The sequence below is a fragment of the Pelecanus crispus genome, chromosome 5 (assembly GCF_030463565.1).
Source record: "Pelecanus crispus isolate bPelCri1 chromosome 5, bPelCri1.pri, whole genome shotgun sequence".
In the NCBI taxonomy this organism is placed as follows: Eukaryota; Metazoa; Chordata; class Aves; order Pelecaniformes; family Pelecanidae; genus Pelecanus; species Pelecanus crispus.
This window is the reverse complement of record NC_134647.1, coordinates 75,615,287-75,903,644: the sequence shown is the minus strand read 5'-3', so window position 1 is coordinate 75,903,644 and position 288,358 is coordinate 75,615,287. Positions and strand designations below refer to the sequence as shown.

The following is a 288,358-nucleotide window of genomic DNA, read 5'->3' as shown; positions in this document are numbered from 1 at the left end:
CAAGAATTAACAGCTGATTTTTTTTGGTATCAAACAAATGAAAAAGGTTTTGTTAATAGATAGTCTGTATGTATTGTGCATCTTTCTTTGCTCCCCGCCCCCCAAATTCTTCATCTTAGTTAAGGGCATGGTGTCTGTTGCTAGCTATGTAGCTCCATACCACAGCAGAATGTTAGATAGCAGGACCCCAGCTGAGCATGCCAGTGTAGTATGCCCAGTAAGCTGAGACACAGGAAATATTAACTCTATTAGCTCAAAAGGAATGTTGTGCCTTTGTAGGTATACACTTTTAGTATTCACTAGCATGAATACTAGTAAAGAGAGATGCTACAGCATGAAGTTACAAAATTGAACACTGCAGATGAGACAAATGTGTTTGGCCCTTTTGACTGATGGTCTGTGCATCAGGTTCTTCCTGGGTTTTGCAGGTAGAAACCCAGCATGTAATCAATGGGCTTGATGCAACAGGGCAAGTGTTACCAGGAGTTTTGAAACAACCCTCTTCTTCCCAATGGCCCATGAAGGAAGGAAGTGAATACAAAGAATAAATGACATCCCAAATGCTGTTCTCTGTGTTGTTCCTGTAGAGGCAACAGAAATTTATAAAAAGCAGTAAAACCTTATTTTTCTACCTCCAAGTAAGTAAATATTTCTCTGAAATATGCAGGAGATTGATTTTCTGACCAAGAAAGCTCCATTATGCACAGGGATTTTGTAATGATTAAGTTAGCAGTTTGGTCTTAAAGACTGTTATAATAATTACATGGCTGCAGGTGACTCCTTACATTTAATTTTCTATGAATGCCCAAACCCAATGTTGGATGGGATCCCTTTCAGAGATATTTCAGTCCTTTGCTTGTCAATTTTAATTTGTAATGTTGTGTATTGACTAACATGCTCTTGTTAACGGCTTTTGTAGGACTGCAATCCAGACTCTAAAGAGGCAGCTTTCCAGACTTTGTCAATCTTTTTGCTCTTCCTTGCTCTATTTTAGTCTGTGTTAGAAAAAACTGTCTTTTATTTACCAGTGCAGTTGAGCATAGGCACAGGTAAATGTAATTTCCACTATGTGTAATATAGCATATCCACTCACTGTCCTCTCTAGAACGTCAGAACTCTCTGCAAATTCTACCTACACCACTAAACTGGGCAGGGGTCTTCTATTACGTAGAATACTTTATTAGAAACTAAGATAGTTAGGCAGCAAATACTTTTTAGTAGCTTTTCTGGATAGATCTCCATGGTTATGGGTGCAGGTCCTGTTTTTTCCTAATCGTCTTTCAACTATGGCTGAAAAAAAGACAAGCAAAGAAATGAATAGCTGTTTCACCTACTATAAACTGCTCCTACTCTCTGCTACTTTTAGACTGGCACACACAGTCCCTCCAACTTCTGAGCTGCGTACTGCCCAGGGTAAGGGACTGTATTTCTTTTTTCCTTCCACTTCCCAGTACTGCCCTGCAGCTTTCCCTTCTTCCTCCCAGTGATCCAGCCAAATTAAATTCCTAATGCCAGTGAGCCCTCTTGAGCTGTGAAGAATTAGATTTCCCCCATTCTTTTCATTCATCTCTGAAATATTATGTACCAGGATACAATAAGTTCCAGTATGCAGCATATAGTGATAGGATTCCACAATAAATCCATGCTAAGTGAGACCTGTTATACAACTCACTAATCTCATATATTCACCTGTGCTACATCTTGCATCTCATCTCTCTATTGATAGATCTGAGAAGATCCCTTTTTAATAATGTATTATAGAATTTACTTCTCTGTGTTGGTCCAGAAGGTGTGCAAAATACAGACTGCTTATATATATACACTCTGCAATTTAAACTGTCGTAGAAGTTCCAGACAAAAGTTACAGAAATGCAAAAGAGAAGGTAGTATTAATAAATTTGTTGTCCGGTGTGTAAGTGCAACAAGAACATAGGGCTGAGGAGTCTATCAAGACCACTGGATTCTATCCCTTGCCTTCTGCACCACAGATTTAATTTAAAATATATAGTCAAAAGATTTACTCAGTTACTGTTAACTGCTTTTATGTTACCCTTATATTTCTTTATACTGTGCTGTATTAGACATTACGGTGTTCTCAGTTACATTCTTCCAAAACCAAAAACGTGCAAAGTATCTGCAGTCACTGATGTGACTGGTGGTGATTTGTGAAAGTTTATGTCTGCAAGAAATACCAAGAAAATGAAAGAAACTGGTGAAGAGGCAGAAGAAAAGCAACAGCCCCCCCCCGCCCCAAACCCAAACCAAACACAAATCCAACGCCACCACCACCCCTAAACCCAGTATGTTTTTTGTTTGACCCTAAACAAAGAAATGAATGAACAAAAGAGCTTGAGAGGATTGCTGCTCTGAGAACTGAGGGAGAAATGGTTTAAGAAACCTGTCCCCTGCCCTGAGAGGAGCCAGACATTGCACATGCCTTTGAAGAAAGAAGCGTTGTATCAATTTCTTCAGAGAAGGGGAATAGAGAAGAAATTTCTTCTCCTGACAGAGCCTGAACTTCAACTGAATGTTTAGGTCAAGAAGGGGCAGTAATTTGAAGAGCTTATCTTTAGTCAATATCATCCTGAATGATTAAAGCAATTTACCTCATATATTTAAGCAACATCAGCCACCGCTGAAATATAGACTTATTGGATAGCGTGTCTTGTAATCTTGCATTTTCTGGACCAAGTGCGTTAAGTTTCTATGTTTCTGTACTGTTCCTCCCAATTTTCTTCTGACCACTTTGTTGAAAGGAGTCTGAGCTGCAAGTTTTGAGTGCCAGATCCAGATTTCAAACCTTCCTGCATTCAGAAATATTCAGAATTGTGGGTTTTGTTTTGGTCCATTTCTTATCATAATTAAATATATTAAACAATATTGGCCTTGCTGCTGATCCCTAGGGCATCCCACTATTAATCTTTCCTATACCCAGAATGGGCTATTTATTCCTACTCCTTGCTTCCTGCCTATTAACCAGCTTTTAATCACTGACAAGAGTTTACCTGTGGTTACTAAATTTCCTTAATAGTCTCTTGTGAGGAACTTTATCAAAAGCCTTTCAAAAGTCATAAGGATATCATATTCATTGCTGCTTCTTTATCCACTGTTTTGTTTACCATTTCAAATAATCATAGTGGGTTTGAGAAGCATAATTAATCCTAGTCAAAACCAGGTTTTCTTTCTTTATCATATTATTCTATATAATACAGTCTTCTTTCTTTCAAATTATTGTTGTAATGTTTTTATGGTGCTGCAGTGTGTTCTTAAAGTAATAGGAAATGTGCTGTACCATCTTCAATGATATGACTTTATTTTTCTAGTACTCCAGAAAGCTCTTCTGCCCACATTTCTTTTCAAGTGCCCACTCTCCCATACTTCATCCTAAACCAAAATCTGTTTCTCTTTCTGTTTATGCTCTGGCTTCAGCAAGGAGATCTAGCACACAGTTTGTATATTGAGTTGGTTGGGAATATGTCCTATTATGATTCTGCAAAATATAAATATTTTTCTGAAGAATATAACATAAACCAGTCATATATGATTCAGTATAGCATCGTCTTAGCTTGGAACAGAAGCTCTGTAAAATAGAAACAACTATTCATCTCAGCTATTATTTCTCAAAATTATTTAAGATCAGGTTTTTCAAGTAATTTAGGCAGATACCTGATTTCACACACATAAATTTGGGACACACAGCTATCTGCCCATGCCAATGGGTAAATAACCAAAGGGAAAGAAGATGGATGCAGCCTAAAAAGGGGGGTCATAAATTATCTTTTCAGTCCTGAAAAGCCCAGCATAACACAGGCAATTTAGCTATCAGTCTCAGAAATCTTCATTCTCCTCGTTGAGTAAAACTCGTTTGTCTCATGCTCAGCATGTGAAAGGATATCCAAGTCCGGCATGGGCACCAGAGTCCTTGAGTAAACTGATCTTTGTCTGTAGAAAACAGTACTCAGTGTGTATTTGGGATACAGTGCAGCCCTCATTCTGAACAGTGGCTGTAATTAAAAATATAGTTTGTACCTCCTCTCATAATGTTTTTATGGCATTGGGCAATAATTACAAAATTAATTAAACAAACCCATAACTATTATTACATATTTTCCTAAAATACCAAAGAGCAAAAATACTGTATAACACTTCCCTTGTATTCTCTGGTAGATGATTTGTACGTTGAAGAGTAATTAGCATGGCATTGAAAATACACCAAATAAAATTAGGTGGTGGTACCGCCTTTAACAAAAATGTTTCCAGAGAGTCTGTCACAAAAGGCATTGATCCCTGGTTATGGTACTTAGGTACTACCATGGTATGAATAAATTATGATAGAATAAAACTTTCCACTGCTGACTGCAGTACTTCACATGCTCTTTCAGGTGTCTCGGCAGCCCTTCTCTCCCCACCCTCCCCTTACCACTTCCTTGGTGCTTTTCTCTTCCTTCAGTCAATACCAATGGTTCAAGTGACAAATAAAATTTCTGTCGCTCAGTACTTTTCTAGACTACAGGTTGGAACAAGTGAACCATTAGTCACTTGATGAAATCCTCCTTTGTGCGACCAGGCTGAGAGCAGTTGCACCTTTATGCATATTTTATGCACGTTTATGGGCTGCATTTCACAGTGCTGTATTTAGTTCCATTACAGTTTTCCATCATATTGCTTTTTTATTATGGCATTAATTATGTATTGTTTTTACTTTATCTTACATTATTTTTTCACATTATTTTCTTAGTTGTGTTTTATAATGCGTGTAAAGTTAATTTGTAACAGTAAGGCTAATGTTATCCTAGCACTTTACATTAGCCAAGTTGTTATTTTCTGAATGCTTTTGTTTGGGTGCCTCTTAAATTCCCTTTTAAAAAAAAATCAACATTAAAAAGTCTGAGACATTAAATAATTCATAAGCAAAGGGAATTTTTATAAAAATACAAGAGCTTTTTTAGGAGGATGAGCTTCCACTGTCACCATTCCAGGTCATATGAAGCAGCCATATTGAAAGTGGTCCGCAGTCAGCCTGAGAGATGTGGTGAAACAGTGGCTAATGTAAAAGCCTTAATGAAAATAGCATATAGACTTAGACCCATAGCAATATAAAGGCTTTTCTCACCACAGTTACTTTTGATTCCCAACAATTGATGATGATGTGCAGGGAGCCTCTGAGTTGGCAACAACTACATAAATGAGTCAGTTATCACTTGTGGGTTTTTCCAGAGGTAATTCAGGGCACTGAGAGGAGAATCCTATTGCCTTTGGATACAAGTCTATAACAGGAAACACCGTTTTCTTTCAAAAGTGCTAATAGAAGGGTTACATATGCCAAATAATAGTAACGCAGGTAAAAGTGAAACGTTATCATCATGAGTTGTTGGGATAAGCTGTGATTTCTTGTGAAAATAAAATTGTTGAGCTTCTATAGGAGATGAACTTATACCAAATATTTTTATTATACTACTCTAAGAAAAAAAGAAAAACTGATTTTTTGTGTCATATTTAGAGGCTCTGATGAGGCTTATTTGAGTAACATCAGCCCAGACTTTGGAATTGTAATTGTGGGTATCAATCTGCAGGTATCACCAAGTAATGGCTGTACTGGCATGGAGGTAATTTTAGTGATGCTGTCTGTGTTCTACTTAAGCTATTGAGTCCCAGCAGAAGCCAGTAGAAAGCTGGAAGTGTAGCACCCTTTGCAGCCAGAATTATTCATACCAGGAGATTATTACAGTAAATAATTTCTAGGCCATGTTAGAAACATGGGCTACAAAGTGAGAGTACTGCAATGGTCTGGGTGATTTTACCCAGAAATATGAAGTGATTTGACTGTGAGTCCAATGATGCTTCTGAAGGACACAGTGGGTCATGGGTGGCAAATTTGGTCTTGAGACCTGAGCTCAGATCTGCCATGCTCAGTAGTGCTGATGCAGCTGGTGAAGATGAAGACCAACCCTGCAACAGCATTCATCTACAACTGTAAGGTTGCTTCTACTCAAGGAGTACAGCTCAGTCCTGATCGTGGGAAGTCACCACAGAGGCAGCAGTGGTACCTAGTTTGGTGCCACACAGTTTGAAAAACAGCGAGGACAGCCCAAGTTTTACAAACCCAGTAATTACTCCCTGTAATTGAGGTTCAATGAAATAACATTATGAAGTCCCACCTTCTCTTTCACATGGAGATTTGGTTTATTGTTTTTTTAATTTCCTGTCTGGTCACATACCAGCTGTTCTTAATTTTTGGTGGGAAGACTTATTCAAATCAGTCTTGATTTATAAAACACTAAAAAATTGGCCAAGTCTGTATTAAGGATGGGTAAGAAGTTCTGCAATATTAATAGAACCAGAAGAAAAAAAAAAGTTAATTGACAAAAGCTTTGATTATGTCTTCCCACCTTATTTCTAGAACTTCTAGCTCTTTGAATTTATAACTTTATAAATTCTTTCAAAAAATGTAACAACCAGGTTAACAAAGCTGAGTGAGATTTTATACTTAATTGCTAAACACCTGCAGATCTCAGAAATTGTGGCTGCTGACAGCTTTTGAAAATCAGACCATGTTATATTTCATAATTAGCTTTTCCATATATTTTCTGCTATTTTCAGAGGACAGAATAAATCTTGTGAGTGTGGTGATTGTTTGAGAATAGTCATTTTGAAGTGATTTGTCCATTTCAAACAAAGGGAGGCAATGGGAAAAGGTTGTTTTGTCCTTTGTTGCTGTTTTGCTGTTTTTAAGAGCACAAGAATTCTCTTTTGCCTCTTCTATACTGCTTTTCTAGCTGCAGGCACAGCTGGAGTTCTAGCTTCCTTTCCCACCTGAACACTGGCTCCTCTTTACTATCTAATTTGGGGTGGGCAGGAAAGGAAAAATATCTAAATGTAAACAGAGAAAACAAATATTTAAAGATAGCAGGTAAAGTGACCATGAATGTACTTTCTCCATCATTAGATTTGCCATTTGCATCCTCTACTTAATTATGAGGGTCATGTTGCACATCTATTCTGTTGTTCCTGCTTCAGTGATATTATTCATTGCTGGCATTTCTGTGGCAAAAAAAAAAAAAGTCATAAATCTTTCTGACAGAAAAATTCCAGCAAGCTGTTCTGTTACACTTCCCTCTTTTACACATAGGTGTTGAGCTACTTAAACCCAAATTATGGCCCATGCAGAGGCTGCATGAGTTCTTTGTCCTTCCACTCTCTTGTCCCCCTTCCTCATTTGTGTTTTTCCCTTTCAGGACCACAGTGTGGGTGCAGGCATGATGAAGGCAAAGGGAAGGGTGAGTAGTCATGGCTGGGAGCCCAGCTGTGCTTGGTACAGCATCAGCACATGAACGCTGCGATCATCACTGCACCCCTTTGCTCACTGCCCTGCGTGGTGGTACGAAGTTGTGCCTCTCCTCTGGGGAGAAGGTGGCTGAGAGGAGGCAGGAGCAAAGCCCAGTCAGTGCCCTGGTGGGAACGGGTCTCTGCTGGCTTGGAGGAAGCCCAGGAGCAGGCAAGGTCCGGAGCGTGCAAGTGCCGTAGTAAAGCGTGGGCGCCCACCTCCAGCTGCCTCGCCACGGTGACTTGGTGATAACTGCTGTCTGTGAAAGACTGAGGTTTCTTCCTCTCCATGTCCTGCTCTTTCCTTTTGTTTTGTGCTTTTGTGCGCAGTGCTTGACAGCCCTGGTGTACAAACCAGGCACATTAGCAGCTTTCAATGAACAGCACAACAGGTATGATTCGAGTACAAGAAACACCCCGTATGCCATTACAGAGCCTCCAGCTCAGAAGAGTGACAACAGCTCCTATCGCTACTCATATCCACGCTGGAGGCAGAGCAGAAATTATGAGTTGTTCCATGAATTTACTAAAAGTAATGGATGTAGGTACTAGAACAATAACATATGAAGCTGAAAGCAGTACATTAAGCAGAAATCACTTTCTAAAGAAGGATCATATAAAACAGCATTACGTTCATTTATAATTAGATGATTATTTAGAATTCATGTACCTTTTAAAATAATTAGTTACATTCAAAATAGTAGTTTGTAATGCATCACTTTAAATTACACTTATGAATTTAGAGATATCATTAGAATGAAAATAAATATAGAACTTAATTTAATAGTTGTGAAATAAAGCTAGGTTACATGTTTGTGCCTTGTGAATATAATAGAAAACAAGGAAAAATAATTTCATATTAAAATCTGGGTAACTGCAGGGCATTTACTAAAACTAATATTATCTTAGTTAACTTTCAAATATAAAAAAGGGCTGGGTAAATAACTCTGTATGAAATCTGAAGTATAATTTATAATGAATTTGTACTAATGATATCTAATGTGCCTAGTTAAAATGAAAGCTTTATTGAGAATAAATGTTACTCATTTACTTCAAAGGGAGTTACCAGATATATGTAATTTGATGGTAATTTAAAAAAATAGAAAAATATTGGCTAATAAATGCATGATTTACAAATTTCCCTTACGAAATGAGATGCGTAGTGTATAAAATTTTATTTAATTGTGTAATATTAAAAAAAAAAATCTCCACTTGAGAATATTTTAGTTGCAAAACAACTAAAAAAGAAATTCCTGAATAGCTCGCTTTATGATGGATTCTTAAATAATAACTGCTACTTAAATCAAGAGATGAATAATTTTAGTGAAATGTTAAGTTAGCTATTATACTGGTACTATGAGGTATAGCTTTCTGGAAATGTTCAAGAATTAGTATTTTAAGTTCAGTTAATTTGTATGGCCAAAGCATGCATGGGTCCTGATTCTGTAGAGTGCTGTTAAATAATTTAAGCAAAAGCAGGCTTGTGACCCACACATATTTTATTCCTAATTTTTATGTATAAAAAATTGATATTAGCATTAGATCTGTTTGGGTTCATTAAGAGAAAAATGCAGCAGAAAGAACCACGTTTTATAAAACAGTCATTGTTTTTAATGAATGTATAATTAGTTCTACTGTAATAAAGTGAAAATCTATCCTGTAGATAGATTTTCCTCAGATTTTCTTCACAGGCGTGAAACTCCTAATTTAGTATGGCATCTTCTAAAATATTTTCCCCTGTATATCTTTTCATGTTTTACAGAGGAACCATTCAGTCATCCTTATGGCTTGCAATATAAAGATTTGTTCCATCGTTTAGGGACTTGTAGATACCTTTGCTCATATTACTTGTTCCATGGGGAATGTTGGCTTTTTTGGATTCATTTGAAGTGAAGTAACGCTTAGTGCATCGTTCCTGTTTAGAATTCACAAAATGGGAGGTCTTGCAGTCTCACACAGCCACACATTGTCATGTCTTGCTTAATTTATGTTAAATAATCTTTAGCCAAACAAAAAGAAAATTCTTATCTCATACTTACTTAAACCCGTATATTTTATATGTTTAATAGCAAATCCTCCAGTACATTTACTTTTAAAGATATGAGTGTTATAGTCTGGGATACTCAAGGAATTGCAGTCACGTCTGTAAAGTGTACTGAAGTTTTCGGCTTTTGCAGATGGTGAAAGGACTTTGTGGGGTTTGTCTGATTTGTGGGCTTTTTTTGTAGGAAGTTGTCAAGATTGGTAGGAATCATATTACATCAACTGTTTTCTGCAGGGGCACCTAGAGAACTCTTACAAAAAACTTCACTGCACTGAAATTAAAATTTGAAACCTTTTTTATAATCTGTTCTGTAGCTGCTATCCTAGGGCAGTACCTTGATTTGATTGCATTTTGCATCACTGCAAACTGATTCCAGTGGATCTGTTCTCCAGTGAGCTGAAGCCATTAGTGATGCACAAAGAATGAGAACGAGCTCTTCCAAAGGAGGAACTTTGCTGCTAAAAGGACAGTTGTATAACTATAAATGCTAGCAAAGGCAAGGCAGCTCTAACATCTCACCCAGTTCACTAACACATATTAGGTGTAACATGATCAAAATTCTTTGATGAGGAAGTCTTTTTATTTATCAAAGATACAGACTTTTGAGGAGAAGAGAGGTCCCTTAGTTTCTGCCCCATGCAACAAGACCAGCGATATGGTCTAGCTGGCCTGGATCATACCAGAAGAGGGATAATGTTTCCTGTTTACCTGACTGCCACATTTCTACCTACTTTTACATATTTTTGTACCTTGGCACATGGTCCCTTGAGCCGCTGGTCCCAGTGTAGTTGTACTTGCTCCTTCATAAAGGCTTTGGCAAAGGCTGAAGAAGGTTCTTATTATTATGGTAGTATTTCTGTGTCTCAGCCTAATTAACAAAAGCATTTCCTTTCTCTCAATGACAACCCTTCTCCCACACCTGCTGTTACCAATGATTTTGGTTGCAGCAGTTTGGTGGCATCTCGATGTAGCCAAATGCTCAAGTACCAGGTTGGTCTGTGACAGAGATGTCATCTGCCTCATTCATATAGTATTTGTGTGACACACTGATGAGCTCAGAGAAAGGGAAAGTAAGGGAACACATGAGCACTTTGTTAGATGAGTTCCACTTGTGGGGTCAGTACCATTTGCATGGACAAAACTATCCAATTCCTTCCTATACATATGCTCGTTCTAAAGGAGATCACTGTTCAAAGGAAAAGCCTCAGATTTATCTGCATATCAGCAAAACTGACTTTTCAGCAATGGTACTCCAATGTTGTGGCTTTAACAGGAGTCCACTCCTAACCAAATTAAAAGGGGTGTTTTCTTACCTTCCACATCTTATGAAAAGTAAAAACTTACCTGCTGTTGTCTGTGAGTCTGTTTTCCTCTCCTCTGGAAGAAAAAGCTATGAGACAGTGGGACAAGGGTTCATAAAAATCTCAGGATTTGCCAAAATCTTCTGAACAGGCCTAGAAGGTAAACTTTAGAATCCTGTAGGGAGGTTTCACTGGGAAGTCCAGAATACTGGATCACAGTATGTGTGTTCCATTCCTGTTACCTCTGAAAAATAAAACCCCAAAATGTCAGGAAAGTACTGAGAATATGGGTACCGATTCTGTGGGCTATGGGGCTGTCAGAGATTTTCCTTCTTTTTTTTTTTTTTTTTTTTTTTCTTCTTCTTCAGACTTTGGATAGTTTGTTCCTCATTTTATTATTCTTCACTTATTTCTATGCTCCATGCTGAAGGGGAAGCATGATTAGTACCTGTGCTGTGTTGTATACTGTCAGCTTAGGACAGCTGCAGACCTTTTCATCTAATCAGCACTCATGTGTCAACTAATGCAAGTGTAACACTAAACATGTTCTGATCATCCCCCAGAGAAATGACATTTCATCTCTAGATGTACATTGTGAGAAATCCAAAATGTTTTTCTCGTTGGACTGAACACTGGGTGAATATCAAGAAACCAGCTAAATTCAAAAGGTCAAATTAGACAATTCTGAGGTGAACAGATGTGACTGTATAAGGTCACAGCTAGGTACTTCATGTGCATTTTTTAGACTTGTGTTGGGAATTGCATTTCTGAAACAGTCTCGTAGGTGCTTTTATGCAAATTCAAGTGTAAATCACCAGGAGACCAAAAATCAAGCAAGTCTAAACCCTCAGTAATACATTTATCACACATTAGATGAGTCAAAGCGAAGCCCAAAGACATACTCTTTTGTGGAGCAAAACCTTAATTAGATGATAAATCTAATGCTATGACCTGATAAGTAATCTTGAGATTTTTTTGAATGACATTTTTTTCTGTTAATAGCAAATTATCTGAGGAAAACCACTCTTAGATGGCATGTTCTACTGCTGAAATGTAAGACTGTTTCTTTAATGAATACACACAGTTCTCATAGCCATTGACCACAGGTGTCAGTGCACTGTCAAGCCATTGGGCAGACCTCTGTATATGTTGGGATAAAAAGAACTGTATTGCAGTAAACAAAGTGCAAGGCAAAGTAATGTATTTCTATTGTGGGATTAGAAAAGGATTAGCATAATTTGATACAGATATTGTATGATGAGGTGAGAATGTTGTCTAAGTGAAAAAACCGAAAGCAGGATTATGTTCTCATCCTAACAGTTCAGAATGTCTCAGATACCCTATATTTTCACTAATACTGAAGATATAACAAGTTCTGTTGACTGTACTGATAACAAATGACAGACTTTGCAAGTGTCCTTTAGATTAATGGATGCCAATGCTTCAGTGTATAAATTCCTAACCTGTTGGATTCTGCTGCAATTCACAAGTCAAAAAGTTGTGGCATGTCTCACTGTTGCGCTCTGCAGTTAACAAGTTCCTTGACTATACAGAATTGATCAGAGATCCCAAAAAGAAAAGAAGTTTTTAGATTCTATTAGTTTAATTTCATAGTTCCTGCATTGGAAATAAACTCAGTATGATAGTTTGTAAAGATAAAATGCAGAGAACAAAAATCCATGTAAGTAGAAAACAAAATATAGCAAATGGTCCCATATTTATATCTCAGTATTCAGAATACAAATAAACATCCTTGGTGAAAACACATCAGTGCTTCCAATTAAGGTAATATAATTGCATGCTTTGAAGTGGAACAATGGAAAATTCTGACAATCCATTGTATTAATATGAGGCACAGACTTCAGAGACATATAAAAATAACATTTAATCTGTATAAGGCATCTGCCACTACATACTTTTTGTATAACAGTTGTGTATTTTGTGTAAACACGCACATTAGATCAATAAATAGATACCTAACTAGATAAATATATATGATATGAAATCTGGTCCAATCTTTCAATGTTTTCCACAGCTCATAGCTTTAAAAAAGTCTGAAGTCTTTACACATTAAATTTAAGTGCATTTTTAGTAGGTACTGGTGCTATAATGAAAACATGTGAGGCTAAGGCCCTTTACCAAAGAAGGAGTCATCACCTTCATGGCCATAACTGGCAGAATTTTTACAAACTGAAAAGTCAGTCTTTATGAACATTTAGTCTTTGTAAATTCTTCCTGGATTACCAGCAAGGGTGAAAATTGTCCTAGTGGGTGTTCTGACATTGACATTTTTTCATTAGGAGTATAATGTGACCGGCAGCTTGTTGTAGACATGTACAGATATATGACCTCTTTGCTTATGTATAGGCTTTTCTGCTTGGTGTACACTGCGAACGTCTTTTAAGATACTAGTGCAATATTGCAACTCTCTTTTTAGGTTGCAAAGTGTTGCTATCCCTAGTTTACAAATCAAGTTTCTCAAAAAGAGAGGCAGAAAGCATACTATATTTATATATAATATCAAAACACTTGGGGTTTAGCGATGGATCAGGACCTTGCCTGTGCTAGATTTTGTAAATCTGTAGATCGTGAGAATACCCTAAAGTCATCCATGGATCCTGTGGCAGAGAAGGAAAAAAACCCCATCTTTTCAGTGCTAACCTTTTGCTAAGATCCCTCTTAGCAACACCAGCTGGGTACTCCTTGGTAGTAAATGCAACAGTGACCAGCTTGAGTCACATTTGAGCAGGGGGCTTGCTTATGAAAGTATATGTACCGGTTGATTCCATATGCAGGCAGAGGTGGGAAATCTCATGTTCCCAGTTTGGTCAGTCTGACCGTAACCTAGAATGGTGGTGAGGGTGATACACCTCACCGTATCACAGTGGCTCTGTGATACGGCAGAGCCTAGAAAGCCTGGAATAAGTTACTGATGGAAGTATTCAGTCATGCATAAATAAGATGCATGCATCTTTGGTGAACTGAAATTTCTCGTTAGCAGTTGTAGTTACTGGTAAATAAAGATTATCGATGTTTCATCTATTATACCAATGGTTGAGCAATGTAAATTACTGGTGCTTTTTCTTATCATATTGCATACTCTTTTTTTTTTTTTCTTATTTGGAAATTTGTGGTAGAGCATTCTTCAGTCAGAATCACCAAAATAAGTGTTTACATTTCAGTCTGTGCTTGTGGGACTTGTTTGCCTTGATTATAAGATTGAGATCTTATAAGTTAAGCATCTCCAACTAAAACCAGCTGTTTTGTCACAAATATTTATTTATGGACAGAGGTTTACATTAGTCATTTTTAAAGGACATGAGCTATAGTTATCTTCTTCAGGTGGACGCCCGGTATAAAGTGTTCTGTACAGCTAGTATTGATTTGCTCGCATTGTCTTTCCGTGGGAAGGGAAGACAGCTTCCTAACAAAAAATGAGTAATCGTTGCTTACCTTGTCTCTTTAACAGTGTGACCATTGAAGCAGTTTGTCTAAAATACGGTTCGGTCACCAGTGGGGAAATGGCCAGGATGCAACTCCAGGCATGCAGATTTCACATTAGGAAGGCAGAGGGAGATGAAGTGGGTTCATCCCCAACAGGGGTCATTTAAATCATTGATACTGCTTCTAGAGGGCGTAACACAGGTTCTTTATACCAGTGCAGAGCAAAGGGGAAAGGGTATGTAAAATACTACCTCTCCAATTTGGAAATGTTTTAGACCCTTTTAGCACTTAATGGCAGGTTACAAAAAGGGCAGGGCAGAGAATCAGAGCAATGGGCTGACAATGACACCAGGTGCCTGCAACTGGCTCTGTTTGCTGCTGCCTGTAGCTGGGATTTGAGAGCATGGCCGTCCAGCAAAGCTCACTGCATAGCTACCCTTCTCCTGCGGCTGCAGGGAAAAAGGACGCAGTGCTCGTCTGGCCATGCCAACCCCATGTTTTTCCAGTGCTTTTGGTTTTTTTGGTTTTGGGGTTGTTTTTTTTTTTTTTCCCCCCACAGAGCATTGGCTCTGTTGGCTTTGGCTTCCTGGACAAAAGCCTGGAGCAAGTTTCAAAGCCGAGTCTAGAAAGTCTTTGGGTGGTTTCCACGTTCCTTCCTTGAAAAGATGCTCAGAGGCAAAGTATTTGAGTAAACCAAGGGTTCTGTGAATGGGGATAAATGAAATGAGAATATGTTAAGCTGGGATGTAAACAGTGAGGGATAACAACATCAGTGACTGCTGTCACTGGTCGGAGGACTGCAGAACCTGTTATTGCACTTGCTGCTCTCTGTGCTCTGCTTTCGTGTATCACAGTTGCAATGTACTGCCACAATTACGTTGCCCTTGCTTTTCATTCTGGCTTCATGAGTGTAAGGGGATTTTTACTGAAGCTAGGGTGAATTTTGTTGCTGGTGTGTATGCCAGCTGTATTTTAAAGCATAAAATCTCTTACAGCACCTGAACTGTCCTGGCCTGAAGCTACAAAGCAAAAGCATTGTAATGATACACTTTTAGGAGGAACTGCTCTACATCTTGCTCTCTTTTGTATAAATTTCTGTTGCCAGCTAGTTGCCCTTGATGGCTGGTGTAAATTTACTCCATTTTTTTGCACATGATCTAATGCCATTGTAGCTGAGGGAAGATGCAATCACACAGTTTGCCTGTAATTTGAGCAATATGTTCTCCCGGCCTGATGGAATCACAGAATAATTCAGGTTGGAAGGGACCTCATGAAGTCTCTAGTCCATCTGCCAGCTCAAAAGAGGGCCAGCTGGACATCAGCCAAGACTGCTTAGGGCTTTGTTCATCTGGTCCTTGGAAACCTCCAGGGAAGGAGACTGCACAACATCTCAGGTCCCTGTTCCACTGCTTGGATGGCCTTGTGGTGTCCCCAGTAAGCACCAAACCCACCCGCACAGCTAGTCTGGTGGCAGGTAGGTGCCACTTTCCCTGCACGAGGAGTTCTCCCACTACTGTCGCCTGCTGCATCCTCCTGGTGATGCTGCCACTAACAGAGGTTTCTTCCCTTAGTCTGCTACCAGGGAACTGAACCTATTTTGCAACTGCAGATCTGCAGGTGGAGAAGGAGCCTTCTGCCTGTTGCCAGAAGTTGCAAGTCTTCCCTATCTTGGGAGTGAAAACTACTGGCTTTTTGTTCTTGTGGCTTGTATTTATTTTTAAGGAATTTTTAGTGTTTGTGAAAAGGACACAATTGAATAGCCCAGTAATGAATTCCTAGGGTAACAGTATCTTTACTTTTCCCCATTGGTACTGTATTTCAATCCTGATCTTCAAAAGTTGTACTTTGTGGGTTAAGGCAGTGGTTCAGAGCCTTTGGCCCTAGGATAACACCATCATGACAGATACTTATTGTATAGCATGTGTGTGTCAGACTTTCAGAATGTGCTTAAACACGGGCTCCTACTACATTACATAGAGACTGCCTGGGGGTGATAGTGATTGTTCGCTACTCAGTATTACAATATGGGGTTGGTTTTTTCAGTAGCTGCTGTCTGAAGAAAAAGAGAATACAGAGTTTTAAATAGAAAGTGCTTATAAAGAATTTATTCCGTACAATATTTTGTCAGTGCAACACTGCCATACAAAAACACAGTGAATTTAAGAAAATGAGAAACAGGGATCTTTTTTCTTTCTTCTTCTTTTCCTCTCTGTGCACTTCTCAGATGCTTAGTAACAACCTTGAGAATTACAAACTAAGTACTGGAGCCGAAGTGTAGTTATGTTTTAAGTTTAGAGTGTCACCCCTTAAAGTTAATAGAATTACTTCACATACACTTCATTTTAAGAGAAATGATAATCTTATTTTTATCAGAAGTAATTACATGGTAATAAGCCTGCAGTTCAGAAATGAGAATGGGCTTGTGAATATGTAGCAAGATATTGGAAATATGGTAAAGTAGATCATTAGTGACAAAGTAATAATTTTCAGTGCAAAAAGTCTACTAAGAACATTTCTTATGATCAGGGAACAGGAATAAATGTGAGTATGAAGGTGTCTTCTTCAGTAGCTGTTTCCTATGAACACAAGGCAATGATGTGAAAACAGGAAAGAAATTATTTTAAAGTACCTTTGCAATATCACTTGACAAAAGCTTGCAAGTACCAGTATTACTTTGCAGTTTATGGAGACTATTTAAAATGTATGTAAAGAAAGAAGTGTAGGAATAATAGCCAGAGCTGGCCATGTTACTGTATAAAAGACTATATGCTGCATTGCTGTTGAATTTGGGTCATCAGGCATCTTAATCTTGTTACAGAAAGAAAAATAGTCTGTGTTCAAAGGTCTACGTTTACACATTTCTCTTACCTTTTGAACCATGTTTGTATTTATACATTTCTCTCAGCTTTTGAGCCAAGAAACTTAATAGATTTTTATATTCTTTGTTAAATAACAGACTAAACAACTAACTTTAGTTGAATTCACCTGAAAACTTCATTGAATTCTGCTAACTAAGCTGCTGCCCTTCAGATGAAAGGACACCTCTATTTTTGACTGTCAGTTGATCCATTAGTGAGAGTGAACAAAGTCCTGTTTCTCAGTTCAGCTGCACAGCAAGCTTTTTTGTTTTCTTTTTTTTTCACAAATCAGTCATCTTACTAGGGAGGCTATCTGTTAAAAATACTTAGGGAAATGAATGCATAATGGAAATGGATTGTGTTTGAAGAGGAGTATGGAAGAAAGCATTGTTTGTTAGAGAGGAGTTACTAGATATTAATTAAAAACAAAATGGTGAAGCTTCCAAAAATAAATATTGAAATACTTGACATTTTGTTTCTTGTCTCCTCCTGAGGTATTTTTGTACCACTTCCTTTCCTTCTTGAATAATATAATCTTTGTTTCCTTTACAAAATACTTTCATTGTTTTCCACTGTACTTAATTTTCAGAATGGAAACATGACCTAAGAAGAGTATTGTTGTCTGTCAAGATAAAACACAATGCATTCCTGTGCTATCTTTCCCTTGTTCTGTACTAATTTCTAGGCAGTTATTTGTGGTCCTTTTCAGCCCTATAAGTAGTGAGGCATTGGAAGAAGAACAACAAAAAAAAAAATTAGCTGCAGGGAATAAGTACCTTGAATGTGGTCTTAAGCGGGATCAAAGGTGGCAACGGTTTCACCATCCATAATTAAAAAGAAAGAAAAGAAAACAGAAATACACCAAATAAACAGTCTGGACCAGAAAATGGGTAGGGAAAATTTCAGCTACTTCCCTCTCTGGTATTAAGGTCAAGCAGATAGCTTGTGTTTTAATACTCCTTTTTCTCTTAGTCAGAACTTGCTCTACCTACTACAATTAGGCACTGGTTTCATTCTCCATTTTGTTAATTTGTCCTTATCATAAACGGCTAAGCCTGGCTCCCAGCGAACTTTCTTGTGAACCCTGCCAAAGTTCAGGGCCTGAAGTCAGAGATACCTCTTATTCCTTTCCACAGACTATTCCTACACACTTCAGGGTGTACGTAGGGGAAGTCTGTCAGCAGTAATCTCATATTACCTCCTCTAGATTTTTTTCATTTCCTCACTGTCTTTACTTTTCTTTGTGGTCAGTCCACATGTGTCTGTCGCAGTGTTTGTCAGGACCTGCTAAGTGGGTGGCTGGGCCAGTTGCATCCTGATAAATGTGCAGGGAGTACGCAGAGGTCAGCCACAGGCGTGTTTTGCATTGCAAGCAGCACAGGGCCAGATTGCTGTACAGACAGAGGATTAACTATGTGAAAATACAATTCAGACAAGACCCTTGACAAATTTTATTAAAATGATCTGCAATGAGGAATTTGAGGAGGCACTCGGTGCTGCAGTCAGCACTAAATCCCTTGTATTTTACAAGCCAATAATCAACCTGCTGCTGTGATTATCAGAGTGGAAGAGGATGAGTGGTGAGAGTAAGTGGCTGCTGGTATGGCGCCCAGACCTACCAGGGCCCTGAAGCAGCTCCAGAAGGAAGATATCCCCATTTGACATCCTTGCAGTCTAAGCAGACAATGAAGATTTGGGGAAGGAGAGATTCATGTAGAAGGCCTTCATTCAGTTGCTTTTGTCCTATATTTGTTCTAATCAGAATCCTTTCTTCATTCTTTTCTCCACTGTCCTAAAGCCAATGAAAAGTTAATAACGCCAGGAGATGTAGTAGAACATTGTCACCTGAGAAAAATGTCATCTAACTGTCTGCAGCTTTACCAGCATTGATTTACTCTCCCAGACACAATTGTCACCAACTGCTAGGGCTGCCAACAGTTTCAGTAAAATATCTTCAAGAAAATGTCTTAGTTTTTCTTTCCTTTTCCCTCCCTTTCTTTTCTTTAGAAAAAGTCCCATTTCTCCCTGGCAGGAGACAAAGTTTTCTGGCAGATTAAAAGGTCTGCATCTGTAAAATGAGCAAACTTGGGTGAAAATATCACTGAACTGGCTTTTTCAATTTTAGTTATTGATTTTTTTTTTCCAGTTCCTTTTCAGTTTGTGGGAGCTCTTTGGCATTTTTAATAAACCAGATACTCCTGGGGAGGTGTGAAATCCTATGGGTAGGAATTCATCCGTTAAGAAGTGCCTACATAATTACTGCACCAAGACCATGCATGAAATCTGAGACCGGCCCAGACTTCCTTGTGATTTTGGCTGTATCCTGCCTGAATTGCTGTGGTCTCAGGAGCCCTTATCCACTCCAAACCTGCAGAGAACAGAGCAAGCAGTGCCCTGGAGAGCTGGCCATTACAGAGCAATGGCATGAACAGTTTCCAAGCCAAACAGGATATTAAATAATACAGATAATAGGTAAGTCCAATCAGTTCACCTTGACTGCAAAAAGAGAGACGAGGACTGGAAATGTTCCTTGTCCTATAACTGTTGTGCCACCCTCCAAAAGTGGCAGTGTGTGATAAAGAGATACAGCTGAGGCTAACCTGCTTTTAAGCTCTTAAGTGACTGTCACCCTAGAATGAGACTGAAGTTAACAACCCAAGTCTGTCCTCTACTCTATCCTCAACCCTGTCTTCATCTCCCGTTTGCAGTCTTTAGTGAGCCCAGCTCAGCTGGACTGGAGGATCCAGTTTGGAGGGGTCACTCTTGTTGACACATGTTGTTTTCATCATTATCTGTTGAGCTTTTTGCTCCAAGATATCACCAATCACAAATTATTGAATAAGAGTGCCCAGAAAATCACATTTCATATGGATAAAAGTAAAGATGATTACTGTAGGCAACTTTCAATGTTATAAAGGCTAAGTGTGCTCTTTCATTTGCAAAGAAGTAGGGGAGTGAAGTGGAGGGAAGAAATAAATATGTTCAAAGGACAGGCTACTCTGCACACAACATGGAATTCCAGCGTTTCCTTTTGAGTTATCTAATGCAGTCTTTCAGCGGCAGGAGAGTGGTTTGCTTGTGATGAAATTCAGCTTCTCCAATTCTAGGAAAAGTTGAATTCTTGCTGTTCAGTGACTTCGAAAAGATTTAAGATCACTGATCAATTGCCATGCTTTCTTGTACGTGAGGGGAAGGATATCTGATTAATGACCTATGACACAAGCTTCACCTGTCCAAAGGAAACTGCATACCAGCTGAATACTAAGATGATAAATTAGCAAAGCATTTTGTATGGCCTTTATTGAAAAAGCATATGTGGTATGGAGGTCAGTTTAGCAAGCAAAAAAACATGGTTATTTTTAATTACACGTAAGCTTTTCTTATCCTCTGGAATAGCATGGAGGATTGGGAGGGAGTTTTGCCATCAAGTTTGGAGTGTGGACACACTTGCTCTTGTTTCTTTTATTGGTCTGGAAATTTTCCCAATGTTAATCCTTTTAGAACTCAACTCTACAGCTTTTTTTTTATATTTTTTCTTCTTCTTCTTTTTTTTTTTTTTTGAAATGAATGTGCTACAACTGACTCCTTGTTTATAAGCATGAATCTAGTCTTTTGTTTAGCGAGGATAGACAGATTAGACACACATCTGAATGACCTATTATGCATTGTAAGGGCTGTGTTTAATTGGAAAAAAAAATAACAGCTGCTTAATTTATGGGTATGCACAACAGGACAAACAATTTCAACACGGCAAGCAGAACACTCATCATTCATAGAGTTGGCATCATTTCCTCATGCATCGCAGTTGCAATAGGAATCTCTTTCTCTCAGAGTTAATTTAGTGCTTTTGAAAGGTGCCGCATGGTAACCCTGGAGACTGCAGCCCTGTGCTCGGCGCGGGAACCGATGCAGGCGGCACAGGGCAGCCTCTGCTCCAGTGCCAACACTAACTTGCTCACTGCACTAGGAGGGAAAATCATCAAAGGAGAGAAAATGAGGGTGCCAGTGTCCCATGGCCTCTGTTCTGAGATTTTCAGCAGTAGTGTCAATTTGGAGAGAGACATCTGACTACCAGGAACCAGGCTTTTCTCAGAAAGATGATAGTGAACACTCAGTGGATAGTAATGAAGCTTTTGTCACTACGCTGGCACCTTCTCTTTTATGAGGAATTTGCTCATTAAAGGCATAATGTCCCTTTTAACCCACAGATTTGATATGTGCAGCAAGAAAAACAACAAAATGACTACACGGTCAGGTAGTCCATGTTCTCAGTTCTATACACGCATTGTGCTACACTCATTAATCTTTTGTGAGTGCCTTTCAGTAGGTTATTAGGAAACATCTGTTTAATTTTTATTATTTTATTTCCGTATTGCATTTTCTTTTTTATTCTCAAAATATTCTCCCTAGGGGCAAGAAAGCATGTGTAGTAGAGGCTATGAGTTTGACAGTATTATTATTGGTGTTGATTGTTTTCTTCTTTCTTTCTTTTCTTTTCTGTCCTTTTTCTTTTTTTAATAACAATATATATTTGGTAAAGATTGTAAGGTCACAGACATGCGCATTTAATTAATTTCTGTCTTCCATTGTTGTTGGGTATGTTCTGTCTTCTAGGTAGACAAGTTGTAACTCTTTCTGAACATTATGTTACTGAAAGGGTGAAGCAGTATTCTAAGGTTGTGGATCCCAGAATTTTATTTAGTCTTCTAAAAATCTTGGCCCCAGGCTATTGTTTATCTTAAAAGTAGTAGCTGAGAATTTCCTTTGATTTAAGAGTCAATAAGAAGTCACTGTAAGAGAGGATAGATTTGCTCAGGACAGCTCATGTATTACAGCATTTTGTACTAATTGGAGTTTCCTAAGGTGTGATGGCTTCATGCCCAGGAACTACATGGCTGTAATCCAGCTGCGAGGTGACACATGTAAATAACCAAAGGCTGGGCTTCATCTGCCAAGATGGGATGGAGCCTTGTAGCAATCAGTGATATTAGAAACTGCTACTTATGGATAGTGCTATGTAACTTAGCTGCATCAAGGAATCCAAATACCCTCAAGCTATGTATTGAACTCCCTAATTTGGGGCCAACAATTTAAATCAAAGAAGAATGCACCTTCTTGCAAATTTTTCCTAATGCCTTCCTCTGCCCTGCAGCACTCAGTCTTTTTTAGACTCATATGCAGCCCAGTGTTTTTGTCTGAACACTTTGTATATTGGAGATGTGGTAAAACATAGGAAGAGATGAATATCATCATTTTATTGACACATAAGTCTAGATAATCTGACAAATTCACCTCGGTGATTGCGAGTAATATAGAAAAGGACGGGAGAGAATTGATTCTTGTGGGATGCACCACATGAATGAAGCAAAACTTCTTGTTATTGCTGTTTGAGAAGGACTAAAATCCATGTACATTTGTCTCCTCTTTCAAAAGATACCAAGACATCTTCTGACAAACTGTTGAATGCATTTGTACGATGAGGGTGGATATCTTCCACCTATTTATAATTAAAGATCCATCACTGTTTCTTAGGAATTTCAGTTTCATGGTCCAGTCTTACTCTAGGTTGTTTCAGGTCTAGAATATTAGCAATCTTTTCATTCATTTATAGTTAAATTTTGTCTATCTCATTTTTGAGCCTTTTAAAGTATATATAGATTACCGCTAGACTCTAGTTGAATAGAATTGGATATGCATGGTGGTCTTCTCAGTGAGGCCTGGGAAATTGCAGCATATTTGAAGAAGGAAGAGAACAGTCCCAGTATATATTGCTGACTGGCATGAACCCTCATACCAGGAATCAAAGGGGTTTCTGTCCGCTTTAACCATCCACCCACAGCTCTGCCACTCCCCAGCGTGCAGTATGGTTCCTTAGTCTCTTTGGCCCATCAGCCCCGCTACCGTTGCACTGCTTGAATTCTTCATAGCTAGACTATGATGACAGTCCTTCTTATAATGATGCATTGATTACTTCAGTCAGGAATGTCCTACGGTTGAGATTTTTTCTGTTTTTCTTAAACTACGAAAGATACAGGTTGAATTCAGAAGTGTTAACAATGCAGGATGTGATGAATGTGATGAAATGCCAGGGCTGAAGGTATACTATTGTTCAGCAGCTCTGGGCAGAGCAGCCCATGGGATTTGGGAAGGCTTTCCAGTGGATGTCATCTTTAAGTATAACAAGGTGATAAGTGTGACTCAAGTCCTTGCCATTACTGAGCTGTCTGCTTCAAAACAAATCTTTGCTGTAATCAATAATGACTGAATAACAGCATCTGGTATTGAAGAATTTCAAGGGTATCTTGTAAGTTTAGAAAATGAGAATCAACCATGGATCTAATTATATAAGCTGCTCTCTTGGTACATCACATCTGGATAGAAGTAGACAGTACTGGGTTTTTTTTAAAAGCCTGGTCTCACAAGATTTCTAGTTTCATTGGGGAGGTCCATTAAGTATTTAAAAGGAAGTTACTGAACCTCCCAGCTCGCTGAGACTAACTCTTCACCAGCTGCAGAGACCATTAAATATCTGTATTATATGCTGCATTTTATGAGAAAATAGCTCAAGCTTTTTTTGCAGTCTGAGGACACTTAACCTCTGGGCAGAGCAACGTAGCCTGTGAATTAGGCTGCCAAGTCACTATATTCTTTCTTTTCCAGCCTTTAATTTTCAGGCAAAGCCTATGTATCCACTACTCCAGATTGGTGTGTGTATTATTGTTACAAAATCTGATGTGCAAGTCTTAGGTTTCATTGAGGTGAACTGCAAAAATTCCTTTGATTGCAGTGGCAGATCCTCCTTGTATTTAGATGGAAACAGTAGGCTAAAACTGATAAAAAAATTTAATCAAATACCCTGTATTGTTAATTATACCCTAAATTATTAAATTGATGGAATTTTCTAAATGCAATTTATTTTTCACCACCTACTACTGCTAGTCAACTTCCTGTTTAATTTGGACAAAGAGGAAGGACTGATTCTTTTATTTTCTGAACTAGATAGTATGGTACCATTTGGGTTCACATGTAAAGGAATGTTAAAAACCTAAAAATATTGTTTTTACTGGTATCATTACCTGCGATCCTATATTTTTTTGTGCATTGATTAGCATGAAAATCATAAAAAGCTAGATCAACCTCAGCACATTTCTTTCTGTGGGAAATTCCCTACTACGTAGTGGACAGCACTACCTGTTAACATGCAAGTATTCTGCTTGCCCTGCTCTTAGAAGTGAATTTCTTATTGTTAAGATGGAATGGTACCGTGAAACATGGTCTCTAACTTCAATAGAAGGGACAAATGATTAAAAAAATCTCACCCAGATACAGACCTGATTATGATCTTTGGACATAATCCATTGGGAGTTTTTCATTATTATTTTTTAAAGTTTAAAAAATGAAGTTTAAAACATGGCCTGAAAAAATTGAATATAGAGTACATGCTTATGCAGTACTGCATTGTAGAAAAAAATGAAGACAATGGAAGTCTTCAGCATAATAATATCTGATAAACTAGAAAAACTGCATATATCAAGCAAACTGCAGTTTACAAGAGGCAGACTTCTTTTATGCATGTGCACAAGGAACTAAGAACAGACTCATGCTTGAAAATAAATGGGAATTTAATTGACAACTCCCACAGTTATCTGTGTAACAATGCAGTCACGTAATTAGTATTAAAATAAATGTGCAAGCCAAAGATTATTATAGAAATGCAGTTTTACTGCAACAAAGACTAGTGACAGGAAGATACTAAACTACAGAAATGTGCTTAGAGTCTGTTCTTTAATCATTCTCAGAAGATATTCGTTTTACTCACAGTGAAATCCGAGTGGTTTGTTTCAGCAGCGTTAGCGTGGGAAACACAGTAGCTGAAGAGCACTTCTTGAAAATGGTCACTAATATGATAATAATTGTGTAAGCAACCAAATGTCTTACCCTAATACGAAGAGTAGATGAACACAGTATGTGCTACAAAGACACCGCTTTTCTCAACTTTGGCTGTAGTTGCATCTCAGATAGCAGTCTGCCAATGCAACCAAAGGAATTGGCAGCCAAACTTGCCTGTTCGTATAAGGCTCTCCTGTTTCCCAGTTCTTAATTCATTTCTACCCCTGTGACATACACTAATGCTATTGGAAATAACTATATATCCACCTGCCAGTCTCATTGAGAAGCAACTTCTGCCAGTCTCATTGAGAAGGAACTTCTTGGCTTAATTATAGGAAGGAAAGAACCTGGTTATTTTAAGAGCAGTCTAGAAATTGTCATCTTGCTGCTAATTTCTACTCTCCACATAATTGCTGTTATAATGCTTCCATTTGGTGAGGCCTTGCAATGGTCCTGAAGCTATCATCCATCATTAAGGTAAAAGTTAGGATACAGTTTTAGAGGAGATAAAAATGAATCCCTTATCTATAAAGATGTGTGCTACATAGTTCTAACACAAGTATTTTGAAATGTTCACTGTCTAAACTCATACCTCATATCACTTTATCACTGATGCCCCTTATATCTAGATCACTTATACCCACAACATGTAAAGTCACCACCTATGTGACTGCTGCTGTCCTCAAGCTAAGTGAAACATTCCAGGAAATGTCTGTCGCTATAAAGTCTGGGTGCAAAAAAGTTTGGCATTTCATAAAGATACCACTATTTATTGCTCTTAGGTTTTGTGCTTTTGCTTATTGTATTCCCACTTATTTATTCCCTGACCTTTCCTTTTATTTTTGTTGCATATCAGTATGTTGTTAAGTTATTGAAGTTTGAATCAAGAAATTTTAGCTCATCATCATGGGAGATGTGAGATGCTGGGGGAGAGGAGTAGGGTAAGACAAGGCTTCTGAACAATGGAGTTCTAATTCCATACTAAATGTTCAGATTTTACCCACAAAATTTTATTTTCTAAACACTGAGCCAAAAATACTATATTTTTCAAAGGACAGAGATATTCTTCCTAGTCCCAGCAAAGCTGATTCCACCCCACCCTCCTCCTTCTTCTTTAAATGAATTGGAGCGCCTGCAATAGAATTGGAATTAATTGAAGCTAACAGAAATTGTGTGGGAAAAACACATTTTAAATTTTGAAGGATATCTTGAAGACAAACAATCTCAGAGTTAAAACATTAGAATGGTTTCACTGTTCCACTGGAAACATTCCTCTGTTTCATCTAAATTCTTTTGTAAACCAAAAGACTTTTTGCTGATGTTCTGCCAAATGCATATTTTGCTTTTTCTGAGGGATCTGGAGCAGACAACTGATCTGGTTGCTGTCTTGAAGTCCCATGCACACTGGGGATATGTTGTTGGCTCTAGTCAGCTGCTTGAAGGATATTCTGGGTTGCCCCTTATCTTCAGTAACTCTGGCAATGCATGGAGGAGGGTAATCAGCCACTGAGTCTGCTAGACTTAGAGACACTTGGAAAACCATCACAGAGTTGGTAACTGGGGGAAGGGCTTTTACTCATCAAAGGGAAATGGAGGTTCCTTATTGCAGCCAGGAGATCTGGCAAAGGTATTCGTCCTGTATGATGCAGGATTTTTCACCTGATTGTGTGTCTCTAACAATTTTTGTTCAAACAAAAAGTTTTCCTTTAGTAAGGCCCTAGTATAATACTTACTTTCCAAGTAAAGCAGTTATTTTTAACCTCTAAAGCCAGAAGAAAGTCTTCCTGCTAAAACAACACACTGTACAAAGCCTTTGCTAATTGTAAAGCTATTTAATTTGTTTTAATATTTCCTTTTTTCTTTCATTTTGCTTTTGCAATTTGTCTTCATGCTAAAGAAGAAGAAGAAACCTTGAGAAAATAGAAGGCAATGGCTGTTTTCTGTTAGTGGTTATAATTCATTAGATTTCTTTATCCCTCTCTCACCCCCTCCTTCCCCTATTACAACAGCTTCTATCTTATGCCACAAGCAAATATAATTTCTGTTGTTGCTTCTTTGCAAAATCCAATTTGTTATGATGTATTATGCATGCCAGTATAATTGCAGAGGAGGAGTTAAACTGAATGACAGTTTAAAGAGGTGCATTCCTTTGGCTGTGTCACTCACAAAGAGCAGCAAAAAGAAAAGTGGGACAAATTGATGCCCTGATGAAAGTATTAATCTGCTAAGATTTCACATGAAACAATGGGATTGCCCTAATCAAGCCATATCCTCTCGAGAACAAAATGATGGCAGGGACTTCTGATACAGAGAAGATTACTATAGCCTCAGCAGCAATATCAGTTATAATATCTACCGTGTTCCTTGTGTATACATTACTAGCAATTAGAAAAGTGCTTGTCAGTACCAATCTTAGCATAAACCATTTTTTCCAAGAAATGTGAGAGCTTTATGAGATACTGCATAATGAGTTAGTCTTTTGCCATTTATTTTCTTAGAAAGAATAGAATAAAATATGTAATAATAATAAATAAGAGCAAAATAGCAAGGTAGATAAGTATTCCAAGTGAAATCTCTTTAAAGAGAATGTGTAAGATTTTCACTGCAAATGAGGATAGAGGTTATAAATACAACAAATTACACCTTTGTAATTCTGATGCTGGGGAACATGATGTATCCATTAAAATAATGGTAAAGTGGTTTATACTTTTTATTTTCTTCAACAAATTGTGGTGGTAAAAAAAAAACTTTTAAAGTCAAGCTTTTTTTTCCCTCTCTTTTATACCACTGAACTACAATTCCTTTTTAACATTTTAGAGATAAATGTTCTGAATATGTTTGTGTCATTTGTTTCTGCACTGTTTCCTGAGTCTGTCCCAGACACCCAGATCAGATGGTAGCAGATGTGTGGGGCAGAAAGATTTAAGCAGTAACCGTTGAGGCACTGGAGACTTCTTCATGCTTGAAACTTTCAAAGCTACTCACAGCTGCTTACTGTGGGAAAGGACCCTGCAATCCAGGATGATTCTTCTCCCCCACTGCCTTGCATTATCCTGCCCCAGGTCTTCAAAAACATTTAGAGAGCTCCTCATGGTCCTTGAGCAGAGGAATGAATTTACTGTTGGTCTAAACTAGTTACACTGGTCTCTACAATACAGGCAAAGTTCTACATGCAACAGGACAGTAAGACAGACCTTTCATAGTCTTTAATCTTGTAGGAATCAGATTAGACAAATTAGCTCTTCAAATGAACAAACAAAAGTTTGATGGTTGAGTTGAGTGGGAAGGGGCAGCAGAGTCAAACCGGTCAGTTGTAGTATCATATCAGCTCTCTTCTTCAAGGGCATTGCATTTCAGAATAAAAAGTTCTGTCCATTTCTACTAAACATCATGAACTAGGCACTGGAAACTTGCCTGTTACTCCTGGACCCTCTGCTCATTATATGTATTTGTATGTGCAGATCACCAATTTGCTCATTCAATCATGTTAAGCTATTACTTGCGGAAGCTTGGGCTTCCTGTAACTGTGAAAACCACCTCCCTGAACTTTTCACCATGGCTCAGTGTATGAATTCTACAATCCTTATTAAGGACAATGTACAATCTGAGAAAAGTAAGTATGCCAGGTCCTCCTTCCTTGATAAACTGGTCATGCGTGAATACTATCAGATGAGAAACCAGTCTGACATTGTAGGTGTAATGTTAAGAGATCTTCCCAAGAATCCTGAAATGGAGGAAACAGTAACTTGTGTTTTTAAAAATTTTTGGTTTTAAATGGAAATGTCAGTGTACTGCCATTACTTACTGCTTCAAGAAACATTGAATTTTTCTCCTTACATCTGGGTTCAGACAGAATCAAGTCCCTGCATACTTATGGACTGAACAGGATCTTATGATAATAGTTTTATCCCAGTGAAGATCAATTCAAAGAAAAAGGCCTCATGCATAAAAGCCTTTCCTGAGTGCTAGTTAGCAAGTCCATTATAAATAGAATCTGTTTATTATTTTCTCAGAGTTGTCTTATCAAATCCTCATAGAAATGAGATCTATCTAAAAGCTTCTTTAGAAATCGCAAACAGACATACAAATTGAAGCGAAGTGTTGCTATTCATGAAAATAATCTTTTTACAGGATATTTTTGTAGAAAGAGAAATATTATGTTTGGTAATTTCTTTTCAAAGAGACACTTTAGGCTTCTGTAATAAATAGTACTGTTATCAACACAAACGCACAAAAGTCAAGTGACTACAAATTCTTATAGAAGTGTCATGTACTGCAGTAACAAATATTTCTGAGAGTCACAGAGTTGTACGGTCCTGAATAGGATGGAAGTACTCAGAAAACAAAACAAAACCCTTCCAAGTTTTAAGCCTTTTTTTGTGCCAGCTACCCCAGCTGGTGAAAAAGTAATATACCAGTATAAGTATTTCATATGTTTTCAAAGCTGATGACCTAAATTTTCAGGACACTTGTCTTTCGCACTGTCCTCAGCGCGTATGTGGGTGCTTAGTGCTTGAAACAGTCAAACCACCAGCTCAGGTGAGAGCAGTCTAGCCCAGGCAGCATCACAAAAAGCAAAGAATCAATATACTGATGCATTTCAGAAATATTCAGCTGCTGAAAGGACTGCATGAGCCTGCTCAAGGTAGTCCTGGCATCTGTGTGGTCACCAGCCTCAGGATCATGGATCCACAGAATGGAGATTGCCAAGGCACACTATTTCACAGCCGAGAGAAGCATAGTTCTCTCTCTAAAGTTCTGGTACTAAAAGTAAAGCTGAAAAAAACCCCAGGGTTGGCTTAACCGTTCGTTTCCATTTCATAGCAGATAAGACACTCTGCTCACAAAAATCAGCACTGACTTCTGACATGGAAATCCTGGTACATACATTCATTGAGTAAAGAATCTAGCATACTTAGGATACATCAAGTAATTGATTTTAGAAATCAGTAGTGAAATTAATAGAAATCAGTCAGTGGTCATTTAGTCCCCATTTAACCACAGTATTATCTCTGGGTTTTTTAACTTTTCTATTCTTTTGTTAGAATGTTTGTTTGGACAGCACATTTATTACAGATTTCTCATAAAGGTCACGCATTTGCCCTCACTGGGTGAAACACTTTTGGTCAAATAGTTCATTATACATAGAAGCAGGCAGATGTGAAAGAAATTTGGGAAAGAATTAAGCAAGACTTATAATGTTTGACTCAGGCAAGCTTTTTTACAGTGAAGAATAACCTCGTTCTTAAAGTCCAGTTCCGAAGACAAAGCACTGCAATGTCATGATGACTTCTGTAACTGGAGTCAACATACCTTCAGTGCAACAGGGGTAGAAGGTAGAAGGTCTAATCACCCCAGCCCACATTGTTTTCGACTTCATGCTGCTCTGAATGATTCCTGGTAACCCATTGTCCAAAGAAACCATACAGGCCAGATGGGATCACGAGTTTATCAATATAATGAACTTCAGTGCTCTTTACGAAGATTCCCTTTGTGGAAGATGGAAGGAAAGAATAAAAAATACAGTGGCCTTGCAGTAGGTTATCCATAGAATAATCCCTATGATTCAGTTAAGTCACTTCAAAGGTGATTGCTGCTACCTTGTAAGTATGGCATAACGAGAAGAGACTCCACACATTATTATAGGAAAGTGAATCATTCACTGTCAGGTGCCTTCCCCTTATATGTTATAGCTCGAAGAAGAGCTTCTTTTAAAGCTATTGTATTCCAATTGGTATTTAGAGTAGGTCATCTGAAAATAGCTGCTGGCATTGTTTTTTCATCTGCTACTTGGACTGATAGGTCAGTTTGAAAAAGCTTCCTTCCCTGACTTTTAAAAATAAGCTGGAAGTGTAGTATCAACACTCTTTTTGTAATCCTTTTATCCACATTGTATTGTGACATATCTATAAGTGAGCATGCTTATAAATAGGGTCTTGAGTCATATTAATCACAGGTTAAAAAAAAAAAAAATCATTATCCAGAATTACATTTAGTACATGTAATTAAAATTACAATTTAGTCTGGAGTATTTAATACAGAAAACACTTGTTTTGTTTTAGAAGCAGCTGGTAGAATTCTTTACATTTTTAAGTACCAGAACTTCCCAAACAAGTTCTGTTTTTATCATCTTGTACTATAGACTATAAATATCTATGGAAATAGCAGGATCACAGTTATTAGAGATTAAAAAAAGATCTCTTCAATCATTGAGTCAATCCCCTTTCGACCAAAACTCTGTTGTTTTCTGTGGAACATTTACTAATGCCTTCTCATGGAAGACTTCTACACTAGGGCACTGCCTGTTTCAGAAAAAAAAGAGATAAAATCTGGGAATAAATTAAATATACTTGGCCTCTGCACTTTCTTGCTAAGACTGTGTACTATTCAGTTGCATAAGGGAATGACCCCATGTATATGTCAACTTCTTCAGAAATGTCTGTCTTTCCTGTACAGTGTATATTTCACTGGCAAAGTTTAAATCTGCACCTGCTATGACATTAATGTGGTTTCACAGAACAGCCCTGGCAACAATATGTTAAAGACTTTCAGAAATCAAATGTGGGTTTCAGTGAATCACAGCTTCTTACCTAGACTTTGACCTGGAATCACCCCACACAAAGTCAAGAACAAACAAGGAAAGAGTAGTGCCATTGCTTTCACTTGTAGGTATTCTGTGCAACTGGTGCAACCTGGAGTAGTTTTGAATGTGCTGTGAATTTTATGCAGGCCTTTAGGTCACCTTTTGGCTTGTGTAATACCAAGCAAAGAGGGAGAGCCAAGGCTGGGCAGCCCTGGACGGCAGGCAGCCTCAGTGATTCACGCAGAGTTTGCTCATGTTCGTGCTCTTGGCCCAGTGTTAGCACTCTGAGCAGTAAGTGGCGTAACTACAGAAGAACTTCTCTGAGGCAATGGTTCAGTAAGAAGATTAAACATGAATCCAAGTCGAAGCTCTGCCATACGTCATGCAGAATCGGGGCCTGATTCAAGACTAAAGACTTTTTCTTCTATTTTCTGTGCCTTTATGATTCATCTGAGTTTATTTCTTTGTTCTGAAATTTATTAAAAGAAAAAGTGCATATCAAAAGGGAAACAGGTTTTACAATGTTAGCTTTGAAGCTTGTAATCTCCCACAGAAACCAGACTGAAACTTCCAACATGGCTTGCCCCACAGAGAGCAGGTGAAAACATGATTTGGAACAGCGTGACAATGGCTCTCAGCTCCAAATGCATCAATTAAAAAGAAAATCCTTCTGCCCACAAATTCTGTCCGTGTTCAATTAGAATGAAAATGTAACAGAGAACTAGATGGATTAAAGAGTACTTGTTTTTCTTTCTCTCCAGTAGCCTAAATTCAATAGAATGCAACTTTGTTGTTTTGTTTGTACAGATCTAGTTGCTTGCTTCGTCAGGCATTTCTGTCCCGGCCTTCTTCAGCTACTAAAGCTGCTAGTGCTGCTTACATTCTTTTCATATTGTGTATACAATGAATTTGTATTATCTATTGTTTGTTCTAAACTTCTGACTTTATTTTGCCAAGGCTATCTGTTTTTAAATTAGTAATTTTCACTCCCTCATGCAATTCTTCTAAATTACTTTTTGGAGTACTGGCTATTAATATTTTAGGTAGCTTTGATGTTTTACTTTATAGTCTTCAATTTTATTTTACATTTCACAGGTTCCTAGTTGCAAATAATCCTACAGGCAATTTTCTCACATTGCAACTATTCCTTGAAAGATATGCTAATGTAGCAAGGCACTTGCAATACTGGGGGTTAAGTTAATCACCCAAAATGAGCCGTATTACTGTCAGTGGTATATAAAGACATCCCATAGTGAATTACTAGGCAGACTAGCATTAAAGCTCCTTTATAAAATACCAGAACCTGAAGGTGTGCAGAAATAAGCATTCATTTCAGAATCTATTGAGCTAAGGAATCTGGTTTTTGTTATTTCTGGACTTGAAGGTACCAAACAAATACAATGTTTGTGTTTCCTTTAAAAAAATCTGCAATATTGTTTGAAAAGCCTTTGTGAATCAAAAAAGAAAAAAAAATAGTAATTACTGCCTTTATGTTAATATATTTGCACAGAAAAGGGAGTTGCCTGCTCTCTGTTCAAGCTAAGCAGCATGAAATTCAGGGCAACCAAATAATAAATTGATAGATTAGATTACATCATTTAAAATGAAAAATGGAACAATCCTCATAGCCTTAGATTTATTTGCAAGTAGCCAGAAGATACGTGCAATAGACATATATCATAGAATCACAGAATCATAGAATGCTTTGGGTTGGAAGGGACCTTTAGAGGCCATCCAGCCCAGCCCCTGCAGCGAGCAGGGACAGCTCTAACCAGCCCAGGGTGCTCAGAGCCCCGTCCAGCCTGGCCTGGGATGTTGCCAGGGATGGGGCCTCCACCGCCTCTCTGGGCAACCTGGGCCACTGCCTCACCACCCTCACTGTAACAAATTTCTTTCTAATGTCTAGTCTAAATCTATTCTTCTTTAGTTTAAATCCATTATTCCTTGTCCTGTCACAACAGGCCTTGCTAAAAAGATTGTCCCCATCCTTCCTATAGGCCCCCTTTAAGTACTGCAAGGCCGCACTCAGGTCTCTGCGCAGCCCCCTCCTCTCCAGGCTGAACACCCCCAGCTCCCTGAGCCTGGCCTCGTAGGAGAGGGGCTCCAGCCCTCAGATCATTTTGGTGGCCCTCCTCTGGACCCGCTCCAACAGGTCCACGTCCCTCTTGTGCTGAGGGCCCCAGAGCTGGACGCAGGGCTCCAGGTGAGCTCTCACCAGAGCAGAGCAGAGGGGCAGAATCACCTCCCTCAACCCGCTGGCCACGCTGCTTTTGATGCAGCCCAGGATACGGTTGGCTTTCTGGGCTGCAAGCGCACATTGCCAGCTCAATGAAAATATGTTCATTTATTCTTTATATAATATAATTCACAATATGAGTTTAAACAGTTCTTCGAACAGAGACAACATTTTAGGCTCCTACATAGTAAATGTCTGCCAGCTATTTCTACGTGTCCCCTAGAATTCCAAATGAAGTAAACTTCAGTGAGGATCTACTGGGATGTGAATGATGAACCTTTTACCCAGGGAAATTGAACGTTGTGCTGGAAATGGTGTTGGTCTCTTCTCCCATGTAGTTAGCGATAGGACGAGAGGAAATGGCCTCAAGCTGCGCCAGGGGCGGTTTAGGTTGGAAATTAGGAAAAATTTCTTTACGAAAAGGGTGGTCAAGAATTGGAACAGGCTGCCCAGAGAGGTGGTGGAGTCCCCATCCCTGGAGGTGTTCAAAAAACAGGTAGATGTGGCACTTCGGGACATGGTTTAGTCTAGCCTACCCTTGATTGGTTTAGTGTGGACTTGGTAGTGTAGGTTAATGGTTGGACTGGATGATCTTAAAGGTCTTTTCCAACCTAAACGATTCTATGATTCTATAAATATACCCCCCTGTACCTAGAACTAGCCAGGTGCTATCAAACGAGGTGGTCCTCTGGTCTAGCTGAGCACAAAGAAACATTTAGCTATGCAGGCTGAAAAAAGTAGTTAGGATCTTCTGCCAGGTCTGATTTTTGTTGGTTGCATCATGTGCAATGCCACAGTGCTGTTCTGTATGGACAGTAGATTAAGGAGTTTTGGATAGTCTTAATCTGTTCTGTCAGAAAGGTACTTTCTCAGCAGACTGACTGCTTAGAGGGAGACAGAGGTACAGTTCAGGGCTGCATTTTAAAACAGCAGTTCAGCAGTACTTATAATGATCTAGATTTCTGTCTCTTGTCTGCAAAAAAATTGAAATAAGATTTAGTTACATTGTAGTGATATGCGTTTTTATGAGAACAAATACATTTCAAAGCAGAAAAGATAGGGGGTGTGCAGGAAAGGTTTACGTGGAACACAGTATTTATTTGCCATGCATATTTGATATGTGTTCATTAAATACGCAATAGAAATGTCAACATAAAGTGCTGTTTAGATCCTCCTATAAAAACAAACTGCATTGGTATTAAAATTGGAATGCACTAATCTTTGGTTAAATACAAGCCTTATTTGCTATCCAGCAAGGAAATGTTTGGTTGAGTGTTGTTAAATAACCATATATTTAACCTAATTTAATTTGCCCTTCATTTATAAAGTCTGATGGAGTGATACTGTCAGCGTAACCAGCACTTTCACATCCCATCTTCTGCCATTATATGGGTTCTTTTTCCCACTCTCACCCATTGACATTCAATCACTAACAATCATCACCAGCCCATGCCTAATTCCAAAGTATTTTTGCAGTCTCACTGAACCATGGCCAATCCTTCTTAGAAAGATGAAAAAGCATCCATCTCTTCAAGGAATATTTTTGTATAACATGCAGTCATCTGACATAACCACAACAGATAAATCTATTCACTAGTAAAGTAACATTTGAGATAGATTGATGCATTTGTGCGTTGGAATTTAGAACTAAACGCTAAATATTCCTAAGTTACAGTATTTTGGTTTGGGTTGGGGTTTTTTTGCTGGTATATCCAGCTGACTTAAAAAGTTATTCCTTCCACCAGATTGGACTCAGGCTTTTAAATAGTGTTCATAATTATGGTTTACATATACTGAAAAGATTCTTCTACAGCAATCACTGGAAAGGTACTTTTAATCAGGACATCCAATTAGGAATACAAAATGCACCATACAGGATTGTCATGCAAACCTTACCTGGACCAGCAATTTATAGGGAGCTTTAAATTGGGGTTTATGCCCTGCAGCATAATGATATCTCTTCCTTATAGCCTTTGCAATTATTTCGTTCTCTGTAAAGCAACCATGAATGTTCCCACTGCCTATGTATCTAGTATTTTGGGAGGAGTCTTACTGCACTATACTATTAACTTAATAATATTTTTAGAAGGAATTCCATAGGCATACAATTTATCTAAAAACCGTCTTTCTACGAGTCTTTCGGTAGGTTTACCCAGTAATCATTCAAGTGCCTGCAGTGTAATGCAGAGAAACCTGAGCTAGATTTAAATTCAAACACCGGTAACAATCTAACCAAGGTAGCACTGAGCTCAGCACAGCCAATTTACTTTGCTGAGAAGCTGGGTAAATTAGCTCATGCTGAGCTCTGCGCTGCCGTGGCTGACTGCTGGCAGTACCCAGGCTCACTAGTTTAAAGCTAGTGTGGGTATCTCTCTCGTGTACTGCAGTCATTGCTGATGTACTCTTGCAGTACAGTGTACGCATACGCTTAAATCGCTGCTTTTCTGTTTCAATGGGTGGCTTTTTGTTGGGTATGTTCTGTGTAGGAATTTCCTAATTTTCTTGCTCTGCCCTTATTGTTATAATTTTTTATCATATCACCTTTTCTAACTCCTCTTCAAAAAACAACAGCAGTTCAATTTTTAATTGCTTCTGACTTTGGCCTCTTTCCAGTCCTGCCCCGTGTTTGGAGTTAGAGTGACCAGAGTAAGAAGCATGTTGCCTCCTTCCATGTGCTTCATATGGTTCTCCATATCTGCCACATGTGAATGTCTTCTGTCTAAAATAAATATCAGTATGCTGCCCCAGAGACTTCAGGGAGATTTAGTTAACATAATGCCATTATGATTGCTTCCTCTCCCCAGTGTGTCTGGGCCCAGTCTCCCAAGGAACGTACAGAGTAGGTTTATTGCAGCCCGTACCCTGAAGGATGTATGTACCACATATGTTCCAGAACTACAAAGAAGTTATAGTGTGCATTAGATATGCTGGCAAAAATTAAATTGATGAGGGTAATCAGAAGTAAATTTTGAAAAAATGAAAAATATCAAGAATACCCGATGTTCAATCATTTTTATATTCCCTCTCCAAATGTTGGCACACCTTCTTCTCTTCTCTTCTCTTCTCTTCTCTTCTCTTCTCTTCTCTTCTCTTCTCTTCTCTTCTCTTCTCTTCTCTTCTCTTCTCTTCTCTTCTCTTCTCTTCTCTTCTCTTCTCTTCTCTTCTCTTCTCTTCTTTTCTCTTCTCTTCTCTTCTCTTCTCTTCTCTCCTGTTCCTGTTCCTGTTCCTGTTCCTGTTCCTGTTCCTGTTCCTGTTCCTGTTCCTGTTCCCATTTCTTTGTCCTTTTCTACTCCTTCCATTGTGAGTCTGACTCTTCAAAATTATGCTTTGGTTGATAGAGCATCCTCTCAGCTCATTAAAAACACAGAAGGGTTATGCATTGCTTGTGATAGAATAATTCAACATATCCTGGTACATGAGAAATACAAAGGAAAAGTAACACAAAATTTGTCTCATTCAACAGGTTTATTACAGTTATGTGTTTTTTTAAATAACTGGTGAAATACACACTACCATGAAGGGAGCCAGACATGCAAGTAGGTCTCTGTACTTCATTGTTTTGAAGGTTTGAACAAAACTCGTCATCTTTGGCAAAAATTCTAAACTTTATGGGAGGAGAAGGCCTCAGAGAAAAAGCTGTACTGTATTTAGAGATTTCATTACATCCTTCATTAAAGATGAGAAGGAAAAAAGAGGATTTTAATAATGAGGTATAATTCAAAATAATTAGACAATTAGAATAAATGCCTCATTAAAATAATGAGATTTGTGTGCTATATAATGACGCTTGTTTTTTCCTCATTCCAAAATATGGAAGTTTTGGTCAATGTGTTGAACTCCCAGAATGCTGTTCTGACAAGGGTGGCTTTTATCATAGCCCTGAGCAAGGACCAGCCTGGACTGCACGGCGCTGGCAAGCACTGCGAGCTCTCACCGCTCAGGGGGACACAGCACGTCCTCCAGAGCAGATCAGCAGGGACCATACCCCTTAGCTGTCCTGAATGGTTTCTGGAAATAATGATTTGAATTTTGTCACTTTAAAAATGATCTTTTTGGGGAAATAGCTAACAGTATAATGGGTGTTAGAATGACAGGAACATCCTGCCCTCCAGGCTTTTTCATGAAAGAAAAGTATTTCATTGCCATTTGAAACCACCAGAGACATATATTTGTTTGCATTCTCATATCGCAAACACCTAATCAAAATGGTATGAAGAGACAGGGAAAGCCATTACCAAGCTGAGCCCAAGTATGCCAGGTTTCAGCCTGAGAGAAATTTGTAGCCTGAAGTTATAAGCCACTGAAAATAGGTGTTTATAATGGAAGTGCCATCCTAACCTTATCTGTAGTGGCACTACTGCTTTGCTATAATATCTCCTCTCCTAGCATCTGTGAAATAGTAATCTGTCCTATGACTGGTAACTGGGGAAATGATGAAACCCAGGGATATGCTCTGAACTACCTTAATTTATCTGTACTAGACTTTTGCTGACACATAAGTGAGCAGGGGGCGAGGGGCTGATGTCAAACAGCTGAGTGCCTCAGATGTGCTTGGGAGAAAGGGAAGCAGGGCACCAGATGACGGTCTGCATCAGTCACCAGATTATGTGTTTATGCCTTAATATTTTTTTGTTCTCTGCAGCAAACCTGGAACAAAATTGGTCATGGTGTTTGAAGGTTTCATCTATAATATTTGGTTTTCAGCCTAGTGGACCTAAAAGCAAGCCAGTGTAAGACATCATAGTCCTGCTAATGAAGATGTTATCTCTGGAAATTTTCTGCATTACTCAGCATTAATGCTATCCAGCTGCCAAATAGTGGTATGTGCTACACTGATTCTTTGTAATTAAAATAGCTCTTCTGTTACTGCCTCTATCATGCAGGCATGATGAGAGAGACCTGTAATGCTATCTTTAAAAAAAGTCATGGTAAATATCTTTGTTGTATAACTCCTTAGTTAGTTCTTAGTTATTTTTGTCTCCTACATCATTTGTTGCCTTACCTGACTTCTTTGTAAATTGGCCAATTATATCTTTACTCACACAAATTATCTTTAATGGTCCAACAAATGAACTTATTTTTGAGACTGTTACGTTTCTACCCGTTGGCTCACAGTAATGTTCAAGGATATAGGATTAGAGTAATTAGAAGTTTTCTTACAAAATTAACCATTTTCCCGTTTGAACAAGAATACTTAAATATTGGGGGTACAAGTGATGTGAGCCTTGGAAGAAGTCAGGATTTTAACCTCTGGCAGAGAAAACTTTGCTTATAACTCAAGTATTATCTCATTTCTTTACCTGCAGTGAGGACCAAACAAGGTAGAACTTCAGTCCTGCTATCAGTCTGCAGGGCTGTACAGACAAATCTGGTGAAACTTTGGATTTGATTCTCTACAGGATAAAGGAATTGGCAGAAATTTCTGTTCTCCAAAATCACTAAGTTTGAACTCCTCCACTTAGCATATCTTTCGGTAGCCAGTTTTCATTTATTTCATATGCATAACACAGAACTGCTAGAATGAAGGGCCAGAGGGGGTCTCTTTTGGGCACTATGCAATGCAGCATGTACCTAGCCCTCTGGCCTCATTCTCTCAGAAATTACCCTCGTTAATACTCTGCTTTATCCTTGTATTACCTTCTGATTCTCTTACAGCTGTGTGAGTGCTCTTATTCTGGCTCACAGAGATACACAACAGTCATCAATGATTTCTCAGCACTTCACATTATTCAAACTTCTGCTAATTCTGGGAACTATTTGACTATAAGGGACTAAATGTGCCTGAGGGTGCATAGTTTGTTAGTGACCCCGGGGACAGCCAGTGTAGGCAGAGCTGGAGAGGCAATTCATGTGTGTGCACACGCACGTGTGTTCAAGACTTGGAACGTGGAGCTCTCAGCCTATGTGAAAAGAGCAGCTGTATTTTGCATACATAGATGACATTTATAATATTATTTTCAAATACACTATTCCCATATATTTTTCTGAAATAAGAGTATAGAAGGTTATGAAGAGCAATATAAAATACTAGGTATTTTGGAAAACAGGGGAAATACTAAAACAGAGAGGGCCATAGATATAAAATGTTTTCACCTTTAGGCCAAATCTAATTGTCAGGAACATTCAACACCAAGGTTGCAATTCATTACTTTCACAAGGATGTGTACAGACTCTTTCCCATATTGTATCTTGTATCTGTGTTTGCCTGTTTATCAGAAGACTGTTTCAAACTGGTTTGATTTTCTTCTTAGCAGTGAAATATATTTTTTTTAAAATTGGCATTACAGTTTCAGATGTCTTCCTGCAAAAAATGTGATTGCCATATAAATAATGTTTAGATAAACAGGTTGCTTATCTGAAATGTCATTTTTTCTAATACTTGTTAGGACACTTTAGAGTAGTTCCAATCCAAAATTGCCATAACTCTTTTCCCATCCTATTTTCTAAATATCCTGACACTCTTGTTCTGTCTGTTATCCAGATGTCCTTCATTACCAAGATCATTCTCTGAACAGCTGCAACAGTGCTGGGAAATGCCACCTGAAATTGGAAGACAAGATCAAGTTTTGAGAAGAGATAATTTTTTTATTTTATTAGTTTACAATAAGCTGTACCCTCTTTGGCAACAAACAAATGAACTCAGAGACTTTTATGAGCTGTTTGGCTGGCATGTGTTTGCATGCCTGGTTTTGAAATTAGGGTCATGCTTCCTAATAGGTAAGTACAGAACCGCAAGCGAACAGAAACATGCTTCCTGGGATCACTTTTAAACACACTTGCTGCCTTTAGGTACATTGGACCTTTAAAATATAATAAAATAAAGAATTTTACTAGAACCTGTACCATCTATAAGATAGAAATGGAGACTTTAATAGTGCTAATTATGTGCAGACAAACTGACAAAATATCCTGCTAAATGAACAAGTAGGTATCCACCTCAGTGACTCAGCAGTTAATTGCCTTCATCACAGATGGGGCAATTGCACACATGTATTTGTGTTGTATTGTAGGAGCATGTTTCACGCTTAATAACTGGGCCTAAATATCTTCCCTGTTTGCTTTCAGAGATCTTGATACAGACTGCAGCAACATCCAGCAGCACTGGGTAAGTCCTCTGATTGTAGCCCCTCTCCCTCATGCACATTATAGTGTCTTCACAGAAATTTTTGTTTGAAAGAATCCAGATGGCTATTGCTTGTCAGTCTGTCTCATGTATCATAGTCTCCAGCTATTAGTTAAGAAGATGCCAGCACTAGAGGGGTCTTCTACAGCAAAAATGTAACCAAGTTCACCTCAGTTGATTTCCATCTGAAACAAAGAAATAAACCCACCAGAGATTCAAGCAAGACAATCCTAAGAGCCTTCAAAGTAAGAATTTTTGCTCTATCTGGATAGACACAATAATGCCTAAGATGTTGAGTCTTGGTTTCTGATTAAATTCTGTAGCATTTGGTAAAATAAATCTATCTTTTTAAAGTTAGACTATATATGTATACAAAATTATATGTAAATCAAAGTTTTGCCTTAGTGAAGCTAGGTTAAAAGCATTCTGTAGAAGCATAAACCACAGGAACAGAAGCTGAAAAAAGCATTCATTGAAATTCATGCCTCTGGAATTTATACATTTATATAACAAGTGTGTTGTGCTCTTTCAAACTGATGAGCTAAAATCTTTACTTTGCAAAGATGATCCACTGCCTCCCCCCCCCACTACTTACAACCCTGAATTTCAAGTAAAAACCATCTGCTTCTCTCTAGTGGTTACTTTTTAATTACCTTGAGTACCCTAATTCTGTTGTTTAAAAAGTTTGAGGTTTCCAAGTCCAGCTGTATACTGAAAAATTGCTCATTTGTGAGCTAGAGCTGAAGTCAGAGCTCAGGTATTGATCTCAGAAAAAAATTACTGAGGATTGTGGGGAATTTTGCTCTGACAAGAATGAATGACTTTTTAAGGCCTCAAAAGATGCAAAATTCTTTCAGTGACATACATTAGTGATAATCAGTGTGTGTTGCTATGGTTCGGTAGAAGTCACTACTGAACTTCACAAAACTCTTTCAACCTTTCCTCTCTAACTGTATAAATGTGAAAGTAACAATAAATCTTGTTGACAATTACTTCCACATCTATTGGCAGTCAGTCAGCTGCAATGTGAACAACATTGTGCACAATATGTGCAGCACAGCCAACACCCATTAACTATCTCCCTAGTTTCTCCTGTGACTTAGAGAACATGTTATTTTTCCCCAGTGAGCGGCCCTTTCAAATGTTGAATTAGTAATATTAGCACCAAATACTACTAATTTGTCAGCCAGGCTGTGTTTTTCCAAAGTGTTCACAATGGGGTCTGATAACTGCTTTGTAGTGCAGCACAGCAAAGATGAAAAGACAAAAACTTTTGTAAATCATTTGTATAAGACATAAAGAAGTGGTGTAAAATTCATTTTTTTCACCATTAGAATAGCCAGTATGTATCTAAAAAAAAAAAAAGTGGAATTTCAGCCCTATTCAGCAACAAACTTGCTAATATGGAAGCATATACATAAGTTCTTTTAAGAAACAGAGCTAGAAACATTTTTAACAATATGAAATACTCATTCAAAGAGGGCATTGTCAGGACCTCTATTTTCAGATTTTAGTGGCTAGCTTAAATAATATTTATGAAGAAGGAAAGAAACCTCTGCTACAAATAACAAATTTCTATTGTATATCATGCATTCATTGCTTGCATACAGTTTTCATTGACATTGGTATGAAATCTGAGCAAATAATTGTGTAGCATATGAAACTGAAAAGCACAAATGGATCAGGGCTTATAGTCTTATTTTTCCAATCAGTTTTCCTATGCAATTCTTACAGGCAAATGCGCATACGCACTTATATGTGAAAACATACACATATGGATAGATAGACCTGTATCTAATTTTCATAAATACATAGCCATCTATCATCAGTAAAAACATGACATTCAGTAGACAACAGAGATTTGCTGTGGACATATGAAAAATTAATTCAGCTTTTTTTTCATGAAATTGTTTATTTTCAATTCATGCTTAGTCACATACAGCATATGAATGATATATAAGTAGGGGTTATTACAGCTAAAGCTATCCATAGTTCTCCCCCATTGCAAGATTCACAACAGGTCATCATTAAGCTGACTGATTTAGTACAAGGAGGGAAAGGGATCCACCTTGGTGGCTAGGGAAGATGTATAGGAAGCCTTTGCCAGAATAGTCTAAAAGTTGGAAGGAAGCTTATGAATTATGTGTGATTATCCAAGGAGTTTTGTCCACATCTGTATAGAACTATTTTTTAAAGAGAGAGGATGTAATCTAACTGAGGACTGAGAAATACTGACTGCAGAGAGAGCATATGTTACTGAGTAGCTCTGTTATCTTGCACTCCCTGAAAGGTTCCTCGCTTCCAGGACTGGAGAGCTGGCTGCCGCACACTGGGAAGGGCCGCAGCATGGGAGACTGGCTGCTGGCTGCTGTGACTGCCAGTCATTTCTCAACTGGACTAATGAATCAGTTCCAATTTCTAAAGGAGTCAGAGAAGTCCACAGAGTCTCTCTCAGCTGCAACTCGAACGTCCTTCCTAGGTTTTCAGCTGAATCATTTGTGGATTTTGATACAGTTTTAGGATGACTTTGTGTGTTGCTCTTCTGTGCTCTGAAAGTTGTATTATAGGAAAACTTATAACATAGAAAAAACTGTATTTCATTCCTGGTGTATCAACATTGAATTAAAAAAACCCCCCAAACCTAAAAATGAAAAAACACTGGGAGCAAGGACTGTGGGGTAGGTTCTGTTCTGGGAGTTATCACCAACTTACTTGACTCCAGGCCAGTCACTGGCAAACAGTTTCAGTGCTATATAAACTGGATATATAAATCCATTTTAGACAACTGGCCTGATTAACACCCACAGTTCTCCCCAAAATAGTGACTCAGGCAGTTCCTTACAGATTTGATAATTTGGAGAGAAGAACATTGCCCAGGGACTCTGGAAATAAAATAAATTTCATTACTCTAAAATGTGCTCTGAGGTGCTTAACATCTAGTTCCCAGTTTTGTCATTAACCTTCCTGGACCCATTGTGTACTTTGCGGAACTAACACAACTTTGACGTATATTTTTTTGGCATGGTTAGCCAATATTTTTGAAACATCATAAGATCCTTCCATGAAAATTTCTACATAACAGAAATGTACTGCCCCTTGCAGAATATATTAGATGCTACCTCTCTCTTTTATTTTACTTGAATTTGGATAAAAAGAGTTAATGGAATTATCCAGCATGAGCAGAGCTGAAACAATTATATTGGTTGTAAAAACTGCCCCTGTGCAAGAATGTTATTTTTTTATTGAAGTGAGTCTTCTGTTTTATGCTCAGCAATTGCCCTGTGTTTTAATTCCCTCATAAGCATCACAAAAAGAAGGAGGAAAAAAAAGAAAATATAAGAGTATATACTGTAAATGTTATGTTCACATATTTTTTCCCCACAAAGAAAAGGAAACTGCTAGAAATGTTGATTTGTTTTAAACCTTTCAACAATTGGAGATTATTGAAATACTAAATTACTGGCACACAAGAGAACTAGATGATTGTTGTTCCCCATTTACAACACAAACCAAATGATGGCTTGGAAAAAAAACAACAGCAGCAAATATTTTGAGTCTTAATTATCAGGCTGAAAAGGCTGATGAACAAAAGATGGGGGGGTGGGAATGTGTGGAATAGTGAACGGAAGGACAAACATGTTAAAAAAATATTTTAAAGCCTTTGTCAGGCTCAAAAAGAGAAACAGACTTAATTATTATTTTCTCTTCATTCCATTTTGGGAGCTTTATCTGAAACTATAACTTACAAAGAGCAATTATAAACAAATGGCACCCAGCATGAATACTTCTCTGAGGTTTGATCGTCTCATCCTTGGCTCTTACATCAGCACAATGATGTGTTGCCCATTGGAAACCAGCATGACTAGGAGTGTAGAAGAGAAGCCATGCAGTGATTTAAACCTATAGCTTCATTTATCTGCTCCATATGGAATTGCAACCTGGACAATAGTATCAATCCATTAAAATGAAGAGCTTATTCCAATGGAACCTGGCTAGATTAGTTAAAGTATTCTGCAATTCATGGAGAACAGCAGAGAATATGGAAATAATTTCCTAGAATAATCCAGAGAATTACTTTATGCTTCTGATATAGATCGCTGGGGAAATAATTTAAAAACGTTTTTAAATATCTTCCATTTTCTATTATGAGCCTTTGGATTTCCACAGTTTGAGAGAAGTGAGACATTGTGGCTTAGAAAACTAATTACAAAACATAAAAATGCTCAAGTCTAATGGAACAAATCAGACAGAAAAAAGATTTCCATACAGAAAGATCAATGTTGGAATGGAAGCTACAGCTTTTACGTAAGTGTCTTCCTCTCAACATCTTTGTTATACATTCTCTTTGTTCCTGTTAGCTTACTAATTAGCTGTGATTTTTTTTAATGCCCCTTACACTGGGTTAATTTTGTCTAACTCAACAGCAGGGGTTTGTGTAATAATAATTCACATAGCAATGTCAATGATTAAAATCCTTTCATTAACATGGTACCTTAAAGATAATGAATATGAAGCTTTTAGCTAACCCAATCTCTAGGCTCAGAAAGGCAGTTTTTGCAGAAAATAATAAAAAAAAAAAATCCTTGTATAGATTAGCTTTTGCCAGCAGAACAAATGAGATCTTTGTTTGGGTGTATTACAAACACAAAGTAATACAAATCAAAGAGCATTTGTTATGAATACAATGATGTAGCATGCTTCTTTTGACAAAAGATTTCTAATAATGTACTTGAAGAATGCAAAACAGGCATTCAGAAGTGCTAATTTTCCGGCATTTTTTGTAGACAGCACTGTCAAGGCACAGATAATCAACTGAAGGGTCAGAGTGCCTTGAGCTGAATGTTGTCAGAGATGTGGCGGAAGGTGCTTTGGGCTGGATACGTCATTTCTCTTCAGCCTCTTCAAGAATTTTAAACAGGTTTATCTGTCAGGATACAAGAAGTGTGGTTCAGTAATTAGGGACACAAGATGAAATACCATTTTGGAAAGTTTTAATAAGTGCTAGAACAACTGTTCCACTGAACTTGCTGTCTTTTCTAAAAAATACCTTTCCACCTACATTCTAATGGTTCTTACATTTCATTTTTGCTAAGTGCAAAAGATGTTTGGTGGATGAAGTCATCCACATACAAACAGTATAACTAATAAAGAAAGATGCCGTAGCAACAGCAGCAGGGTAACAACATCGAGAAGACCAGTAACTCTCATTCAAATCAGTCACAGCATTCTCCCCTTAATATACTGTGCTTTCACTTCTGTAAGTCAAATGTTGGTTTTGAAAACTCATATATAGTGTATCTGTATTTTTTACCATCCCATTGTACTATATATCTGGATTTTTTTAATGTCAAATAACATTTGTACAATAGCCAATTAATTTACATGAACAAATTCTGCCTTTAACAGCTTTATTTAAAAACTAGGAAAAAACCATTCTTGACACCATGTTTCTTAGTTAAGATTATAGGATTTTTGTACATTTTTAAACTACTTTTTCCCAGTGCAATGGAAATTCTAAATCTCAAGTTGAGGGATCATGCTGCAAAGACTCAAGTAAATCTGTGCCTTTATTTATGTAGGTACTGTGTGCTTGCTAAGCCTTTACTGTATTGTTTTTAGCAATTGATCAACATGAACAGAATTCCTCAACAAATGAGCTCAGCTGACATTTTCAGTCGGGCGATAGCCAAATGGGTCTTTCAGATTGTCTCTCTGCTGTGTCATTCACTCAAGTAAGTAATTCAAGAAGGTCAGTGAATGGGTAGTTAGTGGGAACGCTTACTGCAACTGTAGCTTCTCTGTAATCTTCCTGTGGATAATTTCATATATTTTTGTCTTTAGTGCATTGCTGTTCCCCTTGCTCTCATAAGCACAAATAATTGCTTCCATTTTTTAAAGGAAAGAAAGCAGAAGATAGCCCCCTAGAAAGCTGAGTCACTAAGCTGGCTACTAAAATTAATATAAATATGACTAAGTGAAAGTTTCATCTGATTAAGGCATTAATATGAAAGCTGAAATAAATGCTTTTGTGTAAGACTGTCAAGACAAAGCTTCAGGGTTTGATTTGCCCAGCAAGATGCAGAATCTGTGAAAATTCTTTATCTCATATATGTAAACTGAAATGGACTACAGTCTTGTTATTTTGTTATTTTTCCTCATATTTTGGCTTACAGGCAATAATAGTCTGGTAAACTTGGCAGAACTCTGAGCAGAGTTCTACACACTATGTAACTTGCCTTATAGCCTCTCCTCTCTAAAAAACTTGCACTGAACCATATGGATTCTTATTTCCCAGAATGCCTCACAGCCTGACAAAGTGAGAAGAAAAACCTTGTTCTCCAAATAAAATCATGCTGCAAAATATGGATCAGCCACAGTTTCTCTGAGCTCCACCGGTGAGGTCTATTGCTAACTGGACACTTCCAGCACTCTGCTGCTTCCAGGCCTATGACAAAATAGAGCACGACGCTGGGACTTGCATAGTGATACGGCTTCATATTGGGACCAGAGAAAAGTTTTAGAAGGTACAAGAAAAATGTATAGGCACTTGGAGACTGGAGAGGGAATGTGGTGCATAGAGCAGTCACAGTTTTAATGTAGTTACACCCAGGTAGTTCTGATATATAGGAACGTACCCCTTTCTACCCACTTAGAATATAGACAGCTCAAAGGTGACACAAGACCAGCTTTCCCTCCTGCCACACTTTCGTGTTCACCCTTGTACATCTCTTGTGTTCCACACCAGAACATAGTTTATCTCCTGTTACACAATCCAATCAAAAATTTTGTATGATTCTTTGGCTTTTATTGGCAAAACTCCATGAGTCCTTCCTGAAGAAGTAGCATATTGAGTTCATGATTATAATTGTTTATTCTCTTATATCAAATGCTTCCTAGATTCCTAATAACATCATTAAATACCACAAAAGGAATGCATTGGCCCTGATAGACTCAAATCAGTATTTCTGCTTTGGCAGAGACAATGAAAAGGCTAACCCAAGACCCTCAGAAATTCTCCTGGGAGTGTACTTTTAAAATGCCAATTTGTATTTGTTTAGTATTGAAGCAATATTTTCTGATTGAATATTAAAGTAATATTTCAGTTTGTTTGTTTTTATGTTTTGTATTTTTGAGTAGTCATGGAAAAAGAAGTGCTTGACAGAATCCTTGCTCCTTTTCCAGGGATGTCCTCTCAGTTCTGTATTTCACTGATTTCCTCTCCCTTTTTTCCATTCTGACATGCAATGCTCCCCTCACTCTTCCAAATAATAATAAACGGTTTCTTATCAATAAACCTATTCCTAAAATAATGGGCTCAAATGGATCAACACCCTGGCCTCCATCTCTCTGTCCTGGATGAGCTGTGCTCAATGGAGACATAGACAGTTACCTATCAGGAGATACCTGCTCCAGTATCCCTTTTATATCATGCTATGCCAATCACATCTTATTGAATTGAAAAATGTATATCTTATAAGAGTTATCATTCTTCTCTCAGCCTGCAGATGTGTGAGAGCATATCTTCAGTAAAAACAACTAATAAAAGAACCAGACCTATTTTTCCTATATATATTTTGCCATATTCTGGTAGACATTTCAACTTCTATGGCAGGTAGCAGGGCATAAATGATAAAAGAGAGAGGAAAACAGGTGAAATTGAATATATACAATTGCATGGTGGAGGAAGGAGATATTTTTCCCCTTGAAAATATTTTGAAGCAGCTTATTCCTGTGTGAATAATGGTTGGACTGGATGATCTGAAAGGTCTTTTCCAACCTAAACGACTCTATGATTCTATGAATGGGGACCATCATCCAGTTACTAGAAAGGCATTGGAACAACTTGATTCTTTTTTTTAATTATTATTTTTTATTGGATATCTCACTAGTCTGATTGCAAAAGGAAGAATAGTGAAATAAGTAAATGAAAATAGCTGAAAAGATTGAAATAATTGCTAGAGTTTTGGGTTGTTTTTTTTTCCTGAAATGTCTAGTTGGGGTGTTAGGACTTCTAAGTGTATTGGGCTTTTGTGGTTATGTCTCATTGTCAGGTTTATAAGAGGCCCTATTGCAAATAGTGTAGCATTGTCAGTGTCCTTATTATCTGGGCTGGGATTTAATTTTGGTACATCACTTGCAACCAAGACAACCTTGGTATTGCAGTTTGCCACACTTTTTTATGACCTCTATCTCACTGAAGTGCATTCTCCCCAGCCTACAGCCACAGCATACTAGTCGGAACAAAACTCTTGCATGTAATGAGAAAAGTAAAATCGTACCAGAGAAAATTAATGGCCAGTCCTTTCTACTGGCTTTGTAAAGACTATGACCTCAGCAAAGCTGAGTCAGTGTTCATGCTGATACTTCTGCCTGGAGCCGTGTACGATTTCATACTTCTATAAATTTGGTCCAGGGGAAACATATTTATGCAGACAAAAGCCAATAGATGTGTAGGTCAGGATTTGGTCTCATAGGTCTAAAGAATAACAGTATATTCTTAGCCTCTATGTGATATAAGTAGGTGTTCTGCCAACTACAGTTTGTATCTTGTCCTTGTGGTAGACCTTGCCCCAGTGAATCTTTTGGACCTCTTTCACCTATGGTATGGTGGTTGTGGCTCAGCTTGTGATCTTGATGTACCGTAAGTCCAAACAGAGATTATTGCCCCATTCTGATAGGCTTTGGAATAGCTAAAGGCAAATGCTGAGAGGGAAAGGAAGAGAGATTTAGAATATAGAGATTGGCACAGTTAGAGTAAAAGTTTTCTTGATTCACTAACCAAAAGGTTGTGAGGCTTTCTGTTTTATGGAACAGAAACACAGGATGGACTATAATTCCTGAGTAATCATTCTGACATGTAACTCTTTCTAAAGTATAACTCAAACAACTCCTTGCCATCTCCAGTAGGGACAATAGTTGCACATAACAGAAAGGTCAGATTCCAAGATGGAAACCACCACTCTCCAAGTAAGAAAACTCTGAAAATGTGTTGGAAGGATTGTTTAATTTCTGTGGGTTTACCTTTAATAGAAAATATCAAATGTATGGAATTCCTCTCAAAAAAAGTTTCTATTGCAAATGCTGTCACTTCAATGATTACTTGAAAATGGCATTGTCTTACTAGTTGGATTTCATGTTTGCAACCTATCTGTACTGTAGGTTGCATTTTATTGTGAATTGTTCAGAAAATCTCCATGTGGTGAAGGAAGTGGGAGCAGAGATGACTGGCAAAAGTTAATAGTCAATATAGCCTTGTGCTGCAACCTGTGCTCCTTTCCTTACTATTCCTGAAATAGTGAGATACTTAAGGTGTATCTGAGTACTACAGTATGGTTTAAATCATAGAAATGTGCTCCTCTGATCATCAGGTGATCATTCTATGTCTTCATGTTGGACTGGAACCTAACCAGGAATCCATGATTAACTGATCATTGCAGAATTAGATGGCATTAAACTGAATTTATTTTAATAAATTGTACTACTTGCCCAAATGAATGAAAGGCTCAGTGCTCTGAAGGACCTCCTGTAAAGAACAATGAATAAGCTCTGTGCAATCAATATCTTTTCTGTTAATATAAGTTACTGATGTAATTATCTACGGTTAAAGAGTGAGAGAATATAGCTGAGCCAAATATGTCTTTAAAAACATATAATAATGGTAATTGCTGCATATTCTTATATTTGAATAGGAAAGAAAGAAAAGGAAAGAAAGATGAAAATATGCTATAGGAAATAAGTTAAACTATAAAGAAAAAGAGAGTATAAGCACACTTGTTAGAATGTCTCAGGTTCAAAAGCTTACTTCGATGTGAAATTCACTATTGGCCATTACAAACACTAGGAATGAACATGCTAATACTTAACAGTCGTCTTAGCAGAGGATTGGTGAGCAAGGATTTTAGCCTGCAGTGTCTTGATTTCACTGTCACACCCATTCTCCATCCCCCCTCATTCATGTCTGTCTTGATTTCACATAGGTAGAACAATTTTTGGAGTCCATTTATGCTGCTTTTAATTTGGCCAGATGGGTCACCACAGAATGACGTGGACAATGTGTTTCTGCCTTTTTCAGCACTTCCAACTCTTTGTGGTCCCATATCATGATGAAGTCTAAGTTAACCTAAGTCTATCTCACAAAACATTGCAGAAAACTAATCCACCATAACTCAGAAACCACTTTAAGAAAAGGAACAAATTCCAAGGCAGTAAGTTACGCTGCTTGACCTCAGAATTACATAGATTACTCATACTGACACTCATGAGTACAAAATGGGCACATACATTTGTGCAAGTGCGATGGAATAAAGCATAGGAAAGGTATAAGTAGGATATGATCTCCTTTTAGCATACATCCTGCTAGTAACTGCTTTATTGGTTCTACTCCTCTCGGTAATTTTCAACGTCAGTAGGTCAAATTCGGTAGCAATGTTTCAGTTATATGTTGGTAAATGATCCTGTGATAAATCTTAGGAACTCCCCTGGAAGAAAGTTAAAAATTATATCAACTAAGAACTCTTTCTAAATGTATTTAGATACATTTCTGAATTTGATGTTATCTGTGTTTATGTCAATACAGATCACAGTAGATGATTTTATTGCAGAATACGTTACTCTGAAAAAAAATTATCTCATATTCACTGGGTGGTATCAGAGTGGTCTTTACTCTACTTTGCTGCAATTAGATGGTGGTGATGGTGTGATGATGGACATCAACACAGTGACAGAAAAAAGGGACACATAAGTCATCCTGAGTGTAATAAATGCTTGAGAATTTGACAATAACAATTTGAGAGTCAACAGGGAAGCTTGGCACGATGAAGTGCGGTGAATCAGGATGATCAAATGATTTTATTAGTTTGCTTTTATTAGTCAGATCTATTTCCTTTTTTTTAATATGACCAGGGAAAAAAGAAGTAATTGTAATCAGTTTATCAAAGGCAACCCTGGCAGAGAGTATGCCACCGGTAACTTGATTTTGTTCTAACTGAACACACTGTTTTGACTAATCTTCAGCATCCAAGATCATTCCTCTTAAAATGTCAGGAAGATGAGTCAGAGTAATAGTTTATTTGTTTTGTTTTGGTGTTTTATTTTAAATAATCTCAAAATATGTTTCTGAGCTGGCCTTGTTTTTTCTGGCAGACATGGGACAGATGAAGCTTAAAAAACTGAAAAACATCTCAATTTATCTTCAGATCACAGACTGAGTCTACCATGGGCAGTCACAGTGTAAGCTTTGCCAGTGTCCCTGCCCTCTCCCCTTGTCATTTGAACTTCACCTAAAATAATCACATGCTCAGTGGGAAAGAAAAGATTCTGTAGCTGTGATAGCTAATGCCCAAGGCTCCCCTAAGCAATGATGAACAATTATTATAAACTATTTCAAATTATAGACGGTAGGCACTGTGATGGAGACTTTTGTAGACTGGACTGAGACAATTACCAAATGAAGGAAAATATTATTATTTTAGGAAATGTAACATTTTAATACATTGTGAAAAATGATGAGGGAATAATAAATGGAGGGCATAAAAAGAGCTAATAATAAAAAAGAGCTTGGTGAGAAATCCCGCTGTCATATTTGCATTTACCCTGAAACTAATGCCATGCACATTTTTGAATGCAAATAATTCACAAGAGGAAGCAAAATGAGGATGTTAATAATCATTTTTCCCTTAATGAGAAGCTGTACTTTGATTGAAAGGAGCTTTAAGGTAGCCTAAACTAGGCCTAACAAAGGAGCTTTTTTTTTTTTTTAGGCTTTAAAGGAATGAGTTAGAATAATATTCTGTCACTTAAAATCCCCAGCATTAACATTGTTATCACAAATCTTATTTCAAATTAAAAAAGACGTGTTAGGAAAATTATTCATTCCATATGGGATTTTCTTTTTCACTTTGGCTATTAACTTAAAATGCTTTTTCTTTTGGGAACAGCTTAAGTTTTTAGTTTCTTTTTTTTTTTTTTTCCAATCTCATTCACAAAATAGACTGTTGTATCAGCTCCTTATCTAGGACTTCCACACCAAGGTTTTAGGTTGCCTTCCTTATTCTTTTATCTAATGAAGGCTTGGTAGTCCCAGATGGCTTAAAGGGAAGCTGGCCTCCGGAACTGACTGGAGTGTCCATCTTTTTACTACTGCTTAGAAACACATATTTCATATGAAGTACTTTAATGAATTAAAACTAGGTTAATTCAGGTTTGAAAACACCATTTCCAAACATTAAGAATATGGAAATTACATTGGATTAGACTGGAGAAACCTTGGCAGTGTTGGCCAGCACCTTTTTATCCACTCAAGGCAAATCATAAATGGATATAACTCTATTAAATTATACACACTTTGTATTAAAAGGAGGTGAACCAGACTGTTTTTTCCCTGTATGGCCTGAATCCTGTCACTCTCCCCAACAGAGGAGTACAGTATAATTTTCTGTGATTCATCAACACACGGAAGATCTAATCAAACATCCTTCACTGTCATCCCATGTATGCTGGAAGACAGCGGTCATGTTTTCTGCGAGGAATTCCAGCAAACGGGGTTTGATTTCTTTTTGTGTATTTGTTTTCACTAGGTATTTTGAAAACAGCCTGTGGGTTATGTATGCTCTGCACTGTGTGTGGTGTGTGGCTGATCACTGATGTGCCAGGTGATGCACTTTGTCTTTGATTGCACCTGTTTTAAACAGAAAAATGTAAAATAATTATGATGAAGCAAGTAACAAATAATAAAGGACCCTTGATCTTCAAAATGAGAAGTGAGGAGTTCCCTGCCCGCTGCAGGCAGTCACATGAGCTGCCTGCCCCAGAAGCAGTGGCATGAGGACCCAGAATTCCCGCCCCACTACATACATGGGGGCAGCCATTTTCTTTCAGCAACCATTTTGTGGCAGGGAGCCTTATGCGCTCTTATACATACACATTTTCAGGTGTAAAATTCCTCACACAGCTCAGACCTGAAACAATTCATTTGAATTTTTAGGTGGACTCTAAGAGGGCAAATACAATTTAATTGAACCGTGGCTCACAAAATCAGACTAAGTTGCTACTCATAATTTTTTTTCTGCAGTGACCGTTGAGCCGCTGTGTACATTTGCAGGGCATAATTAATATTGCCTGTCATTAAGATGCACTATCTTTCTTATTTTGCCCTTAATTACTTTGATTTGATGCTCCTCATTACTCATCAGCTGGTAATGGCACGGCAGGATAGATGCGTTTTTAAAAGCAAATGGTGACTTAGGGATTGTTGTTAGGATTTTATAGAATTAGTTTCTTTATGAACTGAGCTAGGTAATTGTCTTGGCCCCTGCAAGACTGAAACTAAGCAGGAACAAAGGTCAGTAAATAAGATTAATTTTGTTCTGTATGACAACCTTACACACTTAAGTAATTTGCTGGTCCATGTTTATAGGTTTTTAAGACATTATGACACCTCCAATATTGGCTTAGTTAATTCTCCCAAACAATGCATGAAAATAATTCGATGATAATAATGACTAAAGATTTTAACATATTTTTTAATTAAAGAAACATTTCTTTGATCCTTTCCCCTGAGGTTTTTTCAGGCTTCTCATTAATGTTGCAGCATGATTATACCTTCAGGTTGATCAACCAAAAATTGTGGTGCAATGCTGCCATTTTTCTCATGTTGTGTAGCATTAACTCCACAAGTAATCAAATTCAAATGCACTCAGTTGGATTACTCAATTAAATCTTAGCCAACATTGAGGATGGCTGAGTATCAATCTCAGGAACAGCTTCCCAATCATCTGAGCAAGCAGTTATTTAGGATCTGATCCTGCAACAGCTAATCTGTCCTGAACTACATATGTGAGATTTATCCGTGAGATATTTTGTGTGCATAAATACATGCATAAATCTTTGCTTGATGAAGACCTTACACAGTGTAAATAATGAAATGAAATTATTTGTCCTCTCTTAGAGTCATGGGTATTTATTTCTCTTAACAAGTATGTGTGATTTTTATGGGCTAGTTTCTGATTATGTGTTAGACTTAGAAAAATATTATTTCATGTGGCTATGAAACTGTGCTCAGTAACTCTTTTCAGTTTTATTTTCTTAATGATAGCATAAGGGTTCTTATATTTGTGGAATGGCTTCCCCAGCATTTGACAATTTTTAGCTCAAGTTTAATAGGTTACAGGTTTAATAGTTTAATTAAATTTTCTAATGTGTGTTCACAGTGCTCCTTATATATATACTGAGGTATTCATGCAAAACTATAAAAACAATCATTGTACACAACAAAGGTTATTCTTTAAGTGTATATATAGATCAATTTGGAAATGGTTTTGCCTGAGAAGACTATCATATGCAATTCCTGGATTTCATTTCGAGGAAAAAGTGCATGTAGGCACTATTTGCCTTTTCTGAACAAAATTAATTGTAGCAGATACACTTCAATGATGACAAGAATAGAATTTTATACATATATTTACATATTTTCAAATGTGTATATGTCATATTAATTTAATTGAAGTATTGGTGTTATAAAATGTACAACACTCTATATTGGCTAAAGTTATTTAAAGAAAATTTTTTTAAAAGAGGCTAAAATAATCCTTGGATTGCTACTACACAAAAATTGAAATTAATTTGAACCTCAGCAAATTGTAATCAAAAGAACTACAAAGTCTTTGGCAAGTAGTGTGTGTGTGTGTATGTGTTCAATATTTTATCAGGGACAATTCACTGTCTTGTGGCATTCGTATTCTCACACTGATATATTCGCTTGTCTGTTTCTATGCATGTATGTGTGCACTTATTTTGAAAATTTTTTGACAGTGATATTTTCAATGGAAATATGCCTAGGAATCTATCATACATGGTACTTGTGTTTGGATTCTACTTTATGCCCTTTTCCACAACTTGTGACCTTTTATCCAGGCTATTTTTCTCTCTCTCACCCCCTGAGCTTTGTCCCCATAAGACTTTTGAAGTTTTATACCTTCAGATCTCCAGCAAAGAATAACAGGGGAGACAGAAACAATTGGATAAAATGTCACGGATATAATCTAGTTCCACAGAAGAACTCTGATTTGTGCTTACTTAGTCTTTAGTTTTCAAGTATATATGACTTTACATCTCTTCCTTTACCTTCAGCAAATGCTGAATTGATCTATATCACATTTGCTAATTGCAAATGTTGTTGCAGGTTTTGCCATCTGAAAACTGATGGAAGCTTTATCTTCTGAGCCAAAAGCAAATGCATGCAGCAACCACAGGTGCAGATGGTATTGCTATAAACTAGTATTTACAATCATCCTCTGTTGTTTCTCTGACATTGGCTGAAGAGCAGCTATCCTGTATTCTCTGAGAATACTATGTATTTATTTATGTAACTGTAGAACATGGCAGCATTTTTCCCTGGAAATCAGGATTTGCAAATGCTGAGGGCAATGGAAAAATTAGTGAATCATTCTTTCAACTGTTATCTATCTTTTTTTTATATATATGTATACACACACAAAAAAAAAAAAAACAACCACCCCCAAAAAACTGGTTTCTGTTCAAATAATGTATAGCTATATTTTAACTAATGTTAGACCTAAAACTCTTTCAGGCTAAAAATACCAAGAATATATTAAAAAAAGTAAACTTAATCACCAAGTATTACTAAGGCAGTCTCCTGGCTCACAATAATTGTTTTTATGGCTGTAAAAGCCAACAAAAACTGTCTTGACATCCCTAAGATTAAAGTTTTTGTCAAGGAAGGAAAACTTTTAATGTATTAAAAAGACTAATATATTTCATTGTGTTACATAAAGTTATAATGTTTTAGCATATACTCTACACTGCATTTTCATTCTTGGAACAGGATTTCCCACCTAGACAACCTTTTATTGAATTGCAATAAGATTTTTGTTTTCCCCTTGACAGTTGTCATTAGTAGAGAAGTCACTGGGCTCATCAACAAGGTAACAGAAGAAGACACCATATAACTACACTTTTACTCGAGAACAGGAAATGGAATTACATGCATTAGTGTACTAGGAATGTTTTTCTTCTAGCATCAGAGGTTGGAGACTGAATTTAGATAGGTACTGTTGTAGCTTCTAGATCTTGATTTCTTCCTGTGAGACATCATGCTGAATACTTTGCACTGAATCCCTATTGGGAGTGGTAGAAATCATACCTTTCATGCTACTTATGGTAGCTGCAAGATAATGACTTGGGAAGAGTCATTGATATGGTTTGGGGGCTTTGGTGGTTTTCTTATTGTTCTTTTCACAGCAGGCATTAGGGCAAATGTTTATCAGGAAAAAAACCTGAGGGTTAAACAGAACTAAAGAGAAATTCAAGCATGTTTAAACAGTTTTCTCCCAGGCGTTGTTCCAGTTTTCGATTTGCATACCTCTACCAAAATTAAATGGTGTTTTAAACTAAGCAATCTTTTGTATCCCTTATTTAATCCTTAACTCCTGACTTGAGAATTATTAATAACATTAAATATTAGTCTTACAGTGTTAGCTGACTAGTAAATGGAAAAGATGTCTAAGAAATCTTATTATTACCCTTACTGGAATCATTTCAGATAGTTAAAAGGTACAAAAGACATGCTAATATTAGAATCCTGCTAGTAGAGCTACCCAGTGAAGAATAAGAATATTCAATATAATACCGATTAAAATGAGATGTAAAAAGGGATCTAATACTAATTGGTTTTATCTCTAAATTATGAAATAGTTATAGCCTAGAGCCTATTATTCCTAATTTATTCTGTAACAGATAACTGCAATGGTTTAGAGATAGACAGAGGAATTCAGTTTTAGGATTGGTAAATCCTTGCTGGCATTTTGAATTAGCTAACAGTAAATGCGGAAATGCAAGTGACTTGACCTAACAGAATTAAAGGTATTTAACTTAAATAATAGGATGAATATCAGTGTTCTTTGCTTGTTAGACCTCTCTATAAAGAGTGTTTTGGAACAGATAAATTAATGAGTATTGAAGATATCAAATCAGAAATAAATTCAATTTCTTTGTTCATTAAAGTTTATATTCTTTCCAGACTGCACAATAGACAGTATAATATGCATTTGGAGTGATTTGTTACTACTTTAAGTTCTGGTATCATTCTCAAAATCCTATTTGTTGATTATAAAAACTGATTAAATCTAATCTCCTGGCAGATCTTTTGCCAATAGTGTCTTACCAATGATGCTGAAACTAAATTGCAGAAACAATGGGGTTTTTTTCATGGCACTATAATGCAGCTTGCTTTTTAGATTTAGCAGTTTACTAGTTTAGGAGGAATAGGGTGAAAGTGTATAAATACGGAATTAACATCTCATTTCAGAGACAGGTATATTTAGCACTTGTAGATTTCCTTGATCTCTTTTTCTTTCCTGGCACAGTGAAGGACCTTTTTCCGGGATTCAGGAAGTCATTCCTTCATGAATGTGACATGGTATATTGGTAACATCTCATTTTATGAACAAGCAGTCTGCTAGCATATGTGCAACAGTGCTGTAGTTTTTCAGACCCAGAATGTTTGGGCTTTATTGACAGATTTCTCTGAATCTTATAATTTAATTAAATTTATGAGGTACGGCTTTTCTTCAGTCATGAGTTATACATCTGTTTCAAATTAATCTAAACCACACCTAATGTCTTTGCCCAAGTCTCTATATGTAAATGAACATCAATCACCAAGTTGTCTCATAAGTTTTTCTAAAGCTGATTCTGACTTTCTGAGTTTGTAAAGAAAATTGGAAAAACAGTTCCCTAGTTACTTAAATAATATAAATATTTTACATTCAAAGAGATTCATGTACCATTAACCAGTTATTTTAGGGTCATTAAATCCTCTCCTCATGGGAAGAGTATCAGACTATTTTTATAATAATACATAATGTCAGAGAAGATTTGAGACCATTTTCAAGAGGCAGCTAATCCACTAACACTATGAATTCCCAATCTGCCAGGACAGCTCTGTAGTGTGAGCCGTGAGCTCTCAGTACAGGCATAAACCACAATGTCCACCACATTTTTCCCTAGATACTTAAAAAATGTGCTAGTCAGTTTGTTCTTACAGTGAAATAACAAATAGTTCCATAAGCTCCGGGATAAATGAACTGTAGTTTTCTATGGATTTGTGTCTTCTAGTTGTTTGACACTCATGTTTACAAAGATACAAGATTGAGCTGAAGTGTTGCTCACTGATGAGCTTTTACAAGGCTTTCTTCCATCTGGTGTCATTTGTGACCATGTTGTAACTTTTACAGATTCTCCTTTACTACTTGGCCTGGCTGTTTTCATAAAATTTGAGTGCAATTTATGATCTTTCACAACTCCATCCTTCTGTCAAATTTGGTTAAGAAATTAAAAAACTTTTGGTGGACCCATGCAGAAGCAGACAGCAATTATGTGCAAGTTTATTTGCATAAGAAAGAGATACTTTGGGGGGGGGGGGGGGGGAGCTTTACTGACTTTTCTTGCACAAATAACTGGCATTCCATCCTCATTTTCCCCTTTTTCCTTCATGGAGGAAAGAAGGTCTTTTGTCTTGGTGGGGTGGGGGGCGAAGCCTTCTCTTTAACTGTGCACTAGTTGTGGTTTATTGCTCTGTATCTTTTACAGTTCTGGGTTTCTTCAGAGCAGAGAAAACATGGAGAAACACAGTTTACAAACATGTATCTTCAGCCTTACCATGGGGGGGCTATACATTCCAGCTGGCAACACATTAGCTTCCGATTTGAAAGCCGTGAGCTTTGTTCCGGCTCAGTTCTTAATTAACTGCATGTCCTGAGGTTAGTTGTCTCAAATTTCATTCATATCCTCTAATACAATGGAAAGACATTTCTGTTATTACTAAATTTGGGGCTAGATCCCTTACAGTTCTATTTCTGAACTCTCCCTGAATTTAAAGTAGTGGGGTTTTTTTATGAGAATGATATTTATATAAAGTAGGATTATCATTTTTTGGTCTTCACATGTAGAATCTTCGAAGCGCTATAAGGGTGTATAATAACTAATTAAGAGACTGGAAAGGTGCCATTTGTTTTGTGAATTGGAATTCCAGCTGATCTTGGATTTAGTACAATAGATATGTTTGATGTCTGCATATCTGCACGTGTCCTCACTAAAGAAGCCAAGGTCTGGCTTGTGGAGGTCCATTGACAGGAATTCAGCAGGAGTCTTGGATATGTCATTCTATACCTGGCTGGCCTAAAATAATTCCATTAATCTTTCACACATAGAAGCAATTAATTCACAGCTCTACAAAACGCTGTTAATGTTTTAAAGAAATGTATATTTTTACCTGCTATTTTTAAAAGGGGTTCCAAAAAAACATTCAGAAAATATCCCAGAACTGTGTCAAGACAAAGCAACCTTGCGTTTTATACTGTGTAAGGAGCTGACTGTGTGAATTGAACTTGCCACAGTGCTCTAATTTGCACAGTTCACATTTTCCCAATTTAAAATTAATCTCGAGTTACTTTTTGTACATTTTGAGAATTTTATAGTGTAGTCGTTTTTGCTTAAATTACTCAAAATATATTTCTTTAAAAATTTAGTCTTTGTAATTAATCTTGGAAGTTTTCCAAGAATGTTTTTAACAGCTGTAATTGGTTCAAGATCAAATCAGTTCTTATTTTGCACCTTGGAGGTTGTTATGAACTTTTGCATTTCCATTAAATGATCCTATAATTTCTTCAATAAATGCTATTTAACTATTCCAGTAATTAATAAAACCAAAGAATGGTTCCTACTGTGAGTCTTGCCTACATGCTTTTAAGTCTGTGTATCATAGGTGAGGATATGCTTGTAAAGTCTGACATTTAATTAAGTTGTTTTGATCATTTGTTCTCCTTTTTGCACATATTAATTATTATACCTATGAAGTCTAATTCAATTATTTGATATGTGTTGATGTTTTCATAATATAACAAAGCCTTGTTTCTTGTGTACTAGAGTTATTGTGTAACTGTGATCACAAGATACCCAGAGCTTTGTAACATACAAGAAAAATGTGCTCATGACCCAAGTTTACAATACTGATTGTTTTCCTTGTAGGGTAAAAGTCAGTAATTTGAATATGTGGATTGATTTCCTTTTTAATGGCTACATTTGATATAATGGGACTAAATTCAAAGCTTAGAGAAGGAAACACTTTTAAAACAAGAAAGGGTTGAGCCCTACTTTTTGCTGTATATGATTTTTAACGATGAGTTTGCCCAGTTCATTTCAGCAGGGTTCAGTGGAGCTCATATATGAATACAGTCATTTGAAAGAAATGTCCATATTCTTCTGTAAATAAATCTGCATCTGAAACATCTTGCCTACAAAGAAAGTTCATGCACTGCGTGCAGTTGCAATTTGAATCTCCTGGTAGGTCTTTTTTTTTTTTTTTCCCACTTCCCTAGGCTAGACCTGATCACTCCCTGCCAGCTGTTAGTGAACCTGTTTGGAATGAATGACAGCAAACAGTATAAAGATCTTATTCTGACAGTTGTCTCTGAAAGGGACTACAGAAAGGAAGTCTCTTATGAAATAAGAAATTTTTATCCAAATTACTTGAAGAAAAATGCTGTCACATTAAGCAGCGATTACACTGAATTTAAAATGAATTCTCACTTCATTGAACTAGGCACTGTTAAAAATCACTGGATGTTTTGCTGACTACTTTGTAAAACGGAACCTTCTTTTCATTGACTTTTGTTGGCCTTTAACAGTCTATACTATGGGCTAACTAGGAAAGTACAGCAACAGGTCATAATTCATCCTGTGGGAGATAAATGAATTTGAACTAAGTAAATGGCTTCAGATTTTTCTTATACTTTGATCCATATTAACTCTTTAATACCTTGCAGGTTCACAGTTATGTGTATAATATATTTTCTCATCTGTATGTGCACAGTTCTGACCTTATTTCCTAAACCTGAAGGGAAGGACACTGGAAAGTACACAACTGATCTGAAATGTCCATAAACCTCAAGTCCAAAGTTTGAAGCTCTATCTAGCCTTCATGGAGTTTGTTCTGTTTCTTTCACAATGTCTTGACTATAAAACCAAAGGATTTGCTTTTGTCTTCATCCACTATAGCAGTTAGCTGCTCATGTCACTCAGTATGAAAGATCCTTTTACCTTTGCTTTATGTGTGTTAGTGATGCACTATATCATCATATAATATGTACTGTTATTATTTTAGATAAAATATCTAGTTAAATTCTTCCTTATCCAAATGTATGTGAGGTGTATTTCAAAGTGACTAAGAGAATGTATTTGAATTTTTTCAAAGATTTATTAGGTCTTAGATGGTAGGAGCTTTTCCATTGTTTAGGACATTTATTTACATAATCTGGAGAACGAATTATTTGAGTGAGCTAAAATTTTGGTTCTTCAGTTCATTTGCTTTGATGTTTAAAAAAGTTTTTTTAGTCCATATGAAGCCATCAGTTACACTGCTAGAATACCCTGGTTATTATAGTAAATACCCTGGTTATTCTAGTAAACTACCCTAAGATTTTTCAAATTTTACAAGGAATATGTTTTCCAGAAAATACTTTTTAAAGTGGTCCTTGTGAACTCTTTTCAGACTTCAAGATGTTAAGGATTATAAACTCCATTAGAATTGTTTTGCTTGAAAGTAAAGGAACAGTTCACAATACCCAAAAAATCTCCAGAGCTTCATAGGTATCCCAAAAGATTCTCCAAGGAAAGAATTCTCTGAGTGGAAATCTCCATGTTCTTTGACAATATGTCCTGTATACATGTAGTGCTGCTGCCGATCCCTTGCAGGTATGATGTTCTTCATGCTTCAGCCAAGTGCCATAGAGTAGACAGGGGATATTTTTCCATTATTTAGGTAAAAATTAGTGCTGACAAAGATTATTGTCTTGCTAACTTCATTAGAGTTTTAGATGATAGTTTGCTAATGAGTAGACATATCCTTTTTTGTTGATATTAGTATGCAGGCATGCCTTGAATCAAAACTCTTCTGGAAGGCATTGCACATGCCAGTGCCTTCATACATTATATCTTGCTCCCTTGTATGTATATAGGCAGCAAAACCACTGTAAAAGCTCAATGGAAAACCTTTCTGGGGGGCAGTAATCAGGAATGTAGTCCTACAGAGGCAGATGTCCATTCCTAATACCTTCATCTACTGTGCCTCAAAAATAGAACAGATAAGGATATAAAGTCTTTGATTAGAAATATATTTGCCTTTGTTTTTTTCTATTAATGAGGTTTTAAATTGCTTGTCTGGCAAACAATTATGACCTTGTGAGTATTGAGAAAGTAAGTAATCGTCTAGACAACTGATAATTGTTATTCTTACCTGAAAAAAAGAAGTGAAAGAATAGCAAAAGACTTGTCACCAAAAAAAAACCCACAAGGTAATTTTTCAATATTGAAAATATGATCTAATCCAAGTCACAAAAGCTAAATTCCAATGCAATGAACAATGGTTACATTAACAATTTTTCATAATGAAGAAACAAATTGTTAAAAACAAAGGAAGGAGTGAATGACCTGCAAATTGATCCTGTATGCATGAATCAATCATGTAAATGTTAAAAAGCTTGGGACCTTGATTTTAAGGTAATAAAGATTAGTTATTCAGCTACATAAAACTAATATGGAATTCATCTTTGGATATGCAAAGCTACACAGTGATGTTTCATTAATATTTAAAATCACTGTGGACAATATTCAGATCTTGATATCATCTCTTAGAACCATGTCTCACCTATCTATAGAGTCCTGGTTAACACAGTCCAGTGGATTTTCATGCCACTAAGACTGCTTAATTTTTAGTTCTGTAATTCCACTTACTATGATATACTTACTACACGATGATACTACTTACTACATATCCCTCTTCATACAATAGCCATGGGAGAAAGTTTTTTAATTGAAGAAAATTATTGCAAGTTTAAAGATGAAACCTGAATAAATTTGATAATAATAAATTTTGTAATGTTTTAAGACTACAAAATATAACCTCCTATTTTGTATAAAGGCACGTTTTTTCTGGAAGGTCGCCAGAAGGTCTCTACCTCTCAGCTACCAGCACAAGGGAGTACAGCACACTCTCCCACATCATATGAACTACTGTGATTGCCTGCATAGCTCTTTTTTCCCCATCCATTTCAATCAGAAATCCGCTCCAGACAATGAGCCAACCATCATGTTTCTATGAGATCTGCAGCAGCTACATCTGACACCCATCACCGTGCTTCTGTAGCTGTGCTCTGTGGTGCTTCTGACAAATCTGTTTCCCTCAGATTGGCTTTAGCCGCTTTGTTCGGTGTGCCTGCAGACTCTTTTCATTATAAACAGTAGGGTTGTGGGGAGGAAGAGAATAAAGAAGAAACAAGTAGATTGATATGAGTGATTTGAGGAGGGAGAAAAAAATCTGCACAGCAGAGCATTTTTAAGCTTATGTTATTGCAAATTCTTGTTCCCTCTTTGTCAAGAGGGAAGCATCAAGTTTTAATAACAACACATGACAGGCTTAAGGAAAGAGAAGACAGGATTTGCTTGCCTTCTCAGCAGGTATAAACAGCTATTTGTCCATGCTGGCCAGTCAGTACCTGAGCAAAGGTTGGGTTGGAAGTGGAACAACATACCTGTGGCACATAATAAAAGAAGCAGACCATGGGATTAACTGAAGATTTGAACGCAACTCAGCCTATTAAAATATATGATACCTGTCAAGACCATCATCAAAACTTCCTAATGACAAGAAAAAGCTGCATATGGTGACCTCTTAGAAAAAACTCAACAAACATTGAATATGTTCTTTTTGGACAAAGACATAGAGAAGGTAATTGTGAATTAAATCCAGCTGCACAGAGAAGGTAAATGAGAATCAACTCCAGCTGTGCCTGATTTCCATAAGTATCCACGATTGCAGTTTAGGCTACAGGCCTAGATATAGCACAGTTTACTCAATGCTTCTTATTGCCCTTGACAAAAAAACAAAACAAAAAAAAAGCTTCATTTATACTGATATCACTTCAACAATATGTTATTGGCATGCTTACACAGTGTGACAGAGCTGAGCTAATCACATGCAAAATATTAAAATAGATGCTGAACAAATGTGTTTGCCTCCCAAAATGTAATGACTGTATGATGTTTTAAGTGGGTCTGATTGTGTTGCTATTAAGGTTGCTTTACATTTTCCACTGGAGTACTGTGTTCTGTTGTCATATCCATGCCAAGCTATAATTCTTTCATTGATTAAGACAGCGTCATATGCTACATAGTCCAACCAACTAAGTAATATTATAGCATTTCCTTCATAAGGGTGTGTGTATATACATAGTTCAGCACTGTCATAATCATTCCATCAGTGTCTTTACATATTTGCAATTTTAACTGTTATGATTGTCATCTTAGTATATTGTCATTTACATATCCCCTCCTACTCATTAATGGTATTTATGTATTCAATTAATGCATTTCTTCTAAGTAAAATGCTATTTTATGACTAAAGCTGCAAGGAGGAAAAAAAAAAAAAAACAACCTATGAGTGGAACAAAATGAGACCTTTTGTGAGTAAAGGGCCTTGGAATGCCAGAGGATCCCAAATGCCTATTGTCTGGGGAAGAAAGTGATTTATAATATATGCTGAATAAGTTCAGGGTTTGAAAATGAGCAAGCGGATGAGGTTGATTGTTCCAGGACTGCTTTTATTAAGAAATCTGGCATTGTGCTATACATAACGTCCCTATTTGTCATATAAGTGGCATAGTCCCACAATGCCAGAGTGTTTTGATGAAATAGTGGCAGCTGAGGAGTAACAGACAGATAGTTGTCATCTAGATCAACTGTTCCACCACAGAAGTTTTTTTACATTTAACCAGACATGGAAAAGATATTTTTTTGCTAATGGAATTACATGAATAGTATAATGTAACAATAACGCTTTACATTATTTTTGTTTAAAAAAGAAAAAAAAAAGCTGCTTCTGTCATTTCTTTCTGATAAAAAAAAAAAAAATACAGTCACACCAACCGTTAAGCTGAAACCATTTGCTGCACAAGGAGGGCTAAATCTAGGTTCTAACAGGTAAGTTAAATATAAACCATAACAATCCAAAAGTGGTTTTGCTCAGGAACTAAGTTTGAGGTGTCTCTTCTCTGGGCATCTAATCTCTTCTACATTACCAGACTAGAAGAACATGGTGGAATTATGACCTAAGAAAAGTTACCTAAACACCTGCGTGGTAAGTAGAGGCATGTGAAGCTATGCGGTAAGATACATTTCAAGAAATCTGCTTTAAATTCCTCCTCTGTCGAGAGCTAAGTTGCCTGGTCTAGGGTTTTAAGGTTGAACTCTGCCTACTTGGGATCTGCAGTCCCAAAGCTCCCCAGGTTATACAGCTAGAACTGTTCTTTGAAGACCAGAACAACATTAGCAGTTTTCTTTCCAAAAGCACTTGTGGAGAAGTTACCTCACGGTTAAGTGTGGAGGTTTTTTGCTGTTAGATATACATGTAAACCCTCTCAGGATGAAGAAGGATTTTAACACATTTCCTATTTGTAGTGAGTGCTCTCCCTCCTAGGCTATTACACCATCCTTTTCTTGCATACATTATGAAAGAATATTTAGCTGTATTTTCACTGAGAGTAAATTTGTATATTATGTATATTTTCCACCCCCATCCCCTGGATTGCACTATTCAGGATTTGAGGAATCCTCTGCATAATTCTTTGATTCATATCAGGCTTAAGACAAACTAAATGAACTGCTAAAACTGGAAGAGTTTTGAACAAGCTCTGAAACAGACTGCTAGATCCTAGAGGAATTAGACTAAGTCAAAAAAAGAAATGCCTCTGTGGTTAGATAGTAGTGAGGCTGGGGCTTTCTCAATCAAAATTTTAGACTTTTCCTCAACTGCAGTTGAATTCAGGGGAGAAAGGGTGGGGTTTTTTTTTTAAAAAAAGAATCTCTAACCATTACTGTTTTTCACAGCAACACCCAAAATTTGAGAGACATAATGTGCAACTTGGTAGAGAGACAGAACTCTTGACTTTGAAGACATTGGTGTTAGAAAAGATGAATCAAGAATGTGAAACATATCGTATTTATCCTGAAAGGAAATAAAGAACAGCTTGCATTTTTTTCTCTTGGAGACCATCTCCCCCTCCCCCCAACCCCTGAAAAATAACCAATTTTAGCTGTTTCTGTTCTCCTATATATCTCAAATGTATTAGAGGGAGAAAGGCAGAAAAGATCTTCTTTTGTCAAGGAAATTACAGACAACAGTTTCAGTCTTGGAGTAATCTTTTAAAATTGTCCATGGCCAAATTCAACAATGCAACCCAGCCCAGCCAAGTACTTCAGTATGCACATAATTTTATTCACTTATTTAAATCCCTCTGACTTCAAGAGGATTTAAGCAGTGCTTAAGTGCTTTGCTGCAACAGTGCCTTAAATTGGTAGATGGCAAATTTGAGACAGAGAAAGGAAGGCCACAGTTTTTGCAGTCTCTGCTGGTAGGTGCCTAAAAATTGGTTTGATTTTTTCAGGTGATCCTGTAATTCCTACTGCCTCCAATTTTCTTTTATTCTTTTGGTGCTTTTTTTTAGGTCTATTTTGTCCTTTGTTTTTTAGGATCCTCAGTAATACACCATTCCCAGCCCAATTCCAAACCTAAAAGAAGAGATGCTCTGGTCTGGTTTGGGCAAGCAATGTTTCAGCAATTGCACATGACAGACATAATTGCAAGGCAAATCAGGCATATCCTAAATCAAAACGGATGGATCTTGCAAGAACACACTTCCAACACTTAACAAGGTAAATAGGGACAATTTCAAACGGGTTATTTTCAAAAGCAGTTAGGTGCTAACCCTAGTGAAAGTAAGTTATGACTTTGAAAATGTCACCTTTTACATTTTGTTTTTGTTTGTTTTAGTTTACATAGACAGTATCTTAATGTGATGACTGATCTTTAATATGATCAATTGTCATTCCACTTTACTGGCAAAAAGATTGCAATGTGTTAAGATGATTAATGTAACTGTCAGGTGAAATATTCATAAATTTAGCTGACCTACCTCGCATACAAAGAGATAATATATATCAGGGCTTATGTGCTTCACTCACTTTGCAAAACAGCCTCTGACTTGAGTAAATGCATGTTAAATTATAAATATGAAGAGAAGGGAAAAGAGAAAAAAATCACACTTTTTTGTTTTTTTTTTACTTTTTATTTCAAATCAATCTTTAGAAACAAATCCTTTTATGGTATGTAAGGGAAGAGACCAGCATGGCTGAGTCGAGACCTGCTGGTCAAACTAAAGAGTAAGAGGGAACTGCACAGGCAGTGGAAGCAGGGACAGGTGTCCTGGGGGGAATACAGGGAAACGGCCCGGTTGTGTAGGGAGGAGGTCAGGAAGGGCAAGGCGAGGATGGAGCTGAATTTGGCAAGGGACGTAAAGAATAACAAGAAGGGCTTCTACAGGTATATCAACCAGAAAAGGAAGGTTAAAGAAAGCGTACCCCTCTTGATGAACAAGAAAGGCAAACTTGTATCGACGGACAAGGAGAAGGCTGAGGTACTCAACAACTTCTTTGCCTCAGTCTTCACCGGCAACCTCTCTCCTCACATCTCCCAAATTGATGGACCAAAAGATGGGGACCAGGGGGCTAAAGCCCCTCCCACTGTAAGGGAAGATCAGGTTCGAGACCACCTGAAGAACCTCAATGTACACAAGTCTATGGGACCTGATGAGATGCATCCCAGAGCCCTGAGGGAATTGGCTGATGTAGTTGCCAAGCCACTCGCCATGGTATTTGAAAAGTCATGGCAGTCAGGTGAAGTCCCTGCTGACTGGAAAAAGAGGAATGTTGTGCCCATTTTTAAAAAGGGAAGAAAGGAGGACCCTGGGAACTATCGACCTGTCAGCCTCACCTCTGTGCCTGGGAAGGTCATGGAGCAGATCCTCCTAGAAGCTATGCTCAAGCACATGGAGGACAGGGAGGTGATTTGAGACAGCCAGCACGGATTCACCAAGGGCAAGTCCTGCCTGACCAACCTAGTGGCTTTCTAGGAAGGAGTGACTGCATCAGTGGACAAGGGAAAAGCAATGGATGTCATCTACTTGGATTTCTGTAAAGCGTTCGACACAGTCCCCCACAACATCCTTCTCTCTAAATTGGAGAGGTATGGGTTTGATGGGTGGACTGTTCAATGGATAAGGAATTGGTTGGATGGTCACATCCAGAGGGTCGTGGTCAATGGCTCGATGTCCACATGGAGACTTAGGGGTGCTGGTGGATGAAAAGCTGGACATAAGCTGGCAATGTGCACTTGCAGGCCAGAAAGCCAACCGAATCCTGGGCTGCATCAAAAGCAGCGTGGCCAGCAGGTCAAGGGAGGTGATTCTGCCCCTCTACTCTGCTCTGGTGAGAGCTCACCTGGAGCCCTGCGTCCAGCTCTGGGGCCCAAGAAGGACATGGACCTGCTGGAGCAGATCCGGAAGAGGGCCACCAAAATGATCCGAGGGCTGAACACCTCTCCTATGAGGCCAGGCTGAGAGAGTTGTGGTTGTTCAGCCTGGAGAAGAGCAGGCTGCGAGGAGACCTTATTGTGACCTTCCAGTACTGAAAGGGGGCCTACAGGAAAGATGGAGAGAATCTTTTTAACAAGGCCTGTTGTGACAGGACAAGGAATAATGGATTTAAACTAAAGGAGGGTAGATTTAGACTAGACATTAGAAAGAAATTTTTTACACTGAGGGTGGTGAAGAACTGGCACAGGTTGCCCAGAGAGGTGGTAGAGGCCCCATCCCTGGCAACATTCAAGGTCAGGTTGGATGGGGCTCTGAGCACCCTGGTCTGGTTAAAGCTGTCCCTGCTCACTGCAGGGGGGCTGGGCTGGATGGCCTCTAAAGGTCCCTTCCAACCCAAAGCATTCTGTGATTCTATGATTCTATGTTTACACAAAACATAGTCCTCACCCTGATTTGAAATTTTGGACTGCACAGAAGTTATTAATGAAAAAGTTAATAATTAAAAACTGTTTCCATGAAAAGAAAATCCGTGGATCAAAAGAGAGGGAGAGGTGATATTGCAGAGTCCTGTGAGCAAACTTAAGCTTTGTGCTGTTGCTCTTTTCCCCATTGAACAGAATGAACTTTCAGCACAAAACCTGGATCTGTTGCTCAGACAAGAAATGGAGCATGTGTAGCAGGCAGTTGATTTGGCTTCCCTGCTGGCCAAACTCTACCTGTTGGAATCTATCCTCAGCAGTATCTTCTGGGAGAACAATGTTTTTCTCCAAAAGAAGCACTCTTGTATGCATTAAGCAAATAGAGGACTCGCTATCTATGTCAAGAAAATAAACACTGCATTTCATGTGGGCTTTTTTTTCCAAAATATTTTTTCAAGTAAGTTAGGAGCATAAACAGAAAAAAACCTCTTTAGGTACAGTGTCACACAGCATACCTACAGTCAGTCTTGCCTTAAACACTATGACTTGGGCCTGTGCTACACACCAGCCTGCATATTCTCAAACCTCTTTCAGAAGATCTAACATGTAAATATGGTAGATAAGGTGATAAGTGTTATTCTGACTGGCACCATTTTTGTTTTTCCTCTTTTCCCCCAAATACTGCTGACTTACTCACCCAGTCATTGCAGCTAGTTAGTGAGCAGCAGAATTGAGTTACTCTGAATTTCAGATATTTTAAATTGTTTTAGGTAGCCTGCTATGTGGATGTGTAAACTCTTTAAAGAATTTATCTAGAGAACACTTTGGAAACCCTTTTTTTTTTTCTTTTTGGTGCTTCTTTGAATGTTATTAATAGTGTGGAACTGTTCTAAGCCCTTGTTTGAGTGCTGTGCTAGAGCTTTTTGTTTCCAGTATAAACTGATGGAGATCAACACTTTTTTGACACTCCTAGTACCAAGTACTTATGAAGTGTTTATATCTATAATTGTGTCGAATTATGTTAATTAAGCACTGAAAGACACTAGTAAGTTGAAGTGCTCAAAAAGTGCATTACTCTGAGTGTCACCCAGGGGCTCTTCACATGAGATAGTTGGGGGACAATTTTTTTTCCTTCCAAGCACCTTTAGAGTATTATGTCTTAAAGTGTCTTTCTAGCATTAATTAAATTAAAAAAACAAGTGCCAGTTAAGTGCACATGATTTACTCTAATCTTTTGAAATGCAAATGTATTTTAGCCTAAAATGCCCTTCTCTTTTTACAATTCACCCTTTTCCTCCTCGATTGTCCGCCACCCCTTTTCTTATTGAGTATCCAGCTGCTGAAAACAACCATGGGAAAGGCTGGGAATTAACTGCATTATGAATGATTAGGCAGAAAATACAACTATTCAAAGGATCAAATACCCATATTAGGGTATCTAATAACCTTATGAAGAAAAAATCATACTAGCTTAAGAGAAATGCTGTGTAGACCTGGGCCACTCTGAGTTTGTTCTACTTATGCCTGCCCCTACCCCTCTGGGTTACTCATAAAATTTATGCTGCAGGTTTCTAGAGTAGCTGCAGCAGACAAGAGTTACGGTTTTCTTCCAGTGAACTTAAATCATTTGTTGGTCATTAGCCATATGTTAGAGTCATGTACATGAGCTCCCAAAGACTAAATGGTTTGGTAAAGATGATCTAGTAAAATTGAAGTTTATGCCCCACATTAGATGATTGATCTCCACTGCTGTTGTAAGATGGAAGACCTTTGTATGGCACTATAGATATTCAGTATGAGGACAGAAATAAAAAATACAATTTCTGAAGGAGAACAATTTGAACATAGAGACAGCAGCACAAGGACACCAAAATTTAATACGTTTCCCTGAAGAGTATAAAAAAACCCCCAACATTCTGAAGTCTGATCAAAAATAAACAGGCACTTTTAGAAATGTTATTACCGAATATCCTACCTCAAGGGCTATTCTGTTTCATGATAGAATATTCTTCTTTTAGGTGTGAGGATAACAATCCTTACATTACCTAATTCTGACTAGACTGTTAAAATTATTTTTTCACTTTTCTCAGAAACTGTATTTAATCCCTATGTCAATGTGCTGAGAAAGATAGTAAAGATATATCTGAACTTTAAACATCTTTAATCTTTTTCTTTAGCTTTCATTCTTGTTGCACAGCCTCAGCAATCAGATTTCAACACTTCATTCCTTAGAAAAACTTACAGATTTAGAAACCATAGTGAGATAAGATTCTCCTTTGACCCAAAGACACATTCTGCTATGTCTTTGGAAGGTCTTTTAAATAGCGATGTCTATTGAAATTTTCTAAATAGATAGAATTTTATTTGGTAATGACTAGAAAGTATCAGACAGGTGGCAGGTGTCCACAGGAGCATAGAGGTGAGCTGTGTACTCCAGGTAAAGAGACATCCCAGTCAGTCCTCACTGGAAACATTATCTGAAAGGTCCTTTTTAGCCTAGAGTTTGTAAACTGAATTGTTCTTAACTTCATTCCCTGGGGAAAGATATCCATTTCACAAATGTCACTCTCAATGTAACAGGAGTGAAGAAGCCAAGACTGGGTAACCATTGAGCTTGTTTTACCAGTTCAAGGTAAAATATATTGTCAGGGCATCTGAAGCCTTTCTCAAGAACTGCTTACACTGTGTATGTATTGGAGAAGCTTTCACTGCTCTGTAAGGCAGAGGGCTTTATGCTCTACAGATCCCAATCCAGCTCTTACCTGCAGGTTGATCCAGTTATTGGTGAAGTCAATTACCAAGGGACTGATTTAGAGTGAGCTGAATAAAGTCTCCAGAGTATCAATTAAATGTAGAAAAGAAAATTTGAATTGTGATTAGTTTGAACTGTTATTGTCTGCTGTTTGGAAGGAAGGGAATCAGTGCTCTGATTGTCTTCTGTAAGGTTACCAATTATACACCGTATCCCTCTTTTCTGTCCTTCTAGCTACTTGATTGCCTATTTATTTGCAATAGTCTTTGGAGGTAATGAACAGATTAAATTTAGATAGAGGGCTCAGATTCACTGTTGGCACAGCTCTGCTGAAATAAGTGGAATTAGCCAGGAGAGTCAAAATACCTTGTGTTCAGCAACCATAAGCTATCTGGCCTGTTGATGACTTCTAAAATCCCCCCAGCGAATGCTAGTGTGTGGTTGCACAGTGCAATTTTAAAGGCCAATGCATACAGGTCTAAAAACTAGAAGGCACTGAAATATAGAATGTATTACATTACCTAGGTGAAATAATTGTCAGAATCAGTAAAACTAAGCATTTGGAGGAGGGACCAGTGAGAGAATTAGTTTTTGCTTTTGGGCAGTGTTTCATTTGGTTAGGTACTTTTTTTTTTTTTAAATCCTGGGTAAAAGAAAGCTGGACTGGTTTAGGTCCAGGTCTTTTTAATATGAGGTACATACCATCCACCGCTTGTTGTGAGTAGTTAGACAAATGGTATTGGTTACTGTTATATAAATGACTTTGTAATCAAAGCATCAGCTAACAGATAGCTTCCAGCATTGTTATTGTTGTACATGCTGCCAGTGTTCACTAATTCCAGGGTATGACAGGTCTTGAAAACCTCAAATCATCTGGCAGACCTTAGGACATCTGCTGCTTGTCTGTTTAGGAAAAGAAAGACTGATGAGCATACAAAATCAGAGAATCATTAAGGTCCAGATTTAAAGCCACAGCCATGTAAAGAGCAGAACAGAAAGGGGCACTAACACAGTGAAGTTAAAAAGAGAAGCTTATAGGACATAGGAAAAAAGAAAATCCTGGGAGCAAAAAGAATGAACACTTAACTGAAAATACATGCCATGATACCCTGGCAGGGCATACCACTTTTTACTGCTGGCCATGAGGGTTTCTGGGGTATGGCTGTACAAAGAGGTGGTGTACCAGAAGCGCCACTAAGCTTTTAGGCCTTCAACTCGTGAAAGCAGAAATGGTGAGTCTCTACTTTTTACTTTCCCATTTCTCATTTGCATGAGGGAATGAAAATGTAGCCTTCAATAAAAATGTCTTATTTGATGAATAGCTTATGCTACAGAAATTTTTTAATAAAATGTTCATACATGACATACTTGGCAACTATTTTCCATTGCTCTAAACTTGTATATATCTTGCTTATGCAGTCACTTAGTACATGAATCCAATGATGTGTTTTTCCCTCTACACCTACAGTAAGTTAGTTTTCATAAGGATGAGAAAGTGCCTCCTGAGACAACACATTGCTGAGAAGAATTAGAAGACCAAAGGTAATAGATCTTTTAATTTAAGATAGAGCCACTTGCCATTTCTGTTCCTTTAAAAAGCAATCAATTCTAATTATAGAGATTTATCTTGGATTAAGGAAGAAAAATACTAAAGTAAGCACTGCTTCTTCTACTATAACTCTAGGGTTAAGGTTTTTCTAAATGGGAATTATGTGTAGTGAGGACAGTAAAGTGACTACCATGAAATTCTGAATTAACTGTTCATATGATGGAAATTTTGTTGTTCTGAAAATATTTTCCTTTTAACTTTACATTAAAAAAGTGGAAAAAAATAGGCATTACTGGCAATTACCAATGTTGGGGAAGGAAAAAAAAAAGTGAGGGAGAGGCTTTTTGAAAGGAGGAAAGCATTCTAATACTTCTTGTAAAGTAATATTCAATTTCATCCACAGAATAGCAGAATTCCAATGGAAGAAAACACTTGTGATCCATCTTAACTTAAATATTTTCAGTCCAATGCAAATAGCGAAGGTTTCAATAAAAGCTGCAGACACGCGGGTTGAAAAAGATTAACATGGAAAGAATCACTTTCAGTGCAGTTTCAAAGACAATTGTTGCATTTCCTCGTCTTCCCCTTTTGCCTCATGTCCCTGAAATGTTTTTGATTTTGTCATATCTTCCTTTTTTCTGATAGCGTTTGTTCTCCACATGGAAATTCTTTAGTACTCATCAAGATATTTGGTATCCTTCCCTGAGATATCATTTATCATGGGGCTGTTTATCACTTTCCTTATCTGGGCCACAGATGTGCTGGCCTATATTTGGAGACTTCATTCTTTTCTGAGCTATCAAAAAATCTATGGAAAGGAATGGGACAGCAAAAATCAAGCCACCTCCAACAAACAAGGATTCACAGTCTTTGGAACTTTAAAAATATTCAGCTCTTCTTTTGTCCTTGTCACCCTCTTGTTGTAGGAAATGTGAGCAGACTTTAGTACAGTAAAATATCAGCTTTGTGCCAAACTTTCTGGTATTTCACTGTTACCCACATGGGGAGAGTGGTAGAAATGCTGTGCTACCTCTCTCAAAAATCTTGGTATTGATATTGCACAGCCTGCAATATTTAGCCCTCAACCTAAGGAACTGGAGTATGTTTTCAGTATATTTTATGATGGATATCTGTGATCTTACCCTGAAAACTACAAGCCTCTCTTAAAGCATATATTCATAAAATATGAAGTCAGAGAAGACTTTTAACATCCTCTGTTATATGTTACAAAACCCTATATATACTTGTAACGTGAGTATTTTCTGTAAGCAACTTTTGTAGAGGATAGACACGTGGCCAAGACAAGAATTTGGAATTAAAATAAATATCAAGAACTGAGCAATATCTATTTTGTTTTTTCACATTTTATTAACTCAGTGTTCTCAAACTAATATACTACTGGATGATTAGAAGTTGTGTTCTTCCAACTGCATTATACTTTTTATTCATCATCCTATTCTTGTATTTCTTAATGCGAATATGCCTTGAGTTACGTTTTCTTAAGAAAATAGCCACACAATGAGAAGTCACCAAGGATGATCTCTCGAAGGGTATCTGCATGCACAAAATTAAGTGATAAATATATTTGATAGATCAGTGTAAAATTTTAAGAAGTATATCCAAAATGATCACAATACAATCTCAATCAACTTTAAAGGAAAATGTAGCTTAGTTTAATTGCAATGGTTATTTGATGTAGTTTGCTGAGTATAGATGACAGCTGAAAATCTGTTCATATATTGATGAACTGCAAGAAGAGACAGAAAAAACAAAACAAATAACAAGCCCTGTGACAGTGCAAACATCCATTTGAATTTTGACTACTGGGCTTGTTACTGGGTATGTTATTTTTCTCAGTAATGAATGAAAACATATGCTCTACTCCAACTTGGCCATGCGTGGCCCAAAGGATGCACTAAGGATGTCAACAAGAGTTCAGAGCTTTTGCCTAATTACAGAAATGTATCTTCAGTAGACTGGACTCTACTATTCTGTTAAGCCTGCTCCAAAGCATAAGGACAGGGATGAAAAGAGAGACTTGGAAGCATGGTGGGAGGTAGTGAGAAGTTTACAGAAGGCTTCAGGATCTAAATGAGCTGTCCCGAGATCTCCCTTTCTCCAGCACCAACAGATTGGGTGAACGCCTGGACTTACTTTGCAGCTGCAGCAAGGACTGCATCTCTGTGGACACCCCAGGAGACACCTACCCAGCACCACAAAAATCCCTTACAGTACCTATGGAAGTGCTGAGGCCAGGCTGGCCCCATGCAGAGATGACATTTCAGCTACAGAGATCACCCAGTAGGAGAGCTCTGAGCAGGCAGTGCAGGTGACGAGAAGTGCAGTAGCGCTTTCTCCTGCAGCCTGGAAAGGAGCCTGTCCAAATGTGTTTGGGGCACTACTAACAATCAGTTGCTCTAAATCCTGTTTGGGGATATATTTTACTTATTTTTTAAATGATTTCTCACTCTGTTGCTGTGCTTTCCCAAACTAATGCCGTGTTCCAGTTCCGTTTAATGAAACTATATTTTTTGTACCAAAACTTTTGGTTGCAAGTGGGAATGTATTGTCCAGTGAGTGATCCCAGGAAAATATTTGCTTCTCGTGTCTTTATGGGGGGTATTGAGCTGTTTTTAATTCCATTTTTTATGAACTTTGAGTTCTGAACTTGGTGCTTGCTGCTGTTGAAAACTCCTGACAGAGCACTCAAAATACTGTATACGCTAGGAAAAAAAAAAAAAATCTCCAGTAAATAAAGCAGTAGTAACCCAATATTGTAGTCATTAGTAATCTAATTAGAAATCATTAGAAATCTGACTGAGTTTTTCAGCAAACCTGAAGAAAGCTTCCAGAGTTAATGAATGATTCAATGCATAACGGGCCTGAAAGAAGAGTATTGAATACATTTGTTTAAGGTATGAGTACCAGGCTTTGGCCAGGAGGAAAATCTAATTGATATGCTGTATTTAACTTTTAAGTGTCACTGAAACAAGTCTGCGTGGAGTATGAAGCTTCTGGTAACACTTGTGTGATCCCTCTTACCATTTACAATTGAATGTTACTTTTACATATGGCTAAACATTTCTGAATTTTGGGTTGGTTTGTTTTTTTTTTTTTCCCAGAATGTTTCCCTCACAGGATAATTAACTGTTTCAAGTTTCAGATTTGAAATGAACACACTTGACCAGAGACAGGTTTATTAGTTGCTTCTTACAGAGTATAAATGAGAAACTTTCGCAGTTCTGGTGTAAAAATGAAAACAAGACCTGGCCAGATCCATGGGTTTATCTAGCTATTAAAATGAAACTTCAGTAGTGCTATATTTTCTGCTGGAACTATGACATGCTTCTTTAAAAGAGTTCAATTTTTTTTTTTTTTTTTTTTTTTTGCAAATGGAGCAGCCCAAGGATCTATAGCAAGCATCCAATATTCTGTTATTCATCTGTAGCAATGCCAAGAGTAAAAGGGGAGGAACTGTTATTTAAAAGTCTGTGGAGACTGTACTTGGTTATTTTCTTTAACTCAGTGATGAATCTGCTTTTAATATATCTGGAGAACAAAGCAGTTCAGACCATTACACTTTAAACAGAATGTATGAAGAGAGGCAATTCCTCGTGCACTTGAATGAGGTGCTTGTAGGCAATACTTGTCTAGCACACCAGCTCTTCAACTTGCAATCCCCGCATTGTAAATGGCTCCAAATATCTACTACACTGAAGAACCATTTCCTCATCAGTGAGGAGATGACAGGTTATTAATTTTTTTTTTTTAATATCATCCTCATGGATTAAGCAAGTACAAGTTAATCACAATGGAAAATATGCGATATTAAGGAAGAGACACAAAAGCTCCTCGGGGTGCATAGTTATCCCTTTTGCCCATTTAAAACCCTTATCCAGCTGTGCTTGAGTGGTGTGGCATGCTGGGGTGAGCATGGATGGTGCATGATTCCTCCTGTTCTGCATTCTCCTGGCTGGCAAAGTTGCATTTTGAAAAATGCTCATCAGAATGTAAGGGAAGATAGTCCTTCCACAGCAAATTCACCTGCAGTGCCTGATAGCTTGTCTTCAACCCTGGCATGTCATGATGGTGCTAATCTGCAGGACCCATGGGTAAGTTATCTCTGTGCTGTGTTGCTGGATTCAGTAGTTCAGATATTACTTTAAATAATATTTGTTGTATGCGTTGGCCTACAATGATAGGCATTTTTTTTTTCCTTGTTTTCCCAAAAGGGTCAAAGACATTAGGCAATCCCAGTCTGCCCTTCAGGCTGGGTTGCACCCATCTAGCAAGTGCCTGATTTTATCTGATTGCACAGTGGTGCTGAGAGCCTACTGGGGACGTGGGAGTCCTGGCTTCAGTTTCTGTCTGTGCTTGACGATTGAATCCATATCCCCTACTGGCTAGGAGGTATTTAGGATGGAGATATTCCAAATATTAATTGGAAGCAGAAACTGGAAGCCAGAATTCCCTTCCCCCAGGTGAATGCTGAATCAAGTTAGGTTCTGAAGTGATATTTGTTCTTACTTTCTGCTTTTTGTCTATGGCTTCATAGTTAGGATGTAACAGCAAATTATACATGTGTTATTTGTCCATTTATTCAAGGAAACAAATAGTTTCACTTCAGTTGAAAAATTTTATGCTGTTTTTCACTGAATTGACCAATGCTGGGGCTTTTATTGAGCTTTTCACTATCTACATGTTACCAAATATCAACGTGTTACCAACTTCCATCACAAGCCAAGAGCATTGCAGTGTTTCTCATCTTCATGGTTTGACAGTGCACTTTAACAGAGAAGGGGTTCTACCTTGTCATTTTTTCCTCTTCCACAAAATGCAGTCTGCAAAATACAGCTATCTTAGGTTAGGAATATATTCGAAAAAGGTGACATCAGTAGCTAAGATGCAAGTTTTAAAATTGAACAAAAGCCATTTAAGATGAATGTTTCTTTTTGTTTGTTTGAGGTGTTCTTTCTGTAACAAGCAAATTCCTACTTTTGGTCATTATTTCATAAATAATAACTAAACGTAAACAGGTCTCTACCTTTTTGGAATGGTCCAGTGTTACTCTTTGCTTTGAATTCTTTTACCAATTTACTGTTCAGTATTAGACAAGCAATATTGATAATTTTATATATGCCATTCAGAGCTGGCAAATATACATATGGTGAATAAATCCTTTTACATATGTAGTGATCTTTATATTTGCAAAAGTAAGGGATACAAGCAAGAAAAAAAGTAAGGCGTACATTATGGAATTGAAATTACAAGAAATTTTTAGGCAGTTATACTGCAGTTATTCAAGTTGTAATTTGATGTTAGCATCTGTGCTTTGTTTTATGTTTATTTTCAACTTCCTAACATTAATTTTGCCTTGACTAAATGCAGTACGCAGTACAAATAAAATCTCTACTACAACTACCAAAGTAAATAGGCATAATCCACAGACTCAGTGTCTCAGGGGTATTATATCATCTTTGTCTGTTAAATAGAGTTAATGTTCACCCTGTGCATGCTCCCTAACATATAATAAGGACCCATTCTCAGCACTTATACAGCTTTATTGGTAGCATTTTAATATCAAAATTCTGTATATTATTTCTAATGCTAGAATAAAATGGATATGCTTCTTATGGCAAATTAGGACAATACTTTCCAAGCACCCCAGCCTTGTCAGTGTGTTGTTCTGTCCCACTTCAGGAAAGCTCCTTTCAGTACATGATCGGCAGTGAAATTGCAGGGACTGGCAGATAGATTTGAATAAACCCATTTCTATGAAGACATAAGGAAGAAAAGATCAGAAGTTCAAAGGTCAGAGCTCCCTGTTTAATTTTTTAATGATTTCCCATTCGTGCCAAGGTTCCCAATATCAACATTCTACTCAGTTATTTGCCCAGCAGTCATCCTATCCATATTTGATATGGGATAATTAGCAACTGGCCTTGAGAAGTGCAGCCCTTTCTACCATCTGCACAATCAATGTTAGAAAGTGTTCTGCTTCCTAGGGATAGCCATGTATTTTCTGAACAGCTCTTGATTTATTAAAAGGGATGTAATGATCATGAAAAGTGTTAAACTTACAGCCTTCTATTGACAGTGGTTCTGTTTAGCTTCATTAGATGTGATGCTAACATCTGTCCGGTGAGATGGAGGCCACCTGCTCATTTTATGTAAGTTCTAATAATCATCAGTTGCTAAAGACCCATGTATTCAGCACGTTAAGCAGTGTCTATGATAAAAATGAAAGTATTTGTTATCTTTTGTTATGATTATCGTATTACAACTTTCTATAATCCTTTGAAAGCAGGCAAGAGCAACAGGTTTTTGTCCTTTCAAGCTGGCAGTTTAAGTCTCACTAAGATACCAGCCTAAGATGGCACTGCTAGTTTCACTGGTTGGCGTGATGACTAGAGAATGCACAAGCTGTGAATGATCAGATTTGTAAATGGTTTGTAAACACTAGAGAAAGAAGGACACCCCCAGCATGGCTTGCCAGTAGTAACATGTGACATTAACATGAATTTACAATAAATACTTACAAAAGTAAACCTATTTTTTGCTGATCAGTGACATATAAAATGATGCCTCATTCCTTCGTTCCCTTAAATATAACTAGTAGAATCTAAACTCCTCTGTACACAGCAACTTACATCATATTTTATTAGCCAGTAGAATGGTATTTTTAAAAACAACAACTGTTTCTTTCTTTCATGTCTGGAAAGACCCTTTTCCTTTCTCCTAAGGGAGTTTATACTATGATGAATAAAAGGAGAGAGATAAATAGTTTTAAAGGTATGTCAACCACAGCTGAACAAGTACCTTTATCAAAAAGACAGACCATTCCTGAAATCTTAAACGGATATTCTTTTTCACAAGGCAACTCTAACAAAGTCCTAGAAAACTCTCCTACTCTTAAATTAGTATGTCCGTTCAGCATGCATGCATACCAAATGGGAATTAATGCTGTGTTAGACAATAATGCACTTATACAATTTTTAGCTTAATAGAAACAATGATCTTAATAAGCATATTAAATTGGAAGACACTATCTGATGATGTACATTTTATTTCACTACTAACAAACTGAATTACATGCTAAAGGTTTGCTGTCAAATTGAAACCTAGTCAGTCCATAAAAATGATTTAATAACAGGTTCCTGTAGTTCAGTATTCCTGCATCTCCCTTTCACTACTGTAGTTTTAAAATCCACTTTTTCTCATCTCATTTATGAAAATGTTTCTCTCTCTTTTGAACATTATGAAAAGTGAAAAGGGGTACAAGCATGTAGGAGAGATGGTGAAACCCGCCACGTATGATGATGTAAAATCTGGCCGTATTAAAGTCAGTAGGAAGACACTAGTGAGCAGGAATTCTCACAAAAAGTACAGCCACATACACAATAAAGACCTTGAAAACAGGCAATAACATTGTTACTACTATATATCTCCCAAACTGAATAAATTAAGCATTTTCAGAGGGAAGTAAATGTTTTTGAAATAGATGGTTAATCTTTGATTATTTTAAAAAAAGTGTTTTATTATCAGTGGGATCATTTACTACAGAGAAGCCTCTGAAAAAAAATGTTGCTTTTTAACTTTTTTCCCTAAGAGGATTCTCTATGGCTGTATCGCATGATTTTTTCCTTGTTTTAATCATTGTATTGTGTGATTCCTGCTCTACCTTTCCTACTCTAGGCAAAATATAATCTTGGAACCCAGCTCCATAATTTCCATATGCATATAATTTTACGTAGTTGATGAATCCAGCATACAATGGTAAACAGCAGGGAGGGGCTCAATGGAAACTCATTTGTTAGTTTTCCCACTTGGAGGCTGTTATTTTTATAAATTACTGATATTGGACACTGTAGGAGTGCCCTTTTTCATATACACTGAAGTACTTCACTGGCCCCAGGAGTCACTAAGACTAGTGGATTTTAATAGTTATAGATCTTAAATGGAGGGTTAGAAATTGTTTCTTTTCATTACAATTACAACAAGGAATTAACCCCAAGGGTATCCACTTAATTTCATAATATATAGACTGGAACGCTAATAATGTGGCTCTTCTAAAATGTAATAAAGAAGCAACTGCCCCTTGGCTCCCTGGGGTAGATTTTTGTAAAATGTATTGCAAAAAATGTAACACAAAGAAGATTTTACGTTAACAAGCTTTGCAATGTCACTAGCTCCAGTGCTCAAAGTGCTCTGAAGCTCATAGACACCAAGTATTGGCACTGGTTTTACAGCAGGAATTTAGTACCAGCACTTTCGTATCGCTTCACTGGTACAAGGGAAAACTAAAACAGTGATAGGAGTGGAGGGTAATTTACAATTAAGCACATAAAGAAGTGAAAGAGCAGAGGGAGGAAGAGGGAGTACTGTAGTACAAAGTAATTACTTCCTTCAAGGTCCACTTGGACCTATCCTCTAGCCAAGTTTCCTGTGTTATTTTAATCTTCCATGCCCTATTGCAAAACAAGCCTTGGCCTTACAATTGGCAGCAAGTGAACTCCAGTACATTTGCTGTTCCATTTGCACTTGTGAGTAGCAAAGTAGCCTCTGACCTCTCAGTCTATTATGGATGGTGGCTGTGGAACAAATTCCTGGCCAAGATCTTAAATACTGGATCAGACTGTGGTTTTAAATCTAGGTTAAAGACAATTCTATTTGCTGATGTTTTTAATGGGGTCTGACTAGATACAGCATCCTGGGAAAGCTTTGCAGGAAAGACAGCAAGAAAAGAAGTACACTTGCTGTGCCTACTCTATACTGAAAGAAAAAAAAAATTGCATTTAGAAGAAAAATCCATTTTGTTTTGGTTTGATTTTTAATGGTAATGCTTCCAGGCATTTCTAACAGAGGTTCAAAGATTGTTGTTTCTTAGGGAAAATTCAGTAGAGAAGAAACCTTTGGCCAATGTTTTTTAATTATGCATGATGCACCCAGAATTCTGTGCGCTTACTTATGTTGCACATATTCTGTTTGTAGCAGCAAATTTAAATGATTTGCCTGTCTAATCATGGGTATGTGTAAATGCTCAGCTGATGTGTTTGTACCCATCCCCTAAAATTGGATTCCCCCAGAGTTACTCGAGTGAGAATTTTACCTATAATTTGTGGCTTGTACACATTTATTGGACTCCTACTCCCAAATGCTGGGAATACAAAATGATGATTTCTGAACTAACTTTTCTAGATAAACTGATAGTTCCCATTTAATTTATGTAAAATTTTCTATAAAGATGCAGAAGCCCCTGTCTTTAACAAAAGTTGCTATAGCTAACTGTCAGAGATATGCCAAGGCAAGAGAGAATACATGTCTAGAAGGCTGCCAAGAAAAATAATGGAAATTGAAAGAGCAAGATAACACTTTGTTCACCAAGACAGTACATGGCAATACATCCAAGCAGTACATTACAAGCAGAGGTGGGAATGCTAAGCACCGCATATGCCTAGGATTGCCACTTTGTGGGTCAGGCAGGAGAAGGAATAGCAGGGAAGGTTGGGAGATCAGATCAGAAAGGTCACAGAATGGCTGAGTTTGGAAGGGACCTCTGGAGATCATCTTGTCCAACCCCCTGCTCAAGCAGGGCTACCTAGGGCCAGTTGCCCAGGACCATGGACAGACAGCTTTTGATTATTTCCAAGAAGGGAGACTCCACGACCTCCCTGGGCAACCTGTGCCAGTGCTCAGTCACCCTCACAGTAAAAAAGTGTTTCCTGACATTCAAATGGCACCTCCTGTGTTTCAGTTTGTGCCCAATGCCTCTTGTCCCATCACTGGGCACTACTGAGAAGAGCCTGACTGCATCTTCTGTGCACCCTCCCTTCAGGTATTTATACATACTGATGAGATCCCCCTGGAGCCTTCTCCAGGCTGAACAATGCCATCTCTCTCAGCCTTTCCTCATAGGAGACATGCTCTAGTTCCTTAATCATCTTCATGGCCCTTCCCTCCAGTATGCCCATATCTTGCTTATACTGGGATGCCCAGAACTGGACACAGTGCTCCAGGTGTGGCTTCACCAGTGCTGAGTAGAGAGGAAGGATCACCCCCCGACCCCGACCTGCTGACAATGCTTTGCTGAATGCAGCCCAGGATACAATTAGCCTTCTTTATTTGTTTAAACAACAACAAACCCCACCAAAAAAATGGCCTCTACAGCTGGCATTTTCAACTCACAGTGAAGTACAGTGGGTTGCTTTCTACTGAGGTGTCTTTGTGCAGTTTCAAGTCTTCCCTCACTTTTTTTTTTCCCTTTCTTTTTCTGTTCCTGTTTTCCATGGATAGTCACCTCAAAATTTTGACTGATAAACTCCATTTTTTAAGAAAAAAAAATCACAAAACAAACTGGGAGAAAATCTAAATTCATAAGTCTTGCCAGCTGGTTTCAGTTAATTTTATCTTACTGGTATTAAATTTGGCATTCCTTGGCCTTTTTTTCCTTTATTGGCATTAAATTAAAATGGGGAAAAAGATTTACAGAAGAGAATTTACATTTTAACAACTTTCATCACCTTCTCCAGGTTGCAGTGTTAATGTTCTTAAATGTATCCTGAAGCCAGTTTACTCAATAAGAACAACAACAAGAGTAAAAAAGTCAGGGAAGAACAGGAGAGACAGAATAGCAGTTCAGCATGTAACCAAGTTAGAAGCCAAAGGCTGAAAGAGTCTCTGAAGAGAAAAGTTTCAGGATTAAAGGAAATGCTTGTAGCCATTTCTCCCACTCATGAGTAACTACTCATATGCAATTGAGTAATAATTGCAACTGAAATCATATGAAAGATTTCAGCACTCGGCATTATGATCATGGATCATAATGTGGATTTTAATCAAGGACAAATTAAAAAAAAAAGCTATGGATCTCTTCAAGAACTATTTTTGTAAATGATAAGTCAGAGTTGTTTCACTAGGTGAGGTCAAGTTGAAATTGTATGTATGTTAGGACCTAAATTGCAGATCTTACTGTAAGGGCATCCATTTCCTTTCTTCATATGAAAGCACCCATGCTAAGTTTCTTCCATCTATTCACAAGTGATACAAGAGCAAGTCATTTCAAGGGAAATCCATGTTATAGCAAGATAACAAATGTGATTTGCTTCACAAACAGTGTTATCTCCTTCAACCAGATACAAACATAGATACTATAGGTTAGGTGCCAATTTGTTTTGCACAAATGACATGCTGTAAATTGCCATGTATCTAGCCATATTGTACTCAGCCTCTGTGACCCTAGAATAGATTAATTTGTAATGTAAGAAATGTGTGGTAAAACATATACTATAAAAAATAGAAGTACCATACTTGAGAGCTGGAAGCGGAAATTTGAAGCACCGACTATTCCTTTTTTCACAGGTATTGTAATTTTTGCCCTTTTTATACTGCCTCCATCTAGTGATAGATAAGTATGTGCTTTGTTTTCCAGTAAGGGTGATTTCTGTGATAGGCACCAAATGTTCTGTAGCCTTTACTCTAACCGCCCCCCCCCCCCTTTTTTTAAAATAAAATGGGGATGCATACCCTTTATTACAGCATGAAAATATGTTACTCGTCCATTTGATAGGTTTTTGAAAAGGCATAAAAAACCAATTCATCGTAAGTACTAAGATCATATTTATGTAAAGAATTGTTTTTGAGAAACTGGCTGTGAAGTGCTTTATTGTTTGAAAGAATAATACCAATTGTGCACAGTCCAAATTGTACTGGATCTGTCTGTGTTGTGGAGAGTATGAGACAGCTATAGACTCCTGCCTGCAGAAAGACCTATAAACAGATCATGAAAAACAAAACTGATTTGGACTCTTAAGAAAGGCAAGGAAGGGAAGAATGTTTAGAATACTAGATCCGTGTGATGCTTTCCAACAGGTTAAGTCTTGAAAATGCCTCATCATAAACTCCCATACGGAGCCCATGTCAAAGTAGTAGAATAAAATGCCACGGTGTTTACAGGCAACACAGGGGTAATACTGAAGACATAGCTAGAGGTGTGATAGGCAGGCTGAATGGATGGGGATATAAAAACATGTTTGAGATGCTGAAATTACCTTTCCCTTTGACTGGGGACCAGAGGCTAGGTGAACTTACTGCAATTAGTAATTTAACAGTGCTTCATTTATTTAAATTCTAGATCTTTCAAGACCCTATTGCCCCACCTTTTTCTTTCCTTTCCTTTTTTTGCAATATGTGAACAGTTCCAGCTGGAAACATGGCATCTTCATCTTCTGTGTATCTAGACAATAATTTTGGGGGCATTAGAAGGGAAACTTTTTTGCATTTTTCAATGTAATAGAGTTGAAAGCAGTTAAGACCCAGCAAATTTAATATCGGAAAACATGAGCATGTTATTTCATAATAACTTGTGGCTGATATTTGCTGTAGGTAAAGGCTGAAAAGGTGAGCTTGAAGGGAGTACATGAAAACAGGGATTCTGCTAATGGACTTCGTGTTCTCAGGAGAAGAAAAACCTTGGAATCATCTCAGCTGAGGCCTTTGAAAATATCTGTTGTCCCTGATCAAAAATATAGTAGATAAAGGAAGCTTAAAAGTGGATGGAGTCTTAGAGGTAGGTTCTGGAAATTCTACCCTAGGTTGCTTTTATTATGAACTAAAGAGCACTCCAGACTTGCATTGGATTCGGTTAAAATCCTGGAGTGTGAACATCAGGTAAATGCGTGGTATGTATATAAATATATATACACATATGTAGCACAGCCTTCCAGTGTTAAGTGAATGAAGTTGTGTGACTTTCTATGCAAACCATTCATCTACCTGCTTGTCCAGATCAAAGCTGAAGCAGAATGCAAAGTCACAGGTAATTAAAGAACTGAGCTCCCTTTTCAGCTCTGTTTAATTACTAAAGGAAGTTTCTACCTAACTTGTTTTCAGTAATATAATCCTTCACACTGTAGTTTAAAATCACTAGTTCTTTGGTTAGGACTGAAAAAATGTAACAGGACATTTGAATATCACTGGAAATGACTGAATCCTTATGCAGTACCTCACCAGTTGAAACTGCTGTTCAGAGGTGATGTTTCAACTATGGTATGTTTATGCCTGAAATCTAAATAAGATGCCACAGAGGGTAGTAAAGATCTAACTATTTAATATCCAGTATCTCAAAGAAATGGACAAAAAAAGAAAAAAGTTGCTTTCGTAGAAATAGTATTCTAGCTGTTACCCTAAAAATGGATGTACTAGCACAACGCTTGTCTGTCCTTACCTTGTGTAGTAAAAGATTTCACAGGATAAGACAAATATCTGAGCATTAAATGAATTTCTGGCTAGGAGCAAATTTGTGGGACCCTTGATTATTTGTCTGAAAACAAGAATGCCACTTAATCAGCTGTTAAAATAGTGAAAGGAGTTCTCAAGCTGTCATCATCAGAAAACATAAAACATCTGTCAGAAACCACCTCAAAAACAGTGGAAATTGGTGAACTAGCCAGACCTCAGAAGCATATCCAGTAAACACCATTGTCAGAACACTTTTTTTAACCTCCAAGTAAACAGCTGTCTGAACTGATGGCTAACTCTGATCTGCTGTACAAGTCTGCCTGTATCCTACCACTCTAGAGGGGGAAAACCATGTGAGGTTTTTGCATGGGGGAAATTCCGCAGTGCATTTCGCCATTTGGTGTTCAGGGAGTCTTGGATAAAAAGCAGAGTGGATTAAATTCCTAAATGTCAAAGTGATTTCTGACTTTTTGAGTCAGTAAGAAGACTATGGTAACTGGTTTAAGGTACTATTGAACTGGATCTGGTCCCTATGACTAGCAAATAACAAAAGTTGTTTAATTCTCTGCCCTTCTGTATTAAGTGTATCTCTGTTGTAACCTGTGGTCTAAATCCCTTTCTGAAGATGTCTCATTCCCACCTACTGCAAAACATTATGTGTGTGAGTCCAGGCTGCTGCTTATCTGGAAGACTAGCCCAACAGTGAGGTATGTGCTTGTACTCAGGAACAGAGGCCTGAAACAGTGGCTGAGGAGGATATTGCAATCAATGGGTCACAAAATGCCCCCTAGCCCTACAAAACAAATGTTTGCACATGTAGTAGAGGAAAGGGAAGCCAGAAAGACTGGTCTAGCCAGGCTTTCTTTGCTGAACAGGTGTGAGGACTGGCAGGAAGGAGGATATTAAACTCCTATTCAGTTAAGGACAACTTTAAGCAAGCAAATAATTTGTTATCCTTGATGTAGAAGGTTTTATGCAGCGTATGGTTGAGTAGGGACTTAAATCAGACTGTTCAGGAAGTTTGCATATCAGATGTGATAACTGGTACTCAGCAGGTCTGCTAAAAAGGACTGCAGAAATACTTGAAATGGTCTTTTTGTAAAGCTTTTTGAAAGTTGATTTGATTTATGAATCTGAAAAAATATTCTGTGTCTCTGGGTTATAAATGTCAAGGAACCAAAAGAATATAGTGCACCTTGTAACTAATCTTTTAGCTGCACCAAGATATTAGTGTGGAGGGGCATGTGTTGAAAATGGGAGCAGCTTTTGGGAAGTGAGGGAAGTATTTCTACTTTTAAAATGGGGCATGCTGTCTTATTCATCTCTGACCATTTCAAATGTGTTATATTCTTTTATTAAATCATACTCCTTTTATTAAGAAAATCCAAGTGGGTGCTTCTTGCTTTCACAATACCTGTAGAATAGACTAAAGTTCACTTGAGGAAAAAAAAATCATGCTGCTTTCATCCCAAAGTACACCTTATTGAGAGTTGTAAATAGACTACATTCTCATATTTGAACTTTCAAAGCAAGGTTTGTGCCACTTTTCTCAGTAAAAGGCAGTGTGCTGTTGTACTAATGTCTTTGGGGAGATATAACTGTCCAGAAGAACGAAGGTACACTGAGATCTAAGATGTAAGTAGGTATAAAATTCATTCTGATTTAAGCAATTTAATTGTGACTTGATTTTGGTGGAGCCAGTAAAGTTTGTGCAAAGCATTCATTTTTATTATCAGGAGACAAATGGTCTGATCACAGCCGAGACATTTTTCATGGTCTTTCTTATTTGCCTTCAGCAAAGACTGATGAGTAGCAGCAGAGACAGCTGTGCTTTGAGCCAGAGATTGTGGTGCTCAGCCTCACTTTGTGGCTGCACAAAAGCACAGCTTACTGCTTTAAATTTCCAGCCAGACTGCTTCTCTACACTATATCAGTTATAAAGCATGCTTTTCTGCAGCAAACCCTTTTACTTGAAGAAATTCACCACAGGAATTGGTAATGCTGTGTCTATTTAAACTTGCATATAATCCATTTCCATATGAGTGTTAAGATACTAGCTAAAAGACTTGCAGAACGCCAGGTGTCCATATTGTTTCCTTTGTTGTTGTTCAAGACCCTAGAGAAACCATAAGTAGGTGTAGCTAAACTAATGTCAGTAATAATCCTACGTCTCTCTAGTTATTTGGGAGCAGATGACGAATCAGGATACTTAAAAGCTGCAGAACTGGTGTGAGTAGTATATGTGAAAGACAATAAAATAGCAGCATGATCCTTCTTATTGGATGGGTTTTCAAAGAACACCTGAATTCAGATGATATAGAAAATTACTGTGCCATTCAGTCATTGAGGCTATCTGAAATGACATGTGTTGTCACGTCTTTGAAATGTTGTGATCCTAAATCTCTTCTCAGGACAGTAGCATGGAGGCTGACACCGTGGTACCCTGCTACACAGTTTTTCTGTAGCCAGAGCAGTCAGCCAGCATGTGGCAAACTGGGTGAAGTCCTCTCCTCATCTTCTGTGGATTTCAGCCCTTCTCTTACCTCTCAAAATAGTGCAAGCCACCATCGGTGGTAGAGATGGGAGTGCAATCAGTTTTTAAGTGGTAAAGCTCAGATGTGCTTGTGCTATTGCTCAGGTAGTTGCCTGTACTCTTCTTTTATTTTTGATTATTAAATATTTATCAAAACAAAACACTTAAATAAGAGTTAAGAATCTCTTTTCCTCCGCCTCATGACTTTGTGGATAGGGAAGTGGGAGGTTGGACATGTGAGCTTAAGTCCCTCCAAGGCAGAGAATTGTACTCAGGTTTTATACGTGATGAATGAGCACTCCTGTTCTGAGAAGCCTAATCTATTTGATTCTATTTACTGGACAGGTCTAGAAGACGAGAAGATTGGACAATTGTCTAATTTATGGATCCAGACTGGACTTTAGTGGGGGCTTGGCACCTATTTCATTCACAGTTATTTGGATGTGTCATACGTGAACAAATAGCTGTGTACAAAGAAGTGAAACTAATGCGTCAGCTGCAGTCTCTTATGTGCTGTACATGCCAGCGATCTTACCCATCTTTCGCTGTTGGAGGAGGTAATGTTGGTTCACGTTCAAAAATGTTCATAATCATAAAAGCATGTTCAAAATCATAAAGTCATGCATGAAGTTTCTTGTTTGTGTGTTCTGGACTTAGAAGCTGTAGAGAAAGAAATTTTCTTGTGGAAAAATTAAATGTGTTTGACATCCAACTCCTTTCAAGGCTGGAGAGCTGTTGAGTTGGGTAGGTGGATTGACGTTTTACATGAAGGTGTCAGTGAGAAATGAGTGGTCCTGACTGTGCTGTCAGGAATTAATAATTGGAGAGTTGTGCTAATGAACCTCTTCTGCTTCCAATAACTAAACTACCAAATACAGTCTACTGCAACACATAGTGTAGATGCACTTGAATATTTTTATATCTGGTTCTGGATATCTGCCTCGTACTGATTTCTCACTAGAAACCTCTCTTTGAAGTTTAGACATTTAAATACCTGAAATTACCTGACTATCAATGAATCAAAACCAGATATAACAGAAGAAGTTACACAGGAGGCATGTTTATGGCAAACAAGCTAATATTTCTGTTGTGTGTGAACAGGGGACCAATATCATAACATGTTGACTGTGACACTAAATGTGCTACCCAACCTCTTTGTGTCTGTGTTCAGTAGTCCACAAAATTATGATGATGATACCTATTATACACAACTGTTGAAAGAATTAATTCATTAATGTTTGCAAAGAACTTTGAGATCCTCTAGCAGAAGGTACCATGCAGTTGCGAGGTGTTAATTTATTACTCTTTATTATCAGATTCAATAGGACATGTGGTATAAATCTTTAAAAAAGCAAACAAAAAGCTAATCAGGAGTCTCTTATTCACTCTGTCAAAGCTGGTAATGACCAAATAGTCTTGTTTGTGGAAGTAAAAAAAAAAAAAAAACAAACCATGCTACTTGGTATGTTGAAGCAGCAATTAGCACACATTGTAGGGAGAAGAAGTGGAGCTAGACCAGAAATGAGCCTTGATGAGCCTAATTGCCTTTAATTATCCCTAAACATTTTCTTGTTGTCTGTCTTATGAAGGCAGAAGAAACCCTGTAGCTCTAAAAGGAAATAAGGCTTGGTTTTGTTTTTGTCTTTTAAAGAGGGACATAATAGCCACCATGGAAACATGTTCTTAATCAACGACATTAAACTCCTGGCTGCTCTGCTTCTCTTGAAATTGCCTAGCTTCATTATTATCAGGGGGAAGGAGGAGGGGAAGGGGTTTAATCACTATTTAGCTTTTCTTAGCAAATTAAAATATTAATTACAATACACATTATTTTATCTTTGCTTAAGCTATTTGTAAGTATTGGTGAATGAGAGCTCAATTCATGTTGGAGTAATTTATTCTCAAACTATTCAGACTTACTTTTTCAATTCCTTTCAAAAAATCATCGGGGCATGAAATGCTGTCTTCCGAGAGCCAAGAAAAACTATTTTTTTTTTTTTTTAGTCTTGAAGATAACTGTATAATTAAAGGTACATTTTCTAAAAACTAAAATGTGATTACTTCAGCACAGTCAAATGCTACGGGAAGCTGAGCAATGGAAGGCCAGACACCTCCAGACTAATGGACAGATGCTTCTCTTTTGTTCGTATTTACATGAGGCAATGCAGTAATCAACCTGATTTTTTTCAGTTCACAGAATAACGAAGAAGAGAGGAGGAGGCTTTTTGATAAAAGGAACTATCATAGGAAACCCATGGCCTCTGTAAATCTACCCTTCTCAAAGCTTAAGTAATATTTGTGATGTTAGTTTGGTTGGTGGAATACAGAAATATGGTGGGATTAGAAAAGTGTTTTATAAAATAAGCAAGATCAGCACTATTATGCATCTTTTGTGAGCATCATATACCTTTGCTTGGTGTGTCCATGCCACTTTTAATTTTTTCACTGTTAACATTTTGCTGTTACATTTCATAGGGAAGAAAATTTGGAGAAAGGGAACAAATTAAACAATGTCTCTGCATCAAATTGTGGCTCTGTATACTGGGGGGGGGGTGTTAATTAAAATGTATGCTGGCATAAATCAGTATAATTCTATTAACTGTAATGTTGATTTATGCCAACTGCAGCTGTAATTAATTCATCTATTGAAGTAGTTTGTGTAGAATTATATGGAAGGCTGTAGGAAACCCATAGCACTATGTCAAACAGTTGTAGTCCTACATGCATTGCTGGAATTGCTGTAGGTCACTGGACAATAGATAGAGAAAACCAAAAGCATATTACTGTTTTTCACTAAACAGTGGTCTGTGACTTCTGCTTTCCCTATGGTTGTCTTGCAAAGTTTGTGGATATTGCTGGAAAAAGCAGGGCATGACTGTTAGTAGCTGTGAGAGCATTTAGCCTCTATTGAGAGAGCCCTATTAGTCATTGGCTGTACATCTGCATTCTGAACATTTGAAGGTGTTTAAGCTTAAGTGATATGTAGGCTGATTTAATTAAATCAAATTACCAAAATTAAATCTATTGATAGACAGAGGGGAAAAGACAATATGAATCTGGCCTTGAAAGTAAATCTTTTTTTCTTTCCTTTTTTTTTTAAACAGTCAAGTTAGCAATTAAAAAAAAAAAAAAAGTGAAGTGAAATTTGCCAGCGGCAACTTCCATTTCAGTTCAGTTCTAGACCCGACCTCTTTTACCATCATGATCTCTTACTTTCACCTTAAAGAACAAATATTTTAAAAGCTCAGGGTATATGTGCAGCAAGGGTCACCCAACCCAAACAATATTTTTAATTGTAGCCATGGGATATTCATCTCAGAAGACATGCCATGGGGTCAAAGGATTTTCTTTTCTTAATTGCAGAAACCTTACACAGGCTTACTCCTAGACATTCTTGCTGACCTACATTATTGATGTGGTCTGACTCACTGGTCCTTATTTATTTTGTATGGCACCTCACTCTCCTGCCCCATTACCATGTTTTCTGAATATTTTCTAGTTGTTCTCTTTATTGTTGCTATTATTCTTATGCTACAAGTAAAGCTGAGAAAAATACATTATGAAGTCTGGCTACAGCACCTCTTGTGACAGCAGAAACAAAGAATAAGACCATTTCTCATTCCTTCTCTCCTACCTAAGCACAGACAAAGACAACATTTGATTAATCCTGCAGGCCTCTATATATACTACGACTCTCCAAATACAATTTTCTTTTTTCACATGTGGGTGCTCTTGGCCTACACTTGACAGGAAGAATTTCTTCCCAGGACCCAGACCATTGCAATGCCATCCTTTGCTTGCAACTTTCTAATAAGTTTGTGACCCAGGAGATGAAGCTGGCTCTGTAGTCCAAGAAAGTGATTTTTTGGAGTGGTGGAATGTTAAATATTGCCTATCTTGGAGGTTTTGAGGGTTATGTCAATCCTGTAGGACCGTTAAGCCACTTTCTGAGTTATTTTCTCTTCCAATGTTCAAATGAATTTTCGTTATTGCATACAAGTAAGAAATTTTCATAAGATCTTTCACCCTGCCAAACTGTTCAGTTTAATTTTCATTTTCCATAGACCATATCTACTAATAACAGTATCGTGGGCTTGGTCTAGGCAATGCTCTTCCCTGCACTTGGGCTGTCACTTTAAAAAGTTCATTGTGTTATAGCTACTCATAGACCAGATGCTTTTTATCATAGTTACTTTCCCCTAGCTTTCAGTATGTGTAGCTTTGTACGGAGATTTGCAGAAATGGTTTAAACACATACAACTTCTATTGTCTTTATAATTCCCTCCCCACTAGGTTTCCTGGAGTAACTCATGTAAATTCCTAGCTGAACTAAGAAATTAAATCCTTAATAGTAAAATAACTATATTATCTGCTTGAGGATGATGAATTGGTGGTTTTGTGTAGGATTATGTACATCTTGTGCACAGATGTTTGACCTTTCCTGTAGACATGTGTTACTTATGTATTTAGTGAGGAATGGGGTTGGCTTTCCAGCAAGAGGTTGGATCAGGCCCTTTGAAGGCTTTGTTTATGCTTCTCTGTGGCAGAATCAATGCAAGAGAGCAAATGATTGCTGCTATTTGCCCCTTTACCTGTGTCAGCACAATTCCCTACAAGCTGAGAGGAATCCAGGAATTAGAATGCTTTTTGAGGGTAGAGGGGAGAGAAGTTAATAGGAACCATATTAGTACAGCTGCTAGATGTGTAATATTTTATTTGCTCTGTGATCTTTGCTTGCTGTATACAAGGCAGCAGTTGAAGGGAGAGTTTAGTCCTGAAATCAGGTTTAGCAGCTGGGCTGCCACAGAGTTCAGTTTGGATTGGAAGCCAGAAGCTGTTGTTACAAAGGCAAAATCCTGCATCAATCTCTCACTGGTCCTGTTGATTTCAGTCTCTGTAGAGCTCTTAGCTGCTCTTATTCTCAAAGGTACAACTTTATCTTCCTGAGAATCTTGACTTTGAAGAGTGGGAGGGTTGTTGTGATCCCCAGGCCAGGGAAGACTTGGTTTCCCAGCTCCTGGTAAGCTTAAAGAGAGCCTGAGCTAGGATCCAGTAGCCTGTTCTAGAAATGCAGAAATGTGAAGAAAGCAGCTGTTTCTGCTGAGTTCCTGATGATCCTCTTGGTGTGGAATTTTTTTTTTTTTTAAATGACAATGAGAGCTATATTCAAAATCTCTAAGTTTGACATAGAAGTGCCTAAAATGATGTGCAAATTACTTTGAGCCTAGGAAACCTAGGAAAAAATGAAGAGATCTTCCAGACCTAAGTAGTCATCTTACACTGCCATCAACACTTTACTGCGTTCTTCTGTGGCAGTTATTTTACTAGGTTGCATCTCTGTTGCTTAAGAAATTGCCCTTTCCCCTGCCACTGTGAGGGGAAGCATGCTGACAATAAAGCCACTTCATAGACTGACTGTGCGAGGTCAACTACAGTGGGGTCTGGTGCCGACCTCTAAATGTGATCAGAGAGAAGCCCTTAACTTTTACTTGAGTGTGCTTTCCTCTTTAGTTTTGCAAAAGCTCATGTCCAGCAGCTACTTGAAAGTAAAATCAGGAAATACCCCTCTCTTGTTCAAAACAAAGAGAAGACAAGGGTCTCATAGCTTCCTACTGACTTTAACTGAATGCAGTGTAACAACATTTAGGTACACCAAAACAATTCTTTAACTTGGCATGGCTGTGATAACACAGTCTTCAGACTTAACCTCACAAAGTTTGGAGCATCTAAAGAAAGGCTGTGTTACAATAGTTTAAGGATTACTTCTGGTAGTCATTTAATTTCCCTTTGCCCTAACAACAAATCTTTCCATGCACAGTAAAGATGAGAAAGACTGAGAATACTTTTTTCAGTGGGTATGTTTGTTAATATTCCTCATTTATAAATTACTTGCAGTGAGTGGACAAAAAAAAACCCCAACGGATGAGATCTATCCTTGTCTACTCTGTGTTAACACATCTCTTTGTCTGTTAGCAAGCTCAGAACTATTCTCATATAAAATCATATTTTTTTTTCTCCTGAGAGTATTTTCATGGTGAATTCGAAGTTCTAGCAGTTTTAAAAATCAATTTACACTTGGTAGCAATAAATTTCAGATAGACATTGTGAAGTTTTGAAAGCAGTTCTACTCTTTGCCGTTCCATAATCACACAAACATAATTGCGTTGCAGTGTGATGCTGTGCAAAGATAACTAAGATAGCGCTGGTATGTTTGTAGAGTGGTCCTTTGCCAGAATAAATATGTTGTGCTCCTCATCAGAGTTGCCAAGCCCATCTAAGTGCCCAGCAGCATGACTATACAGCTCCCAGCAATTAGCTATTTAATTCAGAGGTAACAGTTATTCATGGAAATGCAGTGTGCAAGATACACTTATCCTGGGAACATCCTCCTCATGTGGTACAGCTATGTTAATCACCCTACTTCCTTCAGAGTCTGCAACAGTGGAGAACCTGTGATGGTGCCCCTAAGAATAAGTATGGAGAATGGAAAATCTTCTAGCATGTAAATGGTTAAATTGAGAGCGTTCAAGGAAGCCTGACTCAAAACAAAGCTGTGGTATATGAGAGTGAATGTTTTCCACTAATATAATTTTTCAAAGTTTTAATTTGTGTTTTCAGTGCTACCAACCATGGAAGCTTCTGTTTCAGGCAGAATGAAATTGGAAACTAGCGCTCAGCCAAACAGCAGCTCAGCAGTGAAAGCAGAAACCTTGACTCTGGAGACTAGTGAGTTGAAATCTTAAAGTGTAAAATTGTATTTCTGAAACTGTTAATAAACCACCACCCGTGGTCTCCAAAGGGCAATTTTGTATTGTACGTTATGCTATACTTTTGCTTATATTAATTAGAACTGTCCTCATTTCTGATCTTTGCTGTATTTTATTCCTTTACCTCTTTCATTACTCAGCAGCAAGCTTGTATTTTATGTGCAGAATAAATGTTAGTCCCAGGTAAACAGCCTATATGCGGTTTATGTACCACTGAATTTCAGTTAATTGTATTGAACTGAAGGTGACTTGAAAGCTGCCTACCCTTATATCAGCTGTCAGCATGGGATGAACGTCACCTCTTAGGCAATGCTGTATGGCCTGTTGTGGCTAAGAATTGCAGTGTACCACTGTTATGAAATGGATTCTCAGATCACAGCATTTTCTGCCATAGCAGCTGCTGACAAGCTGATATCACCTAAGTCATTTGGAAACTCATGGACTTTGGAATTGAAAGTTATCTTCTGCTGTTGGAGTAGATTTACTTTTTTCCTGGCAAAAAAGGTAAATCCAAAGGTGATGTGTGTGTGTGTGTGTGTGTGTGTGTATGTGTGTGTATATATATGTATACAAACAAACTTTGGCATAGGTACCTCTGATAATTCAGCAGACCTCAGTAAAAGATAATACTTTGATGCATTTCTTAAAGTGTCACATAAAATGCAGACAACACAGTTCCTATCACAGAACGACTGTAGCATGAATGGACACATTCCTTCGGAAGTGGAGTAGCCCTATTGAAAAATCTTCCTGAAGACTTAAGTCCAGCCTCCTGTCTTCTCATTGGCAATGATTTTTTAGTTCCTACCACCCGTAAAATTGAAGGATCAGCTTTTATCTGGCTGCACAGTTAACTGGGAAAAAGGAATCTTCAATTACCGCTGAAAGTAGATTTATTTCTAGCATTTGACACAGGCTCAAGAAGTCCAGTGGCAATGCAATGTCGAATATAGTTCAACCCATTCTCTTACAGTTGTATTTGACATTGCAGGATTTTATTTTATTTTTAATAACCTTAGCAACAATGCTTTCGAGATAGTTTTTCATCTTCCTCACCTATTTGACACTGTCAGCAATGAATGCCAAGCAATCAATAGTCCTGGCCCAGGATTTATTTTGCAGCCCAAGATTGGCTTTAAAATTTGTCAGGTCACATTTTTCCCAACTTTTTTTTCCCCACTGGAATGGATAAAATTGTAGGATAGAAGAGGAAGATGGAGATGAAAACTGAGACTCACGATATCAGCAGAATACAAGTGTTTCTTCCGTTTCGTTCCTAAATATAGTGAAAGGTGGCAATAGCACACCTGGCTAATATTTCCCAGAGGAACCTCCCCTTTCATGATGAACAACAAAGCTTGAGGCCAAGCCAATACTTCCAGCTTGTTCTTTTAGCAACAGGAGAAGCAGTTGCCATGCCATAGCTTGCGGGCGCTAGAGAGCAGGCATGTAGGTCTTGCTATCATCTTCCATATCCCCTATTTTTAGAGTGGGTGACTGGAATAGAAAACGATACCCTCAAATGCTTGCTTGTGATTGAGGAGGACTCAGCTGACACTTACAAGTAACCTGAGTCTGGTTAGTATGCAAAAGCAGGCAAACTCAGGAAGGCACAGCTTGCAAGAAGAGGAACAATGTCTGTTTTCCTCCCCAGCTGCTCCTGAACTCCAGAAGTACAGGCAAGCACATTCACGATGGATTATTTTTCATCACCAGACTCTATAGATGAAAAAGTTTATTACCAGACTGGAATGATCTGGGTCTTTTTTTTTTGAGCGGGTAAATGATAAGATTTTAAGTCGCTCTAAAACATTCATTTTCTATTTCTACTAGGACTTGAGAAAGTAATCATTCCTTTTGTACCACTTTTTACACCTTTCCATCACCCTTCTTTAAGTTCCCATTTCTGTGTGTGCCAGACCTTTTGCAGATGACAGTGGCTGAGGATATGGTCATTAAAAGATCTACTGATGTTTGGAGAATAAAGGCTGGGGCTTTAAAAGAGATATGAGCTGTGTTGTATTTAGTTTTGATGCTGAACTGTCATAAGTTTTTGACAATTGCACAGAATTTTTTTGGTATGGTATAGCATTTGTATGGTAACTATTTTATGCCTTTAAGAATATGCATGTGGTCAAAACAAAGATGAAGGCTTATAATTCACAATATTTCCAATTTAAACTGCAGAATTAAATACAAACATAAAAGGATTTTTATTATTATCTCCTTGCTTGGTAGAATGATAATGTATTTGAATATAAAACAGCAAAGGTTGTAATATCTCACTTTTTTCTGCTAAACCATAAGGTTGTGTATCTCTAACAGGAAAACGTCTGAGAGGCAAGAAGTTCTAAGATGAGGTTAAATGAGTGAAAGTCTTGTGGATTTTCTGAAAATTGTGCACTTCACAAGCACTGTTACGTATTTTACTAATGCCTTCAAATCAGCAGAAGTGCAAGTCCTTATCTTTGCGTATAATTTTGCTGTGATTAATATTAAATATTGTGTAATGTTTTAAGGATCATGGCCTCAACTAATAAATATGGAAACATTGTAAACTCCTGTTTTCTGTTTAAAGGAATTAGACATGTAACAGCAATTGCTCTGTCTCTTAGAATGGTCCCCTAAAGTCCCATCCGGGATGCTCTCTGGGCAGATGTCTTTGCTCAGTGTCTAAAATGACACTAGATACCGTTGTTTAAGCACAGAATTATTCTCATTGTTTATTGCTTGGCTGCTCCTTGTGTCTTACAGGGGCAGAGAAATCTCAAATGTAATTAGACAGCCCTGGAGATTTGCCCTATGAGTGCAGATCTAAGTTGTGGCTGTTTCCCAGCTGTTCCTGAAGCTGAAGCTTGCAAAAGGCCTGGTGGAAAGCAGCTGTTTAAAATTCTTGTTTTAAAAGGAACCTTAACCAGAGGACTCTTCCCCAGTTTGCTGTCAGTACTTGTGCTGGTCCATCCTCTTTGTGCAAAAGGACTTTGCCCCACAGCCTTTGATCTAGAACATGTTGCAAAAGACTTGCTTGTGCAAGTCTTTCTTCGGACAAATTGGTCCAGGGAAGAGAACATGCACAGTTAAACAAGCATTAGTAAGTGTCTCTCTTATAATTCTGGAAAAGTATTTAAAACAAAAATCTTGTGGGAGATTTTTTTCTGGTGTATGAGCACTGTGTTCTCCCAAATGTCTTAGCTTCAGAGTTATACCACCAAGTGCATATTAAATTTATCTGTATTCTGTGGATCAATACAGCAGAATAACTGTGATTTTGAACCTCCACAGAAGCTTGAAGAAGTATGTAAGAGAATCTGGTTCATATCTCAATAAAGATAGGTAAAACAAAATTCAAAACTGGGTTCCGAAGTGAAAACACAACTGCAGCTCATCTGTACTCATTCTGTTTTGAACAGGAATTCCAGAACTTAGATGTTTTTTAGCAAAGAAAAGCTGGTATAGAAAAAAAAAGAAAAAGTATAATGCATTAAAATAACTTGCTTCAGTTATCATTTATTTATTTTGTATTGAAATAATCATTAAAAAACTCTACAAGGCTGATGTTAGATAGTTGCCCGACTATCTTCCTAAATCTGAGCCAAGTTATTATAATTTCTAATGAATAGTGCCACAATATTGTAGCAGGACTGTAATAATGACTCAGACAGGAATTTGGCCAACAGCTTTTCATTGCTGTAAATATTTGAGAGATATTTAGCTACCTAAAGGTACCTTTTAAAATGCACATCTTTTATTTTGGCATTCTACCAAAAAATCAGTTGGAGAGATGCCTTTTGCAACCTGTCAGAAGACCACCAAATTCAGTGTATTTTAGAATAAAGAACAGTTAGACAAGCTTTATTTTATTGTTTAGGTATAGAATGACAATTTAGGGGAGACTTTCTTTAAAGGTTTTCTAGGGAAGGACATGGTTTGTAGTCAGCATTGTCAGTATAGTTCTAACACACTTTAGAAATGCATACATTAATTTTGCAACTTCGTTTTACAAGTATTAACCTCAGAAGGGTATACGGATATTAGTTTCATGCAGCTGTTGTGAAATCTCTTCTCAACACCACCAACATAACAAATGTTTCTAGGTAGCCCCTTTTCCAAGTTGAACTAGAAATCAGATTCACAAAAGTAAACAGGAGCTTTTGCAATATTGATGCTAATGGACTATTGTTATTAGAAATTTGTCAGGATTGGTTTATTTTAAAATATACCAAATTAGCTACAATGAAGATTTCCACCAGCTCTTTGTTCTTCGCACCACAGAAGGAGGATCTATTTTGGATCCCTCCTTCAGTGCCGTTATGTCTTCATACTTAAATGACTCACTGGACAAATACTTGTCCTTATTTTAGTGCATCATTAGAATTCTCACCCTCCTTAGCCAACACACTCCTGTTCTTTTTTGGGTTTCAGTTTGGGGTTTCTTTTTCAAATTTTTGTTTTTCTTTCTTCTTCTGCTATTTTTGTTTTTCTGCTGTCATCCTGCTTCCTTTTGGTCAATTTTTATTTTCCAGGGGCTCATGTTATGTCCAGTGTGTTCACTTGCCTTTCCTCATGTAATGTTGCAGCCACAGTGAATAACCTTAAAGGACAGGCCTCTGAGATTCCTGTCCTTTCCTCAGCTTAATTTTAAGCTATTCTGGGAAAAGAATGGTGTCTCGTGGTTTTACTTTTTGTTTTCTCCTGAGTGCAGATGACCCATTGTAAGAGAAAGCAATGAGCCATGCCCTGTTACTGAGCGCTGCAGAAGTCAGTGTATGAAAATGAACAAACTGATTCTCTGTCCTTCACTATGATTTGTACTATCCCACTCTTTATTGAATTAAATGTGTTAATAAAGGACTTATGTAGCAGCTAAGAAGGAGTTGGCTGTCATTTATCAATTAATTACCCATGAAAACTGACGTTACATGGTAGTAGTAATCGTACCCATGGTGTTAGGCATATGCTACATAAAAGTGCAGTCACCTTGAAATAATATGGGCAAATCAGCTTGTAACCTACAGAATATTATTAATAATGTAGTCCTAAATACTGCAGGACTGAAATTTGTCTCTGAGCGGTCTATGGATAAATTGTAGAATAGTTTATTTTTAGTTCAAGTTTTGGGTGATCACATTGGTTGAGCTACCTTTAATTCTGAGATCAGGAATTTCTCTATTACCAGATCTCACATGCATGGAGTAAGTTTAATATTTCTTTGGGGAGGGCAGGGGGGCAAGGGTTTGTGGCAGACAGGTGGTGGAAAACCAAGTTGTAGGGGAAGTTGAAGAACTAAGGTAGAACTTGCATTGACTTCAATGTCTAATTTCTACAGCAGTAGAATGAAGACCCTGATACGATAATGTTCTCATTGTTATTCTCTTTTAAAACCAGGCTAAGACAAGGTCAGCTGCAGACATTTTATTGCTAGGGGAGAAAAGGGCCTATGCAGCTGCTAAGTCACAAGTGGCATTATGTGCTTCAAGTCATTTGTGCTGCATTAGACACTGCTACTGCAGGAGCTTAGAGAGAAAACGGTACAAACCAGGAGTACACTTCTGCCCAGGAGGACTTATCTGGCTCCGGAATGAATGAGAAAACTTGGAAAGAAAGCACCTATGGTATACAAGTACGGCAATCTAGCTTAGAGGTTGTATAAAATATGCTGATATGCCTGCTCTCTCCTTTTACAGTCCTGATTACTGAAAATGTTCTTGAGCCCCCGCTACGCTAATGTCATGTAGCCTTCTTGCAGTGCTGTAAAGACACCAGACTGCTGGCTTTTTTTGGCAAAGTCATTGACTTGATGAACTTTTCTTGTAATGAGGACTGGAGCAGATACTGACACTGTTCAGACTTTGTTGCTGGAGTGTCAGACAATGAATGCAAACATAGCAGATCATTATCATAGAATCATAGAATGCTTTGGGTTGGAAGGGACCTTTAGTGGTCATCTAGCCCAACCCCCCTGCAGTGAGCAGGGACAGCTTTAACCAGATCAGGGTGCTCACAGCCCCATCCAACCTGACCTTGAATGTTGCCAGGGATGGGGCCTCTACCACCTCTCTGGGCAACCTCTTCCAGTGCTTCACCACCCTCACTGTAAAAAACTTCTTTCTAATGTCTAGTCTAAATCTATTCTTCTTTAGTTTAAATCCATTATTCCTTGTCCTGTCACAAGAGGCCTTGTTAAAAAGGTTGTCCCCATCCTTCCTGTAGGCCCCCTTTCAGCACTGCAAGGCCGCACTAAGGTCTCCTCGCAGCCTGCTCTTCTCTAGGCTGAACAATCCCAACTCTCTCAGCCTGGCCTCGTAGGAGAGGTGTTCCAGCCCTCGGATCATTTTGGTGGCCCTCCTCTGGACCCGCTCCAACAGGTCCATGTCCTTCTTGTGCTGAGGCCCCAGAGCTGGACGCAGTACTCCAGGTGAGCTCTCACCAGAGCAGAGCAGAGGGGCAGAATCACGTCCCTCGACCTGCTGGCCACACTGCTTTTGATGCAGCCCAGGATACGGTTGGCTTTCTGGCCTGCAAGTGCACATTGCCGGCTCATGTCCAGCTTTTCATCTACCAGCACCCCCAAGCCCTTCTCCGCAGGGCTGCTCTCAATCCCTTCATCCCCCAGCCTGTATTGATATTGGGGGTTGCCCCATCCCAGGTGCAGGACCTTGCACTTGGCCTTGTTGAACCTCATGAGGTTCACACAGGCCCACCTCTCCAGCTTGTCCAGGTCCCTCTGGATGACATCTCGTCCTCCTGGTGTGTCAACCGCACCACTCAGCTTGGTGTCATCTGCAAACTTGCTGAGGGTGCACTCGATCCCACTGTCTATGTCATTGATGAAGATGTTAAATAGCACCGGTCCCAGTACGGACCCCTGAGGGACCCCACTTGTCACCGGTCTCCATGTGGACATCGAGCCATTGACCACGACCCTCTGGATGTGACCATCCAACCAATTCCTTATCCATCGAACAGTCCACCCATCAAACCCATACCTCTCCAATTTAGAGAGAAGGATGTTGTGGGGGACTGTGTCGAACGCTTTACAGAAATCCAAGTAGATGACATCCATTGCTTTTCCCTTGTCCACTGATGCAGTTACTCCTTCCTAGAAAGCCACTAGGTTGGTCAGGCAGGACTTGCCCTTGGTGAATCCGTGCTGGCTGTCTCAAATCACCTCCCTGTCCTCCATGTGCTTGAGCATAGCTTCTAGGAGGATTTGCTCCATGATCTTCCCAGGCACAGAGGTGAGGCTGACAGGTCGATAGTTCCCAGGGTCCTCCTTTCTTCCCTTTTTAAAAATGGGCACAACATTCCTCTTTTTCCAGTCAGCAGGGACTTCACCTGACTGCCATGACTTTTCAAATACCATGGCGAGTGGCTTGGCAACTACATCAGCCAATTCCCTCAGGGCTCTGGGATGCATCTCATCAGGTCCCATAGACTTGTGTACATTGAGGTTCTTCAGGTGGTCTCGAACCTGATCTTCCCTTACAGTGGGAGGGGCTTTAGCCCCCTGGTCCCCATCTTTTGGTCCATCAATTTGGGAGGGGTGAGGAGAGAGGTTGCTGGTGAAGACTGAGGCAAAGAAGTTGTTGAGTACCTCAGCCTTCTCCTTGTCTGTTGATACAAGTTTGCCTTTCTTGTTCATCAAGAGGGGTACGCTTTCTTTAACCTTCCTTTTCTGGTTGATATACCTGTAGAAGCCCTTCTTGTTATTCTTTACGTCCCTTGCCAAATTCAGCTCCATCCTCGCCTTGCCCTTCCTGACCTCCTCCCTACACAACCGGGCCGTTTCCCTGTATTCCCCCCAGGACACCTGTCCCTGCTTCCACTGCCTGTGCAGTTCCCTCTTACTCTTTAGTTTGACCAGCAGGTCTCGACTCAGCCATGCTGGTCTCTTCCCTTCCTTGCCTGATTTTTTACACTTGGGGATTGATAGCTCTTGTGCTCTATGGAAGGTGTCCCTAAAGATCTGCCAACTCTGTTCCGTTCCTCTGTGCCTGAGGACCGTCTCCCAGGGGTTCCTTCTGACTAACTCCTTGAAAAGCTGGAAGTTTGCTTTCCTAAAATTTAGGTTCCTGACTGCACTCCTTGCTTTTCCCATGTCCCTCAGGAGCGTGAACTCCACCAACGCGTGATCACTGCAGCCCAAGCTGCCTCCAGACTTGACATCACCGATGAGCTCAGTTGCATTGGTAACCATCACATCCAGTATCGCGTCTGTCATGGTTTAGCCCCAGCCAGCAACTAAGCACCACGCAGCCGCTCGCTCACTCCCCCTACCCCGATGGGATGGGGGAGAGAATCAGAGGAGTAAGAGTGAGAAACACTCCTAGGTTGACATAAGAACAGTTTAATAATTGAAATAAAGTAAAATAGTAATGATAATAATAACAAGATAATAATGATAATAACAATAACAATATAGAAAGCAAGTGATGCACAATGCAATTGCTCACCACCCGCTGACCGATGCCCAGACAGTTCCCGAGCAGCGATCGCTGCTCCCCAGCCAACCCCCCTCAGTTTCTATACTGAGCATGACATCATATGGTATGGAATAGCCCTTTTGTCAGCTTGGATCAACTATTCTGGCTGTGCCCCCCTCCCAGTTTCTTGTGTACCTGGCAGAGCAGGGGAAGCTGAAAAGACCTTGACTGGCATAAGCAGTACTCAGCAACAACTAAAACATCAGCATGTTATCAACATTCTTCTCCTACTAAATCCAAAACACAGCACTATGCCTGCTGCTAGGAAGAAAATTAACTCTATCCCAGCCGAAACCAGGACAGCGTCCCCTCAGGTAGGTGTGTCTATTACCTGGCTTAGGAAGTTGTCATATATGCATTCCAGGAATCTCCTGGATTGCCTACAGCTCGCTGTGTTGCTTTTCCAGCAAATGTCGGGGTGGTTGAAGTCCCCCAGCAGGACAAGAGTCTGCAAGCACAAAGCCTCACGGAGCTGGAGGAAGAAGGCTTCATCAGCAGGCTCCCCTTGATCAGGCAGCCTGTAGTAGACACCAACCACAAGGTTCCCTTTGTTGCCTCTGTCTCTGACTCTTACCCATAAGCTTTCAACCTGCTCGTGGCTATTCTTCAGGGACAGCTCTTCACACTGTATTGATTTCTTTATGTAGAGGGCAACGCCTCCTCCTGTCCTTCCTCGCCTGTCCCTTCTGAACAGCCTGTAGCCATCAATAGCCACATTCCAGTTGTGGGATTTGTCCCACCAGGTTTCGGTTATGGCAATCAGCTCGTAGCTGTCTAGTAGCACAGCAGCTTCCAGCTCCTCCTGTTTGTTCCTCATGCTGCGTGCGTTTGTGTAGAGGCATTTCATCTGGGCTGCTGGCCGTGTCACCTTCTTAGTGGAACATCCCTTGTTTCCCTTGGGGTGTTTCAAGAAGGTTGCCTTGTGAGCTCTAATTATCTCAGGAGCCCCTGGCTCATCTCTGCCAGACTTCAACTGTGCTGCAGCATCCCCATCATGCCTCTGGGCAACAGGTTGAGGGCTCACAGTAGCACCCCGTCCCTCTAACCATTGTGTACCATCCCACAGCTTGTCACAGGCAAGCCTGATGTGTTGCCCCTCCCGCTTCACATCTAGTTTAAAGCCCTGTCAATGAGCCCTGCAAGCTCCTGTGCAAAGACCCTCTTTCCCCTTTGAGAAAGGTGGCTCCCATTTGTCGCCAGCAAGCCTGGTGCCATGTAGGCCGTCCCATTGTCGAAGAACCCAAAGTTGTGACGGTGGCACCAGCATTGTTTGTGTTTAGGTTGTCAATGTCTATTGTCTTTTCTCTTCCTACAGAGAAAGATGCAGTCACTTCCCAGAAAGCTTACAGTCGATGCTTGCAGATGAGGTATTATATGAGTGAGTAGCAAATAAGAACACAAAGAGGTTGAAGTAGTAACAGCAGTATGATGACCTAAAGCCTGTTTAACTCAAAAGCCATATGCTCGTTAACTGCAATTGTCTTTGGAGTCTAGAAAGATGATGCAAGAAAAAAACCTGATTACACTTCAGTTTATATAAAAATATGATAAATGTATAAATCAACTTATCTAATCTTTCAATAGGCTTTGAGCAGAAAATACAGCAAGTGACTTGGGAAGGCAGTTGACTGTTTTTTTGGTTCAGTTAGATTTCCATGCAGTTATTCATTGTGGTGTCTGACATGCATAGGTAAAAGGTTTCCATTATTCCCCGCTACATCCCCTCCCCACCCCCCCAGTAAAAAAACCCTTAATATGAATGTAATAGTATAAGCCACAATATATTTGTAGTTTAAAATGTTCCTCTCTCCAGCTTTAACCTATGGCTTAATAAATGAAAAATAATATGCACCAAATTGCAAAAATTATGCACAGGCTTTCATTTCAGAGTCAGAGCTATTTGGATGCAGCTATAAATGTACCAGTTGTGCCAATAACTAAACAATACTTTTATTCTAGCTTTATTGTTGAAGCATTTTACACTTCAAGTATATTATATGCTTCTGATCATACGCTGTGCACCATGTACTCTTTGTAATTATGGCATTCTGACTAGTTGCTAAGGTTGAAAAAGGTAGCTGCCACTAGAAAGCTGGAAAAGTGAATTAATTAATACACTTTGTTATGTAAGAGAGCGCTGTCAAAGTTCCCATTTTATGTCGAGTTCAGAGATATGCTAAAATGCTGCCCTTTGAAAAAAAAGGTATTCTTATTATTTCAGCTACATTGGCAAAGCTTCACTTCAGATTTTATTCCAAAGTCATATATGTGTCTCAAAATCTGGGCTGTAAATGGTGCTACCTCTGTGCAGTAGAACAGAGGTTAGTAGCCTCTGGAAGCAAATCAGCATAAGGAGAATAAGGTCAGGGTATAGGCAAAGATTATGTTGTCTGGAATGTGAAATAAGACACTGTCACCCTTTTTTTGACTAAACTGTAGCAGACACGTTCTCACATAGGATGTGTGTTACATAAAACTCCAAATTTGGGGCACTAGCTAAAAGAAACATCTCTGTTGTGAGACTCATGCCCAAACCAGGCATTCTGGTGGTCCTTCTGTGTCGGGGCCCAGGAGTGGGGGCACTGGCAGTGTTGCTGTAATTGGCTTATTCTTCCTCGAGCTGAGGGATCCATTGTTAAATCCTTTCTAGCTGATTCAAAGCAGGGACTTCAACCGCGAGGTGCCAGAAGGGTGACTGCCTTAATTTTCCTGTTGTATCTCCATCTCTGTAAGAAGCTTTCAGTTGGACTGGAGGAAGCGAACAACTGCTTTTTTGCTCTGGATACTGCCTTAAGAATACAGGTTTTAAGTCCCTGCTGACAGTGAACATGGTTTATCTGTTTTTCAGACAGCCGGACGGAAGCACGAGCTCCTCTAAAGACAAATGGTGTGTCAGCGGCCAATTGCAGCAAAGATAAAGGATTCCAAAAGCTGTGAATATTGCAGTCAACTATCCAGGGCTTATTTAATATCCTTTTATTCCAGCTTCTTTCATCACTTTAGTCTTTGCTAGTCAGAATATAAGTAGTTCAGTTGAATACATTCACAGGAGTACGGTCCAATAACTTCTGCCCTATTCCAATATGGAATGGATTACCTATATGTCTTACTTGCCCTTCTACTCGTCTTCTCTTTCTAGAAAACAAGACTCCCAGTCAGTTGTTCCCATTTCCTATTTTGATCATCATCTTCTTGTCTCCTTTAAGCTACTGTGAACAGGAACTGAAGATAAAATGTGTATTTATAGGTAGCATTTTAAAACAGCTGCAATTTCAGTGCCGGACCAACCCTCTGATTAGACAAGTGGAAAAGCTGTGATGTATACTCTATAATAAATGTCAGAGCAAAGAAGAGCAAAGAAGAAAAAACCATCCTATTAGAGGCAAGCAATAGCCAAGAAGTAAAAGAAGAACCTGTGTCAAAAAGCAAAAAAATTTCAAGAGAAGAACAGAAGTTCAAGGGTGACAAAGAAAAGGATCACAGCCCTTTTGGTGAGTAAATACTTTTAGACAGGTATTGATCTACTGGGGGAAAAACAGCGTACGCTCTCCATTGTGAAATAGCACTTATTGGGGGTGATGCACTGTCGTGGTTTAGCCCCAGCCAGCAACTAAGTACCACGCAGCCGCTCGCTCACTCCCCCTATCCCGATGGGATGGGGGAGAGAATCGGAGGAGTAAGAGTGAGAAACACTCCTGGGCTGAGATAAGAACAGTTTAATAATTGAAATAAAGTAAAATAGTAATGCTAATAGTAACAGTATAATAATGATAATAATAATAATGATACACGAAGCAAGTGATGCACAATGCAATTGCTCACCACCCGCCGACCGATACCCAGACAGTTCCCGAGCAGCGATCGCTGCTCCCTGGCCACCCCCCCCCCCCAGTTTATATACTGAGCATGACGTCATATGGTATGGAATAGCCCTTTGGTCAGTTTGGATCAACTATTCTGGCTGTGCCCCCTCCCAGTTTCTTGTGCGTCTGGCAGAGCATGGGAAGCTGAAAAAGTCCTTGACTGGCATAAGCAGTACTCAGCAACAACTAAAAACATCAGCATGTTATCAACATTCTTCTCCTACTAAATCCAAAACACAGCACTATGCCTGCTGCTAGGAAGAAAATTAACTCTATCCCAGCCGAAACCAGGACATGCACACAGGAGCAAGGTTACAAGTAGTGAAGAGAAACAAAGCATTTTTCCATGGCTGGAAAGCAGTTTGAAAAACTGAGGTCATCTTTGTCTTTATTTTTAACGTCCAGTACCCAAGTCTAAGAATGAAAAAACTGAAATATGATAAGATCCTCTTAATGATTCAGAAGAGAAATCATAATCTCACTGAAGTCAGCAAAAAGTTTTGCCATTGATTTAACTGGGGCCTGGCTTCTCTACAGGCTTTGCTGTTACGAACAGTAATCTGGTGCTGATGGCAGAACAAAACATGGCAACAAGAAATATGTTGCAAAAGCTTCTGTCTTCTGTTCTCTTTTCTTCCTGTTGAAGCTGCTACTGTGGCCCAGTGCTGGGCTTGGATTATGCGGTACCTGTTATTTTCTACCAACTGGACTAGTTGACCTGGATTCTTTTACTCATAGGGTCATTTGGCCATCGCAAGAGGTTGAATACGCATAAATATAAATGGGTGAGTTGTCTTTGTTTCCTAAGAGGAAATAATGCACGAAATTTTGTCATTCCCCAGCCCCCAACTGTTCAATTACAGCTTAGCTGCTGAGAGAAAAGTGAGTAAGTAGTGAGCATTAAATGACCTGACAGTACCAGACAGCAAACCTCACTCTGTTCCCATTAACTGGTGCAGGTCTGGAATAATCTCACAGACCTCAATCAAAAGATACTCCTTTCGTACTGGCGTAAACTGAGTCAAAACTTATTTGGGCAGACCCTGCATGCTCTGCCACTCCCTGTTGTAACAGAACGCCTGCTTGTGTACTGCCTCATAACTACAATGAAACGATTGTGATAATCTTTCAGTATTTCAGGAAAAATATTCGCAAGAGATCTGTATCAGGAGGCCAGAATATTTTTCCATAATTCAATGAAGCCAACCAGATATCGTTATGACCTCTCAAATGGAGGAGTTACAGAATTCAATTTCATTCCTTATACTGACTTTTTTCGACTGGATGCTTTCAGTAAGTCTTGCTGCCTCTAGTGCCCAGGACTACACACATTTCAGTACACTGAGCAGCTCTGCAGCTGTTAAGCTATTGTCTGGAGCTACCACTTTTTTCTCACTGGGAGTATAACCTATTGCACTTCATTCTGGAGCACAGAGCAGACAGCAACATGCTGATCCACCATTCACATGGGGACACTTTAGATCATTCCTTTGTCCTGTTTTGGAAGATAACGAAATGCTAAATATTTGACATGCAGGAACCCTTTCCTTTACCTGCTTAAGCATCATCACCATTCATTCAGGAGAAATGCAGCTCTTCTGCAAGCAAGTGGTGCTGGGGGTTTGAAGATATGTAGATTTGCTAGGCTGAATGCAACTTTGTGCCATCCATGGAGTACATAAGTCAATGAACAAAAGGTTCTTTTCATTTCAGCGTTTGCTAATGGATACTTTCTTTACCGTGTTCCCCGCTGGTGTTGCTGATTCTTACACCAAATACACCGGCTACTATGCAGATCATTTCAAGAGCAGCCTGTCTGTATCTTTGTAGTGAACAGAGACCTTGAAAGCTATTCTATTCCCGATATATTTAATCAGAATAATGTGAAACAGATACAATTTTCTATATCACATAGTGCAAAAGGACTCAGTTTTTGTTGGAAGGAAAAGTTTATCTAAATAATAAGTTAGCAAGCTTTTAGAACCTTGCTAATTGCAACAAGTTACTGGAAGACTCCCTTCAAACTACTGAAACTTGTATATCAGTGTGTAAAGAAGCAAACCAAACAAGGCTAGTGTTTTTTGAACAGTTTTCCAGATCCTGATTCTTCTGCTCCAAAGACATATATTTTGTGTTTCCTTTTCCTGACAAATGCAAATCAAATAGTAACTGATTACATTTCAGTGTAATCATCATATTCTACGGAAGTGTTGAGGAGCAGACAGAAAGGAGCTGTTTGTTTTTAGCAGGGCAACCAAGAGCTTTTCTGTGTGTATGTTTAATGAATGAATCAGCCTACTTTAGCACACAATTGCTTAGATCGATAATTATTCAAGAAACAATACTGCCTTGGGAAAATCTATAGTAATAAAAAAGAAATCTGGATGGGCTGAATAACCTTTTCAGGCAGATATTTATCTCCAAATGAAGCTATTTTTTGTAAAGTTTCTATTCTTTAGAAAATGCATTATTGGATGGTTAAAAAATAATCAGATTGTTAGTGTTTAGAGTCTGGAGTTCAGGGTGGCAGTGAAATAAAGCATTAATGGATGGTATTCTCAGATGCATAGCCAGGAAGATTGTTAGGTTTTAAGTATAAAGTCAAAGTGGCAATATGAGCTGAATCTATGCATCTGTACTCTAGTGACAACTGTTACCATTACCAATATGAACAGATAGCAGGTTCTAATTAAAGTTACAAGCCAGAGGGAATAGGCATTAAGAAAGAAAAGAATAATTCCATGAATAAATTGCACTTGATTTACTAGTTCACAAAAAAGGTCTAAAAATTAGTATCTGAAATTACTTTAAATACAGGATCTATCAAACCACAGAACAATAATCAAGTCGACCTAATTAGAACACTTATAACTATAAGCAGCATGTAGCATGTTCTTATCTTGACGTGGGGAGACCAAGTAGTCCCCTAAGTGCCAGTTAATCTACAAGAAACTTTTGCTGAGACCTAGAAGAAACCCCCTGCAGCAGCTACCTGCTTACTTTAGATTTCCGACTATCTGGAATATAGCTTCTTGTACTCTCTGCATCTGCATTAAGAGCAGTTTGTGTGTGCACACCATGAGCTGGCTCATAAAAGGTCCTCAGCAAATTACACAGCACTTTGTAGGAGCAGTTTTGTCCATAAATGTAGGTTAGCCTTTTTTATGTGTAGGTGCCACTTTTACTTACACTTTTGCTTACTTTTAGTATTCATTCAGGCCAGCAATCCTTTAAATAAGAAACAAACATTGTCTCTGCAGATATATGGCTTTTAAGAGTGGACGTAGACCAGATTCCTTAAGTGATGCTGAGGAGTACAATCCCGTGCTTATTACCAGCACCTCTGGACACGTAACACTGCCTTGCTGGTACGGATCCGCCTTGTTCTCAGGGTGTATTCATAGCTTTAGAAAACTGGACCAGATAATTTACAGGAAGTCTATGCTAAGGCAAATACCTAACCAACTTCCTCTCGCTAGGTGTATTGACCGTTTTCTTCATTTTCAGTGGTTTTGTGAGTGGTAGTGTTTTGGCCCACTGAAAGAAGTCGTTTTGGTTAAATTCAGTTTTGAAAGTGTGCTTTGAAAATTTCAAGACATGCTTGGAATGAAAGATTTCTTGACTGCTTTCTGTAAGCGTATTGTGATCTGCCAATGCTATGAGGTAAATATGAATTAACAAGTTTGAAGAGTTAGAAATGCTTCACTAAACTGAAGTATTTTGTCAAACTACCCAGATGAGTGGACACTGGTACGATTTTTCTCTCTTGCCTTGAAGGGGCAGCAGCTACTGGTGCTGGAAAGGAGAGAAATGAGAAAAAGCGAAATTAATTCTGTACCTCATTTGATTCATATTATACTTTTATTTTCTCCTCCACCTGTCTGTATTCTCTTCCCTGCCCCAGCGTTTGAAAAAAAGTCCAGGCTCAGGCTCTTCAGCAGCCTCTAACGTGCTTGGAAACCTTCACTGTTTCATATAAACTTGCATGTGTTTGTGCTTTGTGATGGAGACAACCCTGTCACCAGCCATTTCAGCTATGGTTGACGCTCTCCTCAGGATGGTTTTTAGCAGTAGCTTCACATTAAGCTACTCCCGCCTGAGAGAAATAGGGAGCTGAGTGCCCAGGTCAACATTTGCAGCAGTAGCATGACTGTAACTCGGCGCAGATACCGAAAGTAGGCCGCTGTGAGCAGGTCTTCAGTGGCATGCTAAGGGGCTAACTACTCTGGCCAGCCCAATTTTGACTCTTTGAGTTTCTTAGCTGGAAGCTGTGTGTGGGAAATGGAGGGCCCTGAGTGCACCTCGGTGTTGTGGTGCTTGCCTTTGGCTGGAGAGCATCTACACACCACCCTGCAGGCCACCTGGCACGGCCGGTACCATGAACATGGCGCTACATGGTCTTTCAGCAGCTTCACAGAGCCCCTCGCGTGAGATGTACGTTACGTCAAAACCCATGGAGTTTTTGGATCTGCACAGGCAGGATCTGTGACCCTTCTGCAACACAAACAGTGAACCTGGTGTGGTCAGAGCCTTCAGCTGCCATGTGGTGAAAACAAAGAGCTGGAGGAAATTTTACAGCCTGGTTTCATAGCAAAGGGATACACATGGGCTCGCAGAGATTTGGAAACTTTTGCAAATGCAGCTCTTGCTGCAATGAGCCAGCTGAAGTACGGGCTCTGCGGCTGGTGCAGAGCTTCGACGGTGGCATTCGTACCGCAAAGTTACAGAGAGTTAAAGGGCTTATCTCCAGACAAATTGTAATTCTTGTCAGGACGGTAGCTTCAGCAGGGGAAGGGAAGGAGCCCCTTTGTAACCTAATTTCTGGATTGTGGCACTCACGACGAGGCAGTGACACTGCTTGTAGTGCCTGGCTTGCCTTGGCTCACCTCCGCTGTGACGACGTGGCTGCACATGCGCAGTAGCACAACTCGGCCTGACAAAATGTCTTTAGTGACAAAAATGTATGTGTCTACAAGGTTAGAATTACTTCTGCCTCTGAAGTGATGCCTGTTTTACCTGTGGATAACATACCTTGGGATTTCAGTGCCTAAATTCCACCTAAGTTTCACTTTGAACAGTTAAGTGCTTTTTGGGTCTGACATCGAGCAGCTCCGCATTTAAGCACATAGAGCAGAGGAAGCATCGCCAAAAGAGATGTAAATGCTCAGGGCAAGAAAATTGTGCCTCTCTAACATTAAAATTAAGTCAATCGTGCACCTGCTTGGAGTGGAGGGAACGGTTGATGTAATTTATTTAGGTTTTTTAAAAAAAAAAAAAATCCTTGTAAAAATATCCCTACCAAGAAGCCATTAAAGCAAACCAGTATTGAGGAAATGAGAGCTAAAGCAGTTGTGCATTAGAAACTAAGAGGTAGAGCCAGACTAAATGGTCAATTTTTTTATCATGGCAAAAGGCTAATGGTATAGTGCCCCAACACTCTGTATTCAAACTGGTGCTGTCTGGAAAAGGGGATGAGTATGCTAGCTGAAAGGTGGCACTGTTTGCTGTTAACAGAGAATTATTTCAGTTAATCAGAACTAGGGAAGATTGTGAATGACCGGGGTTAACAAAGTGAATAAATGGGCAGTGTGATGCAGATGAAATGCAATGCTGACAAATACAAGGTTGGGCACATATTCAAGGGAATAATTGGAAGTATTTGTAGCCTTTGCAGGGTTCTAAATTAACCGTAACTATTTAGGTCATTACTTGCTATGATCAGCTTAGTGGAAAAAATTGTGTTGTGAAGGGATACTATGAAAACAAAAGGTGATGTGAGACCATGGGGGGGTGGCGGGAAGCACAGAACAGAAAATACAATTCCATCCATAAATCAACAATAATAATTCATCCATAATTTTGTTCTTGCCCTACCTCCTAAAGCATATTCACAAAAAGTAATTCTGTGGACTCGCAACTAAGCGGTTAGAGAAAAGGAGGAGGCTGAAAACAAGGATTTGTTTATAAAAGAGTCAAGTAATAGGAGACGGAGGGGAAGTATTTAAAACAATGAGTGGTATAAAGAATACAAGCCATGAAGTTTCTATTTATCCTGCTAATGCAAAAAAGAAGCAAAGTGGTATATTTAAAGTGAATGAAAATGAATTATTTTCATGAAAACCTCGTTAACCTTTGGGAGTCATTCTCTTAAGCAATCATGGAGGCCGAAAGTTCGGCAGCATTGTGCTGTTCTAAAGCAATTCCACGCTACAAGAGGACTGGAACAGTTATTCCTGATAGCTAGTCACTGCTGCTTATTCAGAGATCCTGCTTCTCCATTAGCAAAGTCCGTACAGATACTAACCTGCTGCTTCCGATTTGTGAAACAGACCTTTTAATGTGCATAGGGGGTTTTGTGCTCAGCTTTGCTGTCTCTTAACTTTAAACTGGTTGGCAGTTGTGCTGGTTTTGGCTGGGGTAGGGTTAACTTTTTCCATAGAAGCTTGTATGGGGCTATGGTTTGGATTTGTGCTGGAAACAGTGTTGATAACACAGGGATGTTTTGGTTGTTGCTGAGCAGTGCTTACAGAGAGTCAAGGCCTTTTCTGCTCCTCACCCCACCCCAGCAGCGAGCAGGCTGGGGGGCACAAGGAGTTGGGAGGGGACACAGCTGGGACAGCTGACCCAAGGGATATTCCATACCATACGACATCATGCTCAGCATATAGAGCTGGGGGAAGAAGCAGCAATGGGGGGCACGTTCAGAGTGATGGTGTTTGTCCTCCCAAGGAACCGTTACATGTGATGGAGCCTTGTTTTCCTGGAGATGGCTGAACACCTGCCTGCCCGTGGGAAGTAGGGAATGAATTCCTTGGTTTGCTTTGCTTGTGTGCATGGCTTTTCTTTACTTATTAAAATGTCTTTATCTCAACCCACGAGTTTTCTCCCTTTTACTCTTCTGATGCTCTCCCCCATCCCACTGGGGAGGAGCGAGCGGCTGTGTGGGGCTCAGTTGCCAGCTGGGTTAAACCACGACAGCAGTGCCGTCTACATTGTGCCAGTCTGCATCCTAGCCCAGCACACAGAAGGAGGTGTGCGCCCAAGGAAGAAATGCTTAAGAATTACAGCACAAGAAGGACATGGACCTGCTGGAGCGGGTCCAGAGGAGGCCACAGAAATGATCCGAGGGCTGGAGCCCCTCTCCTACGAGGCCAGGCTCAGGGAGCTGGGGGTGCTCAGCCTGGAGAGGAGGGGGCTGCGGGGAGGCCTGAGTGCGGCCTGGCGGTGCTGAGAGGGGCCTGTAGGGAGGGTGGGGGCAAGCTTTTTAGCAAGGCCTGTTGTGACAGGACAAGGAGTAATGGATTTAAACTAAAGGAGGGTAGATTTAGTCTGGATATAAGGAAGAAACTTTACACTGAGGGTGGTGAGGCAGTGGCCCAGGTTGCCCAGAGAGGCGGTGGAGGCCCCATCCCTGGCAACATCCCAGGCCAGGCTGGACGGGGCTCGGAGCACCCTGGGCTGGTTAGAGCTGTCCCTGCTCGCTGCAGGGGCTGGGCTGGATGGCCTCTAAAGGTCCCTTCCAACCCAAAGCATTCTGTGATTCTATACATAAACTTGACTGCAGAAGAATTTTCTTGATAAAACTACTCATTCTGAATGTTATTTCTGCAACTGTGGCTGTATCTGCATCTGGGATCCCGGACTGACGACTTCAGCAGCTGGTGCATTATATGGAATGGTCCTTTAAAAATCTCCTTGCTGCCGAGTTGAGGCTTGTGTGATTTTCAGTAGCATTTATAACCACTCAGGCTGCACCATGGTGTGATCTGTTTCACATGCCAGGAAGTTTGATGGGGAGCGGTTGAGATTAATGATGACATAATACAGTAAGAAGAGATAGTAATGCTCTTAGGCATGAATTAATGAAATACCATTGAGAATTTATCCTGCATGAATAAAAGGATTTGGAAGTTGTCGTTCTAAAAACCACATGAAGGATTTCACTGAAAAAAAACTCCGAACGCTCTGTTGAAATAGCCAGGGTCCTAATGAACCTTTACTCCAGATTTTTGTCAGAGCTGGATGATTGAGCTGGATCAATTAATTGAATTCCTACTAATTTACAAAGTGTTTATATAAACGAGAGGCACAGATCTCATGCTTCCAGGGCTGTGGTGGTGCTTATTTTTACCCCCAACTCAATGCAAAGCTGGATTCCAACCTGTGGTGTAGTTGCGGAGTAGAGACCCAGCATGCCAATGGCACCCATAAATCTGGGGTCCTTATCTCATAGTGCAGCCATACGGCAAGACCCTTGCTTATTGAAATGGTAGCAATGCTCTTCATCAATGTGGAGGGTGACTGTCACCATCTATTTAAAAAAAAAAATCTAAGGTATGCTTTACTGTGACCTCCCTGGCCTAAGTGTCTTTGCAGGGCTACAGGTGAGGTGGAACTGAGGAATTACTGCTGCGTCCCATCACTTTTCATTCTCCATCGTCCCCTCGAATTAGTGCGTTAAAACCCCAGTGAAGATGTTCGTATATATCCAATTGTCTATCTGTAGCTTCTCTTGATTTAAAAAATAATTTTATTCAGGGATAAAACTTTACACTAGCATATGTTGTCACATAACCAAATCTAGAAGACAAGTTTTGTTAGTTTTGAGGCAAAGCGGGGTAACAACAGTACACGGGGACTGTTTCCTTTTTTTTTTTTTGTTAATGTCCGAGTAGTCCAGAAAAAAATTTCCTTAAAAATTAGGACATAAAATATGACACATATCTTATCCGTAACTTATGTCAATTTGAAACACCTTTTATTGCCTACATAAGTGAATATATGTAAACTTTATTAGTAATTTCATTTCCAATTTAAAAGAAGCAAAGGTGTATTGTAGAATTCACAGATAAAGGTTAATTTTAACTATAAAGGTATTACCAGTGTTGCATTTCTTCATGTTATGGTTCACTTATGTAGAATTGAGATGTATTTGATATTAAACAATGCATAGCACCATTATACAACAGTTCACTAAATGCACATCCCATTTAATCTTTTGTAGGAATTAATATAACTGGACTGAAGTTACAAGGAAGAATTGAACTGAGCCAGTAGGGTTAACACTGATACTAACAGGAGATTACTAGCCATAAGAAAATTACAGCTCTTCTGAAAGACAGTGCCTAAAATAGCAGCATATCCTTGGCACCGTCATAGGAACTGGTTAACTGACGACCCTGAAGAAACACTTGTTTCCATTAATTCTGCTGTCATTATTTCGCTATTCTCGAACTCTTCCTCTGAATTCTTCTGTCCTTCTGATCCCAAGACAAGACGGCAGGAATGTGAGAGAGAACATAAAGAAATTACAATAAGCTGTCGGCTATATAATTATATTGTAACCTACTACACTGAGAAGTTACACCAACAGAAATTTGGCAAGGTATCGGCTGCTAGCTGCTAGCTAAACACAGGACACTCACTAGCGTAACATTAAAAAAACCAGGCTCACTAAAAAGCAACATCTACATTACAAAGAAGCTAACAAAAGAATTCCCTTATGATACTTAGGTTCAGCTGGTTCATCTTAGGTTCATCAGCTACATTTTCTTGTTTTATGAATACTTGTTACATTTGCAATTGAATATATATTCAAGATCACAATGCTACAAACCTTTTTCCAGCATGTAGTTTTGCCACCTTTAGTTAGACACAAAGGAGTACTTGCTCGAACTAGGGTTGAAGATTCTGCTGAAAGTTGGTGATGTTACTAGGTCATGTGTACTGTAATTGCTTGAGCACCACAATTTTTAAATCCCTAAGACATGATTTCCTAGGTAGAAGGCAGCAAGTATGCTTTTAAGTTGCCAGACAGACCAAGGGAATCGTTCTTGCTCCAAAGTCTGCTGTATACCCTGAATCAGAACAAATTCTTATTTCATAGAGACTTCAGATTTTTAAAGCATCTCTACTAAACAGAAGTAAACAAGTTTCTGACTGAATTTTAAATGCTTCAGTGATTCTACTGTAAACAGAATAACTTTTAAGTGTTAAGGAACATACTGGCAAGAGTTACCAGTAGGGTCAATGGTGAAGATGCCTTTTTCTTCAAGAACAACTGCTACGGTGTCACAGTCCTGATTACAGATATATTGAGGTTACCTGAACCCCGCGGTTCCATCTCAACCTGGATTTTTTTTTTTTTTTTTAACAGAGTTTGAATTGTCTCAACAGCAGGAAGTCTTGCCCAAAATATTCTTCTGAAATCCAAACTTCTTCAAAATACATTGATTTATTTTCCAAATGGACTTTATATATTCCAATGCATTAGATGGTAACAGAATTGATACGGCTTTCAAATGAACTTTTGCTGTTCTCATACATACAGTCACAGTGGCCACACATGAAACTGCGGCCTCTGTGATGACAGGGCATTAACTTCAGAGTTATTTGGAAGAACATAATCTTGGAAGTCGTGACAAATGAAGTCCTTGGCGTTATCTTTGAGAGGCCCTGGTTGAGAGGAATAAAAGAGGCTTGGGAATCAAGACAACTAAGCCTTCAGACTTCCAATTTTGCCACTGATTTGTAGATAACATCTTGGGCATCAGCTGCCTTCTGCAGATCTCTAGTCTGACAAAAACGGGGACAGTCATGCTTATTTATCTAACTCAAAACAGTGCCGTGATGGATTAATTATTTGGATAGCACTCGGAGTGCTATCCAAATGCTGCTTATTCATGTTTTCCCCACTGCAACAATATATCTTCATCACTAATAATTGACTGCTAATTACTGTTGCCCAGAATATCATAGTGGTGTTTACCACCTTATTTTTAATTTCAGTACAGATGCCTACTTGAAAGTTATGTAAATATATGAAATTACAGTACATTTTCCTAATGACCCTGCCATGTCTGAGTTTGATCCTATTAAATTGTGACTAGAGTAATGAATAGTAAAGATGATCTTTTTTCTGTAGAGCTATAGAGACAGTTTCTATTGTATTCTTGACACTTCAATCATGAAATGTAAAGAAGCCATTCTAAGCAGGATACAGCTGGGTCGAAGGACTGCTGATGCCAATTATGCTTCGTACATAATAATGCACATTTTACCTATTTGGAAAAAAATTCACATTTATTTACTGTCAAACAGGTGTTAAACTTTACACTGGATATTAGTGATGGGCTCATTATTAACAGGTTTACACAAAGGGATGAAAAAAAGCAGAATTTTTTTGAAACAATTTACATTTCATTAGATTTTTATCATAAAATAAATTAATTACTAAATATAGGCAGAAGGAATATGGAAGAGTAATAGTTATGTTTTATTTATTTTTTTTAAAGGACAGGCACCTTTTATTCACGAGAAAGCTTGTGAGAAGTGTCCAGTGTCCCCTTTACCCCTTACCACCCAACCCTGATTAAAGAATGAACAGGGACTTGAGTTACAATCTTTGTTAGCTATACCAAATTTGTGCAAGGCTTGGCATAATTGGCTTCTAAAACAATTTTCTCCCCAAATTATGGTTTTTGGCAATAAAAATTCAAAACATAAGAATAAAAACTAACTTGTCAAAGCAGAACACTGTTTACAGTGAAAAATAAGTGAAAATGGGTAGAACTTGCATTTTAAACATACTACCGTACTATGAACAGAGTGTAAGAAAAACAGCTTATAACGTATGTGCAACCAAGAGCTTTTCACAATATTTTCTTCAAACTCTTTAAAATTATTTTTTAAGGACAATTATATTTCAGTTGGACACAAATGTATTTATTTTACCCTAGCAATAGAACAAAATATAATTTCTTTAGCCATTTTTTCATGAGAACGGTTCATTGTACAGTTGAGGAAATATATGAAATAAGGCCTGTGGCTTGATTGCTAGTGGTTAGACATGTATTCAATCTTTGCCCTAATGGAAAAGATTTGCAGTGAACTGCAAACTGATGCAGAATATCTCTCCTGCTTTTGCAAGTCTTGTCAGGAATAGTAAGGTACAGTAAATTTGTCCCACAGGATTTTAGAGCCTACGCCTTGTATATAATACAATGTAGGCCTAGAAAAAAAAAATGGTGCAGCCATATTTACAAATTTAGTTCACAAACTGCTGCAGTAAAATGGCTGGAAAGTGTTTATTTCTTTTTTTCACAATTTTGTTAAATTCAGCAGCAGAAGATATCTTAAAATACCTTGTTGGTATTTCTTTTCTTTGTAACAAATAATTCATTTTAGTATACTCTGTGTATATACAAAGTTTTTGCTTTATAAAAATTCACAGAACTGCGAGGTCCAGTCATCCCCGTTACTGGAGAACCACAGGGTCAACAGAATCGTCTCTTCAAGCAGATATAAGGGAGCCTGCATGGGACCAATTAAGTCTTTTTAATACTTGTACGTGGCCTTTAATATTTCTTTGCTACACTATTAAAGGCTTGTCACTAGTTGCATTTGTCCTTCTCTAACATCCCCTTCTGGAATACATCCTTCCTTGTTAATGGGAATTATATAGCCGTCGCTATTACCCCTGCTGATTTGATAGTACATCTGAAGCTGATGGCCAGCTCCTAGGTTTGGCATGCTCTTGTAGTAAATGTCCTCGTTTTCGCTCCTCCTGGAGGGAGAGAGATCTTCTTCAACGTCAGGGCTGCTCTCTGGATACGGAGAGTCTCTGAGATTGGGCATGCTCGTGTAAAGAGAGTCTCTGTTGGGGGACTGGAGGTGATCGTCAGCCTCAGCTGTCAGCTGTGAGACGTAGCTGTCGGTTCCCTCGGTCTTCACTTTCTTCTGGGGCTGGTACAGAAGGGAGTGAGTCCGCTGAGGAATGAGGGGGGCCTCAAGCTCTTTGTGGTGGAGCTCCAGCCCGGGGGTGTCACTGTGCATCAAAGATGAGGCATCTGCCACGATGGCGTCATCTTCGCTACTGCTCCCGCCGATCACAGCTTTGGCTGGTAGCGTGCGCTCCAGGTTGTGGTTCTTGCTGCCGCCCCGCAGGTTGTTGTGCACTAATTCTGAAATGATCATTTTCTCAAAAGCAGTATCATTCAGGCTTAGTCCACAGTCTACAACTTGCACACTGTCGTTATAGTCTCCATTGCGCAATGAGTAGCTGTTGTTGAAATTACCATTTAGCGGTAGAGTATCCATGGCACTTGTATCCCTGGCATTGTTCAGTGAATGTCCTGAAATGGAAAAGGACAGCTCTGGTTATTGCCTGATGTGCTTTTTATCACTTAATTATTTTTTTTTTTTAAACGAAATTCTTTAATGTAGTTCAGGACAAAGTTGTACTTGGAAGTAAGACTTGAGAAAAGTTAGGTTATTGAACATTCTCAAATGTAAACAGTTGCCCACCTTATAGGAAAGATGCATTTTTAAAATAGTAACATGTATTTCCTGTGGGGAATAGTGGCATTTTAATTTCTTAATTCAGTGTCAATTCTGTGACTCTTCCACAAGGAACTGTTCACTCCATGCCCTTGCATATGTAATGCAAAGCAATTCATTTGGAAACACCTATGTTTCGAAGTACACCACCATGATTTAGAAAAAGAAAATTAACAGAATTTGTCCTAAACGACACTAAATTAAAAAGGAATTAGATCACAGACATAACTGAAGGTAAATGTACAACATAAACCCACATAACTGGCAAGCAACTACTTTAACAACATTTCTAACATTTTTTCCTTTTTTTTATTTTTGAGATGAAGTAAAGAAAAGAATGAAAAAAATGGATAAATACAAAGAATTTATGTTAAACAAGGACAGCCATCTTTCACACTACAGGGCCCAGGGCCCACAAGCACCATCCAACAACACGATAGACAGCAGGTGGAATGACTCACTTTGGACAACTCACATCATGTCTGTCTGCTCAGGCTATCTGGCCTAAGAGTAGCTGATATATAAAAGAAAGTAAAATGATTTATTGTAACATGATGAAGAATTACTGAGCTTCTCAGCAACTTAGTCAGAGCAAGGGTTCAGCAAATTAGATTACTAAGCAATAACAGCTTTTCTTTTCCCACTTAATGTAATTCTTTTGCACTAATATTCTGTCTGCCAACAACGGCCCCAGGCTTCTAAAGGTCAAAGTTTGCCTGCAGTCTGCATCAGTCACAGTGACAGCGCTGAATGAACCAGAATAGTTAATTAAGAGTTAGGCCCACAGTTACCATGGGCATGGAAGTCAAATGCAGAAATGTTAGGAATTTCTGTAAGTATGGGTCACAGAAATTAAACCAAAGAATAAATATTAGTTGTGGAATGGGAAGAGGAAATCAGCCATGGCTGATATCTCATAGCTGCTGGAGGAATGACAGATTGGGTAAGTCTGCTGGAAACATGAAAAGAAGTTTAAGGGGGAAAAAAATGAAGTCTTATGATGATTAAGGTCTTCATGTTTTTCGTTTTGGCTTTTTTTTTTTTTTTTGGTAAGACGATAAAGAAAAGGTTTTCCTATAGACACAAAGACATGTAAACTATGACAGCACAGTGCTTCCCAAGCAAAGGAAAAAAAAAAAAAAAAAAAAAAAAAAGAAATTAAACAGTCTGAACCATGGAAAGTCAGATGGTTAGAGCATTCCTAGAAAATCACTTTATCTACAGATATGTCTGGAAGTAAAGAAAGAATGGAGTGACTTTACTGAAATGAGACTGACCACTGTGAGGCTGCTGCATTACATGCAAGGCTTGGAGGAGTATAAGAAAAAAGTTGTTTTGGAGAAGATTATACATTTTCCCATTTTGGGTTTTTTTCATAATTAAAGCTGCAGCTTATCCTAGAAAATTCAATCTTCTCTGGAAAATATTGTTTTCAATTAAAAAGTAATTGCATTTTCTCATGAAAAGATTTTTGTCTTCAACTTTAAAGAATAGAGTAATAATTTCCAAATAAATTCTGAGTAATTTTCAAATCATTTTGTACTTGCGTTATTGTTAACTCTTCTCCATGTGTACTGATTTAAACAGTGATGAGGGTTGTTTGAAAGGTCTCTTTAAGCTTTTGATTAAACAACTTTGTAGTTTTGCGATTTCATACATGTTCCAAGATTTTTTCTTGCAATGCATTTAGCTGCACAGAACATACGGCATTTATAAAAGTAGACAACACATGGACCGCATGCTGGCATTCATTTCCCTCATGAAAGTGATTTAATTCTATAATTTTAATTCTCTCTTCTTCTGCTAAACAGATACCAAAATATATCTGATAATCCAAAATGAGTTTTCTATGATATACTGCAGAGTTAAGCATGCTAGAATATATTCAAATTGGTTTGATGAGGCAAATTTTTTTGCCCATGATCAGGTAATTCATTTGAAATCTTTCCATAGCCTGTAGCAAGATTACTGTGGGAATGTAAAAATACAAGTAAATTGTTAAGCATTTCTGCTTGACACTGCTTTGGTTTTAAACAGCAAATTATTTCAGCATTGCATAACTTCTGTTACCAATAGGGTTTGCTACAGACCTCATGTTGTTTCCCAAAAAGCAGTATGCAAGTACTTTTTGAATGTGGAAACATTTCATTTGCAAATTGTGAACCACTTGCCCGCTGAGTCTACTTCATGACCGCTAGTTATGTTTTAATTGTGCCCATTAAAAATCATGCTGAAAAAATTTACATTTGATAGGCAAAGTTAAGTTTTACTCCCATACTTGTCTCTCTGTAGGTTGCTAGAGGAAAGCATAAGGAAAGTAAGAAAACAAGAGAATGAAAATAGAAACTACAGTTCAGTTAAAAAGGAAACTTGAAATAAAAACTGGAAACAAGGTTTTATGAGCTCTTTATCAAAGATTTATTGTTCCAGTTATACTAAAGTGACCTTACGACTCATCAAACAGTAACTGCTAGATATTTACTGATGAATTGCACCGCAGTTAAAAAAAGCAACTAGATAATGCAACAACAAAATGTTAAGTAAGTGATGACACCCTTTATTCCTACAGAACTAAACTGTTCTAACTGTTAGTCTCAAGATTTTCCTACAGGAAAATGCTCTACCATAAAGCTGCACTATACTATAGTTTAGATCTGTTTGACGCTGGATACAATTTTCTACACTGGGGTATCCAAAGGTGTCAAGATGCCTTGCGCTGCTTTTAGTATCTAATCCGTTCCATAAACAGGTTTTTCTCAGCAAGCTTTAGAGTCAACCTTATATTGCATAGACATGATACCTCTAAGTGATATATATCTTGAAGATGGGCTCTCGGACCATGTGGTGTCAGTCCTGTAATAGTATATTAAGATTTATGCCACCTGTGTTAAAAACATGGATAATTATTGGTAAATACTGTTATGGCAAAGGCATTACTATAATATAGTGCAGTTTTACAAGCTGACATTGGCAATACTGTATTTCTCGAACTGACAGAAATTCAGAATGTACGGCTAGGGTATTGCAACTTGAGTTTCTATCTAGGGAAAAGAAGGGATTTGGAGCGAGCCAAGAAAAGCGGTTTTATTCAGGAAGTATAAGCACACCTGGTGAGTTAAACACAGGAGCTGAAGGGGCATTACATACAACTGTTTCAGCGAGCAATGTGTTATAGGGGTTGTTAGTGCCGTGTGGTCGAAGAAGAGGGTTTGTTAGTAGGTAATTGCCAGTCATTCCTAAAGCAAAAGAAACAGAAAAAAAATGTCAGTTCTTTAATTTTAGGCTGACAGTTTCAATAAAGAATATTTTTTATTCATCATGAATCATGTAGGACTTGTCAAATGTAATTCAGCTGAAAATTTCTGAATGTATTTGAGCTATGTATTTGAAATGGGAGTAGGAAAATACAGTTAGATTCCAGTAATTCACAGGTGCTGTCCAAATCCCCAAAGTAAACATCTGGTGAGAGTGACATTTACTAATGTATACAAAATCACTGTTACACAAGAATAGCAATTAAATGTGTAGGGATCAAGGTACTACATAAAGCTATTAGAACTTTAAAAATGATCGTATGGAACACTTCTGTCCAGAATTGAGAGAACTGAATTTCTCAAATTGAAAGGTATTGAAAAATCTCTTATGACAGGATCAGAGCTGTTATTCACTTTATTAAAAACACACGGATAGTGGAAGGGAATTGCTGTTTTCAAACAGACAGTGGGTGACAAACAGCAAGAAGCATCTCTTAGTATATGCAAAAGTATGCATGCTGAGGGGAAAGCAAAATATTTGCTCTAAGAAATCAGAGCATTCACATTTTCTCCTGGGACATTCATGCTGCAAATTTATCTGCCAGGTTTTAAAAGAGAATTACTCGAATGACAACTTTTCTTTAAACAATCAGTTTACAAACAATGTAAGATGAAGCAGAATACCACATGAACAGATTTTTTTTTAAACCCATTTTACATGTTAATGCAACACCATTTCAACAACTCTTGGAATAATTAGAAAAAAAAATCACCATATTTTGAGAAATTATTAAAAAGTCAAACTCTGATTTCTAGCTACTAGAAGAATAATGGATTGGAATAATGACAAAAAACCCCACACAAAATGCTGTGATTTAAAACTTACTTTAAACATTCCATTAAGGTAAAATTCCACTTTCTTTTCTATTGCATTGCACAGCAGTATATCAGGATCAGTGTATTACAGATCCAAGGACAACTAAAGAGCCACTATATTTTTACAGTATGGGTATTTTTATTTGGCAAGGAAAAGATAGCATGTATTCCAAATACCATGGATACTTGGTAGCAGAAATGAGCAGAAAATTCTAAGATTCAGAGAATTTTTGCCTGACTATGCTAATCTTATTTGAAAGTTTGTATCAGTGAACAACTAAAAAGGTTTTATCATGGTTTTTTCAGTTGTAATGTACTTATTACTAGAAATACTAACTGAAATATATTTTGCTTGGAGGGTTTTTTTGGTGTACTATGTTTAATCTTGGTTAGCATTATTACCTGTAATTTATTAAGAGATTAATAAATAAAAAAAGAGATTAAAAATCTCTCTGTTAAGAGATTTTTTTTCCAATCCAAAATTTTTTGCCATCTTTAAAAGCTTGATTTTTATTTTAAAGGAAAAATGACACTTGCCATTAATTACTAAACTACCCTAATATGTATGTATCACTGAGATAGGGACAATATTATAATTGAATAAAGATGGTATCAATTTTTCTAATCATGGCAGAACATCTCCAGTGACTTGAGACTGGAGCTCCGAAACAGGGAGAAGCCTCCAAGACCTCCGTTCAACTCTGAATTAACTGAGGGTGCAGCATGGTTAGAGCAAACCTCGGGAGTCAGAGACATCAAATCAGGGTGAAATCCCAACCTTTTATCTATAGCATATTTATGGGATTTTAATAAGACATTGGAAGGGACTGTACTTCTTCCTTGGGCATGAAAAATACACATTTTCTACTTAGAAGTTACTTAATTTTGCTTTTGCCAGAGGAAAATACAAGATTCAGATGGAGGGACCAGTGAGACACACAGGTCTTATCCACTTTCTATATGCCAAATAGCAAAAATAGAATCATGCTTTCTGAAATCTTTTCTTTTGCAAAGAACTACAGTGTTTACTTCCAAAATAAATGTGAGTTAAGTACATGTCCCTACTACCAAAACTTGAAAAAAAACCAAGGGAGGAAAATTTGCTACTTGTGGTTGATAAGGGCTTTACAACAGCCCTGACAGTGATGAATTTTCTGTTTGAAACTTTCTGAGTTGAGCAGGAACTGGTCGCAACGAGATCAGGGCTACGTGTTCTTCTCCTAGGGACGTGGGTGGAAGAACAGGCTTTGAACTTGGCTTGCACAGAGCAGCCTTCCCTCCACTGCTAGCTCAAACTGCCTTCAAAAAACACAGGGGGAAGGGGAGAAAGGAAGGGATATTCTGTCTCGGTTAACATCTTTCTCTTCTAACTGGACATGAGAATGAGGTTACAGATTTCAAAGTCTATTTGAGCTGAGAAATTTGGAGTTTTGGCTTCTCTGTGCCTGAAAATCTGGATTCTATTCCATGTGACAGATATGATGCTCTTTGAAATAGAAAAGATAAATGCTTTACAGACATCTTTCGCATAGAAATGATATCAATTAGATTTCACTGGGAAAATTTCTGCACCTAAAAATCATAGTCAAATATGCATTAAAATGTTACTGCACTCATATTTCTGTTTCAGATTTAACCTATAAAGGTTAGGAAAGATTTAAAATTATGATCTTGCTTCTAAGTTAAATTATTGATGAAACTTATTTAAATACATTCCCACGAATGGAGGAATTCAACTTCTATAGCAGGGGGCCAGTTGAGGGAACACGGTTTTAAAATGTGCTGGTAGATGACTTTAAAACTCTGCTTTTAGAGAACATTTGTTCCAGAATTTTTTTTCAAAACAGTCTTTTCAATTCTTCTGTGTTAAATGATATAAAATCTGTATAAAATTTAAGGCTTCTAAAACTGAAATGTTCCCAGTGACTGACCTTGATTAAGTGTTGAAGTGCTGTTGATGTCACCTGAGATAAAAGACGATTCAGATTGTTTTCTCACAGTGTCATTCCACATCCTCCTTATACGACTCTGTTAACGTAAAGCAGTGAGACAGAAGCACAGTAAGTTATGAAAAGATTTTTTTCCTACATGTGTGCTATTATGTAGAATATTTGTGCTTATTTTGGCCTAAAGTAAGCCATTCTTCTAGCACGGAGTGAAACTCCTTCTTTTGTTATTAAAACTCTAATTCATTAAATTTCATTTAGATGAAACATGGTGGTATAACCCTTCCTATAAACCAGCCCCTAATTGCAAGAAAAATAAGGTGCTTGCATTAGACCTAAGTAAAAGGAAATGTTTCTAAAGAATCAGTTCTACTCTGTGGAAGTATGTATTTGCCATCTAAATGATAATACTGAGAAGACAATTAGTGCTTCTGATTGGAACACATCTCAGTAGGCTTTTTATAAATAAGGTTAATTAAAAGATGCTGTCAAAACCTTTGTTACCTGAGTGCCAGAGGAATAGCGAGCACTAGTTCTTGTTGTTGATGCCTTCACTGAACTGTGGGGACTCTCAGTTGGTAGTCCACCACAGCAGTAGGAATGTCGGAAGCATTTGCCATATTCCTTACGTACCTACGGGGGGAAAAAAAAAAATTACTTAGCACAAAAAATAGTGTCAAGTATCTGTGCTGGCAAAAAGACATAAACCTTGCATTGAAACTACTCACACATTATTCAAGCAAAGAGAGAATTCTTGCCTATTGAATTGCTGGCCATTAGCAAAAATCAGGTATTTTTCCCTACTTAGCGGCAGCATTATCAGCTATCTGGGATTTTTTAACAATTTCCAAAGCACTTCTTTTAGAAGTGCCTGAATAATCATTACTGAGTTATTTATGGGATTATTTTTATTTTGCCTTCATACTGTCGACTAATATAGCTAAGCTGACTTGAACTGAATGCTGGCTGGAAACAGTCCTTTTTGTATGAGCTTTTGGTGCAGAAACCATAGAAGGCCTATTTTTCCATCTTAGCACGCAAGAGGGGCTGAGGTAACCAGCCTTTGCACTGCTTGGTAGGGCCCATTAAGTTATCCCTTCCAAGAAACCGTGCAAACCCTGCAAGGACTATAAAGGCATTTTCATATAAAGTTACAGAGTAACTCCAACAGCTGCTAGTTGATATGGTCACACCTGCTTCGGGATTGTGCAAAGCTCGCCAATGCCCCTGCCCCGCTCCAGGCAGAGTGCCAGCCGTGCTGGTGGAGGCATCGTCAGCGTTCCAGAGAACCGTAAAGGCTGGGAAATGAAGCATCTTTCAGTTGTTGAACCAAAAAATAAAATCCTCATTACTGTCTTTGCTGAACTCAGAAATCTGAATACACCTATGTACACATGAGATTTTTGTCTGACAGAGCAATGAAACCAATTAAGTATTTGGCCTGCATTTCTTCACCTTCTGTTTCCAGTGACATACTGGGAACTTTGATTTTGTAGTTTATGTGTGTTAACATTTGTCATGAAAGTAATCAGGAGTAATTTACAGAGCAGTTAATTCCCTCATATTTGGTGACTGCTACACCGACTGCTACTTCCAGACAACAGAAGACTGCATACGCATCTCGGCAACATGACAGCATCAGTGAAAGGACACAGTGGATAAAATTTTTAAAGATGCTTAAGTCTAAATTTGTAAATCTTCCACCAGATACTTGGGAATCCAAGTGTCACTTCTACATCAATGAGTCTCCTAAGTTTCTGGGGAAAGTTGGATTTCAGCTAATCTGGAAATTCTGCTTGACCTATGAATATATAGGACAGAAAATCAGTTATGGGTATATAAAAAGGGGAGAGAGGAAAATGCAAAAAGTTAATAATGTGGATTTACATATGCCATGTGCTGTTTTCAATATTACAAGAATTTTACTCATGGAATACATACTGTGATGTTTCTACAAACCACAAGGTTGAAGAAAATTTGAATAGTTAGTGCCTTAACTTCAAGCTAGGGACAATAACTCATCTTTTTATAGAAGTATACAGTACATATTTTAAGTGAGCCCCTATCTATATCAGCACAAAAGACACATAAAAAAATGAACACAGAAATGCACGGACATAGAATTATAATCTTTACCTCCGTAGTCTGAAAAACTAAGTCTCTACATATCATCACTAGATAGTATAACACCTAAGAAAATACATTCCTGAACACTAATGGATATTAAATGCTTCGAACCACTACATAGTAGAGACAATAGCAATCAAAACTGTATTTTTACCCAAATACCACCCTCCGGGGCTGGTTTTGCCTAATGCCTATATTGCAGTGAATGTACATTATCTGTCAGTACTGTGCATTCCACTGTCATTATTTCTAAATTATAGCTTGTTGGAAACTGATGGAAGCAACAGCACTATCATCCTGTCAGAACTGGAAACATAATAGTTTTCACTTTCACAATTCTATTTCTCTGTTCAATTTAGTGACCAACTAGTAATAACAGAATAAAAAGACTACATTAGCTATGCAGACAGAGGATAGGATGATATCCAGTCAAAGGCATCGAAACTTAAAAATCTTAAATGGCAGCTTTAACATTCTTTCAGGTATAAATCTTATTGCTCTAGGTTATGCTTTTTCACACTTGACTGGTATTTTAATATTGCTTTTTGCTGACTCCACTTAATATAAAAACAATGCACAGCTGTAAAAAGAAATAAAAAAGGAATCTGTTTTTGATTTTCAAGTCCAGTACAAGTGGTAGAAAGGGCAGCATTAAATGAAACGCTAATCTAGAAATTATTTGCATTTTGAGAATGTTTGCATTTTCTTCCCTCTCTTCTTTTCTTAGGCTCAATCTCCTCTCTAAGTGTGCTTTTGTTCTCTCAAAATGAGAGAAGTGCGGTGTTCATCTGGATAAAATTCTTTCTGCCTACCAGATCTTTTCCTAAAACGTGGCTGAATGCCATTGTCTACACCGAATTTAGAGACGCTGATACTGTTAGAGCTGGTACAGTTGAGAACACACAAGGACGTGATTTTTGTACTTACACAGCAATGCTTTATCCAATGGTCTCAAACCATTTTATAAATATCAGTTAATTATGTCTCTGGTGAGCTAATTATAATGGGAGTTAATAAGTGCTAGGTCTCCAGCCTAAAACTGGTAAAAATATTTAGAATCTAAATATTGCAAATTGGGTATTTCCAAATGCAGTATCTATTGCATTTTATGTTAAGTTTTTTTGGGTGGGATTTTTTGACCTTTACCCTTCCTCTCAACTCTTGTTACTTTCATTTGCTACGCCTTCTAACACAGGCTATGAGCTTTTTTCTTTTGCTCTTCACTAAAGCACCTCGAAGGCATCCTCAGAAGCAGTCCCCGCCCCCAGTCTGGGGAAGAGGAGGGATGCAGGGAACCCAAAGAGAATCCCACCCGGCTGCGCCCTTCACTTCTTTCTCTCCTGTTTACTCCTCTCTCCCATGCAAGCCTTCCCTCTCCCCAGCAGATCTGCTCCTTCTGGAACCCTCTGCTCCCATCGGGTGAAGGGGAGCAGAACTAATGTAGCACATCCCACTCATGTGGGAAGGCTCTTGCCAGGGGATTCCAGATTTTCCAGTTAAGAGCACGAAGCTGTTGGATTGCTGGGGGAGGCAAACACTTGAAAAAAAGTAGTCATGCTGGCATCTTTGGAAAACTCTCCCCGTTAGCAGTTGGCTAGTGTTAATGACTACTTTTTTCTAAGGTGTGTCAAAGTTCGTAATAAAATTAATTTTTAGATCTCACTTAATTTTGTAATGAACAAGCACTCGTAGTACAATCCCTGCCTGTCACCCGTAGCTTTATGTGGCAGCTTAATGGGATCTCAGGAGAGGTCCTCTACCTTGATCTGAGAAAGAGAGAGAGTTTCCAGGCTGAGATGCGCTGATACCGTAAATGATCCTTTGTTTGCAGTGCTGCAGCAGAGGCAGGATTTTTCATGTGCACATTAAGGACTTTTGGCTGTAAGTCCAGACTAATATGTACCACATTACCAAGGTTAAACGGTACATTTTCTGTAGTAATTTTCTTCCCGAAGCCTCAAAACTTTTCAAGCCCAGGTTGGAAATGCTGCATCCACTTTAAACCTGCCCAGGCCACAGAGCAGTTACTTTCAATTGCTTTTGAATCCTAGTCCCCTCCTCAAACTACTTCAAAATACTCCAGTTCTTGCCATTGCTATTTTTTTTCTCTGCTTTTTAAGAAATGTAAGTCGTATTTTTAAGGAGTTAGGGAACACACATCTGTGTTTTCAGTAACTTACTTTCTTTTGAAGGGCACAATGGAAGATGAAAATAAACATTCCTTGGAAAGCATTAAATACTGTGAAGAGATACGTCATCACAACAGTCCCCTCATTGATAAACAGCAGGCCAAATGACCATGTTAGGCCAAGGAGACACAGGAGAGCAAATGCACCCAGGACCCAGGATCTGTAAAAGAAAATTAATTTTAGTAACATTACTTATGAGAATGCATGTCACCAAATCCAATATTAACATTTCAGTTCCTGCAGTTGACTTTTACTAGGTTCATATTCAAATGTAAAAATTCCTTGGGTTTAACCTTTTATCTATTAAAGAAAGAACAATTCCATTTGGTACTCTTAGTCTCCAGTGAAAACAGCAAGAGTAGATATGACCTTTTTCTTTCTCAAGAACTGCATAGGATGTCAAAACTATTTTGAAATGCAGAAGTATAGCACAAGCCCCAGCTACTCCATTGCTTTATCTGCTTTTACAAAAGAGATTGATAAATCTGGCTTAGCCACTAATCACACCATAGATTTTAAACAGTGGTGCTGCCATATGACACCAAATAATGTAACACAAATGCACGAAGGTTAAACAGCAGATTAAAAGCCTAGAGCCCAAATCTTTAATGCTCCGATAAACTCAGCTAAACTGAAGCTAGATGATCTAACTTCCGCATGAAGAAACCCTGCTGAAATGTGACAAAAATATGGATATTGCTCTACAGAATAGTCTAAAAAAGATTCCATCATGAATAGTTTAAGGAAAAGGAATTGCAGAGAACGGCACAGAATGAAAGGGAAAGGGAATTTAGTCAGTGAATTCCACATCTAACTAATGATCTTACTTGATAAATGGCTTATTATCTTCATAGCTAGAAAGCATTATAAGCAGAAAAGAGAAACAAAATTATTAGACAGAATTGAAACAGAAATTAATAAAAACATTTTTAATTGTCTATAAAAATTAGTCAAAAGTAGGAAATTCAAAATGCAGAGGCAAGCAATTTAAAATTATAAAGGCATATAATAATTAAAAATTCTTTAGCAAATCAGGTATCTCAAAACTAGTTAATTAAAATTAAGGGAAATCCACAATATTGACCGAGTTTGTAAAGTTAAAAATCATGCTAGAAATTTGTTAATGTAGGGTTCTATCTTACCCAGGTAAGTCCGTATTATAGTAGCCATCACAAACACGGTAATTACTGGTGTGGATGAGAAGACAGAAAGAGGAAAAGGAAGAAAAGAGAGAGATGCTAGAGATTAGCTCTCTCTCTCATCATGCAACATGCAATGAAGCTGATACTGACCTATTTAGAACATCTAGTTCACAACGTTAGCCTTACTGAAAATCTCCCTTTGCCATTTTCAACATTCAAAGCAAATGTGTAAGACCCTTTCACGTCCAACCCTCAGTGTTAGAAAGTTGCACCATCCCTTCAGTGTTGATAACAAAAACCTTCAGTACAACGTAAAGCTATACAGAATACAGTAAAAACTAACTAAAGAAGCACGAGCTGCCAAAGCCTTGTTAATTATGTAACACATATTACTCTGCAAAAGGGATACTGCAGTACAGCACCATGATAAAGTAAACATTTGTTAAAGTATCATGAAAACAGCAGATAATCTTCAAGTTAACAATAATAATAGAGTCAATTCTCCTGGGAGAACAGGATTACGAGTAGAAACTGCTCAGAATCCCTAAATCAAAAAGCCATTTAACAAAACAAACTTAATATAATCATATCAGCCATGCAAACAGGAACATCATTTTTGAACTGCATTTTAAATACAAATGAAATTACTACAGCGCTGTGGCATTTCCGTGAAACAGTTTCTTGGCACTAGTTCCAGGCTGAAATTATCTAATTTTGACCGGCGTTTGTGACATTACAGCAACAATGTGACGAAAGCAGGATTGGCTCTGTTTGCTTCTAATTGACATCTGCAGTTGCTGGGAGACAATGGCATGTGCTCCTAATGGAGAGTAGCTTTCAATCAGTTCAGCAATCAGAAAATAATCATAGTTCTCATACTTGAACACAAAGCACTTACTTAATGTTTTCCAACCTGCTAGAGTCTGGTTTCAAAGTGTTTGAGTGCTTCACCATTTTGCACAATGTGATCACCAGGAAGATAAGATTCAGCTGTCAAAACAGATAAGAATGAAATTAAACTACTTCAAGTAATAGGTTGAACAATGATGATGTTATAGACTAAACAAAACCCCCGTAGTTTATTTTCAAATATGTAGCGAAACTGGGTAACTATTATCAGGCAGCCTGTAGAAGGTGACTGCAAATACAGATGAGGGGAAAGAAAGTTAGAAGTCCTTGTTTCACTTAATTTTCCAAATTCACCTCATCATCGTGAACCACCATATTGAGCTCATGTCCAACACTTGTCGTTGTCAGTCCAGCTCTGTCTTCCAGCATGTTGCGCTCAGCCCCTGTTCACCTTTGCCTCTCACCTCTGGCCCTCTTCCCCATCTCACTGACCTCCTCTGAGGTCTATGGTTACCCCTTTACTGTTCTACACTAGTTGTCTTTTTATCACCCCATCCTGCTCTGGAATGTTTTTCGCCTTTGCTGGCTTCTCCCTTTCTTTTTTTTTTTTTATTCCCTTTTGTTCTCACAAATCCCACTGAGGTCTTGAAAACAGCTTAAATGTAACTGAAGAAAGAGAAAAAGAAAAAGATACACAAAGATGTAGCAAATGCATCAAACTTAGCAGTGCCATAGACATGTGCTGGTGGTGCACCCTCCTCCTGCCCTCTTTCCCTTTGTAGTCTGGATTCTGTCGAAGCGAGACCACATGCCACTTGAAGGAAAGGACTATGCTGTCTTATTCTTGTTGTGTCATTCATATAGATAACACCAGGGAAGATACTGAAGGTAATTTTTTATAGTTTTCCTATTGTAAAACAGTATCACAGATATCAAAGATAGTAGGTGCCTTTCTCCTATCGATTTCAAAGCATGTGAAGAACACAGGTAAGCCAAATACAAGGATCCCTGTAGAATATGGGTTGAAAAGTGGTACACAGTTAATCTCAGTAATTAGTATGCGCTGCCCTACATCATGCAGACAATTCAAATAAAATCTATATTTGAAAACAGTAAGAGCTATGTCCTTTCACGGAGAAGACATACATCCTCATCTACTAGCACAATGCTCCACAAGAAATGGCTGAACTGATAGCTAAGAGAAGATGGGAGAATATGCTTGAACATCCTTATAACACAGAGATTGGATAGATTATAACCCCATTCCTCAAATCTTCCGCATGTATCTGCAGCTGGTTACTGATGGAGAATGATCAAGCCCAGGCTCTCATTTTGGGGAGCCTTTGATTTGAGACAAAATCCTCCTCACAATTTTGGTAACATTGGGGGTACCAGTTCATACCAAATGTGTTCCTACAGCTGTGCCACAATGGTCAGAAATGTCACTCAAATCCTACTAAAGAGTGGGTCTTAACAATCTAGAAAAAAGGAGTATTTTGAAGGCTCTGATCAGAGTCTGTTAATAGAGACATGTATTATACAAATAATTCCTATGGCTAAGGCCGTTACCACTGTTGCTGCTATCTCAAAATCAGGATGGCCAGTATGAACTACAATGCAGTCTGCAAGACCAGAACGGTGTTTTGCAGCTTTTGACCTCATCAGTCCTGATACAAAGTAAAACATTTTTACAACTGTATCTTGAGATTAATACAAAAAGTATATGTGAAACAAGTAACAAAAATAAGCTTTTCTAATTTATTTCCGTGTTTCAAGAACTGACAGAAAATACTTGACCTTCAAGTGGAGCTATGTACATGCTGTAGCTTAAGCACGATTTCCATTGCTGCAAAACATAATACAAGTGTCAATATCCCATGACCCTGCTGCTTACCTTTTATGATTCGTATAGGTAATGACTAACCAGTTGAGAAACACTTCATTGTATCACTGTACTGGTTTTGACTGGGATAGAGCTAATGTTTTCCATAGTAGCTTGTATGGGACCATGTTTTGGATTTGTGCTGGAAACAGTGCTGAGCAGCGCTTTACACAGAGTCAAGGCCTTTTCTGCTCCTCACCCCACCCCAGCAGCGAGCAGGCTGGGGGGCACAAGGAGTTGGGAGAGGACACAGCCGGAACAGCTGACCCCAGCTGACCCAAGGGATATTCCACACCGTACGGCGTCATGCTCAGCATATAGAGCTGGGGGAAGAAGCAGCAATGGGGGGGATGTTCACAGTGCTGGCGTTTTGTCTTCCCAAGTAACCGCTACGCATGATGGGGCCCTGCTCTCCTGGAGATGGCTGAACACCTGCCTGACCGTGGGAAGCAGGGAATGAATTCCTTGGTTTGTTTTGCTTGCATGCACGCACGGCTTTTGCTTTACTTATGAAACTGTCTTTATCTCAACCCATGACTTCTCTCCCTTTTACTCTTCTGATTCTTTCCCCCGTCCCACCGGAGGGGAGAGAGCAAGCGGCTGTGTGGGGCTCAGTTGCCAGCTGGGTTAAACCACAGCACATTGTGATCGTTTTGCTCCTCGTATCTAGGTTTCCAGTGTACTGCGTACGTTTCTTGGGGGAAAAAACAAACTGCTTCTCTCCCTGCCCTTTGCACCAGACAGAGGATGGGAGCTCTGCGCGTGACTTGACCCTCAGTTCCATGCCTTTGCAGGCAGACTTTCTTCTTCTGTATTTGAAAAAGTTTCTTGCACATTTTGGTAGCTGGCATACATGAACATCTCCAGCCTGCCTAAAAAAATGTACTTTGATTTAACTTTTTGTGAAAACAAAGAGATTAAGAGCTGAGAGACATGCCTCATGCCAATCCTAACATGTAAATCAACTTTGGCTACAACCTATGCAACCGGGAGTGCACAATCCAGTTCAGAATAGTACTTACAGCACAGCTGGAAGCTAATCCTTGCCTAAGTAGCTACCCTGGAGTATCCTGTATTGTACCAGCAACGTCGTTCTTGGATCAAAAACTCATAGACGTGGCTTAGCCCATAAATGACTGCCTTATGAAATGAGAGGGTTTTATCCTCCGATTCTTTGTGTGACTGAAGTGCTGGTTTGACATATGAAAAATAAAAGCTTGTATTTACATACTGAGGTTCCTTCAGTGACATGCAAGCAGACATGGCCCTACCCCAGAGCCTGAGGCAAGTTCCAGTGTATTAAGCAGGTTTCATGTAGATACTCAGCTCTGCCTGTACACGTGGCCTTGCTGGACTAGGGAATAACTGCACATAGCAGTTTCTTAATAGACACTTTAATTCTAATTTAGGTACACAACCCCAAAAGCAGCCCACAGAAATAATAATGCTGTATCACAGTAGCTGAAAAAGTCCTTCCAAGAAAAAAAGAAAAAAAAAGCAAAATACTGTACTTTGAGGACAAAGTAACTATGACAACAGAGCATATGATACTTGTTTCTCCATCACTGTGAAATATTGCATAGTTTTCAGTTTCAGCAGTCAAAAGACCATAGTTTGCCACTTGTTCAAACATGCTGGCATCTCTGTTATACATTGTATCATTACCAAAAGCCTATTTTGCCCACTTACAAATACTGTAACCAAACCTTTCTATAGATTTGCTTTTGGCTCCCCTACTGCTCTTCATCTAGAAATTGACTGTTTTAGAGGAACTCAGGAGTTACAGACTTTTGGGCATCCTGCCATTTTATTACACAAGACACTAAGCCGTAAGGGAAGGGATCTTGCTGGAGAATAATCGCTTTTAGAAGGAATAGCTGTATTACTTTTCTTGGTGAGAAATACATGGGGGGAGAAGGAAACATGCTTAGTGCTTTTGCATTCATTTGTACCAACTTTGTATAAGGAAAGCTTTCTCAGCCCTGAGCAACCTGGTCTGAGCTCAGAGGTGAGCCTGTTTTGAGCAGGAGGTTGGACCACAGAGCTCTTGCAGTCCCTTCCAACCTGACCTGTTTCATGACTGTGTGAGGACTGAACTGTTACTGATTTAAGCAAATGAATCTGTAGATGTTTTCCAAGCTTGACAGGTGGTCCGAGCAAGACACCTTTCTTTAAGAAGAATGTTCACCACAAACACGCAGTACTCTGGGGTCACCTAAAGGCCCACATGAATGGCAAGATGAGCTTTTGAAAACAAACTTGTAAGGGAAAAAATGACAATGACGTTTCTCATCACTTCATATAACATAAAGGGCTAGCGACTGGCTGGGCTTCATCCCCACAACTGGGCTGCATCCACCCCAGATGAACCAAAATCTGCACCTGAACAGTACCGCTCTCCTTCAATGATAATAAAAAATACAAATACATTGTGTAAACACATACACAGCCACCGTGTATACACCTCAAGCAGTTGTGAAATTATACCCTTGATAAAGTCAGTAAAACATCTTTCATCCTGCACTTCTGAAAATCAGACCAACATTCTTTCGAAAGCTAAAAATAAGAAATTAGAAGTCTGGTCAGGCATCATATTTGGATTTGAAGATTCTGCTGTGATCCCAAGGGTGAGAGTGACAAAACACAGTTACAGTAGGTGGAGCTATAATGTGAGATCTCTTAAACCATTACCCGATAAGAATAAGCGAAAACTTGGATTGATAGTGTTTCATTAATGTTTATAGCAGGTTTTTGCTGTAATTTATAAAATATATTATCCGCTGTAAGAGACAGGATACTGGATTACATAGAGAACTAGCTTAATCTATATTCTGATTTTAGCAAAGTATGTAAAAGTGAAAAAAAAAAAAATTAGAGGACTTTTTCAAATATCAGTTCCTACTTATCTCTTCATATGACAAGTGTAATTGAACGGAGTGAAAGACAGACAATTAGAGATATATTAAAAAATAAAAAGTAACTACTTTAAAATATGAAATTTGAAGAATTTTTATGGTAATAATCAAATGCAGCACCCTGGAAGATCATGCTTCTTTCATAGCCAACACACAGAGGGCAATTTCTGGTTTGGAAATCAGAAGGTAATGGACATGAAAGATGGAGTAAGTACGAATTTTGGCTTTCTGGCACCTGCAACCTATGTAATTTTGAGAGAGGAAGTGTCTTCAAGTCAAATTAACTTTTTAAAAAAGCGGATGTAATAACCTGCACAGAAGACTAATGGATTGGAATTAGTGCAGGTACGATGCATTGGTAGCCAAATAAAGCTATATTTTGCAATAATTATGATAAATTTCCCTCTGTGAGCAATAGATAAATACCATTTATCAAGCGTCTACTATAGAAAGACATACGTGTATTATTTATATACATAAGCTTACAAATACAGTCCATTTTCATATGCGGAGCTAGATTATGTGTACATCTGTAAGTATACATTCACTGACATTGGTGAAGTAATGCCTCAACCTGAGTGAAAAAAGAAACTATCTTTCTTATGTTAATGAGAAAGGACATCCTAGGAACTTTTGCTTAAACAACCTTTGGTAGCCTAATATATTGGCTCCATCTGTGAGAAGCGAACTCCAGTGGTTTTGGCTGAATTGAAGTCAAACCAACATCATCCATTCCCTGGATAAGAATGAATATGGATCTGCACAGAAGTCAAAATACTCAGGTTTTTCTGACCACAGATTACAGGAGCGCACTGTTTGTTTTATAGCCATCAACCTGCTCAATTGAATCACGTCCGCCTGAGCTTAGCAGCTTAAAATTCATTCCACACAGCCTGCAGTGCTGACATGGATATGATAAGACAGAAGAACAGAAACAGCACTCTGAAGTAACCTAGCTGAACTGCACATGTTCTGACCCTTCTTGAACTCCCCGGAGCTTTTGTTACCTGGCAAATGCAGCTCTAAAACTGCTCTTGTATCTCCGGATCTTTCCTCTTAGCCATGCAGAAGCCTATTTCTCTCTGGGACTGGCAGCGACAGAGGTGCTCTCTGAAGAAGGCTTCCAAATGAGTGTGCACGCTGAACTCTTACTGAACTGAATTAATTATTAAAGATGCAGATGGAGCTGTCCAAATGATAAGAACAGCTCCTGACGTATCATGATCCAAGCTTTCATTAAATCATTTCAGGCATACTAATGGTTTCCCACCGCTCATTACTTACATGCTCTTTTCTCATAGATATAATAACCCTGGTGCCCAAAGGCATGACAGGCTATGGAAATAGTTGAATGTTCCTCAGAAGATGTACTAAGGAACTTCCTAGTTCCGCCCTATATTTTCCATCCTCATTTTGTGCAAACCTGCATACAAGTGCAAGTGCTTATAAACTCGGGGAAAAAATTGTAAATTAAAGTAGTAAGCACTATTGTCAAAAAAGAGTTCGTGTGCATTGACAGTACTATTAAACTAAGAATCACAAAAGTGATTTGATTAACATGTTAAAAAACTTACCAAGGGGAAATTCTCACATGCTACTGACACCAAGTAAGCTACACTACAAATATGGCTCTTTGGTTACACTGCACATGACATATTATTTTTCAGCCATTACACTTCTCACACTTCTTCCTCCAGTCTCTCTTGCTTTCTCAGTTGGGACGATTAGAGGGCAAAGCAATTGCTAGAGAAGAATTACTCCCAGGAACTGTGCTGTGATTGCTACCTGCTGTTTCATATTTTTGAAGTTGGGAATACTGCTCCCAAAGGCCTTTTGCGCCTCAGCCTAAATGATTTGCTGGAGGATAATAATGTCATGGCCAGTAAATAATAGTGAACTATGTCTGTACATGGTCAATATGATTAAATGTCCTTCACCTCTATTCTCACTCTGACCTGGTTATGAGGAAGTGAAAAAGCCGTCAGCAATGCCCAAAGCTTCCCATGTGAAATGTTATTTTAAAGCAAGGGAGAGAAATAGAGGTGACTTAGCAAAATACTCCCAGTAACAATAAAATAAAAAGCTAGACACAAAAAGCAAAATTATCACCACACAATCAGACTTGAGGTAACTGAACTATTGTGGCATGAAACTTAGAACAATTTTCTAGTAATGATTACAACAACTGCGAGAAACAACTTTGTGTTGAAAAACATTGCCTACCATATTGAAAACACAAAGTATATCTTTCAATTGTAATTGTAGGTTTAATTAAAAAAGAATCCCTATCATCCTGAGACTTGATCTAATTTAAATATATGTAGAATAAACTCTGTACAATTATTATGGTTTATACTTAAATCTTACAAACAGTGTAATTTTTCTAATTCAACTCATACACACATGAGTTTTGGCATCTATGACTATTTCTTTGAAAACACGCGAATGAACTCAAACAACTTCTACGCTGTACAACTACCTTAAGTGACTGCTCAAGGACTGAAATAGTTTTTGATATAAACAGAGAGTAAAATCAACCCAAATATACATAAGCTTATTTTAATATTGAAGATACCAGGAAGGAATAAAGTACCTACAAAAGATGGCCGGGTACATTTTTTATAGAAAGTTATAATCAAAGTATCAGTTTATTTTTACATGGAGAAGTAATGTAAACTATAAGCTACAAAAAGTGTTGAAATAGTACGTCTGGCATATACATCTATAAAAGTCAGAAATTTCAAAATTATGCCTGATGCATGTGCTTCAGTCTGAAAAAATAATAATGACAAAATACAATTCCTGAATTTGGAAATTCAGGGGAGCTGAACTTCTGTTAACACTTCACAACTCTACTACTGTATGAAGGCAAGGGAACAAGCAACTATTTAAGACTTTCAAAAGCATGAAAACAAATTAATTCATCCTTCCAAACTACCAGCAGTTCTGAGAAAAGCTCTCTAGGTACACAGGCTATGTCCCCAGCACCAGCCTTCTAAAATATTTCCCAGGTATAGCTGGGCTTTAAAGATACTGAACTAGCAGAGAAAAACAAAGTGAGCCAAAATGCACATCTTGCATTCACTTTCCTTCCAAATTTCTATGTTGTGCAGTGTTGGTATTATTAGCATGAAATAACAGGGAGATGTTTTTTCCCTGGGTTTGCAGATCACTGTGTGCTTTTTACCTGAAAGCACTCATGGATAATTGATGTATGAACACAACATTCAATCTTAAATGGACAATGGGGTACACAGCTGTGGGTGTACAGATGGGTGTGCATGCATACAATGACTTTACTCAAATGATTGCAAGAATGCGTATATGCTTTCTACTGATTACATAATATACTATTATTTATGCTAAAACAGATGGACCTGTATGTCTGACATACCTTACATGTAGCATAAATACACATTAACAGTAGTCATGGAAAAACACACATATGCATATGCAAATACACATACAAATACTGTGTAAGTGTAATGAAATATAAGATTTATTTAATTGTCCAATGCGTTAGAACACCCTTTTGAGATAATTATGTTGGATAATTAGCAGTTAAATTCTGGAAGGTGTACAATAGTGACTCAATTGAAAGCAATAATAATGGTTTCTTTAAAAAAACCCCTGCGTTTAGTACTTCACTGATTTTTCATATGACTACACATGTCAATACGTCCTTCAGAGTTCAAGCCATTAGGAAAAAATGGCTATGCTGAAGTGCCACCACAGCTTTGACAATTAATCATTTGGTTAGCACTCTTTAAAGATTTCTAAACATTTATACAACCACTGGTCACATTACAAATTGTTTATAAGCATTTTCATGAAATGTCTTGTGAATAAGGATGGTATTGACTGATGTTATTCAATCTTTTTAACTTTGCTGTGAGGCAACCTAAAAGGAAAGGGAAAAACAAAGTTCTTACCAGAATAATAAAGGTAACAGGTCCAATGAAACTCCAGATAAAATAGTTATCTACATGGAGCCAGCAACTATCATGGAAAAAAGAGAATGAAAAGTGAACAATTGCATCAGCACCTCAGTCCAACAAATGGGAAGTACAAAAATACTTCTTAAGCTAACATTTTGCCAGTAAACAATGATAAACAATGATAAATATTGCACAGTACCACTTCATCCATGGACAATTTTTCCTAACCTGAAACTCTTCAGATGAGTCCTGTTTAATAACACTATTGAACTTGAAAATACATCATCAGGAATAGCTAGCATATAAGAAGAAACAAAACCAAACCCATCTCTCTCCTTTCAGTCAAAAGGTTTGGTCACAGGTGCTATCATGGACTAATAAATCTAAGATCAGTAAATATTTTTCACAGGTTTTCCATGTAATCTTCAAAATCTGCTTTTAACTTTCTATCATACGCAAAGCGCTCACTCCTGAAGAATATGAGACGGAAAACGTTCAGATGCCATGTTTTGCTGAAAAACAATATGGTAGAAATAAAATGCCCCAACTGGGAGTTCAACAGTAGAGAAAGAATACATATGATACCAGACTAAATGACATGTAAACCTATTAGGGCCAACTTCACTTAGGGATTCGTTTTTCATACAGCCCAATTCCCTGCTGAATTGCTCTTATTTGTCTTTCATCAGTAGCAAAATCAAGCAGCTTTCTTGTAGTCAACAATATCTTGCCATTCTGTAACTAATTTCATCAAAGGACAAAGTAAACACTATTGGAAGGCACAATCATGCCTCCAGCAACTCAAATCCTCAGAAATGTTTTCCACCTACCTTCTGTCACTTTCTACATATATCTGTATTTTTGTAAATAAAAGGCAGTGGCTAATTTTAATCCTGCTCTACTCGCCTGATAAAATATTATCGAAGTGAAACATACGGGTTGGAATATCGTACTGTCGTAATGCAGGCCGAGAGTTAGCTAGAGGGGCAGCTGAACAAAGAGATCTAATGAAGCATTAGCTTAAAACTGGGCGGTTAGGCCTGTCAGATAGTTTAAGTTGAGAATTTTTACTTAATATACATTTGAGGCCAGAAAGTTATTTACTCTTTCAATTTGTTTCAGGTCAATCTTTTGTGTTAAAAGAAAGACCATAATTTAGAATTGGTCTCTCTAGAGTACAAATCCTCTGAACCTAGAGAATTACAAAAGACTTGATTGTAATTTGTGCACAGCATTGCCATTCTCTTACCAATAAAGCTTTCAGATGGTATTTTAGTCTGTCAGGGACCCTCTGACAGCTAACAGGCTTTAAAAAATTATTCACTTGAAAAACACTCAGGTCACTTGCAATTACTTACGCTTTCTCTGTTCCGTAGCTCTTATAGTCAATAGCTGCTGAGACACCAACTACTGTAGCAGGGAAGAGGTAGCCAGCAACATAATAGTACTTCTTCCTAGAATATTCACTTTCAAATACTTCTACTAACATTAGATAAAGCTGCACTCCTTCTAGACACATCCAGGCAAAGGCTGCCAGGAAGAAAAAGTGTAAGAGACCTGCGAATATTGGACATGCAATCTGCAAAGAAAAAGAAAGATGGAAACATAAACCACAAAATCTTCACATCGTTACATCTCCAATTAAATAGGGTGCAATAGAACAGCATATAGTTCTATCAGAGAGGTTTCAGAAATTCAGGAGCATTTTCCCTACCTTGAAACACACACTGAACATTTGAAAATACTAATGGGCGCTCAGTAGCTACAGAAAGTAAAACTAGCTAAACAGTGTGAATGAAGATAAGGAAATCATGCCCTCATCCACCAGTTTTCAATTATAGAGTGGATTTTCCAATTTTATAAGCAACAAATTTTGAAACTGGTAGCGTTTTAGGCCTTACAGTTTAGATAATCTGAGACATGAACAGTTGGTTCTAGATGCATAATGGAATACTGCTTATTTAAAATTATGAAGCAGCCATCAAGCCATTTTTATGGCTGTAATTTGGAAGTTTCTACTGTTGTAACAGAAATCAATCTGAATTCTCCCCCTTTGGCTGAGTTCTGGATGAAACTATGCTGAATTATTAGACTTCAACCCAATGAATCATTTCAGAATTAATTTCACCAATACTGCAAAAAAACCTGCATGAATGTACAGTGTAAAAAATATGTAAACATATAGATATGGCTCTGTACTAATATATATATTTATATACAAAAAAGTAGTCAATAGCTGTTGAGACATACGCATACATAGAGAAAACATATATACGTTCCTGGTACGTCAACATTTAATTTAATCTCCTCTTTCAAAAGTTTAACCACCTGTTTCATTAATAGCTGATGTTTCTCAACTGAAAATGAAAAACATTGCAGTGTGGGAAATTAAGGCCACAGTGATATTTTTGATGGATGTAAACAGTATTTATGAACATGTCTATCTTATTTTCACACAGCTTTTATTTCAGGCTTGCTGTGTCAGAATGCTGAAAGCTTGGCAGCGTTGTCATGTTTTAATTCAAATCCATTTCAAACAGTCACTTCAGAGAACAAGATCACTACACACAGAGAAAACTTACCTTGTACTCTGTCTTATCGATGCCTATTAGGAAAATGAACTCAGCAATGAATAGGTTGATACAAAGGTTCTTGTGAATAGTGTTACGATCACTTTGCAGGCCACGGAAAAAACAGAATGTGAAGATGCAGATGGCCAGGCAAACAAGAGAGATGACAATTCCCACCCAGGTGATGACAGTGAGGAGCAATTCGTGCACTCCATCTTTGTACTAGAAATAACGAAGAATGGAGAAAATTAATATGACTCTTTATGAGTATAAACAAAAACCTATTTTCACAGGCAGCATCCACAAAAGTTACTTGTTCATTACATGAGATGGGCAAAATGTACTCAGTAGTTTCTCAGTCTCAGGTCAGCTTCCCAGAAGAGCAAGATTAGGTAAGTAGAAGAGGAGCAGGTCTGAGAGAAAAACGTGACTGTTTTAGCCAGATCAGATAGCATTTCTACTTTTCTTACGGCTTGCAGCAAACTTGTCAGACAAGAACAAGTAGAGAAACAGAACGTTTTGAAAGTGCCACTAGGCTCTGAGGCAAACAAAGAGGAGAGCTTTCCCTGGGACCTCCTGTAAGAGTACATGTTCTTTCCTACAACTCCATGGAGGAGAAGAAAGCAACGATTTACACACCAATTAGGACAAAATGCAGAATACGTTACACATGTAATTCCAGCTCTAATCTCACGTTTAGCTAAAGAAGGTTCCTTGCTTCAGTTGCGACAGAACCACTTTTGCCATCTTGGTTATCTTTTCAGTGACCTTTCCAAATACAACGACTTTATAAGAAGTCTCATACCCTTGCAAATATTGCATGCTCTGGGCCCCCTGACATCCAGTAAGTGCTTTAACTAGACAACAAAATTTCAGAGTATGAAGAGGCATTTGAACAACCAGTGGGGAAGCTCCCTGACCTTCCTGCTCTAAGGAGAGCTGGCACTTGTGCTTCCAGGGAACAGCCTGCTCAGCTGCCCCTACAGATACTCTGGAGCTGTACTGAAGGGAAGGCTGTAAAACGGTTGTAACGTTGGTCAGTAACTTTAAAATATGACTTGAAGTAAACTCAAGTCCTTTCTTGTTTTTCTTTCCTGTTATTTTGCTTGTAACTTTATGGGTGAGGAAGAAAAGTGCTACAGAAAGCAAATTGCTTTGGAAAGAGCGGGTAGAAGCTATAAATACTTAAGAAACTTCAGCAATTTTGGATCTTGCTAAAAATTTCAAGCTAAGTCTTTAAAAGTTTGTTTCCTGCCGCTGGCTAGAAACGTCATTACCTACCACAATTTCCCGATGAGCCATAAGAATTGCAAAGTTGGTTAGGTGACTGCAAGCACACGTTGTATGAGTTTTATTTGTGTCAACCAGTTTGCAGCCTTGAGTTGACCAGTATCCCATCATAGTCCTCTCTGAGTAGTTCCAGAAGGAACAATTTGCATTGAAATAATTGTCAGGCTGGGAGATAAAAGGATAACATAAAATGAGGATTTTACACACTAAGATGGCAATAACAATTGTTTAATATGTGTAAAGGGTAATTTAGATTAAACTTTGCATGTTTCAGACAATAAAGTTTTTCATCAGCAAAATTGTGGACCATGTTATACAAGGAAGACATCTAGTTTAAAAGGGACTTTATAGTCCGAAACACTCTGAAGTGTAGTCTCAATTACTGTAGACCCAATTTTAAACAATTACAATTTCCATCTTACGATTTTATGCACTGATGGTACATTATAGCCATTTTTGCTTTCTGCAAAATTAGGACTGTGAATTTATTCTTAAGAATAAATTTCAGCTGTTTTTCCTGTAATTGAGAATTTGAAAATATGTTCTTTTTCCTTTGATTCTCACCTTTGGTCAGGCCAAAGTCATGTGAACAGACATTAGGAAAAAGTTAATTCCTCAATTGTTAATTCCTATTTTGATGAGAAACAATCAAAACAGATTTATAAAAAGAGGCAAAATGAGAGGAAAATCCGATTGTATTTTCTCTATCATAGCAATGATTATTCACTTTCCACATGTGAGACATGAAAACAGAAAGGACCAAACTAAGGAGCAAAACCACATCAAATAAATTACCATGAAAAAATATACACAAATTTAAAGTATAACAAACCAAGATACAATACCTTTTTCTTCACTGAATAAATGCATTTAAACAATTTGTATGGGCTTCCAGAACTTGGTGCAAAATTAATGTAAAAAGTTAAAGTGTCATTCAAACTTGCTACATCAGACCATCAAGAATCTTAACAGTTATTTTCTACCCTGCGACTAAGGTAAGAGTTAATTTTCAGTTAGAAACAAATTAGTCATTTACACTTGCATGTTCATTACTGAATTAGCTTTCATTAAGAATACACTTAAGTTCTAATAATCACTGAACCAGGCTCATTTAATTTTATGTTCATAGACTTAACTAAGCTTGTGTCTCTGACCTAGTCCAACATTTAAAATTCAAATGGAAAAAAGGTTATTTTCCTGCATTGCTTTTCTCTCTTGCTGATTTTATGACCTTCCCATTAATTCATTAGCATAACTCACATCAATGTGTTCCAGCGTAAAATGCACAGGATCAGTCAGGTACACCCGGCTAGACTCCTTGTTGATAGAGGCTGCAATGACGTGGGAGTTGACTGCGATCGTGCTATTCCGCCCAGCAAAGTCACTGCCTAGCTTTATGGTTGCATTTTCAGTACTGAGAAAACGCCCCAAACTTTTGTAAATGATGAAAACCAGTTTTGCTAATCCTACAAAAGAAAAAAATCCCATCATCATGCCACAGAGGTCTACAGAAAGACAGCAACCTGTACGCTAATGAACTGACAGTAAAGCATCAGTAAACAGAGAGGCATTTTCAGGCTATGGATTTGAAGAAAAACGCCCAGGTACACATAATCTTTGAGAAAAAGCCACAGAGCAGTTTTGTTGTGTTTTGTTTTGGTATTTTAACTAGGGGAGGTAATGTAGGTTTTATAAAAGTTAATGGAGTTTCAGTGCTCCGTGCCCAAGACTCACCGTTCCTGCTGTTCTGTTTCACGGTGCTTGCAGAGAGCTGAATCGAGTTGCCTCCTTTACTGCCCTGAGGAAATTTCAAGTCCTGCACCTGGCCCTCGGTAATGAGCACTGCAACATCCAAAACTAAGCAGACCAGAGGAAAAAAAAAAAAAAAAAGAAAAAAAAGTGGTAAAAAAGGAGAATGCAGAGAAAGTCTTTTGGCCAGACTGCAATATGCCAGATGACAATATTTCCCCCACTCTTTACTTAGTTTTCTGACACTGCTGTCCTCATTCTCCACCATACAACAGAGCTGTGCTGCATGTTTCAAGCACACAGAGTTAGTTTCTTTAACTAAATCTAGTGCACGCTACTAAAATGACAGCACTTTAATAGTGATAACTTGACATCAAACCTTGTTTTAATTTGTGCCCCCAAAACATCCACTTAAAAATACCACACACACACACGTTGCAGAGAAATGTTAATTTTGTAGCTCCTAACATCTATGCAGTATCCTCTGCTAACAAATTTAGAACTTTAAGTCTTGATTTAGATATAGTTTTTAAAACAGTCAGCAACTGAATACTAAAGTATACTTATGCCGTGCATTTAGCTAAATCAGTATTCATATCTAAAAAAAAATTCAATTTTTTTCCCTAAATCTAATTCTGTATGAAGGTTTATAGGAAACCATTTTATTGGTTCTGCTAAAAAAATATCTAAGTCGAAAACTTCGGTGCCACTCACCCTTACCTAAGTTTTAATTTTGTAACACATTGTATCTTGGGAAGCTTCCATGAGATTACCTTCGAAGGCTGGATTGCCTTGGATATGTAAAATCATATAGGTCAGAGCCATCAATTTGTTGACAAATATCTGCATTATATTAAACCGGTCTAACTATAGGTCTAAACTATAGACCGACAAAAGGTATGAAATTAGGGAAGGATTTCTCCTTCTCTGTGCCATACATATGTATGTGCACTGGGAGTTCAGTCTTGCATGGCATCAGTAATGTGTTACTAATTATGACTTGAAGACAGCTTATGACAAGAAGTGATGTTCAGACAGTCTACCGAGCTCCACAGAACTACTCATGTACATCCTGAGAGAGATTTTCTGTGATTCCACCCACATTCCTTCAGAAACAACTGGTGCAGTTACATTGATAACGGACTGTAACACCTTTCCCCATCTTTTCCCAGTATTTTCCTATTCAAATTAAAAACTAGGCAGAATCATCTTTTACAGTTACAAATATGCAGACATTGAAACGTGAAAAGTCTCATTTCTGCAGTCTATTCCAGGTCTCCATCTCAGTACCCCTCAAATTAGCAGACTTTCAGCTTCCTTGTACCTCACTGAGACTACATTAATCTCTGTAATAAAATAAAGGAATTTTAATTTTATGCATAGCAGTGAGTTTTGCTTTAACACATCCATGTACCAATATTTGCACATCTCTAACACCAAACCCCTTCATTTCTCTGTCACCGCTTAAATTCCAAATTATGCTCCAACTCTCTTCAGCTATATTGCAGTCTCTGGAGCATAGCTATTCTGCATTATGGGAGATGTAGTTCACTGAACACATTTTTACCTGAAGGCAGTCATGTTTAATATAAACATTTGGCCTATGTTCTGAGTACCTAAAATATTTAACTGGCAGAGTACATTGCAAAAAAGTAATTTAAATTCATTAGGAACAGTTTATATATAACAGGAAAGCTTTTCTGCAGCTCTAGAGAAAGCAGTTACCTCAAAAAAATCCATACTCTGCCATTTAAGCACTCTTCATATCCATACGTTCTGCTAATGATTTTTCAGTGGTAAATCAACTTTGCAGCAGCAACTACTTTCCATTTTACACTGTATTAATGACACTAAAGAAGAATGCTAATTTTGACGAACTAAACAAGAAAAGCCCGTCTTCCCTGCTTAGGAGCATTTACCTTCCCACCAAATGTTGCACAGCTCAGCTTTCAAAGGGTACGTTTCTACCAGGAATATTTTTTCCTAATTTTGCGTAAAGCAATGCACAGCATTTCAAATCCTGCTTGAAAAGAAATTTACTTACCGATATTTTCTGTGGGCATTGAGACTCTCGTTGGTTCTAGGAGGTTATCAGCCAAGACAAAAGCCCCTTCTTCTAATGTATCAAGTAGCATTGTGGCTGCATGGGCTTGTTCTGAAGAATTCATGTCCTTCCAGGACTCCAGAGCTTCAGGCCTGAGCAGGTTGTCCACTGTATCCACAATTGCCTGCATTCATTAGAAAACTATCATTAGGTCTGATTGCCCTAGGCAGCTGGGGAAAATTTCCAACGTTATCTGGTGACAATTATAATACTTAACTGTCAGAATCATTTACTGTGATTTAATGGCACTAGAAAACTATTTTCAACATAAAAATATTTTCCATCCTCTCGTTGGATTAGCATTAATAGAAGTGCAGTTAGCCACTAGCATCGTGTGGTCTCTAAGTGGTAAACATGCAGATTTGACTCGTGTCAGATATAAAGATGGTCTTATTAATGTGCTGAAAAATGTAAAAATAAATGCCAGAAGTTTTGCCTGAAGCTTTCATCTTAAAGTTAATGTCAAAATGTGTAACTTCTATTTAAAAATACTAAGGCCAAAACTGGCATTCTGCAGTTTAGGCTAAAATGACAACAATACTCTTCTGGAAACTTAGCCCAACTCATGCAGCCATAGCACTGTAAACCACTTGTCTATGACAAACTGCCTTCTTTATTACAGGAGGCATGAAATGAAGCTGACTCAGTGGATATAAATTAGCCTGGGCCATTCTCACTCCCCCTCCTGTTCCTGTACCTGTTCATAGATACTTAAAAAGATTACTAACTCCCATTCCTGCACAAAGGTCAGTTAAAAAAGGAAATCAATAGAGCAAACAAGATGTCCACTGACCGTCCCTGTTATCAGCGAAGGCAAAACTGTAAAACTGAATAAAGCTGCCATTTTAAAAAGTCTTTCTTGTAACAACTCTATCACCATGTTTTAAGGTTCATTAAGCTGCATATAAAGTAACAGTAAATAAGGAAGAAGAAGAATTCAGTGACATGATTACATTATTTTTACAAAATAATCCAATCAATCAGAGTAATCAGTTAATCAATTGAAGGCAGGCTCTTACATTAATGCATAATGTAGCTGTGCATTGAGTATGCTGTGCATTGAGTACGCCATGCATTGCTGAAACACCCTGTTTACTCTGTCCCATTTCCCTAGTCATAATGTGTCATTAAGCATATATATAATTTGTTTGATCAATTTAAAAGCATTGGGAATGGAAACAGAACACACTGTACAAACAGAAAGATGTCGGTCTGGAGTACTATATTGTGCAAATAAACGAATAGGAAAAGTTGGTCAAGGCTATTGTCAGAGCAAGATTAATTAGCCTAATCCATTTTAATATCCTCTTTCTGTCTGCATTGTGAGCCACCACGACCTTCCTGGCAGGTGGAAGATACTTCGAAGTGGCATTAAAGCCTTTTTTCTTTCTCTAATGGGAGACAGAATAGTCAAAATGCTCACACTGATACTGCTGCAGCCATTAACTAGAGTGGAACAGAAATTGGTCTGCAGAGGCCAGATTCATTAGTCACCAAGAAATACAGATTGGAGCCTCTAATCTGAGGTACAAATGAATCCTCTGTCACAAAGTGGGAACTTGCTTCATTTGCATAGTGTAAGTCAGCTTTTGATTTGTAATTTCAAGAGGTTTATTAGTCTTATCTAAACAGAGAAGCCCATTTGAGACCTACAGAAAATGACACCGGTCGGAAATTAAGGTTGTGCTATGGTTTCTTGTGTATCTCCATATAGCGCTGACGGTATGCATTCATTAATATGAGATGCTTTTTATTTATTACGGGATAATCTAACTCTGCATTTTGCCTGTGGAAAATGACCGCCTGCCAAGTAGTATCTCTGAGGAGTTCTCCCCTCTCAGACAGAGGCGGGCGGGCAGTGGGAAGTCCATGCAGCCCCCGTGACAGAGCTGTTGGAGCAGCCCCATTACTGCTCTCCTCGTGTCCATGTTTGCTATTGAAAAGCAAGTATGAAAACTCAGTCTACTCAAACCATATCTGCTGGATTTCTCTCTACTATTAAAAAATAATTTCTAATAAAGGCCTATTACAATTATTATTATTTGAGAAGGGAATATCTCTCCAGATCTTTGTCTCTTTTTGTCAAATTTTCGCGTAACTGGACATCTCCCATCCACTTCCTGGGCTGCAGGATAAAAGACAGAAGCGCCCTGTACAGAGAAATGTCTCTTCAGTAACAGTCTGAATTATTTTATTATGTTGCAAAGTATTTCAAAGTTCTTTTCAAAAATCATTCTTACATTTTATCTCAGAGGGTACGAGTGAAAATTGGTATTTTACAAGAAACTTTGAAAAAATGTGCAATAAAATTTTTCAGAACCAGACACGATCTGTTCTGGGACTTTTTTTTTCTTCTTCACAGGCGCGAGGTGGCATTACTGGCATTGTATTTGTAGAGCAGGAGCTGGCCACTACGGACAACTGTTCTACAGCAGATGAAAGAAACTGAAAATCGGGTAGCAATGTGTTACATGGCTTCCATATAGCCTGGTTAATGGGACACGTGGCACGCATTTTACTAGTAAAGTTAGAGAAATGTTTGTCTTTACATTTTATCCCGAAGTCACTGAATCTGGCCTTTGTAACAACTCTTAAAACTGTAAGAAAGAGTGATTTTACTGGGTATAAGAATACACAAAGAACAAAGCAGGCTATATAATGTACATTTTTCATGCAAGCAAATTAACTCTAAACAGTCTTTGATATAAAATACTACCAAGCTGAAATAATTTCTGTGAAGCTGCCAGCTTTTTCCTCTACGCAAAGTTGTATTATGAGAGATTACTTCCAATTCAGATAATAACCATTTCTGCTTTTTTAGTTTTGAACAAGTTGAGGTTAAAAGAGGTATAAACTTTGATCTTTAATTTTTTTTTTTTTCAGAGTATTATACCTGTGCAAAGCCAACATTTGTACAGCTGATATGGGGCACAATACACATTTATCAAAGACTGAAATACATAGGATCATGCAGCAAGATGATAAAGCGTGGCAGGTTGCTGAAGCAGGGAGAAAGCAGGGTGACAGCACAGGAGAGATACCTTAAGGTAAGCCCTGCATGTCTTCTCTCGTTTTTGGAGCTTTTTAGTAAGAAAAAAGAAAATCAGAAGTTAGACACATTCTGGAAAGCTTCAGAAATACCAAAAAATTAGTCTGGTGTTTCAAATCCCAAATTTGAAGTATAGCCTGGACATTACTCTAGTTTCTGTCCAGCGATGACTATAAAAAAAACCATCACACAGGAAACGTTTTTTCCCCAACCTTTATACAGGTGCCCAGACAGCTCTGCCCAAACGGTGGCATTTGTGTAAAAAGGTCAAAGGAGAAAATCCCTGTGTGGGCACTTCATCTGTCTCTGGGAAAACTCTTTTTAAGGGCAGCTAGGGATTGTAAATAAAACTATTGTGAAAATAAGAGAGGACTGCATGGAGCTCTCTCTCTAAAGGAGGCTGAAAAAATGTTTTGTTTGTAGCTTGTTGACTAAGCTGACGCAAGGAAGAGGATGAGAAATACAGCATTTCCTCTGAGAAAAAGAGGAATGGTAATAACACTTGTGTTTTGTATTTAAACCACAAAGACATATGTTTTCTCTGAAATGTTTCTCTGAACATCATTCCGGAGAAAACACTTATTCGTGTTTTAGATACGCGTATTAAGGCATTTTTATAAAGATCAATTGTAAGTGATGCTGGCGTCTTTAAAAGGCTAAGAAAGTGCTATTATTCTGCAGGAAGTCAGATTAAAATAAAACCCTGCACCTATGCAGAATCCCACCGATTTTATTACATGTTCAGGGTTAAAAGGATCACTGAATAAACATGCTGATTTGTTACAGAATTTCTGAGAGCTAATGCCCATTTCCCTCACACTAGTTATAACGCATTCCAGATTTTAATAGGGAACACAGCTATGTATTTTAGGACCAGTCAGCTATTGTGAATTATATCGTATTCCCTAAAGAAGGTAATTGCAACTTTCCGCTGTGTATTTACTGCTGTTTTCTCTTACATGTTTATTCCAGAACTATAAGCACGCAGGAACAAAGTATAGATTCATATTTCTGAAAGGAAAAAAATAAAAAAAACCAAGGGCAATGGTTATCCCAGCAGGAGGAGATGATGGGAGGTGTGTACCTTGTTATAACTCCTTCCAGCAGAGTCCTTCTCACTGGGCCGCAATTCCTGCAGCTGAGCATCCAAAATGTCCACGAGCTGCTCCATCAGCCTCACTGATGAACTAACATCGCCAGCGAAGACCGGTCCTTTGGTGTGTTTAGCCAGTTCATTGGCCAGACTAGCAGCATTTTCTCCACTTCTGATCTGAAATGACAATTTACATTATCTCAGCAGGGTCCCTTGTTCTGCTTGCGGCTCCTAATTCCAATTCCCTGTGTACCTTTGTTGTGGTGAAATAACCATTTGCACATACATTGAAATCTGCAACTAATTGAGACCAATAACGTTCTCTTTATCTCAGAAGATTAAAGTTTCTTAGATCCGTGACACACAAAAGCAGTTCTTAACAGCCATCAAAACCAGAAATCAGACTGGGACTTTTGGGCTAGATCTTCTATTCATCCTCACTTTTATTTTACTGCCATTATCAGACAGTAAGAAATCTATTTGTTCATACTAGTGCTTGAGGCATTTGAAAGTCAAGTAGCCTAGCACTGACAACAAATTATCCAGTTTTCATAAACTTAGTAAATCTCAGTAGGGAGGGAAAACACAGAAAGTGGCTCTGTGCTCTAATCATACTGTTATTAATGCACTCAGACAAAAATCTATTTATTACAGCGTAATTTCTCCTGAACCAAAAAACCTTGCTGCATACCACAGTTTTTGCTGCATGATTTATAATATTTGATTTATTAAGCAAACATAGATTTTGTTTTTTGAACACCAGCAAAGCTACTTTGCTTTAAATAGCAATGAAAACACATAATCAGAGAATCAATACAAGAACTTAGAGGCAGAGCGTACCAACACACACATACGAACCTAACTGTTGGCCAACGCTTTGCACACGAAGTACACATAACTCCTTCTACTTTAAATGAACACAGAGTAATAAAGATGGCTTCAATAAACTGAATTATTAATGCTCAGAGTTAAAATCCTTAATCACCAGTGTACACCAGATTAAAAGGTTTCAACCAACCTTCTGAGCCAGCTGATTTACCCAGTGTGAGGTGCAGTTGCTAAGATCAGGGCCTTTGGGGTTCCACATTCCCGTTAAGACCACGCAGAGGTACGAGGCAGTTCCTACAACAGATGTAGAAAACTACAGTGAAATGGAAACCATTTTTCTGGATGCATTCAGGAAATCGGCTCCACTGCGTTCCTAAGCAATGTTAAATTCTGAATGCCGCTAATGGCAGCAGTTGACAATAATTGACAAAAGCGTAAGGAAATAATGTAGATTACAAACAGCAATAAAAAAGTCAGTGAAAAGTACCAGACGTTTTCTGCAAACAAACAAAAAGCCCTTGATTTTTCCTGGAGCTCATCCAGAGGGGAGCTCATAATGAGAAAGGCAGCTGTAAGCGTATTTCACAACAGTCCTCAAGCAAAGCCCTAAAACTTGACCTGGATTCTCAAAAGCGCATGCGCAAGGTACTTCTGCAGCTACACTCAGATGTCGTTTGCAGACTAAAACTTGACCATTGCCTGTATTCTCCAAGTAAGAAAACATCATGTGACAGACAGCTTGAGATTAGAAACAAATTCACCATGAGACAGCGGCACGCTGCTTTTGAAATGTCTGCTTGAAATCAAGATACATTTTAAAAGGCAATACCTCGTGTTCCTTTGGGGCAAGGGCGTTCAACCATCATTCCCCTTTGTGTCTGAGGCCAGCTAATCCCCCTGGCCTCAGTCGGTTCACAGAATCTCTCTGGCAAAGGGAAAAAACTTGTCACAGGAGGAATTTTGGTTGTGGAAATGGGTGGCGGTGGCTTGGGTCCTCTGCTTCCTTCCTTTGTTCCTCCGGCTAACGTTGTGCTTACGGGACCTTTCTGTGATGTAGTGCTAGTGGTTGACGCTGTGGTTTTGTATAGCTCTGCTGAGGAAGTTATTGTCACTGCTGTGGTAGGCACTGCACAGAGAAAATTAGAGTAATAATAAAGTAAATGACTTCAGAATTGTAAAATAAAAGAAGTTCTTTAAATGTTATTTATGTCGTTTTAAAGGATTCTCTGATGTCTCCTTTCCTTTATCTTAATATTACTCTTATTGCTATTCTGGGTGCTTAAGATACAACTTTGACAGATTTTTTTTTTTGTTCGCTCCCAGCTCATACCAGTACGATGTTTCAGCGCATTCTCCAAATAATCTCTTCCGTAATAAAAATTGATAGTTACATTTCTAACGGCTGGGAGGCAGTACTAGTGAGTTATCAGTACATAAGAAACACACTCAAAGCAATTAAAGATTACTTCATCACTTCTGCAGAAGGAGTAACTCAACAGACGGAATCATTCCAATCAGCGTGCCATAAACAGTGCGGTCCGGCTTTAACAGAGGCGGTGGGCTGTAACTAACGAGACCATTTTAAAAAAAATACAGACCCCAAAACTTCAAGTCACCCGCTACACACCTTCCAGGAAAATAATGACGGGAACATCTTCCTAGCCGGCACTCATTCTGCTTGAGAGAACCGCAGCGTGCCCGATTAGCTCCAAACACGAGCAGCGCCTAGCACGTACGCGGTGTTCTCGTGCTTGAACACTTCGGGCCTTAACGTCCTTTTTTTGCTAAAGCAGGTATGAAGACGCAACTCGCCCAAGCCAGTGGCAAGTACCTAGTTTAATCTTTTATGAAACACCAGGATGGGCTTCGGCCAAATCACTTCTGCCCAGGGCTCGCAGCTGCTCACCGCAGCGACCCACGCCGTGGTCCTGAGGCTTTGGAGAGACAACGCTAGTGATGCCAGTGGAGACAGCACTCCGGAATTCCTGTTCATCACCTTCAAATGTACACTGAGCAACGGCTGAGACAGTGCGAGCCAGCAATGTAACCGAAAGAGTTCCCATTAATTATTCCCAAATCTTCATTAGCGTTCCCAGTGCTTTATAGGCACATAAAAGCACAGATCCTTGTGCTGAGAATAAATAAGCTCATATCAACTATTTTTTAAATCCTGATACAGAAATAAATGAAGCTAATTTTAGGATTAACTTCAGTGGATAAAGTGGCTTTTTTCTTTCTTTTTTTCTCCTTCTGCTAGGCCCTTGAACTCTGACTTACTGGACAATGCATCTTCTCTAAATTAAATCATAAACAAAACCCAAAAGAAGAGCTGTCTCGCTTTCTTTCAGCAGATGTTTTTTTAAGTTAGTGTTCTGAATAAGATTAACTTTCAGTAGTTTGGCAGATAACAATTATTTCAAAATCCTTTTTCCATTATATTTCAGTTACAATTTATTACGAGTCTCAAATATGAATTTATCTCTTTATTTTCAGATGAATTTAGAGCAGAGTTTTTAAAGATTAAATGCAAAGATGTGCTTTTCATCCCTCTCTCGCTCACAAATGAGAAAATTCTTCAGAGGCTGTTTTCTCTTCAGTCTCATTCTTGGCTGCTTGAATACGGTCTGTGTAATTGTGCTGAACTCGTGGCATAGCCAGCTACTACGAAACCTAGTGAAATCCCCGGATCTGTTCTGCAAGTGCTTGCCTGACATCTTGTGAAACTGCTGTAATTTTCTTTTGATTACAATGCATCCAGCCTTCTAGTGCTTTCCCAATTAACATTTGTCAAAAGCATTTGCAATCGCTTGCCGAAGTGTCAGGCAACGCCTGCTGAATCAGGTCCTGGGGAACGGGGAGCTGGTGGGGACAGAGAATGGTGCAGGGGACAACCAAGTATTACCGCCCATCCCCTAACACATTCTGCTAATTAGTACATATTTAATCACTGAAATGTGTATTAGCATTATTGCAATTACTACTTAAACCCTGTAATGTTTAGGATAGGTTGGTCTCAGGAGCAAAGTATCACTGTAAGAATTCATAACAACTCTTGGAAGTTCAGTAGCGAGGTAACAATTTTCAGAACAGATTTTGTGCTGCACCCTGAGCTAAAACATCCTGCTGTCATTACGCAACTTCAGGTAGAAAAATTTTAAGACTATCAGTTAAAATCAATTTCAAAGCATATCACCTACGATTCAAAAATGACCTGCGTAACTTAGTAGTACTACATACTTTAGAAATATATTTATAATCTCACATTTTAGGAGAAAGACTTTAAACCATCTCTCTCACAGAACTGAAAAAAACTACAGATCATTTCTAAGAGATTTTCTCTTGAATTAAATTTGAAAACAGGAGAAGTCAGTATATTTAAGAATGTACCAGGAAACTTCAGACAGTGCTGGAAGTCTGGGTAAGAAGGTTGAAAAAATAAGAAATGACCGAACACATCACTTTAAGGAATACATCCAGCTTTTAGAAGGCAGATCGTTTTGTTTTTAATGACCTGTCGGGGAACTTAATCTGCAAGGCCATTCTCCTGAGCTGCAAGAAGACACACGATAGCTGCCACCACCTGACGTGTCTCGTTCCGAAAGCTGAGGGCGATGGCACCCGCCGGCTCTCGTGCACTGTCTTGCGGAGCGCGTTACCAATATACGGTAATGGCAGGGATGATTAAAATGCTGCAACTAAGGACAACAACAAACTCCATGTCGAGGTTATTAACCTATTGTTCCAAGCAGCAGGGGTGAGCCTCTACAAGGCTGAAGATACGTAATTTTTGTCCAATGCCAAAAAAGCTGCTTTTATAATGTGAGATCCTATTTTGGACTTTTTGTCTAGGCTTGACATGCTGAGGAGAAACCCCAAACCTCTTCTGCCTTCTGCCTTTTTTTAAGGATAGATGGGTCTCATTATCAGCTGAAGACAGGCTTTGTAAAATTAAAAAAAAAAAAAAAAGAAAGAGCAATAGGAAGTAAATCCAAAGACTCAAGTTGAGGGTAATTAATTTACATTTGTTTCATGCAGTTCCTAACAGCTGATTTAAACAGTTATGCATACTATCTGTTTCTAAAAATGAAGACACCACCGGAGTAAAGCTTAACACCTGTTTAACAGTGTGATATCTATAAAAAACATAACACAATTGCCTAGGACAACAGGGGAATAGTAACTTTGTTTCCCCAACTGACAGTGAATAGTAGATTTAGAGAAGGCACACTAGCTATCTGGTGTTCTTTGCCAACAGGTTTCTATTTTAAGCAGGCATAAAATACATTTAAAAAAAAAACCCCAACAAACCAAGCCAAAACAAAAAAATCCCCACCCTAAATACGGCTCTGACCTTAGATTTAAAATTGTGGTGAAATGCCCAGATGATGCGCCACTTCTGAAAATACTAATGGTTCCATTTTCATCTCCGGCATCGAGGTAATTTTAGAAATCAGTTGCATGGATTTTTCAGTTAAACGTATGCACCTACAGGTCAGGCATTTCAATGTATTCAGACATGTGAAAATCTATGTGCCTGCCTTCATTTTCAAAAGGTGCCATACACTGAGCTGCTATGTAAAGCAACGGAGATCAGAAACCTGTGCAAATCCAGATTTCCCTGCCTTCTGCTTATTACCGCTGTGTGCCTGTTTTCACGCTTCACTGAATAGCAGGGAAGTCACTAAGACTCACCTAATTACCTATAGGTTCCAGCTATTATGCTAGCCAGTACTCTATTGACCCTGCCAAATCCTGTTTAGTTGAAAGCGAAATGTTTACAGAGCCATTTATAAATTTATACCCTGAAAATGATAACAAATAAGCCGCAAAATTAGCAAAATACCTATGATCAAGAAGCATGCTATCCGGTCCCCATTATGTTGTCTTTACTTGTACAACCACTCTTTAATCAATCTGTAGTACATCAGATTCAATATAATGGTAAAGATCTAATTTACTTTAACAATTTGCTGCATGACTTTGTCGTAGATTCTCGGTGTTATAAAGATTTAGTTGCACTAGTTTCCTATTATTTCAAGCCCTTGGTGATAGAACTCTCTGAGTTTCTGTTCTGTCCACACTCACAACATCCATATTTTCCTGCAGCGATCCAATAAAACTTAATGATGGGTATCATGGTACAAAAGGGGAGACAACTTCAGTTTGAACAGTTTGCACGGTTAGCGCAAATTGGGATGAGTGTAGATGAAATCTCTCCCTAACGCACTAACACAGAACAAAAGGATTTATCTTCTTTTTGTTACCAAGGAAACCTCGCAGTGTAATGCTCATATTCACTTTTTAGGGGGAAAATTCCCTTCATTCTTCCTGATCTTTTAAATTAAAATTCCTTTAAAAATTCCTATTTCAGCGAGGATTTATTTGGTCCCTTGGATACCTCCTTTAGAAAGAATGTAACAGGACATATCCACTACATTTACCAAGGATATAAAAACTCTGGTTTGTTTCGAATTTTTCATAGTGGCTTTTTGCAGGGCCTGATATATTTTATTCCTAAATTAAGATTTTGATTTTTAAATGTAATTTTACACTTAACCTTAGAAAATGTGCTCTTCTCCAGTATCTGAGTGGTACTTGTCAGCTGTAGCTCTGAAAACCGCTTCTACATCTATGTACTGTAATTCCCACGAGAAGAGAGAAGAAAAAACGACACGAGAATGAGGTTAAGGGGGGAGTTCTAAGGGCAGCAGAGCCCATTGTCAGGGTAAACCAGGAGCCTGGCTGCAACATCCGCAGTTTTAGAAATCTGAAGAGTTCTCCTGCAGATTAAGAAAATCAAGGATACGGGGCGGATGTAACACGGACAGTTGCAAGAGGAGAAAATGGTGTAGGTTTGCAGCAAGGGCAAGGTCAACATTAGGTTAATTATAGTGGTATTTCAGAGGTTTCAACGGGTGGACTTAAAAACGAAAGAAATAACAGAGAGAAAAAAGGCAGGTTTTGGGGCATGGATGAGTCCAAGATTTTGGCCCTGGGAGCAAATGTAAACCCTCGAGCTCAAAACTGTGACTCAAATGTGACAAATTCATCTTTCATGTAGGAAGAAGGCTGTTGTTTTTGACACACTCGGTAGTTGGAAGTGATGGTGCGGACAAGAACCGATAGCCAAGACAGATAGATGGGAAAAAATAAAGAATCAGCGTGTGTCTATATATATCATTATTGCTCCCACGGAAACAGAGGGAACACAGATTGCTGAGTTTCCCACAATGGCCCCAAGTTAACCATTCGAACAGAAAAGGCCACAACTTCCAATTTTGAGGCACTGACCTTGTGACACCATTACATACTTGATATTAAAGTACCATCGCAAAAGACACTAAAAGGAGGTTCTTGCGTTAGGTGACTTAAAGAATGTTATCCTAACACCTGTGCCTTACAGTAGGTGATTAAGAAACCCGAGCCAACCACAAAAAAACCAAACCAAACCAGAACAAAAGAACACAAAAATGCCCTTCATCAAATGTGCTGAAAATCTCATCTAATTCCGTATGAGATAAAAAAATCCAAATGTGTATTACACATATAGATCCTTTAACTGTGTAACAATAGAAGGATTGATCTTCAATTTATACACACTTTACACTGAAACAGAGAGGAACTGAGAATATAATACAAATGGAGTTAGAAACTGTACAGAATCTCTTGGTTTTATAGCAGCACATCTCAAGGACAATCGTATTAGATAATTTTTCCTTTAATTTAGTAGTCTTTAACTACAGGCAATTGGCTTAGGCAAAAGAGGAAATGAACTGAAAGATATTCTTAGATCTTCTACGTACAGATCCATACAAAATTAAAATATTGGGTATTGGCTTTATATAAGGAAAAATACCGTTCGTGAATATATGCATCACATGTTCAAATAAATCTAGTGCCTTCATATGGTTTCTATATTTTAAAAAGGCCATAATCAAAATATATTTAGTGATGTCATAATGCATTTAAAACCCAAACTCATAAATTGCTCAAAAAGTATTCCTTCTCTGCCTTCATGGGTGACTGGGCACAGAGCTCAGACGAGAGGCAAGCACCCTGCAGTGTGCCCTGGACCCCTTCTCATCTAGCGCTGGTTGGAATAAACCATTTCTCCCCCTGCCTTGCATGCCAGCAAGGAACCCAGGAACATGAAGGGGTGCTGGTGGATGCCCAAATCTCTTTCTGATATTAGATGGGATGTGGCCAGCACATGTACTGTAACTTAGGATTTTGGAGACTCTCTTACAATAAAAACATTATGAAATATCTTACTGGAGACCTTTGGTGGTTTACTAAAGCAAAGGAAGGATTCCACAAAGCCTTTCCTTCTCTCCCTGCTCTTCCTTAACACTTTTCCCTAAATGCAATGATTTAAAGATTAGCTTTTGCCACATTCATGGCAGCTGCCTGAACTGCGAAAGCTGCTTAGAGCCTGCACCTCCATTTTCTCCTCTTACTGTTAAAGCTTTGGAGAATTTAAAATGCATCTTCACCTCAGTTAAACCGAATGAAAAGTGACATGCATGATAAAGTACCAAAATGAAAGCTATAAATTTGTTTCTAATTACATAGGTGGGTATGTCTCTGCTAAGAGCAGCCCCAAAGCCTCCCTGAGGAATGGACTAGCTTGACGTACAGAGAGCAAAGCTTCCCCGGGTGACTGCCCCCGCGGCCGGAGCTCAGTCCCCAAACACCTGGAACCTGCCCGAGCCTGGCCACGTATGGCCAGGGAGCTCGGCAGGAGACAGAGTGGACAGATCTCCACTTGGCTCTGGAGACCACTAATGTATTGGTTCTAAACCGCCTTGTTCTGCTGCGCCTTACGTACTTTTGTACCTCGGAAAAGCCGTATGTATGTTACACTTGTGTGCACGCTACGTGGTTTGCGCTGCTGTGCACGAGTCAGCTTTGCTGAAGCAGGACAGCTATTTTTCACATGGAGAAGCCATTATTACTACTTTTTTTGAAGCAGAAAAAACGGCTGCTAAACATGCATACTAGTTAGATGAGAGAAGTGAAGTGTTACCTTCATTGCTAAAGCAGCTTATCAACATCCTGTTCCTTGCTGCATGCATCTTCTGCCACGGAGCGTTTCTCTTGGTATTTACTCTCCCCTGCAGATGTTAATATGTGGCTGTGCTTGCTCATGTCATTTTTAGGGATTTCTGAGACCTAAAGACCTCCATTTTTCTTTCCTCTTTTAGCAGTTAGTGTCTTTCCTTTTAGGTAGTTGTTCTAACTTCAAGTGAGCTGAATTGCAATTGTAATGGACTTAGCGAGAAACCTGCTAAAAAGAGGTCGGATCATCTTGTCTAACCCAGCATTAGAAACTGTGAAAACAGGGCTGTGGAAAAATATTTATGCTTGGTATTGCACATTAACCCCATACATCTCCTCTGGGACCTCCCCAGCACACATCACTCTGAACTGCTGGCGCCAAGAAGTTAAAAGGTCTGCATGTACGCTGCAATCAATTCCGAAGTCAGGTAACACTGAACGGACGGGAACCGGCTTCTGGCTCAGCGTGAATGAACTCAAACTTACTTTAGCTACAGAAAGTCGAACTGACTGATGGTATGAAGAAAATAAACAACTCCCCATCTCATTCTCAAACACAGAAAAGCTACACACTCGTATAAAAAAAAAAAAGAAGAAAAGTACAAGCCTGCAAACCAAATAAAGTAATTCTCTCTCTTCGCAGGTGCCGCGCATTTGCCTTGCACCAATGTTACACTGCACTGCTCAGCACAGCGCAGACACACCACGCCTCCTTGCCCTTCTGCAAAGAGCTAAGCCTAAGACCAAAGACACCGTGAGATAGTTAGCTGAATGGAAGTACAAAGAGCTTAAAAATGAGAAAAACCAAATTCTTACCTTGGGCGGGATCAGGTGGGCCAAACTCCAAAGAATATCGCAGAATGAAGTTGTTATTCCACACGTACAGCTGGTTGTCTCTGGGGTTGTAATCCACCGCGGCGATGTACTGGTACTGGTTGGGGAAAGGAATGTCCACGTGCTCGCCTCTGCTTAACCTGGTGTTGTAAATGTAATCGATGGTGTTCTTGCCAGTCTCGCTCTCGTTGTCCTGATACACCGACCGCACCACGTACAGGACACCACATATCATGAAAGCGTTGGATGCTGCCCGTTTGTCGTATGTCGTCTCCCACGTGGCTTCGAAACGCAGGGTGTAGGGGTTCAGCTGGCTAATTACTATCATCCCGTTGTTCTGCTCCGTAGCATAAATTACCCATAAGCCGTTCTCATCAACTGCCAAGTCAATGTCAGTCTTTCCTCCCCATCGGTATGGAGAGGTGTCGTGGTAATTAGCGTAATTGATTATGGCCTCTCCACTCTTAATTCTAGTCCTCAAGTCGAACTTTACTATGTTCCTAGTTCTTTCCTTGTTAAAAAAGACAGCGCCATCATACACTACAAATCCAGTACCATCCACTCGATTTGGGAGTTTATATGTCGTCTGCTGGCGTCCGTTTTGGAAATCCTCTAAAGAAGCATATTCTATCAAAGTATCGGTGCGATACGGAGTCCATGGCATGAAGTATATTTTATCTGCAGCCTGGAGAGGATCTTTGCACCAAGCACCTGCTTTTTGTTCAGCTTCATATAAATACGGTGAGTCCACAATTGCTTTCAACGTCCCCGGGCAAACAAAAACTAACAGTCACAGAGAGAAGTAAGACAAGAATTACGTCAAATTAAGACTGTCTCATAATAAAAAGGAAAAAAAAAAAAAGAAAAAAAAAGGTAGGTAAATCATAATGACTGTGTCAGGAAGAAAAAAAATCAATTTAATTGGCACTAGATTATACCTTATGTTATAATTAATGCAATTATCACCCTTTATCATCCACTTTTCTTAAAGTTACCATGTTCTTGCTGTACCAGTATGGAAAGTGGATGGGAACTGTTTTCACTAGTACAGACCAAGGCTCAATGGCATACACGGACAGCTGAAAATGTAGAGCTACTCTTGCATTTTCGTCTTAGACTTTTATTGAGTACGCATTAACGCTCCAGAGCTTTTAACTGGTGTGCAGCAGTGTGCTAGGTCATTTCAGTCCAAAAAAAAATCACATCGACTTGTTTAGAACTTTAAGAAGTGGTGAGGCTGAAAAAGGAGGTGCCTCGATTAAAAATAAAGGAACAAACCAAATCATCAGGTATATAGAGAAAGCAATTAGGAGCAGAGAAAACAAAACACAACCAAAGCAATGAATGAAACAGACCAGGAAACCCTGTAACCATGGCATGCTATGGAGAGGGTTCTGGAAGCCAGGCAAGATGACACTTGATTAACAAGAATTTACCCAAGGGTGAGAGAAAGAGAGGGAAAGAAAGACAAAGAGAAAGGGAGAGAAAAAAGCAAGGGAGTCTTCCCTCCAGCCCAAGTATTTCAGACACTATACCCCGCCACCTACTTTAAGCAGCCAAGTCACTTTATTGCAAACAGTCGACTTCTTTATGAGGTGTACTTATGAGATCCTGCTGATTATCATAATATAAGAGTGTTGTGGGGAGGGGAAGGGAAGAGGTTAACATCCATAAGGCACATAACAAGGAGCTGGGGTTTGGACTGTATACGTTATTTACCTTTTTGCTCCACTTCTATTTTAAGCATCGGAAGAAAAATAAAAAAGTGCAAGGAAAAAAGAAAGAAGATTAACATAAATTGACTATTAATCTAAAGATTAAATTAGTAACAGACGCTAAATATAGGGAGAATAAGAACTGCACTATATTGGATAAAGAGAAACAGACAACAGGAAAACCTAGCAGGAGAGAGATTCTACGGTTACACAAGTGAACATGGATCAATCATTTTAGTAGATTAAGGAGGCAATACAGATATGTTGGCATGTAGTTTCACTTAGTGAGCCTGAATAAATAATGAATGACTTTACTAATGCATGCTATACATACTCTTCTTCTTCTCAAAGCATAATGCTATCAAGTTGGTTTTTAAGTGACACGTTAATTTATCATATATGTGCGAGTGCACATATACATATTATATTAATTATAAATCCAAAATGCAGTATATTAATTATATAGCTTTGTATGTGTGCTTATTAAACCTTCCCCCATCTTTGCCCCAGACATCCCTCTGCTTTTCTTTCTTGTAAAGAAAGCAGCTTGCATCCTTTAGCTCTCCTTAGGCTTTTTTTTTTTTTTCCCCTGAATGTTAATCTTGAGAACTTTTGCCACTTCTTAGTCTATAACTGCAAAATCGGACTAGAAGGAATAAGCAAGAACATCTAGAAAAAAGAAGCAAAAGCACAGTAAGCAAGAAGAAAAGAGAAGGAAAAAATTAACATTTAGCTTATTCAGATATTCTCCAGCATCATCGATTAAGCCCGAAACAGCAAGCTAGTATGTAAGGACAGTCATACTAAGCGTTTAAAACAAACATCCATCCCGCCACCATACATGGAAAATATAAACCCAACCCGATTAACAAAGTTATATTGCTACAGCAATTTTTCCCCAAGGAAGTTTTAAGGAACATATTACAGGAAGACGTATAGCTGAAGTCCAGCTAGTAAATAGCTTTCCAATAATTATTTGCAATAAAATCTATTTCATATACTCAGTAGCCTTTGGAGTATGCTCCTTTAGTTTCATAAAATGACCTGGAAAATGACAGATGTACCAATCTGTGTAACAGTAGCTGCTGACACCAAGGAAGTGTATCAAAACTATTTGCACAGCTATTACATTTTCAGTATTACGGTATTATCCTGAAGAACGTATTTGTATGTTTCATATAAAGTTTTTGGATTTTCAGTTTCATTTAACTAAATTACATGTGATTATTTTGAGAGAATGGTATTGGCTGAGCCAATCTAGTGTTTCTTCAGGGAACAATTCCAAAACTTTATGGGGGAGTGGGAGGGGGGTTAATATTCTCAAAATGAGCAGTAGTTTTCCTAGCCTTTGTTCATTTATATATCTTTAGGTAAAATACTTGTTTTTCTGCAATTTGTAATTCTTGAGTTATCTGAGTAAACAGAAGATGTATTCTGAGGTGAAGTCCTGGGTTTCACTATCAGTATTAATGACTTTCAGATGCTTCTGTTTGTGAACTTTTATGCATGAGTTTATTCCTCGCCAAAGAGCAATATTGATACTGTACCTGCTTAGAATCAGTAATAGGAGAGGGGGGAAACGACAGGGCTAACTAAAATCATTAGTGGCATGTCTGCTCTGCGTGCACTGGTGTACAGCTGTACATTTTTCAGGGACAGATGGGCTTATTGAAATAAACAAATGCTGCAAAGTCCAATCAATACAGACAGAGAGAGAATAAAACACTTTAAAACGTTTTCTATTGAATTCCTGAGTCCAAAAAAGGCTTAAAATAAAAATGCACAGATGTACAAAATGGTACTTTTGATGTTCTTCTTCATAAAAGGGCTGACTTCTGTTATTCAGTCAAAGTGTCAACATACATTGTGCAGCATAATGGAGAGAAATGTCAAGAATGGTACTCTCAATTTCTTTGTAATTTAATCAATAACACTCTTATTTTAGGACAAAGCAATGCCTATCAAATTTGTCTAGAATTTTAGTTTTGTTGGAGATCCAACTGAGTATCTCAATAGATTTTTTTTTTTTAAAAGAGGATTAGAAAAACATCAGCAACAGGTCTACACTTTGAGATGCAAAAAAGGAAGCTTTTCATTAAGTACTTTCTTATGAGGGTGATGAATACAGAACCCAGAGAAAGCTCAATCAATATGTATGATCAGCCAAGCAGCTATTTTTCTGGAGGCCAGCAAGACATAGAGGAGCTCATAAACTGCATTTTGTACAAGGGTGACGCCAACTCCAGAGTGTAAGAACTCCCAACTATTACCACAAAACCTGGTATGATTGCTATTTGTAATCTCTCATGGACTGAAAGGTGCCCAAGTGAGACACAGCAAATTTTGCAGTCTTGCAGTCACTGAAGATGAAGTTCAGAAGAGGTAAGAACCGTAACTCAACTTTGGTTAGAAGTGCTGTGATCACTAAAAACCTCCCTTCCTAGACCCACAAAAGCCTATCCCACCTTCCTAATGAGTCTCTTATGCTGGGACAGCTGCTATTTGCAAACCTAACGATTTCAGTCATTCCGTATGTTTAGATATGGAGCACTGGAACAAGTAAGGGAGAAAAAAAAATTAGACTCGATAACTGGAGGCATCAAAAAGAGACTTGGAAAAACACCAGGATAGGCTTTGTGGGACAGGGAAGAAAGATGGTCAAAAATCAAAACAGCTACTGAGGCACAATGTGGTTTGAAATAAAACTTCAAAACCGATTTTAGTAACTGGCAACCTTTTTGCTGACTGCTGGTAATGACAGGTGATGCCTCTTACAGCTCTGGAATTGAGCACAGTGTCATCACTGTACATGCTGCAGTTGACAAACTCCGAAACTTACAGATTTTGAAAGACAAGAAGTATCCAGAATCCTGAATTATGATAGACACAGTATTACATAATTCAAAGGGTAGGCCAATGCAATTGACAGTAAACAAAAATAAACATTTTAAAAGTAGAATAACTACACGTTAGAGTACAGGGCAGGCCGCGCTGTAGCACTATACTTCTGAAAACTGGAAAAGAAAAGATTCCTGTAGATAGCAATACCCAATCGGTAGAACATATCCACACTTCTCTTCCTAAAACAGCATAAAAAATTATGTTTGAACATTATTCGCATTACAGTTTTTCTCTATGAGCTAGCCTACTGGAACTGGAAACGTGACCTCTTGTCATTTGACTGACCTCATGGTTTGGAATCGGATGCACTGCACTCTTTCTGAGAATTTGGGAATGAAAATAGCGCTAAAGTAAAAGTGATCTTTGTGGAACAAAACTTTGGTTAGATTGGGGTAAGACATCACTCCTCAAAAGTGGCACGAGAAGAATGGTTACAACAAGCCACCGGTACTACACACAGGAGGAATGGTACTAGGGATCACTGTATGCAGTAGGCTTCCAATCCTACAAATGGTACAGAAAAAAAATCAGCAAGCAAGCATTTCACAATGACACAGCAGAAATGAAGGAAAAACAGATGACCTGTGTTTGGCCTTTAACAACAGTGAAGGTTCAATGTGGTGAAGCAGTACAGAGTAGTATTTCAGTTTAAGAAGTCTAAATCTTAAAATTGCACAGTAAACAGTATGGACAGTTTTGACATAGCTTTGTTATGCCAGAACTCATTTCCTTCCCTTTTGGATATATACTGTCACCACAGTGTTTTTGCATCTCAGACTTGGCCTGTTTCCTGTACCAACAGAAAATGTGACTTTGGTTAAGGATTACTGCAGATCAAGAAATTCACGCCTAATAATAACTTAAGGGAACGATCAGTGCACTGCTCAAATTCCATTGCAAACACAGCTATTTCTCTGTTGAGTTACGGGATGAGGGAGAAGTCACTGCAAAGAATGACCTTACAAGAAAGCAAAACCAGTTAAAAGTGTTGAATCTTTAGAACTTTTATAAACATGCATACATGTCAATGAAGAAAAGCATTAATTATTGCAAGGAAATAAGAAGTATGTCTAAAGCTACTGAATTCTGGCATTAGAAAGAATATTGTACAAAACTGCTGAAGTAGCCGTAACTTCCAATTTTTCTATCTCGATCTGATTTCAGTATCCCCTTTGTTTTCAGTGAGAAATTCTGTTTTGGCAGCTGATTCAAGGCACAATTCACATTTTCTCTTTACATTAAAACCAAACATTTCTTTCTCACTCTTTTCCCCATTGTTTTTAAGAACCAAGTTTGAGTAACTTATTGATGAATTATTCACTCTGAATCTGCGTTCACTTATAATGTGCCCCTGAAGCACAAAGTCCTCTTACAATGTCCCCCAACTGGGGCATTTGCCTCAGAGCGTCAGCGTTGGGTTTTGCTGTGCACCCAAAGTCACCACAACAGCAGGTAGCCTTTCAAGTAGATCATGATTAAAATGGAAGTCAATTCCTGCTTTAGAAGTCTGTGAGCCAAGCCAATTTGTCAGCAACTGGTAGCGGGCAAAAGTACAAATTTCTATCTGGCCTATTGAATAGCTAATTTGAGTTTGTTTTCTGGAAAAACAGTAGCCTTAAAAGCCAAACACTTAAGAACACAGACAGACACTTGGCCAGCATCACACCATGGCTTCCTTCCACACTTCGTGAAGCTAATTGGAGGCCCTAGTCTGCAAGTGCTCTGCATGCATAATGGGTCCGTGGGCCATAAACATATGCTTCTTTTCCATGTAACAGCACTCCAGCTTTAATTGTGAGGGCCAGAGGAAGTGAGCAAGAATAAAAAGATTATACTTACTGTAAGGAACACATTCATACTGAACTTCTAGATATTTGTACGTTCCAGGACAAGGATCAGGAAACACATCTGACCCAGTAACTACTATACACTGTGTTCGGTTGTTGCACCTGTAATGGGAAAAGAAAGCAAGCTAATTAATTTAAAATTACATTTAATTTGCAAGTTCATACTAAAGTACTATACGCAGTGCTAACTCTCTTCACACTCGGGCAGTCCAATCCATAAGACAACGAAGTTAATTAACACTAGATCAGTCAAAGTCCATAAATAAGGCTTCAAGACAGTACTTCAGTTCACGCTTTATACTTTTAAATTTGGAGATCGATGTTATCTCAAGTGTCACTCGTTCCCACTGATAGCTATAGCTGTCCCAGATATATACGGCTCTGATACTACTGTTCAATAAAATCAAAGCAAAATGCAAACATGATACAAAATGAAAAAATGTGTAATTATGAATAATATACAATAACACAAGTGAGCAATTCCTTCCATCTTTAGAGATATACATGCTGCTGAATGGTTTTACATCTCAGAGAGATTTTTGTTGTGATTCAAGGAAATTATTTTGGTTGGAAGAGTTTTTGTAGACAAAGGACATTAGCATTTCCATTTTAATTATTTTAGGAGCAATTGGTGGACTCTAAGCTTCCTCTGTTAGGTTACAGGAAGAGGTAAGGAATGACCGTCTGAGGAAATAAGAAAAACAGTTAAAAAGAAGAACTGCAAGAAAATTAATTAAAATGTATTTTAGAGGAGACTAAATACTGAAACATGTATCTGATTTACTTAACAATGGAAGCCAATGCATTTCGATACAAAGAACTTTATTACAATGCCTCTAACCATGAGGGTCTACTGAACTTAATGTTTTTTGAGTTGTTCTTTTAGTAGTAGTAGTAGTAGTAATAATAGTAATAGTAGTAACAATCAAGAGATTTTAGACTATTATTCATTTTTCCAGGGGAAAAAAAAAAAAAGTATTAGCTTGGAAGTTAGAAGTGGAAAAACAATCACCTAACCCTGAAGAGGTGGTCAAAATGTAATACAGAAAAAATATTCAGAAGGAAGTAGAATTAAAAAAAGAGGTCAGCGAGTTTGGTGACTAAAAGAAAAAAGAGCTTGGCTGATCTTCTCTGAGGTTAGTTTTGTTTGTCAGCAAACTGAATAACAGAAGTCTGAACTTAAGTAATAGCCTACCCTTTGACTCCAGCTGTACATCAACTTCTCTATTGCCCTACTACTTCCCACACTCCCTGAATACCACATCCCAAGCTAAAATAATCTATCCTGTATCAACGGCTTTCCACAGCTGTATGTTGCCAACAGGTATAAGAATAATTCATGCTACCTCATAAAAGGTAGAGCAAGCACATTTGAAGAACTCTGATATAAATCACTTTCCTTTTTATATACTAATCAAACTAGCACAGAGCTGGTCAGGACACACTGTGCCTCTTGCTGAGCAAACTTGGCAACAACAGGTCTGACTTTATCAGTTAATTCCTCTTTTCGTTTTCCTTTTTTCTTTTTTTTAAGCTACTTCTTTCTAGCCTCATAAGACTCATACTTGCAGAACTAATTGGAAATAGCCAGGGATTTCTGTATATACGCACAATCCACGGATACAGATAGACGGTGAGGAATTCACCTGTCACCTCTGTGCTGCTTGTGGCCGTGACTTTCCGGATGGCACAGGCAGGTTCCTGTACAGCTGTCGCACAGGTAACGCTGCACCACTCCCAACAGCACTATTAGTCGGTGCAACAGCTTGTGCAGTATATTAGGGAGTCCAGCATGAAGTATGATGCATCCAATGGCTTTCAGACCCATGCTGAAGTGATGAAACGTGCACCCAACTTGCAGAGAAAATCACTGTACTGAATCGGTAATACCGAAAACATACAATACAGCCTCTTTTTTGTACTCACACGAAGGTCAAAGTGCTGCTCTTGCGTGTGTTGTGTAGGAGGAGGCTGTAGAAGCAGGAGAAGGCAATATGGCTCAAACCCTCAAAGGTATCTCTGTTCTAAGCCCCGTACAGGTTTTTTTTATGCCCCACATCTCAGGCCAGACTAACCAGCATGAGAAAACCTCAGATGTAAGATTTTGTAATTAATTTCTTTAAATTTCTTTCCGTTTCTTTAGTGAAAACCTTATGCTGAAGCCAAAATAATTCCTACAAAAAGACTTTGTGTAGTGCATCATTCAGTATAATGGTTTCCACAGCTTTGAGCTGTATGAAAATTTCATTTTACACTTGAATGAGCGGCAATTAAGAGAGAAATATTGATTTGTTACAAAATAAAATGGATACATATTGGGAGAAATTGCTTGAGAATGAAACTGATGAAGGTCATATTTAGCTGGGGGAAAAAAGGTTTTACTAGCAGTATTTGTAAATCTTACGAAAAAGATGGACTCTTGTCTCCCTATGAAAAGTTGTTTTCTTCTCTTTCATTTTCCCCCAGTGAAAGACTCATAATGTTGCCATCAGTCAGGAAACTGAGAAGAACTTCACGCTAGCTTGTATCAAAAAGATGTGTAATAATAATTCAGAAGAAAATGCAGTATTTCTTCTTTGTACAGTAAGTGCCAGTATCAACTTCAGGCATTGAGTGGCATTTACAGGAAGTTGCTGACCACCTAAAAACTTTTGACTACTTCTTTATGCAAGACTTCAGCTGCTGTGCATATGGTCACCTTTTGCTCACCTTTGGCTAAAACGAAGGAGACCCCAGTTCCAAACCAATGAGCTATGCCTACTGCTGCAGTACGCAGCAGTGCTACAAAGCACACCACCGCCACCGCTCCGAGAAGTGCAATTACTTGGATAACGGAATGAAAAGAAGTATTTGTGCTTTAAGTCATAGCTTTTTACATTCACATCACCGATTTTGCCACATTGCTGGTTGCATTTTATAAAACATGAGTAATTTTCGTATAAGGTTCTGATTTTCATGCACCTCTAAGATTTCAAATTAAAGACACTTGATTAAGATATTCACATGTAAAAAAATGGAAATGTCAGGTAACTATTTGTTATGTAGTTTGTGGTCAAATTTCCATTCCAGCGAAACCTTCACAAAAACCCGACAGCAACTACAGCAGCTGTCAATCCCAATTCACGGCTTACGGAGAAGAGATGAAGAGTAAGTGGACTTTGCAGAGGTAGTTCTGAGACAAGCAATTCAGGGAATTTACACTACTGTGATTTGTTCTCTGGAGAAATGAAAGTCTTCTGTCTGCTGCGTTTTTTTCCCCCTGTAAAACCAGGGATACTAACTTCTCTATTAGTTATTGGCCTACAGTGCTGCTGCTGCTGCTGCCTGCAAAGACTCATTTTACAAACTGATAAAGGTTTCAGTTGAGCTTCTTTAAGACATGAAACACTGAATTCCATCTGGTATTTTGGACAAAAGATACTCCACTCTCTATAAAATAGCACTAAACAGCAGATTATCCTACATGGCTACAGACTGTCAAAGCTACCGCATCACAGCCATAGCAGAGCTTCAGCATTTTGAGAAACCTTTACACTTAGAAACACTATGCCCAATGAAGAGCCCATTATTACAGCCTCCAACTCAATCCTGTGGCCCGTTTTCATTCCTTTTTGGAATGGGCAAGCTCTTTCTGAGTACGGCCACTTCATGGGATTCTCCAAAACAACACTATAGAGGAAATAAAGTTCCTGGTGATTTGCAAAATTGGCCTAGACACCATCAGGGGGAGGGGGAAAAAAAAAATCCAAACCCCCAAAACCTTAACTGGCAAATAACTTGAAGTCACTCATTTATTTTAACCAACATTATTTTTTCTACACAATATACCATTAGTTTGATCCATCTGTTCAAACTCGTTTAGAATTATTCCAACTAAAGGCACGACACAAACCAGCTTTAATTTCTTCAAATTTAAGAAGTCAAATCACAAATACTTTAGTGTTTCAGTGTCTGTGATCTAGTGTTTAAGTTTTCTTTAGGTTTTAAGTACCATTTAAGCATTCTGTAATCTAGTTAACTGCACACTTCCCTAGCATATGTTAAAATACGCAAATTCTCAGGTTTTTATGTACAATCTTAAAATTCACATGATCTCACACCGAGAAACATCTTCACGCTTAAGACATTCACAATATTCACACAGATTTATGATACAATGGCTTTGTCATTTACAAGGAAATAAGGCAGATCTGCAAAGAACTCTATACAAACTCAATAACAGTTGATTTAGGAAAGGTAAGATATGAATTACATTTGAAAGCCCAGTTAGGAAGAGACTAACTGTAGCACTGAAGGAATGATACCTCAGGTGCCTGTGCTAGCAGCAGCAAGAGTTTTGCAAGGGGAAATGGAGGAAGTGTCACTATTCTCATGAATGCAAGGAGCAATAGTGTACTCTAACACTCGTTTCTTCAGTATTTCAGTATGAATGAAGAAAGGTTACATTTTCATAATGCGGATGCATCGCTTAGAGTAATCCAAAAATCAAACGGAGTGTTTAATTAACAGTTACAGTACAATGTCTGAACTCCTTTCACCTCAGGAAGAAGACTGAGCAAATGAGGAACGGCCCTTTCACATTTCAGATGAATACAGAAAAAAAGGAAAGTAAAGCAGCTCCGGCAGGGCTGTTAGCAAGTATCTTCTGCTCACGATGTAGCCGTGTCCCTGCTGCATCCACTCCCTTCTGTGCTCAGCTTTAAGGACAGCTGTACTTTCCGTGATAATTTGTTTGCATTTCAACTCTAATCTTGACTTGTACAATTCCCAACAAATTGCTTTTGGTCTTTTTTTATTATCTTGTGCTCATTATTGCACTTTTCCACGTGCAACGTATGGAGATGAGATTCCATGTGCAATCTATTGTGTGAGGTGTTTTAATCAATAATCTTGTTCTGGTGATTAAACAGGGGCTTCTGTTTTGGCAAGATAACATTAGTTTCTCCTGTCATGCTCCAACAGCTATTGGGAATCTTCAGCAGATCATTAGATATGCTACAATAAAGCTTTGGTACGTTCTCTTTTCTTTCTTAAATTACTTCTTCACTGTCCTATCACTCCCCGTCACCGCTGGCACTGCATTATTATTACAGCTCCCCTGAAACTTGCGCTAGAGCTATGTCTCCAGGCCATAGGATGCCATTTTCAATTGAAGCTTCCGCTTGAAAATATAAATTAAGAAAATTTCATTATCTCCTGCCAAGGGCCATTATTCACCACTGTTCTAAGGAAGATTAAAAATGCAAAATCTATGGACTTGAACAAATATTCCAGCATTAAAATGAAAAACACAGTGTGTCATGACTGGACCAGAAAGTGAAGTACTGGAGTCTGAGAAGGAGATTCTGGAAGGATGTTAGCATTACATGGATCAACAGATTGACTGAGGGAAGAGGTCATCTTTATAGGTAAATCTCATCAGTCACATAAAGATACACACAGTTGCTTTTGAAGTGGTTTGCAAAGTGAAGGTACGTAGGAGATGATGTCCACATTACAATTTGTCCTCGAGATGCTTTTGTTTTGCATAAATAACTTTGACAAAGATAGTAACATAAAAGAAACATCAATGTTATTTTGAAAAGGATATGAGTTCACGTCTAGCCAGAATGGACGATCAAAATAATTTTGGGTACTCCTAATGCTGCATTTCTGTGAATGCAGTGTTTCATTAAGTAAGGTAAATCTGGCAAACACAGAAAACAGTCATGTGTGCTTCACTTTAAAAAGAAAAAAAAAAAAGATACCGTATAAAGCCATGTTTAATAAACACAATTAATTTTTAATAAAATTGTCAATACATTAAAAAATCTACCTTGGTATGTTTTGAAACTTTTAAGTCAGATCTGACAATATTTCTCTTTCAGCATATTGATTAAATACTTAAAAGCTAGCATGATGACATGTTCCTGCATATTGCCTGCAGCAACCTGCTTAAACACCACTTGAAGCACGTAAACTCTGAGTTGTAGCACCACATACTCCATATGGTCGTCTTGTTCCTTATTCACCCTGGGTTAGCTGCAGTCTGAGTAAAAAGAGATGGAATGTGGGACGACTACACTTCGTCTATTGACTTTTAACAACAGCATATTTTAAACTGAAAAATTCCTGAACCTCTTTACCCAGAGTAAACGGCTGTCTTTACATATGTATTCCTAATGGTCTACAACTGCCATGTGAGATGTGCTTCTGCTTTTGTATGCATATTCACTAGACCTCCGCTCCCGGTATTAAACTCGAAGTTACATATGTATGAAGATGTCAGATATCACTTAAATGCTATGTTTTATTAATTTGGTCTTAGAAAGTATGTACAAAACTTACATATAAAATAGCCAGAGAACAGAGATTTTCCGGTAGGCGCGTATAGATACATACGTATGCACACGCGCACACCCCCCAGTAGATAAAATTATCTAAAGGAATGTATTGAAAATCTGAGTTTCAGATTCACCTCACAAGACATACATTATTACATGCTGAAACCTAGTGAGTTAGCAAATTTGCCCTAAGCAAAGCCTGAAAAAAAGACCTGCTAAAAACCCCCAGTCTTGCTGTAAAGCGCTGATGTGAAGCAGCGTTGGCCGGTCCTCACGGCAATACCCACAGCGCAGCAGGACAAGCCCACCCGGGCAGGAGGAGCGAGCGCACGCATCCCTGCAGAGCCACGCTCCCTGCACGACAGACATGCAATCCCGCAACTGGCTTTTAAAAAACCCGGGATGCCACACTGGCAATTTTGCTCACTCATGTATACGATTTTCTAAAAGTTATTTTCAAGTTAGAATCCCTAAAGCTACTATGTGGGAACGAGCATGCAAAAAAAAAAAAAAAAAAAAAGCACCTATTTTACCTAGCTCCCAGGGAAAACAGATTTCATGTGCTGTGGTAGTAGTTTTCAAAATGTCACAAAAAAATGGGAGGTACATGAGCACGTAGGAAAGCAGAATTTGGCCATAAGAATTGTGTCTAAATATTGGAGATTGTCCTGTGACCGCTAAAGCAGTAAGGCAGGCTAGAAATTGGTTTGAAAATTCACAAGCCAGCCTTGGGATTTTCTACGCACTTGGCAACGTGACCACTACAGCAGTAAACCTGGTGACTTTGGATGAAAAATATTTGGGAGGAAAAAACCTGAGAAAATTGTTTCTACTTTCTTTTTAAATATAATACTGATGATTTGTTGAATCTTCCTAATTACTGAGTAAACATAAGGAAGCTAAACACTGTATAATTAATATTGTAGAAGAAAGTGCACCGTAGCATTGTTTCCATTTGCCCAATAAATACGCAATAATATTTAACTGTGTTTACTTTATACAATGTAATCTTGTGGGAGTCTAAGGGTACGCATTAAGGATGAAAACTCCAAATAGACAATAAAACACAACAGAAAATACGCAAGTCCCACAGGCCTTTTCTTAGGATTACCCAGTTTGATTCACTATCAGTGAATGTGTATCAGACTTGTACGGCAAAGTAATTTAACAGAGTATTTCTTGCTTTCAACCTCTTCTTACAATCTTAATACCTTTAGTTATGACCCATTTGCCTTTTAGTATTCATGTTCTCTAAATTCAAAGCAGTCACTGTTAAAAAGATGAATCTTCTCGCTCACGTCTAAGCTACCAGAGATATTTTTTTCTTGTTACAATTCATTCTTGTTCCAGTACTTTGTTTATTGGTGTAAACGTTATTGATACGGGGTTATTATTAACCTGAAACTCAAGCAGCACATAAAATAGGGAGGGGGGAAAAAAAGAAAAAGGAAAAGGAAACGTAGATTCCAGTGGAACACATAACTCCTGCCTTCTCTTGGTAACCTTTTAAGTGCTTTTATGATCCCATCTTTCTATCCCCACTACTTTCTACCACATATGTGAGAGGCTCACTAGAACTACCAGAGCCTGTGAGGAGCTGACTGCAAGGACAGGACAGGACAACTAGACAGACAGGTGTCAGAAGATGCAATGAGGTGTGCAAAGTCAACGGAGCAATCTCCTGGTGAGGTCTGCGTAGGTGCACGCCAAACCCGAACCTCGTCACAGTATGAAGCAGAAGAGACCTGCTTCTTAGAGAAAATGTTTCTAATGCAACCCCACCTGAGGAAGAAGAAATGGAAATAAAGTCATATTCATAATCTTGTCATATAATTTAGATGCGTATCTGCAAGCAAAATGCAGCATGGGATTACAGGCAGTGTGTGTCTTAGTACACCAACTAAGCCAAGCAGATCCGCACTGCTGAAAGGTAATCAGTTCAAAAGATCCAATTAAACGTTTCACCATTTAGACAAAATAAATAGCCTGCAGCTATGCTTATTTACTAATGAAAACTTTAGTACTGCAGCATCGTAACATCGGAGCGATTTACACAGATTATTCACACTGAGTGAGCGTGAGTGCAGCATCACGCCTTGTGGGTTGAGCAGGTTTCAGGAGAGAAGCATAGGGTTGGGTAATAATATCGGAGCTTTACAACGGGGCGTTTATTTCTGGGGCACAGTGCTAGCGCAGAGCGTATAGAAAATCCAAGTGAAAATCCTGAAGCGCAGCGTCTGATCCTTGGGCATAATGCTGCAACAGACTTGCAGGAGAAGAGATTCCTAGGTAGAGAGCACAGGGTAAGAGTAAAAACCCTTTAAAACTCCTTTTTGCAGCACTGTCAATCTTTTTTATCCATGGCTTGGCATGCAGCATATTCATAACGTAGTTAAAAGTTATGTAACTTAAGACAGCTTCTGAGTCATTATTAAATGAGTAACTTGAAAAATTACAATATTGAAACCTTGTAGCTTTACCCTTCACATTAATTTGCACAGATCTGAAATACGTTTTAAAAAAATCACCCACTTTGATTACTAAAATAAGGTACTTCAAATGACAGGTGTGATTTGTTACTGCAACTGCTGAAACGTAGAAGCCTTGGTATACTTTTAATGTTCACGCTTCGACTGGACCTCCAGGTCAGTTCAATGCAAATTCAGCTTGCCTCACTATGGGTCTCCTGAGTTTAACACAGCTCTTCCGTTTGCAGAAATGCATATTCAACAGAAATGTATCTCGGCTCTAGCAGGAAAGTAAGACTTAACTAATTTCCAGAGTTGGCCACCGAGGCAACGTGATTTCATAGGGTCCTTTGGTTTCCCTCTACAATGGACAGGGTGAGGGCAATTGCAAACAGGGGGTGTGGTGGGGGCAACCCTAACTGAACTTTGACACATGCATTCCCCTTGAATAATTAAAAATATTATAGCCTGTATCAATTAGGAGCAATTATTTATAAAAATGTTCACCTATTGCAGTTTGCATATAGAAAAACGATCGCGTTTTTAACAAGGGAAATGGGAAATCGCTATGGGATGCCCTACTTAGATTAAATTAGCAAGAAACTTGTTATCAGACCATATAAAAGATACACCATAATAAGACGTGACCTTGCAGAACCTTGGAGCCAATCTGTGATTTTTTTCCCCCTGTAACCCTTCCTAATTATCTGCAAAGTTACAGACCCTTTTGTGGCAGGTTATTTTTCTGTGAATGGTGAGGGGGTTTGGGCTTTTAAATATTTAATTAGTCTTCTGATATGAGAATTGTTGCACATGCCAACTGCTTCGATTTTCAAACTGTGTTCATCCTAATTATGTTCAGATTTAGATTGGTCATCCCAAACCTCTCACTCTTGTAATTATTTACTCCTTAAAGATCATTCAGCGGAGAAATATTTTTCACCCTTATGGCTCTTTCTTTCCACAAATGGCTTTTCTGGTCCGTTAATTACCCACTCAGAGGATTAGAGTTTGTAATAATGCAAGAGATCCTGCATGTAAGATGAGTTTTACAGGGTGAAAAAGAATAAATTGTTTTTTGTAAACTTGCCTCGGGGAATATCCCCTTTTTGGGTTATAATGTTCATCAACAGAGGCCATGTGCCCACTGCTGCGTATCTACCAATTCCACAGGGCTAGGGAGCGACTCATTTCCATGGCTCAACAGAACTTGAAGCAAAATGCTGAGCAAGAGGCCAAAACACAACTTGTTTATTTTATGAGATTTATAAAAGCGCAATCTCCTAGCAAGATGGTACGGTCCTTTTTCTCATCATTTTTAATGTGGATTTCATGGCTTTAAAGTTATATATATTCAACTGGTAACTAACAATAAAATTACAACTTTTCTTATTTCATCTGCTGATTTTTTCCAGAAGTGCTGTCCCTTGGTAGGTCTTTAATCAACTCTGTAACAGTGGTGTCATTTCCTATTAAAATGTGTCTGAGAGTCCTCACTACAAATACTTTCTTTTCTTCTGAGAGGAATGCCGCTCACAAAAGCACTGTTATTCATTACCCACAGTGATGTCTGGATCTAATTATCATCTGGAAAGCTTGCAGGGCTTTCAGGTGTAGGACTTCCCCTGCAAAAGTATCCTTCTGCTCTAGCTTGGAAAGCACAATCCCACTTTCTTCTTTGTGATCTGAAGTTAAGGGATTAAGTTACTGATTTGTGCTGTGCACTTTCTGATTCCTGGAACTTCCAGTTTTAAGCCAAACAAGGTTTAGGGGGCTGCTTTCGCTTGCTTGTTTTCACATCTGCAAAAATCCTGCACATTCTGCGGCTCGTTTTTATGCAAGTCAAGCAGACTCAACCTCTGTAAAAAAACACATCAGAAAATTCACTGGCTTGACTCTGTCAATGCACAGATAATCTTTAATTGTGTCAAAAATATTCATGATCTAATCCTTTTATCAAACTGTCTACTACTGAAGGAGTCTCATGTGCCTGCACAATTAAAAACCCCATGTTAGCCATACATAATACTGTATTACATTTGATGCAAATCCTTTTCTATTGAAATAAGCACTGGGCTGACAGCAGGAAGTGACTGATAAGAAAGCAACAAGGCATTGCTGATGGCATGCACGATAACTGAGCACTAACTCATATGTGTTCTGTCTACAGCACATTACCCAAAGTGCTCCTGTTTTAAATGCGACTCCAGGAGGTGTTTTTTGGCTGTATCTCTGTCACAAAGGCAGCAAAATTATCTAAGAAAGCTAAATATACCGAGTAAATGATGTTTTTCATACCTACCAGTGATGCTGGCACTAGAATAATATATTGAAGGCAGTATCAGTGCTACTACATCCTAGATGAGAAAACACCTACAGCTTCACAAGTGTAACAGTACAGTTGAGTTCAATGCTGTTAAGAAACTCAGTAAACAAGGAAAGGTTATGGGTTCAGAAGTGTCACATTATTGTTACGCTTACAACTCAGCCTAAATTAATGTATTAAATAGACAGAAGGAAAGGTACGCAAATCAGAGTTATGGTGAAACAACAATTTTACAGCGCTGGAAAAATGGCTGTATTAAACACATTTCAAAATTGCTCCTCCATCATATATCACAAGAAGCAAGATCTGAGAAGCAATGAACAGTAAGGTTAAAGATCACAGATTACTACTAAGAAAGGCACATAGATGCCTTTGCAAATACAATGACAAAATACGTGTCTTGCTAGACGAAATGTTATACAGCTTGGTGTCATTAAGAAGTAGTAAGACTTCTTCCTGTAAGGTGTTTGAAATATGTGACTTTGGTCAGGGCAGCTTGCTCAATGAAATGATTCTGCTACATAATGTCTTTTAGAAACATTACACGACCTGTTTTGCATGTGTACCTGTGTGTGTGCGCGCGCGCGCGCAAGCATGCTAGAAGAAATTGAAATTCAAAGGCTCTGATAGCTACCGTATCATCGTGAAAACCTGAAAGAAAATACAGCTTTCAATAGTAAATCTGTAGTAAAGATTCTGCACTGCAAGTGCAGGTTTGACATCGAAAAATTCTATGTGCTAAGAACCTCTCCTCCCCATTGATGTGTCTACAGCAGGCTAAAAATATACTGAATACTGAGTATTTGGTCTATGTAACGCTCTTAAGACTGCATTAACTTCATTGCAGTAACTTGTTTTATAGGCTCAGTTCATCATGACCTATAAAATGCTGGGCTGAAGTGCTTTAAATATCTGCTAACACCATGTGCAAGCCTGGGAGTACAAGGCACTGTGCTGTGAAGCGGCAAAGACAGCACACTTCTGAGAAAGTAGCACGCACTCTTATGTCACTGATATAAACAGGGTAAGCATGCTAAATAATGTATGAAACAGGCAGCCGATCTTTATATAAAACAGGAATTCTAGCTGAATTCTTTGTTTGATTTTATTTTACCGGTACGACACTAGTTTTTAAGATTGCTTCTTAAAAACCATAGAAGTTGACTATCATACTAAATTAAAGAACATGCACACAAAATCCTTTCATTCAGAGTTATTATAGGAAAGGAAAAAAAAAAAAAAACTAAAGACCTCTTTCATTTGTGGCCACAGCATTTTTGCTAATTATTGTTCTGTAATATGTAGAAAATAAAATGCAAAGCGGGGAATTACCTATGTCTGTCAGTAATGATGGCCCATTTATTAAGCAATTAGATTGCAATTTTATTATTAGAGAGAAAAAAAAAAGAAATGCTGTAAAATACTGTTATTGCTTGTATCTTTGATCCTTAAACTTTTCCATTTCAGCAACCTCATTAATGTCAAAATGCCATGAATATGGCCACCCCTTTCTAGACTGTATAGCTTGGGCACAGGCAGAATCTATGGGATTCAATAAAGAAGTTTTTTCTTGTTGAATTCAACTAAAAAGCTTAATTGAGCCACAAAGGTCAGAAGGTTCTTTTTATTATAAGTAGGAGATTATTCTGTGGCAGAAGGCAATTTCCAGAATATGAGATCTGCTCATTTCTATACTGCTCTGTAGCTACTTTTTAATTTTTAAACCCATGTTACTCTTCTATTCCTTTCCTCTGAATTAAACAGCTTCACTGTAATAATCTTCAAATTCTATTTCCTTTGTGTTACTAATGAAAACTTTCCACTTTCATCGCTACTGCTGACTTTATAACACTAAAAAGTACTCGTAATTTACTTACATAGATTTAATTCGTATTAATCTACCCTAATTTACGATCAGTACCCTGCTCTGCCCATCTTCATGTACCTTTTCCATGGCAGTTCTGTTTACTAAGTGATATTCAACGGATTTCCTATAATGCAATGAACCTTAACAGGCAGCTTTTAATTGCCTCGCATAGGAAACCACATCACTATTAATTCCACAGCAACAGTATAAAATAAAACTATTGCTTCTCAGACTCTAGAGCAATTAGACCTCTCGGCTATTTGGCTAACTCTGCTTCATGATACCCAGTGCAGTTAATTATATTTTTTGATGTTAATAGTCTCTGTCAGTTTCAAGCATAACTCCTCTTTGATGAATATTTAAATTATATTTGAATAAAAAAATAATCTTGGTTACATTTCATATTCAGCAGTCATCACAGCTTAATAAAGGTCTCCTCAGCAAGGGTTGAGATAAATGGCTATATGAACACATGTATAAAGTCCTAAATCAACTTATCAGATAATGTGGCTGTTTTGGCTAAGTATTATAGAGGATATATTGGGGTGGGAGGAATTAATAGGCTTCAATTATTACAGTATTATTCTATATGAACTAAATTTGGCACAGTAATATATAAGTAAATCACAATTTTTTAATAATAAAGTTCTGAGTGCAACTAAGCCAGGAACTTCTCTCAGTTACACTAGAAATTCAAAAACTATATAAAATTCATACAAATTTGTCCAAGAGAACACAACATTCAACTGAAAGATGTTGAAGGTTAAGCAATGTTGTCTCAGTTAAGTTCTCAAAAACATCAGTGAATTACCAAGAGAGGCAATTCCATACCCAAAACGTACAGTACCTGATTCACTGTAGGCTAAACAGTATGCACACCTAGCAGAGCCCACTTCAGAAACCAGGAAAAAAACACTAGAAAATCACAGGCTGAAGCTTGTATTTTATATGATGCTCAAATATACAACAAACAGCGTCTAATACTGAAAAATTTATATATACATATGCATAGTTATTTCTATTTATTTTCACCCATGAACAGCAAGGGAAGACTGATGATTATGTATATATCACCCTGCCAGATAAGATATATGCTCAGTTAAGAATTTGATGGAGTTTTTGCCAATAAGAAAGGAAAGAAAACAACTTAAATATAAGATATGAAAACACTAAATAAAATATCAAGCTACACCCTGGTAAAATAATGAATCCAATCTTTTCTGAAGTAAACTAAATCTAAATTTTAGATGTCATTAGTTGGTATCAATGATCCTTTTGTTGTTTCCTTTGTAGCTTGTCCAATGCCGTGATTACAGCAACGTGCGTGTGTGTGTTATGTGCTTGCTAACGTGTAATATAATTTCTTCTGCAGAAAATAATAATAGAACACACCGCAAAAAGATGATCAAGTACCACTGACAGCTATTTCACCTTACCTGACTGCTCAGAACCTCATAATATGAGGATTTGTATTTAATTTACTAAGTAATGCCATGATGGAACAACCTCATTAATAAAACCTCCTATTTTTAAAGAGTAAACTAGACCTACTACTTTCATATTAAGAATTAATGGTAGTGAAAATGCACAATGCCAGATAAGGTTCTTCTCAGTCATGGGTGTTACTGTTTTCTTCTGAAATGAAGCCAAGGACTACGGTATGCTTCATGAATATTCTAGGCTCTGTGATTACGCCTAGTTCATGAAAACAGGCTACGTGTATTGCTGCTTTTTTCTTTACATTCGAGTCATAACTAAGTCTTGTGACTAACACACGGAAAACAAAACAAAACAAAACAAAAATCAATCGGGCCACGGCCTGCTATTGTGAAAAGCTTAGTTTAAAAATAAAGAGCATTTTAAGGTTCTGCTACGTCAAAATACTCACGGGAATGACCTGCTGTACTAAGACCTACATCTGTTTCAGATGAGGACAAGCCTTCATTTTTGAAGGATGCTTAAAAAAGGCTATCCAGTGTTGATAATCTTGTACGGTAAATGTTTTGTGAAGCGACTGTCAGCAAGCTGAAGCAGAAACAGCTGGCAGGCCAAAGCCAAAGGAGGACCTCGGCCATGAGGTAAGCATCAGTACCACAGCAGCTCCGGCATGCGTGCACCCGAGACCGCAGCTCGTCCCCATCAGCCCGTGCTAGCCTATCAACGCCGACGCCTCCCTGCCACGAAAAGGACAGATGGGCAAGCTTTTAATGGCCAGAAAGCAGCAAAAGGCAAGGGCTAGCTCTTGCTCTGAGACATTTTTCACTCCACGGTATCTTTGGCAAAGGGAGGCAATCTTCGTCTGCAGAAGGAAAAGCAAGGAAAAAAGCGAGGATAGCAGCAGGGGTCAGCAGAGCCCTTGTCTATGCCCGGCAGACCCCGAAGTAAAGCGCGCCATTCCCACAATCGCAGTCGTTTGTGAATGGCAGAGGATAAAATCCTGCCCGTGGAAACTGTTTTAAGTCACATTAAGAAACGCAAATCTGAAGCGTGCTACAGTTTAGACACGGAATCAACCGTGGGCCCTGCCTGAGGAAGCTGGTTTTGAGGCACCGAAACGCTTCTCTGTGGAAGTCGTGCAAAGGCTCGAATTCAGCTCGGCAGGGATCCCACAGCAGGTTCTGTTCCACCAGCACAGACACCCTGCACAGGCTTGGCGTTGGGCTAGACCTTTTCACTCCGATGACTGAGATTAAGCACTTACAGGAGATTTACCCACTACCCATCCGAGCCTGGAGTCCACTGGAAGATTTTCTTTATTCACTCACATTATGGAACAGACCAAACTTGTTTTCACTTGAAAAGACACTAATACGGTGCGACAACGTTTCCTCTGCAGACCTGACAGGCAGGAACAAGACAGAGGGCTTGAGAGATGCGTCTTCTTCAGAGGAGAACTCATTTTGTTTCCTTTCAAAACTGCCTCACTCATTTATATATAGGATTTTTTAAAATGACAGAATTTGTTGGACATGTGGATAGGTGGAAAAGAATGAATATCTCCATTCTCCCACCCTCCTGTTGTGAAGGATTAAGAAAAAAATAAAGCCTCAGGAGAAGGAATGGATACGCTGCTTCCCTCAGCTTTCCCGTGATCACTCTGTGGGGCAGGAGGCACTTCGCTCACATTCTGAAGACCCTCCATTTAAGCGCAGCTGTCTTGCAGAGAGATGATGGACGTAACAGGTTAAGAGTATTACCGTGTGAGAAAAGTTCACGGTAACAAAAACCCAAGCATGAACTCTTCACTGGTGTCATGATGGACATGGTAATTGAAGGTACATGTGTTGCATGTGCTATAGATAGGACAGGATACGTGCAACAGAAAAAACCACTCACTGCTGAACAGGATTTATTCCTCTCTTAATCCTTTAACTTTCCTGCAGCAATGTTTTAAAAGGGAAAGGTATGTCAGAAAATTACAGTTCCCTATGTTCATCTATTATACCTAACATTTTTATATTTATGCTTACATATTATAATGAGGTTTGCTTTGTTTGTGCATATTTAAAAAGCACAATGATACTGATTAAACATGTTTTGTAAAGATGTAAAGATCACATAAAGCTACAATTATAGTACAAATTGTAGATGAAAATAGAATTTCAAGGCCATTTCAGTACAGGATTGATGTAACCTCCTTTCTGTTGCAGATCAAAAATAAACAATATACCAAGTGTGAGATTACATTTTTTTTACCGTGGATGTTTGCATGGTCTGCAAAGTCTGTAGTTTTAAACATTTTGAATTTTTTCTCTTTTTAATGATCACAACTGTGCTCTCAGTATCTGAACACATACCAGAAGTTCCTATTTAAAAATTCAATGTATTTTAGCCTTTATTAGGAGGGAAACAATGTTTTCTTTCTGAAGTTAACATTAATTTGGCTGTCAACATTAAATGCTTGAAGTAAATGATTCCATACATTCAGAGTTAATAGGCTGTATTTTCCTTAAGGTTCATTTTCTACAAGCCCCACCAACAGCTACAACTGCAAATTAATAATAATAATAAAAAAAAGTGTACAGATTGGAACGGACCTGACTTCTTTTTAATACTGGATTTCTCGAGATTCAAAATTGTATTATTCAAAATTATTATCTGCCACACTACCCAAGTATTTATTTAAATATACAGGCAAAAAATATCATCTAATTGAACTGTACTGGGATCACAAAGATAGTTATGATGTCTGATCTTTAAAATAATCAGGAACTTTTCCTCAACAAAAAGTTTAGGACTAGGAAAAAGGACTCCTACTAAAAGAAGCCTGTTTTTAATTCAGAAGAGGTCCCAGCATGCAAAAACGCATCTTAGCAGCTTATTGTTCCACTATAAAATTACATGCACAATATGCCTTTGCCTTTGAAATGTATTTTAAGTATGTATTTACAAGTACTTTTAAATACCTGTTATCATTTCAAGCTGATAAAACAGAAATCCAGACACTGTGTGGTATCTATGCAACCCTTAGCGCCTGTCCCGAGGAAAACCGACGGCCCATCCACCTGCAGTTGCAGAGCGGGGCTTTGAAGGTGACACTGGAGGCAGAAAGTCCCCATAAACGCACAGGCGGTTTGAATATATCTCATGCAATCCACCTGCAATCCGCTTACAATGGAAGTGGACTTAAGACTAGGTCATAATTGTATCGTGTTAATTTTTAAATCTGCGCTGTGCCTACAAAGAGCGGTACTAGTTAGCCTTATCAACTTCAAAGTCTCGTGACAGTTGCTGGCTACAGCCACACAAACGCACTTTATGAGTGAGCAACTAGAGCAATTTCCTCAGGCTGCTTTGCATCTTCTGCTTCCCTGTTCATTTAATTTCTTTTTAAACGAAGAGGAAACGGAAGAGATTTGTCCCTGCTAAAGGACAGCGGAGCACCAAGGAGTTCCACTATTTTAAGATCTAACTGGCTAAAACGCGGGTCCTCTGCCACTCACACTACTCCCTCACCAAATATTCTAGAAATAAACTCATTTCTATACTCAACTTTAGCCCGTGGTAGGATCTCTCAAACTTGACTGTATGCAAACGCTGGGGTTAATTATCAGAGAAGTGTGACAGGGGAACGGGATTTTCTAAAGGTCTAGTCTCTTTCTTCAAAGCTTTAATTTTAACCGTGCCAGTCTGAAGTTTACATGGAATCTAAATACATCTGAAAGACTTTATTCTAGAATAATTGGGATGTAATTTCAATCAAGGACTAAAAATTTAATAACTACTTTACAAAGGTAAAAGCAAAGCAATGAAGTCATTAGTGTTCTAGTCAGGCTTCCTAGGAAAGCATTAAGTTAAGAATCTTTTGAGAACTGCAGAAAAGAAAGAAAAGGGAGGGAGAAAAGATTAAGTAGCAGCTTGTTCTGAGAAAGAGGAGCTGATGCATCAGTGGACACTGGCAAAGTTTGTGGGCTGGTATCTCAAAATCTCTGGAAGGGGAGCAGGGCATGTGATTACATGGCTTTGTGTTAAACTGGAAGCCTCATCTTATTTTTCAATCTTCAGATTTCACAGTATCGATCTCATTAAGCTAGTGTTTTCATGTTGTAACTGCAGCAAATGTAGTTGCTGTGCAAAAGCTGTGGAGTAATGTTGCAAATGAATGACGAGTATTTAATAATTGCCGTGGAACCACATTTAACTGCAGGTCTAAACTGAATTGAGTGGTCAAACGCAGTGGTAAAAACACTGCTGGCTGAAGTGATAAAAACATGTCATTAGTCCTCAGAAGTAAACGCTGTAAGATTTCAAGTAGCAATGTAGAAACTACTGCTGCTTATTTCTAAAGGTACGGAAGAAACGTCTTCCCTGTGATCAAATGTTGTAACAGGATTGTTTTTTCCTAGTCAGTTAAAAAAAAAAAAAAAAAAAGAAAAGCAATGAATCTGATAGTCCTTCAGGTGAGATTTTGCTATGCAATTGCTGCCATCCAAATACAGCTGATGTGATACTTTCAGATATCAAGGACATGTGCTGAGTACCAAACAACAGTGCCTTAGACAACAAAAAATGATAATCACCAATGCAGTTATAAATAAATGAGATACAAGAACTTTTAATATTTCATATGAAATTTGCAACGTTCTTCTCTGCTTGCAATATAGCACAAATTGAGCAATTTTGAGATGAGATTAAATAAGGCAAGAGACAGCTTTTCTATTTAATGACAGGATCTGGGAAAAAAAACTACGAAAGCAAACTTCCAAATTACTACAAATGCCAGGCAAAAATAGAAAGCAAAGTGTCAAATGATCTTTGCCATTTGTTCAGACAAAAAAAAAAAAAAAAGAACAAAACCCCAAAACTCTGAGTATAGATATTCTGAACCAATGTCATACGTGTGATCACAACTTCATTTTGATCCGTTGAAAAAAGGGTAAGAGTGGAAGATTGGGGAAGTTCAAAAATACTCTCTGCTATCGTAAACTTACAGTTGATTAATTGAAAGGGGAGCACTGAAATTTCAGCTTTCCAGTAACAGTCTGATGTCACTTTAAGCAAGATTGTGCCTCTGTATTTGTCTCTGACTAGCTTAATCTGTATATTTGCAGTGAACATAAGGAGGACTTTGATCAAAACACAACATGCATTTTACACAACAAGGAAGTCTACAGAGAGGCACTACATTTACAAAAGCAATTGAAGGTGGTTTCAAAGGGAGTTGACAGATTAGAGGATGATGACACTGCTGCTGCGGTCTCAATGGAAATCTGGCTTGATCTAATTAACAACAACGAACTAGAACCACAAAAAGATAATTCAAACATGATTTAAAGAAGTTATATTACCTTTTTACTAGCGTACCGATGGAGCCTTTCCCTTACTGATCACAGAACAAGTCACAGGTTGAACACAAAACAAGAATAAAAGGCCCGATATCCTTAATTTACCTCCAGCATTTGAAATTGAAGCCTGAGATCTAGCCCAAATATTTGACTATGGAAGTAGAGAATATCCGTGTATTCACATGAAAATGATAAAAAATTGTTAAGTCACACTCATGACAACTTGAGTGAATTGGGAAATCAAAATGGAAGATGATTTTTAAGACATGACTATATGTTACTGAGTGCTACCACGTTCAAATGGAACACAGCAAATGGAGCACAGCATGTAGGACAACTTGCCTGTTTCATTTGACATCTGTGTACATGCACCAGAAAGCTCCCAGGTTATTCCCATCCCCTTTTTGTTCAGATTCCTCACCCTAGGAAAAATGCACTGGGAGGAACACTTCCCAGCAATCCTGAAGGCAATCGGGCTTGTAGTTGAAGCCAGTAAGAATGCCAGTGACTGATCTGCGCTGACATTTCCACAGCTGTCAGTACTAGGTGACTGCTGCCCGTATGCGGCCTGTAGCACAGGCATTTCTGTGAATCTTAGTTCTGATGCACCTTTTGTACTAAACCCACTTTCACTGGCTCTTCTGGCCGACTGTCTTCTCTGAATGACAATCACTAAGACATCACGTAACGTGCTTACGTGCATATATGCTTCTGTACACACATGTCTAACGACATATAATCATCCTAGCATTCAATCATTATGGCATTTTCCACTGGATGCATTTTACAGGTGGGAACTGCGGCAATGATTTACTGCATTCATAGGAAATGAGCAACTTTGCCAGGGAATGTAGAAGTTACTGAAAAATGCAGCAGCCACTTGGACACATTTTGGGTGCTGTTTGACCACTTAAAAGACAAGGAGACAGGGAATCTCCGAATAAGTGAATTGTTCCATTCTCCTTGCAGTTATCTTCCTGCTTTTTAACTTTTGCTCACGGAATTTAAAAAAAAAACCTCTCTAATTGCAACTGGTAGTTTTTATTTCCTTCTAATATTACTAGATAGAAATACTACTACCTCAATAGCCAACTGGCAACTACAACTCAGCATTTTCTGTAGTATATACCTCTTACCGTATTAATTCAGGCATTTTTCCTCTTTAGCCCTCAAAATTATACGTATTTTTTTACCTTTGTGTCATAATTTTGTAGGCATCTGGAAGGAAGCATTCTGTGTTCTCCATCTGGAAAGGGTCAGCATCACAAATCTTGTCATCTGTCCGTCCATAGTTAGCACTTTCTATCATAATAACATCGCTTCCCGGACACCGGAGGTCAATGGAGTAGCCTTCGCAGGAGAGTTCCCTCCTAACCAAACCAAACGGTAGTGCTGCTCGGCTGAAACCTAAAAAAAAAAAAAAAAAAAGGGGGGGGATTGAGCCTAAAGGATATACTGCATTCGACTGTTCTTCTTCTGTCACATAGGCACTAACTTTCATCAGTGTGCTGAAGGAAGTGCACCTTTAAACAGTTTGACCTGGCACCATGTTAAGTGAAGCATCTTTCATGAAACTGTCACATCCCTACACCACTGCTGCTGTGTCCATAGTCTGGGAAAGGAGGAAATTCCTCTTCACATTTTCTAACCCTTGCCAGGGCTCCTGTCTGCACGGTTACATTGCACGTTCCCGTTCCCAACTCTTTTCTCTCTGCTTCTTTTTCTCCTCTTTGGGCACAGTCAGACAGGCCATGTCTGAAAGTGGAAAGCAGCAGAGCAGACAGGATTTGCAAATGCAGAAGTGATTAAAAAAAAAAAAACCCAATAAAACAAAACCAAAGCCATAGTTCCAACTTCACTAGCCTTTCTTAATTTGTATCTTCCTTTCTCTGGGAAGAATTGGTTTCTTTTGCTTCGCTGTTTTATATCCCCAGCATGGACATGTGCCACCAGATCCCATATACATTCTGATGCTTTATCTAGTTGAACTTCAGTACTCCTTACCTTTTACATAAATTAAACCACAGACAGGTAAGATATTGAACAAATATATAAATGATCAGTACAGCAAACTGCAGATGTGTACTATATAAAATCTCCCTGTTCTTCCCAAAAATTACATATGTGTTTTCAGGGAATTCTCATTTTTAACATGTTTTTCTGCATGAGAGAATTCCTAAAAATAGGTAACTTCTCTAAGAGTAATGAAGCAGTATCAGCTGCTTTAAAAACAAAACAGTGGTCCAGATATTCATCCAGATGTTGTGTCTTTTACAGACATTTCCTTATGCAAAAAATATATTGCATCAAAAACCAACTGTAGCTGTATACTACACTTTCTTGTACACAGACGCTAGTGTATGAAACAGAGTACTTCTGTTTCTTACAAAACGTGTGCATTACTGTCTTTTGGAAGACAAGTTGGGTAACATGACAGTGTTAAATACCTACTTCTTTAAAATAGTAAATCCTTTCAAATTTTCAACAGAATCACAAGTATTTCATATTTTTAAAAAAAGTCATCCTAATACAGTAGCACAAGGCCATTAATATTTCAGCACAGGCTGCTGGATACAAGTTGTGACAGCAAAGAGAAACAGCTAGTAGGTATGGCAAGTTGGAGCTCTGCGGTGTTTTCAAGGCAAAGAAAATAAACTTTTCTTAAGTATGATGCGTTAGAAGAGGCAAGGAAGCGAGGATCTAAAAAGATCACGAACAACTTGAGATAACCCCTTGATAGTAAATTTTCACACGAACCCGAGGATGTCACTTTTTCTACTGAATTAACGATCTGTGGATGAAAACTCCTAGTGTATGACGATGATTATCTGCTAGGGCTGCAAAACAGAGCTGTTGATCCTGATCACGCCCGTGTCAGGATGGGGCTGCCTGGCAGCCAGGGCCCATCTCCCCGTCCGCCCCTCCTCTACCTGCACGCCCCTGCCTTCCCCTTCGCATCAGCGCCAGCTTTGTCCGCCTCGCGGCGTGAAGTGATGCGAGGGGCCGGGCTGACTCCGACCCCTCTCCACTGCAGAAGAGCCCACGGGCTCAGAGGACCAGCTCTCCGGCTGGGTGGGAATTCACCCAGCACAAGGCGAAGGGGAAGGCCAGCACGCAGCAACCAGGTCTGCCTCTGTATTACATATCCTACATGAAATGGGTACCATTACTCTGCCAGCGTGTTTCAGTATTTGTTAATAAAGGAAGAAGCCGTATTGCTGGAGAAAGCACCACAGTTCCATCTCAAACTCACTGCTGGCCGTCGCTTTGGCTGCACATACCATGTGCAATAGCAAACACTATTATTAGAGGCTTGCTGAAGTATCACGAGCTGAAAGCTGGGAAGAGCTAAAACACAAATCCATCACGTTAACACCCTATATGTTCCTCCCATGCAGCAAATTAATACAACGAAGACAGAAGCTGCTCACGGCTCAGTGAGGGCGTGAAACGGGCACAGAGAGGGGTACGCGCAAAGGCCCACCACACATGCATACAGCAGCTCCTTTGATTAATTACCATCGCGACAGCCGTGGTGGGACCAAATATAATCCTGCTAGTGACTGCCATTCCTACATCCTCCCGCTCCTGTCAAATTTAATGCCATCCACATAAAGCTCATCCCTCCAGCAATGGTGCCTGTATCTCCTGCGCTCAGCAGGGCTTCCCCCGGCATCCAGCCCTGCCACGGCCTGGCCGGGGGCGTCTGGCCGCCCCTTCCCTCCCTCCCTGCTTCCCACCGGAGCCCCACACGTGCCATCACACGGATGCACGGCCCCACTTTCGGGTTTTGATCGGCAAGGAGGGGAACCGCGGCTTTGGCTGTCCAAAGGGGATTTCTGCAGAAGGGCCGGGGGTGCGTAGGGCACAGCCACTGAGGTGTCGGTGCCTACGCACGCAGCGTCCGTGCAGCAGTGGGTCGGACGTACGGATTGCTACGGGGCAGGGCTGACAAACCCACCCCGAGCTACCTGTGGCAAGTCCTGAACCCTTACTGCAGATCCTGCAGCACAGCCTCAACTTCTGCATGGAAATACCTTGAATCCAAACAGAAGACCTCCGCAGTTTGTTACAGCTATCAGCTGCCTGCAAATCTTATTTCATCATCTATAGCAACTGCTATAAGTACTACGAATGTGTTTTATCCTGCAATTTTTCCCCCTGCAGGCATCCATGAGAAGTTCTGTATCAGGACAAGCATTAAAAATACTAGAGCTACGTTAGATCACTTCACAGGCAACAGAGGACCCACCTGAGACTGTAATGTAGGCGTTATATTGTAAAAGCAGCAAGCAATAAAGCAAAACAATGCAGCATGGGTTAGGTGGGGAGACTGCTCGAAGGAATGTCCATGGCTCAGAAAGAATTTTCACTGAATAAAATAAATAAATTTAAAGTCCACTAACAAAGTTGCTGTGATCTTTATTCTGAAGCTTTATTTGTAATCTTTTCCTATCAACAAAGAAAAAATAAGCATACCAACAAGCAAAGTGTAATTCAATTCATCTTGCAATCCTGACAATTGAACGAAGAACTAGTGGGAGGCCCTGTGAGTGAAAAATCAATATTGCAGCTTTGTGCCGTGCAAATGTGAATACTGCCAAATAGCAGTGCTTAGGGTAAAATGAACTGTTTTGCTCCATTTTCTCCTCTCTGAACAAATGATTTTGAAACGACAGCTTTTTTTGGAGCTATAAAATGTCAAGCAATAACTCCCTGCGCTTTAGGCAAGTGATTGGAATAAATACCTCTTGGCAACAGGTGCAATGACTTAGGACTGAAATTCATTTACATTCAGGAGATAATTCCCGATAAACAGATGCACTGCCACAGGATGGAAGTTTGAACGACCGGCATCTGAATGCTACTGCCTGCTCTTCTGCATCATTCCAGAGCTTTTTAGACGTAAGTATGTGGCTCTGTCAATAATTACTGTTGTCACTGGTAACTTTGTATCTCCAATGCAATTCCTCATGAATATTTTCAACGCTGTATTTTCTAACCAGCCTGCGTTCAACCTGCTGCTTGCCTTACTGTACCTTGCAGAAACCTCTTGTTTGGCTCTCCTCCTGCAGTTGAAATCAACATTCCTCATCTTCCTGCTAACAGCTTCAAGGCAAACTGTGCCACGGCTGACACTGCTCCTGCTGTCTGCCGCCCAAGAACGCAAAGTGCTTCCCCATTGCAAAGACCTTCCCGGTGCCAGGGCTGGAACTTCCAGCACAACCTAAACATTAACTCAAGCAAGCGTCTATTACCAAATGCAGCATATGCTGGCTCTGATTCATTGGCGTTTGTATATATTAATCAGTGGTGTGTGTGTGTTTTTTTTAAAATTGAAGAAGATTAATACCTTATGAGAAAAAGAGCATGGTTTCTGTCCTGCTGACCATTTTGATTATAGAAAAGCTTCCTGGCAAACGTATGTTTCCTGCACGTTTTATCTGCTCACAAATTAGTTGAGTGCAGGCTCTTTATTGAAAGAACAAAATAAACTGCTTTTGCGAATTCACATTTCTAAGAAAAAAAGGTAGAGGGGATTTTCAGTGGTAATACACATTCTTTAATGCTTTGTTGATCAATCCATGTAGAAAAACACACTGAGAAAGAAATCTAAATGAAACATCACAAAGAAAAATCTTTCCTCTTACACTTTAGTCTATGAAATGGAAAAATACAAGTCCTACAAAAGAAATGTAACTCAGAACCACGTTTCAGAAATACTTTCAATTAACACTGGCTAAAAATTGGTTTAATAAGTTTGCAATGCCTTATTTATGGTCTTGGTTCCTTTGTAAGAAATGATTTGTCTTTAGAAAGATAACCTAAATTTGTCAAAGTGCAAAGAAAAGTTAATAATTCACAGCAGCCTGCCCACTAGCATACCATCTTTTTGAGCTGTCAATAATAAGAGAGTGTGCTAAGTTTGGCAGATGAAAGCAAAAAGGCACCACCACATTTGAATGTTCACCCCATACAGAGGGAAAATAGTGGAATGTAAACAGGCTAACATCAGTACTCCTCAACATCAGAAGCAAGGAACCTTTGATTAAAACTTAAAGCACAGAGAAAGTCAACATGGAAATATAAAATTATTTCAAAGAATGCAGATACTGGAAGAACTGAGAATCCAAAACAAATCTTTGCAGAAATAAATATATATGTGTCTGTGAGCAAGGAAATATTGCTTCTTGTGTTATTTGGCTCTAACAGAAAGGTCTTTTGAAAAGAGCACATCTTTTCAAACAGAATGTTTACAGTTGTCTCTTTCACAATCTCTTTTATTTTACCAAATCATGCAACATGATGATTCAAGTTCTACACAAGACGAAGTGATGCATCTTGGGCAGCATTTCAATAATATATGTTCAACAAATGCAAAGCCCGACAAAAACTGTGCTGAGGATCCTCTCCCTCTCCCAGTGAAGTGCGTACGTGTACGCACGGCGGGTGCACAGAGACAGCTGAACATACTTTGCCATCTGAAAATCATGCAAATGCTCAACATGGGCTCTGCAAAGCTTTTCTAATTCCACAGAAAAGCCTCAGCATCCTGCAGTTTCTAAAGAATCCCACGAACTCTGTCAAGGGAGATTTTTCTCCCCGTTTCTCAGCACCATATATATTTCACACAGACAAGCATGTTATTTTGTTAAACAGCTTTTAAATTATCCAATCCTGGTCAACAGATCACTACCAACTACTACAAAGATAGAGGCAATTTAAATGACAACTGTGCTTTCTAATTCTATCTTTGAAGGAAAAAAGTCATTCTGGCAAGCATGTCTATTAAAAGATTACACTGGCACAGTCAGAGCTTCTGATACTGCACAGAGGTCTGGAGTTCACAGCACTCAGCTCTTCTTTCAGGGAAGCCCAGCAGCCAGCGCGCAGCCAGCCCGCGCCGCAGCCCAGCAGACAAAAGCCCACTGTTCGGTCGGGGTAAAATTAGGCAGGAAGCTATCATTTCAAAAATATTCTCCTCCAGCTGTATTCTTTGCCATTTTAAGTATATACTCATTATTTTCATTTAAGATGCTGGAGGGAGGGCACATCTAGAGCAAAGGGATTGTTCAGTGAAGGAAATCTATTTTCTAGTAAGAGACATCTTTCTCGTTTTTAACTCATTAATAAAAATTGGATTAACTCAAAACAAGGTACATGAAAGTATATTCATTATTTGAACTTTAACAAAAAGGCCCAAAGTCCTTAAGAACATACTTGACCGTTTAAACGTGCACATAAATTACACCAAAGCAAGGCAACTATTTAATTGAATAAATTAGCTGTGAGGGGTGATTTTTAACACTGGTTTCTACACTTCAGTTTCTCAGATATACCGTTTTGTATTTCCATTACTTGGCTGAAATCTGGAAAACTGTCTCTTACAAACTAGAAATATGAACTGCTATCAAAAAAAGCTCTTAAAAATATTAAGTAACTAATGATGGCTTTCTATCAGTATTTTTTACATTTTATTAGATTGCAACTTAGTCTTAAAAAATTTTAGAATTTTAAAAATCTTTGTCAAATTTGAGTGTTTTTCAAGATTCAGTGTGAGCAGCAGAATTACAACAGTAAGTCATTTTCTGTAATTATATACAATATTCAGTGTACATACACATAAAGCACGGTATGTCTGATTAATGAAATTCAGGACAGAAGCCTGAGTTACGCCCTCTGACTCACACCAGGATGGGTCCTGCCTTCCAGGTTCACTGAAACTTATTACAATTTTCCTTTTACGTTTTCTAGTCTCCATGCAATTCTCAAAAATATCCCTGTGAGGCTCCCTTCAGCAAAAAAAGAGTCAGGGCTTACCTGCTTTCTGCACCTTCTTGAATGATTCAGCAAAACCTAAAGCGAGCAGCAGCATCTCTGCCTTTTAATGTAACGGCGTCGACGCTTCTTGTGTACAGCTGGCAAGGTTCTCATTTAAATTCTCCTAAACAGCTTTCACCCCTCGTTCAGAAGGGTGAGAATATGTCTCTCCAAGGTAGCAGAATTAAGGGGGGTTTTGGATTGTGTTTTTATTGGGGTTTGCTGTGGGGTTTTTTTTAAATAGCAGGAGAGAAAAGAGTGCCACATTGACAGACCTGCAGACCGAAGTCCCTCAATCATCCGGAACAAGAAGAGCCCAGGCAGCAGCCGTGCACGCATCCCCACATTAGTCCGTCATGTCTCAAGCCTATTTTGAAGGAATCACCACTATGGGAAAAGAGATAGTTTGGTCTTCATGCCCATTTAATCCTTCACCTCCCTGCTGAGGCTGCCACAAGAGTGCTAATTAATGCTAAACTGTGAAAATGGGCTCCTGCACTTTGAATCCAGCCACGCTGAAACTGGAGAGAAACCACTAATTCCTTTAATGAAAGTCACCAAACCAGAGCCTGGTTCCTGGCAGCGTTTTAGCAATGCCTACATATGGCAGATGGAAACCATGTGATCTAAACATGAAAGTCTAAATATCTAGTGCAAAAATATGCGTGTTGTTCGGTTCTCACTTAGAACCAAATTTTATTCTCATATGCATGCACCTTTCCCATCCCTTTCAGTGGAAGCTGTATGCATGAGAGCAAAACTTTGCCCTCTTGATCTAAAATTATCCCAGTTTGAAACAGTATTCATCTGTCAATGATATTTCTTTTCTTTTGCCAGCCAGATGTCTGTTCTCAGCCTGCAAGAATCTCCTTCCTTTTTTCCTTCACATCATAACACACTTGATCCTCTGCCAGCTCACAGAAAGCACTCTACCCTCTTCCTTCTTGCCGTTAAATACATTGCATCTTCAAAATTTCTCAATGCAAGTAAGTCCCGCGGACTCTGTAAATCCCCCTCCTGGAGGTTATCTCCAGTTTACCAAGTGTGAACTCTCCGAGCACACCACCTGTCAGGAAGGAGAAGCTTCTGAATCAGAAACAAGCTCCGAAACAAGGAGGTAAGACACACAAAGGCTGAGGTGTCAGAAATGTGGTGTCAACAGGATTTCCCGTTGAATTATTTCCTCTGCACAGGATGCCGGTAGCAGAATAAAAATAAGTATTCTTTTATTTTCTACAAAAATGTATTTTGTCAACAATTTATATTTCCAGTTATCTCAATCATTTTTGATTGGAAAACATGCACTGAGGAGGGGCGGGGGAAGAGGAAGAAAGGGGGTATGATTTCCATCAGCAGTATTCAGAGCGAACAGCTGACAAAAGAAATGCTTTTGTTCCCATCTTTAAGAAACCCAAAGCCTTGTCACCTCAGAGGTTGATAGAAACCACGCAGAGATGTACCATTTCCTTGGGAATATGTGCATTGGTGAAAGTTAAATCACTCCAGCAGGTGACATGTTGGTTGCCAGTAATAACCCTTGGTGTGCTGTGTACATCGCCTTCTTAAACGGGCTATACCCTAACCTGTTTAAGAAAGCAAAACATTTAATCTCACTCAAATGTAGAAACTGGACCCCGGTAATTCTGGCTCATTTTAAAGACAATGTTATTCTACAAGTGCCAGAACTTAAATTCCAAATATTGGCCTAGTGCTAAAAAATTATCACAGATTTACTAAAAAATATTGTATGATTGCTACCACATGGTAATATTTGAGATCACAGTTGTAAAATTACAAAGGAGGCGTTTTCTCGTTTAAAAACAGAATATACGTACATTAGAAATGGAATCAAGCAACAACGTAAGAGTTCATATACTCTCTTTTGTTTCCATAAAATGATGGGGTGGAGTCAATTGTCACAGTATAATATACAGTGGAAAAATTATGTGGTTAATTTTAATGATGGCAAGCCACTTAAAGAGTGCTTACGAGTATGCAAATAGCACAGCAATCCCCCCTTTCATTCAGTATAGCTTTCGAAACATTTCTGAGGACGCGGGAGTAGAAAGAAGAACCCTTGGAAACATAAAGGCTCAAGATCCCGCAGATGAAATTGCTAAACCAAAACACACAGTCATACCTTTTGAAAACAAGGAGAAGAGCAATGTGATGAATGTACTTTAAGGTAAATGTGCCGTCACTTCAAATATCCCCACAAATAGATATGAGACAAGAGTAGCAAGCAATCTTGGAAAATGCCTGTCAGAGTGAAAGGCTTTCTTCCTGACCTTACCTTCTACATTTGTGGATTTCAAAAAGACTATTATAGAGAGGAGAGGGATATACCATACACAGTTTTTACAACATTCTTAAAGTTCTGGCACATTCCGGGAATCATGGAATAATCCTATGTAGATACTTGAGAATATCCTCTGAATAATAAATTGCATGAAGAAAGGAAAACTATTGAATTGTTTATAAATAAATAGGTCATTTTAAAAGTCCTAAGGAATATTTGCAGTTCTACCATGCTCCCTGGGCAGCAGGGAGTAAGAATGGCAACAGAGTTACCACTTCCAGACTAAATAAAGGAAATACACACCTCTGGTACCCTGTCAAACTCAAAAATTCAGGGCTTTTGAATTTGCATTCTGGTTTTTAATCCTGGAATGTGTGTGTGTCCCCCCAGTTGTCACAATGCGGATGCAGGAACGCTCTCAGCTTTTAGAGAACCAGCTAATGAGTGCTCAAATGAAATAAATGAAAACTCAGGCTCCCTGAAATCTCTGAGTACTAAGACAGAAAGTAAACTATTTTCCATAATTATGTGATAGGAGTTCCATAATTAATGCTATTTACATTAGAAAGTAACAAAAGGGATGAATACACACTGTAGCACAACACAGAAGGGAAAACTTTGTATTCGCTCATTACTCCTAATTAGAAGCACACATCTAATAGCTGAAAGACTCCGCTTCCAAAGTTGTTCATAGATCTTAATACAGCCAATAATAAAGGAAAGGACTAGGAAAGGTCCGCACCGGACCAGGGAAAAAATCATCATTAGGTGCTGAAGTAGAAGCTCAATATCCAGCAAGACGGAAGTACTGCACCGGTACTACAGATGTGGAAGGTAAAGTAATTTCCTCACTAATTAATGCATTTTGCATAGCGCTTCACCGCACCAGGTCACAGTTTGCTTTTAAAAAAAATCGCTCCCTACATATCTAAAGCAAGTATTTCAGGAGGAGGCAGCTGTGAAGTATAAAAGATCCGATTGCTCCGCTTTTTTCCACGCCACCTGAAATGACACTTTCCCACCGAAAGCACCGCGTTCTCTTGACGTGTTATTTAGCTGTACCAACAGGCGGACTTCGGCAAGGCAGAAGGGAGGGCTCCCGCTGCATCCGCCGGCTCGGGAGGGAGCGCTGGGGCTGCCCAGGAGCCGCAGGGCTGCCGCCACCTCGCCGTCCCGGCGCAGCAACGCCAGCCTTGCCCGGCCGCCTGCCAGCCTCTGCTCGCACCCACGGGGTCCCTCCGCTCGCCGATCCGTTTACATTGTTGTTTCTTCTACGGTGGTGAGTTTTATTAATCAAGATAATTTCCAGAGCGAGCTCAGAGCGTGATCAAAGCAGCCGTTATGGCAGCGTAATTGAGGAGGGAGTTGTTAATCTGCCGGGGATGGGAAGGAGAAGGTTAGGGGTGTCCAAAGGAGGCAGGAACGAGCAGGTGTTAGGGTAACTATTTAAATTAGGCATCCTGACATAATCATTTATAACGGAGGCTTTAGACTCCCTGGAAGGCTCTAAAGCTGGATGTCCTATCTATTCTACTCAGTAAGCAAGCTGCATTTCTTTTGGTACAAACAGTGATTTTAGTAAGTCTGCCCTACCGCAAAGCAAGCTGCATTTAATGAAACTATTCTCTGCAACTTAACACAATCCCACAGCAGAACTGCAGTGCCTTTTCTGTCTCTGCCACTGCCGAATTTGAAGTCCAGGTCCCTACTGGGTTTCAGCAATGTAAGGCCCATGCTATCTTTAAATACACAATAAAGACAATGTTTGAATTCCAAAACCAAAAAGAACCCCGTTTTTCACGACAATCGTTTTCACGTACACAAGCCTCTAGAAGATTGCAAGGGTACTTTATGAATCAAATGCAAAATACAGAAATAGTATTGCCTCCCACTGAAATGCTGTCATCTCTGAAGGATGTGTTGAGATCCAACATTATACAACTCTTCACAGTAGTAATTTTGTAATATTTTATCTACTTGAAAATAATAGGGAATTTTAGGTAAGCAGAATCTTAATTACCCCAATTAAGTTCTCATCCTGCATGACTAATGTCATTGGGAGCTTTGTCATTAACCTCAATGAGTGCAGGATAGATTCCTTAGAATTTAACCTGGACACTCAATATTCTTGTTCTAATGAAAAATGCATTAATGAGCTTCATTAGACTACTCCATTTTAAAGAAGCATCTTCAGCAGTCACTTTCCCTCAACAGCCTAATGGGGCACTGGTGCATTAGTGAGCTGGGACTTGACACAAGAGTGTTTAGGTCACTGTAAGTCTTTTTATTGACTCAATGAGCTTCACGTTCAGCCCACCAAGGGAAGAGCAACACCTATTGACTCACTTCAGGAACTCCCCGAGGTAAAGATGACAAAACATGTATAAACTTTTGAAATTAAAAGTAGGGTGGTACATCTGAAAGGCTATACGTAGTGAAATAAACACAATTAAAATTAAAATTCTTCCCTATAATTAAAGAATGACACAAATTTTTTATATAGTCTGCATGATCCTCAACCCATTTCAATCACTACCTTTTTTCCAGTCGTCTACTGGGACACGTTATGGGAAAACTACTGATCTTCTGTGACCTTCATTTTATTTTATTAAACGCAGCAGACACCTCATGCTGAATACAAAATAAAAAATATGCAACTCAGGAAAGTACTTTAAGAAAAAATGCCCTTTGGAGGAACCACTTTCAGCCTTCATATATAATGACACAGATTTGCCAATGACATTTGAATAAAAATCTCTATTATATATATATTATTGTGTTCAAAATTCTGTTCTGAACTACTAAATTTAGAACGGGCCCTGTAGATCACGATTCAGTCACTGTTTTACACATGCGGGAAATACATATTTGAAATACACGTGAAGTTAGAGCAGACTAGCTGTACTTTCCATCCTTAGCCACATTTTAGGAGAGGATTTCTGTTTCAAATACCTATCCAACTGGTAGTAGTAAAAAACCTCCCAAGTATCAAAATACACTCTTTGTTTACACAACATTGGCTGATGTATTGCTAATAAAGCCTTCAAGGAGAAAATAATGTGAATTGCCCAAGCAAGGGAAACTGGCACTTGCAGATGCTATTTTCTCTTTCCCATAGCTCTAAGGACAATTGAAAAGTATCACTTGTTGCAGTCCCTTGCCTTTGAAAAACTGGGGGCGGGGGGGGGGCGAGGTTGGGGAGGGTGGAAGGGGAGGTGGTGAGTGCAGATGTCTATTACCCCCGCTAGTAAGCGCGGATTAACAAGTCATCACCCAACATAACATCCGCTGAATTTCAGTTAACTGCTCTCTGAGCACCTGCCTAAAATTCCGAAGGCTAGCTGCCGAGCCTTATTTGTAGCTGGTTTAGAGTGACAGCGATTTGGGATAGGTGTAGCTGCTCGTAACAGTGCGGGGGTATTCAAATTTGGAAGGGAGGGGACTTATGGAAATCCCTCTCCCTAATTAAATCAGAGAATGAGAGTTTGAAGTGGTAAATAATAAATCACAAAGAATCCTCAATCTGGTTGTCAAGGAAACCAGTATGCCTCTGCCATAATTGCTGTGAGCCCAATCTTGCCCTTTTTGACATCAAGCCTTATCATGCATTCTGGTCAGAGACTGAGAAAGTAGCTTTTCTATTCCTCTCAGGCAACCCCGTAACTCGCAGCGAGCTCGCAGCGAGCTCGCCTGCGCGGGGCCGCACCACGGCGGCATTCAGCGCCATCCGCCTCCCGTCTGCAGGTGGGCATTAACTGCTGAGCTCCAGAGTACTGCCACCAACGCCGAGATCAGCAACGGGACCGACCGGCTTGCTCCTGGCATTGCAAGGTCCCAGCAGCTGTGTTTACTAGAAAGGCATTCCTAATTTACTGCTGCTAACATCGTGAGCCCGGTTCTCTCGGCCTGTCACAGGTCCCAGGAATTTCTAGTTCCCCTGTGCTCCTACTCCCCTGAGCACATCCTCCTGGCAGCACGAGTCGGCCGTTCATTTTACCCATGGACATGTTAAGACGCTTATGAAAGAGATGAACAGGGAAAGGGAAGTACAAGACAAAATAAATGCTTTCAAAAGCACAACAAAATAGAATAAAAATTGACTCCATGCCAAGTCATTCAGATAGCTTACTGCCTCACCGTCTTCTTCCTCTGCGATGATAATTACCTTTTATAAACATATCCAAACTTGTTTTTTCCTTCTGTTTTTGGTGTAATCGGACATCACCACTGGACACACACCAAACTTTGAGCATAAGCAATTCCCAGTACTTCAACACCAGGAAGGCCAAAAAGGGGAAAAAGCTATATTAGTGTCTCTATCTCATCCTTCAAGAAATCCTGAAGCAGGTTTTAGAGGAAGTATCTTCAAAGTAAGGAAATAGGAGGAACAACGGGCACGTACATTATGTTCCCAGCTGACTTGAAGCAAAAGAAAATCCAGAGAGACAGGGAAGGATTTAAATCTCCCTTTAGGAACTATAAAGAGAAAAAGACTACCAGAAAGGTTTCTAAAGGAAGAGTTACAACTGATTCTTGTTTGAGATGCTGCAACTAGTTGATTGTCTCCTTGCTATTTTAACCAATGGATAAATCTTTTAATTCCTGCTCCTATTCCAAGCAACAACCACCAAAACCAGTTTCTTTCCTATATTTTTATAAAATTAATGTCAGCAAAGTATGTTAAAACTAACAAGACTGATAAACGCTGGTGATTTTAACCCTTTGCTGCATGCCGTTCCAAGAAACTTTGCTTCTTTCAGCACCTAAAGAAAGAACAGCTGACCCCAGCTGACCCAAGGGATATTCCACACCATACGACACCATGCTCAGCATCTATAAAGCTGGGGGAAGAAGAAGGAAGGGGGGGACATTTGGAGTGCTGGCGTTTTGTCTTCCCAAGTAACCGTTACGCGTGATGGAGCCCTGCTTTCCTGGAGATGGCTGAACGATGGGAAGTAGTGAATGAATTCCTTGTTTTGCTTTGCTCGTGTGCGCAGCTTTTGCTTTACTTATTAAACTGTCTTTATCTCAACCCACGAGTTTTCTCACTTTTACTCTTCTGATTCTCTCCCCCATGCCACCGGGGGGGAGTGAGTGAGAAGCTGTGTGGGGCTTAGTTGCCGGCTGGGGTTAAACCACGACAAACTCTTGGGGTTTTTTTGGTCGGTAGATAAACCAAGCATCTCAAGAAAACATATGGTGCAACACAGTTTTTCTGCTGTAATACTCAACTAGTCTAACATAAATTAAAGATATTGGTAAAAATCTTTGTTCAACAGATCTGTAGGTATGCAATGCATAAAAAGTAATAAATGCTTGTTCCAGAGCAGGCTCAGTCAAAACAAAATAAACTCTCCTCCAAACCCAACCCAAATCCTATCCATATTCCTCTTCCCAGGAAGCACAATGTAGGTGTTTGGTAGCTAAGAGAGCTTGGGCAAGTTCATCTTTGACCTTTGTTCCGAAGGAGTTCATAGGATCAGAGCATCATGAGATAATTCAGGCTGAAATGGACTCCCTGCCTCTTCCTATTCGCTCAAAATACGCTTTAATCCAAATCCCTCTTCCAGCTATATAACGTAAATCTCATATAGGAAGAATTATTCCTACATAATTTAAAAACTGAAACCTGTGTAGTTGTCATCCCAGTTAAAAAGGTACAATTATGGACTAATTACAGCCAATTACTATAATGCATATTAATATCTGTATCACTGTATATGCCTCTCAAACTCAATCACCTTAAGAAAAAAAAGACAAATAAAGGTTTCCATTAGAAAAGACAACGCAAAAGCAAATGAATGTGCCATTTGGGTATAAACATGTTCATTTGCAAAAAATGTGTGTAGCATCCATCAGAAGAAAAAAGGCCTGTAGCCGATTTACAGATAATTTACTATGGCACACTCTTACCACTATGTTATTCTTATTTGAAAAATTAGTCTGGATTCCTGAGCACAATGACAGCAACCAGCTTATTTTTATGCCTTTTGCTAAATTTCAGTGATTCTGAACCTTTAGGGCTAAACGTCTCTGTGACAATGTATTTCTGTCATCCAAAAGTTTCACATTCTTTGAGATTCAAAGAATGGTGTCACTGGCTTTCCCAGTGACACAACAGGCTGGAGAAGGAGTTCAATATTACCCAGACCCTGCTCCGTCATAATCCACTGTGAAAAAAATACCTCCGTCTCCCCTGTTGGTAGGAAGCCATAACAACCTGATATTACTCCTCTGAACAGTTTTCCAGGTGGTCAATTTGATTTGTCAGTTCTTTAGAATTTTTATGTCCTCTGTTTGAGCAGTGTCTATCCATCATCTTTTGTCCTCCCCTTTTTGCTTAGACGGCAATTTTGAGCAAAAGCCTTCAAACTTCTTATTCTCTACAATACTAATCCCTGGCCTTCAATAAACTCTACTATTATGCAGGGAGTTTTTGCAAGGCATTATTGGTTCTTCACCTGAAACCAACTTGTTACTCGTATGGTATGAACCAAAGTGGAGGCAGTTTGTCCCGTAGCGGTGGAAGCCAAGGGCAACCCATCTCTTTAATCCCATCTCCATTACATGCAGCATGTAGATGATGCATCTCTCACGCAGCATCTACGCTGCATGGCATAGCAGCGGGCACGCTGCCTCCCTTGCTGCTGCAAACTTTAACTCACTGTCTGTGCTTCAAACTGGCCAAAAGCTGTGCTGCAAGGTAGTGCCGAGCTGACCATCGACTGTTGCCAGACCTTGGGTTATTAGGTTGGGCGTGGTAGCACTAAACTGTAGATAAGTAGTTTCCGAACAGTTCTGAGCTCAAATGCAATTTTAATATGTCCCTGTATAGTATCATACAGAAATACCCACAACTCTCTCCTGCAGTGGTTATGAGAAATGGTTATTAATTTTAATTGGCCTACGCTAGCTTTTAGGGAAATTATATCTTCAGGCTTCATCACCTATCTGAATAGCCTCTTTTAGCAGTTACCATTGCTGTTCATCTACTAAGAAATACAGGCAATGCGTTCTGTATTTCCTCACAGTTTACCAACTATATTAAGCAAAGATGGCTGGAAGCAAAACAGAAATAAAAAATTAAAGGCACTTTGAAACAAACTGTCTGTGATGCTCATTTATAGGCAACTTATCCATAGGCCTCTTTCTGGGAGAGTAGGATGAGACTGAAAACAAACTCCAAACCAGCAAACCACAGCATTCCCCTTTGTGAAAATTACACAGGCTTTATGTTGAGGAAACTTTACTATTATGCAGGGAGTTTTTGCAAGGCATTATTGGTTCTTCATCTGAAACCAACTTGTTACTCGTATGGTATGAACCGAAGCGGAGGCAGTTTGTCCCGCAGCGGTGGAAGCCAAGGGCACCCCATCTCTGTAAGTCTGTGCCACCTCTGGGTGCAGGACAATGTTCCAGTGGCTCTTTTCTTTCCCAACTCTCCTTCCAGGTCCCTGATGGAATTAGATGTAGTTCACAGTCCCCCATTCAAAAGAAGAATGAAAATCATCTTGGTATCAGATTCAACATGAAAACACCCTAGCTGCACAGGACTGATAATTTTAAAGGTCACCACTGCTAATGCTTTGGAAAGACAAAACATTTCCTATTGTCATGACAATTTTACAGACTTACAAATCAGAAACCCTTTGATTTTTGCAGTTCAATTTTAAGCACCTCCTCTTAGTCTTTGGACACTAACCCTGTAACAGCCACAGGTGGCAGTGCATCAGAAGAAGAAACGAGGGTTGTCTCACCTGGGTAGCTTGTGAGAAGCTTTACAAGGGCTTTCCCTTCCCTTTTCTTCCCCTGCATAGCAATAAACCAGCCAGTGGGACAACACAGGAGCTAAAATTGTTCCAGTCTTGCTCGGTAGGGTTGCTGGAACTAGGACATCGCAGAACATCATAGTAGAGGCAGTTTTGCCACAAAAAACCACATTTGGTGCTAATATGAAATACCTAATAGTTTGGAGTCTAAAACTTAATCAGTTCTGAAGGTCTGTGCTTTGTGAAAAGTAACCACTAAGACACCAGCAGAATAATTCAATGAACTGGAATCCGTGGCTTCAATTTTTTTCTGAAAATATCGCATTTTCTCTTAGGCTTGCAGTTTGAACAAGCTGCCTTTGCAAGGAGTAATTTAGTAAACAAAAAATATTACCTTGTGAATTAAAACTACTTTAAATAGAATCTATGGTGACCACAATTCATATTAACATGGCAAGCTCTCACAGAACGCCTTTTCAAGGAAAGAAATATATTCCTTGTGTGTTCAAGTATAGAGCCATAAACCATATGAGACCCTATTTATTTCAAATTTCCCATGATGCCATTTACTCCAGCTTTTAACCTTTTATGTGACATTGAGCTATTTTACAATCATAAAATAGTAGAAAAAACGACCTGTTAATTTGAAAGGGACACATTACAACATCTCTCCCCGGCACTATAATATTTTAATTTCTTTTTTCAAGGCAAACCAGTTGGAAAGTGACCATCTGCTAGTCTGTTAGCACTATTCAAGCAAAGTAATGCACAAAATGTCCTCCTTTCCCAGCAAGAGTAGGACCATTAACTGAAAGGAATTTAGGATATTGTCATGTGAGTTTAACAGATTGATTCACAACAAAATAAAATCTCCATTTCTTTAATTACTGTTAAAGGTACAGACTATAAGGTGTTGATACAAAACTGCTGCACATCGCGTGTCACCTAGAGCAGTACAAGGAATCTGAACCTTTCAAAGAAATAAATGAGTATTATCAAATTTCCTATGCAAATTGTGTTCTTCTATTTTGAGTGTTAAGCTAAATGCAAGCACACTTTTACAAGTACAGTTCTATTTCTCACTTCAAAATACACAATGTGCTTTGGACACTGGGTAAGTTTTCAGTATCACTTAAGGTTTTGAATATTTCAAAACAGTTGATAACGGCAGTGAAAGAGGAAACTCGACAAGCTCTCCATGCTGATAAATATAGAACTTTCTGGATGAGTAGAGCTCAATGGAGCTGTAATCTTGGCTGGCACCTGTACATGATACTGTAACACATACAGCTAGAACTGCAAGTTTGTGAGAATAAATTAAATTAAATTCACATTCATGTTAGCACTTTAAAAGATGTTGTCAGTACAACTTTGTATGCATGCAAGCCACTGCACTTTTGAAAGTTTTACCCTAAATGTTTAGAATTCAAGCACGCTGTCTCTAAAGGTTAGGAGATACACTGGCCGTATCTTAATCGGCCTTTATCCACATTATTCATATCTGTACCTTCTCCACATACCTAACTAAACTGCAAATTAGGCTGAAAATGAAGTAACTGCACTTCAAATTGTTAAATTCTAGAAGAGTTTATCGTATCTTGAACTGTGAAATACAGCAGATGTCAAATGCCACTACCAAAATGTATTCCACGGTTGCCTTAAATCTACAGTATATTTTACTTTAAAAGCATTTTTCCCTTCTTCCTCTTCCTAGTCTCCCTCTCCCTATCAAAAAATAATCAAGCCATTCAGGAATTTACACTAGTAGTAAAATACTTGCTAAATATAAAAGACTGTTTCTCAGCTGTTTTTTGGAACAAATAGATCTTTTTGACCAGTTATTAATGATGTAGTAGTCATATCCATTTGCCCAATAAATGCGTAAGTCTTACCGCTTTCCTTATTTTCATTTATAAATTTCCTAATGGCAGTAAGGCACTTTAAACTGTGTATTTCTCAGGGGACTGTTAAAGTCACTCTGCCTTCAGCCTTTATCACCCTACGTGAGGTACAATAAACACTGAGAAATGTGCTGCCTATTGTGTGCCTTGTTATAAAGTTCATGTCCAGCAATTCTCCTGTCCTTTCTGTTTGAATTTCTTTTCTTCCCAAGCCTTTCTCAGACATGTTCTCAGCAAGTCTAACTGATTCATAATGATTTTGAACGACAGACTGGTGTTGAGTGGTACAGGCTCAAGTCATGCAACAGCCTCATTCATATGGCTAAAAACTCACCCACTGCGTACTCCATTAAGTCATGGTTAGGGAGTATTGCTCACTGATAGGCTGGATTCTGGCCCTTTTTGCCTAAAAACTTCCACTACTCCGTAAGAAATTTCCTGTGCTCTTTATTGGTATTGAGTTTTCCCAATAACTACACATTACCAGGCTTCAACTAAGTTGAGCAGATGTTGCTCATGACGTTTCTTGAGATTCCGGGTACACTTTCAACAGAAATTCAAGGAAGGTTGTATGTCATTTATGTAACTTCTTTACCAAAGGGTTAGATAATTTGGTGCTATTTTGCAAGGTGCAGAGAAAAATTCTAGTCAAGCAGTAAACTACAAAAGCTATGCAGAAGACGGAACGATCCTCCAAATGTGCTTAGATGCCATGTAGGAATTCAAAAGCGACATTACCTACAATTGCCTTAGTTCTTGGGACTGGCTGAATCAGACAAGAGGGGAAGGCCAGATGACACCACAAACTTATATTGCTGTGAACACACAGTTGTTAATTCTCTGTGCGGCTCTAATTCTCATACAAAAAGCCAGGCGCACACACACATAAATATGTATTTACTTGCCATTATGCTAATTTAGTCAAAAAATATCAATAGTTGATCAGCTGAAATATGTGTGCAATTTTGAAAGGCTTTTGAAAACATACATGTCTGACTTGACCTTATGACCATTTTCTCCTTCAGGCAAACCAATATTATAACCAGAACAACACCAGAGGATGAACATTGTTGGGGAGTTGCTCACTGTGCCTGTCATACCCCGTTAATGCAACTTTGATTTGCCTTTGTTCTGACAGTAGCAAACAGCTGCTTGTAAATGAGCCACAGTCCCTGGGCTGCCTCCCATTATTCCACACTTTTGTTTGACAAGGTCACTTGCTGTGGGGATTTTGGGGAGAAAGAGTGTGCAGCCTATAGAATTAGAGTTAAACCACAGGCAACCCAGCTTGAATGCTCTTATTATATTTTTTTTCATAGCACCAGCAAAGCAAGAATAACAAAGAGAAAATCTTTTGCTCTGTGAGCGAGTCAAACTTTTCTTTTTCCCAGTGTTGATTTCATAATCCTAAAACTATCTTATAAAAAGCAAGTCATGTTTCCATAAATCCCCTTTCATTCAAATCTTAACAGAATTTATATGAAAGATGTATTTAATTACAAAACAGGATTAACAAAAACAGATTAATATTGCTTTGTTCTTCCGCTGCTACAATTCATCAGGAAACAATACCCAGCTATAGCTAACAGCAACTCCAACAAATGCTGTAAAAACATGAAGAAACAATCTGAAAGATTTATTCCAGTTTCCACAGGAAATCGATTTAGTTTTGATAGGAACCGAGGCACACTAGTCTTCCAGAAAGAAAAGCATCTCATAAGCAAATTACTGCTATGACAGCTGTCCATTTAAGGACAAGCAGACACTTCTTTGACTTGGAAGTTTTATAGTGTTGAATTAAACTGTGAAATCAGTTTATGAAGACATTAGGATAGTATCTGGTGCTATCAAATCATCCCTGGACCTTCATTTTCTATTTTGACCTATGATCTTAAAGACAGTGAAAGCTGTCATTTAGGATAGCCTGTTTCTCTGTGACAACTGTTGCTTTTGAAGCCATGCATAAACAAGGAATAGGTGGCAAATACTCAAAGGGATGGCTGACACTATGGGAGGAGACAGCCAGTGGCAGTCTGCAACCACAGATGAATCACAGCTGAGTGCTTTCAAAATTTACAAGAGAAGAAAGAAGAGGTGCAAACTTTAAAAATATCTTTCAATATCTTTCCTCTTCAAGGAGGGTCACTGAAAACAATGAATGGAAATCAGTCCAAAAACCTCCCCCAGCAGCCAACGGCCCTATTCCGAAGGGACAGTCCCGATTGTTCAGATTTTTATCTCATCGGCCCAAAAAGTGACTGAGCTCTTCCTGCTCTTAATCGTTTGCTTCCTAGTTTTTTGTTAGGCCACTGGAAGAAATAATGTCTTCATCACAAAGGCCTCTGCATCCGCATTAAAAGAAAAACTTACAGACATTTCTGTCATCTTTGATTTAATTTCCGAGTCTCCCGGTGTTCTCAACAGAAAAGCACGGACGACCATTAGACAAGTTTACACATCTTCCCTGGACAGATTGTAAAGTCTGACTGAGCTTGGAAGATTACATTTACGACCACAGGATAGGGATAGGCAGCCTTCTCCTCTCTTCCCTCTTTCAGCTAATGCAGCTTAAATCTCACTCTCCACCACAAATCCTTCAACAACCACCTACGTGCAGGTAAGAGAAGTCTTCCCAAGTGTCAGCTGGAAGTAGTTTTCCTTGTCAAATGCGGGTTACAAAATACATAGTTAGTGACATACCTGAAATATTCTAACTGAATTACACTTGAATTATCCACTGCTAACAAGTAGTCATCAACAACAACAAAGTCTAATGATAATTCATGATGACAACACTCACTTTCCAATAAAGCACACTGAAAACATTCTCGTAGTTGACTGACAGAGTGCAGGATGGGAGGTTGTTAGCCTCATTTGTATTCAAAGGCAGGCAAATCACTAAAACTCATTTACATCCTTCCATCTTTCTTAGTGCATGTCAACAGCAGGTGGTCTATCAATACTACCTTTGAAATAAGTAGGTGGTTTAAATTGCCTTCAAATTTCAGTAAAAACCCTGAATTATAGAATAGACCTTGAGTCTTAACTTTCTCGTTTTCTTTGTGTGGGCTGTAATAGAACATGAATAAGTACGGCACTTACTTTGTTCATATTTTAATCTACATTAAAAAATAAGTGTTACACATAAACCTCGGCACCTTAATCTTGAATGTTAGCAAAGACAGTCGGAGGCACAACCATCTCGGCAAAGTAAGTTACAGAAGTTTATTTGCAAAGGTTTGAGTAAAATCTGCAGTAGCTTATTTAAGACTTCTATAGATGATTTTTTTTAAAAAGCACACATTTTTAGGATAAGCAGATGAAGACTGACTCTTGAATCCTTCGATGCATGTGTTTAAGTTTCCCTGCTGCTAGCCCGCTGGAAACTACTACTCTGAATAGCTTACGTTCACTACACACTTCTAGGGACATATGTCTCCTATTTTTCTTTGTGGCACTGTAACTATTCCCAACAGCCAGTTTAAAAACACAAATGTCTGTTGTCAATCAGGACCAATTTCTGATGAAGTGAGAAGAAACACTGCCTGAGACAGGAATCAAGGACATCTTCATGCCCAAAAGAGTACACAGCCAGCAGTAAGCAACATCACAAATGTGTTTATACAAACCCAGAATAGATTAAAGTAACTAAAACCAGCATTTGGTTGCTTTTCGTCTGTGATGTTTGCTTTCACATTTTGACAACTCCCTCAGAATTTCTGTGAAATTCAGTGTCCGTCAAAATTAATACTTTGATGTCTGGCTTCAAACTTCTATAAAGAATGGTGCCTTTTGAAAGCAAACACAGAGGTCAGTAATAACTCCCCAGACTCTGCAGATTATGCTAAATTAGCTCCCACATTTTGGAAAGCGGGTGGAGAAAGCATAACACGCTGTCTCGGTATCCCTGAAAGACGAAGCTGGGGTCAGTCCCCACAAATCCATTACATCCTGAGAGGGTTTGTTTACTACCGTGACTGGCCTCCGTTGAGCATTAGTAAAAACTGACATGCACGAGTCACATTTAAAGACTTGAGTAAGATTTGGTTGCTAATAAACAGGCATACTTATTTATACAAAGGCGATTTTTCTATGTGAAAAGAGGTCAGGATGCTGAAGGTGCCCCCTGTGCTAAGGGGGAGCATGTACTTCAGGAGTTAAAGATTGTTTAAAGACCAGGACAGTCATTAAGCTGTATTTACTGTCTAGACAGGAATAGCTCCACCTAACCATTCCCAAAGGTTGTTAGCATTTCTAAAAATTAAGCAGCAGCAGGAAAAGGTTAAGATCAACTTACTAATTAAGTTACACTCACAGAAATCTGGAGAGGGGAAGGGAATCTAAATTTGAATGGCATCCCGCAGTCTGAATACCAGTCCTCAAATACGGGTCTTCCTCCATGAAGGGAAACCTTAGGACTGAGCGTCTGTGCGAGGTTGATGCCCAGTCACCGGGCTGCACAAAAAAACCATCAGCTCCAAACAGATAAAAGAAGCCCCTTGGAGTTTACTTAACTTACTGGTAGACACAAGCAGTGTTTTCATTTTATTTCCATATTGTAAATCTGTGATCTGCTGGTAAGTGCACTCTCTGGTCTGTCTTAGCTTTTGCTGTTGAAAGGTGGTAACTGCCAAACAATGAGGCATGTTCCACACCTAAGTTATGATGTTAATTGTATGATAAAAGCAGAGATTTAGGTCACTTCCATGGTGCTTAGCAAACTCCCAAGGGCACTTGACAGGAAAACAGAACTCCTCCACCGAACTCCACTGGCAGCAATGGAGATAAAAGAGATCCCTTCTGGTGACAAGCATTACTCAGGAATTCCTTAGCAAGCGGTGAGACAGGATTAAGATTGTCTGAGAGATCCCTCAGACTCCCAGGACGGACAGAAGCTCTCCTGCTCTACAGGTTCGTGTAGGTGGAAACCTTGAGTAAAGCTCAGAGAGGTCTTTGGCTTCCATTGCCACACTGTGCTCGTATGTATGATACGCAATATCATTTGTGCTTGTTTACATACTGGAGATGAGAAGAGTCTGTTGATGCAATAATAATTAAATGCTAAGCCAAGGAATAACTGCATGAGCAAAGAACGGGTGGCATGCAGAGCCACTGCCATCCACACCTCTGTAAACAGAATGGATTAACGTTAATCAAACTGTTTAGAATCACTGAAATTGCTGTTTAAATCAAAGTTCAATTATTTAAATTGGCAGAAAGAAACCTACATTTAGAGAATCAATTTATCCTTACTTACATCTGTATTTTTATTATTAAAGGGTAACTCAGTGATTGATAATCAAACATATTGATAAACATTATTTCAAACTGAATTTGCACTTCCCTTTGCCAAGTTGTAGATACATCTACCTCAATGATATTTCAATTGAGATTTTTACATTCTTCCTCTTTTGTTATACTGGAAAGGGTAAATAAGTCTTTTTTTTTAATTAAATTAGTATCAAATCTTACTCTTACTTATGTTTGACCTTTTGGGGGAAAAAAACAGACTGGAATTCAACTAAACATGCACCTCTTCAAATCTTGTGGATTATTGCCATTGAAGTTAAGATATACAACTTGTTTACATTATAAATAAGCATATTTAAAAAGCACAGCATTTTCTGGAATGAAAAACTGAATTGTTTGGGTTTGGTGACCAGGTCATGCAAAATTTTAAAACCAGTTTAATCTCATCCTCTTACATCCAAAATTTTAGTTAGAGGTCAGAAGGAAAGAAAAAAAGATTTTTCAGCTTTCACTGTTTCTAGGTAACTTTAACAAACCTGTCACAGAAGTGGAATAAACAGAATAAATGGAAATTAAAAATAAATCCCAAACTATTTCTACGCCTGCAGAGGACAGCATCACGCCTAAAGCTAGTTTAGCACCTCCCAGGCTTTTGTTGCAGATCAAATCGATGCTTTCACCATTCCTCTTTCTTAGAGAGGGAAGAAGCAAACGGGCGGTGCTCAAATATTGCTTATGAAATGCAAACGGCGACGTGCCTGCGAGGGAGCCGCAGTGCCCGCAAGGGGCACAGCGGTGTGCCTGCCCGCCCCTGCCCTCCTCCTTCCCAGGCACTGGGGGATTAATAAACCCAGCTCCGACTCCTGACATCACTACTGCTAAGCAGACACTGATGACTTTTTTTTTTCCTTTCTTTTTTCTTTCTCCTACTTCCCTGTGGGCAGAAGTTGATAATAAACTCTGTATATGGCACTGGCACTCTTACTGGGGAGAAATAATAAACCCTGCAATTTCACCTCCTCTCTGCCCATCTCTCTAGGAGGGTAGATTAATGGTGAGGCCTGCATTTTCCCTCCACCTCCCTCAGACAAAAGGTTAATAAACCCCTCAACATTTGCTTTTCGTGGAAATGATATGTGTGGATTAATTAGCATTTCCTAGGTAACACATTAATACAATTGTGAGTTCTCAACAGCACGTTGTTCCAGAGACCTATTATAAAATTATAACCCAAAGGCAGTTGAGGGTTCATTCATTTTAGGACCGAACAAATAATTCTGGCTACGACTACAGCTGTAACTTGGCCTAAAACTGAGCACAGACAGACTACTGCATCAGATCAGGAGCATGACCGGGAGCTGAGTGACCTAGTTAGAAGCTTTTACTCTCCTCTGAGATCACTGGCAGCAGGCCTTCATGCTTTAAGACAATTTATACTTGATCAAGGTTAGAACATACATATCTAACATCAGCATCAGGCTATTCTAGAACAGCATCTTGCAGGGTTTCTTGCACCTTCCCCAAGAAGGCCAACAGCATCCTGGCCTGTATCAGGAATACTGTGGCCAGCAGGAGCAGGGAGGTGATTGTGCCCCTGTACTCGGCGCTGGTGAGGCTGCACCTCCATTTTGGGCCCCTCAGTACAAGAAGGACATTGAGGTGCTGGAGCGTCTCCAGAGAAGGGCAACGAAGCTGGTGAAGGGTCTGGAGCACAGGGCTGATGAGGAGCGGCTGAGGGAACTGGGGTTGTTTAGCCTAGAGAAGAGGAGGCTGAGGGGAGACATGATGGCTCTCTACAACTACCTGAAAGGAGGTTGTAGTGAGGTGGGTGTTGGTCTCTTCTCCCAAGTAGTTAGCGATAGGACGAGAAGAAATGGGCTTAAGCTGTGCCAGGGGAGGTTTAGGTTGGAAATTAGGAAAAATTTCTTTACGGAAAGGGTGGTCAAGAATTGGAACAGGCTGCCCAGAGAGGTGGTGGAGTCACCATCCCTGGAAGTGTTCAAAAAACAGGTAGATGTGGCACTTCGGGCCATGGTTTAGTCTAGTTACCCTTGATTGGTTTAGTGTGGGCTTGGTAGTGTGGGTTAATGGTTGGACTGGATGATCTTAAAGGTCTTTTCCAACCTAAACGATTCTATGATTCTATGAAACTACTGACAGGTGGGGCAGAGCGGACCCCTTCAGCCTGGAGCTTAGGGCGGCCTCAGAGGAGATGAACGTTCATCCCCCATCAAGCACAGCAAAGACTCTCCAAGTTTCCAGCCCCTTGTGCAAGTATGCCTGCACGGGAGTATTTTTGTGTAAAAGGTGGGAGATGGCACCAGCAGCAAAACCAGAACCACTCCCAGCAGGTTCACCTCTGAAAGATGCTAAATACAGGAACCAGTGTTGACTTCCAGATCTGAGGTGGAAGGAGATGCCTGCAAGTAGTCCTGAGTGCTCACTCAGAACTAAGTCCCAGAAAAATACATTTTCTACTGGCTAGCAGTGGTCAGCTCCGCGTCAGACAACCAGCGACTTCAGATGCCACTTGGGAATACCACCCAAGGCACCGGGACCTCAAGAGTGTGGGACCACATACCTAACGTTAAGCAAGACCAAGACTGAATGTCTAATCTCCAAAGCTCCCATGCCAATATTGCAAATGTCTAAAGATTACTGCTTCCCGAATTAGGAATTACTTACTGATAAAAACCGATACTGAAAAAAAAATGCAAAGATCAACTATATACATATACATGCCAAAGAAAAGAAGCCAAAACTAAAATTACACTGAATACAGTATCTCAAATGATCTGTACAGTCATTTTTATATGACTCGATTATATTTCCAGAAAGGCATCACACGGTTTCAAAGCAAGGCATCTGCCAAACTAATGAGAGCCCAAGAGTCAAAAAAAAGTACAAATAAGTACTTTAAAAAAAAAAAAAAAAAATCCCCAAACTGTAAGTAGACTCTACTGTCTAAAACTGCAGGTGCTTAGGAAGAAATTATTTCTTAACTGTAACACAAACATTTACAAAAGATGACTTTTTCTTCATCTGGTGTTCATCAGAAACTTTTGCTCAAGTCTCAAAGCAGCAGCCCACAATTTTTGCATCTTCCAGCACAAAAACACAAAGGCAGCGTCACTGGGGATGGGAGAAAGAAAACCTTGGAAGAGCTGGCTCAGAGTAACTAAATACTTCAAAACTAAATTTTAGTCACTTCAACATGTTTGGAAGCGATGCAGGTTGGCCGAGAGCCATCCTCAACCCAACAAGTGTACCTCACCAGCTGGCATGACACAGACAAGAGCCCCCGACACCTCGGGAGGGAACAGTCGGGAACAGATCGGGTGAATTAATGTGGCACTCCAGGTTGCATGCCTGGGCAAAACTGTTTGTTCTTCGGCTCCGGTTTCAAAATCAGTCGGTATTTAAACCGCTTGCTCTTCAGCTCAGATTTCAAAATTGGTGTTTATGTTTTATTGTTTTACAGTTCGGCAAGATCAAGCACAAGTAGCTTATAAAATGCTACACAGCCTTTCTTCAAGGTGGAGGGAGGGTGAGGAAGCCCAACGTAACACTGAGTAGTTACACACTCGGGCAGCTCTGGGCACACTCCAGTTTTATGCCATAGTATACTCCAGCAGCTGTTGAAGTTACTGTGCAAGCCAAGACAAATAAAACTGTGCAGTCAACATCAAAGTGAACCTCGTCTGCATTTGCAAACCCAGGCCAGGCCCGCTGAAATGCCTCAGTGCTGCTGCACTGGGAAGAGCGGGACTGGGGGGACGCAGGGACGCAGGCGTGCCGCAGGGGCTGGGGCAACTTGCTTACTGTAAATTTTACTGGTTTGGTTTTTTTTAAATAAATTTTTTCGATATGTTTTCTTGGATCCATGCTGAAGCTTCTGATCAGAGGAGGCTGAAGAGACCAAGCCAGGAGTTAGGATTTAATTTAATGGTTGGACTGGATGATCTTAAAGGTCTTTTCCAACCTAAACGATTCTGTGATTCTATGATTTTGAACGAGGGCGAACAGCGTGTCGGAACCGTCCTCCGCTGGAAGGCCGGCAGGTTTCGAGGCCCCTGTGTTTTGCGTGAGAGCTCGCAGGCGGTTCCCCGGGCTGCCGCGGCGAGTCTGGGGGCAGAAGGGCTCAGCACGTGAAGCCTGCAGCTCCTCTGAGGTGAAACGTCTATTACAGCGTTACAGAAACGGCTCCGAACCTATGAGCTTCCATTACATGGGGTACAAAATCAATGCAACAGAGGGTTAAGAGGTGATTTGATGTGTAAGTACCTCCAGGAGGGAGAGGCTAGCTAGTAACTGCGCTCTGAAACACAGCGAGGGAAGGCAGAGGCAGAGGCAAGCAGAGCACAGGGCAAAGCCGCAAGGAGCTCTGCTAGAAATGAGTGGCACGATTTTAAGCAGCGAGGAACGCTGCCTGTGCTTTGAACACAGAAACCCGTTCCTTCTGACCCGTTCTGAAATTCAAAGTCCGCCCAAGCTACGTGCTGCGACGTACGCGTGCGTAACGTCGTCGTGGTTTAACCCCAGCCCGCAGCTAGGCCCCACACAGCCGCTCCCTCACTGCCCCCTCCGTGCGAGGGGAGAGAGTCGGAAGAGTAGGAGTGAGAAAACCGGTGGGTTTAGACAAAGACAGTTTAATAACTGAAGGAAAATATAATAAGAATAATAAGAAGAAAAAGCAGTTGCAATGAAAAGGAAAACAACAAAAGAGAGAGAGGGGGACAAAACTCAGGAAGAACAAGGGATGCAATAGCTCACCACCCGCCGACCGATGCCCAGCCCGTCCCCGAGCAGCGATCGCTGCCCCTCGGCCCAGTCCCCCCAGTTTCTATACTGAGCATGACGCCGTATGGTATGGAATAGCCCTTTGGCCACTTTGGATCAACTGTTCTGGCTGTGCCTCCTCCCACCTTCTTGCGCACCTCCTCGCTGGCAGAGTACGGGAAGCTGAGAAGCCCTTGACTTACTATAAACACTGCTTAGCAACAACTCAAACACCCCTGCGTTATCACATTATTCTCCTGCTAAATCCAAAACACAGCACTATGCCAGCTACTAGCAAGAAAATTAACTCTATCCCAGCTGAAACCAGGACAAATATGAATCCCTGAACTTCTGTACAGGACAAACAATCCAAATAAGTCAGGTTTATCCAGGATTTGAGAAGGTTACTTCTTGGGGAGCAAGTGTTGAGACAGCCTCAGAGCTTTTTTGTTAAATTATCAGATTAAGGATCTTTCAGTGGAATGGCAGAACCCGCCACTCCTAATGATAAAGTTTAAAAAAAAAAAAAGGAAAGAAAAGAAAATAACAAAGAACATCAGAATTACCCCTCCCTAGTTATTTAACATAAGAAATATTTTGGTATAGTTTGTAGCTACAGCTAAATAATTCAAACACTATTAGTATTTTAAGAGGTACCAATCAGTGGTTCATAAACACTTTTTGATACACTGTAGTGTTACTTGTTTCAAAAAAATGCGTGCATGGGCATTCCAATTATTCCTAAAATAGGGAAAAATATGAATGAGAAAATCATTGTTATTCTACATTATCTTCCACAAGAAACACAAATTTAGACAGACGCTATCAATCTTAAGAGAGAACACTACTTTTAGAAAGCTTAGTCACAAGCTTTATTTTATACTTTATTCTATTTTCTCAGTAGAAACAGATTTCTGCAAACAGGATTGCCTCAACTCCTGGCTCCAGACGTACAGTGAAAATCCACAAATGCACGCATGCAGTTGTTTTGTAAGATCTCAGTTTATTTTCCAGCAATCACTACTCACTACTTACAATGATGAGTTACCAGATTACCCATTCCAATTGCCTATTAAAGCACGAATAGGGTATCTCAAGTCTGTCATAGACGTAATCCTGGGGGTGCCTCTTCTGGTCTCTGGACAACACCACACACATCCCAAAACATCAGAGCTGCATTACTCTTTCAGTTGCATGAGGTACCTTCTAGCTAATAGCCCAATTAATCATGAGGATGTACTTGAAAAGGAAGTTGAAATCTTGTTTGGATAATGAAGCAGAGATTATAGGATGCCTAAGAACAAATTGTGCCATACAAGCACAAATTGAAGATGTTCATTATAGTGGTACAATACACTTATTAGAACTTTAAAAAAAATTAATTGACAAAATCTTAATTATCATTTTACAAATTAACAACTTCAGGTAAAAATGGATGTGGATAGCTGAAAGGGTCTGAGGAATCTAATAGGGTCAAATTGTATGCTGTTGAGAATCCACACAAATTACTTTTTTATTTATAGTTATTAGCTCCACAAAAAATGTTCAAAAAATGGCATCTTCCTTACATACAGATTGGATTGAAGAGGTTGAAAATTAAGAGGAAAACGTCTTTCTAACTGAAGATAGAACACGTTTTAATATTATTGACCTACAATTGCTGAACCTAAAGATCCATTTTATAGTCTGTCTTCAGAGTTTCGTTGTACATCAAAGAATATTTAAGTCCAGCCATGGGAGGTGCTGGACTCTGGTGAAGTCGGCAAGGGGACATGTCCACAAGCTCACCCTGATGTTGTTCTCCCACAGAAAATGTTACATCTGCATTACTTCTTCCGTAAAGCTAAGGACTTTGCAAATACAGAGTAAAAAATAACCTTACACGATTTTGCAATCTGCATGTACTTGGCTGCATAGCCAAGTGGTAATTCATTGCTTATTCTTACTGCTACCTTTTTTAAGTAATTTCTTAAACTATTCATTGGATTCAAATTAGTCAAACCTAATTATCAAGGTTCTCTGAATTTACTTTCAAATACAAAAGTATCTGTATTGCAGTTACTTCAGTTACTGTAGTTATAATTGTCTGTATTCCAGTTATTCCACGGAACTAGTAGTACAATCATTAATATGAGAGAACATGGAGGACCTGAATTGTTTTCCTCCTTAGGCAGTGAGCAGTCCTAATCATACAGAAGTCTTGGTTTATTATAATCTTAAACAACACCCACCCCTCATTACTTCCACACAAATAACAGGGTTTACACACCTGAATCAAACTTGCAAAACCGCTATGAGACCGATGAACACTGAATACCTTTTTCGTATGACCAGATGCAAACCTACTGTAACTCTGGCCGAAGACACTGTGCTACGGAGTAATCAAAAGACAACAGCTCGACCTTTTCCGTGCTGTGATCCGATTCACAAAGAAAGAGCATTAAAAGGGATTACAGGAAAGCCTCAGAGTACCCAGCATTACACCTGTTTATGCCTCTGTTAGCTCCGAACATATAAACAGAGGTAGGAATTAGTGGAGGGACTAAATGATTGTCAATTCTAGGGTTTGTATGTATATTTTCAGACTCTCAGGAAAACAAGAGTTGTTTACACAAAGTCCTAACAACAATCTCTCTTAATAACAGACAGCTAGCACTGAATTCATGGCTAGTGAAGTCATTGCAATTAAACATGTTCTCATTTAATGAGGATCTGCTCTGAAATCTCTCACCTGCAGGAATAAAACAACTACCATGATTTTTTGTTATTTTACCTTAATTTAATTTCAGGGTTTTTTTCAGGAAGCGAAACGTTACAACATCAGATCTGTTAAACTACCTAACAAAAAGGGCACTGGACTACTTAAATGGGCACTAAATTCTGCGCTCACATCTAGTCTCAGAGGCTGGTAGGCTCTACTTTCATGGATAAGCACATCCTAAAGAGATTACAACATCTTAGGCAAAAGGCTATTGAGTTACACTGCGGATTAAATTACAGAATTTTGGTAAGTGTGTAGTATCATATATCAGCACACCCACCAGTTTAGTTCAGGAGATAAATTACTAAAACTATGCAAGAAACTGAATAGCCTCTTATGACAGTTTGATGCATTATTGATTTTTTTTCCATTTTTATTTCCAAAACAAATTTCATTTAATTTTCATTATTTAATTCTCATCAATTCAGGCAATTCACAGACTTTTTTTGGCTGTTGAATGTCTTTGTGCAGAACACATTTAAGTAACTGAGTGGAAAATTCTGTCATAATCACCATTTTTCCTTCTAACTATTGGCAATTATTCTTCCAACCCACTGACAGAGTTACAACCAACTTAATTTTTATATACGAAGACTGAAGAAAAAACTTTTCATGGGAACACAGACAGTTATCAGTACTCCAGCATTCTGCGTTACTACTCATCCAAAGCAGTAATTATCCCTTGATTCAGCTTACCAGGAAGTCACCTATTTAATTTTTTCCCCTCCTGTTTTAAGAAAGGTTTCATAATACAATTTTTGCCTTTTCATTCCAGTTGCTTATACAGGATACCTTAATGCTAAAATAAAATGATCTCTATTAGATCAACCGAAAAGCTCATTATTCATACTTTAGGCAAGCAAAGCAAAGAAGGTAACTCTTTTAAGCACTCGGCCCTGTTAAATCTTAATAACAAAAATAATATTTCTAGGATATTTGTACACTACAGGGTAATATGAAGCAAGCCAAACTATAATAATGAAGAATAACCAATTTAAGTATTTACAAAAATATGTCTCTTTATGGGAACTGTTCAAACATAACCCAAGAAAGAAACAACTATATTCAGCCTCTGGGAACTTTTGCTAGACACGTTGTTTTACATTTATATTAGATCATAAAACATAATTGATATTTTCAGAAAAACTGTTTAAATTAGATGAGGAAAAGCTGCTTCAACAGTAACTTCATGCTGGTCAACCAGAATGCAATATTGTGACCTAGATACGCGTTTCGTATTTGGAAAATCAGAGTATTTCACAGAACCAAAACTGAACTACTAGAAACAGGGAAACTAGCGCAACTAGCACAGTCAAAGTTAGTCCTCACCTGTAAGAATGTAAAGTTCTAAGTGTATTTTAAGACAGACAAACAAAATCTGGCAAACCCACGATAATATTTTTTGCCTGCTAAGAGAATATATTGCAAAATATATTTTACCGGTCCACGTGGCCTGAGGGGCTACAGATTGTATAATGATCAAGCCTAATTGTATAATAGCACAGAAGAATTTGGGATCCCAAGATTTCAATTTACCTGTAATAAACTATTGTTCAGTTCATTCAATAATGGAATATTCTACTTGGGTCAATGATGGCAGCTCAGGCAAACAAAAGAAGCCTTTATGCTCCATCTAGACATTGCAAGGTGCTTATTCAATTTCTTCTGCAGCAGGGGTACTGTTCCTTACCTAATATGTATACATTTGCTGAGTGTTATTCAGCCTTTGTTGCTTCTGACCCTCGCTTGGCATTTAATTCCCAGTCCACCAGGGTATTCATGCTTGATGGCACTGATGCACACACTGAATGCTTTATTTATTTAATGGTACAGGGAATGAAGCTATAAACTGTATTAGACAATATCCTGTTTAAGATGCCAATGGTCGGTGTCACAGCATTACTGACCCACGTCTACAGCGGTGAATATGTCACTGGAATTTAGAGGATAGTATATAATGATTACAGATCAACACTGCAATAGGGAAAGAATAAGGTTTCAATTCAAAATCCTATTTAAATTTTTTCAGGGATATCGTTATAGCATTGAAAATGTTATGCATGTTTTTATGCTCTCTGTTTTTCAGAGATGCACATTAATCTTCACTGGTGTTAGAGGCAAAGAAATTTTCCTCCAAATACTGCAGTCCCTAGTAAAAACTGCTGATACTACAATGAAATTTAAGATACATCCCTGTGTAGCTATGCAGAATTGCTTTAAAGCATGGTCTCTGTGCCTAAAGCAGTAGAGCTGATTGGAAACAATTCACGTACAGTTTGGTAACTAGTGAAGAAAAATACTGACCTTCAGTCAGTTGAACAACCTTGTCATTTATAACAATAGAAGTAACTTCACCTACATGGGTACAGTATGGTCTTTCTCCTAGTTACGGTAAGGTTTTCAAAACAGCAAAACTCATGAATGTTATTCAAATATTCTCCCAAAAGGACTATTACCTAAAACCAAACAAACAGTATTTGACCAAAATATTATGGAAGTGACCAACACGGTTGCAACTTACTGAAATCTCCCCGTTCGAGTATACTGACTACAGGGAAATACTGCACAAATGCTAGTAAGCAACAACAGCAAGGGGTATTTTAGAGGAACTTAAATTATTCTGGAAGCCTGGGACCTAAGATCCGTAACAGCCTATATCATGCGTTGTTTTTAATTATGTCTTTTAAAAAAGCTCCCCTGCTGTGTTTCTGAAATACTAAATGGCCTCCACAGCCACTTGGCATAACTCATTCTAATTCATGATTACAAGATGGTATTTTCAGACTATTCCCTCTTTCCCAGCAACTACTTAAATGGGGGGGGGGGGGGGGGGGGGGGGGGGGATCATTTTGTCTTGATTCGTATTTAAGCCATCCATTTGAGGCATAAAATTTGAAATGCAATAAATGCCAAGTCACAGTACATAACATTTACATTATGTTTCTGCAGAATTCCTATGTAAAAGAAATTTTTAAAAGTTAAGCATGTTGATTTTAATATATTTTTTTTAGGAAAAAAATCAGATTGTAAAAGTTTTATTTTTAAGCAGGATAGTGTGAACTGAGTAAGATTTGGTTCCAATTTTTATTCGTCTGTGCAGGACACAGAATTTTAACATTATAACCACATACATTAAAAGTAAAATGTTCTGCTCAATACAGTAGATATTGCATTTCCTAACTACACCTCTACTTTCAAATGCTAAAAGTTAATACGCGTATTTATCCTATAAGCTGTGACTTTAACTATTATTTCTAAGAAGGTTATGCCCCTAAGGTTCAAACAAAACACACTGGAAGACACACTTAAAGGAAAAGATTCAACCACTTTGTATGACCTGTCCTCTGCAGGATTACTCCCATAAACACTGAGAGCCTTTTTCTTTCTTTTCTCTCTTCTTATTCCTAAAATACTACCGGTTCTTTTTTAAAGAATACTGCCATTAAGAATTGTATCATTTGCATAGGAGAATTACCATTGTTATCTCCCTGAGAAAAGAAGAGCAAGGTAATGGAAAGGGAAGGGAGTAACTGAACGCTTGGGGTCATAAGGACTAAGCCTTAAACAAAGACAGAATACAGAGTATTCATGAATTTGCAACTAGTCAAAATGTGCCAAGGACTGTGTTTCCTCTCTGTAAGCTCTTTTGTGCCGCATGTAAGCAAAAGTCAGACTAACCCTGAAAGAAGCAGTATCTGATTTTCTGGACAGTTTCTCCGAAAGGATGTAGCTTGGGCTCTGTTTATCTGGAATAATGCTTGACAGCTGCATCCCCCAAGCACATGCTCCCATACAACGTCCCAAGATGGGTGAAGCATGTATAACAAAATGAAACTTAAAGCAAGACAGCCGAGTCAGACTAAATCCCTGTTTCATCAAATCCTTTCTTGACCGAAAGACGTGGGGACTGTCTCTTGGTAACTTGCAGAGAAACCACCAGGTCTAGGGGGGGAATACAGTGTCATTCTTTTTCTTTTTTTTTTTTTTTTTAAACATTGATTTTGAACAGCAGATTAGAAAGAAGGATGACAGAATCAATAGAATTTAAGATGCTCTTGTAATCTGGGTTTAACATCATAGTAACACCTCTAATCAAAGACAGGGAACCCTTGGTGGCATTTTGACATCTACATCTATCATGTGGATATGGCTTTTATTGAGCTGAATTAACAACTTAGGTCAAATAATTAAAATCTAGCTGCCCAAAATGTCAGAGTAAAAGTAGTTTAACACTTCATCATTCTTGTAAAAGTGTAATTTTAATCTGTGCGTTATGCCAGCTGTTTTGTGGATTTACAATGAAAGTAATCAAGCAGTAGAACAGAAAAAGAAATTGTAAAACGGCAAAACATTACAGTAGCCTGCCACATGTTGAAATTAGCACCGATTTTACTCCATGGAAATTAAATCCACCTATAAAAACTGATAATACCTCAAAAACTATAAGCAAGGGAATACTTGTAACATCAAATCCAACCTGGGTTCTATTTTTCTCCTTAAATAAAAAGGGTCATAAAAATCCCTCATTTCGTCCTAAAAGTGGGAGTAAAAAATACCACGGGTTCTATCCTTCAGTTTGTCTTCTCATATCCTGTTGCATCGGGAAAATCCGATTCTGCAACTACAAACTGAGTTTAAAAAGACCAAGGCTGTTTTTTCAAATGGCATAAACAAGCATCACCACAAAAAAAAGAAAGGGGGAAAAAATAGTTTGCCTTTCATCTTTGCTGCTCCTCCCTTGTTTTGGCTAGGTGTTTTGTGGTGTGGGTTTGGGTTTGTTTTTTTTTTTTTTACAGTGCAAGTGGATCACCCATGCTGCATAACTGATCAGGGTTCAGACCACACTTCTGTAGGGAAGGGCAAACTAAAGTTGGAAACAGGTCCCGGGGTGGGGGAGAAGGGTAGGATGCTTTTTTAAGTGGTCACACTGGTTTATTTTAATTGCAAATGAGTATAATCTCAGTTTTCTATTACTCTCAGCAGTTGAAGGATTTGTTAATTTAATTAATAATAATTGAACTGTAGACAAGGCAACAAGTATTGGTAATTCCCCATAACAGAGATTCCCTTGCCTTTGCCTTCTATTATTATTGGTACTGGTGTACAGGACCATTTACACTAACAGATATGACCTTTTCAAAACCAAGAAGTAAGTGTGAGACAGGGGAGGGAAAGCAGATGAAAGATGATGCCAGTGCCGCAGTCATTTTATGTTAAAGGCTCTGCTTATATGCGTAATTCATACCGCTGAAGTCAGAATAATTTGAGAGCTGAGTTTTCAACAGTCTGTATAAATGGTGTGTTTTGTTTCAGGAAATGTCGTCTTCACTGAAATGCTGGTAACATGTCTATAATTATGTCAAAATAAAAATCACAATTTTTAAAAAACTTCGATGCCTTAATTTTAAAAATACACTGTATCTCGGTGACTATTTTCTTTTACTACCTTGATGCCAATTATTTTGAGTTTTACTGATATATATCTTTGTCTCAGTTGGGTTCTTTCCTTACTAACTGCGTTAACAATGTTAACGAGAGAACCACACTTTCCATACAGATGAAAAAACTTCATAGTCCTATCTTCAATTCTTTTTTTTCACTTCTCTTATGGTTGAAAATGCAGAGTAGGTATTTCAAATTATGAGACTTGTACCACAGCAGTAGAGATCCTACAGCAAAACTCTACCAAAGGGCCAAGCACTGTCCCCAGATGTACAGCACGGCTTATTTATTTCAGTGGGAGTCTTAAACAGGCAAAGAAGACAAAAAATAATAAGCAGCTGGGGAAGAGATCAAGTTTAAGTAATAAGGAAAAAATACACCTAATCTTAAATACTTCTACTTACTGTGGGAAGGTGCTGACACACTTCTCACCTCTGCAAAGTGAAGAGTAATGAGACAACTTAATTCTTTCGTATTTCGACAATGCTAGCTATGCCTAGAGACTGCAGTTAAAATTTCTGGCAAGAAATTTTCATTCCTGCAACTCGGATCCAAGTCCCAACAAGCACCTAGGCTGATAGATCTGACATAACTCACAGATCGAGTTTCTAGGTTAAATTAATACATCCCTCTACTACTCACTTTAGGCTGAGTAAGGTGAACTGAATTTCATTAAGAAAATCTGGAAAGTGCTGTTTGAATTGGCAAGGAAATAGGGAAAGATGGTGGGAGGCAGAGACTACCAGCTGAACACATCTGCAGCCTCAACTCCAAACCTTTCTAGAAATCCACAATCCTACTGGATGAAGAGAAAAAAAAAAGATACAAGAACATGCACTAAAGAATGCTGTCTTATCCAGGCTGGCCACTAAACCAACATTAACTTGAATGCCTTGATGCTTCTGGGAGATTAAGAATTGCCCCAAAGGGAAACACTGCAGAAGAAAGGGATTAACAAGATGTGAGTTCTAAAAACTTTTTTTTTTTAATTGTAGACAAGCCAGAAACAGAGAACAACAGCTGAAGGGGAAATTAGAAAGAAAATGAAACTCCTGCAGATGATAAGGAATTGAGAGGGTTCAGATCTCTCATGAGATTATTACAGCTAACAACCCAATTCAGAGAGATGCAAGATGCATGTTACCATTTCTAACCCCTTACAGCATCAACAAACCTGACTAGCTACAATGTAGAAAATAAACATTCCAGGCAAATATTTCAATTGCAGTGCTAATTCAGTTGATTTCACTCTTTGTTTAAAAGTACACTGTTCATATGGCTAGATGTTTTTGTTTGGGGTTTATTTTGCATCAATCCCACTCAAGCACATCGCTGCGGAGAAACCTGGAGTGGGTGACTACATGCTTTTCTCCCTCAGACACCTTCCAAATATTCTCAACCTCACAAAAATTGTCTAGAACATCTGTACAGTATCTGTTTTTCATTATTTTACTGTTCCTTGTGAGAAACTGCATATTACTCATTACCAATGTCTCTCGGGCACAATTATTTGGACTAAGAGGTTGCAGGTTTTCCTGCATAAGAAGTATTTTCTTCCTCCCACCCTGCAGGAACATCTTGCCTTGCTGCTATCTGCCTCTCGCCAAAGGGGACACCTCTCTGCCTGCGGGGCATCAGCCAGGGGAGCATCTTCCTTCTGTCTGATGCTCACAAAACCACTGCCATGCCGACACCAGCAACTTAGCAGGAAACGCACCTCACTGCTGCCGGTCGGATGTCCTGGGCTCTCCCTGTACATGTGAGGTAGGTAAACATTTTTAAACATTGAGAAATGTAAAAAGATCACATTCTCGATTGCAAGATTGGGAAGAGTTAAGAAAGGCATGTAAAATACAAAAGCAAAACTGCAGAGCTTGCTTCCCAAGGAAACCCTTCATAGCTCTTGCACTGTCTTGGTTCACTTGGTAGGTTTTCAAGCTCCTCCTCTGCCCATAGCTAACTTGCTTCAGAGAGTTACTCGCAGCTACATTTCCTCTGTTCCTTTGTTAAAGATGGAGTCCCCCCCAGGGCTGCTCACAGCACTTGCTCAGGGCTACCTTCCTCTCCCTTCGATCAAAGTGGAATATCTTAGTCTCCTATCAGGCATCTCTGCCTTTCACGATTTCCAGCACTAGTCATATCAGACATGTCTGTGGAAATTTGTATTTTTCCCTCTTGCTTTCTGGAGAAAAAATTTATTTTTAAAAAATGCAATTAAGTAGGACACCACCCTCTGTGCACTAGGGAATCGGGTTTCATTCAAATGAGAGTCAAGATTTACTATAATGTGCAACTCCAGATTATAAATCTTACATATTTAGAAGTATTCTTCACGTATATAGCTTATTACCTAATGTCTCTTCTCAGCGTTTTATGGAGGTCACATGCAACATATGAATAATATGGCTAGCATCTAGAATGACTTTTCCAGATTATTGTCCATTAGTGTTTTGTTTCAGCTGGGGACTCTTGTCACTACAAAATGCAGTTCCCTCCAGCTTAAGCAAAAACACCACACATAACAAATCTGTATTTCTGGTACTGCTGTAACATCCAGTTTCTTTGTTCAGATTCAGATCCATTAAACTCCAATAACAGAAAACATGCTGTGTTAAGAGGTGAAAGAATACAGTCCATGTTTCTTAAAATAACGGCAAGATTTTCTTTTTGGATTGTTTTAAATATTTCCTACATGTCCCAAAGGAATCTACTGCCTTCTGTGTGAACTAGCCTCTTCTGCCTGGTACAGGGGAACCTGTACATAAAAGATGCCATGCCTCGGCACTGGGAGCTTGCCATATGAATAATCAAAACATAAGAAGATTCTTGAGAATAGTGACAACTATACTTGGAAACAGAATTGAACTGCACAATAATGTGTTAAACACTTTCTGGTTATTGACCGAACAAAAGAGATTACATGTTGACAACAGGAAATATCAGTATCATGAAAACAATGGAAGAGTTTATTTCTAGAGCTCAAGCTCTATCTCCCTATGTATCCATACATATTCTTCAAAATAGTGTGTGAACAAAGTCTTAATGGTGTAAAGCTGATCCAAAAGAAACAAGCATTGTAGCAAAAAACATGGGAAAAATAAAACTATCCTTCGAATAATTGTAGTTACATGACATAACACAGTACAGGACTAAACACCGACAGAAAATTTGAATTACAGGATATAGAAATTTAATTTGCTTAGTATGATACACTGAAATTTTATTTGAACAACTTTTCCATCATTTTAAGAATTACTGTTTAACATATACATTATATATGCATCATAAACATTACTCTTAAAATCACTTAATTTTTTCCCAAGAGAAAATATTTCACTATGAATATTTTTCCTTTGTTTAATCTAAAGGCACTTTTTTCAATTTCAATCTTTGGGAAGGAGTGAAAAACTCATCTTTTTGTGAAAGAGTCCAGTTTTCTCTGAGTTCAGCTTGTTTCTATATGATCAATCCCAGTTGAGCTCATAAATCTCACAGCAAAACTTATGAAACGGCTACAACAAATATCAGAAAGACAAGAAATGGCTGATTTGACTTTCCGCTCAGGCTATTGCAGGATGAACAGATCGGTTTCCCAGATGTCTATTCATGCCTGGACTGGGGAAGCCATTATAATGAAAATCAGAGTTAAAAGGTCTGGGGCCTCACCTGGCCTGGAGGTATTCTCTGAAAATCCTGTTTTTCCTGGTCTAGGAGTCGCCTAAAGAAGTGACCCCTTGAACAAGGTAAATGAGTTCTTCAGAGGCCTGAAATAAATTCCTAGGTGCAAGATGCTATTTGGCCTTTGCTATTTACCCATTTCCCTCAGGTTAATGCACTTCAGCAGAAACAAGAGCTGAAAAAAAAGCCAGTCATAGTCTCCCATGACTAAATTTTAGGCACCTAAAATGCAGATACAATGCCTACCGGCATCCATAAACATACTTTTCCTAACACCTAGGAGCCTCCAGCGCGCACCTACAATGAAGTGGTCGCCTCCATCTCTAAGCACATCAACACTTTTAAAAATACTTGGCTCTTGGGACAGAAAACTGAAGCTTTGTAGAAACTAGGACATTGACAGGAGATTGAGGAAATAGTTTCAGAGTTAATTTCATCCAGCATAAAACTGTGCTGCAAAAGAAAGGGGTAGCCCTGTGCCCTCCTCGCCACCCAGCCCCTCGTGCCACCCCTAGGGCTGGGCTGGAAACGGCTCAGCACCGGGGCCGCAGGGGCGGCCGTGCCAGCGGGCAGACGGGGAACCAGCAGCCGGGGCTGGGGCGGAGGAGGAGCACCCCCCATTCAACGGCAGGGCAGGCCACTGCCGGGACCGAATTCATGGAGAAACCGGGATACATGCTGCAAGTCCCCAAAGCCCATGAAGCAAACTGACCAGTGCTGCTGTTGCATTTCAAGTAAGCTCCAGTCTTCATGAATTAGCCAGACGATTCTACCTCCAGAATCAGATTAAGATTTAAATTAGAGTTAATTGATTGAAAAAATTCTTTGAGAAGTCAATTGTTCTCTGAGCTTGCTGAATTGCTGCCTACAAACTCAGCGACAGAAAACAATACAGATTAAGCACATGGAGAAAGTTTACATTAATTTTCCAGAGCTGGATCCAATTATCATGAATATTTATTTTACTTTAGATTGACACTAACAGAAACATGCACTGCCAATAGTTTAGATATGCAAAGAGAAGAGAACGATCTAATCCATTACATCAAAACCCACACATTGATTTTTAAGACAGTCTGATTTGCATAGAGTAACTGCACGCTCGAGTATTATTCCAGACTCATTCCTTTTAGGACTGCAGATTCAGGATAGTTTCCCACCTCTAAGATGCAAAAAGAGAGATATATATAACTATCCTGTTGGTACCTGCTGAGTTTTTAGTCAAAACTGTTCATCTATGAACGTATATTTTATGTAACAGATGCCAGAGGAAATGACTGGTCTGTAAGTGAATTAATTTCTTTTTAAAATAATGTTTCCTTTAGCATCCTTAGTTTGAGAGGAAAGGACCTCTGAATGCTCATCAGGGTTCCAGTGTTTACTCCCTCTGTATTTTAGGGCAACTAACTTGACCTTTTGTTCCATGATTTATTAATTTATAAAATGAAGAAATGTTAACACAACAGCACTAGAAATTAACCGTTCATAAAACGTTCTGAGGACGCTGTGCAGTGAAGGGCTGTGCTACACTCTACTGCACACCTTCCTAAGCTTTCAAGGTACTTTTTTTTTTTATTATTATTTTCTGTCATTTTTTACCTTTTTTTTTTCCTTCCCCTAATTAGGAAATTTACTTCAAACCAGTTTGCTAATACAAGACCAGGCTTTAGCAGGAGGGAGATGAAACTCAATGGATGCACGTAGCTGTTCTCTTCTACTATCAAAACTACATTTTCTTTTCCAGAAATTTATGCAGAAGACGGAGAAGCAGGGAAGAAGAATGTACCAGCTAATGGGCTGGTGGTGGTTCAAGGTGAGAACGCACGGGAAGGTTTCTGAGCTCCAAGTTTCCGTGCCGCTCAGCTAACCTGCTCGGTTTGCCTTGCGGGGTCAGGTCCCCAGTAGAGCTAACCTGGTCCTGCGGCAAGCTGCCTCTGCCGAGCCCCCGAAGCCCCCGCCAAGGTTACCATTAGGACCAGCACCAGAGTAGCAGGGGATGAACACAGCCAAGGCGGCAGTGAAAGGAAACGATGATTAATTCAGTGTAATCTGTGCATGACATAAATGTGACCTAAGTTTGATTAGTCCTCCTAATCTAAACAAAGGCAGAGAGAAACTCATCCGTTTATGAAGAAGCATTTCTCAGTTAAGTGAGAATTCTTATCAAGTACTATATTTTTTAAGGTTTTTAAAGCACCTAATTATCCCTGATTGAAACGGAAGTTAGGCACCTAACACGTTCAGAAATACACCCGTAATTGTCAGCCTTGCCTCATGTATTAACTAGAGTTATTACCTTGATCAGTTTTACTCCTACTCAAAGCAATAATGAAATGGCAATTTTTTCTAGCTGTTGAAACACAATCTCCTTGTTTTCTTGCAGTAACATTGCAAACCAAATGGGTTACAGAAGAAATGAAAGAGAGGAAGACAGAGATATGCATGGATTTGTTTTCACACAACCATATGAGAATTAACCTTGGAAACAACCTGAGTTCCTTTAAAATAGGCTTTGGGATTGATACTGATGTTTTTTGAATACACTTAAGACCACTATTTTTAAACACAAATTATCATATAGCAGCATGAGCTCAACATGAGTACATCAAGAGATGGTAGGAGTCATTTTCAAGCTAGTTAAAAAAATCCTGTTGATTTGCCAGATTCTGTAATTATCACTTAACTATGTATTAAAATACTTATTAAATCTTCATAACTGGTTTTAAAAAGTGCATCATTAGTAACTAAATTTTCTTCATCAGGATTCCAAACTCTGGTCTGAGTTTTTCAATTCAAAAGAAAGGTATTGTCATCCATCAGCCTTTTTTTTTTCTTTGGGTTGTTTTTTGCAGGGTTTTTTCTTGGTTTTGTTTGTTTGTGTTTTTTTAACTAACAAGTTGCTATATAAGGACTCCTGAGTGCTAGTAAATATACACTTGCAAACTAGAGGTAAGAAATAAAACAAGCGTGAAGGTGCAACTACTAATAAAATTGTCTTGGGCATACAAATATAATTGAGATGCTCAAGTGAACATCATGAATTTTGGACTGTACAGAATGCCTGAAAATGAAAACTGTAACTCTTATAAGAAGTGTGGAAAAATGCAAGGAGAAATTGGAAAGAAACAGATGTTGCACTTACTCATAGTAAGGAATGTATCTATTCTATAAACAGCATTAAAGAAACCTAAAAGGGCAACTGGATGACATCAACACTTCTGAAGTTTCTTTGGATTCATTTTAATAAATATCAGGCAAAGGGAGGCATAATTTAGCTGTCTGAATTACTGGATTATGAATTAAAAGGCTCCTTTTACTATTCTGTACTCAAACCACAGTCATATTAAGCAGAAGACTGTAATATGAATTCTTAAAGAATGAGAAAATATTATCAGTTCTGCAAGTGATTAAGTCTAGCCCAAAAAGAACATGTAAGGCAAATGCTTTGGAAAGCCTGCCTTTTTGTATAAGTGACAGATCAAAGTGGTATTAGTAAAATTATATAATCCTGTTAAACTGGATCCTGGAAAAGGAGTACTAAAAAGCAATTTAGACTCTACCACTTCCTTAAACCACCACATTCTATTTATTTTAACTTGCAGGTCCTTGCAAAACTCTTACTGGCATGTACGTACTTTTCTTTCTACTGAAATCACAAGACAGGACAATCAGGTTTGTTATCAAAAAAACTCCAACATAACACACACATGCGCACATTTTTCTTGGGCTGAGGAATAGCAGTCTTCTGCTTTTCACACTGACAAATTTTATAAAGACAGAAAAATTCTCTCAAATTTGTCTTCTGTTCTTCACTGAAGACTTTAAAAAAAAAAAAACCCATACACAGATGGATGGAAATTTCTTACATGTCCTGCGCACTGTACTGTCACCACAGGAGCACCTGCAATCCTGCACTGTCCAGATAGGTGTTCTCAAAAACACCTGGGTAAGCTGTTTGCCCAAGGACTATGTACTGGAGATAAGAGGTAATTAGCAAATGAAACTATTCCTAGCACTCCTCCTTCAACATTAAGTGCAGAGCTGCAGCAGCAAGCTGGCACCTGGTAGAGGGAAATGCTAGATGTGATCATTTCAATTTACACATTCAGCATTACATCCCATATGCTTGTCAATGTGAAAGTGTCAGTGATAACAGAGATACCCTAAGAAAATGCTCTGTTGAAATGCTGACATGAAGTTTTTATGTATGAAGCAGACCCTCTCCTCTGAACCATCTGTAACTTCTTCCTTTTCTCATGGGGCATGTGTTGGCCATAAAATCTTTTCATTAAAAAAAATTAAAAATTAAGTTTGACTTTAAAGAGAAAATTATAAGCCCTTAAACATCCATAAACCAAGTTTATATACTCAAGTATCATTCATATAAACACGCTACTTGCTCAGCAAGAAGAAAAATCTGCTGAGCAGGAAAAGTTTGCTGCAATTAGATATAGCGAGATTTATAACTGTGCTACAAAATTAAAGACAAGTATGGCACTATGACTTGTATCACTATATGAAGTTAACCAAACCAGCAAAATACGACCAGTTTTGTCTCCTGACTCTGTGGTATATTTTTCCACGCCTATGTTTTGTGCACTTCTTAAACTCCCAGGTGTTTTTCCAAAACGCTTTCCAATGATTTCATAACCAGAAATTCTTTAAGTACAACAAAAGTAGGAAGCCTACTTTTGTGTGAGAAGTGACGGGTTTGCTGAATTAGGTGACCAACTAAGGCTAAGGAAGACAATGCAGAGAAGCTGAATGATTTCCTCTGCACAGCTGAGGCTTGCGAGGTGGCGTAGATCATCAGAAAAGGATGATGGAGAGGATGGAGGGAGAGAAACAGGATGACAGAGTTTACAAGGCAACGGTGTTACTCAGTATACTCCTTAAATGATCTGGAAATGGGGTGAGAAGAGAGAGATGGAGAAATGATGATGTCTTTAAAAAGTAAAATCCACAAAGGACAAGGAGATTCTTGACCACAGTAATGCACCCCAAAACCTGAAGATGTAACTTAGGATGTTAAAAAAGTATTTAATTAAGCAATGAGTTAGGATAAATCTACTGGGACTCAATGTCCACTGTAAGCAGGCTACTTTGTGCATTTTAGTATTTTGGCACCTTCCTCTGAAACGTCAAATACTGACTGCCAGTGAAAGAGAAAAATCTCAACTAGAAAGACCAAGATACAATGAGGCAATTTACAGTTCCTGTAAAAGGAAAAATCCCTAAAGCACCTTTGAAAGGACTAGCTTATCTGGGAAATTAGTCTTTTGGAAAAATCTTGTTTCCCTCTTCAGGGCAAAAATCAGATGCAACTCTGACATCTACCTAACCACACCCTTATAAGCCGCAGAGACAGTCTTCATATTTGCACTTTTAAACACTTGCAGACAATTTGGGATACGCTTTGCTGTCTTCGTAACTAAATCAAGGAGATTCAGGCTCTAGATACTCTGACTTTAGATGACCAGAGTCCCACAAAGTAGCATTAATCGTGTTAACTCAAGAGTCGGAGATACTAGATTCTAACAAAGAATGATACATTTTAGACCTGTTTTCCCCCTTGAAAATAACATAGCCATTCATCTGGCACAGTGGTTTTCCAAGCTCCAGCAGATGTGCAGTTATCACTATTTTTTCGTCTACCTAAGGATGGAGCACCCTGACCATGACCTACACCTCTCCCACTTGTCCAATGCCTGATACCAGGGTGGCATGGTTCAGGGAGGCAACTGGGGGAAGCATCTTCCTAGAGGAAAGACTGACTGTCTTCTGCCAGTCCTGCTCCCCACATCAGCCCACCACAGGGCCACCACATGGGTGCCAGAGCCACCGCAAGGGAGGGTGATGGGGTGAGGGAACAGGACTCAACGCTCCCCACCGCCACCAGATGGAAATACTGTGGCTCACCCCGCTGACGTGCACGCACCCAGAAGCGCAGCGGCGCCCGCCCCCCGTGACGTCGGCTCCCGCGCAGGCGTCCTCCTGCCCAGGTGCGTGGAGGGCACCTGCAGCCTTGCCCTTGACGGTCCTCCAAAGGCACACTGCCTACTGCAAACATCTTCGGATAATTAAATCTTAATGCTTTCACTTTGGGAAGCAAACACCTGACATGGAGAAGCTGTGCACATCTCCACATGCTCCAGAGACTTTCCTAAATAACTTGTCAGCAGTACTAATTGAAAGCGTGTAGTGTTAATATGTTAACAGTAGACATATGATAAAAAATACGTATTTTCCACAGAAAACTGGAATTTGTCGGGGGCGGGGGGAAGGAGGGAAGAGATCTATGTGGATCTATTATTGTGTAAATTTATTATTTTCGTAAGTATTTGTTTGGGATCTAATTTAGAAATTACTGTTACACATGCTAACCATATGCTTCGTAGGTGGGGTTTTTTTCTCCCTTTAAACAGCATCAAAGCCTTACACTGACCTCATTAGAGCTACTTCAAGTCCTGATCTCCTAAACACAACACACACAGAAAACAACTGCAGTGCTTCTCTGAAAGTCTCTGACTATAAGGTCTAGGTGTATATTCAAATGACACGGGCAAATCTGACAGCTCTAAAAACAGACTTATCCGTTTAGGTTGCAGACATGCCATTGTGTTGTCGGTACTCCTGAGTCAGCAGAATAACCATTCTTGTAACCTTCAATACTCCGACTGAGGAAACCAAAAAAGGTGAGTGTGAAAAACCCAGAAAAAAAACAAAAATAAGCATTCTAAGTCCAGGGATGTTAGTCTGCCATCATCAAAAGGAGACGCCTACCTATGCTGCAGACATAATTTAGGAGACATGACTTTATAAATGCTCAACAAATAAAAAAGAAGTTTAAAAGAGCATCTGTGTATACACTGTTAAAAATACATATATATATAAAATTCCTGGTTTTAAGCTCAAACTATGCAGGTAATTTGTTCCAAAATTAATTCTCAATAAAGGGTTTACATTTGTGTGGGTAATAAAAATGGAAATTGATTCCAGAGTCTTTTACTCCAGTACCTCCTTCACCTCTAATTCCCCCAGGTTATCTTAAGGATGTAGCATAACTGAGAATTATTTTCATGGAACAGCCATTTTAGATAAATGGGATATCGGAGATAAGTGTTGTATGTCTAAAATGCTTTCATGTCTAAAACATGAAATATCATGCAGTAAATATAGCATGTTTTGCCTATTTAAATGGTGAAGTGGCATAAATAAATAAATATGTATTTAAAAAAATCTTTTTAATAACTGAATTTTTAAGTTAATAAGCATCTAGGAAAAGTCACCTTATGAAGACCAAACTAAGGTACCACAAAAATGTGCACTGCCTTTTTATTGATAGATCTATTGTTAATACTCATGTGAATCACTTGTCTGTGAGCAGTTAGCCAATACCACATTATCAAGATATAAACATGTTGCATAAAAATTCTCAAAATTTTCAATAATGAGCTTTCCTCATGTTATTTCTTCATAGTGTCATTGGAAACAATTCATTGGGCCTTATCAGACAAGAGTTCCCATTTTCTATCATTCCATTTTAACCTGCCTAATCAGTTGAACAAAATTACTTTATGTAAAATGATTCCTTTAGTTGCCTTAGCTACAAATCCCTGCAGTATTGTATAATTGAAATCTACTCACGTAAGTTAGGAATAATTAGGACCCCAAATTAAGCCAAACACAAAGTTAATTCAAATAGTCAGCTGCTGTCATTTAAATGGTTACAGAGTTTTATTGTTGCTTAACATCTCTGAATGCTTTTAAATGCACCTTTTTCTTTTCTGCCCTCCCCCCCGTCGTCCCCCCCCCGATCCAATCCCTTACTCCAAATGAAAATAGGATCAAGAAAATGAATTTTAGTCAGGTCACAATCATTCATACCTTGACCAAAGATTTTCTTTAGTAAAGTTTTTCCCTATTATTGTCACTGGATCTTTTTACTTTTTTTTAAATCAGCAAATAAAAAAAGGCGGTAAAAAGAATGGAAACAGATGAGGCTTTGAGGTAAATAAATTTAGAATCATTGAGTCTGTTATAAATGGCATTGCCACAGTGACAAACTTTTAATAGCAGATATTCAGGAAGTCTCTCTTCATACTTAAAACTTTCTGTAAAAAGAAGGCAACATAGACATGCTGTTAAAATGGACCCATAACAAATCCAAGAGCTAGAAAATAATGCATCAAAGAGGTAAGGTTACAGATTATAACTGGAGTTGGTGCCAGGACCGAGTTAGAACTCTGCTGATTTAACAGAGTGAAATTCAAAATTATTTATACAGCCAATTAATCATTATACTGTTATATAATACATATAACAAAATAATTGTTATATGACTAGATTACACTGTAACTGGTAAAGAAAACCACTGGTGGTTAGATGCATTTCTTGACCATTTTTCTGTCGGCACTTAGTTTACGCTGCAGAACAAAACACTGTGTATTATAAATCCTTCAAGATGGTTTACATATGGATGACTTCCAGACTTTTGTATTCTGATTTTTTAAAAATATATTTGCACAGCATGCTTTTTATGTATATGAAGAAACAGATATATACGTATCTACACTAGCATAAAGATGTAGAAGATTTAAAGTTTTTTATTACTGAGCAGGATTTGAATTGAAGGTCTAAACCAAACAGTTTATGCATGATATGCTATGCTGATATATTTAATTTTATTCCAGCTGGTACATTAATAGATGAAGTGATGTTTTGTGGACTCTATCCATCTTTATGGGTAATAATCCACATCACAAACCACCCGTTTGCCCTCTAGTATTTTCCATGCTTCACTCTTCACGCATGCCAGCTTCATCTGTTGCAAATTAAATGATGCAAAAGTGTAAGCAGCAAACTGTTCATTTTTGTTTACTAAAAGCGTATTTATCTTAAACCACTAAAAAGCATGATCAGTTCTAAGCCACAAATCCACATTTTTCCAATAGACTTTCAATGGTAAATGTTAACAGTGGCACAGAATCAATTGGAACTTTATTCTTGAAGTAACATTTTATAATGAAAAAAAAAAAAATTATGACAAAATATTAAATGCAATCTGCAAGCCTAAGGTAGAGAAAAGAACTGGGGCAGCTCAATGGGGAGAAATAGGAAAAATTAATGTGAAATACTGTGGAAGGCAGATCAAGTCACATGCACAGTCAAACAGGATCAGTGGCGAACAGGCAAATCCAACTGAAGCTCGCTAGGAAGATGGTTAAAACAGAGGTGATATGAAATAGAGCTGAAGTCTTTAAAAAGCAAACATTTCTCATTGCTTTTCCAACTAAAAATGCAGCAGATAGGAGAATCTGGTTTCAGCATCAACTTCCTCTCAGGTTTCCTAAATGAATTGCTGAACTCAAATTTAACAGGAAAATGGCTCAAACAGCACCTTGCATTAATTGTACTTTCTGCTGGAACAGAACAAAACTACCTAACTCCTGAGAGACATGAAAATCGCTGACAAGAGACAACACAAAAGCCATCTCTCCTTCCATCGTCAAGATCCCTCACAAAACTCAGCGAGTGCTTTAGCCAACAACTGAAAGTTCTGTGGTCCCCCTGGGCTTCTCACATGTATGTGTTGCTCAGGCAACAGTCAAAAAAAGTTCATTTTGCTTCCCAACCAGTCTCCCACACACACATTTTATACACCGAGAAAACATCAGTGATTATTATACTAGTATAAATCGAGAAAACAAAAAGAATGAAGCATTCCCAACCACCTGGACTGGTCCAAGCTCAGGAGGAACAACCAGGGAATCTCCCCTACCACCGTCAACGCACTCACGTACGTCTGCACGGGTTGCCTTAATGCCACTGGGACATGGATTCATTGTCTCCCCAGTTGAAAGAAGGACCCACAAACCGAGCTAACATTCATGCAACTCTATTTCATTACACTTCAAAAGAAAGCCAGGAGAAAGAGGTTACAGAAACACAAAGAGCTTTAGCACAATTGGGTTTTGAAAGCCAGTGGAGTAGTTCAAGACTCTTTCTGGAAGGGCAGGAATTTGGGACGCCTTGAAGCAAAAGGGTTTTTTCAGCTCCTATCTACCAGAAAGAACTCCATATTCAATTTATCATACGATGTCTTTGGATCTGAGCTGTGGCTCATATAAGAATCACCCATACAAAATTTATCCTGTGTTAAAAATTTAAAAAATACAGTATTCCTGGAAAAAAGTGAACGATGATTGGCAAAATATCCAGTGTTCATGGGTCTCATTTGAAATGTCAATCCAAGCAAACCATCAAAGTGCTATCTATAGAAATGAGTAAAACTGGAGCCGACCCAGCTTTGACAGAATGGAATTTTATCAAATTCGAAGCGATTAGAAATAAAAAACCTGCAGTGTGGTTTTACCAACACAGGCACATAATAAGTACTATGTAAAATTGAAAGTACAACAGAATTATGCACTAACTTTTACTATATATGCATGTGTTTTATTTCCTTATCTTCCTTTCTTCTAATTTTATACTTGGACAGCATACAATACAATGAAGTGCTGTTTTAGAGCCATACTATCCAAGTACAGAGTCATATAATAAACAAAAAAAAAAATCAGAGGGAGCAACTATAAATATTCTTCTAACCAACCAGTGTTGATGAGTAAATATGATACTAATTATCCACTGTAAAAGGCCAGTCAATTTTTAAGTGTCTCTTCCATGGAGGTTACTGTATAAATACATACAGCTGCGTAACAGCATGTTGGGAGCTCCTATACTATTAAGTGCATTTATGACGGAGCCATGGATGGACAACAAGCCAAGAACTTCTCCCTGTGACTGGTTTTCTCTCCTCTTCCTCACATAACACAACCTGGAATACCATCACAAACACAGAAGCAGGCACGTACATAAAACATGTATTAGAGCTGTTTGCAAGTCCTTCTCCTGTAGTGCTTTCGTCCTACATACACTTGCTGCTATTAAGACATCCATACAATACACAATTAGCATAAACCGTATTACTTTTCTATGCCATTTCCTCACAGAGGTACACCATGAACATCAATGGATCTACTTGCAAATATAACCTAAATGATTCTATGATTCTATGATAAAACCCATTATGTGCTTGTAGGACTTGGCAACGAATATTAAATCTAAAATCATTACACTTTATGATAATTTTTATAATCTGATCATAAGGACACTAAATGTAATAAGAAAGCCAGTGCTCAGGCATTCATCGATACCAGATGCTTCAGGCGCTTACACTTCCATTTTACACTATGACCTGAAAGTACAATATAAAGACAATGTTGTTAAAGCTATGTAAGAAACCTTCTCACTAGGACAAACAGTATTCTTCCACTTGACATAAACCGGAAATGTAATTAAATACTTTTAAAAATACAAATGTTAATAAAAATAAATGATATATTTTTCCATATTTAGTAACAGAGTACTAATGAAGCCTATTTGTTTTTTAAAAGCCATATATGCCCAAATTCTGCTATTGTGCTCTTGGAAAGGTACCTTGCTGCAATAAACTAAGCTAAAATATACCCAGATTTATATTTAATAAAAGAAAAGCCCCTTAGGCAATGGGGTCAGTGCCCATTAGCTGAAGGTTAAGTCAATCCCCTCTCACTGCAGTGGCCAACTGCATGGCTCGCCTTGCCCACGAAGACCCACCGAGGTTACAGCAACAGAAGATGGTAAACTGAAGTAATAGCTTAGCATAACATCTGCCCTTAGCACAACACACTGTGTTTCTACAGTTTTACACATTACAGGGTTCTGTTCTTCTTCTGAATACAGAGCTCAAGAAGATGCAAAATCTCCCCTTCATAAAGGAGAATGTTTTTAAGTAACCAAGGAAGAAGACAGCATATTAAAATAGTAATACTACTATTCATCTCATAGTAATTACATATTTATACTCTTTTCTTTGCTTAAATTATAAGACCCTTACATTAACATTTCCTAGCAAATTCTCATATAAATGTTAGTACAGTATTTTAAATGGTTCTTCATGCATTCTTCTACATGGTTCTTCTACATTTTAAAATAGCAGTGGTTTTGCTTTGGTTTCAAAAATGTAATGCTACAGCACAGGATCCTGCAGACCTCACTGCTCAGGGAATATATGAAAGGATATCCCCTGCCAGCACATTAAAGAATCTCTGGCTTTTCCAGGCAGTCTGTCAGTCTCTATTATCTGGAAATGCACTTGAAAAGTTTAACAGACATGCTTCTTTAAGAAGAAGTTTGGTCTCACTGTTTAGATCAATTTTCTTTTAGAAGATACACCTCCCTCAGAAAAGAAAAAGAGTTGTCCCAGATAAGTATGCACCAGAATATCCCAGTGAAAAATGGCATGCTCTTCCAGGAAAGAAAACAGGACTAAACGCAGCAGTTGCTTTCTGCAAAAACCCAATTACTCCCTTCACACAGGTATTTTCTTCTGCATAATCTTCATTAACCAAATAAGAAAAAACATTTGCTAAAGAATCATAAAACACATTAGGTATACATGATAAAAACGAAGATAATATTGGAAGGCTTATTAGAGAGACCCTCCAAAGGGTGGGCAGTAACTGGCCGGCCTTAGTACGCTGGGTGTACTTACGGATGCTTTGCGACCTCTATTAAACCAAGTAGTTGCCTACTAGCTGTGTGCTTCACAGAGCTCTCACTGTGATAAATTCCCCAGCTAGAAATTAAATTAGTGCTCCTATTTGCTCTTGCATGACTCCGTAATGGGTTTCACCCCTTGCAGAACCTAAATCCGCTAATTAACAGAAGTTGATTTCTTCTCAAGTCCAGGGTAGAAGATTTTTTAAATTTTTATCCTGGGCAAAATCCTACTAATACCTCCTAGTATTAGCAGATCTGAAGCAATACACTAGAATAGCAAATACCTTTGTAGTGGCCCAATGTACATGATCTGTATTTAGTACGTCTTTTCTTTAGTAAACGCGCTAATGTTGGATACACACTTAAAACTGCTTCCAATTTAGCGCTCAGCTCCTTGGCTGGCATAAGTGGAATTTGCAGGAATTTATATTTCTCAGTGTAATGTTAATTAAAATGTACATTCAGAGGCAAAGACAGGCTGGATTCTTCTAAAAAACATCCATGGCATTCAGGAAAACTGAACTAAACAGATAATGAAAGCATGATGCTTCTTCCTTTGGACAAAGCACAGTTAATAATTCATAATAAAATGAATTTGAATTGTACTAAACCTTGATTAAAATGAAATGTAAGTGAAGAAAATTATTCCACTGCTTCCCCAGCATTTGTGCTTCTCAAGCAGCAGAAGAGAATAAAAACAAGTCATCTAAAGCTAGTCGAAAAGGTGGACTTTGTAAGCAAGATAGAACTTGAAATATCAAAACTTGTACAGTCCAAAAACCAATCTTAATCAGAATGTTTAGCTCTGACACCTTTTTTTCATATGCATATTAGTGTATCTGTCTTAACTTGCTTGAAGAGAAACCAATAATATGTATAATAAGCTTTTTACTCTGCTTTGCTATGGAAACGAGGCATGTGTGATCCCACTCTCTGACTTTCTGTATTTTCTCAGATAATTTTTAACTTGTTGGATGATTTCACCTAATTAGGAAAGGGGGGAAAAAAAAAGAAAAAAAGATAGAGTTGGTGTCAAAAGTAATTCCTTCCCTACAGTTCACAGGAAACAGCTAAGTGAAGGTGAGGGACTCAACTGCATGGGACCGACAGGAGCACGAACCCGCTCCTTGCGTGCGACCCGAGAGCTGGGACGGTGCGGGATGCCGACGGACTCCTGCGCAGCCGCAGCGGAAGATCCCATCTCCCCCAGGAAACCAGCCATGGCACAAGGCCAGGCTTCACACGGCTACCTGCGTAACTCCCATTCAAACTACTGCCCAAGGTAGTTCTTTCAGTCCGCCTTTTGTAATAAAATCGTAGTTTTAAAGACAGACCTATAGCAGAATATGCTAGAAAAAGGGACAGAAAAATACCTTCCGAAATGACGTTAATATTCAAGCTCATGACTTCAGCTTTTCATTCTGTTTTTCCTGCCTCTCATCTTTTCCTTGTTTAGGGCTGCAATGCTTGTTGTTGATGGTAATGACAATGTTTTTCAAGCCTCTACGCAACAATATTGACCTGTTGTTGATCAATGTACCAGCAGTGTATAATAACTTGGTGTGGTTTTCCCTCCAGCTGCCAGCACTCGTTCGTTCCAGGGTCATTTTACCTGAAGGAACGGATTGCTTCAAAAGCAACCCCTCCTGCACTGCTCTGGCCAGGAAAAACAAAGCAAAACCAAGACCTTCTTAACTGATGATACAATTCCTATTTGGATAGGGAACACCAAAATCAAAATTGCAGCCTTCACATAACTGTGCCTACTTGCTAATTCCCTGGTGAGTTGAAGTTAAGGCATTGTGAGAGTAATGAAGTCTTTATCTTGATTGGAAAAATGTTTCCTTAGATGAATAAATGAGTCACTTGTCCACACCCAAGATCTTTTTTTCCCCTCTCTCTCTCTCTCTGTTTAACTGTACAGAAACATTAAAATGTAACAGCAGGGAATTCAGCCAGGTTTCATCTCCCCCACCAACTGCAACAACCTGCATATACACGTAAGATTTCTATAAAAACCCCTAAGTTCCAAGTGAGAGAAATAAAGATTTTCTTATTTCTCGCAAAAGTTAGATGCTCTTATTTTAACCTTTGTTCATGTTCATACTTCCAGGCATGAAGTGCTACTAAAGCACGTTACACTTGGCATCTCTTATTACTGAAGCAGAAGGCAATGTAATCTTGTGAGAAAGTGTAATAATGCAGTATTCATTTTGCTTCTGTGGCTGGAAGCCAACTCTGTATTAATATTCATTTCCAGTATACAGAGCCACAATATTTCATTTATTTTAAGAATTTACAATTAATTTGGTATGATTCTGTTATCTGCTCCCAATTTCCTTCCGTGTTTCTTTTAGCTGAAAAAGCAGCTCTTGTATAGACTTTAAAAAAGTAAATTCACAACTGAAGCATCAAAAGATTGCTACTGGCTACTAAAAGCAAGAAAAACAGGGACAGAACAAAATGAACTTGAAATATTACAGGTGACAATGAAAATTAGCTTTCTGCAAATGGCAAAAATTCAATCTGCAGAAGTTCTCAGTTGACTTTTTCCTTTCCAAACTCAGCAGATAAAACACTCTTTGCAGCATGCTTTCAACCACCACATAGCATTAAACTGCAAGTACTCTCGTGAATCTTTGTAAAATGTACTAGATATAGGGATTTGAAGCAATTACAATAACAAATAAAATCCTTAGTATTTTAAAACTTCAGAAAAAACAGATACTTCTACTTCCTACACCTTTGGTTTCAACCAGTGCAACCACTTTTGCAATGTAAGTGCATTTATAATTAACAAAAGTTATTACCAGCCAGTTGTAAGATTTATAATACCATTCTCCTAATATGCATTTACTCTCCTTACCTGTGAAAAAGGCTGAAAAGCATTTTACCTTCCAGCTGTTGGCACTTACTTTCCTATAAAAGTGAGATTATACCCAAGTCCACAGACTCAACAGACACCAGGAGAGCAGTCAGTACAGCAGCTACCAAGTCAGAAATCCCATCAATGATGAAACCACCCAAGATCTGCAGTGTGCCGTGGGAAATGCCAGTTTTCTAATATATCCTGGCAGTATTTAAGAAGAAAGAGGGGAGGGAGGGGAAACTGACTGTGAAAGCTATTTAAGGGAAATGAGACTTTCCATGTTCAGAAACCTTCATGAAGACTCCTAGGATGCACTCCCCGATATATGTGTATATTCACACATACATATGAATAACCTATTTTAGCAAAGCTTGTCTCTCAGTATAACACGAGATCCAAGCCTTAGTCTAGAATAAATGCTTAGGAAATTATGCAGTGAACATGGAAGACTGCATACAATATTTGAATTTTTAATTGTGGGGTTTGCCATTTTTGGGGACTCGATCTTTTTTGTTTCTATAGATTTGGGAAAGATGAGAGGGGGAGGCAGAGCAGCTTTCCTGAAGCATCTCTGAAAATTTAGCCTTAAAATTCAAATAATTTTGACAGGGTAAGGTATCTATCTGCTTTAAAAGATGGTGAGATCACGCCACAGATGCACCAGAGAAGCCTATATATTCTACACCAATTACTGAATAATGTAAGAAGGCACGGAGGTGCTACTTTATTACTACACCAGTCTTTTCACCTGCAATCTAGTCAATCAAAATGATTACACCCAGAAATAGCCTCAAGTTCTACACAAATATTTGTTATTAAAAATTCATAAACAGCGTTTTCCTGATCATTCATTTGTGTTTCTCTGTTACTCATTAAAAGGGCCACAAGAACAGCTGGGAAGACAGACTAACTGGATAAAATAGTTTATAAAGAAAAACAGATAAAGGATTAGATGATACAACTTTTTTCAAAAAAGCTCTTTCTTACCTCATATCTTTAATTTAAGGGCTATTTTAAACACCACATTTGACAGCATGAAGTATTTTTCCCTTTTTTTTTTAACAAGCAAAAATATTTTTAAGTGGATGCTATTCCTGTATGCACTTTGAGTTTTATTCCCTTAAATTTAACTTGCATAGTTCTAATTGTAATGAAATGTTTGCCTTTTTATTTTCAGCCAGCCAAATTAGAAAAGTAAAACAGGTATTCCATTTGCACTGTTTAGTTATTTTATATCACATTTAATGTATCTATACATTGCTTCCAAATGGTTGCACAAGGAGAACAGAAAAAAGAAGAATAAACAGGAAGAGTCTGAAAATAAGGCACCTACCAATCAAGGATATTATTAATATTGTCTGAACACTGCATTTCAGTTTCAACACACCACACCGTATCAAAACCAAAAAAGATACTTTATTTTTTCATTAAAAACGAGAACAATTTGAATCTTATAAATTAAACCTAGAACACGCTACAGATACGTTTAGTTTGACATCCTAACACTTCAAGTCATCGCACAGAAATTAATTGTACAGACCATTCATCTCATCTGCAAACTCAAGTGAAAATATAAAGTAAAGCTTACCTTCAGTACACTGCAGGAAGCTGATAATGAGCAGAAACCAAAAACTTTGCATTCTGCAGCCAGAAGACACCATTATTGATCCCTGTAAGAATTTTCTTTGTATTCCTTAATGAATCCAGTTATAAAAGCCCAGCATCATCGAAACCAGTGGTCTGCATTATTCATCTTCATACCTGGAGAAGCAGAGGATTTGGAAGAAAAGGAGAAAAAAAAAAATCCATCAATAGTTGAACACCAATAATTTGGAATACCAAATTTTACTTGACATGAAGACAGAAATTTTTAATAAAAACTGACAGTACACCTGTACTGTAGCTGGGAATTTGGCAGGTTTGTGGGATGTAATCTCTCAAGGTCAGTGATCATTAAACAGAATGCCAAATAATGGCACATGTAAAAATTGAAAGTACGAATGTTATTGATGTACTTGCACTGAGACACATGGGGAAAAAAAAAAAAGAGAACATTTTCTCTGAATATAAGAAATTGGATTTGCAGATGACTAGGCTAAGCTTTTCCCACTCCCCAAATCTGACACAACCTGCATTTCTCTACCTCAAAGAACAACAATCAAATTACAAGTAGGGCACTGCCATTTTTCTTAGTGATTCGAAAGATGGAGTGGCGGAGAACAGTGCAGCAGCTCTGCTCCACGGAAAGACTCGGCAGGTCTCCTCCCTGCCACGGCGCCAGCGGTCCCTTCGTGCCACGCATACGGCGCTCTCCTCGCATGAGAAGCCCTAACAGCAACTTTGCCAACACAATACTCTGTTCGGCGAGGAAGCCTCTTCGCAGGACTCTACAGTTTGCTGTATTTCTACCCAATAAACACCTTCAGAGAAAAGGGAATAAACATAACGGATGAGACTCTCCTGTCCTTAGTCTCTGACGAGGTTTGTCTGACTGTGAAATATGAACCCAACTGCTCCTGCAAACGATGTACCAAAGGAAGAATTCTTAAAGCTATCATTTGCATTTGAAAAATATAATTATGGTGATAGAGTGCAGTTGCTGTGATAGAAGATTTGACAGCAGAGTGCTCCCTTCCACTAATGACTTCATTCTCTCACCAGCCAACTGCGCAACTACATACTTCCATAGCTCCCGGTACGAAGCTAGAACGTGCTTCAGCCCCGACTACTAGAGTTTGGAAAGCTACAGAAAAATGAACATCCATATAAAACCAAGTGGTTTTTAACTACAAAGCTGGCTCTATATATTACAGATATGTGAAACAACTCTGGAAGAATGACTCTCTGAACATTGCGACATTATAGATCCAAAGAGCTGAGTCTGGTGCCACATCGGCTTGGTCTCCAAGACCAATGGACAGGACTGCGTGGTTGTATTCTTGAGATATGTGAAATTAATGGTACTTTAAAAACATGTAACAATGACTATGTAAAAATGTAAGTGGCAGGTTGCAAGGGCCACTTACGAGTCTTACGAGTACTGGAGCATGTTGAGGGCTTTAAAAATACATTTACCCTTTTGGCAAAGAGAACTGGAAAGGACGAAGAGCACACAATGCCAGACAAAGAAATTCTATGAACTGCAGATCATTTTCAGAAGTAGAAAGCGTAGCTTCTTTTATATTAGTCAATGTTAATATTAATCAATGATAAGTTTGTTCCCTGAGCACACAGACAGCAACAAGACTGACACTCACTTTTTTCCCCAAGGAGAGGAAGACGGGAATTAACACAAAACATTATGGAACAATTTCTCTGGCTCTCCATGAAGGCAGTGCGACTGTGGCAGAATAGGAGATTATTAAATAGCCAAGTAGGCTCCTTGGCTCCTCTTTGAGTGATGCCACTTAGTGTGGGCATCCCTCTCACTCAACACCAAGCATGCTTGTGATTTCTCACACAGGGAAACAGAAGAGGCCAACCGATTTTATGTTTATTCATACATAAAAACAAACCCTTTTACCAATTTCCAACTACAGACAGGTGCTCTTCAATCACAGGCGCTTTTAACCGCACATATTTCAACAAAGAGCATGCAATAGCAAACAGAGCGCTTCAGTGCAGGCCAGCCAGAGCGTGGCTCTCCCTGGCACAGACCCATGTGCCTAGGGGCAAAAGATGTGCCCTCAATTTAGATGGTGATACACCAGCTGCTACAGGACAACCCAGAAGCAGTTATGAAGAGACGGTCATATTGTATCTCTACATCTTTCACAGCGGGCTGTGAGTGTTTTGCAACTAAAAAAAAAAAAAATCTGAAATTCCACAAAGGATGCACTGCATTCAGCAGAAATTACAATTGCAAAGGAGCTCCTGCTGAGCAAAGAAGAAAAAATTGCCACCATGATATATCCAAAAAAACCCCTGGAGATAGTTCAGCTAAAAGCTTGGGAAGAGCTTGGATTAATTTTTCACCTGTAGCACCCAAAGGAAAAATCATAAAACTATTTCACAGACACTACAGACTAATCAGCATAATTTCAGTAAGCAATCAGAATAATCCAAGAGAATAGATGAGGAACAATAATGGCTAAAAGTGAAATTAAGTCAGCCTTCTGATTGCTCCCAGTCTGTCCAGAAGATTTGACTTCCTGAGACTCAAGTTTTATCGTTATTTCCGTAACATATCACTGCACACTCAGATTTTGAGACATCTTTCTTAAACTCATCACTTCCTTGGGGGCTTTTTTAAACTGGGGGGAGGGGGGGGGGGGAAGGGTTGTGTTAAAAACAAAAACAATAATCAAAGCACCACTTGCAGTACCCAACATCTCTCTAGAAAATAGCTGCAAAATTTATGGCAGAGACCTTTTTTTTTTTTTTTTTTAAATCAAGTAAGAGTTCCTGACCTTGTAAACTGACTTATTTTAACTATTTCAATAAGAAACCACAGTTTCTGAAAGGATATTGATGTTTTTGTGATACTAAAACCAGCAGAAACTATTCAACTAAGAATAAATGAAAAATATTTTAAGGACAAATTTAAGTGCTTTGTGCAATATATTGTTCTCTCTAGATTGCTGTAGCCTACAGACATAGAATTTAACTCAGTGTGCTGCTGCAAAAAGAATACAAAATAAACTAACCAGCCCCTACCAGATTATCAGTAACACATGTTTTTCTAAAAAAGCAAGAAAAAATTCAGCAGTGTTTGAAAACTGATGCAAGAGCATTTGGTTTTGCTTCTTTCTTTTCTTCTGAATAAAAATTAACAGCTTCACGGCGAACCATTCTTAATGCAACCTATATATTTGAGAAACTCTATGTGGCTCCGAGTAAAAGAACGGTGCAGTTTTGAACCAACTATTCATCAGCATAACAAAAGCTAATCCTGAAAAAGGTACCCAGACATGAGCTGGAGCCAGAGAGCACTCCGGCTATAGACGCTGCCGTCAGCCGCGTCCTGCCGACCATCCATCTACCAGCAATACGGAGACCGTCAGCGGCATCTCACAACAACAGCAAATCCCAAACCAAACAAGTAGGACCAGGAAAAGCTGTATTAAGTTACTTCTTTGTAAACAGAAAAAGGAGACCACGGCAAGCGGCTGTCCTGTGCAAATAACTTATTTCCCCTCAGACCTTAATAAACCTTTTCTTTGGATCACTGACTGCTTGGGCTTGTGGGTGGGGCAGAGAGAAACTCCCTAGAGCAAAAGGTTGCTTGAATTTCAGAGTGCAATAAAAGCTGCCCAGAAAATTTCAGTTGTAACTTAAATCCCTACCTCTGGGCCATACTGCAGTCTCTCATAGAAAAAAAAAAACTACCAAACCTCTGCTGGAAACAGAGCGGATCACCTTGTTAAGTTTCTTCTCATATGTGCTGTTAAAGGAGACTAGATCAGTATTAGGAATGTTAATGGTCAAACCCGTACCCTGCAAAGGTATTGGGCATCTCTTCATACTGTATTCATAAGCTGTGCTCCAAGTCCCAAATATCTCAGTGCCCCCGCCTCGCCTCCTTGTTCCTCTGTACTTCGGAAACTTCTCACAGACCGAACACGACCGCCGCAGAATACGTGCCACGGCCGGCCATCCCCCTCCCCGCAACATTGCTCCAGAGCGCCCCAGATAAGAGAAAGCTGCTCCAAGCATGCTCCTTGAAATACTTTCATCTTTGAAGAGAAAGACCTCTAAAGGACTGCCGTGTCCCAACTCTACTCTGTTTAACCTTCCCAAGGTTTTATTTTCAAAAGCCAAAAAAGGGTCTTTTAAGAGCTTCCGGACAACTGACACAGCATGCTCAAGAGCTGCCTTTTGCCTCCTGTTCCATCCAGTTTTTCAGGCAATTAAGACAGAAGGGAATGCAGAGATCTTTCCAGCTAAGCAAGAATGTTTTTCTTTAGCTGGAAGTCTTTCAGACTAACGCTCATGTATTTTACAATATAGTGCTTAATTTTCCAAATCATCTTAGAAACACCGCGAAGCACTTGCAACCTCAGTTGCAAGCTTTAACATCTCTATTACAGAAATAAAAATTACACTAGCTTTACAGGCGATGAGGCACAGAGAGGTAAGGACCATCAGCCATAGCCGCACAGCTCATACGTGCCGAGGAACTAGCAGAAGCCAGGCAATCCTTCTTATAAATGCTGTATGACCTACCTTGCCACACATGCAGCACCCCCACCGCCTTTCATAACCCAGTTTATGAAACTAAGTAATTCTGTAATATATCTGAGACACTCTGCAGAGGAAAGGAGGGGGAAGAGGAGGCAAGGGTGAGTAGATATATATTCATACAATATAATAGACTACTTAGTCTCCTGAGAAATCATGTGTCCACGTGCCTTCCCATCATGAGGCTTTCCCAATTTAAAAAAAAAAAAAAAGTTAAACTTCCTATAATCTGTAACATAAGAATTTAATTAGTGCAGTGTGATTAGTAAAGCTGTCTAAGCCACATTAGTAAAATACTAGAATGAAACTAATACTGTTTATGATCCAAGAGCTACAGTTTTATACAGATCAGCAGTGAGACCCAGCTCTAGTTTTCAGCATTGAACATCTCTTCAGATGCATTCAATATGAGTTACTCCTAAGTCTTCAATATGGTTATTCGAAAATTGACTTACATCAATACCTCTGCATTAGTGCTATAGTACCAGATTATAGAAAATCTTCAAAGCTATGAGATCTTACAAAAAAACGCTGAAGACAAGCAAGACCCTGTGCCAGTTTACTTAGCATCCTTCTACCTATGGTAAACAATCAATGCCTGATCTGTTCCAATTAAACAAGTTGCATGTTGCAAGAAGAAAGGAAATGCTAACTCTGCTCTGTTAAAATCGGTTAACAAAGACTTACTTTCATTAGCAATTTTAAGCAATTCCATGCTTAAAATATACCAGAGTCTTATCTTCAATTCTGTATTCAACAGTCCGTATTAATTGTCACCTTGAACACGGGATTTCTAACCCAAAACATCTCTTTCCAACTTGCATGGTAGGAATGCAGTATCAGGGAAGGGAATAATACAGTAAGAACAAGACTTGACCAAGGTGATCCAATCTTGCAACAAAATAAATTACTTCAATGCACTCAGCCGCGCTGTGCTCTGAAGTGACATACCTATGCCTGAGGAACACCTGAAATAGTGTGCCATGAACACGTACCCAAAATTTAGCATGACCACAGAAATCCCCACCCTACCCCAGCCTGGGTTCTCAGCTCATCAGTGCAGCAGATCATTCAAAATACCAAATGTACCTATGCAAGACGTGACACTAAACAGCGCACTGACACTATTTTAATAGTGCAACATCAACAGTGCAACATCGCAATTTAGTCCATCAGTCCACAGAAGCTCAGTGGTCTACCGCAGTCATTCACAGAGAAAATAAATAGGATTTAAGAAGAAAAGACGAAGATTTTTCCTTTCTCATCAGTACTCCAGCTCCTCACTCTTGTGTTTTACAGCCACTTTACACGGCGCTCCATTCCCGACATCCAGCTTTGCCCCTTCTTGTTAACACAGGATAAAGCCTGGACACTCTAGGGAGTTTTCATTCAATAAGCCAGCAAAGTAAACCTTTGCTTGCGCTAATAAGAATGGCTTTTTTTGGCTCCAGGCACTCTCCTTTTGCCAAGTCTGAATTTCTCGTTTTGCCTTTGCTAAATGCTCAGAATCAAGGGGGTGATGGTGGGGGGTGTCACTCAACCCTCATTGCAAATTCCCTGTGTTGCACCCAAATCGACATCGTGCCGCTACATCAGACCACCTCCACTCAAACGGTGCAGGTAAAACCTTTCTAACACTCCTGCCCTCTGTGTCACTACATCTTCCTGGGGTCTCAAAGACAAATCCCCAGCATCCAAAGAAGGGAGGAGGGGAAGGGATGCTGTAAGTCAATTACAACCGTTATCGGCTGTAATATCTTAGTGTCACGCTGAGCACGTTAAATATGCTGATCGCTTTGGACACCAGAGGCACAGTCTGAGGCTGTTTGCCATTCTCTTCATTAAACTGCAAAACAAATAGCTCTCATTTTCAAACCTACGTAGGACGGATTTTATGAACATCAAAAATAAACAAGAAAATAATGAATAGCTATAAAAAACACCAAGAACCACATGACAAACCAAAAGAAGCAATCGTAACAGCTGAAGAAAATTCAAAGGCTTTTAGAAATCCTCAAAATAATCTATTTATATTAGAAGATACCATTTCTCTCCCTCGGAACAAAAAAAAAAAATAATCACTAGGCTAACATCAACCAAAGACACTGCAGTCTTGTAAGACAGTAAACTGTTTGTTGACAGCCTTGACAAGGCTTTGCAAAGGCCCGTATTTCTCAAAGCTGTTACGCCACTTAGCTGATCTCTTTTTTTTTCCTCCCATCCAGTGTTTTTCACGGCTGAAAACTTGTTTGAAGTGGAAGTAGACTGAAAAACAAAACAAACAGAAAAGTCCTGGGACTGCGGTCAGACGTGCCCGTACCTGTGCGGCAACGTGGCGTTTCTCTGGCTGACTGCAAGGCTGTCAACGCACCCCATCCGCTTTATGGCCGCTCAATACTGGGCTTAAGCAGGGAAATGAGTTCAGATACGCCTTTCACGCCTGACACGCTGAAGTAAGACAACCTCATTAAACCAGCAGAGAGCTACCAGCAAAACACCCACGAGCTACTAACTTCCAAAATAAAATCAAATTACAAGCAAGAGCAAACAAGAACACATTTTTACCCAGGCTGTAACGGGGTTAATGGGGGCTGCGTAGCCCCAGTACACTGGACCTGCAACCGAACCACGGTCGAGGATGGCTGCGCTGCAGCCTCGGCATCTGGTATTCATGCAAAGCTCAGTTTGGTAGCACCAATCCCCTGGAAACTACTGCGTTGAAGACTTCTTTTCTAGGCACGTGCCAAGGATTATCAACAAGATTCACGAAGGTGCTGTGATAGCATCCATTTTAAAGATCCCATTTTCTATCAGATGTATTTAAGATCAGTATATGTTGTCCGTATTCAATACAAATAATACGGTCCAAGTTTCAAGAACAAGGTTGTGAGGGCAGCGAAGTCGCTTTTGATTATTTTTAAAAATTCTGTCAAAAACGTTTGTTGTTACCAGAGAAATACCAACTGTATAAAAAAGTAACTGAAAAATATTTATCATTTTTAAAAAATCAGGAGCCGGAGGTACATACATATGCACACAATGCACTGGGTGTAATTTGTGGCGTATCTTTTGCTTAGAGAGGAATATGGTTCTAATGTTAACGTCTGTGAGACCACGGCCTAATCATTGTGCAGCGAAATATGAAACAAAATCAATGGTGGCACATAAGATGTAGTCTCTACTGTGTTTGGCTCACTGCACTGAATCCTTGACTCATAAATCATTGTTACTAGCCATTCAGTGAATCAATATTCAGATTCCCTCTTGGTCTATACATATGACCACTAAATGAAATAATAATGACCAAAATCTGTCATATATTAGGTTATCAACATTACCAAAAGGGATTTCTTGGGAGCAATGAGGTAATCTAGGATAAAATATAACAGATGAGCATGCAAAGAAATGTGAAGAACCTGTGACTAAACATAGACAGCAGAATAAAGGAGGTTTTAAATACTATTTCTTCCATTACATTCTCAAGTATTAAAATTTACCATAGCATCACGATAATGCATTTTATGAAAGGCCATTTCAATAACGCATGCTTTTAATTATGTTTTAAAACACGCTGTACTTAAGCTTGCTTTTTTCTTTTTTTTCCTTCAAATAACCCCTTCTTAAGTTACTACTAGTTTTGTTTCTTTTCTCTGAAGCACAGTTAACATTACAGTGATCAGAAGGTAGCATTTTCTTACCAGGAGCCTAATAGTCAGGAGCTTCAGAAGACCACATTTTAGTTCCACTAAAAACGATCACCAACAAACAACCTTCTAGGAGTAATTCCATAAAGCCGTATTTTCCAAACCATTCACAAACCATTTAGTTATTAAAAGGTATGAGCCACGTCAAAATTTGTAATTTTGACAACAGAAGGAGGGAAGAAATGATGGAGACCTCCAAAATGTCACCTTTGAAAGAATAATCAACTAAGAATGGTCTTTAACTGCTCTCCCAGCACACAGGAGATTCTCCAGGCAAGTATGACTTACAGGTAGAAACTTCACTGAATTTACATAACCCTTTGGAGGACTTCCGCGTGTATATTAAGTACAAAAAAAGAAGCGTGCATTGACAGGAGACATCTTTCAGGTCCACCAATTTTACATACCAGTAGCACTTAGAAGTAGCAGGCTGAACACTCAAAAATCATGAAATAAAAATCAACAAACTGATTTTCTTCCCTCATAATTGGCTTTTCTCATACACACATTCATGGTGAAAACAAAAACTCAGGGGCGAGAAGTCATACATGACAGTACTGCACAGACAGCACTAACTCTCCTCCTTGCACCTACACGCAAATGCACGACCAAATTACATAACTATCGCTCACGCATCGTCAAGAATGTGCGAAACATATGCAATAATGGCGTATTTGCCAAATATGGCAAATAAATTTTCAGTATCTACTCAGAAAGGGCCTGATTCTACAAGGAAACAAAGAATCCCCTTCTGCTACTGGATGATGGGCTCTGTAAAGACGTGTGAGTTGCCTAGGCACCTTACGGTGCAACTATAGTTAAAGAGTATTTTCTTGTACAATTTAATAAGCAATGAACATTCAGGTGACTATTCTTAACTGTGCAAGGCAGCTGAATGACTACCAGTCATTCATTGGAGCTGTACCACTGCTTTAATTGGGGTGAACTGTGGGCTTTCTTATTTATTCAAACCATAACAGAAAAACAGAACACTATTTCAGTTCATTTTTTATTCCTTTTGCAGAAAGGCTAAGTCAGAAAACTATAATGATTACATTTGGAGTAGTTATGAGCAAAAAGAGCTCTAAATTATAATTCAACAGACAGGTTCCTTCTACTTGCATGAACTGCTGTTTAAAACTCTTCTCCCTAGCATCTTACACTGTATTTTCTCTTCCTTCAGAGGGAGAAGAAAGAGGGTGGGGAGGGGGGAAAAGAGATATTTTGGAAACAGTGAAGGCCTTTCCCACGCACTATGAAAAGGGAAGCATGAAGTGATACCTTCTATCAAAGAAAATAGAATATGGGTTATCTCCAGCACTGCCACACGAGCCACACCAGGCACCTGAGGACAAAGTATCCCTAAATCGCTTTCCCCCAGAGAATTTTAAAAAAGAATTAATACTTTTGAAAGTATTCAAAAGAATGAACTCTTTTCATTGGAGTGACCAAAAACATTATATTTCCCATACATTTTAATTTTTTTAAAATCATCCATACAGCACAGATAAAATTTAAGATCCGTTTTTAACACATTTTTTAGCAGCAACATAACCTCTGATGTTCTGTGGTTTCATCAAGCAGAACAAAAACTCTGTCTCATGCATTTACAATTCCTTTTAAATAATATAGGTCTTGACAGCTGAATGTGACAACAATACTGCTACTTTGGAAAATACTGTATTTTTCTTTAATTAGGTTATGTTATGATTTTTTAATGATAATTTATTTACCCTTTCACAATTACAAATACTTAATGGCCTTTATTTTGTATTCTTTTACTAGAAATTAAAGACTCTTTTTTTTAATAAAAAACCTGTTCTTCATATGTTCTGCTGCAGTTCATGAACTGTCTGTGCAACTAAAAAGAAAAAAAAAGTCTACATTTGTCTATCAACAATATTTATAAGTGAACAGAGTGGAAAGATTACAAAATTTTAATAAGAACATCATATTATAGTAGCAATAATCTAGGTGTTTTACTGGGAAGTGAAGTGGATTACCGTAAATGAAATTTTAAATGTCCTTTCCATTTTATAGATAACACAAAATGACTCTTTTCATGTCTCCAGCGATAAGGATACATGTGCCACACATTTAAATAGTGCCTTCACCCTATCCAACCCTGCTCATGAATTAATAATTCAGTGACATTAATACAAGAAGATAAATGATAAAGAGGTTACAGCAGAAGGGCCAATGGTACACATATACTTCTTTTAGAACAGCTAATACCTCTCTGCCAATTACAGTTAGAACTTTTTAACAGTTTTCAATGGCATTTTTACAATCTAAATAGCAGCTTATGCACACACAATTTCACACAACTCAAGCTTAATAAATCTCCTGCTGCTACCAAACAATCATTCTGGGGGATTAAAGTGCAACATCTGCTAACATTAATAAGCATTTTACATAGCAATATGTATAAAAGCAGTTGCTATCAGTCTTCTGAAAAAGCTTCTAGACTGGTTTGGCATAAATTATACCTTTATCATTCAACTGGTAACTTTAGCTTACGGCAACAATAAGGTAGCTATATTGCTATATAGCAGGGAAAAAACAACAAAATTATATACTGGCTGCAATTATCATTTCTAGTGGAACAATTTTCAAAATACTTGAAAAAAAAAAACCCAGAAAATGTATGTAGGCAAAGAATATCAGCTAAGAACCTGCTAAAGTCCCACAATTTCAATACTTACAAGAAACCGAAGTTACCAATCTGTTTGCAAGAGACAATTTCTCTCCTAATAGCAGTTACAGCTTTTTAATCCTCCTTGGGCTTCTTTATTTTTTATTTGTATTTCTACCAAAGCAGAATCTACTGTGAAAGAATGCATGCCTTTCCAAGGCATAAAATAAATATCAAGGGTTTTATTTAATTAGGAATTCCAGCATACATTTTTAGGTAGTATTTGGCAAACGAGCGTGCTTTGGAGTCGAGAGACGTGTAACATCAGCTTGAGCCAAGAACACAGTTGGCAAACACGGCACAAACTTTCACGCGCAGCCCTGCCAACGCAACTCAAGCCCTGCAGTTCAGCCGTGGACAGCCGAGTGGCAGAGCCTGCCAATCACCCCTCCTCTGGCGTGAATAAAACCAACAAAGACACATTCTAGTTGGTGTTACCATTTTACTGTAAAGCAATTTTCAATATATTTCTAAAAACATGGAGAGGTAAAGTATTTCAGGCTCTCACTTCATAAACCCTACAGTCTTAGTATTTTTTGGAAACTGAAAAGAATCAATAGTCAACGCTGCAATAATAGGTATTGTAACACTTACAATACCTCTGTATAGTGCTCCAAGACTTTTGTTGTGTGGGCACGTGTGGGCCAGTATCTGCAAGCTCACTTCTTTCTTTTAGGCGAAAAGAAATTTCTATCAAAAATACCCAGAGAGACGACAGAACAGCAAACTGGATCACAGAAGTGCATAGAAAATATTTAATCAACTCTTTTTTTTAATTAGCAATTGATTTGCATTCAGGAATTGCTTAAACATGATTGTTTTAACGTTATTTTTAAAGTCAAAACATTGCTTTAAAAATTACTATCATCATATTCTCCTGACATCGCCTACATTCTTATTTGACATGTTATAAGAGAGACGAAGAAAATCAAAGCAATAGATAATAAAAGATTCCAGCAATGCCAGTGCTTGACAACTAACACTCAGGACTTTCTGATGCTAGCAGGCTTTAAAGTACCCGGAACTAGGGCTGCAGCCAGGCTGAGCCAAGAAAAAACAGTCATTTAAGGACAGAAGGAAAAAGCTTAAAACAAAAAGCTAAGTACATTTAGCATCTCACTTTTTCCTCAGACCGACGGTTTCTTTAGGCTGAAGTCTGCACCTGCAATTCCCATACATATTTCAAAGATCGGAATCACTGTCGCCGGAGGAAGCACATGGGGATTAAGAACCCAGATGCCTCAGTGCCACAAACAGTCTTTCTTAAATACAGCTTGAATTTTAGATTAACGTTTTAAAATAAAATTTTTTGCAGTTACTGTGCGCTGCCTGTAAAAACACAGCTTTAAATAAAAGCGACAAATTCTTACTTTTTTTCTTTGAGAATAGAAAAACGTGATGTTGGCACAGGACTTTGTTTTCAGGCTATTCCTCCACCCGCCCTCTAATTCTCACATCAGACGTATCCCCTGCCATGTGCTAGCCTTACATGTTCTTGAAGATTTACTGCTGCTGTAGTCTCATGGCTATTTCAAATCCAGGTCACAACTTTCCACAGTTACTCAGATTAACATTTGCAATTTAATCTATTTTAACACGAGAATCCGAGAGTGCTGAGACCAAAACGAGGTGGCTTTTTTGCTCAAAGATGACTGAATATTAACTATGAAATTTAACAGGTTTTAATCATAACAGTTTGTAAACACTGTAATGTATATGTCTGCCCTAATTTAGTAAGATGGAATTCTCACATAACACTCATCAAACCGAGCACAAAAAAACTGTGCTGGCATTTCACTAAATTAAAATCTTCAGTCCCCACAGCAAGAATGCACAAATTTAGATTTTATTAATACCTTAAATCAAACTCACTTTTATGAAAGGCAATTTACAAGTCATCTTCTCTTGTGATAGCGAAGAACAGAACGGGGTCTTAAGCATATTTTTACAGACACTTTGATGATAGTCTAACCTTTTGGTCTGATTGCTATTTTTAACAAAAATAGCATTTTCTTTGAAATCCAGCAAATTCTTGTTTTCGTGAATATAGTTTTAAGCCTTCAGTGACAGAGTGGCTGACAGCTCAACAGACAGAAGGTAAATTTAAGAGAAGTTGTCCCCGTTTAGAAAACGTATGCCATTTTACCAGCTTCTCATTCAGCAGTCTGAAAAACTCCGAATTTAATCTAGATCACCGTACTTCACAGCTTGCCCAAAGATACCGTATTGTGCAAAACCTTCATGCTCACAAAACCACGCAAGTTCTACACATGCTCAACAAGCCACCTTAATTTAACTGGTGTTCTGTGTACTTTAATATTTTAAATTTCTAACACTAAGTAACACTATCAAGCCTTCTGCATTGCAGGCACTTCTGCAATAGATTACAAATCAGATGCACAATGAAATCATCATCATCATCAGGTAGACTCCCCCGTACTGCCAGTTACTCACCAGAAATCAGTGAGAGTCACGCTGTGGGGCCAGGAAAAAGAAAAATTAAAAAAGGGCGGGGGGGGGGGGGGGGGGGGGTGAAGAAGGGGAAGAAAAAAGCAAAGGGAGCAGGCAGAGCTGGAAGATGGCAACCCCCCAGCTAGTTGCGAGTGCAGTAGAAGTGGGAAAGCCCTTGGGTAGGGCGCAGAAGGAAAGCCAGCAGATGGAAAAGGGAAGGCCTAAGGAAAGATGCAGCAGCGAGGGCAGGCTCGCCCTGCCGTGCCATGGGTGGATGTCTCGGGGAGCCTGTGCAAAATAAAGAGGCATTTGAAGGAGCGGAGGAAGACTGACAATGAAGGAATGCAAGTCAACAGGGAACAGAAAACACGCGGCACAGTACAGAAAAAGGAAGAACTTGCCAGCATGAAATATCTGAGTGTAATTTGATTTCCTTCAAGCAGACTGCAAGCATTTAGGATCAGTTGCCACAGTCTCATAACCCAATGTACACGACTTTCTATTTGGAACACAAGCAAGCTACACTAACTGCAACGATGTGCTTATTAATCATACGAAAAGCACACCAATCCACAGCAGAAGCCACGAATCTGTTTGAAGAATGAGTTAAAGCAGTAATAAAGGTGGAGACGGAGAAAGGTAACGTTGGCACTGAATGTTACAAGAGGGGCCAGCACACACACGCAATGAGATGCACATCTGCGTGCGTACCTGCTTACAATTATTAAGAAACATTTGCTGTTCTGCAAGTAATCGTATTCTATAAATGACCGATGGTTTTACAGTGCCAGAATAATAATTCTAAAAAGCTGACCATGATTTCAACACAACTGTCGCACATTCTGGGCAATTTTTTTGTTTAAAAATCAAGTCCAGAAGAGGTTGTGACAGAAATAAATGTACAGTTTATTTACGGGTCACTATTGGGCTGAACTGAGATTTTATTTCTGGAGGAAGAGAAAAAGAAAGTCGGGACGATGAATAACACAAAAAAAATGGAAAGGAAAAAAAAAACCTCAACCTAAAGGCCCATCTTCTCGGATACATAAGAAGTGACAGACAGCAGCGTGACAGAACACTTCACCTGACACTGCCTGGTTATCAACATACTCTCTAGAAGTTACTCAGTTTTTTTTTAATATCTCTTTAGTCAAAAGGTGATTTGATGTTGTCGACCTAAAAATAGCAGCTTTTTTTCTTCTAAAAATATCTAACCCAAGATTAATATGGTGTACGATACAAGAAGACCTTGCAGCAAGCACAGCGTAAGATTTCAACAGCTAGACATTTTACCCCAATGATTTCTGGTCACCAAAATAAAACCCAATTTCACTCTTCAAGTATGATTTTAGGATAGTTAAGTAAATGTAACTTTTTCGCTTTTCCACAGTGTTGATGTTTACTAACTAGACCATGTACACGTACAGTCCAGGTGGCTGAGAGCGGAACGAAGGAAACCAGGCTTCTCCGGGCTGGGCAGCAACCTTCACCTCTGACTCTGGACAAGCATCTCTTCTCCTGATCTGCCTCACAACTTACCACATGATAAACTGCACGCTTTGTGGTTTTGAATGAAAAACTACCAGATTCAATAAATACCCAGACATACACGTACTCAAGCATACACATGAGCAGACATTCATTTACTATTGTTCAACTTTTTTTACTATTTCATTCACTTTCAAAAATATTTATAAAAAACACAGTCTCTAAGAACAGCTGAAGATAGGTAAGAATAAAAATATGTTCAGCTAAATACCTTCAGATATTTAAATATACTACTAAATGTTGCATTCCTCTCTAGGAAGTTATTTATCTTGCAATGACCACGAACAGCTCTAACTTCCAACGGCGGGTACCGGTTGCTTCAACATTCACAAAGCACCAATTTCTTAAAGCCTGGACTTACACAAGAGTCCATTTCCCACTTTTCATTTTGAGCCCCATTCAATAAGCCACAGTTACGATTTTCTTTCACGATGTTATTCTATTACAGGTACTGGGATATAACTCATTAAAGTGGGGTTGAACAGGCTGGGAGGAAAAGTACCGCTGCCGTTCTACTAAGGACCAAAACGTTAATAATTCAAGCTGATTGGGAAACACTATTCAACAAGACGATTAATTTTTAAGAATGTGGTGGGGATAGTAACAATTTAAATTTTACAAGAACCATCAACAAAGCTTACAAATATGAAGCCTTTAACATAAATAAATCTACATCTCTCCTTGGTCCAGGTTAAAAACATGTGGACTCTAGGAGCCTCAACTCTGGAATCCAACCAGCAAAGCTGTGAGCATCACCGATGACCCAGGCTGCTGCGTGGGGGTACGCTGCCGCTCCAAGTACGCGCTAGAGTACTTTGTGCCATCTCCTGTGCTGCACCGCTTAGTAAGGTTTGTCAGCACAACTCTCAGGGCTTTTGGGATCTTAAAGCTGTTCTGTTGTAGGTTAGTCCTCCAGAAGTAAGCATTCAGTGCAAATGAATGTCAGTGAGCACACCGATTTAAAAAAAAAAAAAAAAGAAAAAAAAAAGGAACAACTTACCAAGCCAAAATTAAAAATGCAAAATACATTTATCCTCTAAGGTGGCTCCATTTCCTACACATTCGTAAAACTGTACGGGCTCCGGACATGCCATTACCCAAGAAGCTCCCACAACCTTCCGAGGGTCCCCGCGCCGTTCACCTGTAGCCCCGGACGGGGAGCGTGGTCGAAGCCTCTCCCAGCCCCGGCGCACGCGTGTGCCCTTTCCGGGAAAAGACATAAGCAAATCGGTGTTTCCCATGGAGCACAGGATGAACCTTTCTGCTCATAAGTGCTCTTATGGTTTCCATAGTGAATGTCATTTACATGAAGGTATTATAAAGGTTCCCACATGAAAATGCATCTCTGGCATAATTACATTCTTTCAAGTTACTTTTCCTCCCACTTGCTATAGTTCTTCGGTGAAAGGAAAATATTGACAAAAACAGGACATGAGGGGGACATAAGATAACCACAGACTGGAAAACATGAAACCACCAAGCCATTTACAACTCTTTTTTTTAAAACTTTAACTCTTCACTGCTACTGGGCAGCCTGAGATCAACTACACAAGGTAAAATACTCTTTAATTTATAGCCTAAGGGTTCTTCCATGTTTAAAAGGAAGGAGCATGTAAAGAAATACAGTATCTTTCTCAACCCGTCTGTTCTTTGAAATGTCTTCATTAAAATGGAGATTTTGACTTTTTGACTGTGAATAACAGAAAAAGGACAAACCTGGTTTCCAAGGATGTTCATCTGCAGACAGTGCACACAACGATCCCCTCTTTCATCTCACAGCGATCGCACTTTCATATCACAGGAAATTTTTGAGGGGGAAGGGCAGATGGGACTACCCCCAGTTCATGATGGTTAGCTAAATTAGTCCTAATTACACCTTTGCTTTATTATGAAACAACTGCAAGAATCTAGCCACAAATTTGAAGCTGCAACACAGAACTCCTACTTTCCCAGACCTGAGCGGCAGCCACGGCGGAGACCACCATTACACGCAGGATGATGACACGTGTCCGACCATGTCACCAGAGAGCTCCAAATCACAAGCCTACCATAAAAAAGGTGCTCCTGATTTTTTGGGTTTAGGTTTTTGGGGTTTTTTTTTGAACAGAAACATCTACACATCGGCATTCACAGATTTTCACTAAGACTGCAGTAAAAACACAACTTGTTCACTGGTCAGATGGACTTGAGTGAATTTTGGAGCACAACAGCGGGAGCTACCTCTTCATACCATTTGTGAGCCAGAACAAAATCCCACCGAGCATATTTACTCAGTTGGTTTAGCAGCAGCTAATATTTCCTCTATGTACAAGACCTGAAGAGTTGTTCTTTTAGGTAACTTATAAATAATGGCTGTAACTAAGTGATTGAGGAGATATTAATCACATCTCAACTGTGCTGAAGTCATGAGCACAGTTGGGCAAACTGCTTAACCATAGTACTGGAACTGCAACAAATTTTCCCACTGTCCCATGTATTTTTCATAAATCCTTACCAATTAGTTTTAATAATCTGCTAATGCTGCAGCTTTTTTTGGTGTATCAGTTATTACATATCTATTTAAAATATAAAGAGAAATAAATTACTGTCTATTTTCCAGCAGACCTACTATAAAATTTTCATTTATTTGACTTTCCTTCAATTAACGTATAGGACTTCGGTTACTTTTTTTTTTAATATATAAAACTATATTGAACAAAAACAATTGTTTTAAATAATTGTTTCGTATATCGAGTGATTTTCTGGGAAAAATACACAAGAACCAAGAAATGTATTGTTTACAGAATCCTAGCAATCTGTCACATGCAAAGATCAAAGCTGGACAAAAAATTAAGCTAAATATAATTAAAATAAACCAAACTTTTCAACTGGCCATTATTAGGTAACAGAAAGATGCTGATTTCACTGTAAGTCACTATATTATTATCACTTTAAAAAAAAAAAAATTGAAGGGGGTCTATGTTCAGAAGCAGGCTGAAAACAGTATTTTCTAATCATGCCATTCCCCAAACGCTGCTGTAGGTATCCCTATAATCAGAAATAATATCATTAGAAGTGAAGATATAGTAAAGATAGATGAACTCTGTACAGGTGACAGAAGTATAAGGAAGAATTTCATTCCCAGGTATACTTCAAAGGTTACACTGTTTTTATGTCCTCCGTTTGGCAGATTTTTCAGTTGTGAGCCAAGAACTGCTGATTACTTGCGTCCCATTTGCCAAATACAGAAGCTTTATTAGTCATAACAACACTGCTGTTCCAAACAGGCAAAGGGATATAAATAATAATATAAAAGACAGGGGGGGAAAAAAAAAAAAAAGACAGACTTATCCCTTCTTCAGGGTTAGTTGTCTGTGGGCAGTTAAGTATGACTTAGTGTGGCTTCATTTTTAATGCACACTACAAATAAAATGACTACAACGTGGATTTGTGCTTTGATTTACTGTCTTGCAAACAGAATACTAATTTTAAGAGGCTATTCATTATGGGATTTGTACAAAAAGAAAAATGGTTAATCTTTATCTTACAGTTACATATACATATTCCAAAAATGTTTCAGGAGAGCACATAAGGATAACAATTTCATAAGAATATTTCTGCATATATTCTCCTCTTTCAAACATAGAAATTGTCTTCCAAAACATCAGAAAACTTTGTTAATTATAAATATGTATAAACCAAACCCACTGTAACCTATTTTTAATACTTTTAAAGTAAATTATAAATAATTGTAATATTTAAAGCGTTGATAAAAATGCTTTACCTCTTACTGAATTTTTATGCATTATTCTCCCTTTTATTCTAAGTACTGGGTTCTTCTTAGCTAGGGTATACAAGCCAAGCACTGCCCTCAACAATGCAGTCATAGTTCACGCATCAGTTGGAGCTCCACATTCATCAGGGGGTAACATTCGTCCTTTTGTGTTTTCTTTCTACTTACAGACAAAAGATACAATCGTTTTCCACAGTTCAAAATGAATGAAATGTGAAGCCAATCTAAGAACCTACAGGAGTTTTTCTAAAATAGAAAATGTTATTCTTCGGGTCATAATCTTGTTCTGAACACAAGACGAAAGACAAAAAGCTCCAGAATTTTGCTCTAGCTGTGTAAATACAAGATGTATGAGTTACTGATGACAGATGAAGTAATACATTGCTACCACGATTACAAAAATAATGAAGTTTTGAATATTCATTGTTTAATGCAGTTTTGAGGCCCCAGTTATTTTCCAGTAACCCGCCAGAAAACATTTAAACCTGTGTGCAAAACTACCTTCTATCAGTACATTTTCAGAAGTGGAATATTTCATGTCAAAAGAAACAGGCGAATCTTTCCTCTGGCTTCTGGTAATCAATAACAATTTAAAACAGATGGGTACAGGATCTTTCTACATGAAGTCTTATACATAGAATTAATCCAAAGCATCCAGGAAATGTCGTGCCTTACAAATTTAAGTACTACCATCCATGCATGTGTACAATGCATGGAACATATATTGGAAAGTTCTTCTACAAAATGAATTGCCATCTATAGAGTTTCTTAATTTGGAATGACCAAATTATCATTTCCTTACAGTAAATTGAGGCAAGAAAGGTATTTTGTTTATTTACACACCCATTATTGCAGTATTTATTGAATTATACCTCAAGGTATCATCTTAAAATGTGTGGCTATGTCATCACACTTTGCCATTCAGACTGCTGTTCTACTTGCTGCCGTTATTCATAAATGACTATATAACCTAATGTATTTTGTTCAGTCACTCCCCATAAGTGTTTTTTTATTGATAAAACATGATTAGTTTTATTAAATGTGACTGGTATATTGCTTCTGCCAAGTAAGTGAGTATTAATGTCTCACTTCTTTTGTTTTTTAAAAAAACAGACGGAAAATTTTAAGAATTAAGGAACAGCTTGAATGTCATTTACATGAAAACTGTACAAGTATGACATTATTGTCACTTTTGTTGCTTGTAGTAATTTTAAAAAGTATCTAAGTTACTTATCACCATAAAAACCCGGTGCTAATGAAACAGAAAACACGTGTTACACTACGGCTAAAACAGAGTAACAAGATTTTAGTCAAGGAGGCTCTTCCAATGTAGCAAGTAAATTACCATTGTTCTACCTTCAAAATGCAAGGGTGCTAAAAAATGTATCTTATTCCGAGCTGTATCATCCTCACAACAGAATTAAAGTTACATATACATCTTGATTTTCGTATTGTATGGCAGTCTCCACTGAATGGAATTTCTGAAACATCCTTACCTCACCGGGAAAGAAAAAGACACACTGTGTAAAGAAAGATTATGTCCATTGCCTCCCCATAACTCCTCAACAAGATTAAATTAAGAAATCTCTCTTTCTTCATCATGACTAATACATTAGTATTTTCCCATGCAAAAAGGATGATGCAACTTTTCAACTCCCAGCACCTATCAAAATCTCTACGAAAGACATCATTTGTATATTTTCTGTAAATCTTACCATTATAATCCTATTGGAGTGTAATTGCTGTGGCTAATATTCTTACCCTGTTATGAAAATGCTCAACATAAATGTGGCACTGAGTTGTTAAGATAATACATGATCATGCTGTGAGAGGGTAATACCTATACAATAGCCCTTGCCAATGCCATAAATCTCTTTATTAGACAACAACCTATTACAGGAGATCTACTTAACTGTTTCCCTACTTAGAGGGCCATTTGGTGTTACAATAACAAGCTGACTTTTCACATTAGCAAGGATTAGCCAGTATAAATAATAAATCGACACCAAGTTGCTGCTCTTTTAGATATGGTAAATCTTTCCTGGTGTTTAAAAAAATAATCCAAACTAAAACCCTAAGACCATGTTAGGCTGAACATATGTTAAGTTTAAAGTTCTGTTAGTTTAAACTAACAAAAAAAAAATCAACTCTCGAACCAATTTATGTGGCAGATTTATTACAGGAGAGCACGTTATGGAGAGCTGTTTCTGGTTTACAGAATGTGCATGCATACTGCTTTATTTCCTAACAGCATCATAGCAAATCATCTTTAAATTTACCAAAATATTTTAAAGCAAAATGATCGCTACCATTTTTCCAGAGATAAATAGTACAGAATTCATCTAGGTACCATCTATTATGCTTCTTGCTCAGCAAGCAAAACTGTATTATAAATGAATTATTTTCTTCTCTGAAGTCTTAACTTCTTGAAGGATCATACACTTTCACCATCCAGACAACTACAATACAAATTACAAAACCTGTGATACACCAGATCATTTCTTTCATTGTGCTAGATTAAGGAAAATCACTATTTCAAGTAAGTATTTCTGATTCTTCAAGCTAGTCTTTTAAGTTACAATTTACAAATAAACTTAGTTTATGATATTTCTTGCTCTTTGTTGTCAAGATTTTTCTAAAGCTTAAGACAGCAATCCTTACCACTGTTTGCCTGCTTTAGTCCAACTGTATGAATTCATCAATTATATCTGGATGAAACTCATGCACCTTCTTATATTTCATAATAGAGAAAAAGCAAAATTAAAGAGTTAGCCTTGCATCTGCAATCACCTTGATTATGATTCATAACACTGTTTGCGTAAATAGAAAAGACTTACCTATTGCTTTTTGGCTAGCACACTACACTGCACGAGATGTACCGAAGACCTGAAAGTACTGTGCTGCCTCTCTCATGCTGACATGACATTTTTAGAACCAGAGAAGACAGTTTATGCAACAAAAATCTGCTTCCCATCATACGGAGCACCAAAACTGTCCTCTTGCACCTGGACATGCAAGAATTGTCTTCCTCAGTTCCTTTCTAAACCTTCAATAAAAAGGCACTTTGATATATGAAGTATTTCTAAAGTCAGCTTTTGCTTACTGACATCTTAACATTTTTGCCCATTGATATTTACTGCTACTGATGGACAGCCTTTTTAAAAGCTACCTTGCAGAGCCTTTCTGCTCTGCCTAACAGCAAAGGCACTGTGAAATGAAATTGTACTTACTGGAAACAATTCAGCCCTGAATGCCTCGATTACTCTGATTATCTCATATACAAGCTCCCTCTGCAGGTAATAAGAAGAATGAGCAAAAATATGTGAAAAATGTGGGTAACAGCCGGCGTAGGAACCCAAATAATCAGTCACCATTTTAAAGAAACCCCCCCGAAATCCTTCTCCGATGGTATCTAACATAAGGAGTTAACACAGAAAACACTTTTTTCCCCCAGCTCTGTGTCTCTTCTTGTTCCCTCAGAAAAGTGCAACATTCAGCTTTAGTCCTTCTTATATCAAAATACAGAGATTTCTTTTTCAAAGTCACCTAAATGCTTTCAGGGCAGGAAAAGAACAGAGAAGAAAAAGAAAAACTTGCTCTGCTCACCCAGAATCAAACAGAAATGAATGACCACCCCAAACAAGAAAACAAATTCATCCTATCTGATGCATCTCCCTAACCCAAAAACAAACAAACAGCAGCATCCCTCATTCTATTTACTGCTGGGAGATAAAACCCAATGCCACTTTCGGATACAATTACACATGCACTCCACCAAAGTTTAAAAAGCAATTGAACTGAATGGTAACTTATCTTGAAAATTAGAAAAGTCTCTATCAATTTATATCAAATTATGAAGTAACAATGTAGTTTTCATCCAATTGGAGGTAAACCGCTTTTCTTCCAAAAGACATTACCCTTACCTTAAAATGCCTTAAGTTTGTTCACCGTAATAGCATGAGCCTTCTAGATAAAAATCCCTTCAACGCAAATGGGAAAAAGCTTCAATGAATGAAGCTATAAATATTAAACAGATCAAAATTAAGCCTTCATCCTATCTAACCTTTAGCACACACTCAAAAAACTGGGAAGCCATCAGGCAACATTAATTTCTCTTCTAACATGGAAAGAATGAAAGTGTGCCTGTGGTTTTGTTTCTCGGAGCCAAATCCCACTTTCTTTACTTCTGCAAGTACCACCATTAGACGCATGAAGAATACTCATAAAATAAATGCATATGCATAGGGCATAAAGTCACACATGCCCTGCGTGACTTTAATTTTCGCTGGAAAAATAAAACTCCAAAATATAACCTTTCAAGGTTTCAATGTCAGCTCTACAAGAAAATAGAGTGGAAACAGACTCATGATATTCTAGTATGGCTACAGTCATTACATGGGACAAATGTAGGACAAATTTGGGGTGTTCACTTCAAGATCTGCTGCATACAGAGCTCTTTGCTGCTGGAATATCGCTAACAGTTGGATCCACAACCGGTTATTATCAGATACTATTATACACCTCCCCAAATGAGGGAAAGTATGAGGAATTACAGAAAGCAGGAGCAATCCAACATCTTGGAGAGATGATGCTCTATTCAACATCATTGCCTGAAGGGCAAAAGGATTTCTTCTCGCTCTCAAATTATGTCAGCCTGCAACTCCCCTCCCTCTCTAACACAACTCCCAGCCTCAGCCCATTTTCCTGGCACAGCAGCTCAGCCAGAAATACACCTCAACTGCGGAGGCACCTTCTCTCTTTTAAGCACTCTATACTGATTTACACAAGAATCACCCTCACGGATTGACAGTCTGCATTTAAGAAATACCTATTAGCCTGAAGTAAATCAAAGCTGCAGGAGACACTGCCCTTCAATACTTAAATGACAAATTTACCAATGAAATAGTTATGAATTGGTTTTCTGGAGAACACTCACTTTGTTCAAACCGAAGATGCAATCATTATTCATTCTGGGAAAGCCAAGTTTTCCAAATCGGTCACTTCGCGTAGAAAAAGCTAAATTAAGCTTAGAAGAATGAATAAATGATGCCTGGATCAGATTAAAACAATTCTGTCTACCATCGACACCGGAATCAGGAATTTGCCAGAGAAATGCAGAGTCAACAGCAGAACTTGTTCTCGGGAATCTTTTCTTAAAGTGTCGCTTTATTTAGAAGCGATGCTGCCTATTGCGAGGGAATTGCTTCTGAACACCGTTCACACGGGTGTAGACCGCTATGCCGTAAAAAAAATGACAAATACGATGCTGCAAGAGAATATATAGAAAGGTGAACTAAAGTCTCCTTCTGGCATGTGATCCCTCTCCACCACCGCCGCACTAATTGCAGAGTAAGGCTCGCTCCCTATTTACACCAGAGCCCATCAACAGCAAAACAAGTGTGATAGTCAGAAACAAGGTCGGTCATCCCCTCCCCAGCTGCCAGCAACAATTTTTAACAGTAATCGGCGTTAGATTATTCTGTCATCTAGATTCAGAGCAATAATCGGTTTGAGGTGTCGACTGATAGGAAAATACCAACAGAGGGCACAAAGGAAAGCAGCAGCCTACCCTAAATGGGAGATTTGGGATTTTATCACGTCCAGAGGCAACTAAATAAACAGAAGTCGCCTAATTTTTAAAGCACAGTTCTCCAGTGATAAATTGTTCTGCTGCTACTTTGCTGATATTATCTATTTTTTCAACAGTTGCAGATACAAATCTAACTGTACATGCAGGAGATACACCTCTAGCAGCGGAGTGCTCAGCTGCTCCCTACGCTGTCCCCACCACAGCAAGCAGCAAAGAAGCCCAAGGAAGATGAAAATTCCCTTCTCTACCAATCTTTTTCACCATAAAAGGTATGAACACTCCCAACACCTAATCTATGCATCAAGGCATCCCTAATTTAGGAATTAACATATTAAACACACTTTATTTGTACAGTATCAGAATTCAGGATCTTAAATAGCAGTCTTCGTTCCTGTTACCTCATTCCAGCTTTTGTAGCTCATTGTGGCCAAGTAACACATCATTAAAATATAAACATAGCATAAAAACCCTCATATACATAGATCAGTGTCAAGTCAATCTGCATGACGTTTTAAAAACTGTTCCACTTTTTCCCTATGTTGCCGCTTGGGCAAAAGGAACTAGCTTTCTTGGTTGGGTGGTAAACACATTGTAAAACATCGTTAAAGTGAAAAGACAGTCATTCCAGGGTTATTTAGTACACCAAGGGACAAAACAGGCAGACCTAGACTCTACCATATTTGTATGAGGAAATGGCATAAGATAAATCTCCTATGACAAAAAAACTGCATTACGTTAAAAGGAAAATATTCTTAATACTCCATCTACGTAAGAAACCCAAGTAGCTTCTTATTAGCTCTAACTAGATTTTCTCTGAAGCTAGCTACTTTCACTACTGAAATACAGACATTGATACTTAAATCTTTTTGTGTAAATGTTAGTGTTTATAATGTGCTCCTAAGAGATTAAGATTAGAAAAAAAAATAACCACACAACCAAGACAGGCCCTATTTTGCTCAGCCCATGATCACTTGTCAAGCCATGATTAATGCTGTGCTCTGTAGAGGGAGACATTACATCTAGGCTACAACAGACCTAAATTTTACCCTAAGGCAGAAGTCTGATTTAAACATCTCTATTCAAAGTGACATTTGTCCTCTCTTTTCAACCAGTTTCCTCTGAAATTCCAGTAAACTGACTTTGTGACCTACAAATGGTCCATTGATTCTAACTTGTCGTGTTGCCTGTCCTTGTAGCAAAGTTAGTTTTGGTGACTGAATGAAGCAAGATGTTATGTATTCAAGAAAAATACAGGATCAGAGTCCATTAGGTGCTCTATTAAATGCTCGGTTGGGTAACAGTGACTAGAATTTACGGCTATAAGGATTCCAGCTTACACAGAAGAGCTAAAGATAAATACTGAGGTCAACATTAAAAATCAGAAAATATTTTTATATTCCGAAGTAACAATGGCCTTCATATGCCGAGGTGATGAGCAAAGATTTTTTTTTGCGTTACAGACAAGAACACGGGCATCGTCAGGGCCACCCTGAAAAGTAATTACATTTTATCTCTTGCCTTTCACTCTGAAATGTCTGCTAAGGTATTTACATTTGTCTGTTACAAGAACAACAAGCTAGACAGGGGAAAAAACTAGTTGTGATCACTTATCTCAAGTAAATACTATTTCGCCAGCGAATGGTATTATTCCATCTATTTTATAAAGTTATTGTTAGATCCGCCAACTTATCTGTAACTGCTATTGTAGGAATAAAAATAAGACATGCTTATACCTTATAAAGAAATAGCCAAATAGCAGACCTGGACATGTAGAATAGTCAATATCCTTCTTACTGAACATGGAAAATGGCAATGTTTGATAATATTAAGCAATTCAGACAGTGCTGGCAAGTTCCTACTAGCCAAGGTAATCTTATTTCTGGTGATTTTCAGGGTAAATTGATTTTTTTTTTTCCTCCTCTTAGCTGCTCTGATAATTGAACAAATTTATACAAGTGTGATGGGATTTTACTTAGCAGACAACACACAAAACATCCCCCAAACATGAAGTACCCTGCTCACAAAAACGAATTTTTGTTGTAATTAAGCAAACTGTATTTAAGCTCGCTTTGTGCCAGGATCACAATCAATAGCATTTTGTTGGAGACTGCGCTCTACCTGCAGGTGTTAAGCACTGTGCTTGCTTCAGTCAGGCTGCAATGTTTTTGATTATTACGCCTTTCTAAATAATTTGGGTAAATAGCAGGCTAGAGTAAGTTGAATCACTACAGTACCTTATGAAAATCAAAAAGAAAGAAATCATGACACATGCAGATTACATATTCTTCTAAAACCCATAAAATACTCCATTTAATGTAACGATCCATAACCTGGAGATGCTACGATTCTGAATTTGAAGGCTTTTTTTTTTTTTCCCCTAAGGAATCAATTTCTGGTTAACTATCAGTTTGTATCTAAAGAATGCTGCAAGACCTTACCATTCATCAAGCAAGTGTATTTCTAGAACTAAATCGCTTATAGTAAGCGACACAATCTTCACAGCCTATGCTGCAGAAACACATCTCGTACATTACCGGCTGAAAAAAGGCATAAACTCCAAGAAGATTTTCTACTGAAAAGGGCTTTAAGCCTGTCACCTTTCACCTTCTAAATGAAGACTGTTAAAAAGAATCATAGTTGTTAAATAAATAAATAAAGTGTTTTCTAAAACAGGTATATATTCACATTAAATCACAAGTTACCAATATTCCAACAGAGCCACCTACTACTTTTATTTTAAGAACTGTTGGAAACAACAGGCAGCTATCTTTGAAAACTATTTAAATATTAAACACGATTGTTAATATTGCGAATGGCCTTAAAATAGCTTTCTGTTTTTCCAGTTTTCTTGACATCCAATTACAACCGTGACGGTTTAAGTCTTTTACTTGTGGCAAACTGAGGGTTTTTAAAAAAATAACAGACAGCTTTTAAGTTTAAAAGCTGCACATAAATACTTAAAAAGGTGAATTTCTTGCAATTTCAAATCGCTTTTGTACATCACAAACATCAATCGTAAAAAACGCTTCAAAAGTCTGTTTAACATGACATCTCCAAGTAACACGTCTGACTATAGATTTGCCTAGCCTGTGCTCTAAAGTATATTGCTTTATAACTGACTGCTCGTTTACCTATGCATGAATATGATTTCAATTACACACCAGACATAGTTTAACTTCTTCTCTTGCAGTTCACCAGGTAAAATCATTAATCGTTACTTCCAGTTCTTGTATTATCAATCATCCACAGGTATTCCTCAGTGGAAATGCAGAGGAGACATGGAGCATTTTTTGACATAAAATATCTCCAAGTGGTTATAGGTAGGTTTTTCTTCAGTATTATTATTAGGCATGGTGCTATCCGCAGCAAGAGCCGTACCAGAAGTTAACAGTATTTTCTTATGCGGATGTCAACATCCTAGGTGGACACAGGATGAGCAAGGGCTTGGAAATACATAAACTTCTCAGACCAAATTCTGGTAAAAAACTTACGATGATGTTCCTACCCTCTCTAAACATTACACAATTATTTATATTGGATGGAAATTATTATTTGTACCAATTTATGACATGCTACATAGAAATGTATTGCAAATACAACTTTGATAAATGTTTTGCCTAACTAGAGACTTCTCTTTCCAACATCCTTAATTGAAAATTACGGACCTTTCTAAAAACCTGTCAATCAAGACTGCAGCATTTTTTCTTCACCATAACTACTTCAATTTTAAAAATATATGTTAATCAAAATGTCAATACTACATACTGCATTTTCAGAAATAATCATATTATTACATCTTATTAACCGTAAAGACTACAAACTCCTAGGACTATACTACCTTGCTTATTTAAATTTTAATAAGGTGCTTCCTTACTAGAGACCAGAAGTCCTGAGTAACCCCCTTTCCTGACTTTACGCATTAAAAGCAATAAGAGATAAGTAAAACATTGAGAAAGCTTCTGAAGTGATCAAATAAGAACTAACTAAGCAAACTTTGGTTCTTTTAAAGCTCTCCTCTTGCTCATTTTAAGTAGGGAAACACCCAGAAGCCTGGTGTTAATGTCTTTGCTGATTGTGAAAATTGCAGCAATAAAAACTCCAACTGCTTGTCTTAAATTAAGACTTGCAAGACTACATGTGAGATCTGTATCTTTACATTAGTTTTTATAACATTTGGAAGTTTGGTTGCCTGCTTTGATGTTGGTCTATTAATGAGCAGGGGAGCCAAAAGCCAGAAAAAAAAAAAATGTTTACTGGAAATTCTCAAGTCAAAACCTGAAGTAATTGGTTTGTTCTACCCCACATGATTCAATATCCTGATTCCCCCAACTACCAGCTCCCTGAGCTATCTGAACATCTACGCTTTTTTGCTGTTGCCAACACATAGTAACCCACAGTGATTGAAAATGGCAGCTGAAGTGCTGCTGCAGCACATTAATTTTTCCCTAAGTGGTCCAATTTTGTCATCTGAATGTTGAAAATCTTCCTTCCACTACATTTTTTTTTTTTTTTTGCCTTTGGAGATTTGTTGAATTTGGGGTTGCCATCATATAAACCGAAGTCCAACATTTTCAAGACAATTTTTAGATTATCCCTAATAGCTGAAAGGATAATGCGCTTTCTTTATAGCACTCTGCATTCAAAGCAGACTAGTTAACTGCAACTTAAGTGTGATAATGGCAATTACATCAATATGTTCCTTTTACACCACCAAAAGGTACTACTTCAGACGGCTGAAGACATTAGGTAAATAAACTGCTGAAATTACCTGAAAGTAATGACACGCAATTTTAGGACCACTAAACACATCTATTTACAAAATGCCCAAATGGTTGTGTCCATTTAAGAATAACAGAAATCTCTATAAATTATATAATCAGCTGCAGGGTTTTTCGCCAAGACATACCATATATACTCAGTTCCTTCATTAAATGAAAGGAAATGGAAGCATGAGTGAAGACATCCTACTCTAAAGGCACATCACTTTCATGGCTTAAAAGCAGACACCCCCCCCAAAGCATCAAATGGAGAACCAGAAGGAAAAAAAAAACAAAAAAAACCACACACAAAACAAACCAACCAGACCAAATGCTACATACCAAGCACTTAAACCAACACACACTAAATGTATGTTTTAGTATCTGTATCATTCAAGGAAAAGGTTTGGAAGGAACAGGCAAGGAAGGCATAGGAAGTTCTTTTTTGCCAGAGATACACACCAGAACACAGTCCCCAAGAAACATCTGGGCCCTGGAAAAGGTCCCAACTTATTGACAGATAACTGGATTTTGCTGGGCTTTTGGGTTGCTAGATTCTGAATATTGATTTGCAAAGATAATACAAGGGTAGGCCGGGCCACATCCCCTTTCAGGCTCAAGGAAAGACTAACAAAAAACTGCAAATATGTAGTCATGTAAAACAACTTCCAATGCGATAAATGTTCTACGCTGCCACCAGAACAGCACTCCTGCCATACTTGGTTTCAAATTATTTATTATAGGGTAGTGCTAACCACAAATTAAGTTATCGTAGTACACACGGTATCACTGATTAAATGGGGTGACAAGAATTACTCGTTTTCACTTTTTCTAGAATAAAAAGGAAATGGAAGCACATGGCCGGTGGTGATCAAAACTTCTTTTAAAACTCTCCATAAAAATATCTATTATTCCAGCCTACCCACCCATTAAGGAGGGAAGCGTATTTGTTTCAAAGGTCTGGAATCGAGAGGTCTTTTATGACAAGATTTCATTAGTTTCTGAGGTAATTAGGTGGTCTTCCCCATTCAGCCCCGCACGCAGCAAGGTGTAGGCCATGCCCAGAGCGGGAGTGCGGCAGAAAGGGCTTTGTAGAAGCCCCGAACCCAGAGGACACAGCAGAAACCACGCAAGAGTGCCTGTCATAAAAGGTCACTTCTTTTTTTTTTTTTTTTTTCCCCTCGGAACACACCATTAATCAACAGAGTGTAATTGGCCGAGCGCTCGCGAGGGCTCCGCAGGGAGGGGACCTTGCTTTGCGCTCGCAGAATTGCAAAAGTTCAGAAACACAACCCAAATCCACCTCCCTGCTTTACCCCTTTACAATTCCCACTGCCCTTTGGGCCTCTGCTGGGAAGCAAATGGAAGGCAAGCTGAAGTTTTCTCAATTGAGCCGGAGCTGAGAAACCTTTGATATGCTAATACCCTCCTTCAAACGGTAAGAATTCACACTTGCATTAATTCAAACAATTTGCGCAGAATGATGCGAAATGGCACCTCTTTTCGCGGCAAACAACAAAAGGAGGGAGCCGGAGCGTCTGAGGAGAGCAAACAGCAGAGCATTTGTTCTGCAGGACTCCTCCCGTGGCGCACAGGGGCATTTCTGGGCGAAGAAAAACCCACCTGAGCAGCGGCACCCCCTCTACTTTCCGACAAACCCCGTTCAAAGCCCAGCAGGGCCAGCGCAGACTAACAACGAGGTGTTATTTTTAGAGCCAGACACAGCAACGGTGCCTCATGACACGCTCTGTTTTCTGTCTCCAGATGGCCCCAGATTTCTACATGTGAAAATAAATAGAAATTTAAAAAAAAAAAAAAAAAAGTTGTTCTCGCTCCACAGCCGACAAAGGGTAATTCAGTCCTCTTCCCAAAGCTGCCCCGCCGCCCCGCATGCACGGGCCGGCGGCCGGGCGCTCGGCCGAGTTACAAAAATGCCCCCGCAACAGGTAATTATTTACCGGAGGGACGCAACTTTCGATGCGCGATGCGCGCCGGCGGGCGCCGAGGCCTGCTCGGCGGGCGGCCCCCGGGCCCGCAGCCCCCGCGGCGGAGCGGCCAGCCGGCGGCGGGCGGGGGCCGCGGGGAGCGGCGGCGGCAGCCGCAGGCCCCTCCGCAGGGCTGGGGCGGGGGGAGCAGGGGCGGCCCGGCCCGGCGGGGCGCGGGCGGAGGGCGGCCGTGCGGGTCGGAGCCGCCGCCGCCGCCGCCGCGCTGCCCCGCAGCCCTCGGCCGCGGCCCGAGCGAGGGGCAGGCGTTCCGCCCCCGGCGGCGGCGGGGCCGGCGGCCCCCGCGGGAGTGCGGGGGGGGGGGGGGGGGCGGGCAGCGGCCTCGGGCAGCGGCGGGCGAGGCGGCCCCTGAAGCGCGCGTTTCCCCGCCGGCGGCTCGGTGGGCACCGGCAGAAGCGGGGAGCGGGCGGCGGGAGAACAGGAGCGGCGCGGCTGCAGCGCGGGGCTCCGCTTACCTCTGTCCGGGAGGCGAAGGCGGGCCGGGATCTCTCGCCCCGGGGGGCAGCCGAGCAGCCGGGTCGCCCCGCCGAGCGCGGGGCTGCGGGGGAGCGCGGCGGAGTTGGTCCCGGGGCGCCGGCGGCGGAGCGGGGGTGGGCGGCGGGCTCGGGCGGCAGCGGCAGCGGCAGCGGGCGGCAGCGGGCTCTGCGGCTCGGCGCGCCGGGGCAGCGCAGAGCGGGCGGCGGCTTCTCCTCCAAGCAGCCAGCCGGGAGGCTTTTCTGGGGCTAAGTCAACATTTTCCTGCAGTTTCCGACACTCCGCTCCGCACGAAACGTACGATACGGCCAGGCTCCCGCACGCACGCACAAAAAATTAAATTAAATTTAAAAAAAAAAAATAAAAAACACACAACGAAATGGAGGAGACGACGGGCGCAGCGCGCAGTGTGTGTGCCCAGCCTTTGGAGTCCTTTCTGTGCAACGATCAGGAGACGGGAAGCCGAGGCGATGCCAGCAGCAGGAGTAGCGGGGAACAACTCGAAAATGTTACAATGGACCCCCCCCCCCTCCTCCTCTGTGTCTCTGTCGCTCGCACCGACCGGATTCACATCTCCCGGGATGACATTCTGGCCTCTGGGGGGGTGCGGGTCCGGCCCCTCCTCGGATTTTCTGCTCTTCCTCCCGGTGCTGCTGCCCCGCCAGCGACTGGAGACCGGGCGCCGGGCGCCGAGCTAGTAACGCGCGCAGCAATGGGAAAAACGCAATACATACACACCAAAAAAAAAAAAAAAAAAAAAAAAAAAAATCCCAATGAATTGTATCGCAGCCTCCTTTTTGCTCATGCACCTCTCCGTGTGTGACTGGGGATTGCGAAGTCCTGACACAGACTCTCCGCCGGCTCTGAACTGGAGTCACCTCCAGCCTCCTCCCCCTCCAATCTCCACCCCCTCTCGCTCCGCTCCCCACCCCTGGGCTCAGCTAATCGTATAAACATATTATCACGTAGAGCAGCACCGGCAAAGGACAAAAATCTCTCCCTTCCTGCCTTCTTTTTTTTTTTTTTCCCCCCCTCGCCCTCCTTGCAGCCGGCGGGGGGGTGAAGGCTGACAGCGGCCGCTCGGCACCGGAGGCCGCGCAGATGGGGCTGCGCGCCAGCGCTGCCCGCCCCCCGCCCCCCCGCCGCGGAGCCGCCCGCCCGCCGCCGCGGAGCCGCCGATGCCCCTGCCCGGCGCCGGGGGCCCCGCCGCTGCCCGGGGCCCGGGGCCTGGAGCGCGGGGCCCGCGGGCCGGGGCCCGCCGCCGCCCCCTCTCCCTCTCCCTCTCCCTCTCCCGCGGCCGGCGGCTGCTGGCGCTCGGCAGGCCGGCAGGCGTCTCCGCGGCGCTTTCCCCTTGGCCGCATCCTCCGGCGCGACCGCGCTCCGCCATCGCGCACCCAAACTTCTGCGGAGGGCCCTGCTCAGGTGCTGCGCGGAGCGGGGCAGCCCCGGCCGGGCTTCCCCCCCCACCCCCCCCTTCGGTCTGCGCCCAAAAAATAATTCACCAGGCTGGGCGACTAGCGAGCGAGAGGGGGCGGGAGGAAGGGGGATCTCAGCTCCCCGCTGCTTTCCCGGCTCTGTTGGCCCCTTCCCTTCATCTCCTCGCACGGAATTTGCCCGGCTGCCGCCCGCCGGTGCGCGGCTCCCCGCCGCCCGCAGCCGAGCGCGACGGTAGGGAAAACATGTCAGGACAGGGTAAACAGCGCTTGGAAACCATTTAAAGGATACGAAGTTGACTCATTCCTGCGCTTAGATACAAAACGCAGTCTGGAAGCGCTGTTGCATTCCTTCCAAAAAATCCGCTCTTAGAAACCAGGGTTTGGGGTTGTTGGTAGGGTTGGTTGGTTTTGATCCCCCCCCCCCCCCCCCCCCCCCCCGCATTGATGCAAAATAGCGAGGATCCGCTCTGACCTTTCAGGACGTGCAACATGAACACATTCCCAGCTCTCAAGGTCAGGGAGAAGCAGCCGGGCCGTCAGCAAAGGGCTCGCTCCAGCCAGGAGCGCGGCGCGGGCAGGCCCCGGGGGGCGCGGGGAGCCCCCGCCCGCCCTTCCCTTCCCTTCCCTTCCCGTCCCTTCCCGTCGCTTCCCGTCCCTTCCCGCCGGCGGGGCCGCGCTGAGGCAGCGCCGGCTGCGGCCGCCGTGGGGGGACGCGGAGGGGCAGCCCCGGGCCAGAGCTGCGCAGACCTGTCCTCATAACGCCCCTCTCCCCGTTGTTTGGGGATTTGGGGTTTGGGTTTTTTGGTTTTTTTTTTAGCCATTTCCTGCCTTCCCTAGCCGCGGCAGGGAGATGGGAGCCCTCGCGATTGAATGTACCCACAGGACCGCCCGGGGCTCGGTCAACTCTTTTAGGTCCAAAGCATGTCGGCAGCTCAGCCTAGAACACCCACACCACACCAGGGCATCAGGATCATTGCCTTTGTTCATGGTACTGACTTACTTTTTAACTTCATTTTTTTGACTTCCCTGCATACCTGTGCAGTTAGTGCTCCTGTTTAGGAGACTGTAAGGTGTATTAAGAGAAACACGACACGTTTAAAAGGAAACTGGAGCTTTAAGACCTTGCAACATGAGGTAGTAAGAGGGATAGAGCTGGTCCAGGGCTCTTCAAATCCACGTTAAACTTCCAGCAGTGCTAGCAATAGTCAAAGTGAGTGGAACGCGGGCACGCTGTACCACGCCGGCCTTCCTCCCCTCCCAGGACCGGCCGGGGCCGGGGAAGCGCAGGAGCGGTCCCAGGCTTGCAGCGGCTTCCTAGGCCGCTTTCAACGGGGTTAAACCTACAACCTGCCCCAAAACCAACTCAGCGTGGCAGGACAGGAGATCGTGTGTCAGTGCCGTAGTTTTGTACTCACTATGTATAGTTAAAAGTTAAAAGTATGGGTTACTGTGAGAGCAAAATGTAGCAAAAGAGCAGGTTCTCTATTTTTTCCCCAGTTAAGTCCTCTGCGTATCCCTACTATAGCCGACTGCCCTTTCTTGCTGAATATACCCTTATAAGTATCCGTATAAACCCTAAATAACCCCTTATGCATTTCTAATGGCATTAAATCATACAGGCATTTTAATGTATTTTATTAGAAACTGATTTTCATTGAAAGGGTTGGATGCATCTGTTATGGAAACATGCTCAAAAAGAGGGTCACAGAAGTATAAAGATATACATATTGATTGGCTATCATTTTACCAGCTTTTTAAAACATATCGTTAACAATTTTTTTTTTTGTCAGATAAATGTAATTGCAGATAAGCAGTGATAACCCTGAGCTAACAGCCTTTTGCTTAGTTGATGAGAGCAGGATCAGGATTTAGCCAGAGAACAGCCGAGAATACAAGAATTCTGTTGGGTTGGCACTTTTCCTTTGAGAGGACGTGTGAGAGAGGAATTCTCCTATTTGGAGCAAAAAGTCTGTTGGTTTCTGTAAAATTTTTTTTACCCACCAAAAGATTGAAAAGAACTGCAGAACTGGGCCTTGTGCTAATATTTGCTGAAGTCAAAGTGAATTCACCTACCTGGATGCAACTGCAGGACCGAAGTTTGTTCTCCCCCTTTTCATCAAAAACTTCTGGAATCATATTTCTTTCTACATGCAGAAATGGAGTTTTACAACTCTTAAGTTTTACAACTCTAAGTTGTAAAACTGAGTTTTGAACAATTGGTAAAAATGCAGACAGAGACCTTTCGGCATTTGTTTCGAAAACATGTGCTTCCATTAATTCTCATTAAATCTGGATTAAGATGTAAGAATACCTGGCAGAGGTGTATATTGGTTTGGCAAGTAAAATATTGTTATTCAAGCGATTAATTTTACTTCACGTGAATCAGCATCTGTTTCTTTAAAACAGGAAAATCGTACACGCATATACCCATGGCAGGCTTGAATCTGATCCTTTAGTTTTTACTCAGCCACAATTACCGCCAGATTTGAATATTAATATATAAGAAGGAGTTATAACAAATAAAGTTTCTTTTCACCATTAAAACTGCCTACTATTTGCTTTTCACCATATCCCTATAAAATAAGTATCGGAGTCCATGCAGACTTCACAAGTTACTACAGACAAGTAGATTTGCTTAAAATCTTGCTTTGCTGCAACAGTGCAAAATATCTAGCTTGAAAACACTACAAGGAATGCTATAATCTTAGCAAAATCATTTGATAATGTTTTATTTGCCCCTTTTACCGATGTTAAATTTTGTGATGTTTCATGTTAAGCTGCATATTCTGCGTGTGTTACTCTCGAATTGCTTTGGTGAACCTGCTGGATCATGTCCTTGAAAAAATAAAAGCAAATTCACAGTAATTTTTGAACTAATCACAAGAACTGTGTATCAATTAACATTTCTACGTGTAGGACAGTGACAACTAGAAAAGATTTAACTGTCAGCTGTGTACTTGAAGGAGATGCATCTGAGAAAGATGATTTAACTTGCGGCAAAAATTAGCCAAATTACAATGTCTGTAATAAGATCTGGTAGACTCCACTAGAGGGTTTTTTGCCATAGAATTGCAGCTTACACCTGCCTATTCTTGAAAAGGTTAATTTAAAATGGTTTAATATCTTGATAAATAATATTTTGTATTGCCCTAAGTGTCAGTTCCCCCATGAGAAATGGTTTACACAGATTTTATGCAACTTATTTTTTTATTACTAGAGTTTTATGACTGAACTTTAAATACTAGCGACTGACATTTCCTTCTATCTGTATGTACTCCTGTGAATAACGTATCAATGAACTTATAATTGGTGCAATGTTAGCAAAGACTGACAGAAGAGGTTGTATGTATGTGGTGCAGCAGCATCAGCTAAAATTGGTGTAATATAAAGACACCGTTTAATTGATATAATGTAAAGACATGGGATTTTTTCCATAATACATGGAAAAGTAACAAACCATGATGTGATTTTACCATTTCAGCACAAAACTGGAAAGGCAAAATTTTGCTTGTTTTATTTAGGAAAATCCCCAATTAATTTTGCAGACAAACTTATATAAATAAAGTGTGAATGGTACAACCCATGGGAAATATCCCATGTATTGTCTTAAAAGTTTGGAAATATATCTTGACAATTACCGGTCTTTTAAACTAAGTAACTGATTTTAGTGTCACTTGGGAAAAAATGAAACCCATCGATAAAATAAGAGAATTCTGCAGCTGTTGCTAACAAATAAATGTAATATGAATTTGCATTTTACATAGTTTACTTCAGTAATCAATTTTAATGACTCATAATCTATATCATTATTTAAGAAATGACAAAATCATTGACTTACTCATAACACTTGCTAATTGTTTTTAAAAATAAATTCTACACATGACTAAGGAAACACCCATTTCCATTTGCTTTATGTTAAATCAACATCTAACCACTCATGGTGATTTCATTCAAAGAAAACAGAAGGAACACATTAGCTGTGTGGTTAAAGAGATTGATGGGCTTCAAACATTTTAACCATGGATGGTTTTTTTCCAACTGTAGAAACTCATGTTTTTAATTTAAATAGCTTCAAGAAAATGAAGATCATTTTATTCAACAAAGCTGTTGTTTCTTGTTTCTTAGACAGAAATTAATTTAATTTTGTTTAATTAAGTAATATTAGAAACAACCTTGTTCAGAGAAAAGGCAGTTATGAAACAAAAGCATGCATATGCCATATTAACTGGGTATTCTGAAACAGAATTTTTATATCACATTAATAAATTATAAGAGATCAATATGATTTTTACCAGTGAATCTAGATGCAGGTTTTTGTGCTCATGCTAAGACATTGCAGTTGCTTCTCTACTCTCCGAAATGTAAACCTGGGGGAGCGATGGAGCTCAGTGTTATTGAAGAAGTACATTCCTTACTGTTTGGGGTTTGGGTATTTACGGGTGTACGTTGGTGGAGAAAAGTTTACAGTTTAATGCTGCAGGCATTTATAAAGGCCAAAGAGTTTTCAAGATTGAGTTGTTAGGAGTCACGTAGCAGAACACGTTTAAAAAGAGATGAGTACAATTCCCTGTTTTCATATGAAAAGCTCAGCACAGAAGCTGAAACGATCATACCAGGAAAGGAACTGCAGTGCTGAGCTTTTGGGGAAAGAGATATGTCATGAGATCCCAATTCTCCAAATAGTTTTGCACATTTCTAGGTTCCTTTTTCTCCAACTGCTATATCTGCATAGGCATTTCTTCTGCATTCGGGCAGCAAATAATGTTTTTAAGGAAGGAAGCAAGGCCCAAGAGAATAGTAAGAAATTAAATAGATTTTTCTATTTAAAATAAATGTAATTTTGCCTGGCAGGTACGGAGCTCCTTCTCCTCCTCCCCCTTACACAACTGTATAATACAATTTGGTACGACTTTGCTAAGTCTCTGTATCTCTTTCACTTGGTAATTTGCAGCCAGGGAAGTACCCCGTATCTCAGACTGGCATGTGTGGAGGTCACTGCGTATTCTCACCACCTCTCCTCACCTCTCGCTACCCTACTGCTTGATATAACAGAATGGGAAGATTTGAAACTGAATGGGAGAAGGACTGGATGTCTATGCTAAACCCCTATACCTCTTATGATTTGCTTTATCAAACTCCAATTGCAGAACTAGAACTTACTTTCATTACAGAGTGCTTTTAACTATAATATTACCTAGGTCGCCAGCCACTCTTCTGTTGCTTGTGTGTCACGAAATGGAAGGTGATGCAAAAAAGATGAACAAAGAATGGAGAATTCAAAGGCAAACCTTTGTATTTGCAAGTATGAATCCACGAAGGCTTTTCTCTTTTTACGCAAGCACCTAGTATAATCATCCTAGCCACTATCAAAATCCATGTTCCTGATGGCATAGGCCAAGATTTGAAGATA

At 38.9% G+C, this 288,358-nt stretch overlaps 1 protein-coding gene across 11 annotated transcripts; it reads right to left on the bottom strand.

Moving 5' to 3' along the window:
• Positions 1-121,281: 121,281 nt before the first annotated feature.
• ADGRL2 (adhesion G protein-coupled receptor L2) lies at positions 121,282-249,999 on the bottom strand. Of its 11 annotated transcripts, XM_075711499.1 has the most exons (24): positions 249,927-249,999; positions 192,360-192,573; positions 171,390-171,499; positions 166,654-166,668; positions 164,917-165,717; positions 156,872-157,168; positions 156,233-156,336; positions 155,206-155,391; positions 154,114-154,152; positions 151,013-151,196; positions 148,954-149,076; positions 148,480-148,685; positions 147,211-147,384; positions 145,942-146,151; positions 144,718-144,938; positions 143,354-143,420; positions 134,674-134,765; positions 133,776-133,820; positions 133,461-133,487; positions 132,625-132,793; positions 128,822-128,950; positions 128,303-128,399; positions 125,349-125,477; positions 121,282-122,036 (listed from the first exon to the last, which is right to left on the bottom strand). In XM_075711499.1, the coding sequence occupies exons 1-24, from the start codon at positions 249,997-249,999 to the stop codon at positions 121,282-121,284; spliced, it is 4,467 nt and encodes a 1,488-aa protein (XP_075567614.1). The 11 variants fall into 11 exon arrangements, with proteins under 11 accessions (XP_075567614.1, XP_075567615.1, XP_075567616.1 ...); XM_075711500.1 differs by lacking the exons at positions 133,461-133,487; positions 133,776-133,820 and adding an exon at positions 124,520-124,537 and having other exon boundaries at positions 166,654-166,665; XM_075711506.1 differs by lacking the exons at positions 121,282-122,036; positions 133,461-133,487 and adding an exon at positions 122,718-122,755 and having other exon boundaries at positions 166,654-166,665.
• Between the last annotated feature and the right edge of the window lie 38,359 nt (positions 250,000-288,358).

Excerpts from the sequence above, each read along its gene's own strand:
- ADGRL2 (XM_075711499.1), bottom strand. The coding sequence starts at position 249,999 with ATGGTGTCTTCTGGCTGCAGAATGCAAAGTTTTTGGTTTCTGCTCATT. Across the intron at positions 157,169-164,916 it reads CCCACCTGATCCCGCCCAAG|TGCCTACCACAGCAGTGACA; the intron begins GTAAGAATTTGG and ends TTCTCTGTGCAG. Across the intron at positions 149,077-151,012 it reads AATGCCCACAGAAAATATCG|TTTTGGATGTTGCAGTGCTC; the intron begins GTAAGTAAATTT and ends TGGTCTGCTTAG.